The sequence below is a fragment of the Passer domesticus genome, chromosome 16 (assembly GCF_036417665.1).
Source record: "Passer domesticus isolate bPasDom1 chromosome 16, bPasDom1.hap1, whole genome shotgun sequence".
Classification (NCBI taxonomy): domain Eukaryota; kingdom Metazoa; phylum Chordata; class Aves; order Passeriformes; family Passeridae; genus Passer; species Passer domesticus.
Window position 1 is genome coordinate 1,006,666 of NC_087489.1, and position 232,563 is coordinate 1,239,228.

General features: G+C 57.2%; 4 protein-coding genes and 1 long non-coding RNA gene across 18 annotated transcripts; 3 read left to right on the top strand and 2 right to left on the bottom strand.

Annotated features, from left to right (window-relative positions):
• Positions 1 to 4,856: 4,856 nt before the first annotated feature.
• RAB5IF (RAB5 interacting factor) lies at positions 4,857 to 9,591 on the bottom strand. The gene is made up of 4 exons (XM_064391289.1): positions 9,360 to 9,591; positions 7,922 to 8,025; positions 5,996 to 6,125; positions 4,857 to 5,441 (listed from the first exon to the last, which is right to left on the bottom strand). The coding sequence occupies exons 1-4, from the start codon at positions 9,486 to 9,488 to the stop codon at positions 5,400 to 5,402; spliced, it is 405 nt and encodes a 134-aa protein (XP_064247359.1). The 5' UTR covers positions 9,489 to 9,591; the 3' UTR covers positions 4,857 to 5,399.
• Positions 9,592 to 13,024: 3,433 nt separating this feature from the next.
• Positions 13,025 to 21,298, top strand: MYL9 (myosin light chain 9). The gene is made up of 5 exons (XM_064391288.1): positions 13,025 to 13,143; positions 14,076 to 14,150; positions 19,394 to 19,597; positions 20,663 to 20,824; positions 20,980 to 21,298. The coding sequence occupies exons 3-5, from the start codon at positions 19,414 to 19,416 to the stop codon at positions 21,150 to 21,152; spliced, it is 519 nt and encodes a 172-aa protein (XP_064247358.1). The 5' UTR covers positions 13,025 to 13,143; positions 14,076 to 14,150; positions 19,394 to 19,413; the 3' UTR covers positions 21,153 to 21,298.
• Positions 21,299 to 26,505: 5,207 nt separating this feature from the next.
• Positions 26,506 to 33,491, top strand: TGIF2 (TGFB induced factor homeobox 2). 3 transcript variants are annotated; one of them, XM_064391680.1, is made up of 3 exons: positions 26,506 to 26,577; positions 27,678 to 27,913; positions 31,158 to 33,491. In XM_064391680.1, exons 2-3 carry the CDS (start codon positions 27,713 to 27,715, stop codon positions 31,689 to 31,691), a joined length of 735 nt encoding a protein of 244 aa, XP_064247750.1. In that variant the 5' UTR covers positions 26,506 to 26,577; positions 27,678 to 27,712; the 3' UTR covers positions 31,692 to 33,491. The 3 variants fall into 3 exon arrangements, with proteins under 3 accessions (XP_064247750.1, XP_064247748.1, XP_064247749.1); XM_064391678.1 differs by lacking the exon at positions 26,506 to 26,577 and adding an exon at positions 26,697 to 26,870; XM_064391679.1 differs by lacking the exon at positions 26,506 to 26,577 and adding an exon at positions 26,987 to 27,581.
• Positions 33,492 to 36,058: 2,567 nt separating this feature from the next.
• Positions 36,059 to 180,564, bottom strand: DLGAP4 (DLG associated protein 4). 12 transcript variants are annotated; one of them, XM_064391681.1, is made up of 15 exons: positions 180,061 to 180,564; positions 155,560 to 155,698; positions 105,653 to 105,743; positions 96,290 to 97,307; positions 94,919 to 95,065; positions 89,681 to 89,898; positions 86,460 to 86,574; positions 83,788 to 83,838; positions 82,469 to 82,715; positions 44,115 to 44,476; positions 42,723 to 42,814; positions 41,883 to 42,292; positions 39,999 to 40,090; positions 38,712 to 38,864; positions 36,059 to 37,640 (listed from the first exon to the last, which is right to left on the bottom strand). In XM_064391681.1, exons 4-15 carry the CDS (start codon positions 97,238 to 97,240, stop codon positions 37,425 to 37,427), a joined length of 3,054 nt encoding a protein of 1,017 aa, XP_064247751.1. In that variant the 5' UTR covers positions 97,241 to 97,307; positions 105,653 to 105,743; positions 155,560 to 155,698; positions 180,061 to 180,564; the 3' UTR covers positions 36,059 to 37,424. The 12 variants fall into 12 exon arrangements, with proteins under 12 accessions (XP_064247751.1, XP_064247754.1, XP_064247752.1 ...); XM_064391684.1 differs by lacking the exon at positions 94,919 to 95,065 and adding an exon at positions 95,709 to 95,762 and having other exon boundaries at positions 180,061 to 180,559; XM_064391682.1 differs by lacking the exon at positions 155,560 to 155,698.
• LOC135282152 (uncharacterized) lies at positions 66,590 to 67,595 on the top strand. Its single transcript, XR_010348460.1, has 2 exons — positions 66,590 to 66,885; positions 66,963 to 67,595. It is a non-coding gene; the product is annotated as an uncharacterized LOC135282152 (long non-coding RNA).
• Positions 180,565 to 232,563: the final 51,999 nt, after the last annotated feature.

The window sequence follows — 232,563 nt, forward strand, 5'->3', positions numbered from 1 at the left end:
CTCCGTCCGCCTCCAGAAGGCTGGAAGAGTTTTCCAGGGGATGTGCATGCACATTATGTCGCAGGGTGCTCACATGTCACCCTTGTCACGGGGCACAGGGGCACCAGCACCCAGTGGCACCATCAGCAAGAGATGCCGTGACATTTCCGCAGAGCGGCCGGGTGTTTGCTCTCCTACAGCCTTCCTTCCATGGCTGGCTGCTCGTGCTTTGAACCCTCTAGGATGAGAGCCGGACACCGAGGTTCCCTCCACAGCACAGGGGGTTTGGGTTGCCGTTTGCAGGTGCGGCTGGCCAGGCTGACCTGGCACTGGGGGCTCCCTGCTCCTGGCTCCAGCAGCACCGGCACAGGTGTCAGGAGGGGCTGCGGCTGCTGGGCAGCACAGGGAGCCAGCACAAAGCCAGGGGGAGCCCGAATGGGGGCACAGGACCAGCTACGCCTGGGGCAGGCCTGAGCTGTGGTTACCAACAGCTCTCATTTGGCAAAGAGTTGTGGTGGACTTAAATGTGTTGAGGGGCCTGGTGTTTCTGAGATCAAATTGGCTGAAACATTTAAATTTCCCCTACACTTCTTCCAGAGATAGACCTAAAAACCACCAGTAAAATAACTGTTAAGATGGAAGATGTTGTTTCTCTCCATGGTCCAAGTTTGTGAAAATTGCTTATCCCTGCAACAACACTGGCCTCTCTCGACTTGGCACGCAAACTTGTCTCTTTGGCTGCCAGATCTGAAAAATCCACCTACTGCCCCAATGTATCCTGGACATCTGTTGTTTTGGGAAGCAGAGCATGTGGAGTGCTGTTTGGATCTGGGGAGGTCACCTGACAGGTACATGTCCTACTTTCTCATCCTCCACTGAGCCAGCTAATCCCCTGCATGAGCAGCTCCACTGGCTCAGTGCTCCTCAACACAGGGACTTGTAAATCTTCCTTTGCTGAGGCACTGGCAAGATTTTGGTCGTGCCTCCAGCAGCCCGAGGGCATCATGACCAATGCCAGCTGTAGTAAATAAATAAATAGGAATAGGGACAGGAGAAGGATAGTTTGGCTTTTGCAAACCAGTCTCAGCCTGCTCCACTTTCAGGCATCAGTCTGTAGCAGGCACAAGGCCTGCAAGGCCTTGGAGATCAGAAGCCTGAGCTAGGAAATACCAAGTCAGCATGACTAAGGGTTTAGAAGACCCTCTCTTCCGCCTTTCGGACCCTGTTATCTCTCTGTAGATCCATAGGTCACTTTCCCCTGACCCTTACTATTGGACAGTTTTCAATCCCCCTATAAGGTATAAAAACCCCTAGCTCTGCCCGGTTCGGAAGAGGAGAGCTGTCACTGGACCCTTCGCGGAGACCCGAATAAAAGAACCCTGCGGAACCCACACAGCGCTTCTCTCTCTCTCTGCGTCTGCTGCGGCGATACCCAGGGTGACGGCCCCAGGCGAGCTAAAAGAGCTGAAATCACTAAAGAGCTGACTGCAAATCACTATAGCTGCCTGGGCTGCCTGAACCCCCCGCTGGGCGATCCTGGACCCTCGTTGAGCTATCCTGGACAACCGGCCTCCCCGCTGGGCTTCTGCCCCTGGGGGCCATATCAGTCCAGCTGGAGGGGTTTCTTCCCCACCACTGCACTTTCAACAAGGCCAGGAGCCGTGTCCATACTGCATCCTCTTCCACCCACTGCCTGGCAGAGGATCCCCCACCAACCCCGCCTCTGCCTCTCTGGTGTTTAAGACAAACCAATTGGCTGTGGCAGGAGCAGCCACCTCAGCCCCTCTGGCCAGTGACGTGCCACCACCCTCGGTCACGTCACGGCTGGCTCCAGCCTGAGGGACCCCTGGGGACGTGGTGGGGCAGAAGGGCAGAGCTGCAGTAAGGGAAGGTTAATGTGGCTCTGTCCTACCACAGAGCAGATCCCACAGGCTCTGGAAGGAGCCACGCTGGGGGGCAGCGGAGTCGCTCCTCAGAGCTGCGGGTCAGCAGTCGGGAACTGTCCCCGAGGGGCAGCACGAAGCTCCTCGAGGCTGAGAGCCCTCAGCTCCTTGCATTGGGATTGTGCATTCCAGGGGACCCTTCTGAAATCTTGAGAATTCGTACAGTCAGGTGGTTCCAATTCTACTTCACAGCACGAATCTGTTTTCCTATGTTGGCTGAGGTTTAATTGGTTTATCTAGTTTAATTGGTTTATAAAAGACGTTTATTTGAATATATTGTGTCAATGTTACAAGCTTTGTGATACCTGTGGGCAGCTGAAAGCCAACGGCTGTGAGCACAGTCTTTGTAAGCTTGGAAATCGACCTGGGAACTGCAGAGATGGTGACACCCCATGAAGAGGACAGAGGCTCCTTGCAAGGTACTGCCACCCCAACAGGCACTGCTCGGTGCCAGGTCTAGCTGGGCCCTGACAGCTGGGATTGGCAGGACTTGAGATGCCTGGGTGCACAGCCACCCTCCAACACCCCTTGGCACCCACCCCAGTCTTCTACCTTTAACACCCACAGTAACTTGCATTAATTTCAGCACATTATGTGCCTGGAGGCCAAGGACACCAGAAACTCCAGTTCCACCACACAAAACACTTGCTGCTCACCTCTCAGCAAGGTTAGGCCAGGGGATCTCTCTCCCTCCTGCCAGGGACTGGCTACTCTTTGCTGAAAGCCGAGGTGATGTTCTGCAGGTCTGCAGCTTGGCAGGGAGCTGCTCTGTGGGCAGTGCAGCCTCCATGTCAGCCCCATGAGGACACAGCTGCTGCTGGAACTGTATCCTAGCAGCTGGGGCTCCCACAGCCCAGCTCTCCAGTGCAGGAAGGACATTCTTCTCCCCGAGCTGAGGTGCTACTGACCCCCACCAGCCACTGGCTCTCTCCCACCAAGGAGTGCAGAGTAAGCTTGTTGTGCCAGTGCAGAACTGTGAGGGCAGGGGTGCTGCCCAAGCCCGGCTCTCCCACAGCATTCCCTGCTCCTGTCAGCCACTGCTCTCCTGGCCTCCCAGCACCAAACCTCTCTGCTACACCATTCCTGTGTCAGCCTCTCAAATCTCTGCAAGTACTCCCTGTATTTACAGTTCTCATTGTTTGCAAGATGCTCAGCTCCCTTCTGCTGGCTGCCACGTTGCCTTGAGCTTAAAATTAACTCCCTCCTTCATGAGCAGGCCCCAAAGATTTAGTTCTCCTGCTGACCAGCACAGAGGATACCAGCTTCTAGACCCTGAGGTACCCCTTAAAACAGGAACCTGAAAAAAGAAAAACCTGCAGCTGGGCAACAAGTGCAGGCTCTTTAACCTGAGCCTTAAAGATATCAGAGGCCAATGTCTGTTCATGGCCATGATCCTCCTCAGCTCAGGTTCAGCCTCCAGCCACTGGAACTGCACTGAATTGTCCAAGGAACTGAGCTGGTGGGAGCACAGGCAAGCAAGGAATAGAGCAAAGGGTCAGGGAAGCAGCTGTGCACTCTCTCTGGACGTGGTGCAGCACTGCTCCAGGTCCTGCTCCAGACCACACCTGAGCACTCTGGAGAAGCACAGGCTCAGTGTGTCACAGGGCAGGGTCAGTCACTAAAGGAGCAGAACAGCTTGAACAGGCAACACAGCTTAGCCTGCTTAGCTGAAGCATGGATCTAAGCATTAGCTACCACTGCAAATGCTTCTCAAAGTACAGCACAAGAGACCCAAGAATCTTAAAAACTTTACCAAAAAATCCCACCATTTTACAAAACATCAAAGACCCGAGGACACAGAAGCTGCACAGTGGATTATCCAGGCAACATTTATTGGAGCATTTCAAGTATACAATGGTTTTACTAATGGCCGTAAGCAGCTAAGATGCAGACAGGTGCCAGCAGGAAAGGGTGACCTAGAACTAGCAGGCTATGCAATTCTCATGGGAAGTTAATGATTTCAGCTGACAGGAAAGGAAGAGAAAGTAGCAGACTAAAAGTTTGGGGATAGGGAGGAGAAAATAAAGAAGTTTTTTTGAGATAATTTACTAAATTGGCCACTCACAAGTAGCAGAAGCTGTCTGCTATTGCACTCTTCCCTTGGCATCCCAAGGACCTAAAATAACCAGGGCTGTTTCTTCGCCAAGGACTGACAGATTTTCCCTGGTAAGAATGGGGGCTCACCCTGGCTCAGCACTTGGAAATTGAGATCCCTGGCTTTGCACTCCCAGTGAGAGCCAGGCTGTGGCACTTCCACCAGAGAGGAGGCAATGCAGGCTTGCAGCAAGAGCACACCAAACTACCAACCCCTCACTATAAGGCAGCATTAGGTCAGGACTCTTTTTGGGTGCCTGAGCTGCTTAGAGAAGCAAGGACCACATGGCAACAAGACAATAAGGTCCTGTGACAATAACAAGGACTGTGCGTGTTTCCCAAGAACTATTTCTGAAAGACACGCTCTTAAAAAATACCTTAAAGCAGAGACTCCCCATTGATGCACAAAAAGGGCATGACTAGGGAGGGACTGAGCTATCAAGCCATCAAGTACCTCCCAAACCACAGGTTGTGTACTCTGCCCAGTTTGCAAGTTGGTACTTTTGCATTTAAGATAATAGCTGCCTCAATTGTGTTTTAGTGTCCTGCATTTATGAAGAAAGAGCAGTTGAATTCAAGAGCTTAAAACCAATTTGAAACACTAACATTTAACAGGGTATCTCCACAACGACTCCTTCGAGAATACGAAGCTCTGAGGTATGTGATGGCAACTTGGTAGCCAGGTTGGCAGAGTGCAGTGGAGCTTCTAAGCCTCCTGAATGCATCTTGGTTTACCAAATGAATCAATTCTTCCTGCCAAAATCACTTAAAAATTTGTCTTCGGCAAAAAGCATTTTAAAAATCTGATCAACAACTGATTTGCAAGTAAAACAAAGAAAATATTAGAAATGGTAACAATACAGTCTGTTTAATCAAATCAGATCTGGTTACTACAAACACATGCTAAGGACAGCCACCAGCTCGTGTCCTGGGTGCTGCTGTGCCTTCTGCCCACATACCTACAACTGCTTTTGAAACACTGTTTGTCTAAAGGACAACCATGGAAGACAAGTCAGGGTTTAATGACAGATTTCAAACAGAAGGGCATACACACATTAAATTAATAGTTTCAACCTTCGGCACACAGGAGTTTGGTAAGAGTTACTGGCTAGAGTCACAGAAAGTTCCAAATTTGAACAGTCTTGAACCACTTCCAAAAATTCCAATGGCTTTTTAATAGTTCCAATAATTCACGGGTATATAAAACTGAGACAGGCTTCTCCAGCAGAAGAGTTTGGGCTCCTCCAGGCTACCCAGACCACTGGTACAGGGGAGAGCTGGTTTGACTTTCCCACTTTGCCACCAGTCCACTAAAGACTAGGATTTATTAAAACCTTCTCTATTGATGATGACTGATTTAACAGGCAAATGCTGTAGACTGTGTCAATCATAGTGGATGGCAGTATAGAAGATAATCCAAACCACCTGTAGGAAGGAAAGAAGGGAAGATTATTTAGATGCCTCTGGAGAGGTGTCAGACACAGCAAAAGAGCCTCAGGCCTTGCTCTCAACAGGGGACTGAGTTGCAGCTTTGAGGTGATCTTGGAGAGATCTTAGGGTCACCACTTGCCCTGAATGATGGCATTCAATTTGTCTGCCAGCCTCTCCACATTAAAATCCCACCACAGCCCCTCCAGGGATTTAGAGGCACCAGCTAATCAAGTGCTGTGATCAGATACTTGGGGGAGGGGAGTAAGGAAAAAAAGACACCCAAAACACCAGTCCAGGTGTAATTAGTTTGGGATGGAGTGGAACACCACCAGGATATCTGGGACAGAGGATGGGAGTGGTTGATGCATCCTTTACTACAGAGAAACCCCATGTGTCAGCACTGTGTTTCACAGGCAGCAATCCCAATCACTGCCACTTGGAGCCAACACATCTGCCTTCTCTCATCACTTCCCCTGCTCTCTTTCCAGGTCTTCAGAAGTGCACCAACACAATTCACAAATCATCTTAAAGACAGCAAGATGCATTACCAGGAACAGTGCAAAAGATGTCATGAATCCCTCCTTCGTTAGCTCCCATGTCCCACCATATTCCTCCTCATCTATCTGCTGGAAGCTGCTGAAGTAGAGGTACAGAACACCAGCATTGATCAGGCAGAATCTGCAGGGAGAGGTGAGGAACCATTATTGCAGTGGTACAGGCTGTAGGTATCCCACACGCCATACAGTGAAATATCTTCCATCCACAGCAGAGAGGAAGCAAAGAGGAATTCTTTTCCTGCAATGCTTCCCAGGCAGCTCAGTCACTTCCTCGAAAGAGCCCCTCCAGATGAGCTTGCCAGGTTGGGATGAAGTTCACCTGACAAGGCACAACCTACTCCTAGTAGGGCTCAAGAGGCAGAAGTCAAAAGCTGGAAGTATCCTCAGATCTGCAAACCTGCAGGTTCTCCTGCAGATTGACAGCAGCTCTGCCTCCGCAGAGAACCTGTGTGTGCTTCTTGATTCTCAGGCAGCTGAGAGGGAAAACTGTCACCTCCATCTCAGGGTTACATCTCTGTGAGCACCCCAGGACCAAACAGGGAAGAGATAAGAGCCACAGAGACTCAATAGTGCCCTGGAGCCCCAGCACTAGGGTCCAGCCCGAGACACCTCGGTGCTCTCCAGTCTGTGCTGCAGCAGAGAGAACAAACATGACCTTCTGTTTGTCCTAAGACAGGTTTGGCTTTACACAGACCAGCTTGGGGCTGGGACAGGTCTGTGTCCTATAAGGAAGGCTGTGTGGGAAGGATGGGATGACAACATACACACAAAGCAGGTGACCAGCAGCAGCTGGAGCGGCTGTGTCACTGCACAGCACAGAGAACACACACACACACACATTTCCAGAAACTTCTGGTTTTCCACTGTACACCAAAGCCTTCCGGTTTACATTTAGCACAGGAATTGGCTTAGGTGCCTGAAGGTGCCTTGTCAATTAATGGTGACTAAGTAAGAACAATTAATTGTTCCTGGGGGCACTTTAGATTGAACTGTTTGTTTTAGCTAAGCTGGTTCCTGCTGGAGCATCACTCCTCCCCTTCCTTACCAAAACCAGAACACGAGGGACAAGATGACAACTGGATTTTACCTAAGAAAGCTGTGAGACTGGAGCTTGATTATTGAGAGCTTGGCTAGGCAGAGACATTTGCAAACAGAGACTCCTCAGAGCAGATGTGCAGAGAGCAGGACTGTCTCCCCACCTCTGCTGGCCCCGAACACTTCCAGGCACATGTCAGGCCCAAACAGATTTTCTCTTTATAACTCACTGTAGCCTTCAGATACCTCTGGGAGCTGACCTGGCTCCCAGGGATTCAATGCACACACCCCTTCAGGCACTGCCTTCCCCACCCCATGGCTGAATGGGCCACGTCAGGAAGCCAGGAGTGCTGCTGAGCTCTGCTGGTGCCACAGTGCCAGTGCCACTGTGCCTGCTGGGGACCTGCAGCCTCTCATGTCCTGAGCAAACCTTTTCTTCTTCTCAGAGCAGCTGCCCCTGTCTGCTGACAGAGCCTCCTGTCTGAGCAGGGCTCAAAGACCAGGACATGCACACCTTCCCCCATGGACACTCCTTCCTGGGTGATCACAGCAGGCACCACACTCCCAGCCTCTCCCACACGTGCAGGATACACACCAAGTCAATTGAAATGCTAGCTCCCTTCTTCTGCCATTGCCCCCTTCAATAACAAAACAAATAATAATGTTTAGAAGTATTAATCAGGCTGAGGAGAAAGAGATTGATGGACATGATTTGGATGAATTTCATGGCAGCCAGCAATGGAATGAAAGGCTGGCTGTGAGACACAGAGCAGGCAGAGCCTGCCTTCAGCCAGCCCATGCTCACAGCACAGCCTCGAACAGGCTCCCAAGCCAGCCCAAATGTGGGAACATACACGAGACAGAAAAGGAAATAAACCTTACACTGCTATTCCCACGAATCCCTTCAGTGGAACTACTCCCCAGATGATTCCCAAAATAACTGCAATGATCTGCCGGAACCAGTAGATCACATCTAAAAACTCGTCCTGAGGAGACAAAGCACAAGAAAAATGTTGGCATTTATTACATTGTTGTTTTTTTTTCAAAGCACCACACAATTAACAGGTGAAAATTCAGCATACTGAACACTTAGTTCCCCACTCAGAGTACAAAATATTGCAGTCAGAACAGATAAAGCAGCCTTGGCCATTGTGCACCCTGGACTCCTCTGCTTCCACATTAAACACACAGCTTGTCCTCCGATGGGCCAATAAGTCTCTAGTCCTCTTATTTACTAAAGGTGCAACAACAATCCCCTGGAATAAAAGTTTTAAGAACTGTTTATGCTTTGAGACTATTTTACCCACGCTGGCTCAGGCCCTCCTGCACCCAAGAGCTTTCAGGGCTCAGGGCAGCTCCAAAGCACAGCTGTGCCTCACTTGTGCCACAAGAACTCCAGTGCTTCCCGAGCAGCAGGGCTGTGCTCATTCCTCTGTCCAAGGGCCACGCTCCAGCAGCTACTGCAGCCTAGCAGTGCTGGCTCACACTTTAACAAGATTCACTTCAGCTCACATCTCTTTTTCCCAGCCTCCCCAGGACTGGGATTGTCCCAGCATCCCCTCAAACTCCAAAGCCTTTGTGATCCCCCAAAGCCTGTGGGATGTGCCAGCTGTTCAGCTCCACGTGGAAGAGGTGAATCCATGTCAGACACAGACATTTCTTCTGGTCACTGCACTTGTCAGGCAGCTCAGCCTTCAGTTCACCTCCTACTGTATCAAAACATCGGCACAGCTGTCCCTGCTCCCCTGCTGACTCTGAAATTCCAGCTCCATCTGCCAGAGGCGAGGGGGCAGGGACACACGAGCCCCACCAGTTCGGGGAGCCACAGGTAAGGAAAAAGCGACACAGGTTGCTGTCTGTCCCCACCGAAACAGAGCGTGCCCCTTCCCCGCGCCTTCCCTCCTCTGCAGGAGCAGGGCCCGGCACAGGCGCCGTGTGCCCGGGCACGGCGGGGCTCCAGCGGCGGCTCCGGGCGGTGCTGCTGGAGGCAGCGCCGGAGCCCTGCAGCACCTGGCACACGGGCACGGGCAGCTTGGGAGAGCTGCTTCTGCCGCTCCTTCAACCACACAAGGGAAATTTTCATTTAATCCGAGAAGAGAGCTAAACCACAAACCAAAAGTAACGGAGGTGTCTGCACACCGCGTTCCCCTGGGCTCCACGGCCAAAGAGCAAAGAGCCGGGCCATGTGCCGGCCACGGGCACCGGGAAACACGGCTCCGCTCCGCCACGGGACTCACGGCACAGACACCCGCGGCTCCCGGGGCTGCGGGCACGGCCCGGCCCGGCCCCGGCCCTCCCGGTCCCGCCGCCCCGCTCCCACCTTATCGTGCCAGGCGGAGTCGCTGCGCAGCGCTTTGCCCCACACGGAGCCGCGCCCGGCCGCGCCGCCGTTGGCCACCGCGTGGTGCTGCGGGTGCGGCGGCTCGTCCCGGCGCCGCCCGCCGCTCATCCCGCTCCGCCGGGACCCGCCGCGATCCTGCGCCGGGATCCGCCGGGATCCGCCCGCCCGGCCCGGAACGGCCCGGAACGGCCCGGCCCGCGCGCGCCGCCAATCGCCGCGCGGCACGTGACAGCGGCGGGGCCGCGCCCTACGGCGGCCGAGAGAGGGCGGGGAGGGAAGGGAAAAGAGAAGGAGAAGCAGAGGTCTAGTCTCGGCCTGGCAGGGCCATTCCCCAGCGAAAGGGCCAGCCAGCAGTGCCGGGGCTGGTGGCTGGGCGGGGCACAGCCCTGCAGGGTGGCCCAGCCTGCCAGCAGGCCGCCCCAGGCCGGCCCGGTGCCCGGTGCCCGGTGCTCGGCCGCGCTGTGGAGCCCCTCGCAGCCGCAGGGCTGGCGGCCCGTAGGGCACACACGGCCGGCAGCTTCTCGCCTGGTTATTCACGGGCCTTAGAGCAGTGTGGGTAGAGTTACCACAGCTGCAGCCCTAGCGACTTGACTGTGTAATGTTCTTGTCTTCCAGGAGCAGTGGTGCTCAGACCAGTCACACTCCTGGAAAAACAGAGGAATTACTGCTGTGTGCTGTGTGCAGGGTGTGTGGTTGGCTCTCTCTCTCTGTTACCTCCTCAGCATTGGTTGTGTGAGCAGAGAGGGGCCTTAGTGACAATATCCCAGGTGCCCCTGGCAGCTGAGTTTGGTGCTGCTGGGGCCACTCTGCACTGCTGGAAGCCCTGGGTGCCGTGGGGATCCTCCCTGGTGCCAGGGGGCTGAGCCCTGCCCAGGTGCCCTGTGTGGAGCCGTCCCTCCCTCCCTGCTGTGCACATCCCACCGGCACTGGCACACCGTGAGCTTCGCTGCTCCCTTTTCCCAGAAACAAACCCCAGGCCCAAGGTCCTGCATTTCTTGTTGTCTCACGGGCCTGCAAACACGATGTGCTGAGCATCTCCAGAGCCTGGCTGCAGCTCCAAATGCTCCAGCAGCAGCTGCTTTGCTGCCAGCGGGACCTGGAGCCCGTGGGTGCAGGCTGACACTGCCTGGGTTGTGTGGGGTCAGCACAGAGGGCACAGAGAGAGGAACCCCTGTCCCCGAGCTCTGATCACTTCCAGCCAGGGAGTGTAATTTAAATACAGATTATGCAAGGTACCAGTGGACTTACGGAGAAGTATCTTGCCCTCCTCCAGCAAGGCCATCGGGCTTTGATCATCTCTAGCCCCTTGGGCATTTGCCAGGAGCCAGAAGCTGTCCAAGCCCAGGAAGCCTGGTGGCACGGCCAGGAAGGGGACATGCAGTGTGGGGTCAGCACTGTGTCTTTGGCAGCTCCTTTGCCTCTGACCCCCATGGCAGGGCCAGGCCAGACGTGTCCTGGCTCCAGCCTTGCTTCCCAGACACTCCTCAGGTGCTTGGGGAGGGTGGAAGCAGTGTCCCTGTCCCTGTCCCTACTTCACAGGGATGGAAACGACTGCATGGTGATAACAACACTGGGTCAGGGAACTGACCTAAAATTCACACTCTTAAGAAAAAAAAAAAGCTTGTTTTACTGCATTTCCATTACTGATACTGAGAGAGAGAGAAGCAAATTAAATTTGGGCTTGAAAGAGCCAGAGGGAGGCAGGAGAGGTGCCAGAGGTCACAGACAGGCCCTGGTGAGGGATGTGTGTTGGCAGACACATGGAAGCAGGGAAGAAGGATGACATGGGCAGCCCTGGGCACAGACAGGGAAGGCAGGCAGGGTTGGATGGTGCTCAGGGGACAGCAGAAGTGCCTCAGCTGCAGGGGCTGCAAAGCCTGGAGGAGCTGCCATGTGCCTGCAGCCCCTCTTCAGCAGCTCCCCTCGCAGGGGCCTGGCTGGACACTTGCCAGTGGTGAGAAAGCAGGGCTCAGTGAGGGACAGCAGCCACCCCAGAGGGGCTGCGGGTGGGTCCTGCTCCTGCTGGGCTCCTGGGAACACCTGGACCCTGCTGAGGCTGGGCTTCTCCAGCACAGAAAACTCTGGGACCAGCCACGGGGTGGCAGCTCAGGCTGGCTGACTCCCAATTGGTTTGGGGTTTGGTTTTTGGGGGTTTTTTTTGGTGGGTTTTTTTGGTAGTGTTTTTTTTTCCTTTCCCTCTTTCCTTATATTTTTTATTAAAAAGACAAACCTTCTGAGGCCTCCCTGTCCAACTCACAGGGATGGCAAATGTTCTGTGCTTTCTCTGGCTTGTCTCCACGCTGGCATAGCATCCAGCAGCCTTTCCAACCCTACTCCTGCATTCTGCTGGCTTCTGAGCCCACAGCCTGTCCTTCAGAGGGGCTGCAGGTAGGACACCTGCTTGCAGCCAAGGGTCAGGAACCTCTGTGGCTCCCCAGAGGAGGCAATGTCCCTGCAGATTTCATCCAAGCAGCACGGGGACACGGGGAGGATGTCCCCAAGTCAGGCAGGCTCTTGGCAGAGCAGGTCACTGCCTTCTGGCCAGTGGGAACACGCTCCATGCCTTGGGCAGGGTCTGGCCAGTCTGCCAGAGGGCACGGCCACTCCTTTTGTATCAGGGCTGAAACAGGTTTGTTTGGCTTTTTAGCTGTTGTTTGCAGTGGTGCCCTGCAGGAGAATGGCAGCTGAAGATTAATTTGTGTCACTGCTCATTTCTGTTCTTCATCTGTGCTGCTGCAAGTGCAGCCTGTGTGCTCTGTGCTGTCCCCTCTGATCAGGGTCTGGTCCTCAGCCTCAGGTTCCCACGTCTCCATGGGCAGTGATGGAGCTCCTGGGGATGCTGAAGCTGGGCAGTCCTGCTCTGGCTGCTCACTCAGAGCTGGGTCCCCAGAAGAACATTCAGAAGTACTCCTCATGTCTCCTTCTTCCACTTTTCTGCTCCTCTGCAGGGTCAATTCTGCCCCTGGAGCTGTGGGACTCCACAAAACGGAGATAAACCTCCTCTGGGATGATGTCTGGAGGGACATCACCCTCCCAAGGGGGATCCCCACAGGACCAGGAGCTCCTCTTGGTGGCTGCAGGACTGTGCTGAGGCTCAGGGTGGGAAGGAAACGTGAGCAAGAGCTGCTGCCCTGGAGAGGTGTCCCAGGATCAGTGTGAGTCCTGCCTCGGGGGAAGGAGCTCCCCAGCCCTGTTTCTCCAGGCTCTGCATCCCTGCTTGGGAATGAGGCAGTTCCTCAGCTGTTCTCTGCTCCAGGCCACTTGTTAGAGACCCTTTGAGGGGCTGCTTGACCCTTCTGGCCACTGTTCCCTTTGCGTTGCCACCCACGGTGCAGCCTGTGGGCACTGTCTGGCCTCTCGCGGAGCCCAGGGCCCTCTGGTCCTGCAGCCCCACCAGCGAGGACCTGCCCCGCCACAGCCAGAGCTGCCCCCGGGCGAGCCACCGCCGAGTGCCCCGGGCAGTGCCACCCGCGGGGCGTGTTCCCCGCACCACCGGGCGGGACGCGCGGCTTGCCCGGCGCTGCGCATCGCCCCGCGGGACGGGGGCACGCGTGGGCCGCCGCTTTCGTCTATATAAGGGCGTCCCGGCCCCGCGGCCCCGGCCCCGCCGCATTCTTCTGCCTTGTATGGGCCGGGCCGGGCCGGGCCGGGACCCTGGGCCCGCCCGCCCCGCGGAGCCGCGTCCCGCAGAGCAGCCCCGGCCCCGCAGCTCCCGCACGTCCCGCAGCTCCGGCAGCGCCCGCGGCTCCCCGCTCCGGGACAGGTGAGGCGGCGGCACCGGGACGGGAACGAGCGGCCCCGGGACGGGAACGAGCGGCCCCGGGACGGGGAGAGAGGGGCGGATGGAGCGGGGGATGCAGCGGGAGGGATGGAGCCGAGGCGGGCAGGGGGAGCAGCCCCGGCCGTCCCGGGAGAGCGGGGGGAGCTGGCCCGGCTGCCTCGGGGAGCAGAGGGAGGCAGCTCCGCCGTTCCTCCACCTCTGCGGTGCTGGAGCTGGTGCCGAGGTCAGCCCCGGGATGGGTTGAGGCGGCAGGAGGATCCCGGGATCCTGCCGGGCATCCTGTACCCGGGCAGCCTCCTGCCTGGCCCAGCAGAAATGTCCCGGAAGGGCAGTGGGGATGGGTCCCGAGCCAAGCTGAGGGTAGCTGTCTGCAGTGCCTTGGAGCTGGGACATCCTGACTTCCCCAGGATGGCAGAGCTGCAGGAGCAGGTCTTGCTGCCCGTGGCTTCACCCACCTCCCGATCTCTGAGGCTGTTCTGTCTGGAACATCTGCTTTTCCTCCAAGTCCTTTTGCTGAAGACCAGGGCCAAGATCCGGATGCATGCGTGATGCTCCAGATATCTCCCTAGTGACCTGGGAGCCACTTCAGGCAGTAAACTTCTTTAAGGCAGAAAAGCTTTATTTAGCTCATTTCCTTCAGCCTTAAGCGCAGAGGGATGTTGTGTTTTGTTTAGTCTTTCCCATGAAAACTTGAAGTCCTCTTGGCTTCCCTCCCAGCATGCCCTTTTGGTACAAAATGTTTCGACTGTGATAAAAGCCAGGCAAGCTCTAAAACATGGATGTGTAGGAGAAGGCGGTGGCCGGAGCTGAATTCTTTGGAGTGGAACATCCCCAAGTGTTAACAACCACGGTTGCTGACCAAAGATGGTTGGGTTCCTTCAGTCGCTGGAATTTTTTTCCTCTCTCCCTGGCAGGCTCTCTGCGGTTGTAGGAGGAGTTTGCGGTCACCTCCCCCCTCCGAGGCGCTGCGGCCACATTCCCCCGCCGAGGTGAGCCCCTTAATTCCCCTGGGAAAATAGCAAACTCCGGCCAGGACACGTTATGCTGACTGCCCGAGGCCGTGAAGACCTTGTGCCCGTGGTCCCTTTCCCGGCCTCTCCGGGCACGGAAAGGGGCTGGGTGCTTTGCACCCCGAGGCTCTCTGTGCCCGGGCTTCTCCTGGGGGGCCGCAGGACTTGTGCTTTGGAAGGGTTTGCGTGTGCCACATGGTGAGCTCCTTGTCTCCTACACTTGGTGGGAAGCAACTAGTCCAGAAACCATCTGCTGAACTTGCAGCTGAGCCCCACAGCTGTGCATGGACCCCGGTGGAAGCTGGGGGAGGGCTGGGATGAGCTCTGCCTCCCCGGGGGTCGCTGCACGCTTTGCTCTGACTGATGCTGCCCTGGCCCTTCCTCCCTGGCACCAGTGCTGGTGGCTGTGGCTGGGCTGGAGACACAGCCCAGGGCTCAGGGTCTGCTTTCATCTCACCTCCAGGCTCCCTTTCCCACAGCTCTAATAAGGCCATAAAAGGAGCAGAATGGCAGCTGCCTGCATTCCTGCAGTGTCGAGTGGACCGAGGATTCCTTCCGTAGCTGCCGGTGCCTCTGCCTGGCAGTGGGGCTTCCCTGGCACCAGAAACCCTCCTTGGTGCAGCTGAGCAATGCCACATCCCACGGGCATCCTGAGCAGGACTGTGCTGGAGGAAAGGGATGGTTTAACAACAAAAGAAACAGGGAAGATGAGCTGGTCCCTGCTCCCTCCCCCAGTGTGGCCACCCGGTGAGCAGCCCTGGGGCTGTGAGAGGTGCCTGAGGCTGGCAAAGCTTTAGAGTGGAACGATGTTCCCCCCTCCCGTGCCAGGGGCATGCACAAGGCACCATCTCACCCTGCTGGCCCTCGTGCCACCCTGGAGCAGGGGTGGAACCTGCTGCCTCTGCGGGGCTGCAGTGATGGGGCCAGTGCTTGCCCACCAGTGAATGTGGCTGCCTCGTGGCTTGCTGGTACTCACAACTCTCTGGGGACTGGGCAGAGGTTTGGGAAGCGGCACTGGGCAGAGGTTTGAGCACAGTTCCCCCTGAGGAGCCAATGTTTGCCCTGCAGGAGTGTCCCTCGGGACAGCCCAGGCTGCAGAGTCACATGGGCACATCGTGCCTCTCTCTGCCAGGATGCTGTGGAGGAGCTCTGGAGCAGATGTCCCTGCCCGGCTGTTCCAGGGATGGCAGGGCAGTCCCTGCAGCCTCCTCAGCACTTCCAGAGGTGGCTCATGCTGGAGCAGCTTCTGAGCAGCCATCCCTGGGAAGCCCTTAGCAACATATCCTGGGAGATCATAGCTTCAAGCTCCATGTGAACACCCCAGAGGCTGGGGACAGGCTGCTGCCATGTCTGCCAGAGGAGCTGCCCTGTCCCCTTCCTGCCCTCCTCCTCCTGCCCAGCCTGTCACAGCACCCACAGCCCAGCGGTGAGCTCCTGCCAGGAGAGTGAGCTGGGACAGCACAGGAGGAGCTGCAGGCGAGGGTGGAAGCAGGCAGGAGGGGAAGGATGGGGCTGGGACAGGCTGCCTGCCCTGGCAGCACTGCTGTGTCCCTTTGGCTTGTCCCACCCTCCCCAGCCCAGCCAGGAAGCAGCACCAGGATGGAGTTGCTTGCTTGGTTTTTACCAAGGAGGAAACACGTGGCAGTTTATATTTCGGATAACTGTGGGTCCTTTCCTCTTTCAAACTAAACTATTTACTAATTTATGAACTCTTTAGGTCAGCCCCGTGGTCCCTTGGGTCTGGCTCTCAGGTGGGGAGGCACAAGCCTGGCAGATCATTTTGCCTCCACTGCAGGAGGCTGGGAAATTGTTTTGGCAGGGGCAGTGGCAGAGGGACAAGGGAACAAGGGCAGCTGGTGACAGGGGGAGCTGGGGACCAGATCAGTGTGTGGCTGTCGCCCAGCACTGACCTCCTTGGCTCTGCTGCCCAGGATCCACAGTTCCTGGGCTGGAGCAGTGCTGCGACGGGGCTTTCAGCAGGGGGTGCCAGGGGCAGGACCTGTGTCCATGCATTTCCCTCCTGCTGAGGCCAGCCCAGCTTGCAGGGCATCATGGCCAGGCATTCCCTGCTATGCTCTTGGAGCTGGGTTTTGGGAATCCCAGAAAGCATGGCCATCAAGCCCTTGTGTAGAGCAGGGACTGCTCCAGCTGAATCAGGTCTGGCTGCAGATCCCTGCACAGAATCCATGCACAGGAACCTTTCCCCACACTGACCCAAAAATCTCTTCCCATGTCCCAGCCAGCCAAAGGCAGCTGTCAAACAGCAGAGACAGAATGAGTGAGCTGGACCTTGGGACTGAGCATCTTTCCAGGGTACATTTTGGATCAAACTGCAGATCCGTGTGCTGTACTTAATCCTGCTGAAGAGCACTGTCTGTGTGGAGATGGTGCCAAGCTGTGCTGCTGCTGGTCACAGTCAGGGCACGGTAAATAATTGGATAATGTTAATTCATGTGGTGAGAGTAAAACTCCTGCTTATTTCTATAGTCTTCTGCTAATAATTTGATGTGTTTTGAAAGCTGCGCCCAGTGCCATGGGCCAGCAGCAGAGCTTTAGTTTCTGGCTCTGACTCGGCTTGGTGGTGTTGAACTGAGCTTCCCATGCTGCTGCTGGCCCCTTTCATCTGGGGGTGTCACTGGTGCCATCTGGGGGTGTCACTGGTGCCATCTGGGGGTGTCACTGGTGCCATCTGGGGGTGTCACTGGTGCTCGGTGCTGCCTGGCAGGGCACACAGAGAGGGGCTGGCCTGCTGCAAAGAGCTCTGTGGGGCTGGAGGAAGCAGCAGGCAGAGATGGACTGGGGGATGAGGTCTCCAGCTCAACCAGTGTGGGCACAGCTGGGCTCTCCAGTCCTGCTTCTCCCCTTGGCTGGCTAGTGACAAACATCTCTTTCCTGGTGGGCACTGGGAAAGGAGTTAGAGTTCAGGGGATGTGGGGTGGTTTGGGGCTGCTGTAGGTGGTGAGGTCAGCACAAAGCAGGGGGCTGAGGGAGGTGTGGATTCCATCCTGGAATGGGGGCATATGGGGGATGAGGGAGGACTCCTGGGAACATGGGGCGTGTTCCCTGCAGATGAAGGGCTCTGCCTGGACTCTGTGGGTGCTTCCACAGTGGGATGGGAGCCTTGTCAGGGTGTGGGAGGAGGTGCCCTGCCCCCTCTGAGCTTGGCTGGTCACTGTGGTGTGTTGGGTTGTGATTTGGCACTGTCTGATGCCCTTGGAATGTCCTTCCAGCACAGCCCAGCTGCGGGAACCTGGAGACCACAGCAGGCTGAGGACCAAGCTGGTGGCCCCCTGCCCCAGCCCTTACCTCTGCTGCCCCTTGAGAGAGTGATAGCAGGAGGGGAAGAAGAGACCTGGAGAGTGGGTCTGGTGTGGGGAGGGCAGGGGAAGGCTCTCTGAAGGTTGTTTGCTCTGCTCTGGCCCATGTCAGCACCAGGGGATGTTCCCCAGGTCCCCGTGGTCCCCTGGGCTCAGCACTAAGGACCCAGCTGGCAGCAGATTCCAGAGCAGATCCTAGAGCAGCCCACTCAGGGTCCAGCCCAGCAAGGACAGCCCTCCTGCAGCTCACTGGGGTGTGTCTCCATGACAGAGGATGTGGCTCCTGAATTGCTCCATCCCTGGGCACTGATGAGGAGTCCAGGTCCTGCTGCCCACCAGGCATGGGGCACACAGAGCACAGGACTGATTCTCTGCTCTTCCACCATGGAATCCCTTCATGATCCATTAATTTGTTATTGCCCCAGCAGCTGCTGCCCAAGCCAGACACTGGCCAGGAGGAGAGTCAGGGCTGTGTGTGAGGGAGGAATGGCTGTGGCACAAACATGAGGGCTCGGAGCACTGTCCCTTCCCTGGGCTGTCCCACAGGACCATCCCAGCCTGTCCCACAGGACCACCCCAGCCTGTCCCACAGGACCACCCCAGCCTCTCCCACAGCCCAAGCTGGGCTTTGCTGCCATCCTGCTGGGCTAAGCCGGCAGGATTCCCCTGGGAGGAACCTGAGCATCCTCCTCTCAGGCAGTGTCAGGGGAGCAGGGTGTTCCAAACCATGAGTGCATCCCTGGACTGGTGTGGGGACACCACCAGCCTGCTGCTGGGAGCCTGAGGGGGACTGGATGCCATCCCGGGCTGGGAGTGGGCTCTCTGCTCCAGCCCTGTTCCTGCTGGGGGCCCCAGTTCCAGTTGGGCACAGCAACCTCCACCTTGGAAGGACCAGGTTTTCCCGCTGTTGTCCTGCCTCAGTGGTGCTTGGGGTCCACATGGTCCCTGTGCCATTCCCCGTGGGACACACACTGTGCCCAAAGGTGGGTCTGTCCCACTGCCTCTCCCCCTTCTCCTGGCATTCATTACCTGTAACAACAGCACCACCCTCAGTGCCCTGGGGCTCTTGGCTCCTCTCCTGGCTCTGCAGCCCTCTGAGGTCAATGGTCCCCTCTCCCCTCTGCCTCTTCCTGTGGGCTCCCTGGGCAGGGTGGGGGTCACTGGGACAGGGAGGGCAGCAGCAAGAGGTGTGTCACCCACCAGGGGTGGGATGGATGGATGGATGATGGATGGATGGATGGATGGATGGATGGATGGATGGATGGATGGATGGATGGATGATGGATGGATGGATGGATGGATGGATGGATGGATGGATGATGGATGGATGGACAGAGGGAAGGACATGGGAAGCAGTGGTGTGTGAGGAATGTGCCTGGAGCAGATAACCCCCTTGTGCTGGTTGCTGGGGCAGCTTTGGCACTGTGGTACAGAGGGTGTGAGGGTGACTTGCCAGCCTGGCAGCTGGGCTGGGCCTGGAGAGCCTGCCAGAGCGAGGGGAGGTGGAGAGGCACAGCCACGGTGACTGAAGTGCTGAAATCTCCATCCCCATGGCCCCAGGACTGGCACCCAGCCGGGTACTGGGCTGGGGTCTCTCCCTGTGCCCGGATGTGCAGAGAGGACAGGCAGCAAGTGGGTTTGGGGGCTGTCTGCAGCCCTGGGGGACGGTCCTGGGGAACTGCAGTGAGCACTGCCTGCTCTGTGACTGCCCGTGGAACTCATCAGAGCTCAAGTCCTGCCCATCCCCATGTCTGACCTTGTGGCTGTCTCATCTCCCTGTGTTGCCCAAGTGCGTAACAGCTGGGGAAACTGAGGCACAGCACCAGAGGTGCCAGGGGCGGTGTGTCCCTGCTCTGGCCCCCTGGCTCGGCCTGTCCCCAGCCCTCCTGATGCTCCTGCCCCCAGGTACTCCCCCAGCCACCAAGATGTCCAGCAAACGTGCCAAAGCCAAGACCACCAAGAAGCGCCCCCAGCGCGCCACCTCCAACGTCTTTGCCATGTTCGACCAGTCCCAGATCCAGGAGTTCAAGGAGGCTTTCAACATGATCGACCAGAACCGCGATGGCTTCATTGACAAGGAGGATCTGCACGACATGCTGGCTTCCCTCGGTGAGGACACCCTGCCCCGTGCCCCCGCAGCCCCTCTGCCCCTGGCCCCAGCTCGGGAGCAGGGAGGGCTGCAGGGTGACCTCGTGCCCACACCCAGCGCTGGGCACTGGCTGTGCTGGGATACCTCAGAGCCCGGGCTGGGATTTCTCTGCTCCACCAGCTGACAGAAGGGGTGTTTGTGAGGTGTCCGAGGGCAGCAGCTCTGTGTGCTGCTCACAGATGCACTCACCACAAGGGAAGAGACCTTCAGAGCTGGAGAAGCTCTGCCCTGGGAGCAACCACCAGCTGCAGCCATGGAATGTTTGAGTAGTCTCACCCCAGAATGTCACTGGGGCTGTCCCACATGGAACAAAGGCCTCCCGTTGCTCCCAGCTGGGTGACAAAGGCAGGTCCCCGTGCTGGTGTGATACCTGGGCTGGTTGAGACTTGCAGCTCTGTACCCACTCCCTGCCCCGAGCCATTCTCCTTTGCTGCAGACCATGGCTCCCTCCTCCCGCCCCCAGTGGTATCTCCACTGCACTTTGGGAGGTCTGTCAATGATTGACCCGGCAGCCAAACCTGTTCTGGAGTCCTGCCTGACCATGGGAGGGATCTCCCTCCTCCCAGGGAGCTGGAGCTCTGGGAGCAGAGAGGGGCCAGCGCCGGGGGCACAGAGCTCAGCAGAGCTGAGGCATCCCTGGTGCACCCACTGTAGCACCAGTGCTGGGGACATCAGCAGCACGAGGCTTGTGTGAGGACACTGCTGCCCCTCTCCTCGGAGCTGTCAGGGGGAATGGGAAAAGCTATGGGTTTCATTCCAGTAACCCCCAAATCAATTACTGCACTTCCCCCAAGGCAGAGCTTGTTCCCAGGTGTAGATGAAAGCATCAGGAGAGATGCTGAGGGGGGAGCACTGGGCACTGCAGAAACTCCTTTCCCATGCTCGTGGGGTGGGTGAACAAGAACCAGCAGATCGATTTGCAATGGATAAACAGCCATCCCAGCTGTTTGTTTGAATGGGCTGACCCCGGGGATGGGAGCTGGGGGAGCAGGGCCCTGCATCCACCCCCTGCCCGTGTCCTGCAGGGAAGAACCCCACTGACGAGTACCTGGAGGGGATGATGAGCGAGGCACCGGGGCCCATCAACTTCACCATGTTCCTCACCATGTTTGGGGAGAAGCTGAACGGCACCGACCCCGAGGACGTGATCCGCAACGCCTTCGCCTGCTTCGACGAGGAGGCCTCAGGTACAGCCCGGCCCCTCTGCCACAGCCAGCATGGGGCCTGGCCACACGGCTGCTGGAACAGTCCCCAGGCAGCTCCAGAGCAGGAGAGCTGGGCGAGGTGCTGTGCTCAGCCCTCCCGTGCCCCCTGCCAACGCTGCGCCCTGCCCTCCTTGCAGGCTTCATCCACGAGGACCACCTGCGTGAGCTGCTGACCACCATGGGGGACAGGTTCACCGACGAGGAGGTGGATGAGATGTACCGGGAGGCGCCCATCGACAAAAAGGGCAACTTCAACTACGTGGAGTTCACCCGCATCCTGAAGCACGGGGCCAAGGACAAAGACGATTAGAGCCCGCGGCCACTCACCCCTACTGCCCCATCCCCTGCACATCCCCTGCCCCCTGGCCCCCTTGCTGCCCCACAGCAGACTCCTCCCACAGGAAACACCTTCCAGGATCATCACCCTCCATCAGGACATGGCTGGAGGGGACACACTCCCATCACTGTGCTGGGTGTGCCCTTCCAGCCTTCCCCTCACATCACCTCTCCCGCCCTCTGGGCACCCCAGCCTTGCCACTGACCCCCTCAAAGCCACTATGCCACTGGTCCCGGGGCTGGGGTGAGCATCCCCTGCTGCCCTGCAGGGGTTTGAGCTGGCTCCAGCCTGAGCAAGCCCCATTCAGGGCCATAGCACAGAGGAAAAGCCTCTCTGCCTCTCCTCCCACACTCCCCCTTCAGGAAAGATCCCCCACTTTGGTCCTCCTCCCTGGCTGTTTTATGGCTTTGGAGCCTGAGATCTGAGGGATTCAGGAAGCTGGAGGGGTGTATAAAGCCTGATGGGTGTGACAGACGTGTGCTGTGTGGCTGCCTTGTGCCCCCTGGGCTGTGCCCAGTGCCTTGGGAAGGTGGGTTTGGTGGGGCACTGCAGCTCCTCACCTTGCTGCCCTTGTCAGCCAGTGCCCCTTGCAATGGGGCAGCCTGGTTTTGAAGCCAAATTGCTCTCAAATGATGTAAAATCAGCTTGAGCATCATTTTCTGCCTTAGCTGGTGGGCTGAAGGTCGTTGTGCTCAGCCCCTGTGTCAGGATGGGCTGAGAGACATGAGGTGCCAGCCATGCTCCCCACATCAACTGTCCCAGGGTGCCAGGGGCTTGGCCACCCTTCTGTGTCACCCTGCATGGGTGGGGGAACAAGAGACAGAGAGGATAAGAAATGGGGAGGAGCTTTGTCCCCTTGGTTTGGTTATTTGTCACCTCCCTGACAAGGATGTGGGAGCATGGGGCGCTCCCACCTTGTGAAGCTGTGGTCTGAAAACGCTGCTTGAAGGCTGCCCTGGAGGGAGGCACAAGTTCCAGCAATTCCTTATTTAAAATGGGGGGACAAACCTACAAAACCTGGCGAGGGCATAGTGCACGGCAGAGGTGCTACCAGTGCTTGGTAGGGTCTGTGGGAGCTCCATGGGCATAGGCTGGGCTCAGAGGCCTCAGAGACACTCCAGGCCCCAGGTGCTGCTCTCTCACCTGGGAGGTGATCCATGAATGAAAAGCTTCTCCTTGGTCTCAGTGTTCCTATTTTGCAGGCACTACCAACACCAGGAAAAATAAAGCAAATTGTCAGATGTGCAAGGGTGATCTGTGATCTCCAGGGAGCTCCCCAGGGTCAGGGCTTGTGCCCTGCAGCAGCAGCCCCAAACCAGCCCACCTCCAGCCTCATGTGTACCAAGCTTGTTCCCTGATTCACTGCTGTGCCAGGGAAAAACTACAGTTCTCTCACAGCCAGACAGAATTCCCAGGCCTGAAGGATTCTGGAGGCCTGGATGCGTTTTAAAACCTTTACTTGGACACCCAGCAGAGTGAACATCCACTGACATCACTTTGAGGCAGAGGAGCTGACGCTGGAGCTGTGGACAGATTGGCTTCCAGGGCAGCTGCTGTAGGAGTGCTGCTCAGCCCCTCTGACTCCAGGGGATCCCCCAGTGTGAGCAGCCCAGACCCTCGCAGTGCCAGGGGTGGGATGGACTCACTGCTGCCCTGAGCTGGGAGCTGCCACAGGCTCCAGCCTGGGGCTGTCAGAGCTGCTGCCTCAAGCAGCTGCCAGAACTGCTGGGTCTGAGCTGCCTCTTCACTGGCATGGCTGTGGTGGCACCGTGGGACTTTCAACCCTGAAGCAGCAAAGCAGAACAAATTTGTTATTGGACGCTGAGGTATTTACGGGAAGAGTAAATAAACTACACTGGCACAGGTTTCCCAGAGCAGCTGTGGCTGCCCCACCCTGGAAGTGTTCAAGGCCAGGTTAGACAGGACTTGGAGCACCCTGGGATAGTGGAAGTTGTCCCTGCCCAGGGCAGGGGGAGGAATGAGATGAGCTTTAAGGTCCCCTCCGACTCAAACCATTCTGGGATTTGATGAATCTATGAAACTCCAAAACTATCTGGGCTCACGTGAACCTCCTGGAGTGCAGCCAGGCCAAGTGCAAGGTCCTGCACCTGGGTCAGGGCAGCACCAGCACCAGGGCTGGGGCTGGGTGGGTGGGGATTAGCCCTGGGAGAAGGACTTGGGGGTGCTGGTGGTGACAAACTGGATGTGACCTGGCCATGGGCACTGGCAGCCCACAAAGTCAACTGTCCTTGGGCTGCATCAGAAACAGCAGAGGCAGCAGTTGGACCTCATCTGACTCATTTCAAAGGTATTAAATAGCAGCAAAATAAAGACATTCATTTCAGAAGTGTTCACTTGGGACAGGGGAACACCAAGTTAGGTGAACCTTTTAGTCAGTCTAGAAGAGCTGCTCCCAGTGCACAAGTGTCTCCTGAGCTCGCAGGGCCCCTCCTGTGTGTCACTTTGTGCCCGAGGCCCCTGGAGCTGTCCCTGGCCCTGTCTCCTCTGCAGCCTCTCCCCAGGTTTTTATCCCCAGGGATGAGATGCCCTGAGCCTGCTCTGCTCCAGGCTGGGCAGTGCCAGCTCTCTCAGCCTCTCCTCATGGCACAGATGCTCCAGTCCCTCCATTGCCTTCATGGCCCTGTGCTGGACTCTGTCCAGCCTGTCCCTGTCTCCTGTACTGGGCAGCCCAGCTCTGGGCCTGGTCTGTGACAGCTCCCACTGCAGCCCAGGACCCCCTGACCCCGGAGTGTTTGCTTTTCTGTGTGAGCTCCTGGTGTCCCCACACTCCTCCTGCCATGTCCAGAGATGTAAATTTAGAGGAACATCTGAGAGGAAAGGGTACAGCAGTGCCTGCTGAGAGGGTCTGTCCTGCCCTACGGCCTCCAGGAAGGAAACAGAGCAGAGTTCCCTGTGGGCAGGGGCAGGAGGAGATGGAGGGACTGCAGCGTCCAGGAGAGAAGCTCTGCTGGAGCCCAGCTCCCAGGACCAGTCCTGCTGGGGGAACCCCAGCCTGCAGCAGGTCCAGTGGCCCTGAGCAGGGAGAAGGATCTGCTGCTGGAGCAGTAGCCCCGAGGGCAGGGTGGCAGCAAACACCCAGCACAGCCAACCACAAGTCCAATTTGCCTTGCTAAAAATGCAGATTGAAGATCAGAGGGTGGGCAGAGGGTGGAGAGAGTCCAGTCTGGGAAGCGTCCATGCCTGGGAGACTGGCTGGGCATTCCAGCATGCCCCTGAGGTGCCAAGCATTCCCCTGGGAGTTCCAGCTTTCTCTGGATTTCCTGCATCACCCTGGGGTTCCCAGAATCCCTCTGGGTTTCCAGCGTTCCCCCTCAGGCTCTTGTTGGCTGATTGTTGTTCAAATTGCTGAAGTTTAGCAGTATTATCATGTCAATGGGCCCGGGCAGGGCTCAGCACGGACAAGCTGCAGTGGGAAAGACAGGGAGATGCACCACAGCCCCTTCCCTGGCCCCTCATCCCAGAGGCTCCTCACTCCCCATCAGCTCTCTGGGATGCCAGGCTGGGCTTGCCCTGGGGTTCAGGCTCCTTCCACGCTCCGCTCAGGCACCCGATGGGATTTTTCCAAAGTTTCTTCTACGCTGCCAGTCCAGGGAGCAAAGGCAGGTGGAGGGACCCGGGGAAGGCTCATGGCCCAGCCCTGGGGGTGTTGAGCACAGGGAGCCTTCCCGCCTGTCTCGATTCGGTGGAAGACCAGGCCAGCACGTTCCCAAAGGTGGGAGCACAAGCAGGCTGCTCAGGAGGACGGTCCTGCTTGGGCTCCGTGGCTGGCACAGCCCGGGCAGGCCGGGGCTGTCTGGGGGGCTGGTCTGTCACACAGAGGCTGCACAGCGGGCAGGATGAGCCCACCCTCCCGGCGATGACCCTGGGCCACAGCGGGCAGGAGCCAGCCTGGGGTGAGAGGAGGCCGGGGGTGCTCCCTGCCCCGAGCGACCCTGCAGGGCTGGGAGGTGCTGCCACGGCTCCCCACACCCACCTGTGCTTCACTAGCCCCTGGCATTAATGCAGGGATAGCAGACCGGGACACAGCTCCACTCAGGTCATGGAAGATTTAGAAGCAACAAAATAAATGATTTAAGGAGGTCTCCTTTTTCTTTTGTTATTTAATCCCTTATTGCACCACATATCCTGCTTTTCCCAGACCAAAAATAGCCCATAAAAGAAGGAGGCTTGTAGCTTTTTTCAACACCTTAAGGGATTTCCATCTTTTAGCCTGCAAGCAGCAAAGGAGCTGCAGCACAGAGGTGGTGGAGCCTGGGAGGGGAGAGCTGCCCCTGGGGCAGGGTGGCATCAAGGCAGGTCTTGGTGGGGAGAGGTGGAGCAGGAGCCGGTGAGGTTCGGGGTGCTGTGCCTCAGCAGCACACAGGTCCTGGGGGATCCCTGTGCTTGGCCTGGCAGGGGTGAGCGTGGATGTGCCCAAGACAGGGGAGGGACACCCCAAAAAGGACATCCCCAAGAGATGCCCCCAGGACAGGGGGCTCTCAGCAGGCAGGGCTCAGGGCTGGCTGCAGGACAGGGTTCCCATGGTGGCACTTTGTCCATCACAGGCGCTGGGATGTGGCACCACTGCTCAGAGCAGCTTCTCTCCCTTCTTCCTACTGATGAAGGCACCACTCCAGGGGACCCCTGATGGGCACATCCCCTTGGGCTCCACTGAGCACCTGGCGGAGGGTGACAGAGCAACCCAGCCCCACAGCACACAGGGGCACACAGCTGTGCTGGGGAAATCTCACACTTGTCACATCCTGGACCTGCAGCACATAAACGGAGCAATTTGGTCTCCAAAACTCCGAAGGTGACCTTGGGCTCTGCTGTGGTCATGGAGAGGCACAGGGCGAGCAGAAGGGTCTCCAGAGGCCTTGGCCAGCCTGATGGCCATGGCACAGCAAGGGCTCCACCTGATTTCTTCTTGGTCACCACCTTTGCCTGGAAACACCTTCCTCTGTCATGGGAGCAGTGATGTGCTGGGCTTCTGATTTCCCATCTGGTAAATACCAAACGAAGCACTGGTGGAACTTCAAGGTGCTCTGAGGTCCCCAGGGTTGTCACCCACACCTGCCCTGCAGCTCCTGTCCAAGGTCTGTCCTTGTCCCTGTCCCCTGCCCACAGACTGGGGCCCAGCTACAGGATTCAGCCAGGGGGAAGGAACTTGTGCAGCGCCTTGTGGGGCACCCCTGCGTGGGAGTTCCAAAGTGGGTGTCCCTGGGTGGGTGTCCCCGGGGCTGTCCCCACGCGTGTGCCCGTGGCTGGGCCCCTGCGCGGGTGCAGCCCCGCGGGGCCGGGCAGGCGCGGGGGCTCCGGGGCTCGCTCTGTCCCTGCCCCCTCCCGCCGGGGGCCGCGTCCGGCAGCGGGGCCGAGCCCGGGGCTGCGCCGGCGCCAGGTACCGGCCGGGCCTCCGCGGGCGGCGGGGGGGGCTCGGCGGGCGGGGGGGCCCCGGTGCCCGGTGACAGCCGGGGGCGGGCGGGCCGGGGCCGGGGGCGGGGGGCCCGGCGAGTTCCTGCCTCCTCGGGAACAAAGGGAACTCTGTCTCGGCATCTGTCACCGCCGCCCACCCAAAACTTTCCGCCGCGCCCGGCTGCCCGCCCGCCGCCGCGGGACGGCCCCGCACCGGCCCCGGCACCGAGACCCCGGCGCGGCCCATGCGAGCGCCCAGGCGGCGGCGGCGGCCCGGGGGTGAGCGCAAAGATGGATCCCGGGGGGCGCGGGGGGAGCGGGGCGGCCCCCGCCTTTGTGCGGGACGGAGCGGGACGGGCCGCGCCGGCGCCTCCCGAAGTTTGCGGGAGCCGCGGCCGGGGGTCCCGCCCGCCCCCGCTGCAGCTCGGAGTTACGGCGGAGTTTGCCCGGCCGGGGACAACTCGGGGCCGGCGGCGGAGTGCGGGGGCCGCTCTCCGGCTGCTCTCTCCCCCCGCCGCCCGGGGGGGTCGCGGCCGCCGCTGCCCCGCTTTGTGTCGGCGGCCCCGGCCCCTCGCTCCCGCTGCGGCCGGAGGGGCGGCGGGGCCCGGCCGCAGCGCCCCGCTCCGCCGAGCCCCCGGCCCGCAGCGCCGAGCCGAGCCCCGGCCCGTGACAGCCGCCCCCGCCTCCATCCCCGCCGCACAATGACCCCGCGTGGTTCCTCTCCCACTCTCCAGCTCCGGCCTCTTTCTCCTGCTGAGATTGTTTTTGTTTTTACCTTCCCCTCCTCCACCCTATCCCATGCTTGATTTTTTTTTTCCCCCGTTGCGGTGCCCCCCGAACCCCGAGTTCCCCCGAGCCCCGTGCGTGCGCTGAGATCCTCCGCAGCCCCGGGTCTCTGTTTGGTGCCCCTGTTGTCCCGCCGGTGCCGCTCGTGTGTACCCCCCACCGGGGGTCTCTGCCTCGGGATTCCCCCCAGCGGGCCCGGAGGGGGTGAGACGCCCCGTGGGAGGCGGGAGGTCGGTGGGAGGCCCCTTCCCCTCCCCCGACCGGACACCGCCTGAAGCTCCCTTGGTTCCCCCTCTCCAGGCTTCAGCCAGGGGGGTCCCGCGGGCAGCTCCACCATGTCGGACAGTGACCCGGGGGACGAGGACGGCGCCACATCCCCTGACCCCTCGCAGTGCAAGAGGAAGAGAAGGGGCAACCTCCCCAAGGAGTCGGTGAAGATCCTGCGGGACTGGCTGTACGAGCACCGCTTCAACGCCTACCCCTCGGAGCAGGAGAAGCTCAGCCTCTCGGGGCAGACCAGCCTCTCCGTGCTGCAGGTAGGAGCCGGCCCCCACCCGCTGGGGACACCGCTGGGGACACTGCCATGCGCTGTGGGACAGGAGAACCCCGCCGAGGATCCCAAAGGTGTGGGCAGGCAGGATCATTCGCCACTGAAGGGCAGAAGGGAAGCGAGGGAAGGGATGCTGGGGAAGGAAAGGCACCTGTGTGAAGGGAGGGTCTTTTCTGGGGAGAGGTCTGAGCCCTGGGGACCAGCTCTGCTGGAGCCAGAAGGTGGAGGGACTGGAGTGGGGACAGCTGAATACCCCGTTGTCAGTAGAAGCTGCACAGGTGGGAGGGTTTTGGGGGAAGCTGCTCTATCCTGTGGCCCTGGACAGCCCCAGCAGGATGACCAGCCCCTGCACACGGAGCTGGGCCGAGGACAGCCCTGGGGCTGGGCAGGGCCAGGAGCTGCACTTGTTGATCTTTGTGGATCCCTTCCAGCTGAGGATATTCTGTGATTTTAACCAAAGGGAGAGGCTGGGCTGCACTTGGCGTGCCCTGCACTGTTAAGTGCTGGCTGGCCCACCTGGTCCTGGTTACAGCAGCTGCATTAAGGGGAGCCCTGTCCAGGAGTCTCCCTGTCCTGCTCCCAGCTGTGGGCTGATGTTCTCCGTGTGGCACCATGTGGCAGCTGTGGGGGTGAACAGTGCTTGTCCTTCCCACTCTGGTGTGCTCCCTGCCTGTGTTTGGGCTGTCTGGGAGCTGGCCCTGTGCTCCATGCTGGTGTCCTGGGCCCTGTCCCCCTCCCCAGCCTGACAGGGTGGGGGCTGCACTCTGTTCTCTGGGTCTGGGCTGCAGTGGGGTGCAGGCAGCAGGCAAGGGCCACTGGCTTTGCTCCTCTCCTCGAGCTTCCTCTGTACCTCTGGCTCCTCTCCCCGTGGCTCAGCACAGTCCTGGCAAGCTGTCCCAGCCCAGACACCGAGTGTGGGCAGCAGCTGTCTGCTTCCCCTCTTCCTGGGCAGCAAGGCAAACCTGCTCTTTCACTTTAATGTGTCTCTGTGAGTGCTGGCTGTGCCACAGAACTGTGTCCAGCAGCTGCTTGGGGACAGCCTGGGGCCCCTGGGCAGGCTTGAGGCTGAGAGTCAGGGGAGCGGTGACAGGCCTGGGCTGTGGGAGCTGGGCTGGTCCTGGCCCGGGTTGGCATGACAGTGCCTGGCACACGGGGGGTGCCCAGGGCCTGGCAGGTGCCCTGAGCCCCGTGGGACCCACAGGGGGTTGGCACACGGGTGGGCTCGTGTTGAGGTGTGGCCCAGCTGTTGTTTGCCTCAGGTGACCCCACAGCCAGCGTGTGCCCCCGGCACCCACTGTGCAGAGGGTCCCAGCCCCATGGCATTCCCCAGGGCCAGCTGAGGGCTGGCACTGGGGTTTCTGCCAGCCTGAGGGGCTGCAGCAGGAACCCCTGGGAATGCTCCCTCTGCCTGCTGGGCTGGAGGAATGGGATACCACACAGTCTAGCTGTGGGGTTCAGTCTGTGATGCTGATCTGACCTCTCCAAAAAGCCTCTGGAATGCAGGGCTCTGCCACAGCCACTGGCCAGCCCTCACCCCACCCCCCAGCTGTTTCTTTGTGCACCCCCTGGCTGCTCCAGCGGCCGGGAGAGCTGGAGCTGTGCACTGGCAGCCAGGGATCAGGGAGAGCAGGAAGCCCTGTGCCTCCCTCGCAGGAATTCCAGCGCTGGGAGGTGGCACCTGCTCCCACCGAGGCTTCCTGGACAGCAGCAGCTTTCCAAGCCCGTGCCCAGCTGTGGGATGGATGGGCTTTTCCTCCCTGTGGAGGAGCTGCTGCTCTCACAGTGCAGGGGGACAGACACTGCCCACAGGGACAGAGCGGGGTGTGCTGGCGGGAGGAAAAGGGATGGACTAAACCAAATAAACTGCTTCAGAGCCAGAGTGTGTGCCAGCCCTGTGACAGTGCCTGCTGTCACATGTCTGTGTGCCCCCGTCTCCGTGCCCCATTCTCCAATGGGAATTGAATGCTGGAATGAGCATGTTGGTGGGGACAGGTTGGATTTTGGGGGTTCTCAGCACTGAGGAGTTGGGCTTTTTTTTGGGAGTCCACCTCTCTGGTTGGGGATCAGAGTGGTGGGTGGCCAGGATCGTGTCACGGGGACCCAGCTAAGGCCTGCAAGGGAGGGGGTGTGGAACAGAAAAGGGAGTAAGACTGGTGTGTTTGAGGGTTTTAATGCTAAATAGTGTCATAAAGAAAAAAATGACAACTGAGATCTTGCTGTGACTGAAGTTGTGTCAAGTTCTCTCTCCTTGGCAGAAATATTTTCCATAGCTGTTGATTTAGGAAAGATCAGGCTTTTTTCCTCCTTGATTTATTATCTTCTAATTGTTTTCTAGGAAGAAGGCAGTTATTTAAATGTAGCATTTTATATAAAGATGGGGAAACAATCCATGGCCAAGGCTCAAGAGCTGCCAGACGTGCAGCCTCCATTCTGTGCAGTTGTTTGGGAGAACCTTTAGTGTGAGCTCTGACCCTGCTCATGGGCAGAGGCATGGGAAGGTGTCTCTGCTGCCCCATTCCTGGCCCTGTTATGGGCTGAGGGGCTGCAGCTCCATCACCTGATGGCTTCTAGGGTTTTCCATCTGTGCTGCTCTCCTGCCACCCGTCTGCACTGGCAGCCTCAGTGCTCCTCTTCGGGTTGGCAGCAGTGTGGAAACAGGGCTGAGCTCCAAGCAGGATAGGTCACCTGGAGAAGGAAAATCTGTCCCCAGGCTGGGGACCTGCAGAGTGGGCTCTGAGCTGGCTGTGTGCAATGCCATGGCTCTGGCTGGGGAATGGCAGGAGCTGTGCTGTACCTGCCTGCAGCCGGGGGGCTGCAGTGGGGGCACAGCGCTGAGCCCCTCCTGCCCTGGGGCTCTGCTGAGAGCCCCCGCAGCTCCCGGGGCTCCGGGCACAGCTGCGGCGCTGGGGGTGGCTCGGCCCCGGGGCAGCGCGGCTGTGCCCGTTCCGCTGCTGGGATGGGGAGCAGGAGCCGTGGGCACGGTGCCGCAGCGGGGCTGGCAGGGCCGGGGCGCAGGGAGGAAGGGGCTGCTCCGGGCAGGCAGGAAGCAGCCGGTGTTGGGGTTTCCGTGGGTGCCAGCGCTGGCTGTGCCTCTGCGGAGCCGCACGGGAAGGAGGTGCAGGGCTGAGGGGGAGCCTCTGGGAGCTGCTCACCAGCTCTGGGGGAGCTGCTGCTGGCCTGCCCCGGGGCTGCAGCCCCCGGCTGATCCCCTGCGCCCTCTCTCCTGGCAGATCTGTAACTGGTTCATCAACGCCCGGCGGCGGCTGCTCCCCGACATGCTGCGCAAGGACGGCAAGGACCCCAACCAGTTCACCATCTCCCGCCGCGGGGGCAAAGCCGGCGACGCGGCCGTGCCGCGGGGCGCTGCCGCCGGCCCCGGGGTGCTCGTGGTGCCGCCCGCGGGCGCCTCCAAGGTGCTGTCGATGTCGGTGTGCCCGCAGGTACTGTGCCACCCGGCGCGGGCGCTGGCCGTGGTGAGCGCCCACAGCCCCGAGTGGGAGAAGCCGCCCGGGCCCGAGGCCGTGCCCAGGGCCGGGCCCGGCAGCACCCTGACCCTGCTGGCGCGGGCCGAGGCGGGCAGCCCCACTCCCGGACTCTTCAACACGCCGCCCCCGACGCCCCCCGAGCTCTTCGGGGACGACTTTAGCAGCTTCCAGCTGCTGGTGGAGGTGGCCCTGCAGAAGGCGGCCGAGCTGGAGCGGCAGCGGCAGGGGGGGCAGCTGCCCCTGGCTCCCCACGCCGAGCCCCCCGGAGCCTCCAAATAACCCCGGGCTGGGTCCCGCAGGGTGCCCTTCCCCGGGGGGCCCGACCCGCCCGGCCTCTGCCTCACCCCCACAGCCCATCCCGGAGCCGCTCCTGCCCCCGGGGGCTCAGTGTCTCTCGGCTGCCAAGGCGGCAGAGGAAGGCCGGTCCCACCCGCCATCCTCCCTGGAGATGCCCTGGCTGCCGAGGACGGTGCCCCGGTGTGAGCCCAGAGCTCAGCGCTGGCAGTGCCCTGTCCCTGCCGCGCCGCCCGAGCGGGCACGGGAGCTCCCTGGAAAACCTGCTGATCTCCTCTCCTGCAAACAAGGGTCCAGCCAGCACCGTTCCTCCAGGAAGACAGAGAGAACCTGGTTTTTTTAATGCCAGTGTTAGGACTGTGGCTGAAGAGCTTTGTCTCCCAAATACCTGATCCTTTCCCCCTGCCACCCTTCCCCCTCGGCCCCCCTTTTGTTTTGGGGACCTTTCTGTTTCCCGGTGCTGGCCAGGGGGCCTGCCTTGCCCTGGGAAGGGCAAAGGACAGATGAACTGGAAACATGGAGTCTGTGGCATTTTATCATGGAAAAAATAGGACCCTCCTCTTCCTTTTTAGGTTGTTCTGGATGCTGCCAGTAGAAATCTCTATGGTGCTGTTTAGCAAGTTTTTTGTTGAAACATTTTCCCTTTAATTGTGATTTATGACATGATTATTTCTTTTTTTCTTTTTTTTTTTTTTTTTTTTTTTTAAATCGGTAAGCATTTCCACACCTTCCCTGCGTTCCCCTCGAGTTCAAGCCGAATGTGTGCACGCTGTGCCCGGAGCAGTGAGCGCGTGGCCAAGCCCGGGCACAGCTGAGACTGTGAATTTTTTACCCGACTTCCTTTCCTTTTTTATTTTATTTTATTTTTTCCATAAAACCTTTGGAAAGAGGCGTGGTGCAGGCACGGCCATGTGCGTCCTGCAAGTGCAGCGCGGGGTTCCTGGGAGGCGGCGGAGGATGGAGATGTCGCTCGCTGTCCCCTCCCCTCGCAGCGTGGCTGTGCGGTGCTGGGGACCTCTAGTGACAAACTGGCGGTGCTGGGGCGGCCGGGCCTGCGGTGCTCGGGGCTCTGGGGCAGTTTTTGGGCTCTGGGGCAGCTCCTGGCTGGCTGTCGCTTGCTGTCCCTCCCTGTGGGATGTGGGTCAGCGCTGTGCCTGGCCCGGCAGCGCTAATCCCCTCGGTGCCAGGGGATCAGATGGAGGTGATGGCTGGAGGGGGTAAAGCCGCAGCACTGGGAGCTCTGCGGGGCGGGGGGAGAGCACAGGGTGGGGCTGGAAGGGAAGGACTGGTGTGTTCCCGCACCCCATTCCTTCAGAGGCAGGTGCCAGGGAGGGGCTGCTGTGGGAGCTTCCCCAACATCATCACCTGGGCAGGGCAGGGGCCCTGTGCAGTGCTGGGGGCGCTGGGGCCCCTCGCTGCCCATCGTCTGCCTCTCACCCCCACCTCCATTTCTGTGTCCAGCCTTCCTTTGCCCTTTGTCTCCTTTCCCGGGAAAGTCCTCGATTTTGGGACTCTCACCACATCACCCTCCTGCGGCTCTGTCCCTTGCCCCGGGGGAGGGAGAGGCTGTTTGGCCTCCTGCTCTCTTGCCCCAGGCAAACCCAAGTGGTTTCCTTCCCCAGAGCTGTGCCTGTGCCAGGGGCTGGTGCTGCTGCCCTGGGATGGACCAGAGAGTTGGGAGGGCAGGAGTTATTGGAATTAAATTTATGGAGAAATAACAAACTACTGTAAATATATTTTTGTTTTTCTATTGTCAAATAAAAGTTTTTTTAGTTTTGGTTGTTATTTTTAACTATGAGTTGTGTGTCAGAGTGAGCTGTGTCATGTGTGGGTGCCTCACTTCGTTCTCCACCCCTAGGAGAAACCCCTGGGCCACTCTGGAGCAGCACTCGGGTGTCCCCCACTGTCCATGGGCTTTGTGCTTGGGGTCAGAGATGTGGGATGGGGCACATTCCCATGGGGAGTGGGGGGCTGGAGCCAGGACAAGGTCTGCACTGTGACAGGGGGGTCACAGCTGGGGCCACCACAGCTCTGCTGCCCCTCCTGTGGCCCCAGGCAGACCTCGCGGCCCCTGAGCGCACACGGGGGTCCAGCAGGGCCCGGGAAGCCCAGGCAGCTCCAGCAGGGAGCAGCAGCTCCCGGGGGCTCCGAGGGACACCGTGGGGCACAGGGGGAGGCACCGTCCTGCCGGCCCCACACCCCTCCACCGTCCCCCGGGGCAGCGAGGGCTCTCCAGAAGGGCCCCCAGCCCTGCAGCCCCCCAGGCCCCGGGCTCTGACCAGGCACACACAGTGGCCTCATAAACACTCTCTACTTCCCGTACTTCCCAGGGTTTGGGTTGGAAAGACCGTAAAGACCATTTAGGCACAGCCCCCTGCCATGGCAGGGACACCTTCCACTATCCCAGGGGGCTCCAAGCCCCGTCCAGCCTGGTCTTTGGTTCTTCCAGGGATGGGGCAACCCCGGCTTCTCTGGGCACCCTGTGCTAGGGCCTCCCCACCCTCACAGAGAGGAGTTTCTTCCCAATATCCCAGATCTCTGGTAATGTGAAGCCATTCACATCCCCTGTCCCAAGTCCCCCTCCAGCTCTCCTGGAGCCCTTCCAGGCCCAGAAAGGGGCTCTGAGGTCTCCCTGGAGCACTCCCTTCTCCAGGTTGAACATTCCCAGCCTTTCCGACTTCTCCAACTACTCCACTACTGCCAACCCTGCCCCGTAACTCCCCACGAGTGGGCGAGGAGACCCCCCTGGCAGCTGCTCCCCTGTGGCCGGGGCAGGGCTGTGCCCACAACAGCGCAGGCAGCAGAGACCGCTGAGCATCCGGGGGGGTCCGGGACCGCGACCCCCGCGCACGGACGGAGGCGGGAGCTGTCCAGGAGCTGTCCCGCTCCGGGCGGGGGCCGGGCCGTGCCGGGCAGAGCGAGCTGAGCCGGCGCCGCGGGGCATTCCCGGGCATTCCCAGGGAACGGGCCCCACGCGGCCGCGGCTGGGCCCGGGAAGGCCGCGGGAAGAGCCGGGAGCGGCTCCCGGAGCCGGAGAGCGCGGGGCGGCGGCGCCCGGCCGAGACGGGGACGGGGACACGGACACGGACACGGACACGGGCAGGGACCTGGAACCAGGACACGGACACGGGCCGGGGACACGGGCGGGCACGGCGCCCACACGGGGAGGCCACACCCACCGCCCTTCAAGCCCCGCCCTCTCCCAGGAGCCTCACGGCCATTCGCCGCCGCAGTACGTATTGCGCTGTGATTGGATGATAGGGCGCGGAAGTACTGTGACGCACGGCCTCACCCCTTTGTATATCCATAGGGAGCGGCCATTTTGTCTCGCCCGCCATCTTATGGCAGGGCGCAGCCATTTTGTTAAACGTCACGCCGCGCTGTGATTGGCAAGCAGCCATCTCGTGACACCGCCATCCCCACGTGATCCCAGGCAGCCCCGTGATTGGCTGCCCGTGTCCTTTGGGCTCACAACAGGTGGATACCGGGGTGGGCCTGAAATTCCTGACAGAAGGGGTGCTAAATATCGGCAACAAATAATTCTCACATTTATAAAAGGAGTGTCTAAACACGTTAACATATTTTTGTACATGTGTTACACATATTTACTTGTATACGCATATAGAAGTATGTAACTACCTCTGTATTTGTATATGTATTTTAATACATGTAGGGGAATTTAAAATATTATGTTAATTATAAGATACAAAACCATATTAAAATTAATTAATTTTTACAGCTTTATAAATTCACTTACAAGTTGAAATATATGCATATATATATACAAATCCATATTATATAAGAAGATAAATATTATGAGCAAGCCCAGCCCAGGGCAGCAAGGATAGCTTAACCACTCCATGAACAGCAGTGGGGAAGAGTAAATGTTAAATAAATAAATTAACCCCCATTCTCTGCCAGTGATCCCCAAAGCTGCATCCGCCCCGAAACCCAACGTGCAACCCAACACAGCCTCTGGCCCCGTGAAACCTTTAGGTTTGGGAAAGGCCTCCAAGAGGAATCCCACCTGCTGCCAGACCCCGCTGTGCCCACGCACGCCCAGGTGCCACCTGCACAGACCCTTCCAACACCTCCAGGGCTGGGGACTCTGCCCTGCCCTGGGCAGCCCGGACCCCATTTTCCATGAAGGACTCTCCCCCAATATCCAATGTTAACCTCCACCGGGGCAATGTGAGGCTGCTTCCACTCGTCCCCCGGGAGCAGAGTCTGACCCCCACCTCCAGCCCAGTCTGAATCCCAGCACAGCCAAGCTTTGGGAATTGTATGGCTGGGGGCAGAGACCTCAGAGCAGCGTTCATGGACAGCCCAGACAGCACACAATGGGCAGCAGGCATTGTTCAGGATTTCACTTTTATTTATTTTTTGCCTTCTGGATCACCAACACTCTCACCGAAACCAGTGGGATTCCACCTCCACCCCCATGACAGTAGCACACAATCTCCCAACTTGTTCAAAAGTGTGAAGAGGAAAAAAAAAAAAATCCCCAGCAGGATCTCTCAGGATGGGACAAAAACCTTCTGTGTGAGAGGGTGGCAAAGAATCAGGGGGTGGCAGCTCTGGCTTTGAGGAGCCAGACCGGAAAGGAGACCTACGAAGGGGAAGAAAAAATGGGCTAAAAAATATTTAGCAATCCTTCCTCTACCCAGAGAGCAGGGAGATAAGGAAAAAATAGTCATCTGCTTACACACAGGGTATATATTTTTACACACACTTGGACACACATCTAGATATAGTACATGTAAAAATATATGCTATACATCTGCCCAGCCCCGCGGCGGCGTGGGCAGGATCCGTGTGTAGGAATTACTATACAGGTACTCCTAAGTGTATATGTGCATATGTACACCCTCCTGGACACACTGACCCCACAGCCCCTGCTGCAGCAGCTCCTCTCTCCCAGCCAGCCAGGGACAACGGGAAGAGGAGGGAAACCATAGTGATGTGCTCTGTGCTCCTCCAGCTCCTGTGCCCGGAGCTCCCCCGCGCCAGGTTTATTGCACATTTTGCTTCTGGGCTGCATTTCAACCCCACATTCCGCAGCCCCGGCGTCCTCTCCCTCCAACAAACGGAGCACAGGGCCCGCTGTGCCTGTCCTCCCTGGCCCAGCATCCCCGTCCCAAGAACACAAAGCCCAGCAGGCTGCTGGCTGGAGAGGGCAGCAGGAATGACACACCATGGGTGTTCTCTGCGGGGACAGGGGGGTCCAGACACGGGAACTGAAACCATGCAAAGGGTGGGAGAACGGGAGCAGGAGGAAGGAAAAATAAAGGATGAGAAGGGCAGAACAGATCTGAGGAGGAGGAAGAACACAGCATGGCAAGTGCTCAAGGCTTCGTGTTTTCTTGTCCTCTTCTTGTAAACAAGCTAATAATTCTCATGAGATAGAACAAGTAAAAAGACTGAAGTTCCAAGTCGAGGGGCTGGAGTTCCCAGGAGTCTGTCCAGTCCATTCAGCAACACCACAGCTGGGGAGAAAACGAGGGGCATTTTTTCTTTTTTTAAAATTTTTTTTTGTTTGTATTTTTTTTTTGTTAAAATCTTCATTACTTAAAGCTGAGAGAGAAAAAAGCCAACTCAGGAGCCCTTTTCAAGGATGGCTCATTGTCTCTAGACTGAATAAATCACACTAGTTTCGAGAGAACCTTTTTTTTTCCCATTTAATGACTTATAAAAGCCGCGGGCTGGCCGTGGCCGGGCTCAGAGGCGGGTCTGGGCCTCGGGGACGTAGATCTCGATGCTGTCGGCGCTCTCGGTGGCCGAGTTCTGCCGCACGGAGGCCGCGCGCTTGGCCGCCATCAGCCGCTTCCGCGCCTCCTGCCGCTGCTTGTCCGGGTCGGAGCCTTTGTCCCGGCCCAGCTGCGATTTGGACTTGGCCGGCTTCTTTGGCACTGGAGGGGGTGGTTTCTTCTCTTCCTTTAGGGAGACAGTAAAGAAAAATCTGATACAAATGTGTGCAGCTGGGTCCGGCTTGGCCCTGGGGGGGGCCTTGCGGAGGGACGGGGATGGTGTCTGGGGGAGCAGCTCTGCAGCCAGACACCCCTCAAAATCAACTGCCCCTGTTTCTGCAAGGAGCCTTTTTGCATTTCACGGAATCACAGAATGTCCTGAATAGGAAGGGACCCACAACAATCATGGAATCACAGAATGGTCTGGGTTGGAAGATCATCCAGTTCCACCCCCTGCCATGGCAGGGATGCCTTCCACTAGACCCTGTCCAACCTGGCCTTGGACATTTCCTGGCATGGAAGTCCACAATCCAGGGGCTGATGATCCACAACCAGGACAATCAAGTCCAACCCTTGCACGGACACCTGCAGGACACCCTGTGCCTGAGAGTAGTGTCCAAACACTCCTGGAGCTCTGGCAACCTCAGGGCTGTGCCCATTCCCTGCAGAGCTGGGCACTGCCCAGCACCCTCTGGGGGGAGAACCTTTTCCTGTTATCCAGCCTAACCGTCCCCTCCATGCAACTTCCATGGTACAGGGTTATTCTGGAGTGGCCTGGAGTTCACAGTTTGTCTTGTTCAGCTGTAGCTCAGAGCACAGTACAGGCAGCACGAAGGCAACTTGATGTGGAACCGCAAAATTTTAATAAGCCACCATGTCCTGAGCCACAGTCCTCCCTACCCTTACTGGCAGAGCCAGAACCCACCTCTCCTGCATTTTCCAAAGCTTCAAGTTGTTTCTCACATTACTTGGGCACAAGGGATAGTTAAATCCATCTACACAGTGCTAAGAACACTTCAGGCCCCTGGACCACTGCTCACCACTCTGGGCTCTCTCCATCCAACACCTTTTCCCCTTGCACAAAACTGTTCCCACTATTACTCAAAGAGAAAGGGCCTTGGTGCCTTGCGGGGCTGTGAGATGACAAGTGCAGAATGGCAAAAGCCCTTGGGAGCATCTGTTTGCAGACAAAAGCAAACCTCAGGTACCTCAAATGTGTACAAGGTGCTGTGGCCACTCCCCAGTGCCCCTCACTCACCTTTCTCTCCGGTGTCTCTGCCAATTGCCAGCTATTAGCTTTGAGGTGGTACAGCTCATCAAACTTCATGCTGATGTCTTCAATGGACAGCTGGAGGAGATCCCAAAATCCAGCCAAGTCCTGGGCTGTGGGTCTGGGATTGGCATTAGGGTTCTAAAAGGGAAAAAGCATTAAAAACACCAGTTCAGAAAGAACACACCCAGCAGAGCAGCGTACACAGCACCTTCACCCCTTTTATGTCTGCCTGCAACCAAACCCAGAGAGAACCCACAGGAGACACCAGCCCTGAGCATGGACACACAAAGCCATCATTTACAGCCCAAATAATTTCTGCCAAGCTCAGGAAGCAGGTCCTGACTGCACGCCTCCTTACATCAGAATAATCCTGAACCAGATGCCCAGTGCTGGACTCGCCCCACAGCAGGAACCTCCAACAGCAGGAACCCCGCGTGACAGTCAAAGTGACAACACTGGTTTCTTACACAGAGACCACCATTTCAGGGGGGGAAATAATGGAAATGGATACCCAGCTCTGATGCCTGGATGTGCAGCACTCCAAGGCGCCAAACTGAGCTCTCATGAGCAAAATTATTTTGCTACATTTCTGCCCAAAACAACCTGAAAGCATCAGTACTTCTCAGGCTGGGTTGAAAAATTTTAAGTGGCTTAAGTTTCTTCCAAGAATAGGATTTTCCCAGTTCCCGGACAGCTGAACCATCACCACAGACTCTGGAAAGCATGGGATCAGATCCGAGCAGCTCACACAAAGCTCTGCTGGTGCTGCTGCTCAGCTGGGAGCAGCACATTACCCCCTCCTGCTCCTCAAGTCTCTCCAAGATTATTTTACATCTAAAGGGGAATTCACCTCTGAGGAAGTTTGCAAAATCCATATTACCATAAAGCTTGAGGGGAAAACTAAACCACAGATTCCATCAATCCCCATTAGCCAGGTCAGCTGTGAGCAAGGGCAAAGCCCTGCATTCCCTCTCAGAGATCAATTCCAGTGACCTGGGGACAGTGTCACCAGCCACACACGCAAAGGGCTGTTGTCAAGAGCAGACTTTCCAAACAGTCCCTCCATGAAGCCCATCCTCAGGGGTTGGCCTCAAAAAGCCCCTCAGAAGCAGGAGGCACCTCTGTGCTAACCCAGCCCTCTCCCAACTGGCACTGCAGGCTGTGGCTTTGTTTTCACAGGGACTGCAGCCTGTTAACACTGACCAAGTCTTTGTAGTCCTGTTCAAACAGAGGTATCCTCTCAGAAACCAGGAAAAAGAGATCCAGACTCACCAAGTTTTGCTCACAGAGGCCGTGGAATTGCTGGAACTTCTGTGACATTAGTAACTGTGCACTGCCCACTGCACTCAGGACTTTTCCTAAGACTGTGGGAGACAAAAAAACCAAACAAACCACGACAAAACAAACAAACCAAAACAAAACACGACACAGACAAAAAAAAGAAAAATAAAAAGAAATAAAACTCCATTGGAATTGAACAGACTATTAATTGTAGCAATGAGCCCCAGTATTTCTGGCGCAAAGAAACACTGGAGTCATCAGAAAAGGAATTTCAGAGATCCTCAAGGCACTAATTTCTCTCACTAACAAGATATTTTGAAACTACCTTTGTGTGCCATTGCTCCTTCTGGCAGGCCAAACACAGACCTGGCTGAGGACATTACAACATCCAAGCTGGCAGAGAGCTCCTCAAACTGCCCTCAGCCCCTCAGAGAAGTCACCAGCACCACCCCAGCGAAGTCTGCTGGCACCTGCTTAGAGATGCCAGTCTGCTGTCCCAGCCCTGCCCAGGGGAAAGGTGACACAGGGACCACTCTCCAGCCTCCCCCCTACCAGCAGGGATTAACACCCAGGCCAGGGCTTTTAACACCCGGGACTTTATGCTGCTCTTAATGGGTTTTCCAAGCAGCCTCTGGGCATGGACATGTTTCTCTACTCATTAGAGGAAATACAGTCTGGGCTTTTCCCTCCCACAGGCAGGTTCAGAGCCCCACATGCCTGCAAGCTGCATCACCAACAGGGACCACCGAGTCCTGTCCCTGAGCCTGCCCAGGAGATCCTGGCTGGACGAGCACACCCTGGGCTCTCCCACCCACCAAGGCTGTGATTACACAACCAAACAGCCTGCTCCTGGCACACACAACAATGCCATGCAGGTCTTGCTGTCTTTGCTTGCCAGAGGTCAAGCCAGGCCAGCCCGAGGCAGGGAGATTCCCTGCCAGGCAGCACCTCAGAGAATCAGATTAGGGATTAGCTCCTGGAGACCCAGCAGTGACAGTGAACTAAAACTGAGCCTCACCTTTGTTTCACCTTTCTCAGGTTTTAAAAACATCAAAACTAGGCTCTACACAAAGATCCTGCCCTCTGCAGCCTCGACACCCACTCCTGTCACTCTGTATGCACCACAGGCATGATTCCCACTGCAAAAAGCCCAGTTTTTGCCAAAGCATTTGAAAATAGAGGAACAAGCCCAGCTGGGACTGAACCCCATAAAAGCAACTGGCCTCGTGCTCCCTGTTCCATGCTTTTGGTGTACCCAGCACAAATTCAGTGAGGCTTTCCCATGTGAAGAAACCTCTTCTTTGCTATAAAGATTAGCTGATCAACTGAAATGAGCAAACAAGCTCCAAAGTTGTGTTCCTTCTCCCCACTGCTAGCTAAGGTCTCCCCTGCCTGTTTGACAGTAATGAGTGAGGCAGGGAGAGATCCCACAGCCTCCCTGAAAGCTTTTTCCATTTGACCTTTTTTAAGATGAAATCCATTTAAGCTTTTAGCAGTTTTGAGTGGTCAGAAGCCACACCATGCCCTGTACATCTTTCATGCTGCATCACATCATTACTTGTACTCCATTTGCTACAGGAAGCTACATTACCCTTTCCAAGGAAAAAGCAGTCCTTATCTCATCCTCATCTCCATGCTCTGGCTCTGTGGGCTGTCAGCAAGTTCACAGAACCCCAGAACGGCTTGGGAGGGAAGGGACCTTAGAGCCCATCTCATTCCATGGGCAGGGACACCTTTCACCAGACCAGGCTGCTCCAAGGCCTGTCCAACCTGGCCTCGGACACTTCCAGGGATGGGGCAGCCACAACTGAACGGATCCAATATTCAGCTCCAACTCCTTGAGGGAGAAGCTGCCGGGCTGCTGCCCACACCCACCTTCCTCAGAGAGGTTGTTCTCTTTGGTCTCCTGGTCCATCTGGCGGCACCAGCCCTCCAGGCGCTCGGTCTCGGCCTGCAGCAGCTTCAGGAACCAGAAGCCGTCCCGCCGGCAGGGCCCCGCCTGCGCCGGCTCCGACGGCGACGTGGAGCAGCTCTCGAGCCAGGGGTCAGGAGGAGGGAGAGAAGAAGGCTCCAGGGCCGGGTCGTTGTTTTCTCCATAGGAGAGGTTTCTCTTAATCTGTGAGGGCTTGGCTGGTTGCCTGGTGGAGGCATCAACACCAACGGAGTTGTTGTGCTGGGGGCACTCAGCAAGGCTTCTCTCAGATGATTTACAGCTGGAGTTATTGGGCTCCTGTGTGTCAGAGTCTGTGTCCTGTTTGGAGGACATGCTGCGAGAGTGGCTGTTTCTGCAGGGATCAAAAGCCATGGTTCAATAGCAGGGCTCAGCCTGGCCAGCCTCCCACAATGACAGCAAAATCCATGGCCACAGCAGAGCCCCTCCCTGCCCTCCTCACACACAGACACACCACACACTCAGACACACACAATTACAAGGTTGCCTGCTCACTGCAGCCGGCCGTTCAGATGAGAGGGCTGATGCATGACTATAATTACAGCTTGGAATTTTTAAATTTTTGATTTAATTTAAAGCTCCCATTGATTTGACTGTTACAGAACAAATGCTTTTTGCAGCGGGTGTGCACTGTGGAGGAAGAGCTCTCTGTGGGCCCCATTCAACACCACTCACTGGCACAAAGCAGGGAAGAAGGTCTAAGCACAAGTGGGGGAGGCACAATTTAAAATAAAAGGAAACTGCACAAGTTGTGTCTCACTTACCGCCACTCGTCCTCTACCTGTACCCCGATGGACTGGAATTTGGTGGCTGGTGGAGGAGGCTCCTCTTTTGCCACTGGCTGAAGGCAGTCAACCTTATTGGACAAAAAAAAAAAAATACAGACAAAAACAGACACAAGAACTTGCGGCTGGAATCCACCTTAGCAGAGCAGAAGTGTGCACACACAGAGCATGCTGACACACACGGGAGGGCTGGCTAAGGACAGGCACGAGGCTACTGCTCAGCTCTGCTCCCACCTCAGGAGCAGTGTCCTGCCAGGCTGCTGCCACCTCCTGTGCCAGGAGCCCTGGGCTCTGCAGAGCTGGGGCTGTGTCCCCCGTGTCTGTGGTATCCCACACAGTCAGGGACCTTGGCATCCAAGGGAGGACAGCAAGGTGATTGAGACTGACAGCAAAGCCTCTCTCCCAGGGATTGACACCCTCCATGGCTCTGGATAAGAGGGTTAGGAGGTTTTAGGAAAGAAATCCAGGTGACTTAAGAAGCAGCTCAGAAAAGGAAAAGCAGTGGAAGGCTGTCAGCCCCTCCAGTGTGTTTCTCTATCCTCACTGCCTTTTCAGGTGTTCTGTCCCACCAGCCTTGCTGAGAGCCCTTCACTGTCACCTGTACTGAGCTGGCCTTGCTTTAAAGCTGATGGAGAACTTGTTCAGCACACACAGAGCAGCTCAAAGCTCAGATCCTGCACTTGGAACTGCCCAAGTTCCCCTGCACCTGGGACAGAACCAGAGCTCACAGCCACCTGTGACTGAGAAATCTGTCCCAGAGGAGGGCACAGCCCCAGAGGATGCATTTTGCTGACTAAAGCACAGATTTATACTACTCACTGGGTTCTCATTTCACTGTGTTATCCACAGCTCATTTCCATCTATTGCCACAGTTAAATGCTTCCAGCAAGGGAAGCACCAACCTGCTGGGAACATGGGGTAGCAAGAACTTGCACCCTCCTGCTTGCAGTTCTGGGACCATTTGGCACTGCAGCAGCCCTTCCCACATGGACATGAAGCAGAAGGGCCCACCTCTCAGGGGAGAACTGTCCCTACAACCATGATGGACAAGAAGCAGACTGACTGGAAGCAACACAGAGTACAGGGCACAGGCAGACCGGCAGCAAAAGGCCTCTTCAGAGGGACTCACTCAGTTAACACAGCCCCTCTGCTCTAGAAAACATTTTAAATTTGTACTAAAAGAGCTCAGTCCTTTCTGGGCTGTTAAGGGAAAGTGCTGCTGTCTCTCACCCTGGGAACACAGGCCAGGCAGTGAGTGTCCCTTGCTATTCTAAGTGGGCTCAGATGCACACCTGGTCACAGAAAAGGCACATGCTAAATGGATGGGGCCACGACATTCCTTGGGACGAAGGAGAACAAACTATTCCATACTTGTATTCCTATAGATGATAGCTTTCTTTTGGGGATATTCTCCACTTTAGGCTCTTCGTTAGTCAGAGTCCCTTTGTCACTTTTCAAAGTTGCATTTTTCTGAGGTAACTCTGGAGTGTCTCTGGCTGGAGTCACAACGCTGCCCCTGGTGACGCTGGGTGTCCTGGTGCTGTCCAAGCTGTCTGAGGAATTGCTGAGCCCCGACTGGCTGGTGACCTCACTCTTGTGGTCCTGGCTGTCCAGGTAGGTGTCCTGGGCTGACTCAGTGCTGCTCTGCACAGTGACAGAGATGAACGGCTTGGACGTGGTCCGAGGTGGGACAGGAGGTGGCGTCTTTTTATATGCCACTAGGCATGATGAACCTGCAGGGACGGAGCGGGAGAACGGAGAACGCAGGAGACAGGTTGGAGGGAAAGAGATACAGTGGAAGAGAGAGAAAAAGCAGGTCAGTCACGACATCCAAGAGGAGCCTCCAAGCAACGGCTGGAGGCAGAGGTGCAGAACCAGCCCACAGGCAGCAGCTCACGCCGGGGACCCACACCAAAGCATAGGGGAAGCAAAGGCAGAGCCAGAGCTAGCTTGCAAAAGAAGTCAAAAGGAATACCATGATGTGTGGAAATGGAGAAGAGGGATAGAAAAGCCTCCAAAGAAAGCTACAGGGTTTGGCAGGTGTAGGCCTCCACAGTAGGGAAATATTCTTTGGCTAAACCCTATGTTTTAGTGTCCTAGTACAGCCAAGTGTCTCAACTCTTTGTCCCATCAGTTGACGAGTTTCAATGTCTGGATCAGGGTGATGGTTTTTCCTATAAAAATGGAAAGAAGCCATAAAATTTGTTAGATGTTGATGGCAGGAACACATATTTGAAGCCCCTGGCAAGCCCAGCTGCTCCACACCAGAATACACTGTCTGGATGCAGCAGCCCAAGAGTGGTGAGGCTGCTGCTCGGTGGCCCCAGATCCAAGTGGCAGCAAGGCTGGAGACATGTGCCCAGCAGGCACAGAACACACATATCCCACCTGTAGGGACAGATACGTGCCTGGCCACACGAAGCAGGACAGCAGCCACCACCAACCTGTTCCTGTCTCTGGCTAGACAGGATGGAAGTCCACCAGTGAAAATACATGTAAAATACAAGTAAAATCCACGTGGATGCTGCAACAGCCATGTTTAGGCCCTCAGTCTGCCCAGGATATACAAGTCCCTGAGGCCACAGTCCCACTCCAGCTGCTGTGCATCCCGGACAGGCTGCATGGGGCAGGCATGGCCAAACACACTGAGTAGCCACCTCCTACACACACCTGACCCCCTTTCCCTTCCCACCCCCGCACTCTCGCTCCTCCCCAAGCCACCAGACTCCCTTTCTTACCCTATCTCTGGTTCCTCCCACTAAGTCCTGTGCAATCCCAAACTGCTTTTCCCCTGCACCCCATAACACACCCCAGCCCTTGCCAGCAGCCTCCTTAGTCCCAGAGATCTGCAGTTACTCCCCACACCACACCTGCCTCACCATTTCCAGCGGAGCCAGAGCCAGTTCCGAGCATCCCTGGGAGCCACATTCCCTGTGGGGCAATCAGAGCTGCCCCAGGAGCCTTGCTGACAGTATGTGGACATGCCTGCACTTACACATCCCACTATTTACCATATTAAGACCTAAAGCTCCACTTCAAAGGAGGAACTAAAAGGGAGGAATTACAGAGGAGGCGATCTGTGTTTCCAGCAGCGTTTCTGTGCCCGGAGATGCTGAGCAGCACCATAATGGTGCTGCTGGCAGAGGAGAAGTGAGAGGCCTGCGCAGGGCTGCCAACCCAGCTGCCTCCAGCCTGGATCTGCACAGGAGCTCAGAAAGCACCTAATGCACCCCAGTTCCCTCAAGCCACTACACCAAGTCCAGCACAAACTGAGCAGTGTCCTGATGGCAGGACCCATCACCCTCTGCCTCACACAGGCGAGGGGTGACCACAGTCCCTCTGCCAAAGCTGCCTGATGTGGAGCATCCCTTCTAACAGCAATTCCATGGCTCATGGCCCGACTCACACAGCCCATCTCAATGGAGCAGTGAAGGAGCAGCCTGACCAGAGCCATGGCAGAGGCACCCCTGGATCAGCTGTGCCCACACCCCAAAACAACAGGTTACCCCTGCTACTGCACCAGGGCTACAGCAACCACTGGCCAGGGCAAGCCAGAGCCACCCCACCTGGCAGAGGTGAAAGCATGCCACATGTCCCTTCAGATAAATCCCTCCCTGTTCTTCTCCAGGGACAGTACCCAGGGTGCCCTGCTACCCACAGCCTCTGTGACACTATCCTGCTTGGAGCTGGACTGGCCACAGCCCTTGGTGGCTCGGCTGGCACGGCCACCATGAGCCCAGCCCAGCTCCCCAGGTGCAGTGGGCACTGCCAGGGCTGGGTCTGGGGAAAGGACACTGATGATTATTTGACATAGAACAGCCTGGCCAGGCAAAACAAGGGGAGGGCACAGCAGCACAGAGCTTCTGGGGCAGATCAGTGGTATCCAGGGCCAGTAAGCCGGACCCAAATTCATTGTCCACCAACCAACAGCACAGCACAGATACTGTTTGTGCTGCTCTGCTAAAGGGGGAAACCACAATATCCCCTTGGCATGTTCCTGGGACCCCTTGGCTGAGGGGCAGCACAGGCTTTGCTGGAAGGGTAAGACCCAGGACCAACAAAACACACCCCTGTTCATGGACCTGTGCTCAAAGGGTTCACTGCCTGAGCCACAGAAGTAAATCTAAGGCTCTAAGAAACGTTGCAAATGACAAACACGAAAGGATCAGGAGCTTTGAACACTGGGGATGCATTAGTTAGTGCAATTGCAAATTAACTCCACTGAAGCCCTCTGCAAACATAAAACAGGACTTCTGACTGCCCAGCAATCTCAGAAACCACACCTTCTTAGAGTGGGCTAACACCAAAGTCAGAGCAAGCCCATCCAGAAGAGTCTGTCCTTGGCCCTCAGCACTAACTCACTGAACTAAGGGTCAGTGCTTCCTGCATCTGCAGAGGAGACAAACCTTGAGGAAGACAAGAACATCCCATTGTTCCCACAGGAGAAGCAGGCAGCATTCCCTCCTGGCTCTGAGGCCAATCCCACTAGTCAGGAGCATTGCAGTTGCTGACTTACCCCTCCAAAGGGCTACAGCTCAGCAGGCATGATCTGCTCTGCATTTGCTGAGGTCACAGCCTTTTACATTTTAAAGTCAGCTTGTGCTGCAATGTATAACTACAATTCCTGTGGGCACTGGAGCAGGACCATCAGCTGTTTGCTCAGGAACATCATCCCTGCTCCAAAAAGGTGTGGAACAACAGGAGAACATGGAAGTCATGCTTAAGCTTCCAGTTTTGCAGCACTAGGCTCTTCCTGCTCACAGGATCTTCTAGGGCTTATTTCAGCAAGCAGCTGGAATCCACAGCATGCTGTGGATGATTGATTTTGGGGAGGAGGTTGTTTGTTTATAATCTCTTTCCTGTAATTATTTTTAGAAAGCAACATGTTTCCAAATTAGCATCTTGCACCTGCTCTCAGGGCTTGGGCAATGCCCACGGATGCAGCCCAGGCCAGGGGAGCTGTTTGCAGAGCCTTATACTGGAGAGTCCTCTGGACCCTCAAAAACCAGCTGGGCATGCTGGGCTCCTCTCCCTCTCCTTCCAGAGGTGTTTGCTGCTTGGAAGACTAAAAGTAGAGTCACAAGAGAATGTGAAATCCAGCCCCTGCTCCCCCCACCAGCCTGGTACCTGCTCAGTACCTGGCAGCACCACCAGGATCACAGCCAAGGTATTTGGGGTCAGATTTAAGCACCACAATTGCCCTCAAGCATGTCTGGCCTCAAGTGCCATGTTCTGCTGCTATTGCTGATTCAATACAGCCTGGTGACATTTCCAATCCTTACAGGATCCTTATTTTTGTTAAATCGCCTCAAAGGCCCCAGCCAGAGTCAGCTGTAGAGGCAAGCTCCCCTGCCCTCAAACATCAGGGCTGGCTGCTATCCCTGTCCTGCTCCATGCATCCCCCCTTTCCCCTTGTCAAGGGCTGGAGGAACAACCTCATTTCCTCACACAGAAAGCAGAACACTCTGAAATACTCTCTCCTACAAGGCAAGCTCATTTGCCTTTTAAATAAAACAGCCACAGAATAATCTTGCAGCAAATGGCATCAGTGGCATTATCCCCTTGGAGATCCCAGCTGCAGGGCTTTGGGCTGGCCTTGCCACAGGGTGTCCTGGCTGGAAGGAGCTGCTTTGGGAGGCAGTTTCCAACAGCAAAGGGAACTGGAACAGCTGCATTCCAAGTGACCTGACCTCTGATTTTCAGCAACTTGAGGAACAGTTCAAAGCTGGAGCTGTAATGAACTGTAGGATGTTTTCTTTGTAGAGAGTCAAGTGAAAATGAGCCCCAGTGACAATTCATACTGAAGACAGTATGGACACATTGAGTTTATGGTTCACAAGAATCACTTCAGAACTGATTTTTCTCCTTCTGCACACTGAAGGTCAAGATACCTGCACCAGTTAGAGGCACTGCTGAGAAGCCTACCCAAATTTTGTTAGTCAAGAGGAAAATCATACAAGTCAGAAATCATAGAGGCTTGGGTTGGAGAGATCTTAAAACTCATATTTTTTCTACCCCTGCCACAGGCAGGGACACCTTCCACTATCCCAGGGTGCTCCAAGCCCTGTCCAGCCTGGCACTGGACACTTTCAGGGATGGAGCAGCCACAGCTTCTCTGGGCACCCTGTGCCAGGGCCTCACCACCCTCACAAGGATGATTTTTTCCCTAATATCTAATCTAAATCTCACCTCTTTAAAACAATTTCTGCTTGTTCTATCACTATCTGCCCATGTGAAAAGTCACATGGCTCCCATACATTTCCATCTAGACATGATGGGAAAGTGCCACCTCTTGCTCTGACAGAATGGCTGTCTTTAGAGAACTGGAGGAGATTTTAAAGAAGTTTTATAGTGATTAAACAAAACGACTCCCAGAAAACAGTCAAGTGACTGCATTTGATCAAAGAGGCAGTTTATGTAAATGCTATAAAAACCTCCTACCTCAGTGCTTTCCCTTTCAGCAGCAGTGATCTTTGAAAACTAAGAACCTCACCTTGATGCTACCCCGAGTAAGAGACACACACAAGTGGGCTGTGGGAGCCAGGGCAGGGCTGTGGGCTCTCCTGCCAGCCCTCACTCCCAGCTCAGGGTGACCCCAACAGCAGCAGCATCCTGGCACAAGCAGCTCCCCACAGCATGTGCCACCTCTGCGGTGGTGCCCATGGAGCTCTGCAGAGTGACCAGCCCAGCAGAGCCCTTTAACTCTCAGATGATCCTGAGGAACACTGTGAACGCTTCACCAGCTGCTTCTGCTTGTCACAGAGCCCCCACAGAAGGCAGGCTGTGCTTGTGAGTCAGAGGACAGAGAATGGACAGAGAATTCCCCAGGAGCTCCTCCCAGGCAGCAGCACCAGGAAGAGCCCTGTCACCTGTTGTGACAGCCCTGCATAAACCCAGCCCAGACACCCAAATCACCTTGAGTACTTCTGAAGGAGGTCAGAGGAGAAATTAAACTCTCCCCATCCTCAACTTTCAGCCCCAGCACAGCTCAGGCAGAGCAGCAGTGCTTGGGCATGGCTGGAATGGCAGCTGGGACAAGGGGACCACTGCAGGCTGCTCACTTCTCCCACCATATAATCCTCTTGTTCCCAGCACAGAGAGCCAGGCCCTGGGCACTGCCACAGGACACCCTCACCCCACAGCACTGCAGGGGTACCCCAGCAGTGCCAGGGAGCACAGCAGAGGGCAGGAGGAATGCAGCAGGGACAGAGGAGAGATGAGGGGCAGCAGGCTGGGTCACAGCCTGACTCTCCAAGGCAGGAGTGTCACTCCAACCACTGCAGCTGCTCCCACCAGCAGCTACAGAAGATGAGCAGCCCTCACTCAGAATGACACCCCAGGCACTTTTCCTGACCCATGGGAAGGGACTATTTCCCCCTGAACAGCATCAATTCGCTGGTGAGAAAAGCACAGAGAGGGGAGATGCCCTTCCCGAGTACCCCTGCTCCCACAGAGGCTCCTGTGGGAGCAGCCTCCACCCTGCAGCTCCCCCTGGCACAGCTGGTCCTGGGCTTTCAGCAGTCTGGCATTTTGTTACACAAAGCAGTAACTTCTGAGCTGTAAGCAAATGCCCTCCCTGAGCAGCCAGAGAGGCAGTGCCAGGCTCACAGACCTGTGCTACGGGTCTTTGCTGCCAGCTGGGAGATGCCTCAGTGGGCACACAGCCATGCCGGGAGAGGTTTGTGACCCTCGCTCCTGCTCCCTCCTGGCCACAGCACTCCTGCACACCCCCAAGGCCCTGCTGGCAGGACAGTGTTTCATCACCCATGTATCCATCTGGTACTTGGTGTCAGGAAAAAAGGGACTGCCCTGCATTTGCCTGGCTGCTCCAAGTACAGCATGTTCCTGTGTATCACTGGAATGAAAAAACTGGACATATCTGCAGAAAAACTGCAACTCAAATGTTGCAGTTAGAAGCAAACGCAGAAGCAGACTCTCTCTGAATTTCAGCAGAGTGTTTGTAGACTAACAGTAGAGCTCTCATCCAGATATGCACCACAAAATGCTCCGTACAACCATTTGTGCTGTCTGATCAGCCGTGACTGAGATGCCCTCAGTGAGAGCTGCAGCCCTGCTCACCTCAGAGCCACCAGGCAGGGTGTCCAGGGGCAGCCACAGGGACACTCAGGGATGCATGAGCCCCAGCAGCCAGCTCCCATCACAGACCCAGTCCCTGAACTTTGGGAGAGAACATTTCACCAGAGAAGGAAAGGCTGAGGGCTGCAAACTCTTTACATGAGGGACTTTGGATTTTTCAATGTTTAAACATGTTGGAGATGCTCCAATTTGGAAATCCTGAGCACAGAAATGATAATAAGCACTGATACACTGAGAAGTATTAACACTGGGAAGACAAGACAGGTTACTTTTTTTTTTAAAGCCACTTGTAGAAGGTCACCAATTTAAAAGAGGCATGAAGCAACAGAAGACATCCCCACAAGAATGCTGGGGGTTAAAAATAGGGTACCTTACACTGCTGGCTCCTGACGGATCTGGCCATCCCTTCTTTCAGCACAGCCTGCTGCAGAGTCAGCAGGGACACAGCAGATGCTGCAGGGGACGCCAGCCACAGGCACTCCCACAGCCAGCTGCAGCAGCTGACACTGGGGCTGCCGTGTGTGCTACACGAGACACTGGGATTTCTCCCCACCCTCCCCAAAGCGACTGTCAGGGGGTTTTAAGCGAGTTGAAGCCATGGTGAGCAGCTCCACCCTGCTCCAGCCACACATCCAGCAAGTGTCCCTTCTGTCCCGGGGGCTCAGACGGGTCTCCAACCCAGCCAGCACAGGGCAGCAGCCCAAAGGAGCATTCCCTGCCTCTCCCTGCCCCGGGGGTTACTTCAACAACCACCAAGAGCCCCAAGCCCAACCATTCTGCCTCAAGAAGTCGCCAGCTGGGAGGAGAAAAGCCATGAGCCCAGTTCCAGGAGGAGCAGAACTGCATCTCTGGGTGGGGGTGCCTGATCCCCAGGGATGGGGTGCCTTGCCAGCTCAGTGCCCATTCAGTGCTGGCACACACCTCCTCCACAGAGGGGCTGGGCTGAAGGGATGCTCCATCAGTTCAGCTCTGCTCGGTGCTGAGCCTCAGGGTGTGCTGATCCCCTCAAAAACCCTCACTAACGAGGGCTGAGGCGTTTCACACCGAAGAGGTGAAGCAGCACAGACAGTGGGAGCCTTGGCATCTCTGATCAACACCACACTCCTGCTGTGCACCCAGCCCAGCACCCTGCAGTCAGCACCTGCACTGTCCTGCCAGGTGGGCACAAGAGAGTCACCAGTGACTCCTCCTGCTGCCAGATCCTGCTGGGCTCCTCCAGCACAGCCAGAGGAGCTGAGAGCCCAGCCAGGCAGGCCTGGAGCTCAGTCCTGGTGGCCAGGCACAGCCCTTCCCCAGGCAGACCCCTGCACATGGGCACCCTGCAGCACAGCATGGAGCAGAGGCCATGGGGACAGGGCCAGTGGAATTCTGATCTCATGGCAGGTTTGGTAGGAGTAGAAAGCTCCAAGCAACAGGAACCCAGCTGGGCTTTAAGGCCACACCATTCCTCCCTGCTGGCTTTTGTGCAGAGGATGCAGAAATGGGGTCCCACAGTACTAAAGAGCCACCAAGTTGTGAGACCCAGGACTTGCTGCATCACCCAGCAGTCTGTTTGCTACAGACTCATCCTCCCCACTGCAGGCCCTCCTCACCCACAGCTCCAGAGGGCTCTGACCCCGGCCTGAGCCTGGCAGCACAGGGGAGGGAGCAGGCCCCTGGCTGCAGCAGGGATGGGATGCCAGGATGAAGGGGTTGGAACCCTTCTGTGCACACAACTGGAACACGGGACTAGGGAACGTGGAGAACCCACACTGCTGCTTTTCCTGCCTCTGCAGAAGGCAAGGAAGCCCTGCAGATACCCTGCCTACACATCTGCACAGAGCAGCCTCAGCAGTCCTTCAGAGGGCCATCAGGAAGGGGCTCAGCTCTGAACCATCCATGCCACAGCATTTCTAGAGAGAGCAGGCACTTCCCTCAGCTCCTGGCATTGGAACAGCTCACATGGACCTTCCTGCAGCCAGCGGCAGGTAGGAGAATGCAGGACTGGACAGACTGGAGCACACAGCACCTCACAGAGCCTGCCCAGCAGCTCAGCACCCACCACTCCCAGGAGATACCAGGACCACTTCAGAACCACATGGATCACAGCTTAGTGACCACGTATCAGCCAAAAGCTCCTGAGACAGTGAGACAAGCTGTGCTGAAAGGTGCTGCCATAAGAAGAGCAGCAATCCTTTCTGCTGATGCACTGAAGCATCACCCACTTCATCTGCCTGATGCAGGGTCCTGTGCCTGCAGCACCTCATCCAGATGTGGCAAAAAAAGCTCAGCAGCAGCACAAGGAATTGTCCACTGGACTTGACCACACACACAGGTGGTTAGTGCAGCAGCACCAGCCAGCAGGTCAGAGACAAGAGAGACCTGCTAGCACAACAGGAGAGGGAAAACACAACTGAAGATATGTAGAGATTTGCATTCCAGAGAGCATTTCTCAGGAGTGGCACTTATTGCAGGCAGGCTCCATCCCTCCTTGCTTTTAAACACACACTGTGGCAGTCCCAAAACGTCAGTTCTGCCACTGTGGGACTGCAGGCTCTGTTCTGCCAACTGCACTCTGCAGCTTTGTGTCTGGGCTGGTTTGGGCTCTGCAGCCCCGAGTGTCTCTAGGAGAGAGGCATGGGACATGCCAGACCATGGATACCAGGCAGAGAGGGGAAGGGAACTGGCCACCACAGAATTCCTGTCCCACAGCAGGGACCAGTCCCTGTGTCCCTCTCCCTGTTTCATGCTGCCCTTTCTGCAAGGTTTGCTCAGGGTTATCCAGCAGAGACAAGGAATTAGGGCATAAATGTGAACCAGACAGGAATTAGCCAGTGCCACCAGGTCACAGGCTGCTCCCCTATCCCTCCTCCACGTGGGATGGTTTTCAGCTGCTCTGCAAAGCAGCAAACTGCAGGGAGGAGGGGATGCTTTGGGAGGAGACATGTAAGGAATGATGGCAGATCCTCCATGCACCCAGTACTGCAGCCACTCCTAAGTGCACCCAGGGTATTAGCATTAATCATCCAAGTTTAGTGTAATTAGGGAGGTCTTGTTAGTTTTTCTCCAAGCTAGCAGTTTCTAGAATCTCCTGCAGAAGTAAGATCCACCAGCTAATGATGCACTGCATGAAATATCCTCTCCCTTCACCATCACTTCACTTCATGCACTGCCACATCACTTGGAGGATGGCATATGTGGATGCTTTTAACTCACTTCCCTGCCACTGCAGAAGTCCAGGGAATCTCAACACACCTCCTCAAAGTCACAGCCAGTCAAAATCCATATGGCCAGAAATGGTTGGAAACCATGGCAAACCAAATCTCTTCTTATCTGTGTCAGAGCTCAGCAGTTAAAACAAGCTATTTTAGATTATGCTGATTGCTGAAGCCCCAAATCCAGTCACTCCCAAGCATCTGCTCACATGTCACAGGAGACACATCTCAAGCTCTCCATGCACAGGCAGCAAGATGCCCCTTGAGCACAACAGCAAATGCAATATCCTAAGTGTTGCCATCTCAGCAAGGTGAGTGTGCCAGTCCAGCATGGCAAAACAGCACTGTGACTGCCCACACGCCTCCCTCTCAGCCCAGGACCTCCCCCAGCCCACCAGGAACAGCTTTGCCCAGGACTTTTGGACAGCACCAGGAACAGGAGTTGCTCCCCTACAGCAGAATCACCCCCAAAGCTTTGGGACAACCAAGTCCACAGCTGGGTCCACTCAAGGTTTTGCAAACACCACCCAGCTGCTGAGGCATTATTGGCACATTCCCACTTATGGACAGTCCTGGAAGCAGGGTGGAGGGGTCACCATCATTTTAAGTGTGCCACTAAACACTGTTCACAGAAGAGCTGGCCAAGAGGGTGCTGAAAACACTGATGGCAGCCAGCAGCTTGTCAGCACAGAGCATGATAACAGGAACAGGCCTGTGCTGATGGCAGCAATCACTGAGCTCCCCAGCACACACGGGGCTCCCAGGGCATTGCTGCATCCCCGAGAACACAAGCAACCAACACTTCTGCAGCCTACCTAAAATTCTGAGAAATTGCCACCATCACTGCCAACAAAATCCCCCTCAAGGCAAGAACTAATTTATCCATCACTTTGTTCAGCACAGGATTTTTATCACAGTTTTCAGTTACTGTATCCCAAATTTTACCTGATGCAGGAAATCTGCTACTCTCCCTTGCTCACGGGAAGATATTCCACTGTTTTGGGCAAGGACAAGCATTTAGTGATGCCACCAGGAGCAGCAGAGGTGCTTTTCCCAGGACATTATGAAAAACGCTCCCCACACCCAGATGATGAGGGATTCTTTGCAAGCTGAAAACAAACCCCACCCTGTAGCCACGGGGCCAGGGAAAGCACACATGTCAGCAGCTGAGGAGACAGCACTGAACAGCCTCTGCACCTGGGAGATGAGAAGACATCAGGCTGGACTCATGTCACAGTGAAAAATTCCAGCCTTTAGTCAACACTCTTTCCACTTGGACAGTGGCTGTCAGGCAGCCAGCAGCCAAGATTTACATCTTCAAAGCTACAATCATCAAGAGGTTTTAATAGCCAGATTCAGTTCAAGCTATTTCCTCCCTTAAGTATGTACAAACCAAGATGTGGCAACATTATGCTAATACTGAAGAATCAAAGTCAAAATTGCTGGGAAACTTCTGTTGGCTGAGGCACAGGACAAGCTTTGCATGTTAGAGAAACCTATTCCATATTCTATTTCATTGTTTAACATGGCATTATCCATAAGATTAAAAAAAATCACATGAACAAACACAGAAAACATTTTAGGAGGCTGCTCCCTCTCCATTAGCATTAAATTTGACAGTGGTTCAGCTGTTGCAGCACAGACTGGTCTGATCTGGAGAGGAAGGGAAGTCCTCAGACTCAGAGCAGGCAATTAAGCAAATATTTCACTCTTTTATTCCCCTTGGGTAGGGTGCTAGGAAGCTTTGGAAAGCTGTGCTCATTGCTTGGATTGCCCAGGGCTCCCACCTGAACTAACCATGGACCCAGCAGAGCACAGAGCTGTCCTCCCTGGTGACAGAGGCACACAGGGGAGCAGAGCCATGTGTCCCCAGTGCCACTGCTCACACTGTCCTCTCAGAGGCCAAGAGTCCCCAGCTCTGAGCACCTAAGAATTTCAAGTATCACAAGCAGTCCCTGAAGGGGACCCAAGGGAGGGGGGATCCGGAGCAAACCCTTTCTGGACTACCTCATTTCAGGAACTGAGCAGCCATTGACAAGAGAGCCACGGTGCAACCCCAGCTCTGAAATCAGAGAGCACAACAGACCCAGGCATGCATGCAGAGCCTTCTCCTGGGGCTCCAGTATCTGTGACCTACAAAGCTTCCAGCCACTACCAAGTCTTCATCTTCACAGCTTGCTTTGCTTTTCCTGCAGGCTCCAAAACACCACATTCCTGGTTCACAGGCCTGAAGAGTCCCCATAAGCTTTCAAGTTCAGAGCCCAGACCACCACTTAGCCACAAGGATGGGCAGCAGGTCTGGATTCAGGGTGCAGGACCTGTTTGCCCACTCACCCGGCCCCTCCAGCCTGCAGAACCTGCCACAAAGGTACGCCAAGGATCTGAGACTTAGCTAGGAAAGGGACACAAGGGAGAGGCCAGAGCACAGCTCTGTTCACCACATCCAGTGAACAGACTCAGTTCTAGGCCACAGAGCTGAAGGCATTGGCTTAGTCATGCTGCTCCCATGGTACTGGGACCTCGTCCCTTCTGTCCCACTGTCTGGAATTCAGGATGTGACAATAACTCCCTGGCCTTCCAAGGAGGGTTATCAGTAAAGCCCAGCCTCCAGCAACAGCATTAAACGTCACCAGGGCACTCCCTGCTGCTTTCAGGAACCTGCTCACTGTGGAACAGACCATTCTCCTGCCTTGGCAGTTATGTGCCAAAAGCCTTCTTGGCTTCATTTCCCACCCTGCTTATATTTATTCCTGTTTCCCAGTTAGTGATCTCCTCTCCCTCCACGCCTTTCAACTTAGCAGTTGTGTAACTCCAGCCACAAAATAAAAACCATCCACACCAAATTCAGAAATCTTAGGGTGTCCTGCAGGATATTCCAAAAAGTTTCCTCCCAGGACTTCACCTGTAAACACCAAGTACCAACCAGTAGGTGAAGAGAAGCATTTTGGCTTTTCCTGATCAGTGGCTCGGCACTGGATGGTAGAGGGTGAATGGCAGGATAGGGAATAGGTAACAAGTGATTTAGAGTTGCTTAAGAAAGGTGATGAGAATTATGCAGGCAGACTGTTTTGAAGGTGCTCCTGAAAGAGACAGTTAACCAGAGGTGTCTTTGGACGAAGCCGCTCCTTGCCTAAGCACAGTAATGGGACCTTCCTACAAAACAGTGCTCAATTGGTCTCCCAGAGCCTGCTAAAAACACACCAGCCCAACTATTCCACAGTCCAAGGAGCTCTAAACAGATCAAGAGCAGCCTTGAAAGAAGCCTATCCACAATGCTCCCTCTTCCTGCACACCTTCAGCTCTCCTTCCCAGCATGTTCCAGGTGCTCTCAGGCACCTGCACCAACGGCAGGCACCACGAGGAGCACTGGGGTTCTCAGGAATGCAAAGCCCCTGCTCCAAACAAGCACCTTTGCCAGTGCTAAAGTGACCTAACCAGGAAACACAGTGGAGCCACAGCAAAAATGGGGGATCTACTGCACTCAGTCTAACAGAAAACATCAGTCCAAGTGACATTCCAGATAGGAATTTATGGGGCTTTGGTTACAGGTCTTCAGAGCTGCAACCCTGCCCAAGGGCTGTGTGCCAGCCTTTGAAGGCACATCAGCAGGCTGGTGATGTTCTAACCATGTCCATGCCTGCCCCTTCCTTGCTCCCAGCCCAAGTCCCAGGCAGCTCCAGCTCCAAAGCACACAGGGCAAGTTCTTCCTGCAAGGACAGATGGAGGGAACAAATCTAAACTGTTCCTTGCAGACACCTCCTCACCCAACCAAGGCCAAAGTGGTTTTGGAAAGAACCAGCTCAAGGTTTCTAAAACCTGACTACCAAGAGCTAACCACCAAGGAAAAGATGGTGCCATCAGTTCTCCAGGAAAAATCCCATCTCTACACTTCTCTGAAAATCCCAGATAAACTGCAAAGATTGCCCAAGGCTGGAGTTATTCCTCCACTTGGCCATTTCCCCACACTTGGCCTGGGAACAATTTTAGACTTGGAATGCATTACTACATTCAAGCAGCCACTCCTTGTCATGCCAGTTGTCCAACCCCCAGACCAGCTGGAGGATGAAATTCCTAGGAACAGTAAAATGCCAATCTTTGGATGCAGGGCTTTCCAGGGCAGCCACCAGCTCGGCCTCTGCTGTGCTCAGCTCCAAGGCATTCCTGAGAACAGCTCCTGTGGCCTCCCAGGACAGACTGACTGTGTCAGCTACTTGGGGTAAGTCCAGCAAGTGCTTTCACCTGAAGTGGCCTTGTGAAATAAGAGCCACCAGCTAAAAATAACCCAACAGTGAGCAGCAAGACAGCCCCAGAGCAGCACCGAGCTTGTGGGATACGAGGGTGGCATCGAGGAGCAGGTCTCCAACTGTCTGCTCAAGGCCTTTGTTTGCCAGAAGGAATCTTCCATCAGACTGTGGCAAAATACACCAGAACACAGTGCCACCATGGGGGCACATGGCTGGGAGGACAGAAGGACACTGCTCTGCACAGAGCATATCCAGGCACGGACCCTCAGCACATACAGTGGTCCCAATGTCACCTGTACAGGCACTGTGCACTTGGGGTCACTTCTGATGTCTGGGACACCACACTGGGAAACAAACCCGGCCAATCCCTGCTGCTACATTTTCCTGGAAAGCACTTTCAAGGAAACATTGGGGTTGTTTATGTAGCAGAGGCCCAGTTTCAGAGGAAGAGCTGCCCAGTCAAGTTTCTTGGATCTGGGCCATGTCAGAAGCCTCAAGACAGACACAGCAGATACTGACTGAAGATGAAGGTCAGTGGAACAGGATGACTCCACAAGACAACTCCTCTGTAGGACTCTGGCAGCCAGGCAGGACCAACACTGTGAACTTGCTGTCAGCAAGAGACTGATCCAGCAGGGAGAAGTCCAGCCCAGTGCTGGAAAGAGAAAGGGCTTAAACTAGCCCAGGTTACTGGAGACCTGGAGCTCACACTGCAGGAATAACTGTCCTCCTCAACACTCCTAAAAAAGTCTGCTCTCAGCTCTGTCACTATATGATAGCAAGTGAAAAAAAGTCCTTTATCCGACATCCTTTCCAAGGCCAAAAACAGCCACAAATGCTTTTGAAGATAAATGAATGGTAAAATGCAGGAGGCAAAGAGGTGAGACATCAGTGAATAACAGCATTAATTTTCACATCTAACTTCTCTTGTTTCCAATGGCACAGAGCTGGTGAAGAGCTGGCAGATCCTGGACCCCAGTCTGAGGGGGCTGGTGCACCCCAGAAACGTGTGGGGCCCAAAGCCCTGCTGCCCAGCAGCCACTGCCCCACGGGGCCCCCACGCTGCTGCTGGGTGGGGCTCCACCTGCTCCAGGAGCATCCCAAACCCACTGCAGGTGCCAGCTGCTCTGGGATTAGCCTCTTGTGGCCTTTCAGGGAGGCAGGGCAGCTTTGCCAGCCCTTCCCACAGTGGGCATTCTCCAGATGCTATGGCTGGTGCCCCCAGCAGCACCATCACACCAGTGAATGCTCTTCTCAGGGGTGTTTCTATTCCTGTCCCAGACATGCAGCAGACATAGGATGCCTATGAGATGACAGCAGACAAGCTGCATACCTACAAGCTCAAGGCTTGAGATGGGGAAGACAGCTTTGCATTAAATAAGCCACAGCAAAAAAAAAAAAAAAAAAACAAAAACAAAAACCCAAAAAAACCCCAAAAAACCCAACAACCCCCTTTTAGCAAGAGATTCAATTCTAGTCTCTAGCACACAGCCCAGCTGAGGATACAGAACAGCAACCCATTATTTTGGATACTGCTTTGTAAACAGATGCGTGGCCAGTTATCTAATTGTGGGAACATGGACATGAGTAGGCTTGGAGGGAGCAGCAGAGCACTTGCAGGGTTATTTCACTGCAAGCTTACAGCAGTTTGCATCATCTCCATCAGGAAATTTCCATGGACTGCAATGTCAGCAGCTTTGCTGTAACACGCCTGGGAGAATCTGTGAGGTGCCACCTCCCTTGGGTACCACACAACTGTCCCCTCCTACTATGGCCACTGGCAGACACAATGGAGGAGACAGTTACAGGAGGTATTTCCTTAGCTAATTGCTAATTACATTAATTGACAAGACCTCTGACTCAGCTGCTCTAGAGCCTGGTGGAAGCTGGGCCTCCTTCTCCCTGCAGCAGGAATGCCTTATCCGTGGGGAGAGGGTGTAACAGCAGTGAGTCACCTCGGCCACAGCAGGCCACCACACTGGTGCCAGCACAGCGTCCTGGCTGCAGGAGGATGTGTCTGCCCTGGCAGCTCCCAGCAGGCAGGCAGTGCTGGCAGGGCTCCAGCACCAACACAGGTGTTCTGCACAAGGTAACACAGCCAGCACTCCTGTGACGGCATCCGTGGACAGGGAGTCAGAACTGCTGAGCTCAAAGGAAAGATGGGAAAAGGTGGCAGAATACAGCACATAAAACTGTGCTGGCACTCTGCACTGCCACACCAGTGTCACAGCCACAGGGATAGCAGCAGAGCTGCAGTGCCAGGGCCCTGTCCCCCCCGGCTGCACCTGAGTCCCCTTAGTGCTGAGCACCACTGCCCATGCCCAGGTACCAGATGGACACACAGCCCCTCCCCACTGTGGGGCCACGGGGGCTCAGGTCTGAGCTCTGTTAACATTCCACTCATGAAGGACAGAAGATCCAGGTCTCTCTTGGTTTCTCTAGGTCTGGAACCCAACCAAGCATGCTCCAATTTACAACATCAGTACTGTGTTAGGTTAAGTACCAGCTGTCCCGAAAGCCAGGATGACATCCCAAATCCAGCACACCCTCTCAGGCTGCTGTCTGGCACAGGACACGTGCCTGGCACAACAGTGTCTCCCCCAGGACCGTTCAGTTGGAGTGTTTCAGAAGTGCTCCCTGTTCAGAATTCAGGGACAGAGCTCAGTGCTATGGCAGTGCTGAAGGAAACATCTCGATACAACTCTGCTGGGAGTTTTTGCTAAGCTGGTAAATTTCCCAGAGGAGCACCAGTGCACGGCAGTTCTGCAGGCAGAGATATGCACACAGCATTTCAGGGAGTGGTCAAGAATGGACTGGGAGGCTGAGTACTCCCTTCTAAACTAAAAGCACTCTGGGATTTGTCTTACGGATTTCAGTCTGAGCTTTCTCTTTGCTCACTTCCGCCGTGATTTTGTAGCACAAACATGATTTAGGTGAAATTTTGACAGGGTATGAATGCACATGATCGCTGGAAGCCTTGCCTTTGCAGGCTGCCCTTCCTTCCTTCAGTTCCATCCCAGGACACCTGTGCCCCACCTCCTCGATACATGTAAGCACTCTGAACAGAGGAAGGCACAACAGCACTTCCTAAAGCTAGAGAGGGGTTCCCCTGAGCAAATGATCCCGCACTTCCTTATCCAGGCTGTTATCAGAGGAATAATGCTCTCAGGAATCTAAGCAGAGAACAGCTTTATGGTTTAATTCAGCAGCCCCTGCCAGAATGAGCCACTGTGCTTTAGGCTTTGGTTCTTGCACACCAGATGCCAGGAGTTTCAAAACCCTCAAGTTATTTGACATTTAGGTTTCCCCATACACTGTATACTCTCTGTAAGGGTCAGAACAATCCTTAGTTACCGTTAGGTGTAAGAGCCATAAAGTGCAAAGAGCAATGCCAAGGAACAATAATTGCTTCTGCAGTGTGAAAGCTCTCAGTCTGGCTGTGGCAGGTTTCAGTCAGACTTTGTCCTGCCATGTCCCACTGGCATCCCCCTGGATGAGGGATGTTGACCTGCTGGCTCCCTGAAGGAACCAGGGAATAAGACAAACTGAGCAAATAAAAAGGCTCAACCTGGAACTCTTGAGAGAGAGCACACCTCAGTAATTCCCAAACCACTACTAAGTGTAGGTTTCCCTCCATTAAGATGACCCATCCCTGCTCCCCTTCCAGCCAGTAAGTACTGTGAGGATCTCTGTGCAGCCCACCAAGGGGAGCAACAAGCACCTGCTGCCCCTCAAGCCCAGAAACAGCCACAACACCAGCACACACCATAAAACATCTGCACTCTGAGGAGCAGGAGCAGAGCTGGAATCACACCCCTTGAAGAGTCATTTCCCATGTGAGGAACACAGGCCCAGATTTTCATGCCTTGGTGCCTAACAGGATACCAGGAAGCAGTTCAGAGGTGTTAAGCACTGCGCTTATCAATACTAGAAAAATCAGACCTCCCAATCAGAAACTCCTTACTAATGAAATTCACCTGCTTGTCTTATCAGTGAGAGTTCACCATAAAGTCAGCTAAGAAGTTTATTCATAAATCTCATCTGCAAGAGGAAAAAGGAGTTCTACATTCAGTTTTTAGTTACTGGAACATGTAGTATCTGTGCAGAGACCAGAGCTCACATATGTACAAGTTGCACTGCAGAACATGCAGAGTTCCCCCTTCAGCAGCTCTCTGCTGGACTGTTTCCTTCCTACAATTCTGACTGTAGCTACTCCAAAACCCCAGCTCTGACCTTCCCCACTTAGAGATGGAGGAAAACAGCAACCAAGAGTTCAGAACTGCAGTCAGTGCTTCCCAGCAAGAGAACTCCACTGGCAGCCTTCCAAGCCTGTGCACTGGACCTCGATGTGTTACACAAGGCCAGCTCCAATTCTAGGCAGCCATAAGTACCACGGTCCAAGAGCAGGGCCAGGTCTGGCAGGAATCAGCTGTAATACAGATGGATGGCTCAGAGAACCTCAGCACAGGAGGCCAATTGAACAGCAGCCACCACTCCTTCAAATAAAGAAATCAGCTGGTAACCTGAAGCCAAGTACACAGAGAGAATGTGCAGAACAGCTGCGCTCAGGTGTGCCCACAGTGCAGCACAGCACACACAGGTATTCTCAAACCAGCACAGACCAGCCTCCTCCTGCACACATTTCCTCTCCAGGAAAACCTCAAAGGACTTGGAAAACCTGGGCACAGGGTAAGCATAGGTTATGGCTCCTGGAGTTTACTCAGAATCCCAGAAAGATCTGGCTGGAAGGAACCTTAAAGGTCATCCAGTCTCACTCCCCCACCACAGGCAGGGACACCTTCCACTAGCCCAGGCTGCCCTGTCTCTGTGGCCAGGTGTGCAGGCTTCCCAGTTTACCAGCCATTTCCAAGTTTCTGGCAATCCTGCCAAGAGGATTAAGCACCAGTCAGCCCAAGGAGAGTTAAACTGTCAGCTCAGCTTTCAGCACCAGGAGCACAGAGGTGTCTGACAGCACTGCCAGCTGTGCTTCCCTCCGAGCTCCAAAGTTTCTCACAGTGTTGCACAACACACAGTGCAGCAAGACTGCCTAAAATATGCAAATATTACTGACACACAAGTGATTCACAGCCTGAAGTTTGTCACCGGCTGGACAAGGATATCTTTAAGACTGGAAAGCAACCAAGAGTCACCCTTGCCCACTCTGGGCTTGCCCCACATCAGTACACAGAGTTCAGGGAGTATAAAGAGCTCAGGCACAGGTACCTTGACTCACTGAGCTGTCTTCCTTCTGCTGAGGGCTTAGAGAAGCACAGAGAATACAAAGAACAAACACATTTCTCTCCAAAGCAGCAGGAAGGACTCTCTTGTCTTTTACCTCTCACTGACCAGTAACTAAGAGGCAAAAAAGACACCAAGGGAAAAATCCTGCTCTGTGTGGCAGCTTGCCCAGATGGGAACCTGAGGCTTCCACACATTCAGCAACTTCACTCTTCTACTCATCTGCCAGCTCTGCAGCCTCTCCTTCTGTTTGCTTTGAGCACAAATCCATATTTGTTAACCTCCATCTCTGGGTGATGCTTGCAGGAGCCATCACCTGTATATGAGTACACAAGGCCACGGCTGCAACAGGATCAGGCAGCTCTGGTTTCACAGCCTTTATCAGAGATCACACACAACAATTTGATGCCTGCTGCAAGCCAGGACCTGGAGACAAGCAATCTCTTGACTGGCAATCTGAACAAGCACTCGGTGTCACAACCCTGAACCAGCTCCTGCTGCAAGAATGAAGGAAACTTCAGTGTTGGGAAGATGCCCAGGGAGACTTGTAGCAATTTTCACTACTTTATCTTTCAGGCAAGAACACCATTTCCCTTTATCTTGCATATTTTTGCAGTTACTCTCTAAACATTGTCAGTGTCCACTCACTCTTCCCTTTTAAGTCAGGACACTGTTTACCACCCTGTAGGTGACCCTCTTCTACAAAGAAATATTTTAAAAGTTGTTTGAATACAGTTCTGAAGTTCAGAGAACTCAGCAGAACACCACATTAATTTGCAGAATATTAGGTTTTATGATTCTGTTCCCATCCTCAAACACTCAGCCTGTCTTGGTTGGCACCTCAGGTTTTCCTTCTTTTCCTTTTTCAGAGGCCAACTGAGCTCACCTGAGGAGTTTGAGGAACCTGCAGGTCCTGAGGGAAGGGGTTTGGCACAGGGGAAAGGACATCACCCAATGCATTTGCAAGGGTAAAACACCTGCACTGCAGCCCAGGGGGGTCTGTGCAGCCCTGCAAGGAAAAGCAGATAACAGCTAATCCTCTAGGACTCAAATTTGGGGGATAAGGAACTCCACACAGTCCTATTCTGAGAGAATAAACAATTTCACAGTGACTTGCTCATGTAATAAAGGAATTTGATGAGGTTAACTGTTTAGACAAGTCCATGAGTAAGGACAGAAGCAACCTACTCTTCCAGGAAGCAACCTACTCACAGCCTTTCATGGAAATCTCCAAATACTTGGGAAGTAGTTGTTTTGCAGTGTTAAGGGAAAGTTCACCACCCTCCCTCATGGATATAGTTCTCTACATACACTGAAATTGGAAAACGTGCTACAATATAGCTAAACCTACGAACCATGCACAGTTTGTAGGTGAGGTTTTACCTCCTTTCCCGAACAGCCTCTGTCTGCCCACTGCAGCCACACACAGCGTCAAACCCAGACCTTCATGCAGTTATTTTCTCCTCTAGAGCAACCTGACTGTTGGAAGTCAGAGTCAAGTAGCCTTGGAATGGCCTTGCAGCCACCAGGACAGATGTGACCAGTGTCAGGAGAGAAAGAAAACATCTCCTACCCTCTGTTTTTTTAAGCAATGCTGGTTAAAAAGCAGATTTTAGCATCTTTAGCCAGACAGGAGCTACTTTAAGAACATCAGCACTATAAATTAATTGATTCAAATGCAACTGGCCTTTGAGTCATTTCCCCCCTAAACAGGATGCATATTAAATGTTTCAAGGGAACAGACAAGGTGAAAAAAACCTTTGTCTTCATGCTAAGAGCTGTTGTAGCCTTTCATCCCGAATACCCAGCAACCCAGAAGAAAAATTTGGAAAAAAAAATAAAGGCTGAGTCTGTCAGCAGAACCGCTGGAAAACAGTTCTGATCTTTTTAGGAAAACAGCCAAAAATTTCTCTCACACTGAAAAAGTCAGCTTGTTTGAGCTTACACATTACGCGAAGTTTTGTCCTTTTTGCCTGAATACAAGGTTGCTTAAAGCAAGCAAAGCTCAAGGGAGCTGATACACTTGCCAAGGAAGTGTCAACCCTGAGAGATGACAACCCGGAGCACCCCAACCAAACTGTGCAGGTGCCATGCACAGCTCCCTGCTGAGCAGTGGGACCAGCACACAGCACCCCAATCTCGCCCAGACACACCCCACAAACAGGGGAAATCTGCTCGTCCATCCCCCAATATCAAACATTACAAGCTTCTGTGATAGGTATGACAAAGCCCTCTATCAAAAACAAGAAATAACTGGAAAGCATCAGCTCCCTGCTTGCCAGGCCAGGCACTGACACCACCCTGCCTCCCATTAATCAGGAGGAAGTTAGTTAATATTTGAGTAGGCTATTACAGCTCAAGGCAGAGGATCGAGTACACTGTGCCATGCTCTCAACTAGACTCCTTACAAAACAATTAAAACAAAATGAAGCTGAAGACAAATGCACAGCAAAGACTGTACAGGGCAGAATACATCCTCACAGGGTTTTGGTGACAAATCATGGTATTTCAGGAAACAGGAAGTTCCCATGGTTTTGGCAGAGTAGAACTAAGCCACAGTAGAAATAAGGCCAGTTCTCTGCTAAATCCCTGCCTCTGCTGAGCCCACACAGACCGTGCTGGCTCTCCTGGTCTCATAACCCAGCTCACCCCACTGGGTGCTCTCCACAGAGGAGACAGCTGTCTCAGGAGTGCTGGAAAGGCAGGAAGCCCCCAAAAAAGCTCTTCCAAGTCACATCCTGGTGAAACAGCAGCTGTTCTGACTGATGTCAGAGCTGACACAGCTCGGTGTACTGTCCCCCAGCCCAGCAGCACTATGCACTATGCCCAGGATGTGACCCAGTGGGTGCCTGGGTTTTTGGCACCACAAGCATTTGACAACAGGGCCCACAGCACAGCAACTGCTGGACATCTGGGGCTTCCTGGCATTAATTTAGGTGAGCTCAATGACACATGAGGAAATGGAGACAGTTTTGAGAAGGGGGGTATATGAGATCTTTTCTGCCACCACCACTCTGGTAACAGCCTTAAAATCACAGCTGTAATTCAGGCTCATTTCAAAGCTCCGTATCTCCCCTGAAGCCTATTGAGCTGTTCTGCTTTCTGCTCCAGCTATTGATTACTGGGGTGGATGGGGTGAGGGGGAACATGAGCTACTGCCTCCCAGCCACTTTTCAGTGATGCCACATCTCGTGACATCACACTGTCTCCATGGTGACACAGCAACACAACTGAATTGAAACAGGAGGAGGCCAATTAGAACAAGAAAGCTCTTTTGTGGCTGGAACCATAGTAATTAGCAGAAATAAGAGAAGCCGTTATAAAAAAGACACGGTTGTAACAACGAAAAGCTTGCTTTTAGCTTGCTAGGTGAGCCCCAAACCATTTCTATATGTAAAATCCCTTCTAGACCAGCAAACCCATGATACCACTAGCTGCATTCCCAGGTCTACAGAATGTTGAGCACAGCCTGGATCCAAGAGATCGCTTTTCATCTCCCCTCGTGCTGAGCTTTCCTCTCCACTGGAGCCTGATCACACGTTCAGGAGGCTGCTCAGCTCTTGAGCTTGAGCAGAGCACCCAAGCTGAGGTGCCTTTCAGCCTCCACAATCAGCACACACGTGTGTGTGGGGGCACATACAAAAGAATCCAACCCCAGGCCGCCAATGCACAGTGACTCACGCCAGCTAAGGCTCCACCCTCAGGGATGAAGCACACCCGGGGTTTGGAATGGATGACATGAACAAGATCTGGACCCTCTAAATTTCTGTTCTGATTTGTTTGCAACCTCCAACTGAGAGACACACAGGAGCCATCTCAGCCAGAGCCAGCAGCACCATGACAGTGCCAAGTCTGACTCCAGCTGATCTGCACTTCCCATCCTACGGTGCAGGTTGATCAGGAAGCACTTGCTGCATTCCCACAGATGAGGCAGCTGCTCCATTGCTCCAAAGAGGCCAGAAGCAACACAGCTCTGGGAATTCCCCAGAGCTGCTTGGAGTTTCCACAGTCAGGTTCTCAGCCTGAGGCACCACCACTGTGGCCATGCATTCAGCCCATTAAACACCATGGACATGCCATACACTCACCAGATTTTTCTTTTCTCAATCCAGCCTAAAAGCTGCAGCAGGCGGTAACAAGCTGAGCACAAACTTCCCAAGAAAGGAAGCTTGAAGGTGTGAGGCACAGCACAAAGTCAGGGCACCTGGAGCAAGGAGAGCAGCAGCCAACAAAGCCATTGGAGCACAGCAACTCTGCACACTGGAGGTTAAACCTCCCCGGGTAACGCTGCCTCCCACAGCTCCTGGAGCTGCCCAGTTGTGCTCCTCTCCTGCAATTCTGTGGGAAAGCGAGGCATGCAGTGCTGCCAGGGCAGGCAGAGCACACAGATCCCTAGTACTGGTACACTCATGGCATGTGGAGGCAGGGCAGCAATCTGCTTGGCAGCTGCTCTGTGATAAGAGGCACAGGCTGCCCAAAACTGAGTCGCCTCAGAAAGAAAAAAGATGCTGAAAAGCATCACACCGTAAGAATTAGGATAAATTAGATTTAACAGGTGCCTTCAACAACCTCTGCAGAAGCATTTTTTGGTCCTAATCCCAAAATGAGAGTCTTTGTACATAACCCTTGTACCAGACCCTGCATCTGTCAGGTGAGGCTATTTCACACGCAGCAGCAGAACTCGAGTTAACAGTGACTGGGGTTCTTGCTGGGATTCACCATTAAAAATGAGCCCTTCTGTGGCACACACCTGAGAAATGGGACTTCCTCAAGACTGTCACCTCTGAACACAGCTGGTGCAAGGACGAGACACCTTTTGGCACACGGCTTCTGCAGAGCGGCACCTGAGTGGCTCCAATTTCCAAACGGTGGAGACCCTTCAAAAGGTTTGTGTTTGTGCTTTAGTACATTCTGCACCCTGTGCTCCTGCTTTACCAGCTCCTGCACCTAGATCTGCAATCACATGCACCTGCTGCCTGCACACACCATCACCCACACCCAGAGCATGTTTGCTAACAGAGCAAGAACTAGCACTGAGCAGAAAACATGATTTTCTATGTGAACCATGCCTTGCAGCAGTAGAAAAAGCCATCAGCTACAGAAGGGAAAGAAACAGGCAGAGGCAGAAAAAAATGGCTTTGGAAATAACCAGCCTCTAAAGTTATTTTTAGAGCTGCCTCCCTCAACACCCAAGATATTCAGAGCCGTTAAAAAAAAGATTTAAAAAAAAAATCAGAGGTAAGCGCACAAATAGCGCTGCCAGGAGCAGGCAAACAGTGCTTCAAAGTTACTGCTGCCACCAGCAGCGATGGCTGGCCTGGTTCTGCTCCATTCAGGCAGGCTCCCTAGCCCGGGCTGTGCTCTGCTGTGCCACAGCGAGCTCAGGGCACCCAGCCCCGCGCCGGGCACTGCCGAGTGCCAGCCGGGCACTGCTGTCTGTGGGACTGAGCACGGCCTGCACGGGGAAAGGACAGTGCCGCCGTCCTCCTTGGACAGCACACTGTGGCACAGAATCAATGAGGCTGGAAAAGACCTCTGAGGCTGGGTCCGGCCTGTGACTGAACATCATCCTGTCAACCAAACCTCGGCTGAGCCCCCTGAGCCGCCTTCTCCCCAGGCTGGGCCCCTTCAGGGTGCCCCATTCCCGTCCCTGGACAAGGGGGTGATAGCCTGGGGCTGTGTCCCTGCACACTGACACGGCACAGGGCGCTGCGGGAGCGGCGGTCGGAGCCGGCCCGGCCCCGCTGTCCCGGGCAGCCCCTCAGCCCCGGCCCGGCTGTCCCGGGCAGCCCCTCAGCCCCGGCCCGGCCCCGCTGTCCCGGGCAGCCCCTCAGCCCCGGCCCGGCCCCGCTGTCCCGGGCAGCCCCTCAGCCCCGGCCCGGCTCGCCTCGCCCTACGGCCCTGCTGCAAAGCGCGGCGCCGCAAAGCGCGGCGGGCAGGGCAGGGCCGAGCGGAGCCACCCCGGCCCCGGGAGCCCGGCCCCGGGAGCCCGGCCCCGGGAGCCCGGCCCCGGGAGCCCGGCCCCGGGAGCCCGGCCCCGGGAGCCCGGCCCCGGGAGCCCGGCCCCGGGAGCCCGGCCCCGGGAGCCCGGCCCCGGGAGCCCGGCCCCGGCAGCCCGGCCCCGGCAGCCCGGCCCCGGCAGCCCGGCCCCGGCAGCCCGGCCCCGGCAGCCCGGCCCCGGCAGCCCGGCCCCGGCAGCCCGGCCCCGGCAGCCCGGCCCCTCCCGGAGCAGCACAGCGCTCCCGTGCCGTTTGTGCACCCGCGGGAAATCCGCTCTGGGCCCATCCTGCAAGCAGGCACTGGGCATCTCCCAGCTCACGGCTCCAGAGGCCCAGCCACCTCCTGCTGTCACTGAATCACTTGGGCTGGGAGACATCTCTGAGACCACCGAGTCTGATCTGTGACCTCTCCTCACCTTGTCACCGGCCCAGAGCACTGAGTGCCACATCCAGTCCTTCCTTGGACACCTCCAGGTTCGGGGACTCCACCGTGTCCCTGGGTCAGTGCCTGACACCGTTTCCGTGAAGAAATTCCTCCTAATGTCCAACCCATACAGCTTAAGGATAGTGTACTCTCATCCTGTTGCTGGTTGCCTGGGAGCAGAGGCTGGTCCTTGGCCCCTGCCCTGAGGATGCCACTCAAGACATTCCTCCTTTTATCTCTTAAGCCCGCACATTTCATCAGTCCTGGATGCACTACAAAGAGGAATTAAAGCATCCCAGAGATGAATACCCAAAATGCAGGGATCCCTTCTGGCTGGGGCGCACACAGGGCCCCGGTGGGTCAGAGGGAACGTGTGGCTGTCAGAGCTGTGTTCAGCACACCCTCACACGGCTGTGACAGCGAGCAGCAGTCACAGCAGCAGCCACCTGGGCACGGTGACAGCAGCCACAGCTCCATCAGGCCTTTTGTGTGCCCTCCCCAAAGCATTCCCCAGCCAGCCTGGTTCAGTGCTTGACTCGTGTGAGAGCAGCTCCTGCGAGGAGCAGGGCCTGGAGGGCTGCTCTGGCAGCATCCTCTCAGCACCTGGGTGCTCTGCAGCACTCATCTCCAACAGGGCCCTCAAAGGAGCAGTGATAAAAGTTAATGTGTGGCACCACACTGCTGGTCGAGCAGCAGCAAGGAGATTGCAGGGTGACAGCAACGCTGACACTGAACCTGTGCCAAGAACAAAGGCCAACAGCAGCAGCACCGTGGCCAAGGCAACAGGCTGCTGGTGAGCAGGGCTCTGCTTCCCAGCATCCAGGATTCCTTGCTCAAGGCCTGGCACTTGGCACGCTGCAAACCTAAGCATCACTAAAACCCAATACTTTGGAAATAAAGTAGCTGCTTTGTCCAGAACCAGGAGCTCAGGAAGTGCAAGCACTGTCCAACACCCTTACACTTCCAAGGGATCAGACTAAATACCATTTCAGGCACTGGGAGAAGTTTTCCAGCTCCATTCCACCAGTATCCATCTCCCCAAAGTCCCCTTCTCCCCAGGAAAGCACCAGCCCAGGCAGTACAAGGCTGAGCATTACAGCAGTCCTGCACTGCCAGGGAGCTTGCTGTGCTCAGAGCAGCAGTGCTGAGAGGCCAGAATTCCCAGTTTGGTTCTGCTGCTGGAGTGGCAGCTCAGACTGGCAGCACTGGCAGCTGCTCAACAGAGCGCACCAAAGCCTGGAAGAGTTCCTGCACAGAAATGGTGTAACCCCGTGTTTGGGGCACGCTGAGGGACTGAAAAGCCTCAGGGTTCAAACAAGGAAAAGGAGGGCTCCCAACAAAGCAGCCACTCCAGTGACCCGAGAGCCCTGGCAGGCCCACGACCTGTCCTGCACACGCTGTTCTCCAGGGAGCAGCCCTGACCAGGCTGGCAGCCAAGCATGGACACAGCTCTCAGCGACGGCCTGCAGCAGGGTCCAGGCATCCCTCGGGGACAATTCCACAGCAGCCTTTGGGACACCTTCTCTGGCTTCAGATACAGGTACCTGGCTTATGTGTAAGGCCGAAGAGGGATGCAGTATCCATGCTTTAACTGCCCAATTTTAACTTGTAATTCAATGCAGCTCTAGATATGTCTACTCTGGGTATGAAGTTTAGGCTTGGAGATCCCTCCTGCACACAGCAGATGCCTGGCTGGGCCCTGTTCAGGTAGATCTCAACCACTCCCAGAATAGAAACAAAACAAGACAAATAATACTTAGAAGTTTGACTAATCTTATGAAAACAACTTGTAATAAATTCCCTTTTATGAACTCCTAAATAGCTTTCAGCTTTCATCAAACATCACCTTGCACGATGACAGCGCATCAGCAGAAAGGCATAAGCAACCTCTGATCTCCACTTTAATTCCAGCTCTGACAGACCAGCACCACAGGTAAGAATTTACCTTTGAAACATTCACCACTCAAGTTTCTTGGTCAAACTTCAAACTGGAGAGACAAAACAGCAGCTTAAACTTTGATCTCTTGAAACTAGGTTCAGAAAAGATTCCACCGCAGTGAAAAGATTTTCACTGCAGTGAAACCTGGATGTTTTAATGAAGAGCAGTAAATGGGATACACAAGATTGACTGTCAACACACCCTTGATGTAAATACTAGTGCTAAGGTTTAAAACTTATGCACACTCACTGTATCCTTTTCAAGTACTGCTGTCTGATGCACCAAGCTACAGCCTGGCTCGGGTGAGACCCCTTAGAGACTGGTTTCATGTTCTTGGTGTTCCCAGAGAAACTTCACCCCCCTAGACCCTGCAGAGCAGAGGGGATAACCCAGTTCTGCATGCACTGTCTGCTCAGGTGATGCTGCAGCACCTGCGCAGGCACCAAGCACCCTGCCTGTGTCCCAGCAGGTGCATGTGCCCCTCTATCTTTACTGGCAATTCACACTACAACACTAAGGAGGCGGGAAGCAGGAGAGAAGCAGAACTCAGACGTCTTCCTAGATGTACAGAAATTTTGGAAGAAGCTTGGCAGTGCACAACCCACAGCCCTGTCCTCTACAGAAATGGAGCAGTCTCCAGTCCTGGGGGACCATTAAGTCCCCCAGCAATGCTTGTCACCTTCTGTGACTGCAGACCAGCAGCCCACATTGGGCTATGTAAACACTGGGAGTGCCCTACCTAATGCTGCCCATTTAATTAGAGACCAGACTCATGTGGGCAGATAGATCTGAGCACTTACCTCACAGTTTTCAGTGACAATCACAAATACTTTTGCAATGATGCCTTTTGCATACACCAGCCAGACCCTGGCAGAGAAGAAGTTTCCTCTTGCTTCTCCAGGGGACAGAAAGTTGGTACTTAATGCACTGATCTGCACCAAAGGACCAGCAATTAATTAATTAATTCTGCAAGACAAAGTGAAGTGGACAGAATTCTGAATATTTTCACCTCTCCTAAACTGGCTCATCTGCAAATAGTTTAACTTTTGCCTGTTTAAAGGAAGCTTATGTTAAACCCTGGTGTCATACTGCACCCCACTTCTCTCCAGGTGGGAGACTAGGAGAAAAGGGAAAGAAACTTCTTTTTCCATGAGCACTTCTGGCGAGACCCAAATGGACCATTCCCAGCTCCAGCCCTCACAGAACTTTATCCGACGCCTGAACTCTAATCGCCTTTCACAGCAAACAGCAATCATACTTAGCACTGCTCCCCTCCCTTTTAAATCTGCTCTGATAGAAAACACACTGACAACTTTTCACTGCAGAAATTACAGGGGATTTTTCTTGAACAAGGCCACCCGCCTGCACAGCCTTAATCCTTCCAACTCACATATGTCCCTGTAACTTGCACTGCTCTGAATCCAATTATGTCTCTTCAATCCATTAAAAAATATTTGAGGCTGTTGTGCAGGTTGCACAGAGCAAGAGTATCAGCTGAGGAGGCACAACCAGGCCCTGCTGTACCGCGGCTCTGCAGGCTCCCCTCTGCAGGTGTGCGTGAAGTGGGTTATGAGAAAAATTAAAGTGCCACAGTGACTTTCACACAGTCCAGTGACTAGCTCACTCCAGACCACCCCAGTCTGGGCTCAAACAACAAGAAAATCCATACAGGAGACAAGAACTGACACACAGCTGTTTGTAAACACCAAGCTGTCATTAGTTACCCATGAAAAGTTTTCAAAGTTCTCTTGCTCTGGCAGCACACACGGCCAGGAACACGCTCACAGAGCAGCAGGTCTCCTGCACGTCAGGCTGGAGCAGCAGAATAACCTTGAGCTGAGCAGCCAGAAGTGTCCACAAAGCCAAATTGCACACACAGATCAAGCACCCAACCACTGACACACAGGGCTGTGAGCAAAACAAGCTGGCAGCGTGTGCTGGGACACCGGCTACATCTCCACAGGGAGCTGTGGGGCCCCCGGCACACTGTGCTTTGCCAGATCCCACTGCACTCTACAGACAGACAACCTGCATTTCACAGAAACCAAGTTCTTCCATTATTACCTTCACTGCCCAGGGTCTCCCTGTCCTTTCCAGGCTGGCACAGTGCACAGTAGTTACACTCCAGCATTTCCCCAGATCCTGGGGCCCTCAGCTGCACCCCAAAGCTACACTGCCACCACAGAAGTGGGACGAAGTAGCAAGCTAGATGCAAAATTAGCATGTGGCAGTTCGGCATTTGCACCTTAAAGATGAGGTTTTAGGTTTTCCACACCTGCCAACAACAGATAAATTCTGCAGATAACCCTCCTCCAAGTACGTGGGTGCAGACACACAACAATACTTATCTGAAAGCCAAACAGATTGAATTTGACCAATAGTTACAATTTTCTCCACACTTTCAAGAACATGTAACTTCATAGCACCAAATGCCTGTTGGAAGAGCAATTACCAGCAAAGTAATTTGGACCCTCTGGAATCAAGTCTGCCAACTTACACGACTTGGCAATCTGGCTTGTTATCATCCCACATGATTGGAATTTATTTTAGGATTCAATGCCACATGCTGTGGAGTTTTTTTTTCCTCCCTTTTCTTCTCTTCCTCCCCCAAGTGACAAGCTACAGCCTAAGATTCAGAGGTCCTAATTCCATTCTCATCTCAAAGACATTTCCTGCACACCCTGGGGTCAAGGTGTTTGCAGAATAAGTAATATTAGCCCTACCATCAGCATCCTGCAAACAATTCTCCTTTTTGAGCCTCTCAACTAAGACTGGAGCAGAAATTAAAAGCTACATCTACTGACTGCTCACAACCAACTGCAACATCCTCACCATCCTGCAAGGCACACTAAAGCCGGGCTGCACCTGCGATTAAATCCCGAGGGGTTCAGCCTCAACTCCTGCACAGGGCGGGCTCGAGGCTGGGCTGCCACACCAGGTACCTTCAGCCAGGACCTGTTCTCCCAGGCTAAAAAAAGAGACTTTTCAGAGCCAGCTCCGGCCGGGAGGTGCCAGCTCGCTGCGCTGCAAAATGTCAGCCTTCAGCTCCGTGCCTCGCCCAGACAATTCCCTTTTCTTCTCCAGGGGAGGACGCCTCTCCAAAGAAAGGGCCCGTGTCCCCCGGCGGGGAACCCATTTCGTGAAGGGCCGCTTCCCTCCCTGCGGCGCCCAGAGACTCCGTAAGGGCCTGAAGCACCGAGCCGGGCACCGGGCTGACCCCGCGCGGCCCCCGGAGGCTGACAGAGCGGGGCTGGCAGCGGGCAGCGCCCACCCCGCCCGGCCCGGCTCCCCGCGGCGCAGGCGACATGCGGGGGACGAGGAGGAGGATGGAGCGGCCCCCAGAGCCCAGCCCAGCCCGGAGCCGAGCGGGGCGGCCCCGGCGCTCCCACGGAGGCCCGGGACGCGCGTGGGAAGCGGAAGGGGCGGCGGGCCCGGCAAGCGGCGGAGCAGCGGCAGCAGCGAGGGAAGGAGGGAGGGAGGGGGCGGCACCCCCGCCCGCAGCCATGCAGGGCCCGGCTCGGCGCCCCGCTCGCGCGGTCACTCACATTGCCTGAGGAGCTCCAGACACAAAGCCATGGGAGACACAAAGAGGGGCGGAGGGGACCGGAGAGACGGGGGGGGCGCGGGGCGAGGGCGCTCGGCCCGGCCTGAGTCCCGCGGAGGGGAGGAAGAGGAGGACGAGCCGCCGGTGGGGCCGCTCGCGGTCCGGGGCCGCTCCGGCTGCTCGTGCGGCCGCCGCTGGAGAAGGGAGGAGACGCGCGGATCCGCCGCCGCACTCACCGCGCCCGCCCGCCGCTCCGGCCGCGCGCCCGGGCGGGGCCGCGCATTAAACGGCCGCCCCGCCCCCGGCCCGCCCCGCGCCCGGGCCCCGGCCCGCCCCGAGCCCGCCCCGCCGCGCCCCCACCCCCGCGGGTCCCTCCGCCCCGCCGGACACGCGGGGCGGCCCTCGGGACCCCGGCACTACCGACAGGGCACACGGGCCGCGGCGGCCGCTGCCCCAGCTGCCGCGGGGGGAGCCGAGAGCTGCCGAACAAAGCGGGCGCCGCTCCCACCCCACGCGGGAGCTTTGTCTCCTTGTCGCGGCAGCCGCGGTGACATCTTCCCCAGGGCGGCCGCGGTCCCACCCAGGCGCAAACGCGGGTTTGGCTGAAAGAGCCGTCCCGTTGTCCCCCTCCAGCCGCGGAGCGGGCGCGGTGGGACCCCCGTGGGCAGCGGGTGCAGGGTCGCAGCGCTGCCGCCACGCACCTCCTGCAGCATCGCCCAGAGGAACCCTCCCGTGCAGAGGGAAATACGTGGAAAGTGAACAAGTGGGACGAGGAGGTTTCCTTTGTGGGTGTTTTCCCCCGGTCCCAGATTTGCTGGTGGAGTTGTGCCCCGCTGGGCATGGGGAGAGGAGGCTCAGAGGGTGCGGGCGGTGTGTTGGGGCTGTGCTTTGTGCCTCCCCTAGGGCTGCCAGAGCAGGGCTGATGGAGGATAGAGGCGTGGAGGGGAGCAGGGCTGGCACAGCATGCAGGCTACGAGTAGAACCTGCTGGGCAGAGCCCCCCGGGGCTGCGCCCCGGGCACAGCCACGCTGAGTGCTGCAGGGGCATTCAGCTCTATTCCCCAGATCCTGTGCTGACACATGGAGCTGATGAGCACAAGGCTCCCCTGGGCCGGGGCTGGGGTCAGCTCTGCGTGTGGCGTCTGACCGAGACGGGCAGCGGGCACCGGTGGTGCCGCGCCCCGGGCAGGGCCGTGGCCGTGCGAGCCCCGGTGCTGCCGCGAGGCTCCTGCCAGCAGAACGTGTGCTGCCCCGGCCCCTCGCTGCTACCATCACTCCTCGGTGCTGGGATTTACTGATGGCTCGCTGGGCTCCCAGCACCTGGAGAAGGGCTGCTCTGCAGCGAGGAGCGATCAAAGCGCCGTGGGAAACAGCGCGCTGAGCTCAAGGGCTGCCGGCTCCGCAGGCAGGACCGAGCCGCCGCCGCCCTCGGCATTCAGCAACAGAATCGCTGCGGATTTGCTGCTTCCGCTCTTGGAAGCAGCAGCACAATGGGGCTGAAGGAGAATTTGGTCACAGAGTCAGCCCTGAGCCTTGGGACCCCTCAGCCTAGGGCCTCCCCACGCTGCTGCCTACCAAGGAAAAAAGGAAACTTGTTTTCAGTTCAGGGTCTCCCAGGTAGCTCTGAACTGCCAGTGTCTTCCTGAACCCTAAGAAATACCCAGGTCATGGCTAGGGAGATGGAAAAGATAATGGGAAATTGTGAAGGAGAAGAAAAGCAAACCAAACCAAGACGTACGTACAAAGAAACCCTCATTTGCCTGCACTGTCTGACATCCTGAAAATGCTCCAGGCTGTTTGCAGAGCCTCACTCAACCCCACCCAGCCCTGCTCTCCTGACACAAGTGTGTCTGTCTCAGCTAAGGCTGTCCTTGGTTGCTGCGGGGACTTCCCCAGCGATGGCACAAGCCCTGTGGCCATGGGGAGCTGCAGAGGGGCTGAGCATCACCAAAAGAGGGGACACAAAGGGGCACCTGTGACCGTCTGATGTCAGGGCAGCTCTGTGCTCATCTGGGTCACAAGGATGGCCAGCACGTGGGGATGCCACCAGGCCCCTTGCCTGAGGACAGACCTCAGGAGTCTGTGTACCTGGCACATGCCCTCCAGCCAGCTCTCCTCCCGGGCAGGGCACAGCACTGTGCACGGACTCCTGGTGCTGCCCTCCCAGAGGCTCTGAGTGAGCTCAGGCACCCCTTGGTGCTTTGGCTTCTCCTCTCCCACGAGGACAGCACCAACTCCCTTTCCTGCTATCAAAGCTGATAAAAGCAAGCAACAAGAAGGACTTGTCTTTCTGACCATGCCAGCAAAGGGAAATGCTGGCAGCTGCCTTTGTTTCTCCTCCTTTGTAGATGGTCCCTGCTGGGAGAAGGCAGGGCCAGGACCTTGGAGCTGTGCTCACCTCCAGTGTCTGTGCCAGCACAGCATCCCACAGTGTGGCTGCAGCTCTCCCCTTCCTGGGGACCTGGGCATTTCTGTGGGCTCAAACCCATTGCAGCTGGTTCTGTGTGCCAGCCATGTGCCTGCAGCAGGCAGCAAGCTCACAGCCCGAGTGCTGCCTGTGGGAGTGCTGAAACCTGGCAGCAAAGAGCGCCAGGCACATAAAGACAGGGATGGTTTGGGTTTGGGGGTGGAGCCGAGAGCGGGGCTGTGGCCATGGCACAGCTTCTGGGGGAAAAGGGAGCGCTGGCTGGGCACAGGGCGGTGGTGGATTTTCCATAATAACACTGGAAAGATCAGAGGTGAAAAATGAATGGGAAAATGTGGACAGAAACAGCTGTCATGAATTTCTTTTTGTCCCACAGACACATGAATACATCACAGAACGTGTGTGAGTGCCCTTTTTTCCTCTGAAAACACTGATGGAACATGCAGCAGAATTCTTTCCCTAGCACACACATATACACACACACACGCTCTCCCTCTAATCCCTTTCCTGCTTGTATGTCAGAGAAAGCTATTTCTGGAACGTGAAATCTAGGTCAAAAAGAAGGAGAAAATCTGAAGGGAGTGATAGCAGTCCCTCCCAAAGGCCGTTTGGGGTCGGCTGAGGCTGACGGGATTAGCGAGGGGCCGCAGTGGTGCTTCGCCCCTGGCTGAGTGATGGCTCCCGGCCTGGTGTGAGCTCCCTGTGCCTTCCCATCGCTGCTGCTTCCCCACACAGGAGAGAAGGCCATGACAGCCAAGAGGAGTGCAACAGAAATCTCCTGCCTACACAGAGCCCGGGATCACGGCACACAGAGGAGGAGAAGGAGGAGGAAGATACACGACTTTCCCAGAAGCCGTGGAAACTCATCCCACAGTGAGCCAGCCCTCGGTGGTGCACTTTGTCCTTCCTCCTAAGCATAGCCCTGCAGCCCCTGCAAGAGCATCAATGCCAGGGGACTGTGTGCCTTCCCTAGCACAGCCATGGGCCCGGAAGCCAGCTCTTTAATTTAGTCATAAACAGGGAAACAAAAGCAATACAAAGAAGATAGGGAGCAGGTGGGAGACAGAGGGCAGTTGTTCTGTCCTGACCTTTAGGAGTATCTCTTCCATGTAGTGCTCTCCTGCCCAGCCTGGGCTTGGAAAAGTTCTGGTATATGGAGGGCACAAAGTACGTGCAGCCCTGGCCTCCCTGGACACAGAATAAGGAGCTGGACTCCTGAGCTTTTCAGGAACAGGCTGCTGAATCCCAGAGCAGGATGCTGTGAGCAGGAGTGGTGTTACCAGATGGCACAAGGAGGAGAGCTTGAGCAGAACTGGCTTGGTGTGAGTTTTCCTTGCTGTATTTGCTTGCTCACCTCTGCTTTCCTGTTTCCCCTGGACATCAAATAGTCTGCTCTGCATTGCAAGCAGTCTATTAAACAAGTAATTCCCAGAGCTGCCTCTAATAAGCAGGAGCCGGGGCTGGGGAGCCCTTTGTGGTGCTGGGAGCGGGCGCGGCTGTCACTGCACGCCTGGCAATTAGAGGAATAGGTTCCACTGGGGCTTTTGAGTCTCCGGCTGTGCAAGGCACAAAGCTTTGTTTAAGGCTGATCAAGGGCAGCTCATCATCTGTCTCGCTGGCTGTCAAACGGGAGCTAATTGCCTTGTAATGTGCCGGTGACACAGGCATTAGTGGGAGGAACTGGCGTGGCAGGGGTGTGACAGCTGTCAGAGCTCTCCCCCCGTGCTCCCCACACACCCCGCACGGAGCTTGTGCCCCTCCTCCTGCCCTCTGACAGTGCCCGAATCCCCCTGCTTCAGCATCCAACCCCCACATGGCCCTCAAGGAACGAGAAACCTGTGTTTGCCCCAGAACTGCTGCTGCCGGTGCATCTTTAGGATGCGTACCTGCACAGACAAAAGCGGTGGTCCCCATTGCTCTGGGCTGGTGGAGGGATGTTGGATGTAGGAAGGTGTCCTTGGGATGTGTCTGGGTCAGGGCTCTTAATGGTGTCATCCCAGAGCCCTGAGTGGAGCATGGGTGACCATTACACCTCCAGGTGACAGTGCACCCACTTCTCCCCGTGTGTCCAGCCTGATGCCACCAAGCTGCCACCTGCTGGTGGCAGGCCCCTCTCCTCCACCACCAGCCACTCAGAGCCTCAGGGATGCACAGAAAAGGCCCTGGGGGTGCTGCTCGACAGCAGCTGAACATGAGCCAGGTGTGCCCAGGTGGGCAAGAGGCCAATGACACCTGGCCCGTACCAGCCATGGTGTGGCAGCAGGACCAGGGCAGTGATATCCCCTCTGCTGGGCACTGCTGAGGCACCTCAAGGGCTGTGTCCATTTGGGCTCCTTGTGACAAGAAAGACATTGAGGGGCTGGAATGTATCCAGGGAAGGAAACGGACCTGGGGAAGGGGCTGGAGCCCCAGAAGCAGCTGAGGGGCTCAGCCTGCAATAAAGGAGGCTCAAGGGGGGACCTCACTCTCTACAACTCCCTGAGAGGAGGGTGCAGCCAGGTGGGGGTCAGGCTCTTCTCCCAGGTAACGTGGCAGAATGAGAGGAAATGGCCTCAAGATGCACCAGGGGAGGTTTAGATAGGATATTAGGGAAAGCTCTTCATGGAAAGGGTGCTCAGGCACTGGCACAGGCTGCCCAGGGCAGTGGTGGAGTCATCATCTCTTGGAACTTTTCAAAAATTTCATGGATGTGGCACCTGGGGACATAAGTCCATGGTGGCCTTGGCAGTGCTGGGTTAACAGTTGGACTCAATGATTCTAAAGGACTTTTCCAATCAAAATAATTTAATGATTTGCAGGAGAACTGAGCTCAGATGGCTGATTAGAGGTGTGAGTGCTGTCCAGATGTGTCTCCTGCCTCCCACATCCTGTGCATGCACAACCACAGATGCTTCTCTGTGCTCCTCAATCCTCCCCCAAAACCTTTTCCCTCCCCAAGGCCCAGCAGCCAATGTGAAGGGCTGAGGGATGCTCTGGGAACCAGCAGAACTGTGCTGGGTCATGTCAGAGAGAGGTGGCACCCAGGCATTTTGGAAGCCCCCTCTGTGCTGTGCCTGCTGCTGCTGCTGCCCAGTGTCAGCCTGGACCTGTGGCAGCAGCGAGCTCAGCAGTGCTGAGCCAGCAAGGAGAGGGCTGTGGGACAGGGGCAGCCAGGTGGGAGGAGTGTGGGACAGAACAGAGCAGAGAGGGTGGCAGGAAGGAAGGACAGGGCTGAGCAAACAGCCCATGCCTCCCAGGGATGTGCTCCAGTTCCTGCCTCATCCTGTGGACCTTGACTGGGACGGTTCTGCAGCTCAGACTGCTGAAGGGAGATGTTCCATGCCCATATCCCTGCAGAGGATGGCCTGCAGCCAGGCAGGAAGGCTGCAGTGCCTCCTCCCCATTCCCCACTCTATCCACAGCTGGGATGTGCTGTCTCCCACTGACAGCTCATCCCATCCCAATGCTGTAGCATCTTTGCCCACGGCAGATGAGCTGAGGCTCACCCCTTGGTGCCAGAGCTGGTGCTGAGAGGCCCCATCCTGCTGGGCCTGACCCTGGCCCCATGGGGATGGGATGGCTGCCTCCACAGACAGCCCTGGGGAGGTTCTGCATTCCTCCTGCCTGCTCTGCCATCTGCCCTGCACCATGAACAGGCACCACCATGTTCAGGAACACCAAGGTATCACCTTTGCTAACCAGTTCCCAAAATTACCTCCAGGATGGGACCTCTCAGCTCCTCACACCTTGTGCTACACCTGAGCCCCATCTGGAGCACTGGGACGGGCCAGAGCCAGGAAGGGCACAGGTTGCCTTGGAGAAAATGATGCAAAATGATGTAGATCAAGTGACTTGGAGCATCATGGAAATGCTGCCATGGCTCAGCACAGGGATGCTGGGCTCTGGGGCTTAAGAAGGATTGTTGGTGCCTTGAAACTCAGTGCAAGATCTATTTGTACCCCACAGCCAGGGATGTTGGGTACTCTCTATGTGTCATCACAGAGTCACAGAATGGTTTGGGTTGAAAGGACCTTAAAGCTCATCCAGTCCCACCCCTGTCCTGGGCAGGAGCACCTTGCACTAGACCAGGTTGATCCAAGCCTTGTCCAACCCCGGATCAGCCTTGTCCAGCCTTGGACACTTCCAGGGATGGGGCAGCCACAGCTGCTCTGGGCAACTTGTGCAAGCACCTCAGTAACCTCTAAGATCTTCCTGGAGCCTTCTCTTTTCCAGGTTGAACTTTCCCACCTCTCAGCCTATCTCCAGAGCAGAGGGGCTCCAGGCCTTGGAGCATCATCTCCATGGCATCCTCTGGAGTTGCTCCAGCAGCTCTGCATCTTTCTTGTGTTGAGGGTCCCAGAGCTGGTGCCAGCTCTGCAGGAGGGGTCTCATGAGAGCAGAGCAGAGCAGGGGGAATCTCCTCCCTTGACCTGCCGGTCACACCCCCTTTGACACAGCACCCAGAGCCCGCCTGCCATTCCAGCACCCACATCCAGCTGCTGTCCATCCCCTCGGGCACACAGCAAGCCCTCACACGCCTCAAAAATCATTGTCAGCCGCGGCTGGGGATGCAGGCCGACAGCCGCCAGGCAGCGACAGCCGTGTCCCCTGTCCCCGCCGGCCCCGCACGCCGCTGCACTCACTGCTGTTGGTGGGCAGGGTCCTGCTGCCGCTGAGGCTGCCCGTGGGCGGTGGGGAGATGGAGCGGACGGAGCCCGTGTCGTCCTCCTGGGAGCAGCCCGCCTGGATGGCGCGGAGGTAGCTGTGGCTCCGGGATCGGAAGTAGCTGGGCAGAGGCAGGTCCAGCACCTCCGCAGCCGCCGACTCGGCCTCGCTGTAGGTGGAGTCGCAGACGGGCTCGTACTGCTCCCCCAGCTCCGGCTCGGGTGCCTGCACGGGGACAGGGCAGTCCCAGTCAGCTCTGCCTGCGGCCGCCCTTCTTTTCCCTTCCCTTCCCGTCCGTCCTGCTCCTCGCCCTCCGGCCACTCCTGGAGGTCACGGTCACGGCATGGGGGACGGGAGGTACAGTGGTCAGTGGTCAGTGATCAGTGGTCAGTGGTCAGTGATCAGTGGTCAGTGCTGCTGGGCAGAGGGTGCCCGGGGCTCTCTGCTGAGAGGGAATAGGGCCCCTCCTTGGTGAGGAGAGGGTCCCAACTTGTGGAGTAGGGGACACTTACCAGCGCAGTGCCTGTGAAACACCCCCAGTCCTGCTGCTGAGAGCATGTGCGGCCAAAATCCCAGTGCAGCCTCTGCCAGGGCCCCTGTCCCAGCACAGCTGGAATACCCCAGCCAGGGCACGCTTGCTCCTCGCGGGGCAACACGGGGAGACAGCAGGGGAGAGCTGTGGGCTGGGGGACAGCCCCCACACTTGCCTAGGGTGGGTCTCAGAATCCACCCCAGCCCCATCCCTGGTGAGGGCCAGGAGAGGGCTCGGCTGTGGCCAGGGGTGAGCTGGGCAGGGGCAGCTCTCCCACTGCCCCCTCCTGCCCACAGCCCTGCCTTGATTTCCTGTGGGCAAACTTGGTCTTGGGAGAGGCTCAGCCAGGTCAAACCAGACCCAGCCCAGAGCAGACCATTCTGAAATACAGATGAGAGATGATGAGACTGGCTGTGTTGCTCACATCCATCTCTCCTGACCCTTTCTTTCTCCTGGCACACAAGGACATTGTTTCTGCCCAGCATTGGCAGCTGAGCTCCATGAGGCTTGGCTCAAAAAGTTCATCTGCTTTCCCCCTAAAACTGACAGTCCCTAAGCCCTTGCTGGGCCCAGGACTCAAGCTCTCCAGCTGCCTTGCAGTGCCTGGGTAAGGAGTGCTGTCTCCTTCTCCTCCTCTCTTCCTTCTCCTCCTGCCGCTGGCCTGGCATGGGCAGACCCCAGACCCTCACACCCTGCCACGGGTGTCCAGGCTGGCCCCAGAAAGCTCCGTGAGGAAGGATGAGAGAAACGCCAGCGGGACAATACCTGCTCTCCATGGGTAAATATCTGAGGGATAAGTGAGGGGGGTCCAAAGATCTGGAAGAAAGAGTTGGAGAAGGTTAAAGGCCAAGAACAGGGAGCCCCTCACACAGACAGTCACTGCACAGGGACTGAGCACAAGGGGAGCAGGGGGCTGCCCCCAGGGGCCACTGCTGCTGACACTTCAGTACAAACTGCAGAGCTCATAAGATGCCAAGCGAGGCCACACAGGCCCCTCAGACAGTGGCACGGACACAGCAAAGCTCCACAGAACACCTCAACCATGGGAGAAGCTGCTGAGCATTCAGCCTGCTGTGTGTACCCACAGGGGACAGCGGGGACACCATGCTGGGACACCCCTCTGCACACAGGGGCAGCTGCACAAGGTGGCTGTGGCTCCCACTGAGCACCTCTGGGTAGCCCCCAGCACCTCGCAGCCCACAGAGCTGTGGGCAGCCCGAGTGCTCCGTGTGGGGGGAGCTGTCCTGCAGCCCGCAGGGCTGGCCTGGCCACCTTGCTGCTGTCTCCCCATGCCAGAAGAAGCCACACAGAAGCTGTTCTGTCTCCCCAGCTGAGCAAAGCCACGGCACACACTTGGCATATGGACAGAGCCCTGACAGACACTGTGCTGCCCGGGGACACGGCTGCCTCCTCCTCCTCCTCCTTCTCCTCCTCTCCACCCTCGGGGCTCTGCCTGGCACCATCTGCACAGGATGACCCTCTCGAGGAGAATCCAGGTTCAAAGTGTGCCTGAGGGAAGAGGCTTGGCACTGGGAATGGGCCTGGCCCTCTTGCCCATGGTGGGACTCAGCAGTATTGGGGTAACCAGCTCTGTCCCCCTTGGTGTGACAGGGGGTGCTGACACGCACCTGGTGATCCCCAGACTGCCAGAGGAGCTGAGTGGGACCGAGCAGAGGGGACTTGTCTGTCAGAGCTGGGGGTGTTTCCATGTGGGAAGACACGAGGGTCTGGCTGGACACACAAGGAAGATGGTGGAGGTCACACCAAAGTGAGGGCAGGGCAGGAACTGCCTCTGGCACTGGGATGGATGAGACCAGCAACCACTGGCAGATGAACCAGCTCCATCCTGGATATCAACACACGTGCAGTTTGTGGGAGGCCTCTCAATCCTGACCAGCTGCAGCTGAGCTGTGTGGTTTTCAGGGGACAGTGGCAAAGTGCACGATGGCAGCTGCTCCCCATGTGAGCGGGCGCTGTGGCAGTCGGTGTGCCCTCAGCAATCCCAGTGCCACCAGCCTGGCTCTGGGCTGGCTGCCTGTGCAGCTCCTGGCACATCATGGACTGCTGAGACCCTTCAGCTCCAAGACTCTCCTGGTGTCTCCATGGGTGTGCTGCACTCAGCTCCTGGAAGCAGCTCTGGACATGGATAGATCACAGAGCCATGGTCTCCTGCAGAGACTTCAGCACGGACTGACACACAAAGGACGAGGACATGGCGGTCCTGACCCCGCTGTGCGCTGAGACAGCCAGCACATTGCTGCTGCTGCACAAGGGACAGGACTGGCCACAGGGAACAGGAATGCCCAGCAACGCCCCTGCTCCCCCAGCTCCCCTCCAAGGGCTCCGACCGCTCTGGGACAGCAGGAGACTCCAGCCAAGGGGCTCAGAGCCCCCCACACCTGGATGGGAACACAGGCAGGACGTGCCCTTGTCCCCCCTCCCCAGGGCTCCCAGTGCCCACCCCACTGCTCTGGGCCCACTGCACACACAGAGCAGCATGGGGGTGCTCCCCATGCAGACACACGGGAACAGATGGGACAGAGGCCTGGTGACAAGGCTCGCTGGGCAAAGCTCTGGGGCCATCACTGCCCTGAGGTGGAAGGGCTGAGATGAGCACATGGGACCTCTGCAAAGGCTCATCCTGGCACAGTTATCTCTGGCCTGGGAGGCAGCTCCAGAGCAATCCTAGCCCCAGGGAGCTCCAGAGCAATCCCATAACCATAGTGTGGGATGTCAGACCCATTTTGCATCAACTGCATCCCAAATGCTGAGGCTGGGGCATGAGTCCACCTTGTGGCAAGGGGTTTGCCACCCTCTGCAGGCATCTCACAGGCATCCTTGGCTTTGCCATGGTGCCCAGGGATATCCAAAAGAGACATCCCCAGCTGGCTGGCAGGACAGCCTCCCCAGCTATGGGCTCCTTGTTCCTGGGTCCAGTCTGCTGCACGAGGGGTGAGGTCCTGAGCTGAGCAGGGTGACTGTCCCCGGGGACCCTGCAGGGTCCCAGGCTGAACACCACCAGGCAAGGCTGGCCCTGGCTCTGGACCAACCCAGTGGGCATGAGGGGCTTGCAGAGGGGTTGAACAGCCTTGCAGATGGTTCTGGGGGTGACACAGGGAGACCCTGCATCCAGAGCAGCCCTGAGCTTCCCCCAGCGCTGTGGGGCACCCTCTGGGTTACCATACCTGAGGCAGAGAGATTTTGGCTGCACCAGCAGTGTGAGAGGAGGCAAAGCTGCAGGAAGGAGGTCTAATAGGAATCCTGATTAAAGAGCTGGCCATGACACTGGTAAAGCTGCCAGGGAACAGCCTGTGCAGTTCCTGGAGCACAGCCAGTGCCTTGCTTTGACGAGGGAAGAAGATGCTCCTTCTCCCCTGAGCTGGCCTCCTCCCTCACTGCCTGTGCCAGCTCAGTGGGTCAGCACTCCAGCGCCTCACCTGGTTGATGCAGCTGGACTCATTGGCACTGTCAGAGATCTGGTTGTATTCTTCCTCCCAGGTGGGGAACTTCGGAGGTAGGAGGATCTCGACAGAGTCCAGGCGGTCCAGGCTCCTGCCAGCAGAGAGAGGGTGTGAGGGTGTCCCCATGGCAGGGGCAGCTCTTGGGCAGACCCAGACCCCCCTGCCCACGGGCCCTCTGCCAGGCACGGGCACAGGCACGCCTGGCAGCACTGAGGTGATGTTGGGCACCTGCCCACTGCTCGGCTGTGGAGAAGGCAGCTCTTCCTCACCCTGCCAGCCCCTGGCTGGGCATGGTACTCAGGGAAAGGGTTGTGGGGTGCAGTGAAAGGGGAGGTCCTGCTGCCCCAGCAATGCACTGCAGATGCCAAGTTAGTCCAGCAGAGCCCCAGGGAGCATGTGGGATCTGTGCCAGCCTCCAGTCACAGCACTGCCTGGGCTGCTGGAAAAGGGGGGAGAGGCAAGGTGAGAAATTACTTTTCATTTGTATTTTGTGGACTTTGCAATTGGAAACAACTGCAAGATACATACATGTACATCTGTATAGATTATCTGGAAGTAGTCCAGTGGGAACCTAGCTGGAATGACAATGCTGCATGAGCAGGGGATCAGTATTTGAAGTACAGCTTTGCTGGGAGAAACTGCCACTACATCCTGGGGCACAGCAGCAGACTGTGCACAGGAGGAGAGCTGGGCTTTCACTGCACCTGACCCAGCCTAGACCTCAGCTGAGATCCAGGCACATGGGGGCAGGGAGGGATGGGGAAGGATGGGGCTCCCGTGGGGCTCTGTTCCACCACAAGGCCCTGTGTGAAGGAGTCCTGGGCACAGGCTGGGTGCACACAGTGGGGGACATTGGCAGCCACGGTGGCCCAGGACAGCTGTGGGGTCTCTCCCTCGGGAATAGCATGTGATCCCAACACAGGCCCTCATGGAGCCCCCTCCCCCATGTCTGCCAGGGCTGTGGTACAGAGCTCCGATTGTCACCTGCCTGGGGACAGCAGAGCTGAGGGCACGGCAGGCCCTGTGCAGCATGTGGGCATCCCACAGGGACTCGGAGGTGTCCATCCCAGGGTGGGATGGGAGTGGGGAATTGTCCCTTCTGCCAGGGGAGACACCCTTTGGAGAGTCTTGGGGACCAAGGGCCAAGTGACACCCCTAGCCCTGGGCTCTCTGCTGACTGCCGGCTTTCCCTCATGCTGAGGTTTTTATCCGTGAGCCAGCCGCGTCCTGGGATGGGCCGTGTCCCTGTGCCACCCACCGGCCTTCACCCCGCCTGCCCACGAGGAAACCGAGTCCCAGAGCGGCCAGCAGCCCTTGGCGGGGCAGGGACCCCGCAGAGGGACGGCTCTGTGCCTTGCCCCGGCTCTGGCTGGTCCTGCGGCCCCCCGGCCCAGCCCCAGCCCGGGGTCCCTCGGCTGCCGGCGCTCGGGGCTGCGCTGGACGCCGAGGCCCGGGCACCAGATGGCGGCCGCGCTCCGCTCCGGCCGGGCCCCGGCCTCCTCCCGGCTCTATTCCCGGCTCCAGCCCCAACCCCGCCTACATTCTTGGCTCTATCCCTGGTTTCAAACCCAGCTCTACCCCCGGTTTCCGCTCTAGTCCCGGCTCTATCCCCGGTTCCGGCTCTAGTCCCGGCTCTTTTCCTGGTTTCAGCCCCGGCTCTATCCCCAGCCCCAGCCCCGGCTCCGGCCCGGCCAGGGTCCCGCAGGGTCCTGCAGGCCAAGCGCTGCTCGGAGCCCTCGCAGCCGCACCCCGCTATCCCTCTGTCCCGCAGTCCCGCTGTCCCTCTGTCCCGCTGTCCCGCAGTCCCGCTGTCCCGCTGTCCCGCTGTCCCTCTGTCCCGCTGTCCCGCTGTCCCGCAGTCCCGCTGTCCCGCTGTCCCTCTGTCCCGCTGTCCCGCAGTCCCGCTGTCCCGCTGTCCCTCTGTCCCGCAGTCCCGCTGTCCCTCTGTCCCGCTGTCCCACTGTCGCGCTGTCCCGCAGTCCCGCTGTCCCGCTGTCCCTCTGTCCCGCAGTCCCGCTGTCCCTCTGTCCCGCTGTCCCACTGTCGCGCTGTCCCGCAGTCCCGCAGTCCCTCTGTCCCGCAGTCCCGCAGTCCCGCTGTCCCGCTGTCCCGCTGTGCTCCCCGCAGCTTCCCCAGCACTGGCCCGGCTCTGGCTGAGCCCCAGCGCTCAGGGCCGGCCACATCGCGATGGACACGCTGGATGGGCAGAAGGAGCCGCAGCCTCTCTATGCGGGTATTTTTCACCAGAGACTCCAGGACCCCACCCTGCTCCCCTGAGGTGAATGTGAAGGCTCAGCACAGGGATGGATCCAGAGCAGGCATTTCCAGGGCTCTCCACACATGATTTTGTCACCATCTCCCAGAAGAAAGCAGCACCAGGTCTTGATGTGAAGCCTCTGTGAGGTGTCCCCCCACTGCCTGCACCTCGCTTCCCTCTGCCTGCTGAGCCTCAGCAATTCATCCTCAGTGGCTCCTGCTTCTCCCTGCCCCTCTGTACCACCCACAGCTGCCTGAGCTGCAGCACCCGGAGCACTGACAGCCCCCAGGTGCCTTGTCCTGGGATGTGGAGCAGGCGCTGAGGACACTGCACAGCATCACTGACCAGCTCATGCAGAGCCCCTCCTGCAAGAGCAGCCTTTGGCCCAGCAAAGCTCCTGCTCTGCTCCCCTGGCTTTGTCTGTCTGGCTCAAACTACTGTGGTTCTTCCTCCTTGAAAAACCTCTCATCTCTTCAGGATATCCTCCAGTCCAGTGTGCCACCTTTCTGTTCCAGAGGTGGAACACCTGGAACACCTGGACATCTCCAGGCACAGTCCCCGCAGGCCGAGTGTCCTCAGCCATGCTGGGTGAGCAGCTTCCATGGCCAAGGGGCCTCTTGGGGCTGGGATCTCTGCATTCCCCCAGAACAGAAGATGCTTGGAGAGGAAATACCTCTCCAGCTCTGTCAGAGGAGTGCTCTCCCTGTGGCTGAGGGGACAGGGACCTGAAGCAGCTCCTAACGCCAGGGCTACTGGGAATCATCAGGATGGGGTGCCACATCTTTTCCTGTCCTGCTGTCTCCTCATCTCTGTTAGAGCTGGGGTGCAGGAGCCCTGCTGGGCTCTGATGCCACACTGTGCGTGGTGCTGCAACCCAAGGAGTGGTCCAGGGGTGGCCCTGAGGGCCTGTGCAGGGCTCCCAGAGGAGCTCCAGCGTTACCTTTGTGTGGTGCTCTGCTCACTCAGGGACTGTTGGGTTGCCTTGAGGTAACTCTGCCTCCGAGCTGCAGTTTTCGGGGATGGTTTGGGGCTGGTTTCTGAGTCCTCGCTATCATCATCCCCCATGGCTTTGATGTAGCTCCCGCTCCGCATGCGCCGGCACGGGATCTCACTGTCCTTGTCCCGGGACAGCGTGCTGTTCCACTCCCCGTGAGGCACCTGCAGGAGGAATGGCAGCATGAGCAGATGTGAGGGAGGGCACAGGCCCACGATCCTGGGACCAGCAGGATCATGGGCGTTGGGGAGGTTGTTGTACTTCTGCTGCGATGTAGTGGGAATAAGCAACACAGTTCCTTCACAACCCTCCCTTACCAGTTCATGCCAGGCAGCCCTTGCTTTGGTGGCCTCTGTTTTAGCATATCACAGCCATTCCCTGCTGCTGGACACCTCCATCCCAGACATGCTCACACAGCCAGGACAAGCTGCACAATGCTAGGCGTAACAAGGGGGAGGAGGGGACAGTCTCACTAGGCCTGTGTGGGGCACTGGGACAGGGCTGGACCTGGGCGTTCATCACACAGACCATGTCACTGAACATAAAAGTGCTGCTGTGGAGCAGGGCTTGGGGCTCAGAGCCCAGACCTTCATGGGCTCTTTAAGGTTTTGAGTTGAATGTGACTGTGAGTGGCTGAAATTACTTTCTGAAACCAAGTCAAGCTCTTATGAGTCCCTCTAGAGCAGCTTGGGCACGCAGACCTTGTGCTGGCCTCTCTGCAGAGAGATGAGCAGCACTTTGGGCATGAAAAGCACTTCTAACCTCAGCAAGATGACAACTCCACAATTAATTTAAGGCAGACAGAGTCTCTTGTTCCCTCACTGGACAGGAGTGAGCTGTTGGTCCCATGGGAGGCCTGAAGCACTGAGCAGCCACAGTAGCCACCACCCTGCGTACCCAGCCTGTGCAGGGTTTGTGGCGGGGACCAGAAGCAGAGCCAAGGTGCCCAGGACTGACCAGGATGAGCCACATGTGCTGTGGAACAAGTCAGGAGAAAGATGAGGAAGCCCAGGTTTCCAGGAGCAAGCCTTGGCTTTGTGGCTCTCTTGGATTGCTACTGGCTTTTGTCCTGCCCTTGAGGACGTCGCCAAGGAGCGGCCAGGCCACATGTGAGGATGCAGCAATGTCCATGTCATGCCAGTGCCAGGGCAGCCCAGGGCCACCCAGACTGGGGCAGCAGTTGGGATGCCATGGAGAGCAGTGCCAGCTCTTGTGCTGAGCACAGCTTGTGCTGACGAGAGAGTCCCCCTTGGCTTTGCTGGATGGAGCTGCTGGACCTGCTCCGCTGCCTGGGGAGCCGTGGGGCTGAGCAGCCACAGCTCACACAGGGCTCTGGGGACACAGGGCTGTGCTGCAGCTGTGAGGAGCCAGCTCTGCAGGGCCTGCTGCCATCCCTGCTCCCAGCAGGTCTCCCAGGGGAGCCAGAGCCAGTCCAAGGCTGTGTCTGATGCTGCTGGGTTGGAGCACCTCCAGGTGAGGTTCAGATCTGCAGGCTGCAGGCTGTGTCCAGGTGTAGGCTCAATCCACAGCCCACAGCTGAGAGCTTGTTCCTGCCCAAAAGAGCAGGGACTCAGCCCGTGTCCTGCCAGCCTGCTCTGTGTGCCCTCTCTGGAACAGATCCCAGACCACCCCTGGTGCTGCTTTGGGGACAGGAGTGCACCCATCACCCAGCACCCACATTCCTGGGGGTGTGGAACAGAGCCAGGGCTGATCCAGGTGTGTGAGATCCAGCTGGGACCCAAGTGGAGCGAGTCTCCCATGAGGCACACACACTAGCCAGGCCTCCCTGGGCCCATTGCTGCTAGTGTGGATTCTCCCAGCTCTTTTGACTCTGCTCCTGCCATCTTTATGGCTGGCCATGGCTCCCAGGCCAAGCTCACACCACTGTCCAGCTCAGGGGCTGTGGCATCTGTCAGGTCCTGATAAATGCAAGAGCTGAGAACCCTTTCCCTGCTGGGTGGGAATGCTGTCCCTGTCTGTACTGGTGGCCTTTGGGCCAGGAGGGACCCTGCTGGCTCCAGCTGAGTCCTGCCACTGGGAGGATCCCACAGGTCACTGGGATGCCTGGCTCTGACCCTTTCCAGAGGAGACGAGGACCCTGAGAATCACTTTTATATTGATCACCTTGGTGTCAGCTCTGACTGGAGACTGCATTTGGCTGCCTGTCTTCTCCTCAGGCTGAGCTGCAGCTCCTGCCTGTGGGGTCTGGGCCAGCATGGGGCTGGAGAGGGCAGGAGGGGCTGGCTGCAGCCCGTGGCAGAGGAGTGGAGGGCCAGCCAGCAACCAAGTGTGTCATGCAGGACAGGAACTGCCTGGCTGTCCCTGTGCAGGGCCAGGGCTGGATGGTGTGGGGCAGCGAGGGGTGCTGAGCTCAGTCCAGGACAAGTGGGGGTTTTCAGACATCTGAAAGCCTGCAGCTGCTCTGCTGCCACTGCTCAAGGGCACGGACTGGGGGCTGCTCAGTTCTGTCATGGCTGCTGCATTTGCCCCCTCGGGCTCCCTGGGCACAGCAGCACAGACAGTTCCAGGGCGTGTCTCTCTGCTGGTGCAGCCCCAGCACTGCCTGCCCCACTGGGCCCTTCCCTCTCCCAGGAACAGTCTCCCTGGGGCATCACGACGGTGCCTGGCCCTCACCAAGCTGCCTTTAATCCTGCTTTCCCTGCCTCTCCTCTGTGCTGTGCCTTGGCAAGGCAGCAGGACACAGAGCTGCTCTCAAGGCGCTCTGCATTCCAGCTCAGCAGTCAAGGGAAGGAAGGTGCTTGGGAGGACAGCCCTGAATCCACTGCCCCACTTCAGAGCATGTCCCACCTCTGCCAGCACAGGGGCCACTGGGACTGCCACAGCTCCCGTGGGACAGAGAACAGGACAAGTGTTTCCTAAGTGTCACACCTGCAGAGACAAGCAGGTGCCCTCGGGGCCCTGCAAAAGCAGTGCAGGTCCTTTGGGTGCTGTTCGGGGTGCTCTGGGCTGCTTCTCTGCAGGAGGATGTGAAGAGCCTGTCCCACAGTCCGCAGCTCTGTGGTCAAGGACAGACCTGACAGTGGCCAGTGCAGCCCCTCGATGGCAGCAGAGCTCCTGGCAAGTGACACCCAGGGCTCTGAGCAGAATGTGTGTCATGCACAAGTGGGCATGAGGGCACCCAGGCCAGGCACAGAGCAGCCCCTCACAGGTGGTGGGGCCCTGCTGCCCTTCCTGCTGCTCTCCCAGGCACAGCCTTGGCTCTGCCTGTTGTGCAGGGGTACTGTGGAAGGAATGGGAGCAAGAGGATGCTCAGGTCCAGAGACTTTATGGGGACTTTGGGGCTGCAGGATGTGGGTCCTTCCTTGTGCCCAGTCCATGTGGTGCCATGTGGTGCAGGGGTGTGGGACCCAGGCACGTGTCTGGAGCTGCCACCACGCTGCACTGTCACCAGGTGCTGCACAGTCCCCAGCCAGCAGCACCGTCTGCCTCTGCTACTCTCCTGCCATGAGCTGAGCGTGCAGGGAAAAGGGAAGGGCCACGGGGAGGTTTCCCTGGGGGCATCCCCCCGACCCTGGAGCCCTAACAGAGCGGGGAGGGGGGAAGGGAAAGCTCCACTGCTGGGCTCTGGCAGGAGCTGCAGTGCTCCCTCCACTCGGGGCAGGTCAGGGGGAAGAGACTCGAGGAGCAAACAGGGTTTCCATCACACAAGTGCCAGCTCTGCCATGCACACACGGACATGCAGCACAGAAAGGCCCTGCTGAGCACTGCAGGGCTGCACGGGCCATGCACAGGCTGCACTGCTGCAGGCACAGCGCTGCTCCCTCGGCCGCTGTGCCCCTTGTGCTGTCCCAGGGCTCAGTCATGTCCTTGAGAAGCAAGCTGGAACCAGGCTGTCCCTCTGGCAGGGCACCCTCTGGGAAGGACCTGGGCTGTGTTCCTGCTCCATGGCAGCTCGGTGGGGCTGGTGTGAGGCAGTGGAGTGGAGTGGCTGGCACTGATCAGGCCACCCACTCTGGATTATGAATTATTTTCAGGGCTCCTGGGGGTTAAGGAAGCTCTGGGATGGTCTGGCTGTAGGTGGGATTGGGAAGGCTGATTTGGATGATGCATCAGGTTAATGGTGACTGTCCCCTCTGAGCCACCACACTGCCCATCCCTTTGATGCTGCCTGCAGATCTACAGCTCCTGCTCACTCCTGCCTGGGGCATCTCCCACTCCAAGGAGCTTCTCAACCTCTTTTCTCGTATTCTCAGCTGCCTATGGGGCCCATGGGGACAGGAGATGGGGAGCACAACCTCCCTCCTTGGAGACTGCTCTAAGGATAGAGATGTGTCATCCTAGGGACTGATCTGAGAGACCTCTACCCTGATGGGACAGGACTGGACCTGGGGCTGGGTGATCACCAGCTACAAGATCTGGGTGTGGATGTTTCCAGGGCCTGGAAACATCACATGGACCCCCAATAGTTGCTGATGAACCCCCAAAATACCCAGACCTTTCAAATGGGGCAGGAGAGGTGAATAGCCTTGGAGGCTGGGCTGTCCTGTTTGTCCCCATCCCACTCCTGCCCTCCTTCATGTCCCTGCACCTCTGGCACCCACTGGGCATTTCTGCCTGGCAGCAGCCCCCTCTGCAGCAGGGCAAGGCCCCCGTGTCCCCCAGGCACTGGGAAAGCAGATCCTTGCTGTTCCTCCCCCTGGCACACAGAGGGAGTGGGCTCACTCTGTCCCCAGGAGTGACAGGGGACATGTGACCTTGCAAAAGGACATTCCCCACACACAGGCTCTAGAGGTGACTTCTCCATTGCCTCTCCTCTGCCAAGGAGGGGCTGGGATACAATGACCCCATCCTCCCGTGAGGTGCCTGAGCTCTGTGTCCTGATCTTTGGGGCTGACACTGGACACCTGGGGACAAGGTGAGCCCAAGCACCCGTGCCCTATCAGCTTGTGGGGGCACTAGGTATTGTGTTTTTGAGACTGAGTGTCTGGGGTCTTGCTTCTGGTGGTGAACTGCTGGTGAGCCAAGCACAGGGCTTGCCCCAGGCACTGGGGATGTTGGTCACACCCTGGTGTCCCCTGTGCCCCTCCTGGATGCCAGTTGTGGCTGTTGGCTGCTCCCTGCCCGCTCCAAGTCCGGTGGCACAGGCTGAGTCCCAGATGGTCCCAGGAGGATCAGAGCAGGAGGGAACTGGGCAAAAGCTCCTGCTCAAAACAAGATCCCTACCTGGGCGCTGCCTGCGTCGGTCGGCCCAGGGCTGAGGGGCTGGTCCCAGCTCTGCGGGGCAGCCGTGTCCTCCCAGCCGAGCGGTGGGGCTGCCCAGCTGCTGGCCAGGCCCGTGCCACCCAGCTGTGCCCACAGCCCTGCGTCAGGCTGTCGAGAAACGGAGGCTCATTACATGGGGGGAAGGAGCAGGACAGCCTTGCACTCCAGAGCCCAGGGGCTGTCGGGGCTGCCTGCTGGGCTCGGTGCTGCAGCCTGAGGGAACAGAGCCCTTGGAGAACTTGGCTGCAGCTCTTTAACCTCAAAATGCTTAACAGGAAGGAGAAGGGGGAAAGAAAAAGAAACCAGGCCAAGATAATTTTCCCTGCTGGTGTTCCTGATGCAGTCAGTTCAGTCCCTTGGAAATTTGATTTGCAGCCATGGCCAGTGGAGGTATTGGAAACTGAGTGTGCTTCAAGAATTAATCAGTTTTTAAAGCCTCTAACCTGGCTGGGCACAGCCAGTGAAGCCCCTGGCACCTCTGCATTAAAAGAATGCTAGAGATTTACATGCACAAACTGGTCCCCTCCTCCCCCATCCAGGCCTGGCTTATTTGTCTTCATTCCTCTCTCTAGGGCACAACCAGGTTCACGCCGCTCCAGCGCCGCTTTTGGAGCCAGCTGCAGGCCTGGAGCTGTCGGTGCCAGGGCTCCAAACCAGCATCAGCCATGCAGGCCATGCAAGCGGGGCTGGCACTGCCCTGCTGCCCCAGCCCGGCCCCGCGGGTGAGCAGCGCGGGGGCTGCAGCTCCTACCAGTGCTCCGGGGAAGCTGGGCAGAGCGGGGCTCACCGGGCACGCCGGTGCATCCTTGTGGTGCGTGGAGATAAGGGGGGAGCGTTAGTTAGCGCTGCTGACCTTCAGCCCGTGGCTCCGTGGGGGCCGGGGGGCTGCATCCAGTGAGACATGGTCCCTCAGCATTCCCGGCCATGTGGGCACTCAGGGGAAACAGCCACATGGGGCAGCTACATCCCCACCTGCCCAGGAGTGTCCCCCAGCACCTGCAGGGCCTGGGCAGGCAGTGGTCTGTAGGCCTGTAGGAAATGGGGTCACACCCAGCAGAGGAGGTGGGGTGGCATGTCACCTCCACAGGGACTGGGGGTGCTGAGACCGTGCTGCAGCTGTGGGAGATGGACCCCATCAGCACCGGTGTCCCCACAGGAGGAGTAGGGACCTGTTCCCAGGGTCCTCCCCAGCCCTCTCCTGGCAGTGTGACCTGAGGTGGCAGCTGAACCATCTGGAGATATTTATAAGGCCACATGGGTGCCCAAGAGGATGTCCCTGAACTCCTGTGCTCTCCCTGCACGGAGCACCCCGTATTCCCCCACGGCACCCACCTGCAGGTAGTGGTAGGCCAGGTCCTGGTGGCAGGACTTGGATTTGAGCAAGGCTTTGTCGATGGTGGCGGAGGCCTTCTGGCACACCTCCCGGGCATGGCTGAGCGTCAGCGTGGACCAGGAGCCCCGCTTGATGTAGTTGGAGTCGTTGTTGATGGGGATATTGGTGCAAGGGGTGACCTTGAGGTCATTATTGCTCTTGGAGGATTTCAGCATGTGCTCGCTGATGGTGTTGTAGGCGTGCATGAAGTACTTTGGCTGGCTGTGGTCGGGCTGCCGGCCCAGCGTCATCAGCCCCATGGGGTTGCGGTAGCTGCAGGTGTCGCTGTCCAGGTTGTCATCGGAGCTCCACCAGCCCGAGATATTGGACCTGGTCCTGCGCTTGGGCTCGGAGGTCTTCGCCCGGTCCTTGCTCTTGCTCCTCCGGTTTTGCTTGGCATCATCTGCTCCCTTCTTCCCGTTCACGTTGCCCTTGGTGGGGCCCTCCAGGGACTGGGACTTGGCGAAGAGCTTCTGCACGGAGTGCACCAGGTGCCGGATGCGGCCCGGGCTCTCGCTCCGGTGCTTCGCGTCGCTCCGCTGGAACTGCAGCGTGCTGAAGCCGTCCCTGTGGATGGGCAGCTGCTTCTCAAACTGGTCGAGGAGGTTGGCAGGCAGGCGGTTGATCTTTGTGGCTTGGGCATGGCTCGGAAAAGGGTTGTCATCCGGGACCTCGAAGTGGGAGTTGTAATGGATGCGGGGGAAAGTGCTGCTGTTGGAGATCTGGTTGTTGAGCGGCAGGAGACAGTCGCTGTGCACGGTGTTCTGGGCCGGGAATCGGGGGTCCATGGTGAAGGAGTCGGTGGGGCTGAGGAGATAAGGGTTCCTGTCCTGGGGGGCATAAAGAGAGTCTTGAGGGGAGTCCAGGTTTTCGGAGAGATGGCGGCTTCTGTTGTCTCCTAAGCCCTTCATGGTCCCAGTGCTTTCTAGACCATGGCTCAGGGACGGTGTGGCAGAGCCCTCGCAGACCTCCCTGCAGCTGGAGAAAGAGACCAGATGCTGAGAGCCCACTTGGAACCCTCTGGCAGCCCACTCCTCAGTGGGGGCACATCCCTGTCCCCCTCTGAAAGCAAATGCCACCACGGCTAAGGGACAAAGGAGAGAAGCAGGATGGCAGAGGTAGGAGGGGAGGAGAAGGGCTGTGAGACCAGGGGCTGGAGGGAGCAGGGCCCAGCAGAGGAGGGGCAGGATTCACGTTCCCACTGCAGCTGCAGTGCTCGTGTGCCTCAGTGCCCAGCCACAGGCTGCTCAACACCACTGCTGCTGCTGCCCTGGTGCTGCATTGGGATGTAACAGCGTGACAGAGGCACTGCCAGCAGGTCCCTGCTCTGTCCCATCTGCTTGGGGAGCTGGGGGGAAGCCTGCTGTCAAAGCCCAGGCAGTCTGGAGGTGAGCACCCCAGCTTTGCAGGGTGCCTGGTGTTCCTGAGGTGACGGCTCCCAGGGCTGGCACAGCTCCCACAGCTGTGCTAATGTGACATGATGGCAAACACCTCTCCAGCCAGTGCTGCCTTCCTGGCAGGTTCTGCCCTGGAGCACAACGTGTCAGTAGCTCCATAAGAGCTGAGGTGTTTCTGAGCACTCAGAGCCTGACCTGAGAAGCTGCTGACTGCTCAGACAATGATTTCTGCTGGGCTGCACCACTCCTGGGGAGCTGTGTCACCTGTGCCACCCTCCTAGCCAGTCCCTCTGTCCCCTCTGCCACAGTGAGGGGCTGGGGTTGGTCCCTTCCATTCAGCAGGTACGGGATCCCTGTGGGGTGGTGGAAAGGCAGCTGGGACAGAGGGATCGCCTGAGGGATCCTCACTGAACACCTTCCCAGTGGTCTTGCCCCATCCTGTTTGGTTCAGAGGGATCCTCATCTTTACTGTGTTATACAGGAAAAAATGACAAACCTTTTGACTTTGCTTAAAAGAAAAATCAATGAACATTTATATGAGTTGAGCTGTCAGTCAATAAGTTGATTTTCCATACTCAAAACCTACGTAAAATCATGGAGTGTATAGATGAACTCTTATTTCCTATTACCTTTTAGTTTAGTTTCTTAGTTCCTTTTTGGTTTAGTTTGAGTGTTGCTCAAAAAAGAGAGAGTGACTTTTAACTTATGCAGATGGTATGTCCCTGTGAGGAGCACAGGTGACAGTCTGTGCTCCTGGCTTCTCCCATTCAGCCGTGAATTGGTCTCCAGTCTCCTCGAGGAACTTGTCCCCCACGTCAGCGTGGCAGCAAAGTGGTGTGGGAGTGGGGTCAGTGCCACTGCAGGGTGGCAGGAATCAACAGTCTTGTCTTCCTCACTCAGGGAAAAACGTATTAATAATGAAAAGCAGCCAGAGCTTTAAATAATTGTTTGGAAGCACAGAAAGAAAAAGAAGTGGAATTTATTCCATGGCTTGATGGGCTTGGCAGTCTCCATTTAACTCTGTCACTCCCAGTGGGTTGGCAGAGCCAAGCTGGGCTTTCTAAAGCTGCAGTGAGCACAGCCTGGGCTTCCCATCCTGCTCCAATGGAGACCCCAGAGCCCCACCCTGAGCTCTGCTCCGAGGGTCCTGCCCACGCTGACCTCAGCCCACCTGCCCTGGGGCACTGCCCACTGCTCCCTGCATCATGGCAACTTCCCAGCACTGTTCCCTGGGCATCCTGGGGCCCATCGGGCTTGATTGCTCCTGACCCCGGGCCCTGCAGAGGCTGCAGGGCTCCAGAGAGTGGTTACTTCTTTCCTCCTGCTGAGCTGCTCCAGCAGCCTCCACCTCCAAGCTGGGTCCTGCCCCTGTTGGGCTGTGCTGCTCTGGAAGAGAAGATTGCCCCTTCCCCCACACAGACAGTGCCCAGGCATTTTGGGGATGGGGACATGGCCTGAGCTGGGAGGTGCTGACACCAAACCTGAACTTTCTGCCCAAACACCAAATGCAGCCTTAGCCTTGACTGGGGCCCAGCTGCTTCTGGTCCCTGTGGATGTGATCCTAATTCCCCTGTGGGTACAATCCTAATTCCCCTGTGGGTGCAATCCTAATTCCCTTGTGGGTGCAATCCTCATTCCCCTGTGGGTGCAATCCTAATTCCCCTGTGGTACGTGCAATCCTAATTCCCCTGTGGGTGCAATCCTAATTCCTGCTGTGCTCTCCAGCAGCATCAGCCCCCTGGAGTCTCCTGCCCATGGGACCCCCTGGGCTGGTGGATCTGGGGTGGCGCTGGCTGGGGGTGCCAGCAGGGAGGCTCAGGGAGGCCAGCTGGCACCCACAGTGCTCACGCAGCAGTCAGAGAGCCCAGGTGATGTTCCCAGAGGAAACCCTCCAGGCAGAAGGGAAGGATGGGTGTAGGACAGGGGTCAGGCTGAGCTATTGATCTGAATCCCACAAGGCTTTGGATGGCCAAGCTCCACCTGCACACCTTGGAGAGGAAGCCCTGCAGGAGGCAGAAGCTCAGATCCTCCCAGAACACCACCCAGGCTTAGCTCTGCCTGCCATGGCCATTCTCCCTCCCCTCCTTCCCCCAGTTCTGGAATCCCAGTAAAATCCTTCCCTTGTGCTCAGGGCCCTCCTGGCTCCAAGGGACGCTGTGGATCCAGGCTCACAGGAATCATCACAGGAACCAGGCTCCCTGAGGAGACTCCACACCCTGATTTGATTACAAAGGGATGTCTCTGGGTATTGATAGTAAATACATCTTTGCCTTCTGAGAGCAGGTGATATTTGAAGCAGGAATCTCCTTCTAAGGCAGCCCATGATTGCCTTGTGCTCACTGGGCTCCAATAAACTCAAAAAAGTAGGGAAATGAAATGAAATGAAGAAATGTAGATCAATTCCATGCAGTGAAGGTCTAGTGTGCACAGGAGGAGGAGAATGGCCAGGGCCAGGCTGGCTCCAGGTGCTGGAGAGGCAGAGGGGCAGGGAGAAAACCCTGAGGGGCTGGGAGATGAGTGGGAAAGGAGAGAAGAGAAGGTTTTGGAGGGACAGGAGCAGAAAGGGTGGGAAGGTGGGAGCAGAGGAGGGCAGGGAGCTCCCTCTGTCCCAGACTGGTTTCCCCCTGCCAAGGGTGGGCCCTCACTTCTCTATGGCAGAGTTCACTGCTCCCTTCTCCTGTGGAGCTGCCCCAGGTGCTGAATCTGCTGCCTGTCCTGCCTGCCCCAAGAGTCCCTTCCCTTGGCAGCAAGGGAGGTGTGAGGTGCATCCCTGCTGCTGGGCACATGCTAGTGCCCACCATGGTGTCTTTGCTGTCTCCTCTGTCAGCTGGTTTCCCTCTAAGATGGATTAAACTGGTTTCCTACATTTCAATTACTCTCTGCAATCCTTGGCACTTTGTTGAGACATGGGGACAGGGAAGAGTCCAGCAAGATCTTCCCCACCATCTCTTAGATTTGGAAGAATGGAAAAAGCTTGAAACTTAATCTCCCAAATCCATGATCCTGCAGCTTCACAGACTGGCAAGGGCTGTCTCCTGGGACAGGTGCCCAGTGTCCCTGCTGTGTCACCCTGCCCCGAGGCAGGCACCCCAGCAGGGGTGGTCAGCCCTGCAGCACAGACGGGGTACCAGGGTCACTGCAGGAGATCTGTCCAGCAGAGGATCACAGCAGGGGCTGCCAGGGCAGGGACAGGACCCCAGAGCCCCTGGAAGGGAGTGGTTTCACCCCATTACCTCTGTTCCTCTCAGTCTGTTTTCTTGGGACTGCCCTTGCTCTTCCCAGTGGCTTTGCTGGTGCTCAGAGGGGATGAACTGACCTGACCTGAGCTGATTAATGGCACTTTTGTGTGCACCAGACCCCAGCCAGAGGCACCTTCTTGGGCCTGGTTCACAGCCTGCAGGTTTGGGTGGGCTGCACCCAACCCACCTGCAGCAGCACCTCTGGCAGCTCCAGACACCAGGCAGGGCTTGGAACCACAGAACAGAATTCCTGAGTGTTTTGGGGTGGAGAGACCTTAAAGCCCATCCAGTCCCACTCCCTGCCGTGGGGAGGGACACTTTGCACTAGTCCTGGAAGGTTGCTCTAAGCCCCAACCAACCTGGCCTTGGACACTTCCAGGGTTGGGTCTCCAGCCAGTGAGGGACCATGGCTGTGATCAGCTCTGTGCTGGGGCTCTGCACCATGGGGGAACTGGGCAAACCAATACCACTGCCCACCATGGCCCCTCCTCTTTAGCTTCTGGGGTGGACATGGCTTTCAGTAGATGCTGCCCTATTTCTATGTTCTTCAGTGCTGCAAATCCACCTTAGACCAGCTTACCCTGGGGGCACAGAGAAGGCAGAGAACAGGGCAGACTCTCTGCTCCCTCTCAGCAAGGAGGGGACAGCAGGATGAGCCCCACAGCCTCACCCCACTGCTCTCTGCTCCCATCTGTTCCAGGATCTCTCTTTGCAGCTGGCTGGCATTTGCCAGCCCAAACCATGGCAGAGGCCTTTGGCACGGCTCAGTCCTTCTCACCAAGCCTGCCAGATCCCAGGGAGCTCTGAGAGCTCTGAGAGCACGCCACACTCACCCAGAATTCTGCTCCTTGTATGTGCACATTGGGACTGTAGCCAGAAGTGCTCCACAGGCGTGTGGATGTGGCACTTGGGGACGTGGTTTAGTGGTGAAGGTGGCAGTGCTGGGTCAATGGTCAGACTCCATGGAGGCCTTTTCCAACACCACTGGTTCCATGGGGACACATCCAGCTCCACGTGGCTGTGGGGTGTGTGCAACACGTGGTGGCTGCCCAAGTGCACAGGCTGTGGGGGGTGCACCTGTGACTGGGGTGCCCTGGCTGTTACAGGGCTCCTGCAGAGCCAGGGAGTGCCGGGCTGGGGGCTCACTTCACCCTCCAGGGCAGCTCTGTGCTGCCTCTCTGCTGCCTTTGCCCCTGCCCTTGGCACACATGTGCCATGCAAGGACTCCCTGTCCCCTCCCTGGCCACCCTGCTCTGATGCAGCCACGGCTGCCATAGCTGAGCAATGCCTTGGCCCAGAAAAGGCCACTTGAAGAGCTCTCCAAGTGGTGCTGAGGCCCTGGCACAGGGTGCCCAGAGAAGCTGTGGCTGCCCCTGGATCCCTGGAATGTCCAAGGCCAGGTTGGACAGGGCTTGGAGCACTCTGGGACAGTGGAAGGTGTCCCTGCCCACAGAAGTGGGTGGAATGAGATGTCTTCAAGGTCCCTTCCTACCCAAACCATTCCAGAATTCTCTGGTTCCCTGATTCCATGTACTACTGAGGCAGGGCTGGCCAGAACTCACTTGGGTGATGCTCAGGAGAGGCTGGCAGCACATCAGGAGAAGCAGCAGCCTGTGAAACGGGACTGCCCAGAGCACACATCCTCCAGGAGGAAGCACCCCTGGGCTGATTGGGCTGAGGGCACCCTTTGGGGTCAGCAGGTCCTGCCCTCTGCCCATCAGCTCTTCCAGGGCTCCACATCCCCCAGGCAAACCCCAGCCCAGCCATCCGGGCTGGCTGCAAACACAGAGGTGGCCTTTGTACCTGGAGCCAGCAGCACAATAACAACGGGCTGCAATCCGGAGAGATGATTTGCCACCTGCAGGGGGAAAATGCCTCCCCTCTCCTGCTGCAGGAAGCTGAAAGGATCTGTGAGCTGTGGTGCAGGTGACGTGGGCCTGCCCACGCGGAGCCCAGTGTTCCCTGAATTAGCAGGAGCTCTGGATGTGCTGCTGGGGGCCGCTGCCTGCCAGAGCCCTGCATTAATGATGATTCAGAGTTCACAATCTGATCGTGGCCGATAAAAATAGCTGGCTGCTGCTCGGAACAATTCTTTACACAACAGAGCCTCCTCCCGCCACGCTGCTCCCACAGGGACTGCTCCCACATCGCTGTCCTGGGGCAGAGCCCGTCCCCAGGCACGAGCAGCAGGAAGCCCTGCCTGTCCTGGGATGAAGGAGGAGTTAATGTCACCCACCGTGACAGTGCCACCAGGAGAGCCAAGCACAGCAACGGAGGGGACAGTGGCTTCCAGCAAGCCAAGGGTGTCACCTTTTTGGGCTTCCCGTTTAGGAGACAGGGAGTCCTCTAGAGGGCAGGTCTGCCCATTGCCTGAGGGTGTCCAGGGGCTCACCCAGCCCATCCTCGCCCCCTGCCAGGCAGTGAAACACAGCCAGTGCCAGTCTGATCCCTCAGCTGTGTCCCTGGGGAAGAACTTCCCCACATCCCTCCTCACATGGGAATAGATGGCTGGTGTCCTTTGAATGTGGCATCTATACACAGCTCCTGAGGCCCCATAACAGCTGAACACCACTGGTGTCCTGCTTGTTCTTCAGGCCAAGGCGTGTCCCTGCCCACTGGTGCCCACTGGGGTGATGAGAAGGATGGGATCTGACTGGCACCATCCGAAAATGACAAAGAGTAATTTATCTTGAGAACTCTAAATACTACCCATTTTTTGGTTGTTTTTAGGGTTTTTGTTTGTTTGGTGGATTTTTAATTTATTTTTTTAAACCTACCAGCAAAACAAAATGCTGTGAAAGTCAAAGGCTGTGATATGCCAAAAGTGTTTGACTTCAGGTGTTGCCTTAGCTGGAGGAGCAGATGAACTCCTGAGAGAGACAGAGAGCTTATTTCTATGCAGATGTCACTGGTAATATAATCAACTCTCCAGGGAGCAAAACCCCAGAAATTCTGCAACCTATTTGTCTGTCCCTAAATAGAAGTTTCTCAAAGTTGTCCATGAGACGGGATTTGCTCTGAATCAGGAAATGCAAAGCATTAAGTAGGTCAAATGAGACAAATGAGACAGATAAGAAAGGGAATTTTCAGGAAGGGAGCAGGACAGCTGATGAGGTGCCTGGAGTGGAAGGACCAGGGCAGGGAGCTGGATCGTTGTTTTTGAAACCCACCTGCAGCCTCTGCTGCCTTGCAGAGCACTCAGGGCACAGGCTGGTGACCACATGGGGCATGTTCCAGCTTGGCTGGAAGAGCAGCTAATGAGAACATTCTGGCCCAAAGCTGACCTGTTCTGCCCAGTGGTGTTCAAGGGGTTTGGAGGGGGTGAGGGCGTGTCTGCACAGCCCCCATGGAGCAAGCATGGGATGCAAAGCCCTAACCATGGCTGCCCTTGAGCTGCCTCTGTCCTGGCTCCCAGGGATGGAGGTGTCCACCCTTGCACTGAGAACTTGGGACCCAGACAAGGCAGAGACTCTGCTTGGCCTCCTGTGCTGGCAGCCTGCCCAAACCCCATCTGAGTCCTCCTGCCTCTCTGTGCTGCCAGAGCCATCAGCAGCCCCAGGGCCATGGCCCCAGTGCCCCTCCCAGGGCACAAAGACCACACTGAGGAAGGGAACCTCAGCCTGGAGAGGAGGAGACTGAGGTCAAACCTCATTGGAATCTTCACTGGGAGAAGGTGCTGAGCTGTGCTCTGTGTGACCAGCGACAGGACAGGGAATGGCTGGAGCTGGGCCAGGGCAGGCTCAGGCTGGAGATCAGGGAAAGGTTCCTCATCCAGAGGGTGCTGGGCACTGCCCAGGCTCCCCAGAGAACGGGCACTGCCTTGGGGCTGCTCCCCAGGGAGTGTTGGGACACTGCTCCCAGGCACAGGGTGGGACTGTTGGGGTGGCTGTGCAGGGCCGGAGTTGGATCGATGATCCTTGTGGGTCCCTTCCAGCTCAGCTCATTGCATGACTCTCTGTCTCCTTGCCCTTAATGTTTGTGGCAGAGTAGTTACAGGATGCTCCGAAAGGCCGTGGCTGTCACTGCTTCACCACCAGCTGAGCAAGGACCTTTCTGTGCTTCAGGGCAGAGGTTCCTGCTCCCTAAATGTCCACGTGAAGCCAGGCAGGGCCCTGTCTGCATTCGGATGCAGGGTGGAGATGCTCTTGGCATCGATGTGCTCAGTGCCTCAAACAAAGCAGCTCCTGTAGCCTGAGGGTCCCGGGGCAGAGAGGAGCAGGTGGGAGAAGGCAGCAGCTCCCTGTGCCCGCGCTGCGGAGCCTGGGCTGGGCCCGTGTGCAGCTCCGAGCTCGGAACACTTCCTTTGTCTCAAAGTGGGTCAGGCGGAGGCGTGACGTTACTATAGCAATGGGCAGGAGATTTCATAACTTTATTTTGCGAGGGGTGTGTTGCAGGATTTGCCAGGAGACAGAGGGAGGGTTGTCATTGAATCACCCTCCCAGCTTCCCTTCCCCAGCCTGCAGGAGCTCCACTGCCCCTTGGCCACAAGCACAGAGCTGGGGCTGTTCCCCTGGCCCCCTTGGGAGTCCCAAAGCCACCCCGGGGGATCCCCAAAGCCACCGTGGGGCCATGCCAAAGCCACCCCAGGGGATCCCCAAAGCCACCCCAGGGGATCCCCAAAGCCACTCCAGGGGATCCCCAAAGCCACCCCGGGGCCATGCCAAAGCCACCCCAGGCCATCCCGTACCTCTCAGCTTGCTGGGCTGGGCACTAGGCCAGATTCAGCATCCTGAGCACCGTGTGTCCCTCTGGGCTCCAGGGCTGTCCTTCATGAAGACCTGCAGGGCAGAGAGAAAAGGGGACGTGTCCTCACAGGGATCAGAGAGGGGTCTGTGATCCCTGTGATCAGAGTTTGCCTTCCTGACAAACATCCCAGGCCACTACCCAATGCTGCAAACCCTTTACTGCTCTGCTGATACCCAGGCTATGCCCAGCAACGGGCAAATGGCAGAGAGTGAGGCAGAGGCAGTGCCCTCAGGACAGGGAAAGATGTGGGAGTGGGTCCTGTATCACTCTGGGTGTCACATGGACTGAGAGGATGAGCTGGAGTTCAGCCAGGCGGGGAGGAGAACATCCAAAATGCTCCTTTCTGGGGGCTCAGGTCTGGGCAGAGCCCCTTTGTGGCAAAGTGCTCTTTGTCTTCCCTTCCCTTGTGTGTTTATCACGCACTCATCCCCTGCAGTCTGTGGCCATGCCAGGAGCCACTGAGCTGGGCAGGGGGATCCTGTCACCCTCTGTGCCTCAGCCTTTGGGCTGTGCCCTTTGAGCCGAGCCCAGGGAGGCAGGAAGGACAATCCTGGGGACAATCCCCCTGCCTGGGGTGGCAGCTGGCACCTCTGGTGCTCCCCTTGCTGTGTCCCAGCACGGCAGAACATGCTCTGTCACCTCCAGCTGCTCACAGCAGCTCCTGCTCAGCCTTTCCCATCTGGTCACTAGGTGCTACTGTGCTGCAGCTGAAGCCTGCTGGTTCCTCCTCCCTGCCACCCAACCATGCTGCAAACCACGGGAAAAATGCTCTTTCTGTGAAAAGGCAGCTGAATAAATCTGGGGGAAAACCCCCCATGTTTCTTAGTGTCCCCAAAGCCCTACTGACCCCACAGAGAACTCAGCCTGAGTTATCTACTAAGTGGTGTTGGGGTTTGCATTGGTGAACACCCCAGGCTGGTTGGTGTGCACACACAGCCTGTCTGTGCTGCACTGGGAGCTGCTGGGGCAAACTGGGCACCTCCTGCTGCAGGGAAGGAGGGGTTGGAAATGGCATGGGAACCAGAAGAGGACTTAGCCTTCCTAGGACAGCTTTTTCATCCCTACTTGAATGGAGGAGGCCATCTGGGTTTGAGAAGGTCTGTGAGAGCTCAAAGAGGAGTGAAAATAGGTAAACCAGTTTCTCAGCTCAGATGGAAGGCTGGGACAAGGACACAAACCTTGGCAATTTTTCTAGGAAAGTCAGATCCAGGTGCTGGGCTTGACTCCCCCCCCGGTGATGTAGATGACCAAACCCAGAGATGAGGCAGCAGCTCTTTGTCCCCAGAATGCAGAGATGGGCACTGCAGCTGTGCCCCCTGCCACCACCCAGCCAGAGGGGCTTTTTCCTGCCTGGGGGCACACACGTCCCAGGTGCCTGGCTGTGGCAGAGGCACCGTGCTGTCCTCAGGCATGCCCAGCAGCCCTCCTAGAACCCACGCCAAGGAAGCAAAGCCTGGAGAGATTGAGAGGCACAGTGCAGGCAGAGAGCAAGAGGAGTGTGTGCACTCCAAGGCCCTCAAGGGGGATATCCCAACAGACAGAAGAACAGAAAGCCTGGGCAGATCAGCAGACTGGCCTCCTAAATTGGGTACAAACCCTTGTCACCTTCCCACCAGCTCCATGGCCCAGCACTGCAGAGGGAATCGCTGAAGCAGAGGGATGTGTCCTGGGACAGCCAGGCAAGGCATTCACAGCTGTCCCCACAGCTCCCCTGCCTCCTGCACCAAACACCCCTCTCTCTCCTGAGTTTCTTGCTGCTGCTGGGCTGTGAGGTCAGAGCCCAAGGCTGAGACAGAGGTGAGGCACATGTGGCTTCACCAGCCTGGGAGGCTTCTGCTGTGGCCCAAGGGACACCCCCCACCCCAAAGCCAGACATTCCTGGGCTCAGGAATGGCAGCCACTGCACTGTGTGCCTGTGCCAGGACGAGCTGTGGCAGGGCAGGTGTCACGGACTGCACTGCACTGCACTGGCACTGCCCAGCCCTCTCACACCTTCCATGGGAAAGGGAATTCCAGCACTGGGAGCTGTGTTGGGTTTGAGCCTGTGATCCAGACAGCAGAGCCACTAGCACAGCCAGAATCCACAGCCACTGCTGCCCCCAGCATCAGCACCCACCTGTCTCTGTCACCCACTGTGTGACAGTGCCCTGCTCCAGTGCCACCAGCACTGGGATGGAGGGAGCACCACTGGAGCCACTGATGGCCACCACAGAAGCCACCAGCACCTTCTAGGAATGCCCCCAGCACCCTCCTGGCTGCACAGGCACCACCAGCAGCACCCAGCATCCCATAGCAGCAGTGGGGGCTGTTGGGATGGAAGTGCCTGGCCAGAGCTGGCACCACCCGTCACGTCTGTGTGTGGTACCAGCACTCTCAGGGTGCCTCAGGCCCCCAGGACCAGCCCAGTCCTCACACCCCCTGGCACATCCAATGGGTGGGAGAAGCAGGGCCTGGGTGCCAGGCCTGCCCTCACCCAGCAGGTTCCTCCAACTAAACAAGGTCATTGAAGCTCTGGAGGAAGAAGCATTTTGGTGTGGAACACTGTGAGCAGATGAGGAGGGCAGGGTGGTCCTTCCCATTCATGCACTACAGGGCCACAGTGGTGTGGTCACAGCCAGAGCAGAGCCAGGCCAGCAGAGCTGGGCAGTTGCAGGTGGTGCTGGGATCTAATTCTATGGAAAATCCTGTGGAATGTTACAGCTCAAACAGCAGCATCTTGGGATGGTCTCTGGGAGAAGAGAGGTCCCTCCCAAGCTGGGCTGTCACCTCCTGCTCCTTCCTCCTTCTCCTTCATATTTGGAGGAGCCTCAGCAAACCAGCCACGGCTGCTTTTGGTAAAGCTGAGAGGAGATGAAGCCTCCATTCCAGGGAACAAGCACAGTGACCTGACACAGAGCGCTGGACCCAGAGCTGAGAGTCCCTGTGGGATCACATGAGCACAGCAGGGATGCTGCAGGGACGGGGGATGAGCAGGCCTGGCACAGGGGCAGAGAGGAAAGGGTGAGGAGCAGAGCACAGCCCCACAGGCAGGTACCCACCGATGGCAAGGGCTGCTGAACAAGGGCCCCTTCCTCCTGCTGTCATCCCTCCTGCTGTTGTCCCCTCCTGCTGTCACCCCTCCTGCTGTTGTCCCCTCCTGCCATCATCCCCAGACTGAACCCCCTCCAACACTTGGACTTACAGACTGTAAGATCAGGTACAGACAGTGCCAATCCTTCTGAAACAGGCCATAACACCATTGTGTACAAATCCAGCAAGACAACTAACGAAAATAAAGATGTGTGTGCTCTTGTAATCTCTGCACCATTTTTCTGGGTAAAACAAATGCATTGAGCTCCTTTGGGCATCCCAGAAAGAATCACCATGGAGGATGATTGGGGCTGAGCTGGGAGCAGCACATCCAGGGAAGAACAAGAGGCTGCTTGGAGACAGGGGAGAGCACAGGTGAGGTATGGCTGAGCATAAGGCAGATTTGTAGACAGGATTAAGATCCTTCTGAGGAGGCACAGAAGGAAAAATATGTGTGTGAAAATACCAGAGGGAACAACTGAGCAAAGGTGGGAAGGGTGGGAAGTCCTGCTGAGCTGTGAGGAAGGTGCTTCCCTCCCCAAGCCCAGAAGGCTCCCACGCAGATGCCTTGTCAGCAGGGTCCTGTTGGGGCAGGGCAGCAGGGAAATGAGGTTACAGCACATGGCATGGGCTGTTCCTGTCCCTGCTCTTCCGACAGGAGGGTGTCCTGAACACAAGAACAACACACACTGACCCTGCCGAAGATGGAAGTTGAAGTTAGCAAGAAGCTGAGGCAAAAGATCCAACCAGACAACTCGCAGAGGTCAAACCCCACATCACTGTCAACTGAGAGGAACCTTGGGGACATAGTGGGGACCTGACAGTAGCACTCCTTTATACACAGGGGAGCCTGACAGACCTTGGAGGCACCTCCTAAAGGAGAAAGACTTTGAAGAGAGTGACTTTGAGTGCCTGAAATCTGTTTGATTTGAAAGACACGTCACCCTCCATTCAGCTAAGGTCTTATATTAAATTTGCCATCACCAATTTACTAAATAAACACTGAGATAACCTCTACTCAACTGGTTCAGATCAGGTATTAGACAAAACAGTTTCACTGAAAGAGTGGTCAGGCACAGGAATGAGCTGCCCAGGGAGGTGGTGTGGAAGTGTTCAAGAGCCACCGGGATGTGGCACACAGGGAAGTGGTTTAGGGGTGGCTGTGGTGGGACTAGGTTGATGGCTGGACTTGGTGATCTTGAAGGTCCCTTCCAAGTTAAGGATTCTGTGAGACGGGAGCGTGGCCAGGCCAGCAGCCCTGGAGGGCAGGGGAGGGCACTGAGGGTGGGGGTTACCTGTTCTTGGCATGGGAACAGCAGCAAACAGCCCTGAGATCCCTAGTGTAGGAATGGGGGAAGGAGCTGGAAGGAGCAGAGCTGAGTCTCTCTCTCCAGGCAGTGAGAGACCTGTGCCCCCAGCAGGGAGGACAGATGCTCCTGTGGAGGGACCCCAGGGGGATGGCACATCCCCTCCTCAGGGCCCATCGGGGGGGGTCTGTAAAGCTGGGCAGCCTGGAATTGTGAGGAGGGATTCTGCACTGGTGCCACACCCCATGGACGAGAGCTCCCAGGGCATACCTGGGGCTCTGCTGGGGCAGAGCTGGCCAGGACTGCAGGGACCTGGGAGAGCTTCCTGTGCTGGAAGACTTTCCTCGAGGGCAGGGTGGTGAGGGACAGACCAACAGGGCCTGAAATAGTGAGGGAGAACAAGCAGGATGGACTGGGAGCCTTCCCCTGAATGACATAATGATGTGGAGAATAAAACTGGTCCAGACAAGGAACTTGGAGAGAAGAAATTCCCCAAGTGCCTTCCCACCAATGCCAGGGAGCCTGATAACACACTCTGCTCACATATGGACAAGGATCTGACCTAGTTGTGCTCCTGAAACCTGACTGGGAGTGTCACATAATTGGAGTGTTAAAACCAGCAAATGCTAAAATCGACAACTTCAGGGAGGAATGAGGGCGCAAAGGGACATCAGATGTCATGGCAGGCAAGGTCAGCAGTTTGAATCATACCCACCTGCAAAGCTCTCAGATCTGCTCCAGCAGAGGCAGAAGAAGGTGCAAGAATGCACAGGGCCTTTCCCAGCCTGGCAGCTGCTCTGCCAGCAGCTCTGTGATCTGCAGGGGAAACAGGTTCCCTTGCTATGGGAGAGACTTGTGCTGAGCACTGCATCCCAGAGTGAGCCCACGAGGGATGTGCAGGACACGGTGGCTCAACAGCTGGACACATCTGTACAGAATCATAGCTAAAGTGAGACCCTGCCTCAGCCAGGGAAGGCAGAGGAGCAGGGCCTGTGTGTGACACCCACAGTGCCTTACTGGAAAAGAGAGTCAGCTTGTGGCAGCTCGGTGTCTGGGAGGATGGTCACAGAGTCAGGGAGTCAGTAAAATCGGAAAAGCCCTCTGAGATCACCAAGTGGAACCCTGAACCCAGCACTGCCAAGTCCACCACTAAGCCATGTCCCCAGGTGCCACATCCACATGCTTTTTGAACACTTCCAGGGATGGCGACTTTACCAGTGCCTGGCAGCCGTGCCAGTGCCTCAACACCCTTGCTGTGAAGAAATTTTCCCTAATATCCAGTCTGAGTGACTGGAAAAGAATGGAGGCACATTGACCCAAAGCCAAAGGAAGGTTTATTTCCAGTGCTACAGCTGCACCTACCCCCAGCCATGGACTGTCCCTGGCGCTGCTGGCTCGTACTGCAACTCTGGGCTGAGCAGCACAGCCAGGGCACAAAGGGACAGCCAGCCTGGGCTGCAATGTGGCTGCAGACAGAAGAGAAGGCCAGAGGTGCTAGCTCAGAGCCACCTCCTGTGCTGCCCAGCCTGTCCCTAGCCTGTCCCCAGCCTGTGGCCTGGCAGAGCCTGTCCCCACCAGGGAACCCTGGATCCTACTCCTGCCTGGTGTTGGGAGGGGGACAGGCTGCTGTCCCATGTCCTGGCCTTGCTGGGAGCTGACCTGCTCTCCTGTGGCAGGAACACCTGAAGGATCTGTCATTGCTCCCGGTCCCTGGCACTGCCTGTCTGCTGACAAGGGACAAAGGGCAGCATCTCTCATTGAGGCTGGGCACAACCTGACATGGCCACAGCAAATTCAGCAAAAAATCCCTAAACTGGGTCAGACACACCACCACAGGTGTCAGAAATCTCCTGCTCGTGCAGGCCTGCTGAGAAGCCCTCAGCTTTGTTCCTGCTCTGGCAGGGAAGGGACAAAGCGGCTTCTGGTGTAAATCCTGGGAGAGCCCACGGGGAGCTGCAAAGCCCCGGCTGTGCCTGGAGCAGGTCCCTGCTCTGAGCCCCGCGCTGAGGTGGCCAGCAGCTGCATCTTGGGCACAAGGGACGCTCGAGGAGAAACTCTGCGGCAGAGACAGGGCAGGGCAGGGCTGGGCTGGGCTCTGGGGCTGGGCTCTGCTCCGCTGCTGCCACAACGATGTCACCGCCTGCCGGGCACCAATTCACGGGAGCCCGCGGGAGGCGCGGGGCTGGTGGCCACAGGGTAGCGCTGGTGGCAGCCAGAGGAGGGACGTGCCGTGCCCATCGGGGCTGCCCCAGCTCCGTCACCGCGGAGCTGCCGTGTCCCCTCGGCATGCGGAGGATGCTCGTGTTCTGAGAGCAGGGAGAGCTCTGCAGGTGCTGCCTTTAATGATTACGATGAGTAATTCCCTTTCAGTCCTTTAATCAGTCGCTTTTAATTAGCGTGCCAGTTGTTTTTTCCTTAGCAAACAGCTCTTTCAATGAGGGTTTTCGCTGCATCTGCTGGGTTGGGAAAACACTGCTCCCTGATGGGGCTGTGCGCTCATTCTTTGGCAGGAGCTTCCTCCTGTGGAGGCTTTGGGAGTGGGCTCACGTGCAGAGCATGGCACGGGTCCTGCTCGTCCTTGGGAAGCCCCTTGCTGCTGAGATGGAGGCACTCCTGGAGGTGCCCTGTGCTGGGGGCATCCTGGACATTGCTTTTTCCAGAGGCCCCCCTGCAGGCAGGGCCATCCTCCTCATCCACTCCCCTTTCAGCCTTTTCAATTTCTCCTTTGAAACTTCCTCAGCTCTGTGACTCTGGTATCTCAGAGCAGCAAGTTCCACAGGGGAATTCTGGCTGTGGAAGAGGATGCCACCTTGATTCCCTTGGGATACTTTGTCCCCACAGCAGCCGCTCCCTGTGGGGCAGGCTCTGTTTCCCAGCTCCAGCCCCTCTGACAGACACAGAGCTGCCCTCACCTGCAGAGGTTTGTTCACGGTGCGTTTCCCTGCTGCTCTGCACACCTGGGCTCTGCTGGCTGTGGGTCACCCAGCCCCACATTCACCCTGGTGCCCCTTCCCCTCCTCAACCCCACATCACTGAACTCCTCTTGAGCTCATCCTACATCCACGTCAAGATCCAGCTCTTGGGACAAAAGCTTTGCTTCCATTTTCCCTTGAATAATAGCCCACTTTTGGATGGGTTTCCCCTCTCCCTGGGTGTGTTTTTCTCTTTTCCTAGGTGTGTTTTTCCCTCTCCCTGGGTGGGTTTTCCCCTCTCCCTGGGTGGGTTTTTCCCTCCCCTAAGGTGGCCTTTTCCCTCCGCCCTCAGAGGACCCCATCCCTTGCTCCTTTGCCCTCTGGAGCAAGGGAAGCTCTGTCTCTCCTAGGGACCCCAGCCTCTTTCCTTTTCCTGCCCCGGGCAGGGTGTCCAGACTGGCCCAGCTTCCCATGACTCACCAGCAAATCCCAGCTTCCTTCTCAGGGTCCTGGCACCAGAGCCCTAATTACAGGGCAAGACTAGCGGAAACAAGCTTATTATTTACCAGGCTAATGAAAATTAATCATGCCTCCCCCTCCCTTTCCTGGGAGAGCAGTCACGGACAAGAAAGCAGATTGTAAAAGCATTATGAGTGACTACTGTGCTGGGCTCTGGCACTACCTGAGGGCTATGTGGGGCTGTGGGCTGTGTTTGCAGCTCACCTGGAACCCAAGGGTTAAAGCTGTCCCCCAGTGCAGCTGCCTGTTCTCCCCCCAGTCTGCTGCTGGCTGAGGCTGGGCACAGATGGAGCCCCGAGGCACTGCCAGCCAGGCTGGAGAGCCCTTCCCTGCTTCTCCAGGCAGCTGCTGCTTTCCCCGGGGCCTGGACCCCTCCGGCATCACCTGTCTCCTTGCAGAGAGCAGTGTGCGGTGCAGAAGGGTCTCAGCCCAGGGCAGTTCCCAGCACAGCCCAGTTTGCTCCATGCAGGCAGCCAGTGGCTCCAGGCTGCTGCACAAGGCAGGGAGATGGGGAGCAAGGCTATGTGTGAGGCCAGATGGATGAAAACACGACAAGGAGTGGCTCATGTGGCACAGATGTGGAAAACCAGAGCACCCTGTACCCACTGGAGCCACTGGTTCTTGAGAGAGTGCTGCGGCAGAGGGATGAACTCTTGCAAATGCAAAACACAACACCCTGCTCAAAATATCACCCCCACTCAAAATATCACCCTCCCTGACAGAGGGGAAACTGAGGCATAGGATGGGGCAGGTCAGCCTAGAGACAGGAGAGAGCTCCAGCCTGCTGAACCCTGCCAGGGCCTGTCCCCGTGGTCCAGCTGGGGAAGGAGATCCCAGAGAGGCAGCACTGCACACCCAGTGCCCAGAGCTGAGCCTAGAGCTGCCCAGCCTGCCTGCCAGGCTGACCACAGCCCTGCTCTTCCAGGCCTAAACATCTCCACATCCATGATCAGCCTCCCTGTCCCTGAGGCTGCACAGGCTGGGAGTGGGGAAGACACAAGGAAGGGGAAGATTGCCTGGATCAGGGTGTGGCATGGAGGGAGGGAGAGAGGTGAGGATTAGGTTCCAGGGCTGGGCTGGAGAGCTGCTCCCTGCCAGGCCTGTCCAGGGCAGTGTTGCCCACCACAATAATTAACTGTTGCTGTGAAGAAGACAGGAAAATGAGCAGGAGGTCAATTTTCCATTTCCCAGTTGTGCATGATCAGTTCCAAGTACACAGCCTGAAAATAAATCTCCATCAGGCTCGTTACCTCTTAATTAACATCACCAGCTCCAACCCATACTGCCCAGCCCAGGCCCAGCCCCAACTGATGTACAGTAAGATGGAGCCACGGCTGGCCATTGCTGGTGGGAATTCTCCAGCTGGAAATTGCAGCCCTGATGTCCAACATGCTGTACCTGCCCTGCTCAGACAGGAAAGCTCTGCTCCAGTATGGGGAGAGCTGCTGGATCTCCCCAGAACCGGCTGCTTTGGGGGCAGCGGGCACAGACAACTGAAAGAAAGCTGGTGAAACAACTGGAGTTTGTTTTCCTTTTGCACAGAATGGAATAAAGAAGGTCCTGTGGGTGAAACATAAGAGGGATGGAACCTCACCCATGAGGAAAGGCTGGTAGAGCTGGGGGTGTTCAGTCTGGAGGGCAGAAGAATCCAGGGGGACCTCTGAGCCCCTTCCAGGGTCTAAAGGAGTTCCAGAAGAGCTGGAGAGGGATGTTGGACAAGAGGGGCAGGATAGGGGGAAATGGCTTCCCACTGCCAGAGGGCAGGGTCAGATGAAATGCTGAGAAAAATTTCTTCCCTGTGAGAGTGAGCAGGCCCTGGCACAGGGTGCCCAGATCAGCTGTGGCTGCCCCTGAATCCCTGAAAGTGTCCAAGGGCAGGCTGGATGGGGCTTGGAGCCACTTGGGAAAGTGGGAGGTGTCCCTGCCCATGGCAGGGGATAGAACTGCATGAGCTTCAAGTCCCTTTCAATCCAAGCTTTCAATGATTCTCTGCTTTTTGATCTCTTCCCCATGAGTGATTTCCCTACAGGCTGTCCCCTCCCCTGGCCTGCACCTGCAGCAGCCCTGTCCCCCAGGTGAGCTAGCACAGGAAGGGCACAGGGGCTGCCACCATCAGTGAGGGGAGGAAGGAGACAGGATGAAGGAATCCAGTTCTGTTCCTACCACCCTCCCACCTGGCTCTTCTTTTCAAAGCACTATGCAAACATCGACTAATTAATCCTCCCAGTGCTCTGGGGAGGAAGAGACATCGACAGGGCTCTGTTCTAGACACCTGATAAACACAAAGGGAGGTTGGAGTAGATGCCAGACAGGCAAAACCTGCAGGTCACAGGAGTTCCTCTGCTCTTCCTGCTGCTCCTGGCAGGGCTGGGCAGGCAGGGGACGTGCCAGGAATCATCCTGCGTTCCGGGATGGAGGGGGCACAGCCACGGAGGAGGGGGGTGCAGGGCAGAGCAGGGACCATGGCAGAAATATGAGAGACAGTAAAACTAGATGAGAATGGGAGGAAGAAGATGAGCCCTGTTCTCCTCACAGACAGACAGACAGACAGACAGACACATTCTGTTTCCAATTCCAGCTTTGATGGAATTTTGTAAGTATCATGAAATTAGCTTAAATGGAAGGAGACCCTGACATTGCTGCTGAGGCATCCTGCAGGGAAGTATTGGGAGGAAGCACTTTGACTTTAAGAAAAATGGATTTTGACTTGCTCAGTTTGGCAGGTGAATTCCCCAGAAGATCTGAAAAATCAAACTGTGGGTTTCCAGCCTGAACATCCTTAAACACTGCACCAGTTCTTGTGTCCTTTAGCTGAGCTCTTTCTTCTCCACCCCCGTGTTTACCCAGGAATGCATCAATAGGCAGCTGCAGTAGCCCCTTCCTTTCACACAAGCCAGGAATCCCCAGGATTTGCAGCCTGGCTGTGATCCCTCACGACTGGCCTCTCTGGAATCCTGCATTTTTGCTTCTTTCCCTCCATCCTTAAACCCTCCTGGAGCTTCCTGTGTGCCAGGATCCCACTCTGTGCTCCATAGAGTGTGCCCTGCATCCAGCAGTCCCAAAGCCAGCTCTTGGGAAGGACCCTGGCTGCAGGAAAATCCCTGTGCCAGGGGATGCAGCTCCATCCAGGGAACCCCACCAGTGCTGCTGGGGCTGGCTGGGGACCTGCCCACAGCCCTGTGACCTCCAGGGCTTCTCCAGCCTGCCTGCTCCTGGGATCCCCAGCAGGGTGGGATCTCCAAAGCCCAGCCAAGGTCCTGCTGCTTTCCCGGGGGCTGAGTTCAACTGGTCCAGTCCAATTGTTTCCAGGAGGGATTTGCCTGCTGTGCCTGAAACCAGAGCTGCTGAATTTTTAAACAAGGCAGCACGTGAAGGCCAAAACCAGGGACCAGGGGCTCCTCCCAGTCACTGCCCAGGCCTGGAGAGACACAGCCTTGGGTCTCAGTCCTGTTAGGGATTTTTTCTGGAGGTGGAGAACCCTGGCAGAAACCTGCCATGGCACTGGCTGGATTTTGGGCTGGGTCTGCAGCCCCACTTCATGCAGACACACACACTTGGCAGAAGGGGATGTGCTTTGCTCTGGTTCCCCAGCACATGGAGGTAGAACGTGGGATAATTCCTCCTAGGGCTCCTGCACCAACCTGCCACAGGGCAAAAGCTCCTTGAAAGTTTCTGCTCAGCTCCCCCTGCCCAGGGACACCTCACTGCTCCCCAGAAGCACAGAAGAGTTTCTTTGCTGGTGTTTCCCCCATGAGTCTGGTGCAGCTCAGGAGAACCCCAGTGGGGAAAGGGAAGGTAACATGTGCAGGGGTGGCAGGACAGGGTGCCCAAAATCCTCACCAAATGGAGGGATGAAACCCCAAATCCTGATGTTTCCAAAGAAAAACCCAGCCAGGAAGGATGTCTGCCCCTGGCTGCCAGCACACAGGCTCCAGGTACCTGAGGCCCTTCTGAGGGAGCTGTGGGCTCTCCTTTCTCTCTGACAGGATATTTTTTAGCAGCTTGATCCCATTCTTGCCATTTCCTGACCTGAAGCACACTCACCTCCAGCAGCCACAGTCCCCGGGCACCAGCCAGAGCCAGGCAGCCCCTCTGTGCCACGTGGGCAGAGCCCAGCCCAGGACAGGGAGTGACTCTGCAGCAGAGCAGTGCTGGGGCTCCCCTCTGCTCCCACACCAGCCCTGTCCCATCTGGGAGGGGACACAGGAAAAAAGGAGCCTTTCCCACTGTGGTCATGGGGCTTCTATCAAGGACTCTGAGTGCTAAAGTCACCCATTTACTCTTACACAACCTGCCCAGAGAAGCTGTGGCTGCCCCTAGATCCCTGTCCAAGGCTGGGTTGGACGGGGCTTGGAGCACCCTGGGGTAGTGGAAGGTGCCCATGCCCATGGATGGTTTCAATATTCTTTCCCACCCAAACCAGTCTGTGATCTCCTCTGTTCAGCTCAGACCCTGCTCCAGGTTCCTGTGTGGCAGCAATGCCTCCTGCAAACAGCTGGGAACAGCTGTCCCCTCACCACAGAGGGGGAAACTGAGGCACGGCAGCACACCCAGACGGGTCTGCAGTGGTGCATGCAATGGTGCATGCAGCTGTGCAGTTTCCCAGCTCCCTCAGTGCCTCTGTCCTGCCAGCCCAGGATGGCAGAAGTCTTTCTTTCAGTCTCTTATATGGCAGGTAGTGGGAAAAATGCAGCTGTGGGGTGCACCAGCAGTGGAGCCCCTGGAGAGTCTGCAGCTCAGGGTGGAGCAGAGCTGAGGCCAGAGGTGGGAGGCTGAGGAAAGCCCAGGGTTCTGCAGCTGGAAAAGATCTGAGTTAGGGTTGGAAAAGCCCCCTAAGATCATCAGGTCCAACTGTTCCTCCAGCCCACCATTAACCCATCCCCCAGGTGCCACATCCACATCCAGGAATGGTGACTCCACCACTGCCCTGGGCAGACTACTTCACTGCCCGACCACCCTTTCCATGAAGAAATTTTTCATAATATCCAACCTACACCTTCCCTGGCACAATTTGAAGCCATTTCTTCCTGTCCTGAAAAATATGTGGGGACACCAGCAGCCTCTTCAGACCCTTCCATGCTTTGGGAACACTGGTTGAGCATTGGTGTCCCCATCCCCAGGTGGGCAGCCCACATTCCCGAGGTCTGGGGTGCTCAAGTGGCTCCAGTCTGCCCCTCTGCTCCAGTTTGGGGATCAGGAAACAGCCACCCTGGCTGGAGCCAGGGCAGCTCCTGTGGGAAGGTGTCACTGCAGATGTCACAAACCCGCCAGCAGGCCCACAGGTGACACAGCTGCCCCTGAATCTCAACCAGCCCCTTCTGGGCCATGGCTTTCCTTGTTCCAGAGCACAAGAGGGCAGGCTGCCTGCCCTGGGGTCACCTGCTCCCACTGCTGCCTGCCTGCATGAGATCACAGCCCCAGAGCCATAGGCAGCCCCAGCCCCTGGGCTCACACCCTGCAGAGCCTGGGGAATGCAGCCCTGGCAGCCAGGGCAGGCTGATGGCAGCCACTGGTGGGCACCCAGCAGCCTGGGAACAGCCACAGGGACTCTCCTGCAGCACTGGGCAAGGCAGGTGGGGCTGAGGTGCAGGTGGAAGGACAGGCTGTGGGATGCAGGGGGATGCAGCTGTCTCAGCATGCACACAGCTCCATAAATCACAGGGAATTCATGTGAGCCCTCATGCCCAGCCTGTCCCAGGAGCTGGGGGAGGTTCTCCTCTCGGGGTGCTTGGCACAGTCCTGGCACAGTGACTCTGAGTCCTGGGATGCTGCTGAGGTGCCAGAAGGGGTTCCCTGGTACTGCTGCTGCCCTGCCTGTCTGTGGGCACCCTGCACCCATGCCCAGCTCCCAGGGCCTCAGGAGCTCCCTGTGGAACTCCTCTACTCAGGCAAATCCTCCCTGGTGCCTGGGGCTCAGAGCACTGCTGGGGTCCCCTCCTCGAACACTGGGCAGTGTCCCGAGGTTCTGCTGGCATGAAACACCTGCCTGCAGAGCTGGCACTGCTGTGCCCAAGCCAGGACACCAGGCAGGTGTTGGAGGAGAACGTGGGCCAGCCCCAAAGCCCAGTGGGTGACCATGGAGAGCCACAGGCACACATCTACTAGGTCCAGGGACAGGACAGGGTGGTCAGAAACAGCCTGGGCTCACCCCAACAGGGCAGGAACAGCTCTCACAGACTGAGACACACCTGAGACTCTGACTGCTCACAGGACAGGCAGGTTATAAACAACCAAAGCCTTTTCACCCCGAATTTGTAACAGATGTGCCTCAAATCCCTCCAACAGTGTCTCAGAACCAGGATTCACAGCCCCAGCCTATACTGGCACACCTGCTCTGAGCAACTCCTCCGCTCCTCCTGTCCCCACTGTTGCTATAGCACCTTCCACCTGGCCTTCAGGAAAAAAAATAAAAGGAAGAAAACAGCAGCAGAATTATATTTTTTTTGGCTTCCAAATGCTGGTTTGCAAAGCTGACCTGGCCACTGCTCCACAGGTGAGGGGATAACTGGCCTGAGGCTGTTGGGCCTTGAGACCCCTCCAGATTGCCCAGCCAGGGGTGAAGCAGAGGGGCTGCTCTGTCACACAGCAATTCAGACCCAAGGGTGCAGGAGCCCCTCTGGAGCACCACAGCAATGGCCCCACACCCTAAGCCTGGCCAAGAGCCCCTCTGGGGGGGACAGCATCCCCCCCACACCCTGAGTCCATCCAGAATCCCCTCTGGAGGGACACAGCATCCTCCACACTCCCTGAGGCCAGCCAGGAGCCTCTCTCCAGCCAAGCTCCACACACTGCAGGACCACTTTGCACTTCCACAGGAAACTACCAAACCTTTTCTGCAGCTCAGAGCTCAGGTTACTCCTCCCCACAGCACTTTCTGGTGCATGAACACCCAGTGTGGGGTCCCCGTGCCCAGCTCCTGGGGTCACCCCAGCCTGCTGTCCTGTATTTAATCAGCAAAATTCTGGCCTCCTGATCCCAGCATTCCCATGGGGTGTCAAACAGCTTGGAAAGTCAGAAGGCAGCAAATAAACCTCGACATGAGGTGTTTGCAAATTCCTCCGTCTCTGGCTCTCTAGAAGGCCAAATGTGACACCTCAGCACCCAGCACTGCTTGTCCTGTGCCCATTTCCAAAGCCACCTCAGTGCCCCTCTGCAGAGCAACTCCTGAATTCCCAGAGCACAGGAGAGCTGGGCCTAGGGTTGGCTGTGCCAGGGAGGACAGAGCCAGGGCTACCTGCACAGCCAGTCCCCGGGGACATAGCCCTGCCCCAGATGTCAGCAGGGATAGATCTGGGGGGGCACAGCCTGTCCCTGCTCCAGCTGGCAGCACTGGCCCTGCTCCAGGTGAGCCCCTTGCACGCCCCAGCCCCTGCCATACCCTGCAGGGATGCTGCTGGGCATCCAGGATTGTCCCCATGTGCCCATGCCCGCACACCCCTGCTGACATTGGCACATGCACCAGGCACGTGCTGACACAGTTCCCCGGGCTGTGACAATGAGCCAGAGCCACCACAGTGCCCACAAGAAGGGGGAGCAAAGGAGAGGGAGACAAACCCCTTGGCATGTGCCCAGGAGCAGGCTGGGGACATGCAGGATGACAGAGGCCTGGGAGACAGGCTCACTGGGATCACCTGGCTCCCTCTCCAGAGCTCTCCTCCACATTCCAGTGGCTCCTGGAGATGCTGTGTGGCAGCTGGGCTGCCCCCCTGATGGCAGCAGGACAGTGGCTTTCCTAGACTTGCCACAGGCACCGCTGCTGCCCTGTGGGCCAGTCCCTGTGTGGCCCTGCACAGGGCAAGGGACAGCTGAGCAGAGCAGGAGGGGACACAGCTCCTGCCTGGCCACGGTCCCAGGGGCTGCCTGCAGCCCACCAGCCTCGTGGCACGGAGGAGCTGGGGGTACCTGGAGAGCTGTGGACAGCTGAAGGATTTGGGGGCACACAGAGGAGCTGGGGGCACATGGAGCAGAGCTGGCAGCAGCAATTCTCTTCTGAGGCTGCTGCCACCTCCTGCTTGTGCCACCCGGTGTTTTTAATGAGGTGGACACTGAAAGGTCACGCCTTCTTCCAGGGATGCTTCTGCACCTGGGCTCAGGAGATGTTCTTCTCCAAATCCCTTTTAAGTCACTTAAACCTTCTGGTGCCTCAATTCCCCATCAGTAAAGCGAGGCTTATCCCATTTCCTCTGCCTGGCTTACTGGGAGATCTCATAAGCCCTGCAGGGCCGGAAAAGTCTGTGGATATGGATTTCTGTCTGCCTGGCACAGTGGGGCCCAGGCTCATTAGGGACTAATGTGCTCACTGTGCTGTGGCTGGCAAGCAGAGCCTGATGCTGTGTGTGGCTGTGCTTGGAGCTGGGAGGAGAGCAGGGTGACACCACACACACTTCCAAGGCCTCCTTGTCATTTTGATTCATTCCCATGTAACAGGGGCAGTGGGCTCAGCTCAGGCACCCACAGACACCAATTTACCTTGTGCCATTATCTGACAACAGACTCTTAGTAAGGGTTCTGGATGGGTAAAAAACTCCCTTCCAAGGCAGGGGGGCTACAGTGCTTCTGTGTTCACACATATTTACATTGTGGAGAAGCACACCTCAAATGAGAGGCATGGTCACCTAAAAAACATCCTCCTGTCACATTTGCCCTGCTGTGCCCCTGTGCCTGTCCTCAGCTGTGCCTCAGGCACCCCTAGACGAACCCCCTCAGACCTAAAAAACTCTAAATGATCACAGCTGAACATTCACCCCTTTTCTCTGTCCCCCCTGGGGGAACAGCAGAAACTCCAAAAAGGTGAGCAGGGTAATGGGGCTGCTGCACCGAGTGCCTCCTGCAGAAATCTGGGGATGGTGCAAAATTTATTACAGGTGTGGAAAGGGAGGGATCCTGGTACAAGGGGAGAAACAAGCATTCAGTCTGTCCTGCCTTCTTGTTTTCCTGTCTAGTCCATTCCCTGTGGTGATCTGGAGCTGGTCACAAACTCCAGTGTGGCCTGTGAGTGCAGCAGGCTGTGCTGGAGTCAGATCCTGGAAGACTGAGGGTCTGGGAGCAGATTCCAAGGAGACTCATGTAGGCTTTTTCCCTTGGCCTTGAGCCTCAGGAGGAGGATGGGCCTGTTCCTGCTGCCTCTGTCTGCCTCCTGCCCTGGCTGTGGGTGTGTGCCCAGCAGGGACCTGGCCACAGCACTGGGGAGAGATTCCTTATCTCAGCCACATCCCTGGGACCTTCAGCCCACAGCACTGAACTGCCCCAAACAGTCCTGGCCAAGGACATGCTCAGGAATGACCCCTAGGGCAGGAGAGGCTGAGAAGCCCGTCAGAGCAGGGCTGCCAGGTGCTCTGGGAGAGTCCTGCAGCTCAGGGGTGTCACTGTCCCACCTGTGGCTGGGACACAGGCCTGGCACAGCAGCCCTGTGAGCAGGCCAGGCAAGCTGCTGCTCAAAGTGATGAGTGAATGTGAGATGAGAATTTATTGAGCTCTGCTTAGTTCTGCCTTTGGGACCATTTGTCATCAGGGCAGCTTGTGCTGCTGGCTGGGAGTGCAGGGCAGGGTGAGCTGACACTGCCAAGAACACCTCCAGAGCCAGGCCAACATCAGGATGCCACAGAGCACCAGCTGGAAACGGCTCCTGACCATGTCCTCCTTGCCCCCTGCACACATGGAGATGATCAGAGACACCACGTCCCTGTGGGAGCTGATGTGGCATCTCATCACACACCACTATCGAGGATCTTCCTTTCCCAGCTCCCCCACAGGGCAGGAGGCTCCACCCTGCCTTTGCCCAGGTTCAGCAGCCAGTGTCTCATTTGGGATCCTGCAGGGAACACCCGGTGGACTTGGGAGGGCAAATTCATGTCCCCATACTCAGGTCCAGCCCCTGCTCCAGCCTGGAGCTGTCCCAGGGCTGGTGTCTGGCTGGGAGGGTGGAAGCTGCACCTCTCTGCAGTGCTCCCGGCAGTGCTGGGTGTCTGTGCCTGCATCTGCCGGAGAGCAGCACTGACAGCCAGCTCAGAACAGCTCCTGGAGCGTGGGCACAGCAGCCACAGTGTCACCGGCATGGCGAGACAGGCGGGTGACGCTGCGGGCTCCCACAGCCTGGGCCATGGAGCTGCGAGCAGGAGCCCTGGGCCAGAGCAGGCACAGGGGGCCAGCATCCCCCTCAGAGGGTCAGGAGAGGGGCCTGTGCTGAGTATGGAGCCAGGATCCTCCTCAGAGGGTCAGGAGAGGGGCCTGTGCTGAGTATGGAGCCAGGATCCCCCTCAGAGGGTTGGAAAGGGGGCCTGTGCTGAATATGGAGCCAGGATCCTCGTCAGAGGGTTGGAAAAGGGGCCTGTGCTGAGTATGGAGCCAGGATCCTCCTCAGAGGGTCAGGAGAGGGGCCTGTGCTGAGTATGGAGCCAGGATCCCCCTCAGAGGGTTGGAAAGGGGGCCTGTGCTGAATATGGAGCCAGGATCCTCGTCAGAGGGTTGGAAAAGGGGCCTGTGCTGAGTATGGAGCCAGGATCCTCCTCAGAGGGTCAGGAGAGGGGCCTGTGCTGAATATGGAGCCAGGATCCTCCTCAGAGGGTCAGGAGAAGGGCCTGTGCTGAGTATGGAGCCAGGATCCCCCTCAGAGGGTCAGGAGAGGGGCCTGTGCTGAGTATGGAGCCAGGATCCTCCTCAGAGGGTCAGGAGAAGGGCCTGTGCTGAGTATGGAGCCAGGATCCTCCTCAGAGGGTCAGGAGAGGGGCCTGTGCTGAGTATGGAGCCAGGATCCCCCTCAGAGGGTTGGAAAAGGGGCCTGTGCTGAGTATGGAGCCAGGATCCCCCTCAGAGGGTCAGGAGAGGGGCCTGTGCTGAGTATGGAGCCAGGATCCCCCTCAGAGGGTCAGGAGAAGGGCCTGTGCTGAGTATGGAGCAGCACAGCAATGGTGAGAGGGAGGCCGTACTCAGAGCCGGGGACATTTCAGCCCTTGCCCACTCAAAAGCAGCTCTCCAGCTGTCCTTTCTTCCTTTTACTGTTTCCTCTTGTGACCCCCAGATATCAAAGTGCCTATTTCCAGACCTGCTGCAGCCTGGGCTCCTGCTGAACACTCTCACAGCCCACTGGGGACACAGGCAAAGGCTGTGGCACTTGTTAATGCAGATCCTCTGCAGAAACACGTGGTCAAGAGTGACTGATCAGCAAAAAGCCCAGAACAAACCATCTGCAGGATGAGCGAGACAGAGCCACCCCCTCCCTCCACAGGAGACGTGTGTGCTCCATCCCCAGGACACGGGACAGGCTGTGTCCCCACTCGCTCATCCCACCACTGCATCCCACTCTAAACACTGCCTGACTCTGGAAGGCACCTTTGGAAGAATTATTTTCCACCAAGAGTATGAAGTAGTTTTTTGACAGTGAGGCCATCTCATCAGGGCTGCCTGGTCTCCAGCTCAGCTGGGATGGTGAGCAGGACCTGGGGAACAGCAGCACTGGGCAGAGCTGAGATGTCTGTGCTGGCAGCTGCCTCAGCTTCCCGGCCATCTGGGGTTATCCAGGACCAGCTGCCAGTGCCAGGCACAGCCAAAGGCGGTCAGGAGCACCAGGAGTGTGCAAAAGTGCAAGGGGCAAGGACATGCAGTCACTCCCCCCTCGCCTCCTTCAGCCTCCCCAGCAGCAGCATCCAGTCCCCAGCTCCAAGGGCTGTGGCTGGGGGCCTCTGTGACCCCCATCAGCTGGGGGTTTTTGAAGATGCTGATGTTGGAACTGGAGGCAGAGAAGCGACAGGGCTGAATTCACTGGCAGCCTGAGAGTGGAAGCACTGCCTCCCTCTGAGTCCCGCTCCACACAGCCCCCACTCAGGGCCCCCATCCCAGAGAGACACCGGTGCCACATCTGACATAGCTGGGGCCTGGGCGAACACAGCTGGCCCTGGGTTTGGTGTCACCATCACTCAGGAGCTTCTGGAACCCCAGTTCATACAAGATATTTTCCTCTGCAGGGCACAGCAGCAGGGTGGCAGCCACCCTCTGCTCAGAGCTCTAGTGCCTACCAAGCCTCTGCCTCCATTAGGAGCTGAAGGGCATTGGCATCCCTTGGGACATGCCTTGGGGCTCAGAATTCCTTGGGACGTGCCTTGAGGCCTCTCCTGCAGTTGCCCAATTGCCAGGACTGGGAGCAGGGTTTGAATGTGCAGTTTGGGCCCCCTGAAGAGCCATCCCTGCCCCCCAGCAGCATCTCCTCAGGGCAGAGCACTGAGGGTTAACTGGGGTTACTGTGCCTCTGTGCCTGGGACACATCAGAAGAGGCAGGAGGAGAGTAAACACCTCCCTCTCTCCAAATAACAACAGAGCCTTGATTTTGGAAGCTAATTCCCCTGAAAAACTCAGCCCAAGCTGGGTTTAATTCACTGCAGCACCCAGCACCTGCAGGAACCTGGTTTGTCATTAGGGCCCCAGCAGATGGTCCTGTTCTGGAGCTGACTCTGCTGGTCATGTGTCCCAATCCAAGCAGCACACACACCTGGAGTGGCACTGTGCTGGGACCCTCCGGGGCACCATGTTTGCTGGCACCTGTGGGGTCCCTTACTGCCCCAGAAGGCACGTGGACCCAGGAAAGAGGTCACTGGGGTCACTGCCATCAGTCTGCCACTAGCACTGCCACCAGCCCTGTCTCTGCCACCAGCCCTGCTCCTGCCGTCAGGCCCAGTACCTCCATCAGCTCCAGCTCTGCCTCCAGCCCCTCCAGCACATGGCCCAGGCAGGGCCTTTTTCTCCTTGTGCAGACAAAGACCTCCAGGCTCTCTGTGGCTGAGTCCTGCCAGCCTCACATTGCCCAGCCCATGCCCTTCTCCCTTCCAGGGCTGGGGACATGGCCCAGCCCAGGCTGTCCCTGTCACTGTGGGCTGAGTGAGCAGAACAGAGCTGTGTGGGGAAAGAACGAGGCTGCTCCTGCTCCTGGGCTCCCACGGCTGTTGTGGCACAGGTGGGCTCCAGCCACCAGCACCAGAACACACCTGGCTGGCAGGGAGGTGAGCAATGCAGGGCAGCCCTTGGCCTCAGCTGAGGAACAAGGGACCAGCATCCCAAAGAGCACAGGAAGGGATAGCTCCAGGGTTCTGTCCCTCTGGGATCCCTGCCTGTCCCTGCTGAGATCCAGGAGGAGGAGAGGCATGGCAATGGGTCAAATGGCAGCAGGGTTAGGAGGGTATGCAGCCCCAGATGCAGCACAGAGCAGCTTCCTGGGGCTCTCTGTGCCCTGTTCAGGCAGGAATGCACAGAGCAGGTTTGTGGCATTGCCAGTGCTCACCACCCTCACTCTTGAAGTGCTGTACAAGTCCCTTCCTGAGAAAATACTTTTCTTGCACTCTGATCCCTGTTAAAATGCCCAGCTCTTGGAGAGGAGCAGTGCAGGTGGGAGGGTGGTGTCCCACAGGAAACTCCAGCAGCTCTCCAGCCTGGGAGGCCAGCTGAGAATTCCAGAGGACACTCAGGGTCCAGGTGAGAGCTCTCTGCCTGAGATGCATCACTGTCTGCCATGGTTTGCTCTGTGGTGGGGGGTGTGCAGGGGAGGGGATTCAGCGGGGATGGCTCAGCACAGCCTCCTCTGCTGCCTGGCACAGGAGAGAGAGGGGCACAGCTCCCTGGGCTTCTCTCAGTCCCTCAGCAGCCATTCCTGAGCCCACAGAGGTGACAAAGCTCTCTGGCACCCGCTGCTCCCTGTGAGGTCCTGCCTTGTCCTCCCCCTGCCCGGCAAAGGCTGGGCCTTGTCCCAGTGCTGCCAAGCCCTCCTGGACCTGCAGGACCTGCACGGGGAGGGTGCAGGGGATGCTCTCAACACTGCACTGACCTGCACTGATCCTGCATCCCTGCACTGATCCTGCATCCCTGCACTGATCCTGAATTCCTGTACTAATCCTGAATTCCTGCACTGACCCTGCAACCCTGCCCAAATCCTGCACCACTGCTCTCCCTTGCTGACCAATGCTCAGCTCACCTCCTGCCCCGGGATCTCTGGCACCCTGCAGTGCCACGGGCTCAGCACTGGTGCCATGGACACTGTGCCACCACTGACTGCCAGGAATGGGAACAGCCCCTCCAGCCCCCTCAGACCCAGTGCCCTGCTGAGGGGGTGGCCTCGAGCTGCTGAGGCTTTGGCCACAAATTCTCCCACAGCTGGTGATTCCTTTCCGGTCCCACTCAGCTGGTCCTGAGGACTGGCCTCTCCTCATAATCCCTGATTTTCCTCATTCTCTGCAGTAACAGGTCCAGAAGAACAGGGCTGAGCTCCCCATGGAGCTCCCTGATGTTCCTGGAGCAGAAACAAGGGCTCCCTTCCAGATGTGCACTACCCAGTTCTCCTTGACGTTCTCATGGCTCTTCCTGCTCACCTCTGGCTACTCCATCCCTGGTCCCCAGTGCTTCCCAGCTGGTGTGGGCCATATCCCTGAGTCCCAGCACTGGGACAAAAGTCAGGACTGCCAGGGCAGAACGTGCCACATGCCAGGAGCAGCCTGAGGGGAGGACATGGCTGGGGACTCTCACGTGGAGAGAGCTGCCCTGGGAGCCTCCAGGAGCCACAGGGCTGGTGACAGCTCCCTGGATGGCTGAGGGCTCCTTCCCGAGGCTTCCGGCCCTGCAGCCCCTGTCAGCTCCAGCTCCCTGCTCGGCTGCGTTTGGGACTGCTGGAGTGGAGGGCAGCTGCCTGCCGGAGGGTCCTGCCTGCTGAGTCCCTGGGATGCCACAGCGCCCGTGCCAGCTGCACGGGTCACAGCGTGCTCAATGTCACCTTCCCGAGCTGCTGGGAGCAGGCAGGGACTGCACGGCTCCGGGGGCAGGAGGTGCCGGAGGCTCCCGAACCTCTGATCCCACACCAGCTCCAGGGACATCTGCTGACATTCAGAGACACAGGCTCTGATGCACGAGGTCTGCATTTGCACAGTTAGAAGCAGGGAGCTCAGGGACTTCTGTTTATTCTCACAAATGGGAAGAAACCCCCACATTTAGCTGCAGTCACTCCTCATTGCTAGCGGTAACCGACAGGGAGCGGTTCCTTGGCTGCTCCCAGTGACTCGCCCCGCTGGCACAGGTGTACCCTGGTTGTTCCGTCGGGAATGCCCCTCCCTGCCCATTCCAGCGTGAGCAGAAGGCACTGTTGGAGTTGGAGCCAGCTGTGCTGGGCGACACAGGGGCCTGAGAGCCAGGAGTGGGCTCCAGCTCAGCCCCTGCCCAGCCTGGAGTGAAGCCTCCCTTCCCGTGCCAGCTGGGGGCACAGGGGCATGACAGCAGTGACTCCACAGAGCTAAAAATAACCACTCTGGTCCTCCAGCTCACACCACAACACCTTCACCTGGTGCCAGGCCTGCTGAGGTCTCAAACCACGGCAGGAGCCAGCAGCAAACATAAGGAAACACCCAGGGACAGAGCTTGGGCAGCTCTGGGAGAGCCCTGCACTGTCCTGGTTGTGGGAAGAACTCACAGAGCTTCCCTGCAAGACTCAATCTCCACGAGATCCTGCTGATCAGGACTTGGCAGTGCTCATAGAAACACAAGACACCCAGGTGTCCCCAGAGCAGGCTGTGAGTGCCACCAGTGCCCCTGCCCACCACAGCCTCCTGCAGGGAGGATGGAGGTGCTGGAGTGTTGCTCAGGCTCTGGCTTGACCTCCCTCTTAGGAGCGAGGTGATGGCAGCTGTGCCTGAGTCTCTGCAGTTCCTTGGGCTCTCTGCAGTTCCATAACCTCTGGTGAGCCACAGAAAGTCCCTGCAGTGAAGAGAACCCTTGGCCTTGTTCTTGCCACTGGACAGGGCCCAGGTGTCCCCAGAGCCAGCCCACCCCCTGGCACTGTGTCCCACCCTCTGTCCCAGACCTCTGGGGGGGCTGCAGGCAGGCACAGAGCCCTCTCAGGGCTCCCAGACTGGGCTCCCAGCACAGACACCTTGCTGAAGGGTGTTGCATCTGGACAACACTGTGGGACCAATGGAATCAGTGGGATCAATGGGATCAATGGCAGGTGCCATTACTGCTGATCACTGAACAATGTTACCTTACACAATTCCTCATCAATCCCTCCTCCACCCACTCCAAAAATGCAGTTTTGCATTTCATTCCAGGTGATTTCTCCCAGGGACTTCACTTTCTTAGGTCTCCTCCACAAATCCACCAAGCAATCATGTCAGCAAAACCCAGAGATCACAGTGGCCATAGATCCTGCAGCAAATGGCCAATAAACCTCTGCCCTGGGCTATGTGTGCATCAGCTACAGCAGGGAAGGTTTAGTAAGAGCAAGGAGACTCTGGAGTTTATGATTTCTCAGTGTTTCACCACAAAAGAGATGAAGGACAAGAACATCGTCTTGAAGCTCAGGGGGAAACGCACAGCTGGTAAACAGCAAAGGAAATTATCACCTATAGCCTTCACAACTCTCGCCTCAGCAGTTTCCTGATGGACTTGGGCTCATTTTTCCCTTCTAGCCACTGTAAGATACAAGCATGAACCAAGCAGTGAGGGAAAGAGCCCTGGCACCATGGGCAAAGCACTGCTCAGCCCACCACTGTCCTGGGCAGCACCCTCCAGTGCCTGACCATCTTTCCCATGAAGAAATTTTCCATAATATCCAACCTAAACCTCCCCTGGCACAGCTTGGGGCTGTTTCCTCTTCTCCTGTCCCTTGTTCCCTGGGAACAGAGCCTGACCCTCACCTGGCTGCAGCTTCCTGTCACAGGGAGTTGTAGAGAGCAAGAAGGTGCCCCCTGAGCCTCCTTTTCTCCAGGCTGAGCCCCCAGCTCCCTCAGTCGCTCCTGGTCACACCTGTGCTCCTCAGGTGGGCACTGATGGCTCTTGCTGGACAGAACTCTCTCTCTCCATGGGAGTCCTGGCAGCACTTGGAACCTCCAGAGCTTCCAGATGTCACTGGCACCTCTCCTGAAGAGGTCCCTCTCTTCTGTGTGCTTCCAGAGGAGCACAGACTGAATCACAGAATCACAGAATATCCTGAGTTGGACCCGCAGGGATCATCCAGCCCAGCCCCTGGCCCTGCACAGACACCCCAACAACCCCACCCTGGCATCCCTGGCAGCGCTGTCCAAATGCTCCTGGAGCTCTGGCAGCTTTGGGGCCGTGCCCGTTCCCTGGACAGTGCCCAGCACCCTTGGGGAGAAGATTTCCTGATATCCAGCCCATGCCCCTCTGAACTCCCCAAACTCCTGCGATCCGTTGGGTCAGCAGCAGCTCAGAGCTGGCCCAGGGGCAGATCTCCAAACTGACAGGTGGTCAGACAGTCTCTTCCCTGGCCTCCTGTGCTCCCCAAGCACTGCCATGGCTCAGGATGGCAGTAATATATATTTATACATATCAATTTGGAACCAAAGACTGCTCAAGTCATTACAACCCTTCTTTCCTTGCCCAGCTCTGGGCCTGCTGGTGCTCCCGCTGCTCTCACAGGGGCAGGGACAGCAGACCAGTTCTCCCAGGCCTGCTATGACAGCATGAGAAGAGGAATATCTTGATTTCTGAGGAGAATGATGGATTTGTGAGAACCTCTAACAGCCTGGGCAGCCGGGGCCCTGCCAGGGGTGGCCACTGTAGGTGACAGGGATGGGATGAAAGGAGCAGAGCAACGGAGTCAGTGGCTCCCAAAGCTGTACTTGGGGGCTCTATCTGGGGCTTTCAGAGTCAGCAGAACCTCTCTTGCCTTGAGAGCAGCCTGCAGGGTCACAGCCCTGTCCCTTGGGTCCAGACCTCTCTTTTGTTACTCTCTCTTCTGCTCTGGTCATCACTAAACCTGCCATGCCCACCCCAGGAGGTCCTGAGGACCCCCCACCTTCACAGAGCATAGGCATACAAAGTCCCTCCTTCAGAGGTCACATTTTACTCCTCTGCCTGAGACAAAAACTTGTAGAATCTCCCAGCTTTCTCCTTCCTAGCTGGGTGTCCTATTTCAGCTCCAGAAATACCATCAGCCTTATAGTTCCTGTAAGATCTCAGAGGGACTTGTTAAGGTGACAGGTGAACTGTACCTAAAATGACCAGGACCAGGTGAAACAGTCTCTGAGGGTCAGAAACATCCTCCCAAAATAAAAGAAGTGCTGAGCATCCATTTATCATTCCATGGGTTTCATATCCTGAGGATGCCTGTCATCTGTGCCTGCTGAAAGAAGCAGTGTATTCTGTTTTATCACCCTCTGTGGAAGTTGAAACCCTTTGGCTGGGTTTCCCCAATTTCACTCATTGTATTAATTTCTTGGATAATTTTTCAATGAAAGCCCCACAAGAGCCTTGGCTCTTTGTGGGAAGTGAGGATTTTGGGTTGGATGAACATTAAAAAGGAGGAAAACAAAGAGAAAGAAATAAGAAGAAAGAAGAAATCTCTCACCATAGGGACCCTGTGTTCAAGTTATACGTCATAAATTGTTATGCCACATGGATTTATGTCTGATACAGGCAATATGCAGCTTATGGACAAATAGGGAAATGCAGGATTAAGGGAAGGCTGAGCTTCTGCAGGTGACCACTGCTGCCAGGGCTGTTCCTGCTCCTGGACCCACTGTAAGGCTTTGCAAAGACCCTCCCCTGTACCACATCCTGCCCACAGGTCCTCCAGCCACTCCAGCTCCCCATTCTGCCTGGGAAGCCCTCTGGGAGTGTCCTTTCCCAGGACACTGTGTGTGGGATGTGCTCTAAGCAGGTGCTGCTGTTTCAGGGTTTCAGCAGAGGCCTGAGATCCTGCATCTGTGTCAGAGCTTTGCTGAAGGTGACTCGCAGGAGGAAGGGACTAAACATGGAATAGTGAGTGGAAGGACATGGGAGAGCTGTGGGATGTGCTGGGGTCATGGTGACAGTGATGGAGCTGTCAGCAGTCTCCAGGCTGAAATCTCAGCTAAATCACAGAACCATAGACTTTAAAGTTCATCTTGTTCCAAACCCCCTGTCATGGGCAGGATGCCAGGCTTGCTCCAAGCCCTGTCCCACCTGTCCTTGAACACTTCCAGGGAAAACCTCCAAGAATCAAACCTCAGTAACCCTCTGTGCACCTCCTTCCCAGCCAGATGAATGAGCTCCTTGTGACCCTTATGCTTGGCAGGCTGTGTCCCTGAGGCCAGCCCAGAGATGGGAGAGGTCTGTGTCTTTCTGGGATGGGGCTGCACAAATCCCCCCCGCCCTCCTCGCTGTCCTCACCCACCCCACACACGGCAGGGCCAGAACGTTCAACACCACACAGGCAGTGCCAGGATTTCCTGCTGCTGCCACGGAATCAAAGTGTGGGGGCTGCTTGCAAGGCTTTGTGGAGATACTGCAGGCAGTCTGGGATGAGATGGTCACAGAGGGACCCCAGCTCCTCTGCAGGAAGCTCTTCCATGGGTTCCTGGGGAGCAGTGTTCCCAGCGCCGCACTCTGTGGAGCCGTGGCTGGCTGGAGCCTGGCGTCACCAGGGCTGTTTGTTTCCCAGCCTGTTATTCACTGACTCCATCCTCCAGCCAAAAGAGCTTTGCAAGCAGTAATAAAACAGGATGAATGGGATGGCACGGGATGATTAACCAGGACTGTGAAAGATGGGCCAGCACCTGGGCTGCTGGCAGCACAAGCACCTGGCAAACAGGGCTGTGTCCCACATCCCATCCTCTGATGGAGGGGCTGCCCTGAATCACTGAGCCATGGAATGCTTGGGGTTGGAAGTGACCTTAAAGCCCATCCAGTCCCACCCCATGCCACGGGCAGGAACACCTTCCACTATCCCAGGTTGCTCCAAACCCTGTCCAACCTGGCCTTGGACACTTCCAGGCATGGGGCAGCCAGAGCCGCTCTGGGCAGCCTGGGGCAGTGTCCCAGCCCTGGAACAGGGCATTTGGCACTGCTCATTCCCAGCACCGCACACCCTGCAAAGCTGGGCTCTCACAAACAGTCTCTCTTGTGTTGCTGTGTTCAGGGTTTTGATATCCTTCCAACAGAACCTCTCGGATTTATCCCTGCTATCCCCACACCTTGCCATGACAGTTGGGATTTTGATGCAGTTCTAATCGTTCTGGACTATAAAAAACAAGCCCTGTCTTTCACTAGCATATGGTTCTCACCGTATAACAACAGACACCAGAACTTTCAATTAAGTTTCTGGAAGCGGTGCTGAAGCACACATGACTCATTTCACAAGTGCACTAACGAGTGAAACGATCCTGCTTTTTGCCAGATCTCCACTCCTCAGGAAACAAACAGTATCTGATGTCTTTCTTTCTTTCTTTATACGCTGACGAAAACAACACCCTTCTCTGTGGCTGCCGAGCCCGGGTAGAGATCGCCCAGCTAAATATTCTAATATTTGATAACAGCCCTGCCAGCATGGAGCTGACTCATTCCATGGCATGTGCTGCTCCCTGAGGATTGCTCTCAGCACAGTGAACAATTAGCTGCTTCATTCATCCCAGCTTGAGAATGGCAGATAGTTACAGGACCACGGGCACGCTCCTGACGGGAGGGATTTATCAACACTCGTAGTTGTTGCTCCTGTAATTAATCTCACGCTATTTCCACACACACTCCCTCACCCTCTGCTCCCACTCCGCTCCTGGCTCCCAAACACTTTTTTATCCTCAGAATTGCACAGAAGTAATTTTGGTTTCTGGTCAGTGACATGGAAATCACCAGGCAAAAAAAGCTGTAATCTGGGGGCTCTGCTCCCCAGCATTCCTTAAATCGTTGGGACAGAGCAGAGGTGTCCAGCCCCAGCCCGTGCTGCCTGTGTGCCAGCACAGCCCTGTGACAGCGATGTCACACCCCCTTCCACCGTGCCGGCCCCACAGCAGTCTAGGAACACACGGCTGCTCCATCCCAAGGCAGCTGCTGGCTCCTGGTGTCTCAGGGCTGCTGCTCCTGCCTCTGCGGTGGAGCTCAGCATCCCTCTGGGATGTGCTTCCTGGCTGGCTCGGCAGTGGGAACCCCCGGCAACCCACACCCTGCGTGCCCCTCCTTCCTGCTCAGGAATCTGATACTTGCATCCTCCAGCTCACAGGGAGATGGCAGATACCAGACAAAGCATTTCTGCATCCCACATCCCTGCAAAACAGGGATCTGGGATGCTTCTGCTCCTGGGATCAGACAGCTCCTGGGATCTTCTGCTTCTAATTTTCTCCCTTCCAAGTCCTCAGACTGAGGCTCCAACTGGAGATTTATTTTATTGGCTGTTCATTGCTACAGTGATGGCCAGTGTGAGGATGGCATCCTTGGCACAAGTGAACACAGCACTGACTTCAGCATCCTCCTCTTGTAATTACTGCCCAAAACCTTGCTATGGAAACCAGGAGAAAGGGGGGATGCTCAGGAAGGGATGGGAATGACCAACCCCTGTGTTCCCAGGAATCATCCCAGTGGCTCTGAGAGTGGGACCCAGGGTCTGTCTGGCTGTGAGGAGGCATCCCATGGCTGCAGAGCACTGGTCCTGCCACCCCACTGCAGGCTGGGCTGGCCATCCTCCTGGGACAAGGCAAATATGTCCCCACAGCTGCCATTGTTGCTTTTGGGTCACACCCTGACCTCATGGAGGTGCTGCCACACTGGAGGGAGTAGGGACACCTCTCACATCTCCATGGACACCACGAAGCCACCACAGAGCACATCTGTGTGTCACAGAATCCCAGGGTGGTTTGGGTTGGGGCACTCAGGCTTATCTCATTCCAACACCCTGCCATGGGCAGGGACACCTTCCCTCAGGTGTCCAGCAGTGCCCCTGAGGGCACAGCTCTGCTCTGCTCTCATCCCTTCATGGTGGCTCTGGCTTGTGACCTGTGCTGCTCTGCCCTCCCTGGAGCACATCCACCAGCCCCTGCTTGCACAGCAGACATCCCTGATATCCCCACTCCTCACTAACCCGTGCCAGCCAGGAAGGACAGATGTCCCATCAACCTCCCAGCTGTGGCTTGTCCATCCCAGCTCCCAGCACAGCGTGACATGTGCCAGGAACAGGGACCTGGACAGGCACCAACCATTTCCCAGGGTGGCACAGTCCCTGGGGCTGGCACTGCCTGCTGTGCCCTTGGTGCCAGGTGCCATCCGTGCCCACTGCCATCACTCCCTGGTTCTCCCAGTTTCTCTCCACGGGCTGACATGGACGTGGGGCAGGGACACCTCAGTACAGCACTGCTGGGGCAGTTGTCCAGCTACTACTGTCACCCTCAGCTGGACCAGTGACAGCTAAGTCAAGACAGCTCATGGATTCTTTGCAGGAGCTGGGGAGATTCCCCATGGAAAGGAGGACCAAGCACTGGAATGCTGCCCAGGGCAAGGGGGAGTCACCATTCCTGGGGGGATTTAATGGATGAGTGGATGTGGCACTTGGGGATGTGGGTCACTGTGAGGTGATGGTTGGACTCAATGATCTTAGGGGGCTTTTCCAACCCCAATGCTTCCATGACTCTGGGAGATTTTTTGGCAAGAGCTGCCCAATCATGTCCCCACTGCATTCAGCCTTCAGCTCCCTCCTCCCAGAGCCAGCACCACCCTCCTGGAGCTCAGGAGTTGGGACAAGGACCTTCTGTCTGCCCTACCAGCTGCCAAACCAAACCAAACCAAACTGAATTGAACCAAACCAAATCAAACCAAACTGAACCAAACTGAATCGAACCAAACCGAACTGAACCGAAGTAAACCAAACCAAACCAAACCAAACCAAACCAAACCAAACCAAACCAAACCAAACCAAACCAAATCAGCTCCCTCTGCCCCTCTCTGCACTGCCCCAGGGAATCTGCTCCAATGCAAGAGGGAAGAATCACAGAATCACAAACTCACAGAATTACAGACACTCCTGAACTGGAAGGGACCCACAAGGGCCATCAAGTCCAACTCCTGGCCCTGCACAGGACACCCCCAGGGCTCACATGAAATGATTCACCTGCTGAGAGCTCTCCTGGGCCAGGGTGAGGAGCTGAGGTTTGGTGCTTGGCTGGAGCAGAGCAGAGCCCAGACCCTGTCCCTGCTCAGACCCCGAGTGCCAAACCTGCCAGCTCCTGCTCCCCTGCACAGGAGAGCCAGGGACCATTAGCACTGGATGAATGGGAAGAATTGAAATCAGCTTGGAGACAATCCCCAGGCCGGAGCAGAGGCAGAATTAACCAGCTTATTATTTTTATTTAATGCCCGCATTGTGCCCCCAGATGAATAATTGGTGTGTGGGGCTCTGTGCACAGGGCTGTTATGAAGTTTAATTCATTAGCGCTTGTAAAGTGCCTCGAACTTGTGAGATGAAAGGTGTTCTCAGAGCGCCAGGAGCTGTTCCAGCTCCAGCACTGCAGATCTTTAATAAGGATATTGAACGACTCCTCTGAGCCAGCACATTGCGTTTTAACTTCTTTATGGCTGTTTTTACAAGCAGGATCCTAGAGAGCCAAAAAAAAAAAAAAATTGAAAGAGAAAGCCCCATCACAGTGCACAGAGCTGGCTCTACACAGCCACAGACTGGCTCTGCCACCCTCAGCCCTGCCCTGGGGAACAGTGCCAGGGCTCTGTCCCCATCCCCAGCCCCTCCATGGGGACTGGGAGCTGTGACAGCTCTGGGGATGTCACTGGATGGGTGCTGAGAGGGGCAGGTGGGGAGAAAGGAAAGTCTGGAGGAAGCTGGGGCTGGGTGCCTGGTTTGCCTGCAGGAGCCTGGCCTGTACTCCATGCCCTGAGTTTGACTGATGCAGGGGGAGGGGACAGTGGGGGTCATCTGGCCATCCCTGACATCCATCCATCCATCCATCCATCCATCCATCCATCCATCCATCCATCCATCCATCCCTGCCATCCTGCTCTGACCCCCTCTGGCACAGTCAGACGCCTGGGTGAGTGGAAGATTTTCACAGAATCACAGATTCATGATATGATTCATGGCAGGGGCCTTAAAGCCCATCCAGTCCCATCCCCTGCTATGGGCAGGGACACCTTCCACTGTCCCAGGCTGCTCCAAGCCCTGTACAGCCTGGACTTGGACACTGCCAGGGATCCAGGGGCAGCCACAGCTGCTCTGGGCACGCTGTGCCAGGGCCTGCCCACCCTGCCAGGGAACAATTCCCTCCCAATATCCCATCTCACCCTATCCTCTGGCAGTGGAAACCATTCCCTGTGTCCTGTCCCTCCATTCCTTGTCCCAAGTCCCTCTCCAGCTCTCCTGGAGCCCCTTTAGGGCCTGGAAGGATTAGGGTTTCCTGGATCCTTCTCCCCTCCAGGGGAACACTCTCAGCTCTCCCAGTCTGGCTCCTGGCGGTGTTTCCTGCCAGCCCCATTTCTGTGCTCAGTGCAGCCACTCAGTTTGTGACAGAACCATTGCACTGAGCCCAGCTGTGCCAAGGCCAGGAACACGGATCCTTTGGAACACCTGCTTCTCCCACATCCATCTTCCTGCAGCGACTGCTGCTCAGTTACCTGGCAAGGAACCCTGGCTGTGAGTGCACAGAAAACCCTTCCTGCCTCAGCCAGGTGGGAAGAGCTTCCCTTGTCTGAAGTGCCACCTATGGCATCTCCAACTGCTGCTGCAATTCCCACCAGCAATGAGCTTGGAAAATAATCTTGTTTAAATGTCCCCCTGGGAGGAGAGCGAGCAGCACCAACAAAGGACACAGGACGTGGCCGAGAAAGCAGCGACTTCTTCCCTTGGGGGAAAAAGGATCCTCAAAATTGGAGGCCATGACCTCCCCACCTGCCTGCCACTCATTCTTCTCCTGCTGCTGCTGCAGGCAGCAGAACTCTCCCATTTCCCTGGGAGCTGCATTCCCAGACACTCCACACAGCACACGGAGTGCAGGGAGCATCTCCTGCTGCCTTGGAAAACTGGGAACAAGCCATGGCCTTGCCCCTGCTCACAGGAGAGGAGGACTCATTGTTTGCTTTAATTATCCCAAAGTCTCTTTACTTGGAGGAAAATAAAATATTTATCAGGGACTTGTGGCTCTGGTGAAGGAGATTATACTCAAATTAAATTTTTAGATGCCTGTAAAATTTAATTGGCCTTAGTGCAGGGCAGTTCCTGTCTCTGACAAGGAGAAGGGTTACTCTGCCCAGCACTCAGCCTTTGGAGAGCTGTTTCTTCCAGCATTCCCAGCGCTGCTCAGGGCTGCTGTGCCTGTGCTGCCAGCTGTGCCCAGCCTGGCAGCCCCTTCCCCATGTCCTGGGAGCACAGAGGGGTTGATCTGTGTGGGAGAGGACAGAGCTGCCCAGCCCAGCTCCACAGCCCACCCCCAGCTCCTCTCCCACCACCTGATGGATGGGGCAGGTTCTCACCAGCCTCTGGAGGAGCCTGTCCTGGGACATGCCCCTGACTTCTCTGAGCTTTTCTGGGGACAGTCTTTGGCCCTCTCCTCGTCTCCATTCCTGGCTGAAATCCCTCCTGTCCCCAAGCCTGAGCCTGGCTTGGCCCTTCCCTGGCAGTGTCCCTCCTGTTCAGGGTGTCCAGGGCAATGTCCCTCCTGGGCAGAGGAGCCTTCTCCAGGCATCTGGAAAACCCCACATCCCCTGAGGGGCTGCTGTGGTGCCAGCATGGTGAAGGGACAGGCACAGGCCCCCACGGACACTGTCCCTGCTGGGGAGGGCCCAGGGGCACAGATCAGTTTATAATGACGGAACCGTTTGTTATCCCATGCCAGCCTTGCAGAAAATCCCTTTTCCTGTGTGTGTGGAGTGATGGGCTCCAGCTCTCCACTCCTGGGAGTGATGCTTTATGTCCAAAAAAAGCCAAGGATGGAGAAAATGGTGCCAAAGGGATGGAGAGCCACTGTCCCACTCGGGCTGCTCCTGACAGACAGAATCTGTCCCTGTGCTGTTCCAGGCTGTCCCACAGAGCCCTGCTGTGCCCTGCCAGCCTGAGCACTGCTTTAGCTGGGAATCCAGGTCTCCAGGTTCCTGATCCTTGCCCTCACACTGTGCTTTTCCCATTGTTGCTGACAGCTTTGCCAGAGCTTGGGAAGCAAGACTTCATTTTGCTCTTATCCCCGGAGCAGAAACGCACAAGTGCCAGGGAAAGAAATCTGAACCACAACTTGGAAATCCAGAGGGATTCAGGTCTGGTATGGCAGGAATCACCCAGGAGCCTCACTGCCAAGTGAAATCTTACACTGAGATCAGATCAGGGAGTTTGAAAACACATCCCATCCCCTTCCTGCTGTCCTCGGGCTCCCAGCCCCACAGGTGCTCCCCCAGCTCCGCTGCCTTCCCAGCAATTCAGTGGTTTCCTTTTCAGGCAGCCCTGTCCATGCAGGTTTTTCATTTCAGGATTAATGTCCTCAGCTCCAAATGCCTCCCAAAGGCTTACAGGGCCACCAAGGGGGTTAACCCTTCCCTCTCCAGCAGGCAGGAACCTCCCCGGCATCACTGAGGGAATTAAACAGAGACATCAAAGGCCCTGGCAGAGCCAGGGGAAGGCAGAGACATTCCAGGTCCCAGCAGTCTCTGTCAGATTTAAAGAGAACAAATCCTTCGGACATTTCTCCTTCAAGGAAAACAAGGCTGGAAGCACGAGGGTGTCAGGGGTCCAAACAGGCAGAGAGCAGCAGGAGTGAGGTGTGGCCGGGGGCACAAAGGACAGCACAAAGTCTGTCCCCAGGGACATCCCAAAGCCACACCCTGCATGGGAGGGGACCCTGCTGGACCCGGGATCAGGCTGAGGCACCCATGGGGGACAGGCTGTGCTTGGTGTTCCCAGGGACAGCCAGGTCCTGCCCTGGGATCCCAGCAGTGCCCTCCCACTTGGCTCAACCATCCCTCCAATGCCAAACCCACTCCAGCCCCTCCCCAAATCCACAGTTCCGGCTGGATCCATCAGCCAATGGGCTGAATACACAACACCAGGCTGCCCAGGTGGCGAGTGAATTTAGTGAATATAAGCCAGGCAGGCTCTGGGCCACGAGGCTCTTGTGACAGGGACACTTTGAAGCATCTCAGATAATTAGCACTTAACTGCCCCCAACGCTCTGATGAACTGTCCAAGCCCCATGAGCTGCCCCGTGTGTGTCCCTGGTGTTCCCACCAGGCTGGGCAGCTCAGCCCAGTCCAATCTGGCTCCAAGGGAGGCTGCACAGGGAGCTGCAGGGTTCACGCAGCCTCTGCAGTCCTCCTCATCCTCGGGGGAGGCTCTTCATCTCCCCCCTTCCCAGGTGGGACACATGCATGTGCCAGGGATGAGAGACAGTGACACGGTGCCATTTCAGGGACTTGACAGCAGAGACCCCTGAGAGCTGCTGGGCAGGGAGAGGGATGGGGAAGGATGCTGTGAGAGCCCAGGGCAAGGTGAAGTGGGATGGGGGCAATGGGAATGTTTGGGAGCCCAGGGCAAGGTGGGATGGGAAGGTGGGAATGGCTGTAGGAGCCCAGGGCACCACAGGGCGTTCACTGCTGGGGTGGGGGGTACCAAGCCCTTCCTCCAGGCTGGTGGTGAGTCCAGGGCTGCCCCTGCCAGGCTGGGCAGGGGCTGGCAGGACCATGAGTGCTGGGCATGGGCACCCTGAGCCTTGTCCCAGCCCTAGAGCTGGGGGTGTGACAGGGCGTGAGTGCTGGTGAGCACTCCCTGCCTGCTGGGAGCTGGGGGGCCCTTGGAACAAATCCCCAGAACCTGGGACTGGGACTCCTGAGGCCCCACAGCTCTGGCTGGACCACACATCCCACACGTCCTCCCCTGCCCAGGGCTGTCCTGGCCGTGGGATCACGTCCAGCCCCGCAGTGCCAGGGGTGGGGACACTGCCCATGGAGCAGTGCTGCAGAGTGCTGAAGGGTGGAGTGACTCCCCAGAGCTCTCTGCAGAGCCTGGACACCCTGCAGGCAACAGCCACAGGACACCAGAGCTCACACACAGTGGGAAGGGTCAGGAGAGAACATGGAGACATCACGGGAGAAGAACAGAATCCTCCAGGAGGAGGGACAGGGACACAGTGGGTGCAAACCCCAGCTCATGCCTTTGTCCATAACCCCAGCCAAGCTCCCAGACAGCTCCCCAGGAGCAGACCTGCATGAAATCACAGCCTGGCAGAATACACGGATAAACCCCAGGAATCAGGGATGCAAGAATTACAGAAACCTTTTTGGTTGATGGGAACACCCATGTTTCTCCCAAGTGGTCACTCTGGTCACCAGAGCAGTGGTGGGAGCTGGGATCTGTGCCAGGCAGGGAGCTCTGCCAGCTCTGCTGTGGGCACCCTGTGAGCACAGGGCACTCAGCTCTGCATCCAGGGGAAAACAGCAGCAGCAACTGGAGATAGAATCTATTTTTCCAGGGAGAATAGGAATCAAAAGGAACATGGCTGCTGTGTGAATGGCTGCAGCCCCTGGGGAGCACTGGCTGGGCTCTGTGACCTCTGTCACACCACGGAGCTGGGTGATGTTCCTGTGCTTCCCCTCCTGCCACTGCCCCAGCCTGGCAGCGTGGGGCAGAGGCCGGAGCAGGGAGTGCATGGATTGAATCCCTGCCATTCCAGGGAGGGATCATGCACTGGAGAAGGACACACCAAAGCACAGCTGACCTCTTGCAGTCCTGTCTCCTACAAGCTCTTCTCTTCTCCAAGTGCTTCCAAGCAAACTGTCACGGAACTGTGACTCCAGGATGCCCCAACCCTCCCCTGGGCCACCGAGCCCAGGTGTCTGGCACCAGGGAAGAGCCTCTGCTGTGCCCCTGGTGCCACACACTGCCTGGGGGATGCTGGCACACCTGGCCACAGCTCAGGTGAGGGACTACCCCAGAGCCACCTGCGGCTGCCTCAAGCCAGGAGGGCACCCTGGGAGGTGCACGCAGGAATTCCCAATGGCTGCACACCAACACTGGCATTTGGAGCCCACACCAAGGCACCCCAGCCAGGAAGGAGGACAGACCCCACACCCAGGCCCCACATCTTCCCTCCCTGTGTCCCTCAGCGCTGTCCCAGAGAAGTGCCAGGACATCAACAAGGAGGTGAAGTCCCTGCAGAAGCTGTGACACCCCAACACCATTGAGTAACGTGGTGTCACCTGTGGGACCACATGGCCTGGGTGGCCCTGAGCCATAACTATGGCGTGGATGGGAGGTCAGGACCCATAAGTGGGGATTTAGGGGGTGTTTAGACACATAGATGGGTGTTTGGGCTCCATAAATGGGCTTTGGGGAGTTTTTTGTGTTCACAGATGGGGGTCAGGGAGTGTTGGGATCCATAAGTGGGGAGCTGAGGAAGGTTTGGATCCTTAGATTTGGTTTGAACTTCACAGATGGGAGTCAGGGGAGCGTTGGGCCCCATAGACTGGGTCTGGGGGGTGTTTGGACCCATAGATGTGAGGTTGAGGGGGAACAAGGACACACAGATAGGGGTCAAGGGGGCATTGGGCTCCACAGGTGAGGGACTGAGGGGTGCAGGGTTGAAGGGACACGATCACCCACAGATGTGGGGCAGAGGGATTTTGTGACTCATATCTAGGGGTCAGGATGCACTTGGAGGGCACAGGAGCCATAGCCAGGCTCGGGGGCTGTTCTGGGGGGGAGCCTGCTATGGGGCAGGGGCCACCCCAGGAATGGTGTGGGGCACTGGAGGCACAGGTGGAGCAGGCAGTGATGTCTCCCAGTCCAGCTGGCCATGGAGCACTGTCTGGGCTCGGCCCTTGAAGGTCAGTGACAGGGACAGAGCTGGGGGTGTCCCACAGATCCCCCAGTGCCCCGGGAGCTGCTGCAGGAGGTGGGCACTGAGCTGGGCACGGCTGGCCTGGAGCAACCCCGCAGAGCTGGAAGCGTCTGTGTGGGAACACGGCACAGAAGGGTTTGCAGGTGGGAGCCCAGAACAATCCTTCACGGCCAAAACAGCTCCTAATCCTGTTTTACTGCCGTGGTAGGAGCGTGCCCTACAATTCCCAGGGAGGCTCTTAGAGGGAGAGAGACATCAGGCACGGAGAAGGAAAAAGGAGAAAGCCGGAGCGCCGCAGCCGGAGGGAGGCAGGGCTGGGAGGATGAGTTACAGCAGAGACTGAGGGAATCTCATTTGTATGGCCTAGAAAGCCAGCGCTGCAGGGGAACAGGATAACACTGTATAAATATCTAAAGGGCACTTGTGTGAGGAAGGGGAAAAAAGTGACGCATGCAGCAGTCGTGGGAGGGACGCGATGGTCCGGAGCTGGGAACAGCTTCCCGAGGGAGCAGCGGGCTGCTGCAGCCTGGTGGGCAGGAGCAGGGAGGCTGCCAGGGCCTGCGTGGGGCTCCAGGGCAGGAGCAGGAAGGAGCAGCCTGGCACGGGCAGTTGGTGGCCCTGGCACAGCTGGGAGGCTGTGGTGGCACTGTCCCCAGAGCCCCCAGCGGTGACCAGTGCTGACCAGATCTCTCAGATGCTGTTCCTGCTGGCTCAGCACAGAGCTCCAGCTGCCCTGGCAGAGCCTGACCTCTCCATTGCCTCTGCCACCACACCTTCCCAAAGGATGGAATCATTAAGGTCAGAGAAGCCCTCTGAGACCACTGAATTCAATCCTTAAGGCAGCATTGCCAAGGCCACCACTAGCCCATGTCCCCAGGTGCCACATCCACACGGTTTTTGAACACTTCCAGGGATGATGACTTCACCACTGCCCTGGGCAGCTGTGCCAGTGCCTTTCTATGAAGAAATTTCCCCTAATATTGAATCCAAACCTTCCCTGGCACAACCTGAGGACTGAGGCATCAAAAACCCAATCCTTTCTAGCACAGAAGTTCCCAGCAGAATTCCAGCCTGAGGCTGACCTGCTTCCCCTTGGCCATGAGGAACCTTCCCAGGCTGGTTTTGGGTGTCCTTGGAGCACAGCCCCCAGGCTGGGCTGCGTGGGATGGGCAGGAACCACAGCGGTGCCAGAACGGAGTGCGCTCCCATCCCTGTCTGCGTTCCTGCCCCTCTCCCAGCTCTTCCCTGCAAATTCGAGCTGCTTTTCACAATCGCATTTGCTTTTTCTTCTTCTTTTTTTAAAAAAAAAAAAAGGCTTTTCTCTCTGCCGTTGCCATGTGCAAACCCACACAAACACCAGGAAAAGCCGGCGCCGGCTCCGCAGAGCCCGTGCCCGCAGAGCCCCTGTCACAGGCAGAGCCGGGAAACAGGAGAAAAATAGATTTTCCCTTCAGCCCTTCCAGACACATGACTGAGACTTATTATAGCAAAAACAGGCACAGGGGGTTCGCAGAGGCTGTCCCTGTGTGTTCCTCCCCTCGCTGGTGAGCCCCTTCCCTCCCCAGGGAGCGCGGGGCAGGTTCTGTGCCAGCTGCCCCAGGACTCAGCAGAGCTTGGGATGATTCCCGGGCTCAGGAAACCCTCAGGCCATGGAGCAGAGCTCCATCAGGAGATGGTGCTCCTGAGAAGGATGGTGTGGGGTGTTCAGCTTGAAGAAGGAAAGATCCAGGGAGAGCTCAGAGCCCCTCTCAGGGCCTAAAGGGGCTCCAGGAGAGCTGGAGAGGGACTGGGGACAAGGACCTGCAAGGACAGGACAAGGAGGAATGGCTTCCCACTGCCAGAGGGTAGAGTCAGATGGGATTTTGGGAGGGAATTCTCTCCTCTGATGGTGGGCAGGCCCTGGCACAGGGTGCCCAGAGAAGCTGTGGCTGCCCCTGGATCCCTGGGAGTGTCCAGGACCAGGCTGGACATTGGAGCAGCCTTGGATAGTGGAAGGTGTCCCTGCCCATAGCAGGGGGTGGGACTGGATGGGCTTTAAGATCCTTTCCAAACCAAGCCATTTTAGGATTTGCCTAGGATTCCCAGCTGTTTAGCTGGCTCTGAGCCTGGTGCACGTTCGTCACCCCCCAGTTTGCAACAACACAGCACAAGCCACAGAATTTGTGTGTGCTGGCACTGGCAGCCCTTCCTCTTCCTCTTCCTCCTCCTCCTTCTCCGTCTCCTTCACCTCTTCCTCCTCCATCCCCACCCACAGCCCAGCTCTGGGGGACCATGGCCACACACTGCCAGGGGCAGGGGCTCCAGCAGATCAGCCTTTGGGATGATTATCCCGTATGCAGGTATCTCCAAAGGTTTGAAAACACCAGCACGTCTGGGTATGCCCATTTCTGAGTGCAGCTGTAATCACCCAGGTTCCCAGGAGGAGGGAAACCAGTGCTGCTGCCCCTGGAACTCCTGCCCAGCCAGCTGTGGGTCATCAGGAAAGCACATCTGTCACTCACTTCTTCCCAGGCCTTTTAAACAGCCCAGGTCACCCCAGCCTTCCCCACCGGGCTGTGTGCCCACCCCGGATTTCGCTCTCCCCTCTGCTTTGATTCCATTGTACCCCCAAAAAGCAGCCAGGGCTGGCTCCTTTGCAAGCAGCCAGGGAAGGGGGAGCACCCCAGTGCCTGGGCACAGCAGACAGCTCCCAGCCCACTGCTGAAGAGAACAGCAGTGACAACAGAAGGACACAGGGCAGGTGTCACTGCTCACTGAATCCTGGCAGATCCATCCGGTGCAGTGTGGATAATACAGCTGGGAAGGGCTGTCCGTGTGCCCTGTCTGTGTCCATGTGTCCTGTCTGTCCGTGTACCCTGTCTGTGTGCCCTCTCTGTGTCCATGTGCCCTGTCTGTGTGCCCTGTCTGTGTCCGTGTGCCGTGTCCGTGTGTCCTGTCTGTGTCCATGTGTCCTGTCCGTGTTCGTATGCCCTGTCCGTATGCCCTGTCTGTGTCTGTGTGCTCTGTGTGCCCTCTCTGTGTCCGTGTGCCCTGTCTGTGTCCATGTGCCCTGTCTGTGTCTGTGTGCCCTGTCCGTGTGCCCTGTCTGTGTCCGTGTGCCCTGTCCGTGTCCGTGTGCCCTCTCTGTGTCCGTGTGCCCTGTGTGTCCTGTCTGTGTCTGTGTGTCCTGTGTCCGTATGCCCTGTCCATGTGCCCTGTCTGTGTCCGTGTGCCCTGTGCGCCCTGTCTGTGTCTGTGTGCCCTGTCCGTGTGCCCTGTCCGTGTGTCCTGTCTGTGTCTGTGTGCCCTGTGTGCCCTGTCCGTGTGTCCTGTCTGTGTCCGTGTGCCCGGGCTCTCCTCGGGCCCCGTAGCTCCAGGACTCAGAGCTGTGCCCTCACTGCCCTCACTGCCCTGCTCTGGCTGGGCTCCTGGGAACAGAGCCAGGGCACTACAGAACCACGGGAGCCTAGAATGGTTTGGGTGGGAAGGGACCTTAAAAATCATCTTGTTCCACACCTGCCATGGGCGCAGACACCTTCCACCAGACCAGGCTGGATGGGTCTTGGAGCCCCATCCAACCTGGCCATGGACACTTCCAGGGATCCAGGGGCAGCCACAGCTTCTCTGGGCACCCTCCTGCTCTGCCCAGGGCACCCAGCCCCACTCAGTACACCCCTGTAGGGATGGTGTGAGGCCACAGACCTGAGCAGGAGGCTCTTCCAAGGTCACTGCAGAGGGTGTACGGGCAGGGGAAAATGAGGAACCACAGTCTGATCCACCCATGGGGATCAGCTGGACACACAAGGTTTTTCTTGGCTGCACATGAAGGGCTTCACTACCTCATTCCCAGAGCCAGCTTAGTCAGAGTCCCTCACTATGGAGCCAGGCTGGCAGAGCTGAGGATGTCCAGACTGGGGAAGAGAAGGATCCAGGGAGAGCTCAGAGCCCCTCCCAGTGCCTGAAGGAGCTCCAGGAGAGCCAGAGAGGGACTTGGGACAAAGGGCCTGCAAGGACAGGACAAGGAGGAATGGCTTCCCACTGCCAGAGGGCAGGGTGAGATGGGATATTGGGAAGGAATTGTTCCCTGGGAGGGTGGGGAGGCCCTGGCACAGGGTGCCCAGAGCAGCTGTGGCTGCCCCTGGATCCCTGGCAGTGCCCAAGGCCAGGCTGGACATTAGGGCTTGGAGCAGTCTGGGACAGTGGAACGTGTCCTTGCCCATGGCAGGGGGTGGGAATGCATGAGCTTTAATGTCCCTTCCAACCCAAACCATTTGGGGATTCCATAATTCCCTGATTCTCCACTTTCCTTCATCACTCCTCTACAACTTTAACTCTTTCAGCCAGCCTGAAAAAAGAGGGGAGTGAGTGACCCCAGGTGGCTGCAGCCCCCTGTGCTGTCCCGGGGCTGTGGCTGCTGTGGGAGATGGGGCCGATGGTGGCACTGGGACACTGCCAGGGGTCAGACCAGCCACGCAGGGCAGAGGGGAGTGCAGGGTGAGGGGTGGGTGCTCAGGGATGTCCCCCCACACAGGGGTGACAAGGAGGAGCCCTTCCAGGGGCTCCAGGGCAGGACTGCCCCACTCACAGCTCCTCTCAAGACCAGAAGTGCTGCTGCCAGTCCAGCACATCACCCATCCCAGGGGCTGCCAGGCACTGAACAGGGGAGCAGCCTGTCCCCAGCCTGTCCCCAGCATGTCCCCAGCATGTCCCTGCGCCCCAGTGCTCAGCCGGGGCAGGGGAGACATCAGCTCCCACCTCCTACCTGGTACCAGGGGGATCTGCTCTTTTCCTGCCTCAATGTCTTTCCCTGGCTGTGTCCGTGGCCCCTGACCCTCTGCCACCCTGTGTCCCCTGTCCCCACGGCCAGAGCCGGAGGTGAGAGCTGAGGGCGGGCACAGAGCCCGTCCAGGAGGGGCTGTTGAGCACTAATTAGATCCCAGGAAACCTCCTGGATGGCGAAGCTGCAGCCTGCCACCCCCTGAAGACATTGTCCATGCCTGGATTGCTGCCTGATTCCCATCTCCATAATTCACCCGAATCCCTCAGAGCGGCTCTGGCGGGCTCAGCTCACGGCTCAGTGCCTTTGAGAGGCCAATGGCACAGAGAGGGACACGTGCATGGCTCCCAGGCACGGCTTCCCCATCCATCCCTCCATATGTTTCCAACCTGCTCTCCACTTCCACCCTCACCTCAGTCCAGCACTGGGGAACCCCAAAACCCACGGGAGGAAGAGGAGGGGAGGAAGGCTGTCCCCTGGGCTGGGTGGGGCCAGAGCCCTGCGTCCCCTCGGGTCCCAGCTCTGGTGGGACTGGGGGACCCGAGGGAAGCTGGGATTTTTAATGAGGGGAGGGGACAGATCCTGCTCAGAGATGTGGCACCTGGTGTCATCTCCAGGGACAGCCCATCTATCCCGACCCAAGGCACGGGGACAGGTGGGCAGGACACCAGACACAGCCCTGCAAACATCCCACATGCCTGGAGCCACTGTCCCACCTGCGGGATGGGGACAGCCGTGCCCGGGTCCCCACATGTGTCTCCCCAAGGCAGGTGGCAGCAGCCCCCCTTTCCTGCCCCTTTCTGGGGGGCAGCTGGAGCTGAGCACAGAGCCCAGCACAGCTGGGGCAGCGCTGCCACCCCCACACTCCTCGGGCATCTCCCTGGCCCTGCAGCTGTGTGACGGGAGAGGAGAGCTGGGGGACCCTAAATGCCTCCCAAGTGCCCCTCCACGGCCTGCCAGCCCTGGGTGTTGGGCAGCAGAGGTTTCAGAGAGGTTTCTGGACAGCACAGGGCCCCAGCAGGACACACCCTGGCTCTAATGAGCCCAAGCATTCAGAGCTCCCAGTGCCTGTGTGCTGTGCTGTGCCTCAGGAGAGCCAGCACAGCCACCACCCTAAAGCCTCCTCGGCTTTTGGGGCTGCTGGAAAGGGCTTGAGCCACCATCCAGGCCCCCAGGCTCTGCTTTCCCCAGTCCCACAGCCCGGCGGTGCCCGTGGGAAGCAGACCCTGCCGTGGCTCCTCGGGCATCTGTGAGCAGGGAAAGGTGCTCTGCAGAGGCACTCAGAGCCCAAATTAGCCACACTGGGCTCAGTCTGAGATTCTGACAGCGGATGCCAAATTTATTTCCAAATGCACTGTGGAAATGTCAGCGTGCTGGTCGGAAGGAATCGGGTACATGCTCCCTTTTAAATAGCACCAAGCATATGGGAGGAGGATGATTAGATTGCTTCCAAGCTGCCAAATTTCTTTGCTGCAGCTAAAAATCTTCTCCAAAATGTCCCAGCCCACAGTGTTTCTCAGCACTGAAGTCTGTGCCGAGACTTTGCCATTGACAGTTGTGCTCTGAGCAGGAAAACACAGCCCTCCCGAGCAGTCCCGGGGGTCCCAGCTCCCCAGGGCTCTCCAAGGGGGGCTTTGCCTCCTCTCAGAAGCTGGAGAAATTCCTCCCCTCCTGCCAACCCACCTTTCGTGAGGGAGCAGAGCTCCTGATGTAGAATCACAGAATATTTTGGGTTGGGAGGGACCTTAACGCTCATCTAGCTCCAGCCCCTGCCAGGTACATCCAGTGCAGAGGGACAAAAGCAGCCCAGCAGCTGCTGGCAAACCAGGAGAGCAGGGAAAGCCCCTCCACCTCCCCGGGCTTCCACGGAAAGGTGTCCTGCAGTGTCCCCAGCAGTGGCACCCCAGTGCTCCCAGCACAGGTCCCTGCAGCTGCCACTCTGACTCGGCCAGGTGACAGCACAGGTGACAGCACAGGTGACAGCTCGGGAGGGAGCAGGGCATCCTCCACTGCCCAGGCCTCCTGCTCAGCAGGGTGTTGGGGCAACAAGAGTGGGAAGACTTGCGGATGTGCTCTGGACTCCTTGCTCAACCCTGAATGTCCTGCCTGGGTCAAGAAACCCAGAAATCCCAAGGCATTCCCTACAGATGACCCCACAGCCCCCTTCAGCTCAGGGGAAGCAGTGGGAGCCACCACAGCCCATTTTCCCAGGATCTGCAGCCTAAAGCACTGTGATGTCCCTCAGGCCAGCCTCAGGAAAGTGGTGACCTTGGGATCACCCAAACCTTCCGTGCCCCATGGAGGGACTGAGGGCACAAACAGCTGCTCTGGGCTTGGCTGGAGGGTGTCTCCATGGGTGACACTGAAGCTTCAGCAGAGTGTGGTGGCCTTCCCAGGAAAGGATATGACTGACATCCCCAAACCCAGGGATCGTTCCCTCTCCCACTCAGCCTGTGGGAATTCCCACCAGTCCTGTGGGAATTCCTGGTCCACTAAGGACCAGAGACACACTGCAGCTCCAAAACCAACCTCCGCCAGCCACGCTCACTCTCCCAGCAAGACCTGAGGCCACCAGGAGCCACGTCCTGCCTTTGGATGTGGGACTGACCTGTGACACCTCGGGGCCCTTCCTCCTGCCAAACACCCACCCACGGATCACACACGGATCTGCTGGATCCCAGACCCCAAACTCCCTGTGCTACACCTGCACTGCCTCCCCATAGTGCTCTCCATGCCCAGGACACCAAGAAAGGCACTCAGTGATGCCAGCCATGCCAGCTGTGCCAGCTACTCTGTCCCTGTTCAGTGGGCCAAGGGAATCCAGCGCCGGAAGGAGGCAGAAGCCCCAAACCAGAGCATCACCTCCACGGCAGAGCCCTGTCCTCAGGGCACAGTGCCCAGAGGGTCTCCGTGGTCCCCCCTGGAAGGGAGAGGGTGCCAGAGGCAGGACTGGCCCGGGAGCTGGCAGGGCAGGGCAGGGCAGGGCAGGGCCGTGGAGCCCAGCCCGTGGGAGCGCAGCCGCTCGGCTCTGCTCACTGCCCACGCAGCCGCGTGGCGGGTGGGAGTTTCCTCTGCATTGCAAATCCCTTCTCGTGTGAGTGCTGCAGTGCTGCTTGGAAGGAAAACAACCCCTCTGGAGCGAGCCCAGGGGTCCCGAGCAGCACCAGCACCTCCTCCTGCCCCAGGCAGGCCTTGGTTCCCTTCCCAGGGCGCCTGGCTCAGGAGATAAAGCCAAAGCTTCCCTGGCAGACAGCCTGGTGGGAGCAGCACCAGCCGTTCCCATTTCCCTGTGCTTGTCTCTGGCACAGACAGCCCCAGCTGAGCTCTCCCTCCAGACCTGGGAAGCGGGAGGAGGAGGAGAAGGCAGTGGGAAGAAGGCTCCCTGGTCTGTGGCAGCTGGCTGGAAGCAGGACAAGGGCTTTGGGAAGGGGGGAGCATCCCTGGGAGCACGGCCCAGGTGCTGCGGGGGTTCTGGGCCACGAGCGCACAGATCCAGGACTGGGGGTGGGGGGATCTGTTCCATTTTGGCATCTGCTGTTGCTCACCTGCGCAGGGCAGGGTCTGTGCTGAGCCCCCAGGAGCAGGGCTGCCCCTTCCCAGAGCTCTGATTCCACGCTGGGAGCATCCACTGGCAATCCCAGCCTGCTGATGCAGCCCCACATCACCAGCCCCTGCCCGCTTGTTCTCCTCCCAGAGTCATGGCACTGCTGGGCTGGGGAGATCTTCCCAGAACCCACAGAGAAACAACCCCCACATCTGCTGGTGCATGAGATCCCCCATTACCAGGGGTTTGGGAGCCACCCAAACATTCAGCACAACTCTCCAGGAAGACAGAGACTGGATTTGTGCTCCTCAGGGACTGGTGGATGGAGGAATCCAGGGACAGTGTCCTCCTTTCCAGGGGACAAGTCTTCAGGGGATTCAGCTCACGGCAGGAGCACTGTGGAGCCCAGATTCAGGAAATGCAGGGAGCCTCTCAGGAAGAGATCTGCCCCTAAAATCCACGGCTCCTCCTGCTCTGGGCACTGGGACACTGAGCAAAGGGGATGCAGGGAGGGAGGGGCGTGCCTCTCACAAGGGACAGAAAATTCCCATAGGCTTGGCCCAGCCCACCCATTCCTGGTGGGAATGTTCAGGTTGGTGAGAGCTGAGGAGGAGAAAGAATAACACATCAAACCCTAAAAACAAGGGACAGCAACCCCTTGTAGCAGAGCCCTGTCTGGGGCAAGGTCCTGGGGGAGGATTCCAGGCACCAAAGCTTCTGGGAAGAAGCCCTGAGGGAAGCATGGGGTCGGATCCACCTGCCCTCAGTGGAGCCTGTGGGTCTGGTCTGCCCCATCTTCCCACCACAGCATCCACCACCACTCCTTTCTGGATTCAGGCAGCTCTTTAGAACAATCCATCCATCCATCCATCCATCCATCCATCCATCCATCCATCCATCATCCATCCATCATCCATCCATCCATCATCCATCCATCATCATCCATCATCCATCCATCCATCCATCCATCCATCCATCCATCCATCCATCCCTTCATCCATCCATCCATCCATCCATCCATCCATCCATCCATCCATCCATCCCTTCATCCATCCATCCATCCATCCATCCATCCATCCATCCATCCATCCATCATCCATCCATCCATCCATCCATCCCTTCATCCATCCATCCATCCATCTATAATCCATCATCCATCCATCCATCCATCCATCCATCCATCCATCCATCAGCCATCCATCCATCCATCCATCCATCTATAATCCATCATCCATCCATCCATCCATCCATCCATCCATCCATCCATCTATAATCCATCATCCATCCATCCATCCATCCATCCATCCATCCATCCATCATCCATCCATCCATCCATCCATCCATCCATCCATCCATCCATCATCCATCCATCCATCCATCCATCCATCCATCCATCCATCCATCCATCCATCTATAATCCATCATCCATCCATCATCCATCCATCCATCCATCCATCCATCCATCCATCCATCCATCATCCATCCATCCATCCATCCATCCATCCATCCATCCATCCATCATCCATCCATCCATCCATCCATCCATCCATCCATCCATCCATCATCCATCCATCCATCCATCCATCCATCCATCCATCCATCCATCCATCATCCATCCCCCATCCATCCATCATCCATCCATCTATAATCCATCATCCATCCATCCATCCATCCATCCATCCATCCATCCATCCATCCATCCATCCATCATCCATCCATCATCCATCCATCCATCCATCCATCCATCCATCCATCCATCCATCCATCCCTGCCTGCCTCTGTCCTCCAGCCATCTCTCTGTTCAGTTTCCTCTTTTACCTCCACACAACCCAAATCCACTGCCTGTCTGGATCGCTGCTTATCCCAGAGAATCTCCATTTATCCACTCCAGAGTGCCTGGGGGTTTCTCCCCAGGGCAGAAGCTGTGTGACTCCTGCTTTGGGTTCAGCCAGAAGATGGATCTGCAGGGCTTTGCTTGCACAGACACTGCTCTGAAAGCACGGCCCAGGGAACAGACACCAACCCTCACCATCCATCCCAGCCTTAGCCGGTCTCCAAAGCAGGGAATGCCACCATTCCCACACAGGGGTGTCCCGTGGCACGGGCAGGGCAGGGGCACATCCCAAGCACACAGCCCTGGCCTGACCCTTGAGCAACACAAGCAAGGACATCTCCAGGGCTTTTGTGCCCTCTCGCTCAGGTGGAGAGGGATTGGAGAGGGATCACCACACTGGTCAGGAGCAGCAGGAGAGGCTGAAAGGCATTGAGGACAGAGGCTGAGGGGCACAGGAAAGAGGCTGGGCACACACATGCTGGAGGTGTATGTGCAGTATTTTTCCTCACCCTTTCCTTACAGGATAGAGAAGAGAAAAAAAAAATGAAGGAAAAAAATAGCAAAATAAAGCAAACCCAACAACTCCAATTTCTCTCTTAATGAATAAATGAAATGCATCCCAAGAGGCAATTAAGCGCTTCGAACCAAACATGTGTCACATACATTAAAAAAACAACCCAGGGAGAAATCCAGCAGCTGCAGTGAGGGGAAGGAGGCAGATGATGACTGCTGGGGGCAGGGAACTGGGACTGCTGCTCCCACCGTGGTGTTCGGGTCCCCCAGGCGAGGGGAGTCCCACAGGGGGTCTGGGGACCCCCCAATACCCAGGGGCATTCCCAGAGCTTTCTCCCACCCTAAGGACATCACTGCCTGTGAACCTTTCACCTTTGTGCCCCACGGGAACTGGGACCATTCGCTCCCAAGTCTTCCTTCCCGAATCCCAATGCAAATTTTGTCTCACGCTCCCTGTTGACGCCACCTCCAAGGAGCACCCACACCCACCTGACCTCCTGTCCTTTGTCCCTGACCCTGGTGCTGCCCAGAGTGTGGCTGTGGCCCAGCCCTCACCAGGCACTGCCCAGCTGACACTGCTGGGAGGAGGAGGAGGGCTGAGGAAGGCTTCCCTGCAGGACAGAGGGGCTGATTGGGCTGGGCAGGGCCTGGTTCTTCACCCCAGCCCAGCAGCCACCCCATGGGTGGATGTGTGACCTTCATCCTCATCACAAATCTCCTTCACATCCCTGCACTGCCAGAGCCTTGGTGTTGGGAGAGCCCTCCAGAATCCAGCCTGCAGAGCTCTCCCAGAATGGCCCCAGAAGGCTACAAAGACCCCCTTTTCTTGGCACACAGAGGGGCACAGAGATCAGCTTGGCTAAAAACCCCCATGGATTTTTCCAGGACACAACCCACAGCAGCAGCTGCAGTGAGGAAGTGTGTGCTGGAAGCAAAGCACAGCTTCCCCTGAGCTCTTTGGGGAAGCTGTGCTTTGCTTCTGTGTGGTGGCACAGCAGGACAGGGCTCCCACCCCTCAGGCTCCCCCAGCTGCTGCCAGGCTGTGAAGGACAAATCCCTGACACGCTTTGGGTGCTCACTGGGTTTTCTGCCCATTTTCTCCCCTTGGGAGGCCGACTCCAGACTCTTTGAGTGTTTGGGTGTGGCTGGGCTGATGGAGCTGGTGTCACCTTCTGGAACACAGCAGGAAATCTTTCCTGATGCGGGAAAGCCATGGCATTTATTGCTCTGCAGGTCTGCCCTGTGTGTTCACCCTGCCCGCTGCTTTCAGAACATGTCCCTTCCCCAGGGGCCAGCAGCTGCCCAAGCCCAGAGGCCTGTCCTTCCCTGAGGGGGAACACAGGCTCCCCGTGGGCTGGCAGGTTCTCACTCCTTCTCTGGCTAGTCAGTGTGACCCTGTGCACCCTGCTCGTGCCCAGCACGCCCAGAGCTCGGGGAGCACATCCCAGGCTGGGGCTGCAGGGCCCAGGGCAACCCACGGCCAGGCTAGCCCCAGGGAGCCCAGGGCTCATGGCTGGGGCCCCCGTGGGCTCTGCACCCACTGCTCCTGGGCTCTGGCATTGCTCACAGCCCTCCCTGCCCCAGGGACCCTGCAACAGTGTCCTGCAGTGCCCACAGCAGCGTCCTTCAGCCACCATCTCCTCACGCTGGGACATTGCCAGCACCTCACAGCAGCTCAGCCCTGTCCCCTTAAGAGCCTGGTGCCCCTGCCCTGCCAGCAGCGCCTCTGCTGCCACACTGGGCAGAGAGCAGGGCCCCGTGAGAGGACACAGTCCCCACAGCCTCCTCCTGCCCCTCAGCCACAGACCGCCCGGAGCCACCCCGCATCCCCAGAGCACTCACAGTCTGGCGCGGCTCTCGCGGGTGGCACAGCTGCTGCAGGACGCTGCCGTCACCCGCAGGGGGTGAGGGGACGCTGGTGGCCCATGTGCCGGCTGTGGGTGGTGGCAGCTCGGTGACCGCGCTCAGCGGGGGCCTTGGGCTGGGGAGGGACAACACACACGTGAGCCCAGGGAGCTGTGGATGCACCCCCGGCTCAGAGCACAGAACTGTTAGGGTTGGAAAAGACCTTTTGGATCACCAAATCAAGCCAGCACTGCCACCACGATCAGCACTAGCCCCTTCCCCAGGTGCCACTCGCCTTTTGAGCACTTCCAGGACAGTGACTCCACCACTGCCCTGGGCAGCTGTGCCAGTGCCTGAGCACCCTTCCCATGAAGAAATTTCCCCTAATACTCAAACCTAAACCTCCTCTGGCACAAGTTAAGGCCATTTGCTCTCACCCTGTCACTGTTCCCAGGGAGCACAGCCTGAACCCCCCTGGCTGTCCCCTCCTCGGAGCTGTGCAGAGCCAGAAGGGCTCCCCCAGCCTCCTTTTCTCCAGACTGAGCCCCTCAGCTGCTGCTGCTGCTCCAGCCCCTTCCCCAGCCCCGTTCCCTTCTCTGGACACGCTCCTGCCCCTCAAGGTCTTTCTGGGGCTCAAACCAACCTGGGGCTCCACAGAGCTGCTCTCAGCAGTTTGAGGAAAAATGGGGTTCAAGGCTTGAGAAGAGCCAGAGATGGCACCAAGAAGGGCAGGGCACCTCCCCGCTGCTCTCTGCCAGCCTGGCTGCTGCAGCAGGGACAGGCACATCTGTCCTCCCCATGCACTTCCCAAAGAGCAGCTTACACCCAGATCAGATTAGGGGAAGAAAACTGCATTGCAATAAATCCAGGGAGGGAACTGGCTGTTGGGGCTTTAATCTGAGAGGAGCCTTCAAGATAAGAGCATTAGGAGGGGATGAAGCAGTCCTGGTGCAGGGATGGTTGGGCTGGTCCCTTGTCTGGGATTTGGCAGAGGCTGTGCCATGCCCTGGCAGCTGGGAGGGTGCCACACATCCTGCCACAGCTGAGCAGCTCTGCACGGCTGCAGGACAGGGCACAGCACTCAGAGCATCCACATAACGGGAGCCTGGAATCCCAGGTGGGAAGGACAGCACCGTGCTCAGTGGGACGCCTCGGGGCAGGGTGGGATCTCTGGGGGTCCCTCTCGGGGGGCACAGCACACATGGCAGGGCTCTGCTCCTCCTCAGAGGGGTGACCTCCAGCCCAGCCCGTGCCCGGGGATAGGACAGGAGGAGCTGCAGCAAGGCAGGAGGAGCTGCCTGCTCTCCAGCTGGCTCTTTGGGAGAGGCAGCCACCTCTCCTGCTTCGTGTCCCTGTAGAGAGAATCCCCACAGCAGCAGTGGGGGACAGGGAAGAGGAAGTGTGCACCTGCATCCCCGGGAAGGCTGAGGGGGGCTGCCTGCTCCCACCCGGGATGGGCTCAGTGCTGAGAGCTCAGGGGAAGCCTCCCCTGCCAGGGGCAGGACAGGTGGGCACCAGTGGGGGCTGGTGACAAGGGACGGTGGCTGGGGTGGCCCCTCCTGTGCTCCACCAGCTCAGCCAGAGATGGATGGAAACGGTCTGCAGCCTGGTGTAAGTAATTGAGGGAAGAACATTTGTAAGGCAGGAGACAGCTGGATTAAAAAGGTGAAGCCCCAAAAAGCAAATGAAAAGAGAATCACTGATGATGGATGGGAAAGCAGTGCCTGAGTCCAGCTTCTCCCTGGATGCACTGGTGAGCAGCAGCAAGGCAAGGTGAGCTGAGATCAAACCATGGCAAGAACCTGGGCAGCCATGGGGGCTTGGAATCCCCAGATAAAGAAAGGTTGGAAAATCCCTCTAAGATCCTTGAATCCAACCCTTAACCCAGCACTGCCAAGGCCACCACTAGCCCATGGCCCCAGGTGCCACAGCCACATGTGTTTTGAACACTTCCCAGGGATGGTGATACCACCACTGCCCTGGGCAGCTGTGCCAGTGCCTGAGCACCCTTTCCATGAAGAAATTTTCCATAATATCCAATCTAAACCTCCCCTGGTGCAACTTGAGGCCATTTCCTTTCCTCCTGTCTCTATTCCCTGGGAGCAGAGCCGGACCCCACACCCCGGCTGTCTCCTCCTGTCAGGAGCTGTGCAGAACCAGAAGGTGCTCCCTGAGCCTCCTTTTCTCCAGGCTGAGCCCCCCAGCTCCCTCAGCTGCTCCTGGACCCGTCCCAGGCCCAGCCCCTCCCCTGGCTGTGGAGGCAGTGCTTGTGGAGAGGTGCCCAGGTGCCAGTGCTGCCTCCCCAGAGGTGCCTCTGCCCCTGCACTGCCAGGGCCTGCCCTGTCCCCACAGAGCTCCCCAAACATCTGCCGAGTGCTCCCTGAGGTACTGCAGCCTGCTTTGCTAATCGCTGCTGGTCAGAGGCTTCCTTGGCAAGGTGGGAAGGACATTTGGGTTGGAAGATGTAAATTGAGTTTGTAAGACAGAAGAATTCCCAGCTGCTCTGTCTGCATGAGAGGCTGAGCAGACCCAGCCCCACCCAGAGCAGGGGCTGCTCCTCCAGGCAGCCTGGGCAGAGCCCTGGGATGGGTCCCGTCCATGCTGGGGGAGAGCAGAGGGGCCAAGGTGAGCCCACCTGAGGAGGGTCAGACGTGTCAGAGCAGGACAACATGGCCCCAACACCCCAACACCCTCTGTGGCCCTGCCAGCCTCACCACAGCTGTCACTGGAGCCCATCACAAGGCACAGAGTGCTGTGCCACCCTCTCTGCCCAGATGAAGCTACCATAAGGACACCTCCACACTGTCCCAGCACAACCCAGGGCCCATCTCCCCACACTCTGCTGCCTTTTCTTTCAGGATCCAGGCATCTCCAACAGGCTGCAATTCCTGTTCCCCATCCCTGAACACCAACCAGAGCCTCCCAAACCATTCCCTGCCAGCTCTGAAACTCAGCTGGTCCCAGCAGGTCACTGTCCTACTTGGTTTCCTTAACAAGCCAGTTTGCTCCAGTGTCCTGGATGCCCCGATGCCCATGAGACCCAAAGCATTCTCCAGGAGGTTTCCCAGACTGATAACCACAAGCAGACTGATCTCAGTGGGCACTCTGGGGACAGTGGCACGAGGCTGTCCCCACAGCCTGTGAATGCCCCCACACGCTGCAGGTCCCAGCACTGCACAACATCAGCACCAAGCCCTTCTCCAGCACGGCCAGTGAGCCCTACCTCTGCCTGCAGCTGGACATCATGGGGCATACAGGGGCAAGGCCGTGCCAAAGAGATCCCAGAGAGCCGAGAGAAGAGCCAGGGATGGTGCCTGGATCTCCCCAAGCCCTGGCTCATGGCCCTTGATCCCACACATGAGGACAAGGAGATGGAGCAGCCCAGGAGCCTCCATCTCCCAGGGATGGGGACAGTGGCTATGGCAGTGCTCAGGCTTGCAGCATCATTGCCTGGAAAACCACCCTGGGCCATGCCCAGCATGGTCTGGGCAGTGAGAGGCACATAGCAGAGGGGCAGCAGCCCCAGGCAGCCGTGGAGCAGAGCTGCCAGCATCGCCATGCCAGGATCACCAGGATCTCTGAAAGCACCCCCAGAGCACCGACAATCCGGGCTGGAATATTGCAGGAGTCCACTCAGCCAGCACAGCAGCACAGAGCACCAGGTGTGCCCAGCTTGGGGACACTGGGCTGGGGTCAGAGTCACCCTCCAGGGCAGACACAGCCCCTGTCCCAGCCCCAGGGCAGTGGAGCCCCTGGACAGACTGCCCTTGGAACCTGACAGAAATGTAACCAGGAGAGGGGTCAGGGCACAGCCAGCCCAGCAGCCCTGGGCAGCTCCAGCCCCCAGGGCAAGACAAGTCCAGAGCTGGAGGAGCAGCAACACAGGAACCAGCAGGCACAGAGTGGAGATGGCACCACGCCAGGGAGCAGCTCTGCCACTTCTGCCACTGCCAAGGGACGCTGCCACCGCTGAGGGACACTGCCACTGCTCAGGGACACTGCCATCACCATGGGCACTGTCCTTGCTGAGGGATGGTGCTATTGCTGTGGGGGGCACTGCCATGGCCATGGGGCACTGGCACTGCAGAGGGCACTGCCATGGCTGCCTGACCCAGCAGGCTGTTCCCTCCCTCAGCGCAGCTGTTCCGTGTTCCCGGTCGGGTCAGATCGACTCTTCCCCTCTCCAGCACCGAAGGCACTGAGCTGGAACAAACCCCACCTGGCCAGGGAGGCCGGGCAGGGTGTGGGGACAGGCAGGGTGTGGGGACAGGCAGGGTGTGGGGACATGGGCAGGGTGTGGGGACACGCAGGGTGTGGGGACACGCAGGGTGCTGTGGGCACCCAGTGCCAGCGCCCAGCCACACCTCAGCTGTGCCCATGGCCCCGGGGGGAAGGCCTGGGCATGGAGAGGCATCTCTGGAGCAGAGAGCTGCCAGTCCAGGCGCAGCTCTGCTGTTCCCTGCTCTCCTTTCCCGTTTCCCATTTCCCATTTCCCATTTTCCATTTCCCATTTCCCACTTCCTGTTTCCCATTTCCCGTTTCCCATTTCCCGTTTCCTATTTCCCAGTTCCCATTTCCCATGCTGCTGACCCTCTTTCCAGCTAATTACCCCCGCTCCTGCGGGCACGGGCCACGTGGCAGCTGGCATCTGCACTGGCTCCAGAAACGACCTTGGCTGCTCAGAGGACAGCAGGAGCCTTTCTGCCTCCTGGGCTTCCCCCGAGGCAGACAAGGATCCTCCAGCGCGGTGGACAAGGAGCACTTCCAGCCCGAGGAGCCCCTCCAGCCCCACTGCCAGCTCTGCTCTCCCTGCTCGGTGGCACTGACCTGCAGCTCCTGTGCTGGGAGTCACTGTCACCTCCCCCAGGACCCCCAGCACTGCCTCCCTGCAGAAATTCCCACTTTCAGGCTTGGAGATCTTTCTCCCCCAGTTTCCCACCCTGGTTTTGTGGCAGCACTGCCCTGAGCCAGGTCTGGCTGCATCCCTGTGCCAGCTGTGCCATGGAGAGGGGGCTCAGTGTAGAGAGCTTCGGGAGGAGCAAGGGGTTCTATAGGGAGCCACCTGGGGGTGGCATCGCTGCCACTGTCACAGACTGTCTTCCCTGGTGTGGGGAGAGCTGGAGCAGATAGCAGGCAGACACAGAAGCTCTCTGGGATGGCAGCCCCTGGGAACACCCGACAGAACAGCCCTGAGCCCCCGGGAGGCTCTCCAGGATGGGAGGGAGCTGTCAGCTGGCACATGGCTGGAGCTGGAGGCAGGGCTGGCTGGCCCCAGGGAGGGACAGGGTCCAGCTGAGGTCATGGGCAGTGATGGGAACGAGCTGGGCATACCCTCCTGTGGCAGAGGGGGACATGGGGACCTTGTCCCCTGCCCTGCAGGGGACAGGCAGGACAGGCAGTGCTGGGGGCTGGACATGCTGAGGGACTCCAAGGAATGGGAGTGTTGGGTGCTGTCCCTCCACAGGAGCTGGGGCAGGGCCAGGCCAGTGCCTGGCCGGGTGTTTCACACCTTCCTGTGCTGACCTGGCTGCCAAAGGCTCAGCAGCTTCCCAAGCTCCTGTGGCACCTGGGGAAATGCCCCTTCCAAACACCTGGGTTGCTTGGTGTGGAGGTGCTGGACTCTGCAGGGGCTCGGGCAGTGACACAGGTGACACACTGGGTGTGTCCCCACTCCGAGGAGCTCAGCAGCTCCTCCTGCCTGGCTGCTGCCTTCACCTCGAGCCCATCGTGGCACAGCTGTATTTGTGTGTGGGGGGGTTTCCCTTCAATCTCCTCCCCAAACAACCCCCCCGTCTCCCTCCACCTTTCACATCTGCAGATCCCTTTGCCTTAAAACAATAACCAAGGCCCTGCTCTGAGGGGCTCGCTCCTGCCCTGCTGCCATAGAGGGAAGATGAAAAGACCAGGGGAAAATTTGCTTCTCTAGCACCTCACTGTTGCTCCAGTTCTGTGCTCTCCACCCTCATTCTTCATTCTCCTTTCCAGAAGCTGTCTGTAACCCTTGGATAACACCCTCCTCTCTCCCAAAGCCTGTGTCCCCTCCTGCCTGTGCCACCAGAGATGCCACACAGCCCTGTGAGGTCAGGGTAATGTTCAGACAGCCCTGTGTGCCTGTGTGACAAACACAAACAGCCAGCTCTGTCCCACATCTGCTAATTTGGGGAGAAAGGGGGCAAAAAGACATATTCAAATGAATTCTTGCTGTCCACACACAATTCTTGCAGAGCTGGTCTGGGCAGGCTGGGCCCCCCAAGTGGCCAGTGCCAGGCTGAGCCAGGGGTGTACAGGGCCCCACTGACCCCCACCCTGCTGAGCCCTGGGGACAGCCCTGGCAGGTCTCTGTGCCCAAAAGTGCCACCTTGCAGCCTGGGCAGGGTGTGGGGCAGCTGCCAAGTGCCCCCTTACAGCAGCCCAAGCAGCTCCAGCCCAGGTTTGGTCTCAGGCAGTGTGAGGATGGATTTGCAGGAAGCCCCCACCTGCTGGCAGGGCAGGTGCCTGGGCTGTCCTGAGGAGCCTGGCACCCCCACATCCCACATCCCTCTCCAGCCCTGCTCCAGTGCCCGTGAAGCCCCCAGAAACCTTCCACTGCTCCCTCTGCCCAGACCCTCTGCCTGAGGAGGGCTTTCTCTGATCCAAGTGAGCTAACACATTCCTGGGTGGGATGGAGGATGAGCCCCTGTCCTGCCCTGCCCTGCCCTGCCCTGCCAACATGGGAGCAGCCCTGGCTCCAGCCTCCAGCCTCAGGAAACTTCCCCAGCCCCGGGGACCAAGCCCTGACCCCTCCAATCCCACACGGCTTGGGATGAGCACAGGCAGGAGCCATCCTCGGAGTGCTTTGGATGTATCCAGAACCCAAAGACTGATGAGCAGATACAGAATTCTGTTCCCACACCCTCGGGTCTCCCCTAGCTCTTGGCCTGGGTGCCAGCAGGGTCACACCCTGCTGCAGACAGGGCACGCCATGACCCTGGAGGATGGACAGAGCAGCCCAGCTGGGTGAGGAGCCCCTCCAGCCCCCTGACCCTGCGGGGAGCAGCACCAGGAAAGCAGGCAGAGCTCCTGTCCTTCCCCTCCTCTCAGAGCCCAGCACTGTTTCCATTTCCATCCTCACATCCTGCTCCTGCAGCGGCTCCACCAGCCTGGCACATCCCTGACCTCTCCATCCCCCAGGCCCCTCTGCAAGAACCAGAGCTGTGTGTGCTGCCAGCACATGCAGGAGAAGGGTCTAATCCCACCAATCCCCGGACCAGCAGACCCAGTGCCTTGCCAGTGTCACCATTCCCCCTGCCGGTGTCACCAATCCCACTCTGGTGTCACCAATCCCACTCTGGTGTCACCAATCCCACTCTGGTGTCACCATTCCCACTGCACCCGGAGTGCCGGGAGGGAAGGCAGGACCTGTGCTGGGCCAGCCCCTAGTTTGCCTAAAGCTGCCAGTGATGCCTGGGGCCACCAACTCGTCCCCGGGGAGCGTGACAAGCGTGGCAGCCTGGCAGGCAAGCCCACGGCAGTGATGAGGCTCCGTGTGACTGCCTCAGGCTCTTGCTCATCCCGGCTCCGTGACTCACAGCCCTGGCAGTGCAGGAGGGGCCGCTGGGGTGTGTGGGGTGTGGGGGACATTCACCCAAGCACGGGGGTCAGGCTGGGACCTTCTGCCACCAGCAGGCACAGAACAGCAGGTGCCAGTGGGGGCAAGAGCAGGGCAGTGAGCTGGGCACGCTGTTGGGACAGGCTCTGCACAGAGCTGGGCATTGATCCTCTCTGGATCCAGGAATGACACACACAAAGGCCCTGCTCCACGGTGACCCCATTCCACACAGTGACCCCATCCCACAGGGTGACACTGCTCCACATGATCTGCATGGTGACCCTGTCCCACAGGGTGACCCTGCTCCAGGGTGATGTGACACTGTCATCCTGCTCCCTGTGGTGTCCCTGCTCCTTGGACAGAGAGCTGCTCCATGATGACCCTGCTCTGGATATTGACCTTGCTCCGTGGTGGCCCTGCTCCACATGGTGACCCTGCTCCTGTGCTTTGAACCCTGCAAGCCACCACAGCCAGGCCTGGCTTGAGGCTTGTCTTCCAGTTCACCCCCAAAGGAGCTCTCCCCTCCTGATACAGAACTTTCTGTAGGAGCAGGGAGTGCAGTGAGAGTAGCTCCTGAGGCTCCCCACTCCCTGCTCCAGCCATGCTGCCCCTCCATCCTACAGACACCTCCTGCTGCTCCTGCAGGGGCTGGGGGCTCTCACCACCCCCTCCATGGACACTGTCTTGGGGTGCAGCTGTGGGTGGGTTACAAGAACAAGCTCCAAAACTGAAGCATGTGGCTCCTGAAGCCTCCAGTGACTGCAGCTGCCCCTCAAAATTGCTCCCTTTCTCCTTTCTCCCTTCTCCTTTCTCCTTTTCCCTCTGGCTCTGGAGCAGATCCTCAGCATCGGGGGAGCTTTGGGGGTCTGGGACTGGGGGGAGCACGGACAAGATGATGTTCTCCCTGTCCGTGCTGCTCAGCTGCCCTCTCCGAACGCCCCAGACGTCTCTGCCCTGCTAATGGCAATGTGGGAGAGAGGCTGGGTTTATCTAAGCCGTAGTCAGCGGAGCCCTGCTCGTCATTAGCGGTGAGTAAAGCGCGGTGAGTCACTGCTGCCATTACCACACTGCTAAAGGCAGGGAAATGCAGCAGGAGGGGGCAGCTCCTTGGAGTCACTGCCTGAGCTCCTGCCTTCCACCGGCATCTCCGCACTGCCCCCCGGCACGGCTCTGTCCCCCGCTGCCTGCGGGTGGCTGTCCCCAAGACCGTGTCCCCAGCCAGGGCTGGCACCCTGACCGTGCCTGCCCCACTCCCCTGAGCTTCCCGGCTGCTCGCGGACCCCGGCGTTTGTAAAGGTCAATGCATGCAGGACACGTGTGCTTTTCCCCAGCTAATTGACGCTAAAGACGCGGCCAGCTCCGAGCTGCTCGGTGCCACCCTGCTGAGGGCAGTGTGACCCTGTCCCACCGCTGCTGCCCTGGCTCTGTCACAGCCTCACCCTGCCTGTCACCCCTGCCCAGGAACCCAGAGCTATTTGTGAGCCAGCACCCGAGGCCACCCTGTCACCACCGCCTGTCCCCTTCCCCGGGCTCAGCCCCACTCCTCGCCATGGCCACTGTCCCGTCCACTCCTCCTGCAGAGCAGGGGAGCTGCTGGGAGCCCTGGGAGCCCAGCTCCATCCCAGCCCTGAGCCCAGCTCCATGCCCAGCCCTGAGCCCAGCTCCATGCCCAGCCCTGAGCCCAGCTCCATCCCCAGCCCTGAGCCCAGCTCCATCCCAGCCCTGAGCCCAGCTCCATCCCCAGCCCTGAGCCCAGCTCCATCCCAGCCCTGAGCCCAGCTCCATCCCCAGCCCTGAGCCCAGCTCCATCCCCAGCCCTGAGCCCAGCTCCATCCCCAGCCCTGAGCCCAGCTCCATCCCCAGCCCTGAGCCCAGCTCCATGCCCAGCCCTGAGCCCAGCTCCATCCCCAGCCCTGAGCCCAGCTCCATCCCAGCCCTGAGCCCAGCTCCATCCCCAGCCCTGAGCCCAGCTCCATCCCAGCCCTGAGCCCAGCTCCATGCCCAGCCCTGAGCCCAGCTCCATCCCAGCCCTGAGCCCAGCTCCATGCCCAGCCCTGAGCCCAGCTCCATCCCAGCCCTGAGCCCAGCTCCATCCCAGCCCTGAGCCCAGCTCCATGCCCAGCCCTGAGCCCAGCTCCATGCCCAGCCCTGAGCCCAGCTCCATCCCAGCCCTGAGCCCAGCTCCATGCCCAGCCCTGAGCCCAGCTCCATCCCAGCCCTGAGCCCAGCTCCATGCCCAGCCCTGAGCCCAGCTCCATCCCCAGCCCTGAGCCCAGCTCCATCCCAGCCCTGAGCCCAGCTCCATGCCCAGCCCTGAGCCCAGCTCCATCCCAGCCCTGAGCCCAGCTCCAAGCCCAGCCCTTGCCCCTGAGCTCTGTCCCAGGCCCTCCCAGAGCCTCGGGCACGGTTCAGCTGTGGCCCCACACAGGACTCCTGCTCCACACACTGCTCTGGCAAGCCCAGCTCAGCCTCTCCCTGCCCGTCCCACCCTGGGCTGCTCCTGCTCTCTGTCTTGTCTGCTCACCTCACACCCTCACCCCCTCTTCTTTCACTTCTCATTTTTCAACTTTTTGGCTTTTTTTCCATCCCTCTGCTCCAGGTCTCATTGTATCCTCAGCACTGAGAACACAAACACGAGCACACCTAAGAGCAGAGTCCTGCTGGGATGGGATTGCCCTGGGGGTTGCCCTGGCCCCAGCCCATCCCAGCTCCAGTGTGGCCATGCCCAGCTGGTTTGCCAGCGCTGCAAAGGGCCCTGGTGACCAGGTACAGTGCCCTGTCACTTCCATCACCGTGGGGACAGCAGGAGGTGACTCTGCTGCTGGGGATGCTGTGCTGGGTACCACAAAGAGAAATGAAAATGCCAAAACTCTGAGGAAAGCAGAAGGCTGATGGAGCTGAGAGGGGACAGCAATTCCTGCAGGCACCAGGAGAACCGTGGGCACAGCCCTGGTCCCTGCCCTGCTCCACGCTGCCACCCCCATGTCCTGCCCAAGCTCCAGGGCGAGACACTCCGATCCTCCTATTCAAAGGGATTACAAATTACTGTCTGATCCACTAATTAGGACGGGAAGATGAGTGTGCCTCTGACAGCGCTGTTTAGCAGCCATTTAGAAATGGCTCGGAAGGCAGCATGGCCGGGAGCACCACACGGTGCGGCCACATCTGCTCCAGCAGCAAGCCCGGGACACCCCGGGACCACCCCAGGAGCAGCCCTGCTGCCAGCAGCTCTGCCTGAGCCCATCCCCGCTCCCAGAGCTGCTCCTGCCCTGCTGCAGAGCTCCCCCCGGCTCCCAAGGATGTCCCCAGGCCATTTGGCTCCCAGCCCAGCTGCCATTACTCCGTATTTATTTAACAAAATTAAACCCTGCTTAGCGGGGCCGGCAAAGGCAGGGCAGGCAAATCGGATCTGCCGGGGAAGAGCAGCCTAGCGCTGGGCCTTGGGGGCACACGGAGCCTCCTTCCCGGGACTGGGCAGCAGCACACGCACCCCAGCTCCCTGGCAGCCTGGCCTGCTGTGTGACAGAGGCTGGCTCTGCCGGGCAGGACTCCAGAACAGAGCTCCATGCTGGGCTGGGGCTCCCCGAGAGCCCTGGGTCGTGGGGTGCAGCCAGGCATGGCCACAGCTCCAAGAGGAGCCCCCAGCCCTGTGCCTGCCTGCTGGCACGGGGGCAGCACCTGTGGGGTTTGGGTGATGCCAGGTGTGTGGGGGCTGCTCTGGAGCCCTCCTTCAGGCAGTGCCCAGGCATGGGACACTGCCCCAGCCAGGAGAGCCCTCGCTGTCCCTGGCAGGGCTCCTGTGTCCCCCGTAGCTCATACAGGACCAGGCTCCTCTCTCCTGGGTGAGAAACCTGCTCTGGGTCAGGCAGGAGCCCAGAAGGGCCCAGGAACACCTCAGGAACATCTCCTCAGCCTTGGCCTTCCCAGAGCTCATCCATTCCCAAGCATCAGAGTCCTTCCAAACCCACCCCAGTGATGGGCACAGGAGGTTCAGCTCCCACGGGACAGAGCACAGAGTCAGCAGCACAAGCCACATCCCCAGGACACCAGGGCAGGGATCCCCCTGCTCTCCAGCACACTGCGACTCCCTTGAGGTCTCCCAGCCTGCTGCCCCTGGGCACTCACCAGCCCTGGCACAGCCCTGGCACAGCATCATCCAACACAGGATTACAAAAGCACTGGAAGGCAGAGGGAGGGGGGAATCCTCAGGTGCAGGCACAGGCACCCAGAGAGGAGCAGCTTCACCACAGAGCCTGGCCCAGCCATCACCAGAGGAGTTACAGTGCCATTAATGAATGCTTTCCATTTTAATGAAGTTAATCTACCTCTAAAAGCTCTTTATGCCCACAAACATGTGAGCTGAGAGAGAACAGGACCTGTAGCCACATTTTTACAGCATTTGAGCATAGTTTTTGCAGCCAGCTATTTCCCAGCAAAGCAGCTGGGGGAAGAACATCCCCTGAGCAGGCTGCAGCCCCTCCACACGTGGAGATCCATGGCCTTCCAGGAAAAGTGAGATCCTACGTTCCCATTACGATAAAAGTTAGAAACACAGTGAATATCAGTGAAGAAACAGATACTGTCTTTTCTCAGCTGGGGAGAAGATGGTGCTGGCAAAAGGAGGTGCTCAGGGGGGTGATGAGAAGCCCCTGTCCAGCACAGCCCCCTTGCCCTGGGCTCTCCCTGTCCCCCCTGCTCCCATCCCAGCCCGTGGTGCCAGCCAGGCTCTCCCTGTCCCCCCTGCTCCCATCCCAGCCCGTGGTGCCAGCCAGGCTCTCACAGCCAGAGCTGTGCTGGGGCTGCTTCCAGACCCCAGCAGGTCCCTGCCTGCTTTGCCAGCTAAGGATCATTTTCCCAGTCTCCTGTTACTCCTGGACAGGGTGCAGGTGCCCTGGGTTTGATTCTCTGGCTCCTTTCCAGTTTCACCTTTTCCAGCACTGGGGAAAACAGGAGAGTTGGAGCTGGATTTAAACCTGGCATGACCTCAAATGCACAGGTCTGGATTTGTTCCTCCCTCCTCCTTGTGAATCCTGTGGAATGCCCTTCCAGCAATGCCACCCCAGGTGTCAGTGCCAGCAGCCCCTGGGGAGCTGCTCCTTCCTTCCTGCAGGGGAGAACAGACACAACCATGCTCCTCAAAAATGTCCTGAGCAGAAACCTTCCCATCCCACCTGCAGAGCCAGGGAGGAGAAGCAATGGCGCTGGAGGCTCAAACACGTCCAGGGACAGGACAGCTTTCCCCGAGGAGAGGCAGGCAGGGGCTCTGAGGGCTCCTGTCAGGGCCTGGATGAGGGATCCCTGGATGAGGCATCCCTGGGTGAAGGATCCCTGGGTGAAGGATGGCCTGGGGTTCTCCCTGCCCACAAAGCCCCCACTGAGACCCCTTTGAGGGATGCCTGAGCTGGGTTCAGGGCAGAGCTGAGCCCTCTCCAGCCACACGGGTGGTTTGCTCTCCACCATTCTGTCTTTCCAACCAAAATTGCCTTTCCCTCCAGCCTGCCCCAGCCTCTGGCAGCACTGCCAGGGCAGGAGATGTCCTGTGCCATGGGAGCCCCCAGCAGCATCCACCCTGCTGCCACCCCTGCTCCTCTGGCACTGTTCCCACAGCTCTGTCACTGCCCAGTGGGTCTCAGGAAAACTTGGGAGGTTCCCAACACCCTCCTACCCTGGGGCCTCACCACGGCTGCTACACAGCCCCTCCTGTGCCAGTCCTGGGGCAGGACAGCCCCCCCTGCACCCCAGAGCTCCGGGCACTGTGCAGGGCCAGCACCCAGGGCTCCTCCTCCCACCAAACTCCACAAAGTCACAATGTGCTGTGACTTCTCCTCATGGAAAATGTCTCCATGTGCCCTCAGCCCCCCCTCAGGGGGTGACTCCCTGCCCATGGGGGGAGATGTTGAAGTAGCTGCTCCTCTCCCTGCTGCCCCTCTCCCTGCCAGAACAGCTCCAAGCCCCAGCCCTGAGCCCAAGGCACACAGAATGTCTCCTCACACCCTTCTGAGGCAGGAAGGTTACAGCAGCTTCCCAGCCCCAGTGGAAACCAGTAGCTGAGTGTAAACAAATGTTTGTGGAAATAAAATTCCTCTTGGCTTTCTCTGACATTTGCCTCTGTCCACAGAGCCTTGGCTGCTCCTGCCACAGGCTGTGGGATCTCCTGGAGCACCCACAGACCCACCCTGGGCCACGATGGAACCTGGCAGAGGGATCCTGGCTTGGTCTGAGCCCGTCCCTGTGGGAGTGGCTGGAGGAATGGCGATGCCAAACACATTCCTGCCTTCTTGGCAGAGGCAAAATGGCTGGGTTTGATGGATCTGATGACTCACAAAGCAGGAGTTCCTACACAACCATGGAATATCCTCAGCTGGAAGGGACCCACAGGGATCATGAGCCCAGCCCCTGGCCCTGCACAGACCCCCCCACAACCCTACCTGGGCACCCCTGGCAGCGCTGTCCCAACGCTCCTGGAGCTCTGGCAGCCTCAGGGCCGTGCCCATTCCCTGGGGAGCCTGGGCAGTGCCAGCACCCTCTGGAGAAGAACCTTTCCCTGAGATCCAGCCTAAACCCCCCTGACAGCTCCAGCTGGTAATTCCCCAGCAGCTACAGCTCCTCCTTATGGGGATGAGCATCCTGGATCCCCAGCCCGGGATGTGGGATGCTCTGGAGCAGAGATGCACAGCCACGCTGAGCGCCTCAGGCATGGGCATTCCTGAACGCCAGGGTGGGTGTACAGGGCTCTCCAGAGGCAGAGCAGATGCATTTTGGGGTGTTCTCTTTTGAGGTTAAAGCCTGACTCAGAGTGATCCCTCCAATCCCTGGTTTGCTTGTGGGGCTTTGACTCCAAGACCAGTGCCATGCCCTGCAGCTGTGGCAGGAACTGGATTTGGAGCCCCTCTGAGTCCTGTGTCCTCACTGCACTGCCCTGCAGGAGGGGTTTGCTCTATTGCATTGGATTTTTTGAAAAAATTCTTCCCTCTGAGGGCGGGAGGCCCTGGCACAGGGTGCCCAGAGAAGCTGTGGCTGCCCCTTTGCTGGAAGTGTCCAAGATCAGGATGGATGGGGATTGGAGGAACCTGATCTGCTGGAAGGCATCTCTACCAGGGCAGGCAGGTGAGGCTGGGTGGTCTGTGAGGATCTTTCCACCCTTTCAATCCTGGCAGGGAAGTGGGATGAGCCCAGGTGGGATGAGGGGCTGACCCAGCTCCCACCACCTCTTCCCTGACCATCTCCTGCAGGTCACAGGGTCTCCCAAAGCCACCAAAGCCCAGCAGAGGAAAAGACATATGGCCCCGAGGCAGGAGAGAGCGAGGGAGGAGCCCAGCAGGCAGGGCTCCCCGCTGGAAGTGGCTCACCTTCCCTGGGACCAGCAGTGCCACCAAAGTAGGGCTGCAGGGCACGGAACAGGGCGTCCCATCTAATTATATCAGCTGTGTCCCACAAAGAGCAGCTGGCACCTGGGCTGCCCTATTTCCTGAGCCTCCTCTGGGCCGGCAGTGCCGTGCTGGCACCAGCCCTGGCACCGGGATGGAGCGGCACAGCTCCGCACCCAGGACAGCCTGGCACAGCCCGGATGGAGCTTCCCTCTGGGCAGGAGATGGCTGCTGGGTCTGGGGCAGCTGGGGGCATTGGTGGCCTCCATCCCACCCTGCACACCCCGGCCTGGCTCACACGGGGCTCCCCACAGGCTGTGAGCGATCCCACAGTGCACAAGGTGCAAACACCAGAGCGGTGCCATGGGGACAGGAGCCAGCCCAGCCGTGCCCTCCCACAGGACACTGCAGTTTGTGTCCCCACTGCCCCACTTTCCACAGGCACCGCTGCTGGAGCCACGAAGGGTTCCGCAGCACAGGGACGCCCCTGGCTCCAAACGGGTGCCATGGGCACCCCAAACCTGACAGTGCCCTCACACCTCCTCCTGCCCTTCTCCCTGCCCAGCACTCGCTTTCCAGCTCAGCTCAGCCCGTGCCCCAGGAGGGCCTATTCCCCTCAGGGCTGTGGTAGGATCACAGAATCCCAGAATGGTTTGGGTTGGAAGGGACCTTAAAGCCCACTCAGTGCCCCCCTGCCATGGCAGGGACACCTTCCACTGTCCCAGGCTGCTCCAAGCCCTGTCCAACGTGGCCTTGGGCACTGCCAGGGATGGGGCATGGATAGCAGCCCTGTAACAAGATCCTCTGGAGGTGACTGGAGCCATCAGGAGGTAAATGGCACCTCAGGCAGCACCAGGGCTCTGCCAGGAGCAAATCCCTCCTGCCCGTGATGGAACAACTGCAATGAACATGCTATGCTGGAACCATTCTCTGGCTTGGACAGCAAGGGACTGGGCTGGAGCCAAGGACGCTCAGAACTGGTGGTGGAGGCAGTGACAAGGGGTCAGTGGATCCCATCCAAAGTTCTCTGTGCTCAATCTCCCAGAACCATCACTCTGGAGGTCCTGCACAAGCCTCCCTCTCCTGACAGAGGATCTCTGGATGCTCCAGACCGCCAGCAGCCTGTCCAAAGGGTGCCAGAGACTTGGTCCTTCTGGGCATGCTTGGAGATGCCCCTGGGACCTCCCTGGGAGCTGCTCCTGGGGGATCCCTCCCTCCCTGCACCTAGCGGAGCCCTGCTGAGCCCCTGCTGCTGGGTGCAGGTGGCAGGCACGGTCCTGCTCCCAGGGTTGCCAGGAGAGAGCCCCGAGCCCCTCTCAGGGAAGCCCAGGGGCTGGGGAGCAGCTGGGGGCTGCCTGGCCCCTGCCACCTAGGGGGATGATAGTTTAATCCGAGACTTATTTTGGTTGCTAGGTGATCAAATCATCCATCTGCTTGTGACTGGAGAGCGCCGTGAGTCAGCCCCAGCCACCGGCAGCAGAGGGTTCACTCCAGCCCCCCAGCCTGGCCCGGGCCCGGCGTGCCCGGGGCTGCTCTGACACCAGAGCCTGCCACGGGCACGGGAAACGGGTTCTGCCTGGGGAACTCGGGCTGCCACGGGGCTGGGGGCATCTGGCCACATGCTGCTGGAGAGCAGGACCCCTACAGCAGCATGGAGAGCGCCTCTGAGCTGTGTCCTCACTGCACTGCCCTGCAGGAGGGGTTTGCTCTATTGCACTGGATTTTTGCAAGAAATTCTTCCCTGTGAGGGTGGGCAGGCCCTGGCACAGGGTGCCCAGAGCAGCTGTGGTTGCCCCTAGATCCGTGGAAGTGTCCAAGATCAGGATGGACAGGACTTGGAGGAACCTGACCTACTGGAAGGTGTCCCTGCCTGTGGCGGGCAGATGGGGCTGGGTGGTCTGTGAGGTCCTTTCAACCCTTTCAATCCCATTCTGGGATTTAGTAATTAAATCCAGAGCAAATTGGAAGGATCAGATGAGCCCCACTAGAAGGTTTGGTGTTCCCCCCAGCTCAGCTCAGCCCCCCAGCACTGCTCAGCCCCCCAACACCTTCCCCCTTCTGCAGGGACGTCCCTACCCCTGCACACTGGGAGCCCAGGGAAAACTAACAGGCTTCTCAGGAGAGCAAGGCAGAAAGGCAACAGTTTGGGAGAAAATAACATTTTCATAAAGTGTTTGAAGTCATTTGGAGGAGGAAAGTGGGAAGGGAGAGGAATCAGAGTCCCTGTGAGTGTGTGATGCGTGCGTATGTGAGAGTGCGACAACAGGAGCCTCCCTCTCCGCAGAGGAGAAACCATCTCAGCTTCTCAGCTTTGGGAGAGTGTTGAGACACTGGGAAATTAAAGCAATGCCCACAGAACATGTTTGCAAAGTCCAGCTCCTTTGGTGAGGCACCACGTGTAGGTGTCACACTGCTGCTGCCAGCGGGCACGTGCTGGCACGGGCGCTGGTGCAGGGCTGGGGCTGCCCAGGGCCCTCGCGCTCTGCCCAGGGCCTCGGGATCTGAAGGCCACCAGGGACAGTGGAAATCTCCTGTGGGATCCACAGGCCTCTGTGGGAGCATCAGTGGCCAGCCCCTGTCCATTGCTGCCCGTGCAGCAGGTGAGAAACAGCACGGATGGCAGAAATGGCACAAAACCTCGGCAGAGCAGCTGGAGCTGCCCCAAGCTGCTTTCTCTGCCTCCTGCCATTGCGTGTGGGCAAAAGATCCCCCGACTGTCCCTTCCTCTTCCCCCACCCCTCGTGCTGTGCCAGGGGCTCAGCCAGAGCCCAGACGGCCCCGAACACCCCAGCCCCAGTGCCAGTGTCCCAAAGCCCCAGTGCCAGTGTCCCAAAGCCCCAGTGCCAGTGTCCCAAAGCCCCAGAGCGGCACTGGTGGCCTCCCCGCTGCTCTCCACAGACCTGCCAGCTCCCCCGGCAGCTATCACGACTTCTTAGTGCAAAGAGACTCATTAATGAAGTGGAAAAGGAGGAGGAGGAGCAGGCTGAACGGTCCGTCCTGAGGGACAGTGCAGCGAGGAGGAGGAGGAGGAGGAGGAGAGCCTCAGCACTGATCTCAGATCAGCAGCCACCCAAGCGGCGAAGGAGCGCCGGGGCAGTGCCGCGGTGGAGGGGCCGAGGGCAGGCAGCGGGGTGGGAGCCATGCCGGCGTGGGCAGGGACTCAGCCCCAGGGCCTCGGGCCCACGGCAGAGCCTCTCCCCAAGGGCAGGAGGCAGAGAGGGCCATGGGGACACCCACGGCACCCCACGGAGCTCAGGTGTGTCCGTCCCGCAGGGCAGCAGCCCCGGCAGGGAGCTGCAGCTCCTCACGGCAGCAGGGAGGCGAGGGAGCGGGGAGCACAGCCCGGGCTGTGTGGGAAGGGCGTTTTTCTCCACATCAGCCGTTCCCGTTCCCGGGCTGTCTCTGCAGGGCCTGGCTGCCCTGCCTGTGGGAAGAGCTGCCGGGGCTGCAGGGAGCCACTGACCCCGGGCACCAGCCCTGGCTGGGCAGCAGCCCCAGGAGCGGCTGTCCCCTCCTCAGCGGGCAGAGCCACAGGAGGGGAAGGTTCCATCCCAGCTCACAGCTCCAAGCAGAGCCCAGGAGACATGAGGGTGACAGGGGCACATGGGCAGAGGCTCCTGCAGCTCTGAGGCCTCGCTCCATTCCTTGGGGCCCCAAAATTGGGGAGCCCTAGTGTGCAGCAGCCTCCTGTCCCCAGGTCACAGGGGGGCTCTGAGCCCACCTGAGCCTCCACTGCTCCTGTGGGGGCAATGGGGGGCTGCTGTCCCCTGCTCACAGCCCCAGCTCAGGCTGGGACAGAACTCCTAAGCCTGCCCAGCGCCAGGAAAGGACTGAGGAGCTCATGGGGAGCTTGGGTGCCCCATCCCTGCCCATCCTTTCTCTCATTGTGCACAGCCCACAACTTCTGGGAGCATCATCCCTTCTGTGAGCATCATCCCTTCCATGAGCATCTCCCCCTCAGGGGGTGTCACTGCATGCTGAGCAGGGCAGGACACACCTCTGTGCTGTGAAGGTCTGGCTGTCCATGTCCCTCCATATATTCAGAATCCTGCTTGGAAAGCACAACCCAAACCTTGGCCTGCCATGAAATCTGTGTTCCTATCCCAGAGGCCTTTCCCACAGCAGCAGGGCAGGCATGGAATGGTTCCAGTGGCTGTGAGGGGACAGCTGAGAACTCCTCTGTTCTCCAGCCAGCTGAAACACCTCCTAGCACTGTCAGTGGGTCTTGAGCTCTGCCCAAACCAGCAGCAGTGCCCAGCTGAGACAGAAGGAGGGTGGGCTATTTAGAAAATGCCAAACCAGCCCTTTCTGATTGTTCAGAAAACCACCTCAGACTGTTCAGAACAAGAAAACAAAGGACCTTGTCCATCAACTGGGTCAGTCCTAACCCCAGCCCTGAGGCCTGGCTGCCCCAGAGCTCTGCCCAGGAGGGAGGTGGTCCTGGAGCAAGGAACAGGTCCCTGTCCCACCTGGCTGTGGTGCCCGTGTGCAGGACTTGCCCAAGCCCATGGTGGCCCGAGCAGCTATCCTGTCTCCAGCACGGGGAGGATTAGTGGGTCAAGGCAAGCAGCGAGGGAGCGTCACCTTCGCTCCCGCAGTGAGAACGGTGCCATTCAAATCCTCTCGGTGACACACACTGAGCCTGTTTCCGGGAGTTTGGCAGGGAATAACATTATCTATAAATATATAAATAATGTTATATAAATATAACATTATCTATAAATACCGGGGGGTGCTGCTGTGCTGACGGCCCTGCCCACCTCGGGAGGGCTCATGTGAGGGTCAGGGACAGCAGAGCACTGCAGGGCTGTGCCAGCCCGGACTGCGGGCAGTGGGCACAGGGCAAGAGCTGGGCAGGACCTGGGGGCAAGGAGTGAGCCGAGGAGCATGGGGATAAGGGAATGAGGGTGTTCCCAAAGCACACCGTGAGGGTCCCTGTGGCTGCAGCTGAGGACTCTGGTCTGACCCACAACCAGCTCATCTCTGCCTCCCCATGGGGACCCCAGGCACAGAGGGGCTCTCACACCACAGCAGGCACCCACAGAGGCTCCTCAGGGCACAAGGGGATGCCCTGAACACCCGAGGGACACTCGCTGCAGGCACTTCCCAGCTCTCCCAGCGGAGGGAAGCTGCTCCCTGCAGACTCCTGTGGCTGCAGGGCCAGCCCAGGACCAATGTGAGGAATCAGTGACACCTCCAGCACCTGCTCCTCTCTCTTCCGAGGCCCTGAGACACAGGGTGAAGAAAATCCTTCAGCCCAGCTGAGAGGGAAGCAGTGGGGAGGGGACCCAAGCCTCCCCGCCCCCAGGCAGGCTGTCCAGCCCCCCCCCGGAATGGCTGGAGCCTGGTGCTGTCACCCGTCTGTCACCTGCCAGGGAAAATGGTGTGGGTGGTCCCAGTCCTGTGGAGACACATGAGACAAACAGCTCAGGGACTGGGATATTAAATACTTGATGTAGGGGGACTCTCATGATGCTCATCACAGGCCTCACCACTCCTCCTGAGCTCTGAGTGTCACCTCAGAGCTCCTGCAGAGAGCTCAGCTCCTCCAAGTCCTCAGCAGCAGCCCTATGGACAGCATGGGAGCTGCAGGGGACACCAAACTCAAAGGCAACTGTTGGAGGCCCAAGGAAATGGGGTCCTTCCCTGTGAGAGTCATTTAAGAGATGTGCAGAAGGATGCAGACATCCCAGGGACTGCAGAAGCCAGGCCCAGGAACATCTAAACCATCCCACAGCCAGCACAGTATAGGTTTGGGGCTGTCTGTCTCTTTGCCCTCATCCCATTCTCCCCCAGAGGGCATAAACCCACCAAGACCACAGAATCATGGGATCAGGGACTGGTTTGGCTCAGAAGGGACCTTAAATGTCACCTAGTTCCAACCCTCGGCCGTGAGATGTCCACAAAAGCTCTGGAAGTTGTGCTGTGCCTCCCTGCAGCAGCTTTGCTTTCCTGGCCAAGAGCTGCAGCCAGGCCTCACTTGGGCAAAGCTCTCAGGAAAGACAATTTTGCTGACAGCCCATGGTCCAGAGCCACCAGACAAGCACAGGAAGGGCTGATATCCATGGGAGCCTTCCTGAGCAGAGCCAGAGCTGGCACAGGAGGGCTCGGCATGGTGGGAACCTTCCCTCTACAATGTCTCTGCAGCAGGAAGAGGCTCAGGACACTCTCCTGCACACCCACACCAGGGGGTCACACACAGAGCCCACAGCAGTGCCCACTGGGAGCTGCATGGTTGGTGTAGCTGCAGTCTGTGCCCATGGAGGGACCCAAGGAGCAGAGCAGAGCTGTGGGCAGGTACGAGGTGAAGAACACAGACATCTGCAAGCCCTGCCATGGAGAGCAGCACAGGCCCAGCCCAGGCTGCAGAGCTTGGTGCCAACCTCTGGAGTGTGGCTTCAGCAAAATTCTGCTGTAGGGACCCGGCTTGCAGCACCTCAAACCTTGAGCCAAGGGCTTCCCTCACAGACCTGAGCAGAACCTTCACCTCTGTTTATTCTACACAGAGCTAGACACACTCCTGAAATGAGAATAGCAAATCAGCCTCAGTGCCCAAAATGACTGCCCTGACCACCCCAATGACAGCCTGAGATCTCCTGCAGCCCCTTTGCCTCACTGAGTGCGACCAGAGGCCCTCTCCAACAGGCTCCTGATGGGAGGTGGGCAGTGCTGAGCCTGCCCGAGGTGCCCAGCACTCCCCCTCCCTCCCAGAGGGGCTGTGGGGCTGCAGCTGGGGGCTGGGCCAAGCACAGCCAGCTGTGGATCCTGGGCAGGATTTCCCCTGGAAACAGGGCAAGGAAAGCCCCGCGAGCTCCGAATCAGCTCCTTGAAGCCCATCCAGGAGCAAACGGGAGCCAGCCCAGCTCCTGGCAGCTCAGCACTGCCCGGGGCTGGCAGCCCTGGCCTGAGCTGGGCAGCAAACGGGGGACGCAGGTGGCTGTCGGGGACAGAGCCCTGCCAGGGCCAGTCCTGGCACTGTTGCCCTGCGCTGCTGCCCCACGCTGCTGCCCTGCGCTGCGGATGGCACCGGGAGGATGCGGGGAGGCAGCTGCCATCTGGATCCAGGGCTCTCCATCTCTGCGGCGTGGCAGCAGCGCTCGGTGCTGATTGTGGGCAGATTAGAGGGGACACAGCGTGCTCATCCCAATCCTGCTGCGCTGCCGCTACCCAGGCTGGAAATAAAGCCTCGTTTTTCATGCAAAGATGCACAATGGTTAACAGGGAAAAGCTTGCCTGGGAGGCATGCAGGTAGCAAACCAATTTCCAAACGGATCTCCAATTACTCCTGATGGTTATTCGATTTACATTTTTTTTCTGGCTCACCAGATGTTGATGCTCCGAGGGTGAAATTGGGCCCAGCACAAGGGTGTGGGAAGGTGCAGGAGTCCCCTGCTGCAGAGTGGCACGTTTCCCTGGAGCTGCTCTGTTCCTCGCCACTCACAGCCATGCTTCCAACCGTACCGTGCGTCACGGACACGGAGAGGAGCGAGGGAGCCGGGCTGCTGCAGACATGGAGCCACATCTGCCAAGCCCACAGCTGGAAAAGCCCTGTTTTCCTGCCAGCACAAGCGGCAGCACCATGTCCCAGAGCAGGAGTGGCAGATCCTACCAGGTGACAGCTTCCTGTGAGAAGCCTCTGGGCTGGCTCTGTGCTCTGCTTCCTCGGGGGAGAAGCAGTGGAGGTGGATTCACAAGGCTCCGAGAGTCCATTTTGCAGGAAATGCTCCAAGCTGCCCATGTCCTGTGGAATGCCAGTCCCACGCCTCTACACAGACACGGCTGCTCCTGGCACCGCGGGTGCCAGCCCCACGCCAGGCATGGGGTCAGAAAGGTCAGCAAGGCTCTGCTCCTCAAAGGCATATTGGTGCCAAGCTCCAATGGAAATGATGGCAACAAGGCTCTGAATCCTGTTCCTGCCCGGCCTCATCCTGGCCCGGAGCTTCCAGAGTGCGTCACGGCAAAGACCCAGAGCAGAGTTTGTTATGTGGCACCTCTCTCCTGGAGGGGACTGACATGGGGAGGGGACTGGAACGGGGAGGGGACATTTGTCTGCACCTCCAAAAGTCTGATGATAGTCCAATGACCCAACCACAACCCTGGGACTGATCCTGGCCCTTGGTACAGCTGGAGAGGCACCAGGGTGGCACACGGGGACAGGGACAGCAGGCACTGACCTGCCAGGGGCTGCCAATTGCTGCCAGCCGGCTCCATTCCCCACCGGCTCCACTGCCCACAGCCCCACCGGCTCTGGGCAACCTGGAGCACCTTTACACGGGAAAACTTGCTGGGAGAAGGGGGAGGGTTGGGCACAGGGGTGAGGGTCAGACAGCTCTGCCCGCAGCCACTCCCCACACACTGCAAACCATCCCGGCCCAGGGGAAGGACCGGGCACATCCCAGGCACAACAAACACAGGCCGAGGCCATGCTCAGTGCCAGTGGCCACTTGTGACATGGGGACATGTGCCCAGAGACTACCATGGCTGCAGCCAGGCTGGGGCACGGCTGTGCTCACACAGCTCCCCACGCGTGCTCGCTTCCTCCATCACCCCTGTGCGTTCCCTGGCACCACACACCTCCAGCCTCACGCCCTGCACACCCGCAGGGACATCACCAGCGACCGCTGCACACGCGTGTGTGTCACACACACCCCCAGAGGGGCACACGCGCATATCCAAGAGGAGCACACGCACACCCAAGGGGAACACACGCACACCCAAGGGGAACACACGCACCCGGATGGGAGCACACGCAGGCGCGGGCCGCGCACACCCGCACGCCCGGGCTGGGGCTGCTCCCCTGCCCCGGCTCGCTGCGGAGGGCACGCACCGGGAATCGGGGCCACCCTCAGCCCCGCAGCTCGACCCCGGCCCCGCGCCGTGGCTCCCGCAGCCGGCACGGCTCCGCAGCGGATCCCCGCACACGCGCCGGGCCGGGGTTCCTGCACACGCACATATTTGTGGTATTTGTGATGCGGGAGCAGCGAGGCAGCGGCGGGGCCGGGCTCTGCCGTGGCTCCCGCACCCCTGCGCAGCCGCGGCCCCGCCACGCCGCAGCCCGCAGCGGCAGCCGGCCGCCCGCTGCCCCGCACGGACACGCGTGGGGTGGGCTGGGCCACGCCCCCGGGGTGCGGGATCTCACACACACACACACACACACACACACACACACACACACACACACACACACAAACACGCTCCGAGTCCGGTTGCTCCGCAGCCACTTAACTCCTTGTTGCCCGTTCCCGCACCAGCCAGCCCAGCCCTGCACCAGCCAGCCCCTTCCCGCACCGTCCGGCCATCCCTCCCGCACCGTCCGGCCACACAGCCCGCACCGTCCGGCCATCCCTGCCGCACCAGCCAGTTCCTTCCCGCACCTCTCAGACCTTCACCCCGCACCGTCCATCCCTCCATCCCTCCATCCCGCACCGTCCGAGCCGTTCCCCGCACCGTCCGTACCCTGGCCCCGCACCGTCCATCCCCGCGCTCCGCACTGCCCTCCCGCCCCGCTCCCGGCGCCCCCGGCCCCCCGCAGCCCCTCCTCACCTGTCCCGGCCGTGCGGGTCCCGCGGAGGGGCAGCGCCCGCTGCTCGCAGCGCCCCGGCGGGCTGGGCAGGGGGCCCGGCTCGGCTCGGCCCGGCCCGGCCCCGGCCCCGGCCCCGGCCCCGGCCGCTGGCCGGCCCCGCTGCCCCCCTGCCCGCGGCGCGGTGCGGCCGCCTCGCCCCTATGCGGAGGCTCGAGCGGCACCGAGGCGATGCCCATTCATTCAGCTTGGCCCCCGCAGCCCTCCCCTTCCGCCCCGCGCCACAGCCGCCTGCATGGAGGGGGCTGGCGATGCTGCAGCGGTACCCAGAGCCCCCGGAGAGCACAGTGCGGAGAGGAGGGAGGGAGAGGAGGAGGAAGGAGAGCAGAAGGAGGGAAGAGGAAAGAGGGAGAGGGAGATGGCTGCCCCCAAAACCAGAGCTGGATCTGGAGAAGACTCTGGGATTTCCACCAGGAAATCAGGGCAGGGAGCGGAGCGGGGCCGGCGCAGCACCCCCCGCCCCCAGCCCGGCACGGCAGCCCCAGCCCCGCTCCCGGGGATGCCGAGCCAGGGGCTGGGGGCTGCGGGCGGTGGGCGCGGCCCCGCGCGGGGCCAGGGCAGTGCACGGCCCCCTGCGGAACCCAGACGTCCCCCCTGAGACGGGGCTGACCCAGCCGGGGAACGCCAACCTCCCCGGCCAGGAGCTTTGCTTTAAGGGCATGAGAAGCTCGGGGGGCACCTTTTGGTGCTGTTGCCAACCTGGTGTGTGGGGGCTGCACGCTTGACCCCACACCTGCCCTTTTTGCAGAGCCCAGTTTTGCTCATATGGGGCCCCTTGACCCTCACACACAGTCAGGACCCCCTCAAACGCACCAGGGTCCTGAGCCCAAGGATAAGGTCCTGCACGCCACATCAAAATTTCTCAGCTTTTCCTAATCTGGGTCTTGCCTAACCCTCTGGAAAATAATCCACTGACCATCTGCCACAGAGAAATTCATTTACAACCTCGCACAAATTAGGCTCAACTGTTCACTTCCTGCTCCTCTTCTGCTCAGGGCTTTTGGTCGCTCTGGTGCATGTGTGTCTTCCTTCCCATGGGCTGGGATGTCCTTGCCATGGACTGGGGGTGACCTTGCCGTGGATTGGGGGTGACCTTGCCCTGGGCTGGGCTGCAGAGCAGTGCCTGCTCCTGACACACTCTCAGATCTCAGGGTGCTTTCTCTTGGTGGGATGGCATTCCCATGCTACCATGGCATGACAAGCCTTGGCATGGGCTGGGGGTGACCGTGCCATGGGCTGGGTGTGACCTTGCTGTGGATTGGGGGTGACCTTGCCGTGGATTGGGGGTTACCTTGCCAGCACTGGGCTGCAGGGCAGTACCTGCTGCAGACGTGCTCTGAGATCTCAGGGTGCTTTCTCCTAGTGGAATGGCATTCCCATGCCAGGATGGCATTCCTATGCTGCCATAGCATTCCCATGCCAGGATGGCATTCCCATGCTGCCATGGCATTCCCGTGCCCAGAGCACAGAGCCCTGTCCTCGGGAGGGCTGAGGAGCCTCTTTGGGGACCAGCCTCTCTCTCTGGCTGCCCTTGGAGGTGTGTGCAGGGCAGGGCAGGAGCCTTCACGGGTCCTGGCAAGACAGAGAGCAAGAACTCTTGGATTTCCCTCTGCCAGGGATCCCAGCCTGACCTCGGGTGATCCAGGTATTGATCCAGGTGTTGGTGGTTTCAGAGGTGATTACAAATCCATAGATTTTGCTGTTTTGGGATGCCTGGCCAGGGCTGCCCCGTGGGAGTGAGGGGATCAGAGCCAGGACTGCTCGGTTCTGTGAAACGCCTCTGCAGTCCCTGCACCTGCGGTAAAGCCTGGCCTGAGGGTGAGCACGGTGTGGGAGCAGCGACCACGGGGATTTTCCCATCTCTTTGCCCTGGTGCTTTTGCAAATGGAGAGCTGGCTTTCTGGGGAAGAGGCTTCATTCTCTAAGGAAAATGGAAATATACAGATTTTTTTTTCCTTCCTGTAGCAGATTCAGCAAAAGTGCAGCTGCCTTCCCAGTCCTGAATACAGAATTGACCATTCAGTTCATCCCTAAGGGGAAATGGCCCAGCAGAGAGGAACAACGAGCCCCACAGTGCTTTCTGCACCCTCCAAAGTCTTTCTCAACCCTGGCATTTTCCTCTCCCAAATTCCAGGGGTGCCTGGCTCCCTTTGCAGGGCAGTGAAGATTTTCCTCATGCTTCCAACCCCCCTTTCTGAAAACCTATCAGCTTCAAAATGTATCCTACCCTTAAACTGTAATTTTCCAGGTTATTTGTCCTGGAAATGCCATGGAGCCTGGCAGGCAGAGGCACTGGGACAGCCAGAGCAGGAGCTGGGTAGGTGCTGAAGGACACCCCAGGGGGACAGGGCATTCCAGCCATGCCGAGGGCATGGAGGGCTGGCACAGGCAGCCCGGAACCTCTTGGCTGTGAGGAGCAATGCTTTTGCCATCCTTCTGCCTATTCCTGAGCTTCATGGCAGCTCCCAGTGGTTGGAAGGACATGAAATGAAGGCACAAGTGATGATGTTTGCTGCTGATTTCACCATGAGTGTCTGGGTGCTCCTCAGGAAAGTCACTCGGTGTCCTGAGCAGGCCAGGCCAGGTGCAGTGCCAGGGGCATGGAGCAGCCCTGGCAGGCTGCAGGAGCCTGCTGGGCTTTCAGTCAGCAGCCCAGCAAAGGCCATGTGGAGGAAAAAGAGAAGAAGGGGATTTAGGAAGACATTTAGGAATAAATTATTTTATGATATTTAAGAAGGAATTTCTCCCTGTTAGGGTGGGCAGGCCCTGGCACAGGGTGCCCAGAGCAGCTGGGGCTGCCCCTGGATCCCTGGAAGTGTCCAAGGCCAGGCTGGATGGGGCTGGGAGCAGCCTGGGACAGTGGAAGGTGTCCCTGCTCAGGGCAGGAGGGTTGTAACATAATGTTCTTTGAGTTCCCTTCCAGCCCAAACCATTCTGGAATTCTGGGATGCTATGAATGAAGGGTGGCTGGGGAGGTTTTTCTGTGAAAGAGCCCAAAGCCTCATTTCTCAGCTGCACCGGAATCAAGAGGGGGCTTGGACACCTCTGGGAATGCCACAGGAAGCTACAGAGGCTTCTCCAAGTGAAGACAAATGGTTCTCATTCCTGGTGATCCAGGAGGGAGAATCGAGGGTGACACAGTTCAACCAGAGGGGAAATGATCTCTCCAGGAGCTGGTGTGCTGAGCCCTGGTTCCCTGCCAGGTCAGGGAGCTGAGGGCAGCCCCCATGCAATGGCAACATCCCTGAGCCCAGGGGAGTGCTGTCCTGGGGAACTGACACACCTGGGAGCAGTCATGGGACAACAGGAGGGACTCGGGGGTGGCTGAGCTCCAGGGGGAGCAGAGCAGTGTCTGCACAGCACGGATAGGCGATGGGCAGGAGATTTCATAACTTTATTTTGCAAGGGGCGTGTTGCAGGATTTGCCAGGAGACAGAGGGAGGGTTGTCATTGAATCACCCTCCCAGCTTCCCTTCCCCAGCCTGCAGGAGCTCCACTGCCCCTTGGCCACAAGCACAGAGCTGGGGCTGTTCCCCCGGCCCCCTTGGGAGTCCCAAAGCCACCCCGGGGGATCCCCAAAGCCACCCCGGGGCCATGCCAAAGCCACCCCGGAGTCATGCCAAAGCCACCCCAGGGGATCCCCAAAGCCACCCCAGGGGATCCCCAAAGCCACCCCAGGGGATCCCCAAAGCCACCGTGGGGCCATGCCAAAGCCACCCCAGGCCATCCTGTACCTCTCAGCTTGCTGGGCTGGGCACTAGGCCAGATTCAGCATCCTGAGCACCGTGTGTCCCTCTGGGTCATGAGGACCTGCGGGCAGAGAGAAAAGGGGACGTGTCCTCACAGGGATCAGAGGGCTTTGGGCCCGGGTGAGTAACTCTGTGCTAAACCTGGGCTGAGGGCTGCCCCTGCAGGGGAAATGGCAGCCAGGAAATGGCAGCCAAGCTGGCTGGGTTTTTGAGGGAAAGAGACAAGTCTGGCACATGACGGTGGAGCTGAGAGTCACCATAGTGATGGTGGCTGGAGCAGGTGGGTGGTGGGGATCACCAGCCGTGGCTGCGAGAGGGGACAGGCAGGGCTGCAGGACAGCGGGCTCTGGGCACCCAGCAGGACAGGGAGGCAGGCCAAAGGCAGGCATGGATGACAGAAGCACATAGAAAACAAGGGAAGGACATCAGAGAGGCTTTCTGAGCCTTTCTAAGCATGGCTGAATGTGTGGATAGCAGGAGAAAAATCACAGAGCTTTGAAACCTTTGGGAGAAACACGGGGTCAGGACTCTGCTGGGCAGGTGGGACAGAAGGCAGGGACAGTGTGAGTGTGGAGGTGGAGAAGAGAAGGCCTGGGAGCTGGGGCAGCAATCCAAGGGGATTTCTCCAGGCTTAAAGATGTTTGTGCTGCAAACCTGAGGGGCCCTGGCACTGCTTCTGGGGACAGCAGAGCAGGGGGAGGTGTGATCAGGCTGTCCCCATGGCAGGGAGCTGAGGGTGTTGCCAGGAGAAACAGAGGGATCCAGAAGAGTCCCAGCACGGCAGCAGAGCACAGCACAAGAGCGTGAGGGCTGACACCTTAGGGGCCCTTGCATCCCTTATGAAGGATGCTGTGTGGGAGGGCTGGGAGGAACAAGGTCCTTTAGGGAGGAGGAGATGGGAGCAAATCCCAGAGGAACTGTTTGGAGCTGAGGAGTTGGCTTGGGTTGGGGTCTTGTGTAATGGTTTGCCCCATGGCCACTGGGAGTGTGTGACCCCCCTGCTCACGCCAAGGTCCTTCTACTTCAAGTTTTGGCATGGCAGGGCTCAGCTCTGCAGCCCACAGGACAGCTGTGGGTGTCACTCTGCTCTGAGGCAGGAACAGCTCCCTGGCACTGTGTTGCTGCTGTCCCCAGGGGTGACAGAGTAGGCCAAATGTGACAATGGCCAGTTCAGTTATCATGGGCCAGATCTTCAATGCCAGCAGGAGAAATGATGGGTCTGGCTCCATCCAGGAAGCTGGACAGGGACTGGGGGAAAATGTGTGGAGTGGAAGGTGAGAGGAGAAGGAGGAAGTGCCCAGGGATGGACACAGTGTTGAGCATGACCAGGCAGTGTTGGGGCTGCTGGGTCTGTGGGACAAAGAGCCAGGGCTGGCCCAGGAGCTGGGGACAAGGAGGAGGTGAGTGAAGGCAGGTGAGGACACTGCAGGTGAGCAGAGTCCAGAGCCCAGAGCTCCCAGCCCCACACAGGGGCAGGCACAGGGACATGCACTGAGCACTTGGCACCCCCAGACTCAGCAAGCTCTGAGCCCATCCAGGGAGATCCTGCAACCTCCTGCACTTCAGGGTGCTGCAGGTACCTCTGGAGACCGCCGAGGGGTGGAAGGGCAGGAAATCTGAGGTGGGCTGTAAGAGATGAGGGGTGTGTCTGGTGGGTGCAGACATCCTCCTCCTCCCCAGCAGGCAGAGCACAGCCCTGCTTTGCTTTGCTCTCCTGCCCATAAATCTCTCACAAGTCAAATCTTGCCCTTTCTGCTCCTCACTGCAGTCAAACACTGGTGAGCAGCAGCCTGTTAAGGCAGCCTGGTGCCCAGAACCTCAGTGTCCCCCTGCCCCTGCCTTGCTCCAACGTGGCAGACCCTGCAAAGCCACATGAAGGAGCCTCTGCCACAGCAGCCTCTGCTAGGCTTTGTCCCAAAATTCCTCCTGACCAGGTAGTGGCTCATTCCAGACCATGAGGCTCTGCTGACGGTTTGAAATTCTCTCTGAGGACAGATGGGAGTTTATTCTGTGGGCAGCTCTGGGCAGATCAAGGGGCTCTTGCCCTGTCTGCAGGCAACCAGCCCTACTGAGGACAGACACGTTCCATGCAGACAAAATGCACCATCTCCAGTTGATGGGTCTTGGAATGAAAAATGTCCTGTGCCCTATTCTTGGAGCACACACAAAATAGGGCACAGCAAGGGCTGAATACCCAGCAGGGTGAGAGAGTGAATGGAAGCCAGTCCAGCTGTCCCATGTGAAATGTTCAGTTCCACCCACGATGAGCCAAGGAGCGAGCACAGCAGGGCTGGAGTGTCTCTGATTAGGGAGGAACACTGAGGAGTAATGGGATAGAGCCACAGGGAAGAGATGAGTAAGGCTCAGGAGGAAGATTAGGTGCTTAGGGAGCAGAGGAGCATCTGCAGCCACATCAGGTCCCAGGAGGAAGCAGAGAAGGGATTGCAGCTCTCCTGCTGCAGCCAGGACCTCCCCTCAGGGCAGGGCTGCAACCCAGAGTCAGGAATGTCCTGGGCTGGAAGGGCCCACCAGAACCATCAGTCCAACTGCTGGCCCTGCCCAGACACCCCAACAATCCCTGAGAGCAGTGTCCAAACCCTCCTGGAGCTCTGGCTGTGCCATTCCCTGGGGAGCCTGGGCAGTGCCAGCACCCTCCAGGGGAAGAACTTTAAGGGTATTTAAGGACTTCCTTGGGACTGTTTGCCATGAACCACTGCTGAATGTGCAGACAGGGCACCAGTCTGCTCCAGTGGGATGTTTGCAGGTTTTTACAGCAGGAAACCATGGCCTGGGTATGAGGACACAGCTGGACACTGTCCAGCTGCCCCTCAAAAGCTGCCAGTGCATGTGGCATCTGCACAGCTCTGAGTGATACTCTGTGAGAAATGGACCTGTACCAGAAAAGAAGAAGGAAATTAAGAAAGCAGCTCCAGTCCTCCCTGCACAGCTCAGGAGCTCACAGTGCTGCCCCACTCAGAGCACAGCCATGGGCTGGGGAGCAGCTTCACTGAGAAGCTGCAGCCCCTTCCCTGCCAGGGCAGGCCAGGGGCACCAGGGCAGGGCAGGGGGATGTGCTGTGCCCATCAGCACCTGCAGAGTGGCCCTGACTACCAGGGCTTTGCAGGGCTTTGCCCCTGGAGCCCAGCTCAAGGTGCTCCCCTGTGCTGCCAGCCCGGCCAGAGCACTCTGGGGAGATGCCAGGACAGGGCAGTGCCAGGAGTGCAGTGAGCCGGTGGCTGATGTGAGGCAGGAATCCCTTCTGGAAGGACAGGATGAGCAGGAAGGTGGTTGCTGTGTAAGGATGAGGCCAGAGCAGCATGCACAAACCTCCCTGCTGACTCCTGCCCTGTCCCCATGGCTCCAGGTCTGGCAGCACAGCCCACACACTCCTGCTTGCCCCCTGAACCAGGGGCACATCCTCAGCTCTGGGGATCCTGGGCTCCTTCATGGGGGATCAGACTGCAGGCTCAGAGCATCCCAACTCCTCTGGTGGGGAATTTCACCCCCACCCTACTGAACACTGAGTCCTGCAGCCCTGGGTCACCACTGTGCCTTGGGTGCCACCCAGTGCCACTGCCCACATCCCCAGGGCTGAGTGCCCGTGCAGGAGGGGCAGGCTGGCTCTTCCCTAGGCTGGGAACATGGGTCCCTCCATCTCACAGCAGAGATCAGCTGCTGGATGCTCGTTGCTTGGCAGCCACAGGCTTAGAAATGTCAATTTCTAATTAAAACCATGCACCCAAAACCTGCAACTCCCCCCAAAGCCTGGGATTTTGTACCCTGTTCTCAGCTGGGGGGGGATGGCAATATCCCCCAGTGTGCCAGCACCTGGGCATGATCCGGGGTTGTGCCAGGGAGGAGCCAGGGGAGGCACAGGAGGGCCTGAGCAGGAGGCATCCAGCTAAAAAAGGCAGATGCCAGCTGAAAAGAAGGGAGATGGAAGATGTGACCCAGAAACGAGTGAGGAAAGCTCCCCTGGAGCACATGACAGGGTGCCAGGGTGCCAGGCACAGAAACCAGGGCAGTGGGGTGGGAATCCATGGCACATGGCAGTGCTGGGACGTGGAGATGAGGCCAGTGAGGAGCGGGCAGCCCCTGTGCCAGGGCAGTGCAGCACCCTGGGCTAGCCTGGCCACATTCCCTCCCTGGGGACCCCTGTGTCCCCTGGGGCCTGGAGCCTGTTCTGGGCAGTGATGCCTGGAAATCACCAAATCTCAGAATATTTTGGGTGGGAAGGGACCTTAAATCTCATTCAGTGCCACCCCCAGCCATGGGCAGGAACACCTTCCACTATCCCAGGCTGCTCCAAGCCCCAACCAACCTGGCCTTGGACACTCCTGGGGATCCAGGGGCAGCCACAGCTGCTCTGGGCACCCTGTGCCAGGGCCTGCCCACCCTCAGAGGGGAGAATTCCATCCCAATATCCCAGCCATCCCTGCCCAATGGGTGTTCCTTGTGAGAAGTGGTGTTTGCAGTGCTGGGAGCTGGGGCTCAGGGTGGGGTGACCTGTCCAGGGCACCTGGTCCCTGGTTTGGGCAGGGCCACAGCAAATCCAGCCCCTGTGGCTCCAGGAGGGAGAAGGTAACTACATGGTAAAGTCTGAGCATGAAAAACTCAACCCACTGAAACGTGCAATAAAAGAAATTAATTTTTTTAATCTGTGTGATTGGATTGCAAATTTGGGGAGATTAAAATTTCAAATGTTGGCTATGGTATCTGAACCTTTAGCATTTGTATTTCTATGCTCTTGCTCCATGAGAATGACGGGGAGAGGGAGGAAAGGCACTGGGACTCCCCAGTAAAGCCCCCCTGCCAAGCAGGCCATGGCCAGCACTGGGCTCACAGAAGCAAACAGCCTCACTAGGGAAGGCAGTTTATTTTTTGAAGTTTGCAGAACCTCTTTTTAGCATTTTCTCATGGAATAATTCTGGGTTTCTGCTTCCAAATGACATTCAGTTTCCACATCTGAGCTCGGGATAAAATGAATATTTTTACAACCTGACTGAATTCAAACCAAAATGCTCAAAAAATGATGAAACTGTCATCTGTGGAGCCAGGCAGGGGTGGGCAGGCAGCTCCAGCTGCTTGATGGCTGGGGGTGCTGGTTTACCCACTTCAGACTGGAGGAACCCCCAGCGTGCCCAGCTGGTGCTGCCCAGTGCCCAGGAAGGTGCCCAGAGGAGATGGGCTCTGGAGCAGCCTCAGGGCACAGCCTGGCCAGGGCTCTGCCCCTTTTGGGGGGTTTACCCTGTCAGATCAGCGTGGTAGCAGGCTCATCTCTGCCATCCTCTGCCTCTTTGTCTCCTTCCAGCTGATCTCAGGAGACATTTGATTGGCAGGTCATGCCAAACACATTTGCTTTGAAGTTTTCCCAGTTTCCTTGGGAAAGACTTTCTTATCAAAAGGACCTCTCTGCCTGATTGCCCTCAGGTGGAGAGCAGAGCCCTGGGCTGGGGAGGGTGGGAGATGTTTCACTGGGCAGCCTGGGCTACTGGAAGTGTCCCTGCCCCATAAATCCCTGGGATTTATGTTCCTTTCCAACCCAAACCAGTCTGGGATTCCGTCATAGATACCAAGAAGAACTTTCCCCCCCCCCCAGGGTCTTACATCCCCTATGCCATAAAATAATCCTTTAATTAGTGAGGCCAAAGTGTTCCACAGTTAACAGTGGGACCTTTTTCCCTCATGTGCATGATGGACAAACTTAGTCAGGTTTAGTTAATCCTGGGTTTGCTCCACTCTCTCTTCAGTACTTTCTGGCCTTTCTAAAATCTCCAAATTCTGTCTCAAAATCCAATTCCTGGCTAAAGCACAGATGAAACAGCATTTGCTCCTTGTTTTGCAGAGCTCTTTGGGAAAAGACAACTGGGCAAAGACTGAGCCTTTAGCTGGGGAGAGGAAAAATGCAGATTGCAGGTGTCAGGCTGGAGTTCCCTTAAGAGAAGTCGAATTTCCAGGGGCTGTAAGGACCAAACACAACCTGTGGAGTCACTGGGCTACCCCAGAGCAATTGGCCCTACCTCAGTGCAGGAGGGAAATCTGGGAGCCTTGTTCCTGAGGATTTGTTGGTGGGATGCTGGGGTGTCCCCTGGCAGGATGGGATGGGGCACAGGGCTGCTTCAGAGGTGCAGCATCAGCATCCCACAGGCCTGGAGTTAATTATCCAAAAAAGCCAACTGTAAGCTTCATAAAAGCCTATAAAGGCTTTATAAAAGCCTAATAGAAATAGAAATAGCTGTGCTTTGTTTTTAAAATCACTTACAACACGGATCATTATTAGTCTAATTATCTCCCTGCAGTGTGGAGATGCCATGGGGTTTTTTGGGTTTGTTTATTTTTTTGTATTTTTTCAGGCACAGAAGCACACAAGGCACATTTTGGGGATGGAATAGGAAGGCCAAGCAGGCAAGGAAAGCTGTGCTGTCCCAGGAGCTCAGGGCTGACTCCTGGCCCCATGTCCAGCTCCTTGCTGCCCTTGTGTCTTGGTTTGAAAAGACAGGTGTCTGCTAAGGAAGGCAGGAACCTTCCTTGAAATGGAAAATGCAAACCCCCTCCCTCCAAATTGTTATAATTTTGAAATATGGGAATAGGAATAACAGTTCTTTATTAGGAAAATTAAAAATACAAATGCAATAGTACATAAAAAGAAAACAAACCACTGCCAGAGTCAGAACTGCCCCCCTGTGGGTCAGGGTGGTGGCACAGTCCCATCCCATGGGGGCTCAGCCCTCCTGCAGTGCCAGCTGTGCTTCTGCTGGAGCAGGGATCCTGCACAAGGCTGCAGTTTTCCTCTGCAGCTCCAGGGCTGCTGGAGATGGGCCTGCTCTTCCTCTGGCAATGCAGGGCAGGAGAAAGCTGCTCCTCTGGGAATGCAGGGGGCAAAGGCTGCTGTGCTGTTCCAGGCTCAGATTGGATCCAGGTAGGAATGCTTGGCTCCTGCCCTAGGCGCAGCATCTCCCCATGGGATGCTGGAATTTGATCAGCCCTGCAGGGACACTCCCTGGCCATGGACAGCAGAGATCTGCTGGAGGCAGGATTGGTTGTGGGAGAGCTGGAGAAAACTGCCCCATGAACAGCAGAGAACTGCCCAGCTCTGAGAGATGACAAATAGAATACACACACATCTTACAGCCCAGGACACCTTCCCACCCCGGATCCTGGGCCCAACAGCAGCACAGTTCAGCCCAAGGCTGGGCTGGGGGGCAGAGCTGTGGCACCCCTGGCACAGGGCATGAAGGTGCCAAGAGTGAACAGGAATAGAGGCAGAACACCATGCAAGAGGAATTAGTGACAGCACAACACAAGGATGAAAAGTAAATAAATGGAAATAAATTAAATCCACAGGCAATAAATTAAATCCTGGTCTTGAATATCCAGAGACCAGGTCTCTGTTGTGAAGTTCATGAGCTGAAGGGGACTGGATGAGCTTTAAGGTCTCTTCCAGCCCAAAATTTCTGTGATTTTATTGTTCTGTGAAATCCCCATGCTGTCTTCAAAGCATTGACACCAACAAGATCCTACAGCCAAAGGACACAAAGAAGATTTTTCTAAATGACCTTGCCATTTTTAGTGACAGATACACTTCTTCCCTGCCAGGCATTTATTCTCCTTTACTGATATTCCCTGCTTTTCCTGGTGGCTGCTGCTCCCTGGGTGCATCAATGGCAGCAGCTCAGCACATCCCAGAGCCCCTCCTGAGCTCCTAGTGGAGAAGCAGAGCCTGGCCCAAGGCCCATGGAAGTTCAGAGGTGGCTCCGGGGGTGAGCAGCGAGGCTGGAGCGACCTTGGGAGCAGCAGGGCCAAAAGCACTTTGCACTGGGGCACCCAGCCAGGCACCACCCATGGCTTTGGGCACAGCCTGAGCTGTCCCCATCCTCCAGCAGCACTACAGGGGATGCAGCTACTCCAGCTGGGAGCCTGCCTGCTGCACCCTTCTGTCCCCATCTGCTGCAGACGGAGCCAGGGATGGCCCTGGGCATTCCATGGGCACAGGGACCCTGCAGGCACTCCTGCCAGGGTGGAAAGGTTATTTTAGCATCACCTCCAGTGCCATGCTGTTCAGGGGCTGCTCATGGTGTCCCTGTGCCCTGAGAACTCTCAGCAGCCTCTGCGGGAGCTCCCTGCCTGAAGCCAGGTCAGTGTGGGCAGGGAAGGTCGGGCTGGCACCTCTGTGGGTCATCCTGCTGGGATCTGGGAGAGAAAGGAGGGCAGAGGTAGTGCCCAGGCTGGCACCCACCCAGGGAGGGCAGAGAGGGACCTGGCTGGGCTCATGTGCAGGAGGTGCAGGTCTGGCCATCAGAGCTCTCCTCTGACACCTTTTTGGCATCTGGGCACCTTCCCAGCCCCAGGTGGCACCAGCAGGCTCTGGCACAGCCCTGCCAGGCAGGAGGAAGGCAGGGACAGACTCCAGCACGTGGGAATGGGTGGGCTCTGTCCCCCTGCCAACATCACCTGCTCAGCACGTCCATGGAGCACCAGTGGAGCAGGAAACACCAGGCCTGGACATTTTGGGTGCAGAGCCCATCAGTGAGGGCCTGTCTGAGCTGCTGCAGCTGTTGGGACAGGAGCAGTGGCCGGGATGGGGACAGTGACAGACCTGTGGCTTGGGGGAAAACAAGGGCACAGGGACCTGTGACCCTGCAGCCTGGGAACCCCAGAACCTCAGAATGGCTTGTATTGAAAGAGACCTTAAAGCTCATCCTGTTCCAGCCCCTGCCCTGGGCAGGGACACCTTCCACTACCCCAGGGTGCTCCAAATCCTGTCCAGCCTGGCCTTGGACACTCCCAGGGATGGGGCAGCCACAGCTGCTCTGGCAGGAGATTTTCTGGATCTCCAGGAGGCACCAGAGCAGCCAGGAGCGAGTTAATGCCACACCACGCGCCCCAGCTGCCTCCTGCTCCTCAGAACACGTGCAGGGGGAGCAGGTCCTCCCAGCAGCCGTGTGACAGCGAGGGACACGAGGGACATGAGGGACACGCAGCTCTCTCCTGCTCCCAGCAGCTCCAGGATAGCACCACGGGCTGCTGGCAGAGCTGGGCCCGGGCTCTGGAGCCAGGAACAGAATTAGGGCCCAGAGGGGATGGCACAGGCTGGGCATGGCTCCCTTGGATGCTGTTTTCCTGAGCAGCACGGCCCGTGGGGAATCCCAGCGTTCCCAAACTGCTCTGGCTGCAGGAGCCCCTCCGGGGCTGGGTCAGGAGCTCGGGGATGTGGAGCAGCCCCTGCTCCACCCCCTTGCAAGGAGAAGGGAGGAGGGACCCCCACTGCAGCCCCTCTATGGCAGGGGTGAGGGGGTGGCAGCTGGGCACAGTTGAGACATGGGGTTAGGAATTAAAGGGGTATTGATTAGAAATAGATATTTTGATGAAATATTGTTTAATATTTGCTGCATTTTAGTGTGTACCTCCCTGTAAAGGGAAGGATATGTGGGGGACAGGGTATATGTGAGAGAGCAACATGAAAGAATGCAGGGATGTGTGATAAGGGAAGGATGATGTTCATCAAACAGGACAAAATTACAAGGCTACCAAGATAACAAGGCTCCTCTGGACCCCCAAGTAGATCAAACCATCCTCATTGTTTGGACTGTGACCAAAGGATCAGTAAACATGTGCAAGAAGATGGGGTGAAAAGGTCAGCTCTGATGAAGACTATTTACTTCATCCCTCTGTGACCCCCAAAGACACCCAGGATGACCACCAGTGACAAGTGTGCAAGGGCAAGGGATAAGACAATTAAGATAAGGGATAACTGATAAGATAATTAACATATGAAGCGGGACAAGGTGCAGCCAGGAAATAAATATGTACTGATGTATTGCAAAACCTAATGTATATATAACATTTTAGAAGATAAAAAAGAATGAAATGCTGAGAACAGGTAGATGCGTGTGTCTTTGTGGAGGTATCCCTCATGAGCCCTGCTGAAAATACACACCTACTTTATAACTCACTTTGTCTTTGAGTTTTAGCATCTTTCTGTGTATCACAGTCACAGAGATGTGCACGAAATATGCGTCTCCTCGAGCCACGTCAATTAAGTTCTTATTTTCACACCCAAAATAACTCAGCTACCTTAGAAGGCATAAAATCAGCAGGATGGCTTCTGTAGTAAGGTTGAAAACAAAAAAGTTTTCATAAAAGGCAAAATAACAAAACTCTTTACAGAGAAAAACCAAGCCAGGTGCAAGAGTCCTTGCCCCTAGTAAAACACCTTACAAAAGCAATTAGTTCCTTTGTTCTCTTCTTTTTCTAGTAAATTACTCAAGCAGAACTTTTTGGCTCCTATCCAATCAGCTATCCTTAAGTTTGAGGTGAAATCCCCCAAATCCTATGAGATGCCTTTTCACATAATTGAGGAGAGAAACTTCTCGGCTTATTTCCTTTTTAAGGGGACAAGAAATAGTTTTGTCACTCTGCCAACAGAAAGCACTTTCCTGTAAGTGCCCAGGGTCGGTGGCACAGCGGTGTCACAGCAGAGCTGGCAGGAAGGGACAACCCCAGCTCCCCAGCCACGGGGACAGCAATGCACAGTGAAAGGGGTGGCACCCAGCTGCACCTGGCACGGGCTGAGACTTTGAAACTGCACTAATAAAAACTGCCACCACTTGAAACCTGCATCAATCCCAGCCGAGGGGGAAAAGTGTTCAATAAAGAGAGCATTTCCAAAATGGATGTAATTGGGAAAACAAAAGTACTAATTCTTTTTTTTAAATAAAATGCACAAAATTTAGAATAAAATGCTGACTCCATCACTTTCCCAGGGATGCAAGTGGTGTTTCTTTCCATTTCTCTCACCCAGCAGTGCTGTGTAACATGCACCAGACACATGGTGGAGTAGAGGATTCCTGCTCTTCCATTAATTTATTCCCATTGCTGTATTTGTTTTACAACATTCAGAACAGCTTTTACTCAATGTTGATTGAAACATCTTATTTTCAAGATCAAAGTGCTGCTTTGTGCTTTAATGAAATACTTTGACACAATAGCTCTACGTTTGTTGGAAATCATTATTGAATATATTGAGAGCTGCTGGTCCTCTCATTAACTTGCTGTGTGCTTGTCTTCCCATCTTGTTCAAAGTGTCAAAACATTTCACTACAGAACAATTCCATCAGGATTTACCAGCACTGCCTGTACACACCGGGATGAGGCTTCAGATGGGATCTGTGTGCTGGTCCAGTATCAAAATAATAACAACAGTGAAAATTAGAGGCTTGAAATTAAAATTAATTTTGAGTGTAATTGTTGTTTTCCCAGTTAAAATTGTTTATGCTTTGCCCAAATTCTGCCCTATTTCTCTCCTTTTCTGTTCCTCACCCGTTCCTTTTTCTTTTATGTTCATTTCTCTGCCTGCCTTTCCATCTGTAAAAGTCTCTTTTTTCCACTTGGAGGGCCCAGCATGCAGTGGAACAGGGAGATGCTCTTTGCCAGGCTCTTCATCCCCTGTTAGGAACACAACAATCCTGTTTCCACAACATATTTGCAAAATCCTACAAATATTTTCACTAAAAATTGCTAGTTTCTCTAATCTCTGGGAAAAGTATAGAAAAGAAATGAAGAATTTTAAGCATGAGTTAAATTGTCCTCAGCCTGAAAGTATCAATTTTGTGATTCTCAGAGCTTTAAAAGCAGAAATCTCAGAGGTGGAGGAGCAGGGCAGAAATTTGGGCAGTGCAGAGCTGAGCTGCTGCCCGCCCTGCCCGCCTGGCTCAGGGTTGGTGCTGCTGCTCTGGGCACAAAGCGTGGCTGGGTTAATGTGGGAAGCTGCCTCCCTGGGCTCCTGCAGACCCACACGTGCCCTCTGGCAGGGACAGGCTCATGTTTTGCACTCCAGCTTGTTATAGACACATATTACAATATTGGCTTTTCGCAAATATTAAAATGGATTTTTTATGTGTGATGTTAAAGTAACTTTGCTATAAAGACATAGTTTTTATTTCTACTGTTAATTAAGCTTAACACATAGTAGTGAAATAGCTGCAGTAAGTGTGCTCGTGTTAAAATGCCTGCTGGGATGGAATAACACCCAATGAACACAGGATAAGGACACCTGTACAGATCTGCCAACTATCAGCACTCACCGTCTGAAGAAAGCATGGCCCGAGACCCGGACTGGAAGTGATAAGGAGGAGAAGGAGCCACAACCACAGCCAAGAAACACGCAAGCTCTAAAAAGGCAGACCAAGGAGGGGCCACGTAAAATAGCTCCTAGAATGTGTAAACTTGTTTATGCATGTACATAAGGATCTATGAATATGCAGCTGAGGTAATTAAAGGTATTTAAGGGGCATCCCTGAAGGTAACAGGGTGCTCTTGGCTGAATGCCAAGGTGCACTCGGTCATGATAACCTTTGCTCTGTGGTCCTTGTCTCCTGTTTGCTTTATTAAACTTTTTAAATGTTCACAGGCGAGTGAAGGTGTTCTTCACAAGCTGAACCGTGAGAGGCTTTGGAGTGCTCGGCCAGCCCGTGCTCAGCCCCTGCCCCCTGTTCATGCAGCCAGCTCACGTTCCCCGAGCCTGGCAGGAGCGGGCATCGCCCCTCTCAGTGGGAGCGTGTGCCTGGCACACGGAGCTCACCGAGACACCCAGCTCCATCCCTGAGCTCACTGAGACACCCCCAAGCTCACTGAGACACCCAGCTCCATCCCTGAGCTCACCGAGACACCCAGCTCCATTCCCATCTCACCCAGCTCCATCCCCATGCTGGCTTTGGCTGCTCTGGTGCTGCAGGAGGCAGCCTGAAGCAGCTCTGATGTGGCTGCGGGTGGAAGGAGCCGCTCCTCAGCCCCCTCCAGCCCCTTCCAAAGGGTTTGACCACTCAGCTGCGGGATAATCCAAACCTGCACCAGGGAAAAAGGGCTGGGTACAGGGAGGAGGGCAGGGAAGGGCTGGCATGACCCTCCTGGAGGAGGCTTTAACCAGACCGTGGCCCCTGCTCCTGGGCATCCTCAGAGAGCCAGCAATGCAAAGGCTTTGTTCTGGGGGAAAGCCAATAATGGCAGGAAATTGTCCCATCAGGAAAGCCCCAGGCTGTGGTGGCTCCTGCAGGGTCCTTGGGGCATGGATGGGGAGGTGGGGGACAGGGACACAGGGCAGCACTGACTGTTCACTGTCTCAGCACAGGAGTTAATGGAGCAGAGATGTTGCCACACAGAGGGTTTGAAACATGCAAAAGGCAGGATCTGCCCATAAATATAGGAGGGAATAATGGAGAATGAAGGAATTTGGGATGAGAGATGTCAAACACCCACGGTGATGGTATGCACACGGTCCCAGCAGTCTCTGGAGCAGCAGTGGCACCTCAGGGAGGCAGCTGTAGGAGTTTGGGCTTCTCGTGGTCCCAGCCCTTCTCCCTCAGCATCCTCTGCTGGCCACAGACTCTTGTGGCAGCAAAGCCTGGAGGTTCCTTTCCTCAGTACCTCGAACACCCTGGCATTCCCACCTCCACCCTCTGGAGCAACTCTTTTCAGAGCAAATCTGTCACAGAATCCCAGGATCCCAGAATGGTTTGGGTTGGAAAGGACCTTAAAGCTCATCTCATTCCACCCCCTGCCGTGGGCAGGGCAGCTCCCACTAGACCAGGCTGCTCCATCCAAGCTGCCCTGGAGCACCTCCAGGGATGGGAAGCGGGTCCAGGGTGTGAAGCCCAGCCCACAGCCTGGGACAGGGTTGGATTTTGTGCAGGTCCCTGTGCCCTTCTCTGTCTCTGATCTTTGACAGAAAGGTGCAAGGCATGGCCATGCTTGCCCAAGTGTGCCTGCCCCGGGCTGATCCAGGCAGAGGCAGAGCAGGAATTCTCAGCCAGGTGCATAAAGCCATGTTTCATTCACCATAGGTACATAAAGCAGGGGTTTGCCTCACTGCTCTGTCCATTCTGCACCACAGATCACAGGAGAAGAACCCTTTCAGTGTGGCACTGCCTACTGGGGCACAGCCAGAGCAGGGGGACATTGCCAGCGGGGCAGGGGCTTGTTTGTCACCAGGGTCTGTCCCAGGGTACCTGGGCAGGGGAGCAGGGCAAGTTCAGCCCAGAGCCACCATCACCACAGCAAGAGGAAATGGCTCATGCTGTGCCAGGGGAGGCCTGCAGGGGATACCAGGGAGAATTTCCTCAGGGAAAGGGTGCCCAGGGCAGTGGTGGAGTCACCAGCCCTGGAGGCATTCAAAGCATGTGTGGATGTGGCACCTGGGGACACGGGTTAGTGACCACGGCGGCGCTCTGGGGTCGTGGCTGGACTCACTGATCTCAGAGGTTGCTCTGTCCCTAGTGGTTCCATGAGTGAGCAGACAAGTCCCTGGTGGTGGCACAGCTCCAGGGCCAAGGCGAGCCTGGGAGCCAGGGGTGGCAGCTGGGCTCAGCTCAGTGCCCACACAGCCAACCCACGGCAGGACAGCAGCTCAGGAGCCAGACAGGCCCTGGGTGCAGGCAGGGCACCATGCCAGAGATGGGATCAGCCCTCAGCAAGCCCCTGCAGAGCTCTGGGACTGCACCCAGGGCCCCAAGGGACAGGGACCACCAGGGGAGCTCCTGCGGGGGGATGCTCTGGGACCACCCTGTGGGTGCTGGGTGGCAGAACACACCTCGCCAGCCTGGCGGGGACAGTGGCACAGCCACTGCCAGCACCCAGGAGCAAAGCCCTTCAGCTCTGGGGTCACACAGCCCCTGGCAGCCTTGGTGGGCTGGGGTGAGGCTGCCCATCAGCACAGGTACACAAACACAGCAGTGCACCCGGCTGTCCCCATGAAAGGACCTGGAAATGTCACAGGAAACCTCCAGTGCCCAGCACGGAACAGGGGCGTGCCAGGGGAGCTGGGCAGTGCTGATGGCAGGGGATGCAGAGACCCTGCTCAGCCCACCCTGCCTGTCCCAGGCTCTTCTGGGCTCTGGGCAGCACGCCTGGGACCCTGCTAGTTTAACTCCCCCAGAGACAAACACTGCCCAGTGGCTGTCAGTTAATTGTAATTCTGTTTTGCAGTAGCTGCAGCCCAGGGGATGTGCTGGGGGTAAAAGCAACACTGAACAACACCTGCAGGAGCCACTTGGGAGGCAGATGGGGCAGGCTGGCTGCAGTGCAAGTCGTGGTTCCTCCCAAAATCACAGAGCTGGGCTGGGCTTGGATGGGAACCTGAGTCCTCAAATTGCATCCAGCACTGTCCCTTGGGGTAGGGGACCCTGCTGTCACCTTCCCCCACAGCTCCAAGGACTGATATCACACCTCTGTGATACAGGTTTGGCACTAACGAGCCTGGGGACACCTCCAGAGCAGGACTCAGTCTTCCTCAAAGCACAAGAAAACACAAAAATGGTGGATTTGTCTTCCTTGGAACCTTCCAGGAAACTCCCACCAATCTGTATTGCTTTTATTTGTGCCCTTGGAATACCAAAGTTTGGGTATAAGAGACAAAAAGCCCCGAATGAAATGAACTGGTTACAAACCTCCCCTGGGATATCTGAGCACTGGAGTGGTGGAGGAGGCACAGATGGGGCAGCAGGGTCCTGCTCGAGGGCAGCAGGAGCAGGGCTGGCTCAGGATGCCCAGGGATGGGCTGGGGCAGGAGCAGGGCTGGCTCAGGATGCACAGGGATGGGCTGGGGCAGGAGCAGGGCTGGCTCAGGGATGGGCTGGGGCAGGAGCAGGGCTGGCTCAGGATGCACAGGGATGGGGCAGGAGCAGGGCTGGCTCAGGATGCCCAGGGATGGGCTGGGGCAGGAGCAGGGCTGGCTCAGGATGCCCAGGGATGGGCTGGGGCAGGAGCAGGGCTGGCTCAGGATGCCCAGGGATGGGCTGGGGCAGGAGCAGGGCTGGCTCAGGATGCACAGGGATGGGGCAGGAGCAGGGCTGGCTCAGGATGCCCAGGGATGGGCTGGGGCAGGAGCAGGGCTGGCTCAGGATGCCCAGGGATGGGCTGGGGCAGGAGCAGGGCTGGCTCAGGGATGGGCTGGGGCAGGAGCAGGGCTGGCTCAGGATGCCCAGGGATGGGCTGGGGCAGGAGCAGGGCTGGCTCAGGATGCACAGGGATGGGCTGGGGCAGGAGCAGGGCTGGCTCAGGGATGGGCTGGGGCAAGAGCAGGGCTGGCTCAGGATGCCCAGGGATGGGCTGGGGCAGGAGCAGGGCTGGCTCAGGATCCAAGGGCTGAACTGGAGGTGAGCAGGACCCTGCCCAAGCTGGGAGGGGGCACTGGGGCTCCCCCAGCACGGAGCCCAGGCAGCTCCGTGCAGCTGGGGCAGGAGGGAGTGGCACAGGCTCCTGCAGGAACCTGCACTGCCCGGGTCACCCCAAGCCCCCCCAGCCCCTTCCCCTGCCCAGAGCACTTTTGGGGCACTGGCATTCCCTCTTCTCACCTCTCTGGCAGCAGCAGCTCCTGGGAAGCAGACAGAACCTTTGTGTGAAACCACCCCAGTGAAGTGACAGGGTAAGAGCAGGGACTGCCCCCAGCTCTGGCACCCCACAGGTGGCTCTGGGGGTGGATGGTGGCACAGGGCAGCACCTTGGGCAGTGGGGGCACATTTGGAAATTCACAGAGCTCAGGGTTGGTGCCCTAGCTCTATCCTGCCCTTTCTAACTCCACTCTTGATCCAGCTCCCAGCAAGCACCAGCCAGGAGAGGTGCAGGACACGAGGGGACAGCCCTCAGGTCCCCACCCTCACAGCCTGGGGTGAATGTGCCCGCTCTGCCAGTGCCAGATCTCCCCTGTGCTGGTGTCACTGGTGTCACTGGTGTTTGTCAGCAACTGCTCAGAGCCAAGCCTGGCACCTCACTGTGCCCAGCATCACCCCAGAGATGTTATTTACTTGCTCCATCCTTTTCATCGCTTCACCTCCCGACTCTTCCCAAATTCTGTGGGGTGGTGGTGTCTCTGCTGGCTGCCTTTGGATTCAAAGGCCCCAGTGGAGCCCTGTGCTCTGCCCTGCTCTCCTGAATGCCCCATTTCACGTGAAGCCCCTCAGGGCTCTCCCCCTTCCCAGTCAGTTCCCATCCATCACTGTGTCTGCAGCCCTGCAGCCCCACGTGCTGCTCTTTGCAAACTCCCACCTTGTGTCCTTTCCTGGAACAAACAGAGCCTCTGCCAGGTCAAGAGCACCAGGACAGCTCATGCTCCATGAGCCAGTTTTTGTGTTTACCTTTGGGGACTGAATCCTGATCGGTTTGGGTTCATTCTGTGTCCTTCTGATGGCTTTCTGAGCTTTTCCTCATCTCTGAATTGCTAAAACGCCTCATCTCTTCTGAGGAATCCATTAGCCCTGGCAGCGTTTCCTCTTCAGACTCACAAGGGCACAAATTCTCTGTGCTGATTTCTGCACTCAGGAAAAGGTGCTGCTCAGCTCCTTGGGTTTTCTGAAGGGCACAGAACTCCTCAATTTTCCATCATTCCCCGTGATCATCATCTTCCTCTGCCTAGATTGATGGAGAGCATCACAAACATCCTGTGCTCCGTGTGGGAGGCCATGAGCTCCTTCCCTCTCCACCTCAGAGACCCAGAGCCAGCTCCCCCCGAGGGGCTGTGCCTTGGCCGGGCCTGTGGCAGCTCCCTGCTGGCATCCTCCCCCTGGCACCTCTGCAGCCCCTGGGTGAGCCCTGGTACCTCCTGACACCCCTGGATTGCCCCCTGACACCGGGCTTGGCATGGCACTGAGCTCAGGTGACCCAGCCTTTGCCTCAGTCCTGGGGGACAGCCCCTGCTTTGGGGACAGCCCTACTTTGGGGACAGCCCTGCTTCGGGGGTCCCTGCAGCACCCTGCAGCAGCAGCAGAGTTCGAGGTGGGCTGAGGGGAGGCATCCTGGGCCATACTGCACTGGGGATGCATTTCCAGAGCCTCGGGAGCCCCACACCAGACCCGTGGATGCCCTGTGGCCAGCCAGGATGGGGGCACGGGCCAGCAAAGCCTCGGCCCCGGGTGCCTCCCTGCAGCCTCAGCCAGGGGCTGCTCTGAGCTGCTCCATCCCCACGTGCCCCAGAACAGCCCCGAGCTCTGCTGGGGCTGCGGGCACTCTGAGCACCAGGACAGCCACATTGAGCAGAGCAATGGCACAAATGGACCATCCCACAGGACTCACTGAGGGGCTGAGGTGGCCACTTCACTCCTGGCCTGTTCCAAAGCCTTCCTGTCCTTCACCAGCTGGCACTGAATGATGCCCGTGCCCCAGAGCCAGCACGGGCACAGAGTGACCAGCAGTGTGTGGTGGGAGAGGTGATCTGGGTGCTTTGAGGACACAGGCCACCTGTCACTGCCCTGCTGAGGGGGCAGCTGATGCCAGGGTGGCCAGGGCACAGGGCAGTCACTGTGCAGGGACAGGGGAGGAGCTCTCAGAGCCATCACAGTCCCACAGTCTTGCCCAGCACTGGCTCCCCCAGAGGACACAGCACCAGCTCCAGGCTGAGCCCTGGGACCCTTCTGTGCCCTCCTACTACAAGGTCACCCAAATCCCTGGAAATCACCAAATATTGGGGATTGCTGTGATTAGTTGTCCCATGATGCATCAAATCCCTGTCATCACCAGTGTGCCACTAGCTCCCTTCCCTCTTGCTTCCCCCAGAACAGCCAGGGAGGGTGCCCAGCCTGGAGCAGGTCTCCTCCTGCAGCTCCTGTGCCCCCTCCTGCCCCTCCTGTGCCCCCTCCTGCCCCTGCTGTGCCTCCTCCTCCTCGCAGCGCTGCTGAGGAAGGCAGGTGAGGTCCTGCCGAGCACAGCACTTGCCTCATTCTGCCACTGAGCATCACGTCAGGGCCGCGGTGCCCTGCTGGCAGCACGGGCAGCACCGGGCACGAGGGCGGCTCAGCACCTGCAGGGAGGTGCCAGGGTCCCAGGTGGCCCCGGGAGCCGGAGCTGAGCACTGCCCCAGCCCTGGCTGGCTGCAGGAGAGGCTCGTGGGCCCCAGTTGTGTCTGCCCTGCTTTCAGGCTTGGCTGGACAGTGACAGAAGCAGTGGTGGCAGCAGCAGCAGCAGTGGTGGCAGAAGGGGGAGCAGCAATGGTGGCAGAAGCAGCAGTGATGGCAGCAGCAGTGGTGGCAGCAGCACCAGCAGCAGAGGTGGCAGCAGCAGCACTGTGGGGACACCAGGGGTCTCTGGGGGGAGCTCTGTCAGTCCTGAACACTCAGCTCAGAGCAGGAACCCTCAGAGCAGGGCTCTGGACAGGCTCTGGTGCTGCTGGAAGAAAAGCAGGGCTGAGTCCCCTCTGCTGCCACCCCCTGTGCTCAGAGCACCTGGGGGCTGCACCTGCAGCCTGGCCCACACGGGATCTGTGCCACATCTGGGAGAAGAAAAGCTCTCAGGACCTGGCCAGAAACTATCCCCTTCTGACCTTTCCCTTCAGAGCAAGAAAGAGTCTCGATCTGAATTGGAGCCTTGAGGAGCTGAGCAATCTTTAACCTGTCTCTGCAAGCTTTTTCTTTTAAGACACCCAAGAAAGGGTCTGTCCCAGCAGGAGCAAACCCAACTCACTTGATTCCCGTGAGCCATGTGCTCCTGCCCAGTAAACAGCCTGGGAAATCAAAAAGCCAGCACCAGCCACTGACAGGAATTGCTAAGGAATGAGCCCAGGGATCAGAAGAGCCTGCAGGAGTCCCAGCATGTCCCTGGCACCACGGGCACACAGCGGGGAGAACATCCCTGCTCCCTCCTGCCCTTGCTCCCTGACAGAACAGTGATGGGGGTGGAATGAGACTCCGGGGGCTTTGGAGCCCTCCTTCCTCATTTCCCTTGGGAAGGAGAATGCTTTCAGCTGCAGTTACTTTTTTTACATAAACTGTGGGTTTCTGTGCAGGATGTTTTGCCTCAGTCTGGCTTTGTGACAGAGCTGCTGCTGGGCTGTGCCTGCAGCAGTGGTGGCAGGTGGCTCCGTGTCACTCTGTCCTTGCCAGGGCCCTGCAGGGCTGATGGGCACAGCACTGTGCCTCAGCTGTGCCGCTGCAGGGGCCCAGCCTGGGTTCTCTGGCCCAAATGGAGCCCTTGCCCCCTGTCCTTCATCTCAGCAACCTGGGGGTGCCAGAGCAAAGGGAGGGTGGGGCAGGGCTGGGTGTTTGTCCCTGGGGCTGGGAGCATCCATGGCTGTGCTCCCTGCCAGCCCTGTCCCTCAAAGGGTCAGAGACGCTGGAGCATCCCACCAGGACAGGGACACCCCACTGGGACAGAGACATCCCACCAGGACATCCCACCAGGACAGGGACATCCCAAGGACAGACTCGTGGGCTCTGCTACGCAGACCAGTCCCCAGCCACCTTCCAGTGACCCTGCTCACCCTCCCTCTGCCCCCATCCCACAGAGTGCCAGAGCAGAGCCCAGCTGCTCCTGCAGTGTTCCCTAGCTCTGAGCCTGGACAAGGCTGCAGAGACAGGAATGAGCCCATCCAGGGGCTCGTCGTGCTGCTGCCATGGCTGTGCCAGCCAAGGGAGAAGGGTGGGAGGTGCTGTGGCTCTGCAGGGATGGGGCAGACAGAACCATGTCATCGTACCCAGCAACCCAGGACTGGCACCCCACGGTGCTCCCAAAGGCCTGGCAGTGGTGGCATCAGGGGGCTGCAGCCAGAGGGTTCAGGGAGGGCACTGAGCCTCCAAGGCAGCAACTGCACAGATCTCCTGGATAAATCCAGGACAGACTTGTAGACCAGGCAAACCCAGCCAGATCCAATTGGCAGATTGGGTTAGTGAGGAGAGCTAAGCCAATCCACTTAGGGGCTTTGCTGGGCTGGATTGGCTAAACCAGATTAGGTGCAGCTGCTTAGAGGGTGGAGGTGGCCCAGGGCTGGGGGACCAGGACACAGCACCAGGGCTTCCCTGCCCGTAATCTCTGCAGTCTCCAGGGGGAGAGCTGCCAAGTGACATTAATATGGAGGGATGGATTACCTGGCAGGATTGGAGGTAGCGTTAGGCACAAATTTCTGCTTTGTGCCACTCCAGACACCTCACCCCAGCCCTCGTGCAGAGGCAGGGCTTGGCTCCTCTGCCAGGTGCTGCCCCTGGCACTGGTGGGTGCCTTTGGCCAGGGTACTCCAAGCCCTTCCAGCCTGGCTTTGGACACTCCCCAGGGATCTGGGGCAGCCACAGCTGCTCTGGGCAGCCTGTGCCAGGGCCTGCTCACCCTCACAGGGAACAATTCCCTCCTAATAGCCCATCTAAAATCTAGACTCCTTCATCTTAAGGTCATTCTGCCTTGTTCTGTCACTCCATCCCCAGCCCCAAGTCCCTCTTCAATGCTCCTGGAGCCCCCTTAGGCCCTGGGAGCACCTCTCCCATGAGGCAAGGCCCAGAGAGCTGGGCTGGGAGAGGAGAAAGCTCCAGGGACACCTCAGAGCGCCCTTGGAACCAGGGGAGCTTCAAGATCCCTTCCAACCCAAACCACTCTGGTGTTCCACCGTCCATCCTCCCCCTCTGTGTCCCTGTGGCTGTCCCCGCACGGCACAGCTCCCTCAGGGCCCGTCCCGCGGTGGCAGCGGCCCTGAGGGCCGGCCCGGAGCGGGAGCGGCTCGGCCGGGCCTGCCCCGCTGAATGAACGAGGCAGCTGATGAATATTCAGCACTGGCAAAGCAGATCGCTTTCGGCTAAATTTGATCACAATACAGGATAAATTAAGCGCCTCGATGAATGCATCTGAAATGAAGATTAGAAGAACTCACTGTACAAAGTCAGGAAAGTAGGTTTAGCCAAAATCTGACAATGTACACAAACAGATAAAAATAAGGTTCCTTTCACTGAGCAAATAATGAGGTCGGGATCAGCCTCTCTACAAGTTCCTATGGAAACATGGATGTTTTTTTCTTTTTAATTTAAAAATAAAGGGGGTGGGGGTAGAATGCCTGGGAAGCAAATGATGCTCAGAAGGTCCACGAATAGAGGGAGGTGCTCAACACAAGTGAGATGTGGTGAGAAAATAGCCTTCCCTCCGGGGAGGGCCGGCAGCGGCCCTTGGCCCCACAGCCGGGGAGCTGCAGGAGCAGCACAGCACCAGCCCCAGCACCGGCACAGAGGAGGCCCAGCTCAGCTCCAGCCTGCTGAGGTCCTGCATCAGGGCACTGTGCTCCTCTGGCCGCTGGGAGAAGAGTGAAGAGGAGGAGGAAGCTTTTGGGTTTGCCATGGGAGCACAGAACTGGAGAGCTGGCAGGAGGCTGAGGAGAGGAACGGGGGCTCGCATCATATCTGCTCCCAGGTTTGGAAAATTCAGATTATTGGGGGACCCTGAAGCAAAGCCAGGGATGGCACAACTGGGGAAACTGAGGCAGAGAGGCTGCCAGGGAGCTGGGCACCCCCTCCCAGGCACAGGCAGGGTTTCCATCACTTCTCACTGGTGATATTGGCATCAGTGTCACCTCCAAGGGACCTATTCCCTCACCTCACGTGTCCCTGGCAGTGTGCTGGGCAGGCAGGACAGGCAGCAGCCCTGCTCCTGGATGAGGAGTAGCCCCTGGCAGGTGAGGGGGGCACTGGCATCCGGAGGCCGGGGGAGGACCGCCGTGTCTGGGACTGCTGTGGCAGAGCAGGCAGGGGGACCCGTGGGTTCTGAACAAACCCCCAGCCCAGCCGTGCTTCTGCAGGGCACCGGGGCCACCCCTGGGGCTGGGGGTGCCAGTCCCACGGGGGGTGACAGGGTACAGGAGCTCCCTGAGGAGCCCCCTGTGCCCACCACCTCAGCACTGGGAGCCCTGTCCATCCACATTGAGCTCCAGCAGCACTGGGGTGACTGATGGCTTCCCCTGCCACCCTCCAGTCCTTGGCTGAGGGATCCCCAAGGCACCGTGATTCCCTCCTGGTGTCCCTCTGAGGGGCAGTTATTGAACCAGCTCTGCCGAGGACATGGAAGAGCCACCGGTGCTGGAGCCAGGGCACAAGTGACCTCAGGGGACAAGGGGAGGCAGGTGGCAGCTGGAACAGGCCAAGGCCAGGGTTTCCAAATGCCTGGAATTGAGGGCATTCCAGCCAGGGAAGTACAGGAGGAGATGGGCCCTGGCATGGCAGCTGGAGGGGGCTGTGAGGGGCAGCCCCAAGGAGGGCACAGGGACAGTCAGGTGCCATCCCAGCACAGGCAGGGAGGAAGCTGATGGCCACAGCAAGGGGTGCAGAGAGCTGGGGGGGTCACAGACCTCACCCTCTCCTTGGGGTGCCCTCCCTGGAGCTTTCCTGCTTGCCCTCTCCATCAGCTGCCACCTCCAGGGTACCCAGGGAGCTCCCCCACCCCCAGAGCTCTGCTCACCTCAGTGCCAGCCAGAGAGGAGCAGGTCTGCTGGGGCAGCACTGCAGGCTGGGCTGGAGGGGGCACAGCAAGGTCCTGCTCAGGCCAAGAGCTGTTAACAGCCATGTCCAGCTTTGGCCTGGAAGAAGCTGGAATTCGAGCCCAGCCAGTGGGGCAAGGACGCTGAAGGCAGTGCAGGATGGCTTCCTGCCCTCCACACATCCCCACCCCATGGCAGCACCTCGGGAGCCACGTGCTGCCTTGGCTGGAAACAACTGCTGCACCAGGAATATTTATTTAACTATTATTTTTAGAGCTTGGGCTGAAAAACCCAAATAATGGTGATTTTTACCTTCTGGGGAGCTTTCCACAGGCAAGGAAATAGGGGTCAGAGGGAATGAAAGGAAAGCACATCTGCAAGACACTCTCCTTTTGCTTCCTGGGCTTTTCCCTGTTCCTCTGGGTTCTTTAGTGATCCCACTGTGCTCAGAGGGTCTCACCCCTATTTCCTGTGCCCTAAAGGGGAACTTGTTTCTGTCTCTGAAATGCCAAAACCCTCCCTGTCCCTCATGTGAGGCCATTTGTGCCACACCCACCGATCCTGGCCCAGTGCCCCAGGAGGGGGGGACCCCAGAGCGGCCCAGGGAGCCCCAAACAGGACTCGGGGCCAGGGGTGGGTGAGGGGCAGCTGCTGGGATGGAGAGGCCAAATGTCCTTGCAGAGATCAGGACCAGCTGATCAGCAGTGCCACTGCCACGGAGTGACCTTCCTGTGGCATCCAAAGGACTGGGTCTCAGCACAGCCCTGCTCCCCCCCAGGGCTGCAGGGGGGACCCTCTGTGTGCCCCCTGTGTGACAGGGCAGTGTCACCAGTGCCACCTGCGGAGCCCAGGTCACCTGCAGGGCTGCAGTGACACACGGGGCTGAGCTTCTGCAATTAGGGCACTCATTAGAAGAAGTGCTGCATTAATTATTGACAGGTGGCAGCTCAACCCCCAGCTCTGGCACTCGGCAGAACTTCCACTGGAGTTGGCTCCCACCCTAGGAACTCCCCTGGAGTCACTCCAGGATATTCCCACAGCCCTGGAGCTCTGTGGGGATGTGTGGCAGGGTGGGCACTGTCCCCTCCTTCTCCCTGGGCTCTGCAGGACCTGTCCAGTCTGAGGGCACTGAACACTTGGGCCATTTGCCACAGGCCACCAGTGGCCAGACAGCTTCTCTTTTCCTCCCCCACTTCCCTCCCTGTGCCAAACCCTGGGAGAGCCCAGCATGTCCCAGCTCTGGAGGAGATGAGGCCACACACGCTGTGGGGAACTGTCCCTCCAGAGGGGCTCAGGGCCAGCATGATCCTCCCACATCCTCCCAAACCAAGGAGGCCTTGGAGTGCATGAGCAGGGATCAGGGTGGAGCAGCTGCCTTGGCTGAGGCTGCCAGAGCCAAGGGGATCCTGGGCATGGCCTGGGCCAGGCTCCTGTCACAGCAATGGGCCCCAGCAGGGAGATAATTAGTACAGATTCCAGGTATTACAGAAGGTTGATCAATAATAATCTTTATTAAGAAACCCATTGTTCTTTTATGGACTGTTACAATACAGGTGGACCTAATTGGTCCTCCAATCCGAACCCCATCACCACTGGCTAATTAAGAAACCACCCTTTGGTAAATAAATCTCCATAACACATTCCACATGTTCACAATACCGGGTGCAGCAAGTGGAGATGAGAATTGTTTCTCACTCTTTTCTCTGATCTTCTCAGACTTTTCCCAGGAAGGCCTGGGAAAGTTGTATTTCTCTCTGTGGTCAGAGAGCTGCTGTCACAGGTTCTCACTGTGCTGCTCTGCTCTCCTCCCAGGCTGGAGCTGAGCCCACCCAGCACCCCCATAGCTTCCTCTCAGCCCTGCAGCCCTGCCCGTGAGCCTGGCTGCGAGCCCCTCCTGCCCCAGTCTCAGGTATTTTATCTGGGGTTGACACTTCTGAGGGATGGCAAGTTTTGGCTCTTTCTCCAGTAAAGACTCAGGGCTGGCAATGCCAGTGGGAGCTGCAAAACCAGAGGAGGAGTTTGGACAAATCCTTTTCAGCTCTGGAGCTCTCACAGAAGGCAGAAGAGAGCTCATGCTGGCCTGAGTGACAGGAGCTCTGTTCTGCTGGGAGGTTTGGCCTGTCCTGTTTCATGGAGTTGACAGTCAGTGACACAGGATGGAGAGGGCCCAGGGCCTTCACCTGCCCACAGGGACAGAATTCCCTCTGCAATGGACTGGCTCCTGTTTTTACAAGTGTTCCTGTCAGCAGCACTGGGACCAGGACAAGAAGTGTCCTTTAAACCCTTTACATTCATTCCCCACCTCATAGGTACAGGAACAAAATGATCATCTTGAGTCAGAGATTCCAAGATCACGGAATCATCAAATCCTGGCATGGTTTGGGCTGGAGGGGAAAATAAACCTCATCCAGTGCCACTCCCTGCCATGGCAGGGACACCTTCCACTATCCCAGGCTGCTCCAAGCCCTGTCCAGCCTGGCCTTGGGCACTGCCAGGGATCCAGGGGCAGCCACAGCTGCTCTGGGCACCCTGTGCCAGGGCCTGCCCACCCTCACAGGGAACAATTCCAGTATCCCATCCATCCCTGCCCTCTGGCAGTGGAAGCCATTCCCTGTGTCCTGTTCCTCCATCCCTTGTCCCCAGTCCCTCTCCAGCTGTCCTGGAGCCCCTTTAGGCCCTGCAAGGGCTCTGAGCTCTCCCTGGAACCTTCTCTTCTCCAGGTGAGCATCCCCAGCTCTCCCAGCCTGTCCCAGAGCACAGAGGCTCCAGCCCTGGGAGCATTTCTTTGGCTCTTCTGAACTCACTCCAAGGTGAAGGGATCTGCAGCAAGCAGCTGCTGCCTCCAATCCCTGCTCCCAAATCAGACAGATGCTGAAGAAACGAGGTGGTTTTGGTTGGGCCATGGGCGGTGCACTGCAGGTCACCTCCCACCTGAGCTCCTCCTGCTGGATTCCAGTGTGCTTCTTCCCCAGACTCCAGCCTGGCACAGATTTCTTCCTCGTTGTTCCCTAGATGTCGATGTTTAAAGAGCTCCACCCAGCCTTACTTAAAAGCCACATGAAATTTTCATGTTGTCAGTCTGCAGGGACGACTTTAATGCTGTTTAATAAAGGCTGATGGTGCCTGAACTTCACAGCAGAGTTCCTTGGCAGACTCCCTGGTGGAGGCAGCTCTTGTCCCTACTGCCTCTTTCACTTGATCTGTCAGCATGAGGAATAAGCCCTGGTGAGCCACGTGGCAGCCGTGCTCCTGAGACAGCAGAGGAAACCCCGGGCAGTCCTGGGTATTTTGTGCAAATGAGTCAGCATGGTGAAAAGCTGTGCTCTGGGTTTTGCACAGTCGGGTTTTGCTCCGAACCAAGCTGCTCTGGGTTAGAGAGCCAGACAAATGCATGCCTAGCTCCCAGGAGGAGCCTGGTGGGGAAAGCCAACAGAACTGGACAGGGCACAGCCCAGTGTGGTCCTGCCCAGGTATGCCAGTGCTCCCCTGGGAGCCCAAACTGCTGCACCCAGTGCAGGTGTCAGCACCTGGCACTGCCCGAGCAGAGCCCCAGCACAGGGACCCTGCCCCGAGCTGGCTCCAGGCTCAGCTGCAAACCTGCCCACCCTGGAGCTGCAAACCTGCCCACCCTGGAGCTGCAAACCTCCCCAGCCAGCCTGGAGCTGCAAACCCCCCCCCCCCACCCTGGAGCTGCAAACCTCCCCAGCCAGCCTGGAGCTGCAAACCTGCCCACCCTGGAGCTGCAAACCGCCCCCCCCAACCTGGAGCTGCAAACCTCCCCAGCCAGCCTGGAGCCACTCAGAGCCTCAGGAGCCCCCTCCCACCAGCCGTCGCTCAGGCTCCAGCCCATCCAGGGGCACATGCCCCACGGGCACCCCAGGGCTGCTCCCAGCACACCCAGAGTGGGTTTGGAGCCTGTCCCACCATCAGCCAGGCTAGGCTGGGGTTTTCACTGAGGCATGGCAGACTCCCAGTCTGGTGGGATCTAAGGAGAAGAACCTCCCTGGGCACCTCATGGTTGAGATCTGAGAGCCCCCAGTAAGGTCTGGGAGCCAAAGGGGGTCTTGGTCTGTTCAGGAGACTGGAAGGTACTGGGATGACAAACCCCACCCAGGGCTCAGATATGGCACCAGCCTGGTTACTTCCAAGTTGAGATGGATCAAGCCAGGTGACAGGAGGGTGGGGAAGGGCAAGGCAATAATTTCCCTTCCCCAGCTGGAATCCCAGCCTGAGCTGGAGGACAAACCAGGAGCACTGCTTTACCTCTCTGCAGTGCCAGGGCACAGAACAGACCCACAGTTATTTAGGGACACGTTTTCCCATGGGTTTATCTCCTGAGAGGAAAGGAGGAAGGCTGCAAACAGAATATCCCACTGGAGTTACAGGACTGGAATTCAGAGCTCTTGGCTTTCAAGGGTGTCCATGGCAAATGCCTCTGGGCTGCAGGACCAAAGGCATCCTGAGAATGGCACGAGGCAAAGAATCAGGTAGACACCTCTTAGACATGGGCAGTCACCCAGGACTATGCCAGCATCTCCCAGACGGACTGGGAGCATCTCCCAGTGCCAGCCAGAGCCAGAGGCAGGGGGTCCTTGCTGAGCAATGATCAGCCAGGGTCTCACCTGGCTCCCCTGGATGGTGCAGGTCCGTGACAGGGACACCCACATGGGTGTCACAGCACACCTGGCACGTGCAGGAGGGACCTGCCCACAGCTCTACAGTGCCATCAGCTCTACAGTGCCATCAGACTGTGGTGCCCACCTCCCCTTTCTCCCAGGGCTCTGGGATGTGAGGGCACGGATGCAGCTCCAGTGCTCAGAAATCAGAGTGGAAATCATCCCAGCCCAGAGAGCAAAGCCATCCCTGCTGTGTTCTGTGCAGGAACAGCTCCGTGGTGCCTGGCTGAGCTCAGCCCTGGGGCAGCAGCAGTGTCCCCAGTGTGGCTGTGGGTCCCTGTGTCCCCCTGGATCCTCTCTGCAGCACCAGGACAGCTCCTGCACTTCTGTTCAGATCTCTGAGCCCTTCAGACACTGCCCAAGAGCAGTGGGAGCCACAGGTGCCCCTGTCCTACATTCAGAGACCCAGCACCATCTGGTTATTTTGAGTTGAGCACCTGCCTCCTCTCCAGCGACAGCAGTGCTCTGCCAGGAGGTTGGCATGGAAGGGCTGCAGGTAAGAGGAACCTGCCAGCCCCCTGGCAAGGGCTGCCCTTGGCCTCCTGCCCCCTCACCTCTGGTTCAGCCCCCCTGCTCGCTGGGGCACCCCTGAGAACACCCCGGGCCTGGGGTGGCACTTTGTCCTCTCCTGGGGCACCAGGGGCTGCAGCCAGAGAGCAAATCCTGGCAGGACACAGCAACCAAGGGAACAGAACAGTCATCAGCAGCTTGGACAGCCCTGGGCACTGCACAGACACAGTGCTGGCCAGGACATCAGGATTATCTTTCTCCATTAGCAAAAAGCACTATGGGAGTGCTGGCATCCACCTGGAAAGCCATCAGGGATGGTCAGGAGGACATTTCTCATCAGAAGGGCTGCTGCTGCTCAGCATTTGCTGTTGGGAGGCTTTGCCTTAGACCCCTGGGTCCCCTTGAAATAATAAACCTTTTCTATTCCATATCTGGATGCTTGGAAGGAGGGCACAGGACTTTGAAGCTTCCCCAGGAAGTTAATTTGCACACTTGGCCTTGGCTGGCTCCTGGACCAGGGAGGGTTTAGGTGATCAGACCACAGCGTCTGTGGCAAGGCAAGGAGCAGGAAAGTGCAATAAAATGGACTCAGGCCACCCTGATGCAGGTGACAGCACCCTCGAGTGCCCCTCTGGCACTGCATTGGCTCCACCAACCCTCCCTGGGCTCCTGGTGTGTTAGTCCCTTCACCAGCTCACACCATGGAAGGAAAACCTGGCAGCACCCTGGCAGCACCAGGAAGAGCAGGAGGAGCATTTCCTGCTGATTTGAAATCAAACTCTCCTCTGCAGCAGCTCAGGCTGGGCCAGGGGTGGCTGCAGAGCCACCTGCCTCAGTGCCATGGCTCTGGGGACATCCTGGGGGGAGCCCGCACCTCTTAGAGCCCCTCCCAAGGCTAAAGGGGCTTATTAAAAAGAGAGACAGATATTTTACAAGGGCAATGGCTTCAGATGGAAAGAGAGTAGGTTTAGGTAAGATATTGGGAAGGAATTGTTCCTGTGAGGGTGGGCAGGCCCTGGCACAGGATGCCCAGAGCAGCTGTGGCTGCCCCTGGATCCCTGGCAGTGTCCAGGGCCAGGCTGGACATGGGGGCTTGGAGCAGCCTGGTCAGGTGGCAGGTGTCCCTGCCATGGCAGGGGTGAATTGGGATGTCTCCTGGGTCCCCTGCAGCCCAAGCCGAGCTGAGTCCGGGGCTGTGTCTGTGCCCAGCCCGCATCCCTGGGCAGCGGCTGCAGCGCTGCCGGCTCCAGGCTCTGGCAGGGGCTGCGCCACCCGCCTGGGGAGGAGAGGGTGACCTTGTCCTATATTTTAAAGGCCACTTTTCATCTACAAAAAGCAGCCAAACGAGGGCAGCAGCAGGGAGGAGAGGATGAGCGATGCAGTGCAGCGTGAGGCACAGGCCATGCCTGCGCAGCCCCGGGCCCTCCCTGGCGCGGCAGGGCCTGGCAAGGGCTGCCCCAGCCCTGCTGCCCCAGCCCGGCTGCCCCTCCTGCCCTGCAGCAGAGCCGGGCACAGGCAGGTGCCCGGGGGGGGTTTGGGGCTCACAGCCCCGGCTGGGGGTCCCTGAGTCGCTCCCACCAGGGGTTGCTGCAGCCCCTGGCACAGCAGCCACAGCCCCTGGCCAGCCTTGCTCTGGCTCTCAGGCCCCAGGGAGCTCCAAACCCTGGCAGGAACGTGAAGCGGGCCCCAGCACATCCCACAGACATCCTGCACGTGACCAGCCTTATTCCCTCAAGGACAGGTAACAGTTCTCTGCAAGGGACCCCAGTTGCAGCGTCACACTCCAGACGTGTCCCCCAGCCTGGTTCAGAACTTCAGGACACCAATGGGGAAGCCTGAGTGCGTGGTCAGCTTTGTCAGGGCAGCACAAACTGATGGTGACACACAGACACCTCCCCAGGCCGGTCCCAAGGGCCCTCCAGGGCACCTCCTGTCCCTGTGAGCAGCACCGGCCCCAGGGAAAGGAGGCATTGTCCCTGTCCCTGCCTGTCCAGGCAGAGGCACCCGGCTGTCCCATCTGCAGGGGAGGAGAGCTCCTCCAGCCATCTTGTGCTGCAGCTGTCAGCTCTCACTCCCGGCTCTGGAGAGCACCTCAGAGATATTCTGCAGCATTTTGCTGCTTCAGGGCTTTGATGCCAAGTGCAGGCTTGGCTGGGGGAGCCGGAGCTCCCTCCTCCCCGGGAAGCATTAGCAGAAGAAAGGAAGGCTGCACTGGGGGCTGATGGCCTCCATTCAGTCTCCCACTTTCTGGGAGGAAGGATTGCTCAAGTGCAGCCATTAGAGAGGAAAGCAGGCCCTGCCTCCCAGCCCTAAAATTGGAAGGTTTGCTCTGGTTAAAACAACTCAAGAATTCCTAGGAAAAAAGGCTGAGTTGTCTGTAGAGGAAAGGACGGGGAAGGTCAGAGCAGGGGTGCCAAGGGTGTTATGAATAAAAAGTTATCTATTTTTTTTAAGGTTGCAGAGTTAAAACAGATTAGACCAGTGCTGTTAAGTTAGCTTCATTGTTAAGAGTTCTTCTTTAATTACCTGTTAATGGTTGGTGATTAACCATTGTCCCCCTGATGCTTGCCAGGGACCCTGCAGGCACCAGGAGAATGGGAGTGGCATCAGAGCTGGTATGCAGATGAGAAATGCATTGCACCCAATTTTGCAGTTTTCCAGGAAAACCCCTAAAAATAACGAGCCAGCATAGAACTGAGTGACCTAAGGATGGGAGCGTAGTCCAGTGACTGCTTGGATCCTTTTTGCTTCTCACCCTAACCTGAAAAGATGTTGGCTAGAGAGACGACCCGAGGTGTTGGACCAAAAAGACAGAATCTCCTAATCTCTCGTGAGGACGGAATCCCCAGCTCTGCCTGCAGACCAGCGGACAAAGCCGCATCACCCTCCTGCTCCGTGCCACTCCTGGGAGCAATGGCGGCGTAGGCGCGACCCGTCGATTTCTCCCCACCTGAGCTGATTCTTTTCAATAAAGGCATTAAAAAGGAGAAAGATCTCCTGCCCATTTATTTCATTTTCCACACTCCTGGGTGCTGCTCTCAGGGGCAGCAGGGGCTCAGCCCCTGGGGCAGTGGCTGCTCAGAGTTCCAGGCTCCCTGGAGATGCTCTCTGAGAAGTTCTCAGATGTTTTTGCCTCCAGTAGTGGGCACAATTTGAAGTTAAAAAGGGAGGTTTTAGAGAGATGGGGCTCAGGGTTCTCCTAGTAATGAGTGACAGGAAAAGAGAGCCTCAAGTTGCACCAGGGGAAATGTAGGCTGGAAATTAGGGAAAATTTCTTCCCAGAAAGGGTGCTCAGGCACTGGCACAGCTGCCCAGGGCACGGTGGTGTCACCATCGCTGGGGGTGTGGCTGTGACACCTGGGGACAGGGGTCAGTGGTGCCCTTGGCAGTGCTGGGGGAACAGCTGAACTCGAGGATTTTTCCAACCAAAAGGAGGGCACTGTGCCCTTGGTGACACAGCTCTGGGGTCAGACCCGGTCCATGCCCATGGGATCAGCTCCTTTGGGGTGAGCTCAGGGCTGCAGTCCATGGATGGTGCCAAACCTGGGCATGGAGCTTCCTCCAGGAGACACCCAGCCCCACAGTGCTGCTGTGCCAGGGAGCCACCCTGCACAGGGACTGGGCAGGAACTACAGGGGTGCCCACACCACAGAGGGAAAGGGGCACCAGGAGCAGCTGGAACCAGCAGAGAAAAGAGAAAATACAGTCCCAAAGCCAGTTCTGTGAAAATCACCCCCAGTGTTGGGAGGAGAGGCAGAGCAAGGAGACTGGAGGCTGTGCTGAGCTCCTGCAGCCCAGGGGAGCAGCCAGGGGCTCTCCAGAGATGTCCTTGTCCCTCACATGGACTGGGACCACTAATAGGTTTTTAAAACTTTTTTTTCTTAAGGTTGGGATTAAATTGTGAGATGGTATTTTTTTTGTTTGGATTTATATTATATTATATTATATTATATTATATTATATTATATTATTTATAGTTCTATCTATTATATTATACTATATTGTAGTTTTATAAGCTTTGAGTTTCATAGTATTTTATTCTAATAAGGTAAAAATGTAGACATATTTTTCTAAGGTTATTTAAGGGTCAATTGTTTAATTAAGAAATGGTATTTAAATTAATTTTATTTTTAACATAATTTTTATTTATTATGAACTCATTTTTATTTTTAACTTAATAACTAATTATTTGTGTTCTGCAATGTGGATTTTTAAATTTAATTTTATAATACATCTTAAACTTATGAAGAAGGTGAAGAAGAAGGTAAAGAAGAAAGATTGAGTTTTGTCTTAAAACCTCTATTTTGTTTTTTATATATTACTATATTTTAAAACTTGTAGTTTTCTATTATGTGATACTATGCATTTTAAATTAAAACAAAATAAATTAAAAAATGCCGAGTGGTGCCTGGAAGGAAACAAGGAAAGGAAAGGAAAGGAAAGGAAAGGAAAGGAAAGGAAAGGAAAGGAAAGGAAAGGAAAGGAAAGGAAAGGAAAGGAAAGGAAAGGAAAGGAAAGGAAAGGAAAGGAAAGGAAAGGAAAGGAAAGGAAAGGAGGGGAGGAAAGGAGCCTGCAGCAGCACCAGGGGCAGTCCTGGTGCTCACTGTCTGACTGGGTCAATTCTGCACCCTGTGCATTTGTGTCTGGCATCCCCCAGCCCTGCTGCTCCTGCCAGCCAACATCCCCGGGCACCATGGCACCAGGGGCACCAGGGGCACCAGTAACCTGCTGGCAGAGCCAGGGCTGCACATCTAAGGGCTTTATTCTCCTGAAACCAGAAAACTCAAAGCAAACATGGAAACAGCCCGGCCTGGGGAGCCAAGTCCCCCTGCCAGTGCCCAGCAGAGTCTGACAGGAGGGACAAGCAGCACTGTCCATGGCAGGGACACCTTCCTCTGTGCCAGGCTGCTCCAAGCCCTGTCAGCCTGCCCTGGGCACTGCCAGGGATCCAGGGGCAGCCCCGGCTGCTGGAGGCAGCCTGTGCCAGGGCCCAGAGCTGATGCAGAACTCCAGGTGGGCCAAGGTGGGGCAGGTGAAGGGAGGAGCCTCCTGCCCACTCCTCCTCACCCCGGGTGCATCAGTCCCCAGCCCTGACCCAGTCCCACCACAGCCAGATCCAGTCTTCCCTATCTCCTTCCCATCTCCCTCTCTATTTTTTCCTCACGAGGTGCTCTGCTCCTTGAGTGCTGCTGTCTGTCACAGCTGGTAGGAGCCCAGCCCACATCCTGCTGTCCTTACCCAGCTCCCGGTCTCCTGCTGGCCCCGCCGGAGGCAGGGAGCGAGCTGCGAGCTCCTGCTGCCATCAGCAAAGCAGCATTCCTGTGTTCCTGCCTGCCACCTCCCCGTGCTCCCAGCGCCCTGCTCTGCACACGGGGGGAAGGGCTGGATGGCCTGGGGCTCCCCGGGGCTCCCCCTGCCCAGCCACACTTGGGCATTTCCCTGGGCAGGACTCTGGGCACTGCTGCCCTGCTCCATGGCCCCTGCTCAGGGCCAGAGCTCTGCTGCCCAGCAGCAGGAGCAGCAAAGGGAATTCTGCCCCTTCCCCTTCCTGCCATCACCTGAGAGGTGCCTTAAAGGCTTTTCCAACCAAAAGGAGGGCACTGTGCCCTTGGTGACACAGCTCTGGGGTCAGACCCGGTCCATGCCCATGGGATCAGCTCCTTTGGGGTGAGCTCAGGGCTACAGTCCATGGATGGTGCCAAACCTGGGCACGGAGCTTCCTCCAGGAGACACCCAGCCCCACAGTGCTGAATTGTGGGCTGCTCACATCCTCTGAATTGTTCAGGCTGGAAAAGTCCTCCAAGGTAATGGAATCCAACTGTTCCACCAGCACTGCCAGTGCCACCACTAGGCCACGTCCCCAGGTGCCACATCCACACCTTTCTTCAATGCTGCCAGGGATGGTGACTCCACCGCTGCCCTGGGCAGCCTGTTCCGATGCCTGACCATCTTTTCTACAGAGAAGTTTTCCCTGCTGTCCAATCTAACCCTCCTCTGGTGTAACTTGAGGCTGCCAGAACCAGGACACATTACCCAGGGAGCAAAGCACCCTGGCAATATCCCAGTGCCTCCCAGCCCCTGGAGCCAGGCTGCCCACCCTGCCAAGTCCCCGTGCCACCTCAGGGCTCTGGAGCTCGCTCCTCTCCTGCCCCTGACCTGGGATGAGATGGAGGCAGAGACAGAAAGGACTGCACGGCTGGGGAGCTGCATGGTGCCACTTCTGAGCAGGGACAGGCCACAGCAGGAGCCTCAGCCTGGCTCCACCACTCACCCCAAATCTCCAGGGCACTGCACACTTGGAGTGCAAGCCCTTTAGCTAAGGAACAGTTCCCTGCCTGGAGGGAAGAGAGGAGCCTTGTGTGGACAGAGAAGAACCTGCTCGGTCGCAGGGGACAAGGCACCTTCCAGCCAGTCCTCCTGTTCCCACAGCTCAGAGCAGGGTGACAAGGGTGACAAGGACTCACCAGGGCCATCTCCAAAGCCACAGACCCCCCCAGCAGGAGAACAAGGCAGGTGTTCCCCTCTCCCCAGCCAGCCACATCTGGGGGTTCCCTCAGCCACAGGTGTTTGCCCGATGCTCTTTGAGGTTTTCTCTCCCATAGCTCAGGTCTTTACACCACGCTGTGAGGAGCTGCTTCCAGCAAACCTGGAGCTGCTGGAGGGAGGCTCCGAGGCCATCAGGTGCTCCCAGCAGCTCGACGAAAGCTGTGCCAGGTCCCACCTCTCCTCCACTCCTCTCTGGTTTCCCAGTCTCAGCAGTGCCTGTGGTACCTGGGACACAGGCACACCCCCCCCATCCCCAAAACCCCCCTGTGCCCCCACAGCCCCACAGTCACTGCAGAGCAGCAGCAGGGACACTGGCACACACAGGGGTCCCTGAGGGGACACAGACAGACAGACTGACAGCACCGAGGGCACTGTCCAGGACAGCTGGCCAAGTGTGGTCATGGGGGCTCCTGGAGGGCCACAGTCCCCCAGAGCTGAGATCCCGAGGTGCCCTGCAGGCCCCACAGGTCCCCTGCTGTCCCAGCAGCCCGGGGAAACAGGGCAGAGAGCCCCCCAGCCCTGCCCACGGTCCCCAGAAGGAGGAATGAGTCAGTGCTCCACGGCCACTCATGCATGGTGTGGGTGGAGCAGAACTGCAATTTCTTCCCCAGGAGATAACACTCCTTGCAAAGGCCTCTTTATTTATTTCTCCTTTTGGAAAGCAGCAATTCCTGACTCGCCGACTCCCCCGCACCTGGGGCTGCCACACGTGGGCAGGGGACACGCACCCTCCAGTGTGCCAGGCTGGCAGCACAGCACAGCCAGGGCCACAAGCTCCTCCCGGGACCCATGTGACACCGAGGAGTCAGGAACTGACCAGCAGCTTCACTCCTGGGCCACAGGACACCTGCAGCCCCACTGCCACCCCAGTCCTGAGCGGGACAGCCGGAGTGTGGCACCCAGAGGGTGCCAGAGGTGCCCAGCAGTCGGACACAGCCTGGCTGGGGCGCTGGCAGGAGAGAGGCAGGAGAAGCTGGCAGGATGCTGGAAGGAGCCTCAGGGCTCCTCCTGGCTCTGTGGCACTCTGTGCAAGCTGAGATGGTGTCACCCCATGTCCCCAGAGAAATGCAGGTGTAACTCACTGCCAGACAAACAGCTTTTAGTGCTGGGGACACTGCACGACACTTCCCAGGGACAGCTGCAAATCCCTGCTCCAAACAGAGCCCTGGGGCTGCTGATGGCCCCTAAAGGGGGCACTGCCCTGTGCCAGCCCTGCTGGGGTGGCCACACCACCCCCAGCTCAGCCAGCGCTGGGTCCTGCCCTGCCTGGCACCGGGGCTCAGGGAAATGAGGCAAGGTGCTGAAGGGCTGCAAGTGGGGAAGCATTCCTTTAATCTTCATTCCTTTAATAGTTTAATTCCTTTTTCATTCCTTTAATTTTCTTTCTTACAGCTCTTAGATCAGTCCGTGGTTCATCCAGAGCCTCCAGGTGATGATCCTGTACCCCAGGAATCTGATGCTTGTTGCTGGCAAAGGAGTTGGTTTATCCATGCTGATTTGTGCTCCCAGTTCTTGAAGAAAATTGCATAGAGTGGCTAATTGTGTTCAGGTGAGGAGTCTTTGGGTGACAGAGGAGGAACTCATCCAAATCAGCAAAAGTCCAAACATGCAAGCGGCTGCTGCTGATTTCAGCTGCAAGGGCAGGAGAGAAGGGATGCAGGAGAAAAGGGCTGGGAGCACCTCCCATTGCAGCTCCCCTAAAACAGTAGAGGCATTCTCTGTCAGATACAGCAAGCCTGCTCCCACTAGCAGGGTTAATAGGAAGATGATAAAAAGCCTGAGATAACTCCAACGAAATCCTGAGCATCTCCATGGGCAATATCCCACAAAGTGTGGTGAGATTCAGGGCCCAATCTTTTGGAAAGAGCATAGAGTTCTTTCCTCTGGAGAACTGGGAGAAATCCACCACGGGGCTGGGCACGAGCCAGGCTGTCCTTTGGGGAGGGGACAGGGCTGAGGACAGCACCCAGCACAGCTCACATTCAAATATGAGAGCTGCCTTCAATCAGCATCACCAGAGCTCAGGGCTCCTCTAGGAGCAGCGTCAGGCACTGCTGGGAGAGACAGAGAATCCACCAGATGTTGTCCAGGCAGGATGGAAGGAAAGCAGAAGCACTCCAGGAAAGGTCACCTCAAGGAAAAGCTCCTCCTGATGTCCTGTCCATGAGCTCTCCTTGCTTTCAAGGACACAAGAAGGGCTGAAGTCTTCCCAGCACATGGCACCTGCACTGCCTGAGGCCTCTGCTGCCTGCCAAGAGGGCACAGGGGAGCAGCAGTGCCCCCATTTCCTGCCAGGAGGTGCCCCCAGACCCAGCCCAGCCTGTGGCACTGCTGGGCTGCTCCTGCTTTTGCACCCAACTCCTCCACAGCACAGAGGGAGTCCAGGGCAGCACGGAGGTGACCCCTGGGCAGGGTCACTCCTTACACACGTGTCACCTCCAGCTGGCAGAGGGATGTCCCTGCTGCTCTGCCCAGCCTTGGGGCAGCACCCACAGCATGGGCTCCCAGCCCCCCTCACCTTGCTGTGCCTGTCCACATCATCTCTTCACCAGCACATTTCTCATCCCCAGTGTGGAACTGGGGCCTCCCCTGGGTCCTGGCCCTGCTGCAGAGACCTTTCCCTGGCTGCTCTCAGCCCCGGTGCTGAGCCCTGTCCCAGCACACGCCAGGGAGAAGGAGCTGTGGGGTGGGAGGCAGAGACCCCCTCATTCAGCCCTGTCAGGTTTTGGTGTCTTTTCTCTTGCCAGACACCCCCCGTCCCACCTCCACAAAATCCCACTGCCCACACGGATCCCCATCCCACCTCACCCCTTCACACACCCCCCAAAACTGCCTTCTTCCTGTCTTCTTGCTAAATCCAAGCTTTTGCACTCCTCAAACCTCCTCAAACCCACTCCTTCCCCATGTCTTGGTGCCACCATCGGCATCTGGGAAGGTCTTCAGAGATTGCTTTGCTCCCCAGACCTGCAGGGGCTCTGCTCTCCTGGAGATGCCACTGGGTGTTTTCTCAGGCTGCTGGTGCCACACAGGGCTGGGGGGAGCAAAACACCTCCAGCCCTGCTCAGGTCAGCCCGTGGTGCCCCCGGTGCTCAGCACTCCACACATTGACACCTGCATTGAGCCAGATCTGATGTGTGCCCCATCCCTGCCTTGGCTCCACAGGTTCTCCGGGGCAAAAGGCTCTTCCAGGGGTGCTGTGGCACCTTGCTGGTCACACATCTGTGTCCCATCTCACAGGACAGGCTCCTGGCACCTGTCCTGGGCCAGGTCTCTGCAGCCACCAGGGGCCAGTGGGCTGGGGCAGCCTTGGACAGCCTCCACTCCCATTCCTGTTCCCTTTGGGAGGCAGCCAGGCTGGTGGGAGAAAAATGCTACTCACTTCCAAGAATTTAAAAGGGCTCCCAGCCCCCCTCAAAATATTAAAACCCCCCTCAAAATATTTTGATATGGTTTTAATATCAAAAAATATTTTGATATTAAAACCATATCAAAAATCACAACAGAAGACTGAATGGAGAAAATATTACAGCGCTGGAGCAGAGGATTTTCCCCACCATGTGCTCACCCACACCATGGAGGTTTCACCTTTTAACCCTCTAGCCCCCTCCCAAAGTTCTGTCCATTGACTCCTTCCCTGCCCAGTGGTGGAAATCACTTCCTTAAATCTTGACTGGAGCTCAGGTGCTGCCATAATAATGAGCCGACCCTCCCAAATGTCCCAAACCCAGGCCAGCCCTCATAACAACACAACTATAAATCTATAAAACTTCTCCTAACATATGTACAGGATATTTGCCTTTTAATTGTGAGAGTCACCCATCTCATTACTCATCTATGACACCAGGGCAGGGAGGGCAGGCAGAGCTCTCCAGCACTGCACCTCCCATCCATCGCAGAGCAGGACAGGCCCGGATGAGCAGCAGAGAGAGGAACCAGGGCCGTGGGAGGAGGAGGGACAGCTTTGAGAGCCGGCAGCCCCAGGGGATGGGCGCACAGCGGTGGTCGGGCAGCGCTGCCCGGACATCCCGTTCCTGGGCAGGACAAGCGGAGCCACTGCTGGCTCCCTTGGTGGCCACAAGGCTTGGTCACCATCAGCACAGGAGGCTGAGCAGGTCCTGTCCCGGCAGCCGGGCTGGATGCAGCCAGCCCTGCTCACTGCTGAGGGCAGCCCAGCTCCTGGCCTGGAGCAGGCTGATCCAGGACACCTGGGCACATCCGCGCAGCACTGGCACCTGCTTTGCGCCTTTGGACAGCAATCCCTGCAGCCTTTCCCGGGGATTCCTCTCTCCATCACCTCCCTGCAGAGCAGAAACCACTCGAGCTCCCCCTCACCCACATGAAAAAACATGTTCATTCTCCTGTGAAAATGTAAAAAGTTTAATAAAGGACAACAGGAGACAAGGACCACAGAGCAAAGGTTATCATGGCCGGGTGCATCTAGGCATTTAGCCAAGAGCACCCTGTCACCTTCAGGGAGCCCCCTTAAATACCTTTAATTACATCAGCATGCTGCATGTTCAGAGACCCTTATGCATAGTAGACTTTCCCCCAAACTAGTTTACATGTTCCAAGAACTGTTTAGCATGGCTGCTCCTTGGAGCTGCCTTTTTAGAGCGTGCAGATTCCTTGGCTGTGGTTTTAATCCTTTTTTATCATCACCTTCAGTTTTGGTCCCCGGCCCACACTGCCTTCAGAGGGTGAGTGCTGATATCTGGCAGATCTGTCCAGGTGTGCTCATCCTGTGTGCATTGGGTGTTATCCCATCCCAGCATTTTAACACAAGCACACTTACAGCAGCTATTTCACTGAGCTTAGTTAACAACAGAAATAAAAACTGTATCTTTATAACAAAGTTACTTCAACACTACACATGTAAAATCCATTTTAATATTTGCAAAAAGCCAATATTATAATATGTATTCTAACACCCACAGGGACACGAGGGAGAGGGGAGGTTCCGAGGGCACTGGGCAGAGCCAGGGGCAGAAGCTGAGCCCAAACCCTGCTGGCTGCCCAGGGTCCTCAGCTGAGTGATGCACACACAGGAGCTGCCCTTCCTGAGGACAGGAAGGGCAGATGTGTCTTTACAATCAAGCTGTGTCTGCTGGTAGATAAAACTAGCACTGAGAGATAAAAGAAACAATGGAAAGGATTCACTGATTGATGAATGGAAAATATATTTGCCTTGACGAACAAACTGAAAGTTTGCTGATAAATTAAACTGGATATTGAAAGATGGAAGAAACAATGGGGGAAAACCCTAAATTCCATAAGAATTAAAAATTAAAAAGGAGGGTTATACATTAGAGGGAAATCTTCGGTATCAGGTGCTCTGGGAAGTCTGTACCTCCCAAGTACCTCAGCCAATGGGGAAAGAGAGAGGGGAAATGTGGCTGGGAAATTGGGATAAAAAGGAGGCTGTGTCCTCCAAAAATTTGAGAGATCCCATGTGAATGCCTCATGGCCTCTCCCTTTATTTGAATAAAGTGAAAAGGACTCCTCTGCCTCCTTTTGGATATAAACCTCTGGTGGTTTTGGATTAACTTTCCTGACACTGAGCACCTCAGGCTGCAGCTCTGAGGGACCCTCCTGGGTGCACAGGCAAAGCCACCAAAAATGTTTTCCCTGCATGAGAAAATATACCAAGTTTAAATTGTTTTATTTTATAGCTTTAGTCTGTTTTGTTTGCCCTTGGCACAGGGGAAGGGAATTGAATTTTTTCCTCAAGGGATTGGTCCAGCAGGTGAAGTCTGACGAGCTGAACAGCTCAAAAGAGTGGGAGTGGCACAGAAGGTACACAAAAGATAGTGACCAAGAACAACCATTAAGGACAATCAATACCAACCATCACCCCTGGCTTAGTCGGAGATACCTGGTCTGGGAAAAGAGAGATAAAAATGAGAACTTAATTAACATTGAAAGTGAAGGGATTTATAAGCAATAGGAAACTGAATTCTGAGAACTGAGCAATGTAGGACCAATGAACATTGAACCAATGAATTTCCATGGGTTTTGACTGTGTAAGTATGTAAAAATTCTAGTAAAGTTTGTATGTGATGAAATTATTTCCTCTGCACACCTGGGCAATGTGTGGATGCAATGATTTCTGTTGCACATCCTGGCCAGAATGAAGTAATCCCTTGATTCTCTTACACTGAAAATGTTGGAGAGTTTTTGTTTTTCCTGCAGTTTTGGTGACAACTGGGTGGTGACCACGGGGGAAAAAAAATTGTTTACTGCTGGCACATGACAAAACCTTCCATCTCCTTCCATGCCCTCCCAGGCCTCAGGTGTGGGGAGGCTGATGAGTTGAGCCTCACTAGAGCTGGGTGAGGACCCCAGCCACAATCAGAGGAGTTATCGCATCTTTTGAAGCAGCAATAAATGTTTTCCACTGAAGAAGGAAAGGGAGAGGAAGAAAAAAAAATGTAAATCAAAGGTAGCTTTTCCCTTGGGAGTTTAAAAGAATCTTTGCAGGGAACAGTGGATAATAAGGAAGGTGGAACATCTTTTGCTAATGCAGGAGAGCTCTTGACCTACCCGATTCTGCTGAGGAATGAAACGAGTGAGAGCCCCAGAAGGAACATTAGGTACACTGGTTATCAGTCTTGTTAAGAAATTCAGTCCATTAAATGAACACACTTGGGCAGTGAGGAGTTTCAGCAGTGCTGAGCATGCAGAGCCCTCCCCAGCGAGCTGCTGCTAATGAAATAAAGCCATTAGAGGCCCCAGGTGACCACGCAGCACAGCTGGGTGACGTGTTTAACTGCTCCCTGCTGCACTGCCTGCACTCGCAAGGTCTCTCAGAAGTCTGTGGAGCTCAGCAGACTCTCAAGTGATGCTTTTTAAATCCTGAAGTGGCTGTCTGACAAACAAAACAAAAATACCCCCAGACAGGAGGCTGTGCTTCACACAAAAGGAAAAATGGAGCCCAAGGGGCCGCCCTGCAGTTCTGCCCGGCTCCTCTCCCAAGGTTTGCCAGCTCATCCTGTCTCCACCCCCTCCTGCCCAGGTGCCAGGAATTCACCCCAGGGACATTTGTGGCTCTTGTTGGAGCCCAGGACATCTCTCTGGATGCCCTGGATGTCTCAAAGCCCTGGCAGGGGCTCGCAGACCCTGGCAGGAAGCCAAAGACACCTGGAAATTCGACCTTAATTCATGGAGCAAATTGCCAACCTTATATAAAGAATTACAGGCCACAAAAGTTTAAGTAGCATAGTAGTAGGAATCACAGGGTGAAGGAAAAAATTTTAGAGCACTGTACAGGGGGGTTTTGAATCTTTTACAGGGGGGTTTGAAATTCTGTACATGGGGGTCAGGGGTTCTAAGATGGAGGAATTTGGGCGTGCCCTGTCCTTCTTTCTTCTCCTTGGCATCCATGTTCAGGATGATGTTGGCGTGTGTGGATTGGTTCATGGTGAAGGTGCACTTGTTAACAAGGGTGAAAAGTATTGGAAATAGAAGGTAAATATCTTATATGTGGTTTTCACTATAAAAGAGACAACCGCCCCGTGGGCGGGGGAGAGTGCCCTTGGCTGTCTTGCTGATCAGACCTCGGCTGGGCTGACAGAAAAACTTTGTAGATAAGAATTAATAAACACAACCAAAGACCGAAAACTCAAAGAGTCCAGACTCCTTCTTCAGAGCGCAGCCTGCCCAGAACCACCTTTTCCCGTGCTGGGGCAGAGACCACTGACAGCCGACCCGGCAGCCCTCACAGAGGTGGTCAGGCACTCCTTGTGGCATTGCCCCGCTCTGGAGGCACAGACCACAGGGGGCAGAGCAGGGATCCCATCCCACGGGATGCGTGTGAGCAGCTCACACCACTCTGAAGGGCCTAAGAACCTACCCAGGGAAGGATTTCAGCACTCAGTGAATACATATTAATGTGGCCCCATAAAATCCTCCATCAAACCTTATTAAAGGATAATTCACTTTCTGTCACTGGGATCAGTCGGGCTCTGCCTGGGGGGAGCAGCTGACCCGAAATCAGGTTCTGGCAGGGCTCTGGTGCAAAGCCTGCCCTGGTGCTGGATTTAACTCTTTTCTCACCCAGAGATAGGGCAACTGAGAGGCATTCTAGAAACTTTTATTCTATTTTTAGTCTCATGAAAGGGGTGAGATTCTTTGTATTTTTGATGTTGAAATTTCCAATCCAGCATTTTGATCTTCAGCCACGACGCTGTCCTGAGTGTGATCTCGGGTGTGATCCAACACCCTGGTGCCCCACAGACCAGGCAGTCCTGGGGGATTCCTTCCACACCAGCAGGAATTGGGGCATGGGGGAAGCACCAGCTCCCAGCTGGGATGCCCAGGACAGCCCAGGATAACCCTGGGATAACAATTCCTTGGAATGGCTGCAATGTAACAGCAAACAGGCCCCTGGCTGGGTAATGATTGAAATAGACTCCATGTATTACAGAAGGCTGATTAATAATAATAATAATCTTTATTAAGAAACCCATACTTTTATACCTTAGTTTGGTACAGGTAGACCTAGTTTGTCCTCCAATCCAAACCCCATCACCATTGGCTAATTAAGAAACCCTCCTTTGGTAAACAAATCTCCATAACACATTCCACAATCTCCATAACACATTCCACATGTTCACACTAATAGGTGCAGCAAGTGAAGATATTAATTGTTTCTCTCTTTTTTTTTTTTATCTTCTCACAGCCTTGCCCAGGCATCGTTCTGGGAAAGTTTTCTGTTTTTCTCTGTGGCCAGAGAGCTACCCCACACTGCAGTGGGGCTGTCTCCTGCCAGCTGTGTTAGGCAGCACCAGGATTCCCTGCTGAACACAAGGACAGAGCAGGAACACAGAGACGTTCCTGGATGCAGAAATCCCAACATCCACTGCCAAACCTGTGAGGATGGAGCCACCCAGAGGTCCCTCTCCTGCTCTGACACTGCAGCTTTCCCTCTCTGCAGCCAGCATTTGCTCCTGCCAGCCAAATTTTACCTGCAAAGTTGGATCTGAAGCCCCTGAGGACGCTGCTTGTGGGAACCCTCCCCAAAAAGGCAGCACAGGCAGCCTTTCCCTCCCAACACACATGGAAAGGGATTTTTGGGGAAGCAAGAGGAACCCCCACCACTGAGAGCACTGGTCCTGGGACATTCAACTCACCAGCTTCCAGCCAGGCCAGGGAGGGGATGAGCAAATGGCACAATAAGGGCAGAATCCCACTGGAATTCCTGTCCTGGCTGGCCTGGGGCACCCAACACTAACCCTGAAAAACAATCTCTGGGAATTCCCCCTGTTTAGAATCCCAGAATGGTTTGGTTTGGAAGGGATGTTGAAGATCAGCCCACCCCCTGCCATGGGCAGGAACACCTTCCACTGTCCCAGGCTGCTCCCAGCCCTGTCCAGCCTGGCCTTGGGCACTGCCAGGGATCCAGGGCAGCCACAGCTGCTCTGGGCACCCTGTGCCAGGGCCTGCCCACACTCCCAGAGAACAATTCCTTCCCAATATCCCATCTAACCCTGCCTGTTGGCAGTGCAAAGTCATTCCCCCTTGTCCTGTCACTCCATGCCTTTGTTTGAACAAACGTATTTTCATTAAAAATAAAAAGGTGAAAAAAATCTTGACAGGATAAAACAGGTCAGATTCCCAAAGAAATTCCTGTCCCCCAGAGACCCTTTCCCAACAGACATGGTCACCTTTTTGCTTGCTCAAGTGCAAAAAGAATCCCCAATTCTCTCCAGTCAAAAGAAACAGCTCTTGCTTTGTGCATCATCTGAAACCTCCACAAATTCACGTCTGCTGGGAAGGGATGTCTCTTCCAAACCCAGCTTCTTCAATATTATCCATGACATACCTCTTTTCCAAAGCTCTTCAGCCTCCTGTGTGCCCACAGCTACACCCAGGTTAAGCTTTCCTGGGTGCTCCAGGCTCTTCCTTGCACTTCCAGCTGCTCCTCAGCTGAGGGAGAAATCAAGGACTTTTTAAATAAAAACAATGACAACTTCCTTTTATTTTATTTATTTATTTAGAAGCTTGAAACCTGCTTTTGTATTTGCTGTAATGTATAAAAATCACAGTAATCCTCTTTATGCTGCCCTCCCCCAAAGGTGTGCAGGCACAGCCTTCAAAGCTGGGGGAGAAGCAGCTTTTGCTATTAAAAATCAACAAATGTAGCTAAACCTGCCCTTGTTGGGGGGGGGGATACTAAAAAATGTTAAAAATCCTTTAGCATAGGGTAGAACTACACCCGTTCTGGGGAGCCCCACACATGCCAGGGGCAAACAGTGCCCCCCAACCCTCACCCCAACCTCCAGCCCAGGGGGTTTGAGGGGCTCCAGGCTCCCTCCCTCATCTTCCCACTCTTCACTAACCCTCCTTTACGAACACCAGCTGAATTCCTGAATTATTTAATGGCTGTGCTGGAAGGAGACATAATCTGTCCAGGCACGTGAGCACATTGCAGAGGGGCACTGGAGGGGCATTGGCACCTGCTGGCACCTTCCTCCTGCCAGGGCAGCCTGGCCTGGCCCCTGGGAGAGCTGCAGCTCCCCCAGCGAGGGGGAACACCCCAGGCTGTGGCTTCAGGGCTCTGGAGGTGTCCCAGCACCGGGCACTGCCCCGGGATGGAGCCAGGGAAGGGAGCCTCGTTCCCTGCCCGTCCCTTCCTGCCCACCAGGGCTGGCAGGGGCTGTGGCTCAGGCCTTGGCCCCCAGCCCACGGCTCCCTCCAGCTGCAGTGGCCAAGGGCACCAGGGCAAGGTGCCAGCCTGCAGGATGCAGGGCACTCCAGGGGCAGGGCACCCAGAGCAGCGGCCCCATGGATTTTTCCTCCCATTGATTAACCCACATGGGGTTCATTTGCATGGAGGCTGCCTTGCAGCTCATTAGCGCTGTCCTAATGAGGCCCCCCGCAGTGAAGCCTCCCGGGCTCCAGCACAGGCAGGCTCCGCGGGGCATCCCCATCCCCATCCCTGCCCCATCCCCATCCCCGCCCCATCCCTGCCCCATCCCCATCCCCATCCCCATCCCCATCCCCATCCCCATCCCCATCCCTGCCCCATCCCCATCCCCGCCCCATCCCCGCCCCATCCCCATCCCTGCCCCATCCCCATCCCCATCTCCATCCCCATCCCCATCCCCATCCCCGCCCCATCCCCATCCCTGCCCCATCTCCATCCCCATCCCTGCCCCATCCCCATCTCCATCCCCATCCCTGCCCCATCCCCATCCCCATCCCCATCCCCGCCCCATCCCCATCCCCATCTCCATCCCCATCCCCATCTCCATCCCCATCCCCATCCCCATCCCCATCTCCATCCCCATCCCTGCCCCATCCCCATCTCCATCCCCATCCCTGCCCCATCCCCATCCCCATCCCCATCCCCGCCCCATCCCCATCCCCATCTCCATCCCCATCCCCATCTCCATCCCCATCCCCATCTCCATCCCCATCCCCATCTCCATCCCCATCCCCATCCCCATCCCCATCCCCATCTCCATCCCCATCCCCATCCCCATCCCCATCCCCATCCCCATCCCCATCCCTTCCCCATCCCCTCCCTGCCCTGCCCGGTTTGTGCCACGCTCCTCCCCAGGGGCAGCTCCCAGGTGCCAGGGCAGAGCAGGACAGGAGGCTCCTGCAGGGGAGCAGGAGAGGCTGTGGAAGGGCTGAGCAGGGCAGGAAGGAACGGCCAGAGCCAGCACCTCCCTTTTGCAGGAGCAGGGCTGCCCAACGAGCCACTGAGACTGTTTGACAATTAGCAGCAGTACCAGGAGTAAATGATTTCCTTCTCAGAGAGAGGAATCAAGGAGCTCCACTCCATCTTTTTCCATATTCCAGGAGGTCGGTGCCAGCCAGTCCATCTGCAGCAGCTGGGGCAGGCCCTGTCCAGCTGCCAAAGCACAGCAGATATAAACAGTGCTCCAAACAAAGGTGGTGTGTGTCTGAGAGACCCTGGAAAACCTCTCCCTCCTGGGAGCTGTCGGAGGCACAAATGGATTTCTATTGTGTTATTTCTGGAGAAAAATAAAGGTACAATAATAACAAACACCTAATAGAAAAACCTAATAGAATTAGAAAAATCTAATAAAGGTAAAACCCCTAATTTTTCTAATTAGAAAAACCTAATAAATTCAGAAAAAGACTGGAAATGTTGCACAATGGACAGAGACAGGCAGGATTGCCACAGCAAAACACTGAGCAAAGAACAGAAATTCAACTTACCCTTAAGCAGGACAAGAGAAAGCCCCAAGGAAGAGCTGCTGGTTAAAAACAACTAACCCTGAGCTGACTTCAGATTCCAAACCACAGCACTGCCAAGCTTTCTGCACCTTCCCACCTGCTCCCTTTCCCCTTCAGTTTGCTTTTAGAGAGCAAGAACCTCCGTGGCTCACGTGTGACACCCCACAAAGCAGTGCTGCTCGAGGGCTGCAGGCACTGCTGCCACGGAGCTGCACAAGCCCAGCCTGAGCTGCAGAACCACACCAGGGAGACCCGCAGTGCCAAGGGGCAGCCAGGGCCACAATCCACCCCAAGAGACACAAGTGCCCGGCCTGGTGCCCTGGCAAGGGGCAGGGGGCAGTGAGAGTAACAGGGACATACACAACTCAAAAATTGGCCACGTTTTTGATGGATTGGGGTGTTTGCCACAATTTTGGAATTCCCTATTCCTTCACAAGTCAGGCAATTGTTGAAAGGACACACCACACTCTAAAACACATTCTAGATCAACAGAAGGAGGGAGTGGCCCAAGCAACACCCCAGATGAGATTAAGCAAAACTTTATATGTCTTTAATTTTTTTAAATTTCTCCCCAGTGTGAGAAATTATACTCACTTTCAAAATATTTAAAAGGTTTATTAAAACCTTATCAAAAATACAACAGAAGACTGAATAGAGAAAATATTACAGCACTGGAGCAGAGGATTTTCCCCACCATGTGCTCACCCACACCATGGAGGTTTCACCTTTTAACCCTCTAGCCCCTCTGTCCATCGACTCCTTCCCTGCCCAGTGGTGGAGTTCATTCCCTGACACCTTGATTGGAGCTCAGGTGCTGCCATAATAATGAGCTGACCCTCCCAAATGTCCCAAACCCAGGCCAGCCCTGATAACAACACAAGGGGGTAAAACACAGCTATGAATCCATAAAACTTCTCCTAACATATGTACAGGATATTTGCCTTTTAATTGTGAGAGTCAACCATCTCATTACTCATCTACCACCCCAATAAAAAGGGAGTTGTGCCACGCTGTGACAGGAGGGCAGCACATTCCTCATGCTTGGATTTGCAGGTGGATGAGACAAGCAGCAATCCATGGTGCAGGACAAGCTAGAGGCCCCACACCAGGAAATGTCCCTGAGCCTGAAAACTGGTTTGTCCAGCACCAGCGAGCCTGTGGAGCAGGGAGATGGAATGAAGAGCAGTCTGGGGTTGGGTAGCCCTGCTCTGGCTTTGCACAGTGACTGCAGGTCAGTGCAGCCATGGGGTACCCACCTCACACCACTGCTGAATGCCACTGGATCAGCTCACCTGGCCAGGCAGGGCTTTGCTGCAGCCCAGCCTGCAGGGAAGCACAGCCCAGAGGCAGGAATGGTGCCAGTCTGCCCCCGGCACGGCCTGGCAGCCAGACAGCTCTCCCCAGGAGCAGCAGGAGAATGGAGCTCACGCCTCAGTGCCCTGCACAATGCTCCTGAGCCCAACCCAGCACGGACCCAGAGCTGCAAACACATCCCCAGTTCCACTTCCTTGCCTTGTGTATTTACCAAAGGCTCTCCTTGGCTTCTGAATAACAGAATTCACCTCAGCTGCAGGA

Coding starts and splice junctions, on each gene's coding strand:
- RAB5IF (XM_064391289.1), bottom strand. CDS start 9,488: ATGAGCGGCGGGCGGCGCCGGGACGAGCCGCCGCACCCGCAGCACCAC. Junction 6,126..7,921: donor GGATTCGTGGGAATAGCAGT/GTAAGGTTTATT, acceptor CTCTCCCTGCAG/ATTCTGCCTGATCAATGCTG. Junction 5,442..5,995: donor CATCTTTTGCACTGTTCCTG/GTAATGCATCTT, acceptor TCCTTCCTACAG/GTGGTTTGGATTATCTTCTA.
- MYL9 (XM_064391288.1), top strand. CDS start 19,414: ATGTCCAGCAAACGTGCCAAAGCCAAGACCACCAAGAAGCGCCCCCAG. Junction 19,598..20,662: donor CGACATGCTGGCTTCCCTCG/GTGAGGACACCC, acceptor CGTGTCCTGCAG/GGAAGAACCCCACTGACGAG. Junction 20,825..20,979: donor CTTCGACGAGGAGGCCTCAG/GTACAGCCCGGC, acceptor CCCTCCTTGCAG/GCTTCATCCACGAGGACCAC.
- TGIF2 (XM_064391678.1), top strand. CDS start 26,837: ATGCGAGCGCCCAGGCGGCGGCGGCGGCCCGGGG. Junction 26,871..27,677: donor GCGGCGGCGGCGGCCCGGGG/GTGAGCGCAAAG, acceptor CCCCCTCTCCAG/GCTTCAGCCAGGGGGGTCCC. Junction 27,914..31,157: donor CCAGCCTCTCCGTGCTGCAG/GTAGGAGCCGGC, acceptor CTCTCCTGGCAG/ATCTGTAACTGGTTCATCAA.
- DLGAP4 (XM_064391682.1), bottom strand. CDS start 97,240: ATGAAGGGCTTAGGAGACAACAGAAGCCGCCATCTCTCCGAAAACCTG. Junction 95,066..96,289: donor TGGCCTACCACTACCTGCAG/GTGGGTGCCGTG, acceptor GTTTCTCGACAG/CCTGACGCAGGGCTGTGGGC. Junction 38,865..39,998: donor GCCTCTGTGAGCAAAACTTG/GTGAGTCTGGAT, acceptor TTTCCCTTTTAG/AACCCTAATGCCAATCCCAG.